The 238,506-nt window shown below is 46.7% G+C and overlaps 9 protein-coding genes across 18 annotated transcripts; 5 read left to right on the forward strand and 4 right to left on the reverse strand.

Annotated features, from left to right (window-relative positions):
* Positions 1 to 84,153: 84,153 nt before the first annotated feature.
* On the reverse strand, positions 84,154 to 84,763 carry RPS29 (ribosomal protein S29). Its single transcript, XM_063332408.1, has 3 exons — positions 84,604 to 84,763; positions 84,352 to 84,451; positions 84,154 to 84,264 (listed from the first exon to the last, which is right to left on the reverse strand). The coding sequence occupies exons 1-3, from the start codon at positions 84,663 to 84,665 to the stop codon at positions 84,256 to 84,258; spliced, it is 171 nt and encodes a 56-aa protein (XP_063188478.1). The 5' UTR covers positions 84,666 to 84,763; the 3' UTR covers positions 84,154 to 84,255.
* Positions 84,764 to 87,258: 2,495 nt separating this feature from the next.
* On the forward strand, positions 87,259 to 96,025 carry LRR1 (leucine rich repeat protein 1). Its single transcript, XM_063333940.1, has 4 exons — positions 87,259 to 87,582; positions 87,681 to 87,779; positions 91,636 to 92,363; positions 95,063 to 96,025. The coding sequence occupies exons 1-4, from the start codon at positions 87,403 to 87,405 to the stop codon at positions 95,313 to 95,315; spliced, it is 1,260 nt and encodes a 419-aa protein (XP_063190010.1). The 5' UTR covers positions 87,259 to 87,402; the 3' UTR covers positions 95,316 to 96,025.
* Positions 96,026 to 100,001: 3,976 nt separating this feature from the next.
* MGAT2 (alpha-1,6-mannosyl-glycoprotein 2-beta-N-acetylglucosaminyltransferase) lies at positions 100,002 to 101,548 on the forward strand. The gene has a single exon (XM_063334168.1). The coding sequence runs from the start codon at positions 100,085 to 100,087 to the stop codon at positions 101,417 to 101,419; it is 1,335 nt and encodes a 444-aa protein (XP_063190238.1). The 5' UTR covers positions 100,002 to 100,084; the 3' UTR covers positions 101,420 to 101,548.
* Positions 101,549 to 103,241: 1,693 nt separating this feature from the next.
* Positions 103,242 to 118,990, reverse strand: DNAAF2 (dynein axonemal assembly factor 2). The gene is made up of 3 exons (XM_063333768.1): positions 116,926 to 118,990; positions 106,632 to 106,778; positions 103,242 to 104,451 (listed from the first exon to the last, which is right to left on the reverse strand). The coding sequence occupies exons 1-3, from the start codon at positions 118,495 to 118,497 to the stop codon at positions 103,885 to 103,887; spliced, it is 2,286 nt and encodes a 761-aa protein (XP_063189838.1). The 5' UTR covers positions 118,498 to 118,990; the 3' UTR covers positions 103,242 to 103,884.
* Positions 118,991 to 119,183: 193 nt separating this feature from the next.
* POLE2 (DNA polymerase epsilon 2, accessory subunit) lies at positions 119,184 to 140,707 on the reverse strand. Of its 7 annotated transcripts, XM_063333772.1 has the most exons (20): positions 140,090 to 140,699; positions 138,671 to 138,771; positions 136,278 to 136,353; positions 135,377 to 135,560; positions 134,848 to 134,925; positions 133,532 to 133,625; positions 131,052 to 131,126; positions 129,771 to 129,854; positions 129,106 to 129,162; positions 128,661 to 128,709; positions 127,586 to 127,658; positions 126,845 to 127,017; positions 124,643 to 124,732; positions 124,374 to 124,428; positions 122,798 to 122,857; positions 122,631 to 122,708; positions 122,158 to 122,266; positions 120,201 to 120,377; positions 120,014 to 120,081; positions 119,184 to 119,348 (listed from the first exon to the last, which is right to left on the reverse strand). In XM_063333772.1, exons 4-20 carry the CDS (start codon positions 135,394 to 135,396, stop codon positions 119,330 to 119,332), a joined length of 1,359 nt encoding a protein of 452 aa, XP_063189842.1. In that variant the 5' UTR covers positions 135,397 to 135,560; positions 136,278 to 136,353; positions 138,671 to 138,771; positions 140,090 to 140,699; the 3' UTR covers positions 119,184 to 119,329. The 7 variants fall into 7 exon arrangements, with proteins under 7 accessions (XP_063189842.1, XP_063189839.1, XP_063189840.1 ...); XM_063333769.1 differs by lacking the exon at positions 135,377 to 135,560 and having other exon boundaries at positions 140,596 to 140,707; XM_063333770.1 differs by lacking the exon at positions 135,377 to 135,560.
* Positions 140,708 to 143,834: 3,127 nt separating this feature from the next.
* Positions 143,835 to 169,887, forward strand: KLHDC1 (kelch domain containing 1). Its single transcript, XM_063333777.1, has 13 exons — positions 143,835 to 144,144; positions 147,371 to 147,441; positions 149,348 to 149,465; positions 150,447 to 150,565; positions 152,290 to 152,368; positions 153,286 to 153,369; positions 154,838 to 154,921; positions 160,991 to 161,049; positions 163,693 to 163,805; positions 164,551 to 164,623; positions 168,324 to 168,408; positions 168,730 to 168,782; positions 168,924 to 169,887. The coding sequence occupies exons 1-13, from the start codon at positions 144,043 to 144,045 to the stop codon at positions 169,096 to 169,098; spliced, it is 1,215 nt and encodes a 404-aa protein (XP_063189847.1). The 5' UTR covers positions 143,835 to 144,042; the 3' UTR covers positions 169,099 to 169,887.
* A 379-nt stretch (positions 169,888 to 170,266) lies between these two features.
* KLHDC2 (kelch domain containing 2) lies at positions 170,267 to 185,189 on the forward strand. Of its 4 annotated transcripts, none has more exons than XM_063333780.1 (14): positions 170,267 to 170,397; positions 171,990 to 172,188; positions 173,027 to 173,106; positions 174,094 to 174,211; positions 175,594 to 175,709; positions 178,186 to 178,267; positions 178,356 to 178,439; positions 180,447 to 180,527; positions 180,606 to 180,664; positions 181,008 to 181,117; positions 181,586 to 181,658; positions 182,727 to 182,814; positions 183,796 to 183,848; positions 184,140 to 185,189. In XM_063333780.1, the coding sequence occupies exons 2-14, from the start codon at positions 172,033 to 172,035 to the stop codon at positions 184,261 to 184,263; spliced, it is 1,224 nt and encodes a 407-aa protein (XP_063189850.1). In that variant the 5' UTR covers positions 170,267 to 170,397; positions 171,990 to 172,032; the 3' UTR covers positions 184,264 to 185,189. The 4 variants fall into 4 exon arrangements, with proteins under 4 accessions (XP_063189850.1, XP_063189849.1, XP_063189851.1 ...); XM_063333779.1 differs by having other exon boundaries at positions 170,289 to 170,397; positions 172,021 to 172,188; XM_063333781.1 differs by lacking the exon at positions 170,267 to 170,397 and adding an exon at positions 170,407 to 170,543.
* Positions 185,190 to 185,724: 535 nt separating this feature from the next.
* NEMF (nuclear export mediator factor) lies at positions 185,725 to 210,183 on the reverse strand. The gene is made up of 33 exons (XM_063333778.1): positions 210,072 to 210,183; positions 209,048 to 209,116; positions 208,264 to 208,366; positions 207,226 to 207,351; positions 206,992 to 207,140; positions 206,705 to 206,772; positions 202,511 to 202,597; positions 201,474 to 201,550; positions 200,872 to 200,942; positions 200,706 to 200,781; positions 199,582 to 199,644; positions 199,176 to 199,253; positions 198,588 to 198,796; positions 196,937 to 197,122; positions 196,372 to 196,435; positions 195,776 to 195,864; positions 195,013 to 195,116; positions 194,518 to 194,580; positions 193,409 to 193,521; positions 192,718 to 192,775; positions 192,292 to 192,350; positions 191,676 to 191,796; positions 191,272 to 191,545; positions 190,351 to 190,393; positions 190,216 to 190,265; positions 189,696 to 189,843; positions 189,295 to 189,372; positions 189,025 to 189,213; positions 188,361 to 188,393; positions 187,426 to 187,532; positions 187,285 to 187,328; positions 187,094 to 187,173; positions 185,725 to 186,110 (listed from the first exon to the last, which is right to left on the reverse strand). Exons 1-33 carry the CDS (start codon positions 210,128 to 210,130, stop codon positions 186,033 to 186,035), a joined length of 3,216 nt encoding a protein of 1,071 aa, XP_063189848.1. The 5' UTR covers positions 210,131 to 210,183; the 3' UTR covers positions 185,725 to 186,032.
* Positions 210,184 to 220,115: 9,932 nt separating this feature from the next.
* On the forward strand, positions 220,116 to 223,561 carry ARF6 (ADP ribosylation factor 6). The gene is made up of 2 exons (XM_063333783.1): positions 220,116 to 220,274; positions 220,365 to 223,561. The coding sequence occupies exon 2, from the start codon at positions 220,739 to 220,741 to the stop codon at positions 221,264 to 221,266; it is 528 nt and encodes a 175-aa protein (XP_063189853.1). The 5' UTR covers positions 220,116 to 220,274; positions 220,365 to 220,738; the 3' UTR covers positions 221,267 to 223,561.
* Positions 223,562 to 238,506: the final 14,945 nt, after the last annotated feature.

The following is a 238,506-nucleotide window of genomic DNA, read 5'->3' on the forward strand; positions in this document are numbered from 1 at the left end:
TATCTTTTCACCACCTCTTGTTGGAGATCCCAGAGGAGCAACACAGGCAACACATCTAAGCAGCCTTCATCTAGTTGATGAGATATAAGCCGCTCTCGTGTCAATTTTTTGTTTGACATGAATTACATCATCGCCATGTCCTTACCAGACAGGTACTGGTTAAGAGTCCCAGTGACCTCATCCACCTCTGCCTGAACTTCCAACAGAGCTATAAAAAGCATCTTGCAAAATTATAGTTGAGAAGAATTTCTCTTCCCATGCTCACGGAGCCCGTGAAGGACTGACTCGTGTGTGCTGTTTGTGCACATCCTTCTTTCAGACTTGAACAGATATTTAGTCCCAAAAAATTACCCACAAAGATGATGAACAAACTGCAAACTATATGCCATGCTAAGTGTAAGGGATGCTTTCACATCCAATAAATCTACCCGCGCACTGATGAATCAGATCCTAGGAAAACTCTCTATCAGCAGGGGTAAATTATTTGTAGAGACTGCAAATCTACATTAAATTAAATACAGCCATTTAAAAATCCCCTCGGAGAGCTACTGCTTTTCCAGACGCAGGCTGAAGTGGAAAACACCTTAGGGCTAACCTTCAGAAACCACCACCCCACCTGTACCCGGGCACCACTCATCCCATTTTCCCTGTTTTTTTTCAGGATGCAGTAAATGACTATTGGCTACCCCTTCTCACACTGACCACTACTGCCAGCTAATGCTCTGCAAAAATCACACCCATTCTCAGTGATGTTTCATGTACCAGAGCCTTTGTACCCAGGCCCATCTTCAAGTTGTCCAGGCACATCTTCAGGAAGAGGTGGACACGTTTTATTTGCTTGCACGGGGTGCATCATTTGAACCACAATCCACCCCAAGACAAATTTTGTATTCAAAGATTTGCTCACAGCTGGATTTTTTTAAAGATCTATTATTTGGATCAAGCCAGTCTGCGCTTCTCTAATGTTCCTCCATCACAGTCTGCTGCTGTATCCATTAGTTACACCAAGACAAAAATATAAATGGATGCGGTAGCAGAAATCATTTTATACAGTCAAATCTTTTTACATAAATAAGTTTCCCACACCCAGGTGGGTTTGCTCTGAAGATATTAGCTGGCTCCTTTTACAGATGTTTCTGGAAGCCAGGAATTGGAGGTCTCTGCAATACCCTTTGAGGACCAGGTACGTTATTTTTTTTTAAAAAGCCCTTATGTGTGTATCTGTATGTGTGTGCCTGTGTGAAGGAACAATTTATCTGGATGACTAAAATTCCAATATGAGTTGACAAAGGATTGACTGCTTGTGTATTTTAAACCATGACAACCCTGACATTTTATAAGTTTTTTGCTCCAGGCATAAGATAATTTACATTACAGTTTTAATATTTTGAGAAATGAAGGCCTGAGAGGTTTTCCTGCCCAATTATTTTGTTCAAAGTATCTCCGAAAAAACTCGATAGGCTGTGATCGTATTTCTTCTACAAAGATCAAGCTCCTGTTTTGTAAAGACAACGCAACGAACTTTGTTCTTGGCTCATGGTGCAATTCCCCACTCTCTTAATAACTGGTGGGGCTGGAATGAATATTCATACCTCGTTCGGCCTTACAGACCCTACCTTGCTGCAAAATTCAGCTGTTCTGATTAAGTACATCTTTAACGGGCCTGGAGATGAGTTTCCAGCAGAGCCCACAGGAGCCGTGTGCTCTTCGAGGCTGAGCTTTCTCACAGGTCTGTGCAGCACCAGATGCAACGAGCCCTCCGTCCCGAGGGGTGTCTCTGGCACAACCTCACTCAAAGCACTAATAAACACACAGCTCAAAAAGGACTATCCCATATAAATCTTGCCATGGGCACTTTTTCTCCTTCCCGCTGTAAAACTACAGAGCTGCGGACCTGTACACGTGCACAGCTCTAACGCATGTGGACGAAATGAGCGTTGCACAGAAGAGAAAAGTTCACGAGGACCAGTTTTATATGGATTTGCTCCCTCTGGGACCAGCCTCTCCCATGCAACAAAACTGCCCCTGTTAGAAATAGGATGCTGGGGTTTTTTTATCTCATTATAGATATTTTAATGCATTTTGCACATTTCTGGGTGCTGATTAAAGTCAGCTCAGGTACCCCACCAGGCACTGTAGCGCAGGGTGTAGACGTTCACCCATGGGGTTCGGTGCCACAGAGCAGGGTGGGGGAACCACATTACACCCCACAGCTTCGGCGCACGTCCAGCCGCAGATACTACGTGCTGCATTTTAATTCCTTCATTCGGTTTGTTTTCAATAATAAGCAGATTCCAGAAGGATGCATCCTGCAAGTTTGCTCCATCTGTTAGCAAACCTGCGACGGGCTGCTCTCGCTCTGGGTTTGCATGGTATATTCCTGCTGATAGGGCCAGAAGACAATGAAAGATGCAGTACTGGGATTAAACACATATTTAGAAAACAACACCGGCTTTGTGAAAGGATAGAGGTAATTCAGACCCAACCTAACCTTTTGGAACACGTTCGTTTTATCTGCTGTGATACCAGACACAGAAGCCTGCTGAGTGCTAGGGCTTTGGGTTACTCATTATGCTATGAAAGGTCTGAAAATGGCATTGAACCAAACCTCAGAAAAAAGTGCTGAAATAATGGATGAAGGACTTGCTGAGCAGTTTCATTTATGATAAAAGCCGAATGAGCAGTGGGAAGTTTTGTGACATGCATGGATCTCAAGAGCATCCCACCAAAAAGGGACATTTTTCACCTGGCATCGATGAAAAGCAACAGGAGCAAAGACTGGAACAAAACAATTCTCTAAATAAAAGGCTCCAGATGGATCCTGGCTAATAGCATGAGAGAATTTTCATGTTCTATATCATAAATACAAGAAATTTGGACATTCCCACTCCTGACACCCTCCTGTCCAGTCCTTCTCTCCCAGGTCATCTCCAAGGGCTCTTCCTGCCCTTGGCACTGGTGTCACCATGGGGGAATTAGGCTGGAGGCTGCATACGGTACCATCCAACTCAGCCAACTAAAAGGAGCACCACTGAAAAGAACCAATGTCTTAAAAAGTAATTTGAAATCCCCACCAATATCTGCCTCACGCAAATAAAAACAGACAAAAGAAAATGAAATGTTTGAGAAACGCCATGACTAGACAACCGAGTCCGTGTGCTCCAAAGACAAGCGCTCAGTGAGAAAACTCATCACCATCCCATGGCTCGCTGCTGGAGCAAGAGCAGAAGAACAAGCTCAACAGCAGCAGCATGAAATCGCTCACTGAGAGCCACGCACCCGCTTCCCACAGCACCCTGGTCCCAGACCCAGGGAGCTGCACCAGAGCATCACTGCATCCCCACGTTAGCTATTGAGGTAGGACCATGAGCCCTCAAAACCCTGGGCACCATCTGTCTGTGAAGACACAGCGAAACTCCTCTGTGGATATTATGATTCTTAAAAAGCTTCCAGAAATAGGATCCAAAACTGGAAGCCAGCCCAGACAATCGCTGTGGCAGACACCTTGGCGTGGTGACTCCTGCCTGACTGAGCCCAAGCACAAAATAAGCAAGAATAAAAAGAAGTGGGAGTGTGTGTTAAACAGTTAGAACCACAGTGAAAACCCTGGCATAGGGTGTTGAATATTAGCAGAAAATTACTCCAAAAAAGGGTATAAAAAAAAAAAAGCTATAAATGGAAAGCAGCAATGGGAAAGTGGTGCCTGTCCACAACACGGCTGAACACTGGAAGTGACATCTGTAGGTTTGAGGTTGCTAAACCCAACCAAGCCTCTCCCACTGGCAATCCAATTTTCCTAGCACCAAAAGAGAAGGTTTATGCAGAATACTGCAATAGCTGAATTACTGCCAGTGGCCTGAAGAGACAATCCGAAGATTTTGCCAAGGGTGACTTCCAGCACCAGTTGCAATTTCTGGTACTGAGTCTGTTGTGAACGTGACCTGGGATGAATGTGACCGAGCTCCTGCACTTGGGTCCTTTGGCATCCCGTGCATATACATACCAATTTCAGCAAGGCAACAGGCACCTCCACGTACAGTAAAATATTTTCTTTTACTGTCTTTCTCCTGTCTGTAGTGGTGGGAACACCCTGCTGTTCAGAGGGAGCAGGAGCAGAGCCTAATAGTGCCTCTATTTCAATGAGGCAAAGATGTAAATGGAAATGTGCACATTCAACAAATGAACAAACTAAGGCAATAGCTTCTCTGCGGGAAAGCTCCCAAAATTTGGTGTTCGCCATTCCCTGGGAACGTTCCTTTGGAGCAGATGGGGATGGTGGCATGGTCACATTATGGAAAAGGGAGAAACCCATAGGAAAAGGCTGTTTGTGGCCACGCGCTATGTATAAGGAGTAAAAACCACACTGAAAAAAAAAAAGGAAGCAAAATAGCAGGAGTGAATAAACTGAATGAAACGGCACGGAATGAAACGGCATCTCTGTGGTTTTTCATACAGTGGTTATTTCCATAGCATGCTGTATTTGATCAGTGTTGTATTTTGTATCTACAAGGCACCTCCACAGGACCAAAGTCCTCCAGGCTCCTCACACACCCCCCAGAGCCGCCACATCCCACAGCTACGGGAAAACCCCGGAGCATCGCAATGTTTTGAAATTTAGCTCAACTCCTCCTCCGCGGGAAACCCAGGTTTCTGCAGGGAAGACTACCTGGCATAAGCAAATCACCCCAGATAAATGGAAAAAGTCTCATTTTAGCAGAAATCGGAAAAGCCATGTCTCACTGCAGTTCTCTGTTTTGCCAGCACTGCTTGGAAGGAAAGCCCTGCAACGCTGGGCAAAATATGCGAGCTGGGCATTTTGATGTTGGCCCTTCAGAGCCGTCGGTTTCCCAGGTGAGATCCTCAGGAAACGGTCAGGCTGTTGCACCACACTTTGATTTGTTTTTTCTCTCGCCTGCATGTAAGAATGGATATTTGTCTTCCAGAAATTATAATCATATTCAAGACCAAGTAACCACTGAGTGTTCTAGCCAGTATAGCTACTTTTGGCTGACCGAGACAGCAAAAACCCCTTTATTTTCCATGGCGTTGCACCATTTATCAAGGTCTCAGAAAAGCAGAGAGCTGCCAGGAAACGAGGGTCTCCGCACCTGGGCTCTGGTGGGAATTCAGGGTTAAAAATAAAACTGAAAATTTGGGAAAGAGCTGAGAAATTATCTTTGCGGTAACGTATCGGGCTGCTGATATCACTGAACATCTTGTTGTTAGCAGAGTTCCTCTGGGCTCTGTTTGAAGCCCTTTTTTATTTTCTATACAAACGAGCTAGACCTACACTTCCAGAGAGTTAATTTGCATTTTTATGGGGATGAAGCCATTTTGTATGCCAGTGGGCCTTCTCCGAATAGCGCTCTGGTTACTTTTTAAAAGGCATTTAACATAATGAAGGGTAGATTGCTGAATATTAAGCCACTGAGTTTAGTGAAGGAAATGTCAGGGAGTGCGTTTCATCTAAATGCATTAAAAATGGCAAATAGCATACCATCCAGTTCTTTATCAAACAAAATACATGCAGTTTTCCTTTCAAATACGTGGAGTACGCAGCAAGGTTTCCAAATTTCAGCCTTTGCAGGGCTGGGGTGCATCAACGTCATCTCTGAGCAAGAGCTCACTGGCTCCAGAGGCCCTCTTCATTAATTAAACGTGGTGGTATTTAGAGAGGGACAAGAAGAAAGGAGCAGAATGGTGGGGACACGGCAGCCCGCAGGGCTGTGCGCATGGACTTACACCGGGCAGTTTTCCAGCTGACTCTCCCACAGCCCTCACATCCTCAGGGAATGTTGCTGGGACATCTTCAGTGTGTCCCAGACCACTGGAAAACACCAGTCCAGGGCCTCCAAGGATGTCTCATTCAAGCACCTCCAATGATCAACCTTGTGTGTGTGTGTGTGTGTGTGCGTGTGTGTGTATATATATATATATATATCTCTATCTTGCACACGATAATGTGCTGCACTATTTCAATAAGCTAATTGACTATAAAACTGAAGACCAGATCACAGCTTTTACATTTAAATTACTATTGCTCTTCAAATTTTCGATCTTTTTAAATAAAAAGCAGTTATATTAAAGCCTTTGAGAAAAAATAATCAACTCTTCGGGCAACCTGTGCCAGTGCCTCACCACCCTCACAGTCAAGAGTTTCTTCCTAATACCTAGTCTAAATCTCACCTCTTTGAGTGTAAAATTGTTCCCCCTCGTCCTATGGCTCCCCTCCCTGATCCAGAGTCCCTCCCCAGCTTTCCTGGAGACCCTTTAGGGACTGGAAGGGGCTTTAAGGTCTCCCCGGAGCCTTTTCTTCTGCAGGCTGAACCCGCCCAACTCTCCCAGCTTGTCCTCATAGGAGGCTCCGCCCCCTGATCATCTTCGTGGCCCCCTCTGGACCCGCTCCGACAGTCCTGGTGTCCCAGCTCATCACCTCTTTGGCTTTTACCTCATCTTTGGCTTACCTTTAATTGGATGTTCACACCTTCCTCAGGGCTCTCAAAAATATTGTCATCGACTTCAGCAGAACCGGTCCAGTTTTACTCCAGGGGAGAGGAGACGAATACCACACCAACAGGCTTATATTTCTGCTGTGTAGCTCATCAGGATTTCGAACCTGGTGAACAAAAGGGGGACATTTTCCTCCTGTTCATTATCTTTTATCTGATCATTGTATCTTACTCCCTAGACGCACAATGCCCCAACTCTGCAACCAGCCCTGAGCAGGCACATGAGGGTCCCAACACGGACCCAGGGCCAAAACATTGCTGCGTATAAGCCAAGTTATATTAGCCCCTCTGTTTCCCAGGCTCAGCAGTACAAATAATTCCTGCTGCACTTCACGTTTAGAAACATTAACTCGGACAATGAGATTGTTGGAGATGTGAGTTCCCTGCGGATGACAGGTGAGATAGATGGGCAAAGAGCGGAGAGCGGCAGGAGCCTGAGCTGGGTGGCGTTTGCAGCTCCGGCTGGGCACATAGCGCAGTGGAGTGGCACAACCCACTGGCAGAAGCAGGGAACAGGTACATCGGTTCCTTATCTATGGGATTGCAAAGGTACAGTGCAAACCAGGGGCTGGAGGAGGTTTGGAGCCCCAGGAGCACATCAGCCCCGGGGGGCAGGGTGCTGCCCGCCAGAGATGCACCAGGCAGCAGGGTCTGAGCATTTGACAGCTAAATATTGGCTGCAGAAACACCTTCTGACGGTGCAGACCAGAGTGATACAGGCAATGGGGAATTATCAGCATGGACCAGTTCACCCATGCCTGAGCACGCCAAAATGCCCCCAGCAAACAAGGCTGTAATAACTACATAATAGCTCCTTCCTTTTAAATTAGCATTACAGGTTATTCTGTGCAGAGTTAAGCTGGGAAATACCTGCTTCAGGTAAGTGCTGGATGAGCACAAGTGTCTCCTTGGGAGAAGCTGGCCCCTTGCCGTGGGACGGGATGAAGGCTGCATAACCTGTGGGGTTACCAGCTACTGAGTGCCTTCTGCTGGTGCACAGGGATGGACGTATTCCTCTAGGCACAGAATAAAAAATAAAAACTGAGCTCTTATAAAATTGCCAGGAAATGTTTGCAGAGGCTTTCTTGCTGTTCTTGCTTTGGTTTGTTTTTTAAAATCACCATGCTCCACCTTGCGTGGAGCACCCATGTCAGGAGCAAACCGGGTGGGCTTGCTGCAGTTTGCACCAGGTTTGGGATTCAGTGGAGTATCTCCAGCTCGTGTGCTCAGGCCAGGGGAGGGAAATGCACTTCTTTTTCCAGCTGAGCAGCAAATACATGAATGTGCAGTGCCGAGGCGAAAGCTGGTACTCAGTGTACATCATAGGCATGAAAAGCTTAGCAACCATGATTTGCTATGCTTTGCACTTCCACCCTCACTTCTGGAAAACATGGGAACTTTATAATGAATGAAGTCCTCTCCAGGCTGCTGCAAGCACGGCCGCCGTGCCAAGACACATGTGATGGTGTTGTGGCTCTTCCTGGCAGCCCCTACCACAGTCTGCCTCGCACCCAACTTCAGCTGACGGCGTAGACTGGGGAGATGTGAAGAGATCTCCTCCGAGCAGAAAGGCAGCACACACCAAAGCTCATTAAAGGAAAGCCTAATTGGCATCATCAGCTTTGCAGCAGGCTTGGACGTATTGCAGGGGCTCGGGGAGGCTAAAGGGTGGCATCTCATGGAAAGGAGGTGGGCGCTCCCCAGTCGAAGGTGTCTTCTCAACACTGATCCTCTCCCTGCCTCTGGCAGCAGCTTTCAGGGTGGCATATCTGTGGTCCCATCCTCAGGGTAGCACCTGGAAAAGAGAAAGAGAAGGATTGATGCACAGTGTTAATATTTTACACCACCAAGCAGCAGGCAGGAGCAAAGGAGACCAAGCAGACATGGGAAGCATGGAAAAGAGGGGCTGAGTGCTGGCTTCCACTGCAAAACCTGGCAGGATCCCATTCCCAGGGCCTTCCTTTACATAGACATCTAAGCTGAGCAAGACGGATAAAAAATATCATCCTCTTTTCAGCCAGCTTTTAATCCTAAAGGATGGCTTCAGCCATATCCCAAAAATGTGCATATTGCACACCCCAAAAATATAATTGCTATTAAAAACTGAGCAGGTTTCGGGAGCCAAAAGGTGGCTGCGGCCCCATTTCATGCCCAGAGACAAGGAAACCACCGAAGGGCTTCGGAGAGGCAGAAAAACCCAAGGCAGAGGAGAGGGTTCAGGGCAGGGTTTCGGGGAGGCGGCACCACACGCCGCTCCCCCAGCCACGAGGAGCCCCGAGAGCTGCAGGAGGAGAGGGACCATCCCGGTGACAGATGCAGGGCTGGCCCAGGGGCTGCAGCTCGCCGAGAAGACACCACCGCCGCCAAGTTGCGATAGCATTGCAGAACGTTGCCTTCCCGTGCATTCCGGCACAGCGTTCGTTAATTCTCCTTTCTAATGCAGATCAATGAGAACTGCTTTTTCCGCTCTGATGTGTTAATTTCTAGAAAATAGACAAAAGTCTATTTAATTTCAACTCCAGACTTGGTGGATAACTTCTCCGCGAGAACAGAGGAAGGAACAAGAACACAACAGGAAGCTTCTGGGGGCCCAAAGGTTGTTTGTTTATCTTTGAACTTTGTGCCAAAACAACAAAACACAATTATCCTAATTTTTGCATGCAATTTCCAGCATTGTAAATCCTTTATGTAAGAATACATCAAACCCCTTCTGCCTGCCAATCCCCTCTGTTGCTAAGGAACAGGCAAGCAGAAACCCTGAGCTGGGAAGACTTGAAAGTCCTCATTAAAAGGCTTTGTGCATCCCTATCAGTGAAATGCTAATTCAGTAAGGCTGATTGATACCCCTGTGTTATCAAGTTCCAGCGATGAGGAAGCCGCTCTGGCTCACCTTCACTCACTGTTGTTAACAGCAAAAAAAAAAAAAAAAAAGGTTTCTCACTTAAGCAACTGGAAACATTTTAATCCTAAAAAGCAAGCAAAGTTTTCATGTTCTGCATCCCTCATTTCTGCCCAGCGCGCGCAAGGCTTGGGAAGTTATTTGCATACATTTTAAATTCACTTAGCAACCCAGGCTGCACCACTTAATTAAAATGTTTCCAGTCGTATAATCATAGGACATCCTTTTGAGCATCCTACCGGGCTGATCGGCGCTGACTCGGAAGGAAAGCTGCTGATCCGGACAGAAACATTCCGCCGAGCCCATGTCTCCTTCCTCCAGGGCTCCCAGTCTCAACACCAGTGTAAAATTAATGTTGTTCAGCCATTATTAGTTTTTACTTCAATCTCACACCTCTCTGGAACAGGGCTCTGGGTGCACACACCTTATTGCCACCTTCCAGGAAAAAAATGTTTTAGCCTCTTTGTTAAACCTCAGCCGCCGTTTTAAACCTAGACCACAGACTTGAATTGCTCTACTTCTAAACTAATAATATATGTGGACCAAGGAAACGCTATTTAAAATCAATCCCTTTGCAGAGCAGACAAGGGAGGCGCAGGGCCAGCCTCTCCACGCACACCTAAGGAAAAAACAATTTACCCCAAACGCTGATATAGGGGACTCCTTTTTTCCAGTATGAAAAAGAAGGAGCTGCAGCAAGTGGTTTCCAAGCCCAAATATTCCAGCAAGTCAGGATTTATCAGATTTCACATCCTTTTCCACCTCCTTTTAAGACAGGGAGGGACCGTCACCCTCCCCCCACCGCCAAAGCCGGCAGCAGAAAATCATCACCAAACTGCGTGCAATTGGTCATCCCCCGTATTAATTTGTAAATTTAAATTAGGAAGAGAACACTTTGCAGTTTAATCAAAGCTACAACACCACGATTAATGCTCCGAAAGGTTGGAAAGGATTGACCCAGAAATGAATTCCCAACAGAGCAGTCACGGCTTTGCACCAAAATTAAACGGAAGGACGTGGCGGCGGGGGGGAAACAAGCATGTTCGAAAGAGCTCAGAGACATTTTTACACCGATGAGGCAAAGAATTTCCCAGCAATGTAGCCAAACAACCCATATTTCACTATCATACCCCGAGCAGAGGAATCATTGTTTGATCTAGGTTTTGAATGAAGCCATTGTTTGACTCAGCTCGCAATGAAAGCGGAGCGTCATTGATCAATTTGTCCGGGGTTTTCTCAGGCAGTTCCGTTCATCCAGCCGACCTCGTAGCCATCCCTGTGTCCCCTCTTCAGGTGGCATAAGCCTGGTCCTGCCAGATAGAGACTGACATCAGACACGCCAGCTTTGTCAGGGACAATATCCCATATTTACGGAGCAGCAAAGCCATGACCAAGGCACCTCTCTTCCCTGACAAGATGTACAATGAGATTTCACTCTGGTTTCCATCGCAGCAATGTTGTCCATGGTCTCACCAAACTTGTCACAGGAGCTCATGGCCATCTGCAGCACATGCAAGTGCTCTACGAGGTTGAGTAGGGTTTTGATTTGTAATGAGGCTTCTACTTGGGGTTTTGGTAATGGGAAATTGAACTAGGGTCATAGAATTGTTTGGGTTGGAAGGGACCTTTAAAGTCCATCTAGTCCAACCTCCCCTGCAATGAGTCAGGACATCTTCAACTAGATCAGGTTGCTCAGAGCCCTGTCGAACCTTATCTTGAATGTTTCCAGGGATGGCGCATCTACAACTTTTCTGGGCAGCCAGAGGGACTAGGAGTTGGCGATATGGTCCTTAGATCAGCCCAGATCACCTTATCTCATCATCTTCCAGGGGACATTTAAGGTGGGATTGATTGGGAAAGGGGACTGACTACTGCAAACATCAGTCAGAGAATTGATGTGGTGCCACAATACCCCTGGGGATGCTGAGGAATCACTTGGCAAGGGCAGGAGGAGAAGCGCCCCTGTGGCAAAGCTGCTGGAAAACACTTCTCCTGGCCCTCAGCATCACACAGGGAGTCTTCTCCATCCCACTGTGAGCGCTTTTCACCGCTTTGCCTCCAGCTAATGCAGGAAATTCGCAGTTCCCACTGGAGTCTGGGCGATCAGAGTCGTGTCAGCCTGCAGGGATGTCCAGATGATGCCCAAACCTCCTGCCCACCCAGAGCTGACCCCCATCCAAAATCCCATGTCGGCGCCCAGGAGAGCCGCGTCACCCCCAGCATAAAGGGGAGAGGAAGGAACCCTGGCGCTGTGCTGCCTGCTGCCACGCCGCTTCAAACTGTTACGGTTTATTAATATTGCTATTTATCCTGGGTTTTTCCATCATGAGTTCATGCAAAAAGATTAATATTTACCTTGGTGTAAAACCCAGAAAGCTGTTTACACAGCTCTTAATGCACAGCAACAGTTCAGCTGGGAACTCTGATCTCGGGCGCTGTGCATATGTATCTGGGCTGTTCTCCATACACCCGGTGACAGTAGTTTGAGAGGAACAATAAAAAAAATAAAATAAATTTTAAAAAAATCAGAGGCAAATATCACCAGCCAACAGCTCGCCAGAGTCGTCTGCTGGAGCTGCAAGTGCCACAGAGCAAATCGCTCATTAGCAGCGCACACAAAAGGAGGGTTTATTGGAGGCAATTAAATAACAACAGCAGTTGTGCAGCTCAGGGCCTCGAAATACATTTAATTAAACGTTTTTATGTATAAGGAAAAACCAGGTCAGGCAAATACAGGCACAATTTAGAACCGTTAACAGATTTTTGAAGTTTCTCAGCGACCCACTTTTTTGCGGTTCTGACTTGTTGAACAGTTCTTGGGGCTTTTGGCTGTTGGGAGAGAACAAGAGAGAAACGGGGAACTGGATTCATTTTTTTCCCTTAAACTAATACATCATTTTGAAATCACTCTGTCTGCAACAGAAGAGTTAGAAAACGGCAGGAATTTGTCAGCTTTGTGAATTGTGGGCTCCCTGGACACAGAAACAGCAAGAAACCAATCCAGAGACCCTGCACAGGGCAGATGCCTCCCAGACATTGCCCCGAGATCTCCCAGTTGTGGAAATTTCTTCCCTGAGGACGCAAATACCGCCAAATCCCCCAGCCTGTAGCTGGGCAAAGCCGCATCTTCCAGAGAGCCAGCATATGTCCCATTTTAAGGCTCCAGGTAACGATGCATTTACTGTTTCTCTTATAAAGTGATCCACATGATTAATTACTCCCACTTTTTAACCGTCGCCTCCTAACGCCAGGTTCAATTTATCTAACTTCAGCTTCCGCCTACCCGAGTGTGCCACATCCCTCCTGTCTAAATGAAGGAGTAACATCATTAGACATGAAGTTGCATTAAAATGCCATCAAGTGAATAACCTCACTGATGAAACCGTCGCATTTCGCCGCGCTGTTTCCCTTCACAGCGGCGCCGGGAAGCCCTTGCAGAGCACAGGAACTCGAGAACTTCGGGGGGCTGCAAGGAGGTTCCTGCAGGGAGTCCCCAAAACCCTGTGACCTCGGGAACGGCACCGTGCTGCTCTGGCTTGAGATGGATGAAAGGGGCGCAACGCTGCGTTGACCTTGCGGTGCGGTTTGAGGACACGCACGGTCCTCAAACTCCTCCACGGCACATCTCTATGTGTTCCCATTTTTTTTCCTCTTGACCTGTTTCTCAGGATAAAGCACCCAGGATTCACTAATGCCTGAGCACGGCCTTCGGTCTGGCCCTGCTGCTCTGATTGCTGAGGACTCACTCAGGCACATGGAAATATACATATATATATATATATATACACACATACATATACATATATATATATATGAAATATGGTGCACTTTTCCAAACTGGGACAATTTAGCCTAACAAAAATACAGTGATTAGTCCAAACTTCCACAGAAAAAGAAAAAAGTCATGTTGACTAACCTATCACCATCAGGGCGCTGCCTGATAGAGGCTGAAGCCCAGCTTTCTGTGAGTCCCCACCACAGCCTGCCCTCACCGCCTCCGCTGAAAAAAACTTCATATAACAATGTATAAAATGTGAATATTGTAACGAGAGTAACAAATCTACCAACCGGTTCAAAATCCCAGGAAATACATGTCTGCCTGTCCCCTAAATACACCGACCCCGAATCAAATCCAAAGACCAAACTGGCTGACCCATCAGGGTCCCCAAGGGGCCATACCCTCCCATACCCCAGACTGAGCAAGTTCAGCTCTCAGCATTATCAGGTGCATTTCTTTCTGGTATATCCAAGAAAAAAGGCAAAAACCCACCCCATAATTATAACCAGACACAAACATCAGATCTGAATTCCCTTTCTATCTCCTTCCCTATGTCAGCTTACCATGAACCTAGGGATTAAGAAACCCACTTTGGAAAGAAACACAACAGTACAAGAAAAGCCAAATAGTTTCACCAAAAGCAGATGGGGGGGGATTAAATATTCTGACCCTGATCCTTGCCTCGTACCTCTTTTCATACGTAGCTCGCACCAGGAACCTGGAGCTCTCGCAGCAACCCTCAAGGTCCCCCCAACCTCCCCCATAAACGCAGCTCGTCGGAGCCCTCACGGTGTTTTCCGAGCAGCCAGAGAAGTTTGCACAGATTAACGTCACAGGAAGATAATTCTTCGCCTCGCTTGAATATCTCGCTTCAAAACCAAACCATAAATAACATAGGCCCCGAAAATGGAAATGGTGATTTTAAATCCAGGTGCTGTAAAGCAATGAGACGGATGGGGATGAAGTTATTTTACAATGTTGGCTGAATAAAAGTTCGAGAAGGGACTCGGCTATTTCTTAAGCCTGCCTGACAATCTTTTTGGAAGAGAAATTACAGCAATGACCAGCAGAAGCTGTTCGTGATGCATCTGATACTGAGTTAAACAGCAAATTAATATTTTCCCACTTTTCAAAAATTTAGCCTGCCATAATCAGTCTTGCTTCAACTATAAAGAAGGCTCAGGCATTCATTTTCTCCCAATGCAATACATATCTCAGTTTTCATACTTGAATAGCTAAGTATCTCAATAGTAAAACTCAAGGAATTTATGGTTTATTTTAAAAGCCTATGTAGAATAAGGCAAGAGTCCAGAGCCACAAAGCTTTATTTAGCTAGCTATAGCTTTATTTCCTAGCCATTAAGAAGTCATTCATTACACTCAGCATTATTCTAACATATAGATTTTTCACTAACCTATTTGCAAAGTCACTCTGGAGCTCGAATTTCAAGACGAATTCAAGCCACGAGAAAAGGACGCTCCTGCAGCACTCAGGCGACGTACCTGAGAAAGGCCTTAAGACCACGTCCCGTTTCCCAAAACCTCCATTTTTCACCCAGCCATGAGCAGTTACGATTTAACAAGCTGTTTAGCAAATTCTTCGTGCTGGAGAATTTGCCTAAAAAACCATTTCCCACCTGGGGGATGCTGCAGGAGGAGCACCGTCCAGGTGCAGCAAGACCTGGGTGCTCACTAGGTTGGTTTTATTGTTGGAAAACCAACATAAAATGAAGTGTAACCAGAGGTAGATGGTCCTCAAAGATGCATCTGCGACTTCCTAAAGCTTAAAACTCCACCTTGGCGCTGCAGGTTCTGCAGAGGTTACTGCCAACAGGCAGAAAAACGCGGTAACTCAGCAATAGCAAGTGGTTTTCATCTTCAGTGTTATTTATCAGTGCCACCTTCTTAATCCTCATGGCATAAGTATTCCCAGCGCATTAATGGGAAGCTGGCATGGTGCAGTTGTGAATGTGCTCTGCTTGAAGCAGAGAGTCTGTAAGAACACGAGCCCCAACCCCCCGCTGCATCGGCTCTCTGGGTGACCAACATTTCCTTTGCTCAAAAATTAGAAAGCAGAGTCATCCGAGAACGCAGAAATGGAAGAAATTGGGGGCAGGGGATCAGCCTTGTGTCTCAGGTCTTCCATTTTCAGCCAAAAGAGACATCATCCCAGAGAGGCCAGGGTCTCCCCCCTTGCCAGGACACATGGGGGGACAAGCAATGGGGCTCCCCACTAACAACTAATAATAGAAAAACAACATCACAATACAGCTGTAGGGATATTAACAGGGCTATAAATGGACACAATAAGGAGCCTTAACTACTGCACCATGACTCAGACCGCTGCCTTTAATCTGAGTTTAAGTGTCTATAACTTGATATATCTCTTAATGAACACACCAAGCGAGGGACCACCCAAAGGCAGCCCCGAGTCTGTGGTTGTCTTGTGGTCAGGTTCAGCAGGAGCAGAGAAGAAAAGTAAATCATGTTATGCAAGGGGAGTACTCATCACATTAAATTTAGTAATAAAGAAAGAACTCAATAACATTCTCACAGGCTGGCTTTCAAGTTGACTAGTTAATGGATTATTAGATTTTTTTTTACAGGCAGTGGAAGATCTGCCAAAAGCACGGGGATTGTCAGAGCCATACGGGATGAACGCTTAGTGTCACTTAAACCTTCAAATAAATTATGCAAGCCTTTGGGTAATATGCAATTAGGCACGTTAGCATAAAAAAACATTGCTTCATCTGATAATAGCCGTAAATTCCCAATATTTAAAAGCATCTATCACACATTGGGGCAATGACTTTCCCATTTGCTGATTCCCAACTGCACGTTTCCACCTTAAAGCTGCTGTGCCGGGCCCCAAAGGCTGCAGATGCGTACCAAGAGCAAAGCCCTACCAGCCCAGCTGAACTAATGCATTTGTCTCCTGAAATTTGGCATGAAAATGGATCATTGAAGTAAGAGGGAGAGACAGGAAAATTACAGGTTTTCAATGACACTTTTCACAATGGCTTTCTAATCCACCGTGCAGTCTTTTCAGCCTGAACACCGTAAAGTCCATTTAGCTGGAATGGGAGCATTAAATCCTTAATTTTACAGGGAAGCTGCGATCGGATCAAAATATCATGTTTGAACAGAACTTTTAAATTATGTACTTGAACTGGTCGATTTGTTTAATAAAGGTCGCTCAGCACCGAGAATGCAGGTTTGGAGACTTGACGAAGGCGAATTACTGTCAGCGGTGGGGAGTGGGCTGCTGCCGCCGAGCATCCCACAAGCCACCGGCCGCAGGAAACTCATGCTTATTAAAATGGCTGAAGCGACACATTAATTACTTGGGCAAATTTGAACTGCAGACGTGCGTGCTGTGGCTGGCGCTGGTCCCCTCGTGCCTTGCCTGCAGTCAAGCAGCACTCAGCCCCAGCGGCAGGACGCGCCCCACAACCACCAGCCCCACAGCTACACGCCATGCAAGAACACCTTCCCCAGCTCCGGCAGACTCCAAAGCAAACATGCAACAATTATTGTCTCGTTTCATTCCGGTTTTATCCCATTTCATCTGGTTTTATCCCATATTTTTGCATCCTAGCGTCAGGGTGCCCAGACCTACACAATTCACGAGTGAGGCACCTGCACTTAGCTTTCATGTGTCCCAAAGGGGAGTGGACTGAATAGCCTCAACAGTGCAGAATTTCAGGGAAAATGTGGGTTTGCTTTTCCTCTTTGGTCTTTAATATACTTCGCACCTCTTCACAGGACCACCAGTCCGACGCCTTCAAGTACCGTACCTGAAAGACCAAATTACCAGCTCTGCAAAAAGAGCAGTAGGCTACCAACCATCAGGCAGAAAATTATTCATCAAAAGTAGCTGGCAGGTGCTTTCAAATACCAAATGAGCACACAGAAATTATCAAACCTATGAGGCAGCTGTTTCCAAATAACCGAAGAGCGTGCAGACGTTTGCTAATCAGAGAGGACGCTGGGAAACCATTGCAATAAGTGATCCAAATACATACAAATACACAAAAGGGTTGCTCACCAGGCTATTAAATGTGTATATTACGGTAGCATAGGCAGCCAATAACCAGAGGCGGAGTCCACATGTACTACAATTTTCCAACGTCACCACCACACTACAGGTAATTTTAAGACTCTGCATGATTTCAAGCTTGTCGCCGGGGTTCAGAGCCCCTGCTTTTGTGCTTTTGAGCTGGAGTCCTTCAGTGCCGTGTGATTTACTGTGCTTAGCCACCAACACTCAAATTCAAGATCTCCGCCCTCAGAGCCAACGCATGTCGCATCATGTTTTGCGTTCAGGAATGCAGGTGTGGAGTAAAGGACAGTCACAAAGCTCAGGTGTTTGCACCTGGTTTTGGATAGGATGCACATTCAGCCACCTCCATCCAAAGTACTCGGTCCTCAGGTGACAAAGACATTGCTTAAAAATTGCTTAGTACAAATGTGGCAAGGCAGAAAGAAAGAAAATCCTTCGGGGGGGGAGGAGCTTCTTTGAAGAATATACCGAAGATTAACCCAACCGTTTTAGGTTTCCCTGGACCGGAAGCTTCAGCTTTGCTCCCACGCACCCAGGCAGAGCTTTATTTAAGCAACAAAACATTGCAAGCATCGGTGCCTTTAGCACTTCGTCCATCGCTCATGGGAAAGTATGGGAGCCTCTTCCCTGGAAAGCCCAGCCCCGAACTTCCCCCAGAAAGCAGCAATGAATGAGCAACATCCCCCCTCAGAAGGTTTCATCTCCAGGTGGTGGGAATGCATCAGGCACTGAGAGTTAATGGAGAAGCTATTTTGGAAGTACGGATTACTAACATGTGAAAAAAAAATGGTCTTATTGTAGGGCATCTCTTTTGCTCTGACATAAAACCTGAGCTGTTCTTCCTGCTGCAGCCACAGTCACGCGATGATGAGCTGCAGGACATGCCAGCAAGGCCAGGCAATGGCAACAGGGTAACCATAAGCCACAGGTGGGTTGGCACTACCACAATGTACTCTGTGGTCCTACCCTGCTCCTGGGAAGACCGAAATCCAGACTAGATATAAGGATGATATTTTTTATGCTGAGGGTGGTGAGATGCTGGCCCAGGTTTCCCAGAGTGGTGGGAGATGCCCCATCCCTGGAAACATTCCAGGCCAGGTTGGACGGGGCTCTGAGCAACCTGATCTAGCTGAAGATGTCCCTGCTCATGGCAGGGGGTTGGACAAGATGGACTTTAAAGGTCCCTTTCCACCCAAATCATTCTATGATTCTATGAAATAAAGCTTTCAGACAAATGCAATTCTCGAACCCAAAACCAGCTGAGAGCATGAAAAGACAAAAATAACATGGATTTTTAAAAAAAAAAAAAATGCAAATTACTCCAGCTTGTCTAGACTTTAACAGAGAGCTGCTCTCATTGTGTTTATTTGTTTGCATGCTTTTAAGGGAGAACAAGGTAGATTAGAGACATAAAGAGGAAGTGACTGAAGAGACTAAACATCAGGAAAACACTTCCCTATCCTCCTGAGCCTTCCAAAATGCAGCCCTTGAGATCTCTCTTCCGCTGATGTTCAGATGAATCTGATGCACGTGAAGGTTTAATACACAGCAGCCACTGCACACAAATCCCAAGGACACATTCCTGCCCAACTGCACTCGCGCAAAAGCACCCTGAAGGCAGAACGCCGGGAGCAAAAACCCCAGCTGGACTTAATGGAGGCCAGTATGGATGCCATATGTGCAGAAAAGCTGCTTTGCCACCATTCCATGCCAACAAAATTAATCCGTGCACTCCTGGAAGCTGTCACGTCTGGGAGCAGCACCAAGGTGCCTGGCTTCAAAAGCAAATGTTGAGTTAGGGACTGGCAGCTCTTCTCCTCCAGGTCAATGGTTCCTCAATGGTTCCTTGTCTACAGGCACAGCTCCCCTTGGGGCAACCCGGACATGGCAGCTGGTTGCACGCCTTTCCAGTTCACTTCTGTAGTCCGTAGCTGGGGCTGCTGTGAGAGAGCACAGTAGTTGCCCCCAGAGTTGGGGTTTAAGGGCAACAAGGACCCCCAATCTTTGGTGAGGACTGATGTCCAGGACTGTGGATCATGGGGCCTTGGGTACTGGAGCTCTCCTAATCAAGGGTAGTGACGGAGAACCAGATCTCCTTCCTTATTTTCTGACCTTCCCACATTCAGACGCGCTAGCATGAAGCTTCCCAGTGTTTCCCCTCTGTGCCCAAAGCAATGTGTTTCCAGCAGCAGGGAAAAGGCAGCTGCCCTCCCTTCTACCAAGTGGAAAAAAATTGCCCTATTTCTGCTGCATTGGAGACCAGGACCTCTGAATTATCCTGTAGCAGAGGAACGATTAGCTAAACCAACATAGGCAGCAGGAGGCTTGTCACATCCCACACAGGACTCCAAAATGCATTTGAAAAAAAGATTGTAAATGCAAAATTATTCCATTATTTTAAAACTACAGCTGCGTGAGCCTATATATAAAGAACCCATATATAAAGAGCCTGAAGCAAATCAATAATGCAAGAATTTGCCCACTAAAAGAGCAAAGAAAACTAATATAAAACATTGAAATATACACCCTGTGACCACTCTCAGAGGGCTGCTAAGAGGTAAAGAGCTCCTCCAGCCCTGTCTCAGACCTTCCTTCCCTGCCCAGCAGCCAGAGGAAGGGGCGCAGCCATCCAGGAAAATTATATATCCATGTTAAAAACAAGGTGTTTGACTATACAAAGAAGTCATCCCAAAACAGCAAGGATATGAATCTAAAGCACAAAATTATCGCAGCTGATTTTGCCAAACAACAGGCTAATGTCTCACCGCCAGCCCCGTCGGCCAGCTCGGCACACAGATGCGTTCCGCGTTACCTGGGATTAGTCATTGCAAGTGGCGGATGAGCTCTTAGTCTTAGAAGTGTGCTCAGATATAGTACATTACCCAAGACCGATTGAAGACAATTCCCTGTCCTGAATGTGTTGATGGCCTAATATGTCATGCAAGCTCTCCTTTCGAGCAGCCTCATGGACTTTCCCTTATCCAAGCTGACACATCCATAATGGCACTGTTCTGCTAGAAAAGCCATCCGAGGAAGGAGATTTAGGCCAGGATGTTTTACAACGTGAAGTCATCGCTCAGTCACGCCAGGTGTGATGAGCTACCGCCTCTCCCCACCTCCTCTGCCCCTCCTCACGTTGGCCAGATCTGCAAAACTGGAGGGGATAAATGAGAAACTGCAAATGTTTGTGGAATCCTCTTGCAGCCATAAGCACAGCAGGGAAATGGTGGCGTTCACCTGCTGCCTCCTGCAATGCGGTTAGGATTTGTGCATCGTTAATGACTTCCTGTAATCATGGCACGGGGAATCAGAGACATCTTTAGTTTACTAAAAATTGTGATGGTTGTATTGTCCCACTGTACTGGCTCGTCCACCGTCCCAGCAACCTGCTATTGCCAGCAATTACTGGAGTGCTTTCAGACGGAGCAAAGGTCCACGTTGCCGATTCACAACCAAGGAAACCACAAAAGGAAGTTTTTCCTTAGGCACAAGTGGCATTGAGGGACTGCAAGGCTGCTCTTCCGGAAGGGGAATCTCCATCACTGAAGGTTTTTCTGATCCAGTCAGACACCAGCCAGGATCAGTCCACCATCTTTTCTGGGACAGGGCGATGGGTCAGAGACCTCTCTTCTTTCTGCCAGGGGCACAAAGGATTTCACTGTGCTCTGCGCCACATTTTGTATTTTATGTACTTCTACAACACTGTCCTATCAATCCAGCTCAGGAGGTTCCTTCCCTTACAATTATGGCAATTTACCTATTGTGGCTGGGCTTTTACTCCAAATCCTTGAGTTCAGCAGTTTAAAAGGAGGAGTACTTTTCAAGGGTTTATTATTATTATTATTATTATTATTATTATTATTATTGAATAACTGCAAAGCTCTGGTTAGTGCAAGGTTGAGTAGTGCCAGGGGAGGAGGTAGGAACTTCTAGCTGGGAGGCTAAAGTGGTCCAACTCCCACAGTGCCTGCGCTCCCTGATAACACGTACCAACGGACAGACTGGTTTCCAGTATGTATCCCGGCAAGTCTGCGAGGAAAAAGCCTAAGGGAGAAGCTGAGACTAAGGGCAAACGGCAAGCTTGAAGAGATGAGGAGATTATTTGATTCTTCCATAAATCCTCACCCATCTCCAGAGAGAAAATGCTGCATTGCCAAATAGTACCAGTGCCTTTGTACAAAGAGGTTTGTTTTCACTGTTTTGGAATACAGTTGTTAAGCTGGCAAAAATATCCTTTTAAATATGGCATTGGGATACATTTCCAGAAATATTGCTCAGCAAAGAGAGCAGCAGTGGGAGAGCAGGGCTGACAGGCAGCCGCCACTGGTGCCCAGCCCCAGTTTTCCCCTTTTTCTGTCCCTGCACCCTCAAGTTCAGGCAGTGGAGAGAGGAATGAGGACCAGAAATTTGCTCCTCGATGCTATTTTTCTCGCTCAGTCTGTGCTCCCTCTCAGAGGCATCTGTCTAACCTTTCCTCAAAAAACCCTCCCGCTACGGAGATTCCTCTCCTGCCTTGGGCAATCTGTCCTGGGGCAGAACCTCACTAAGGCGACTCCAAGTAACTCCGGAGTAACTCAAAACAGCAACAAAGCTGGGCAGAAATTTCCTGATGAAATCCTGGTTTAGTTGGTGCCTGGGCTTCTGAACGGCTATGAGACAAACCTAATTACCTCCTCGGCTAATGGAAACCACGCACCTTGAAAATGAAAAGCTCCTTTTTAGACGAGACCATTTTACTGACAGGAGGTAGCAAGCTGTGATGAAAGACCCAGACAAGACACTTCAGACCATGTCTTGATGCTTTTATAGGAAGCGAAGCACGGCTTAAGCATTTAGCATTTTTAAGCCAAAGAATTGCCCAGCGCTGCTAGAAAATACCAGATGGGGAAGGTTCACACTTGAGAGCTGTTTGATGATATTGATAATACACACAGGAGTCTTATGTTACTTTTATAAGCATGGGACGCCTGGAAGAATCGTGTGTGTGTGTCACACACTAAGCTGGCGCCTTCGGGGTGACTGCAGTAAGAGGGCAGTGAAGCTGAAGTCCCTACAGCAGTCACGAGTTTGCTTTTTCTCCTTTTCCCACTTTGTTCCCAGGCTGGTGCTGGCTCTTGCTGTTTGTCCTCCCGACACGCAGCCTGGTGCCTGGTTCACATCCAGGACCTCGGCTGCTGCTCCAGCCCAGGGCTCAGTCTGGTGCATCCACCTGCCTGGCTCCTACTTCCAAAGCACCCCTGAGATGTCCCAGGGATGCTACAGCTTCACCTTACCAAGTCCACTTGGGTTTATGCCCAGAAAGTCATAGCCAAAGCCATCAGCGTAGGTAACGTTTTCACCCCGGTCCATACTGTATGAGAAGACAAGAGAGCAAGAAAGCTTTTCTGCATCCATTCTGCAGAGCAAAGGCAGACACCTCTGCCCACCCATGCAAGCTCACCCAAGAAGTGTGCGACAACCAGGAGCCACGCTCGGCCCTGACAGCTACCTCTTGCATTTACCATGAGATGGCCCACCCTCTCCAGGGGAAATCTTGCAATAAACACGGGTTTCTTTCAGAACGAAAGACCTTTTGCCTCAGTCACTTAACAAACTGGCAGCTAAATGCAGTCACACACATTGGGGGTAAGTGGTTTGCTGTTGTTCCAGCTTATTTTCAGCAAACAAATAAAGTGTACTTCATTATAGCCAAAAATTAAAATGAAGCTGGGCTAGAAAAGCAACCAAATGTTTGCTTGATCTTCTTTAAAGAACAGTCATCATGGCCAAGCAGTAATTTCTTAGCAGCTAACGATTCCTATTTTTGGCTGCACGTTTGCCTGTCTCCTTTCTGCTGGAAATAGGATTTAACTGCAGCAGAGTCAAGTCCGATTGCCACTTTTAAAATTGCTATTTAAAAGGGATACATATTCCAGCAGGGCGTCAGCCAGTTAGTTAAATTGCGCTGCATTTTGTATGAGCAGAAGACGGTTTCTTATTCAAAAGTACCACAGGCAGAGTTTGGGTATTTGTGCTGTACTGAGAGACTCAAGTCCCAGCTACAGAAGGGGTAAATCATTTGGAAATAGGGCAGAAAAGCTGTAAGTTTTAGGGGAAAAGAGTTAGGAATCAGCAAAAGAAGCCAACAGGTTCATGGATTTGAGGAATTTTTTGAGGATTTGATTATTTAAGGGGGAGGGTGGGACAAAGGGAGGAAAGGAAAGAGTTGGGGGGAAGAAACCAGGTCTGTGGAGGGAAGAAAGTGCCAGTGCAGGACCCCAGAACATCTGCCCCGGGGCAGAGATGAAACTTCCAGACACCTTGGCCCCAGCGGGACACTTACAGAGCTGCTAGTTTGTGATGGTGAAGGCACGAGCACAGATTTGGAGGACAGAGAGCAACAGAGCTGCAAAGCAGAGACGAGCCGGTGAATTCACCCGTGTAAGATAAACAAGTCCGAGTTCAAGGCAGACGCAGCAGTTCCCAGCAAGGGCAGCAGGATCTGGAGTTTTATGCAGTTTGCTCTTTTGACACGATCATACAATGATTCATTTAGCGTGCATTACCTAATACAGATTACTGCAAAGCCTTCATTCATTGATCTAGACAAAAGAAACAAAAGAGCTGAGCCATAGGGAGAGATACGCAGTTATTTGTCCTCTGCAGAGCAATGACATGTGAGAACCCATTAGATACGGATGTAGAAAATAGCAGTGATGGGAAGAAGAGGGTGAAGAGAGAGCTCCAAGAAATGCATTCATTGGAAGCCCGAGCAAAATATAGGTCATTGTTAGCACACATAAACTATCAGTCTGGAGAAGGAGGTATAAATCAATATTGTGCCATTGATTTCCACAGAGCTGCAATAGCTCCGGACAGCTGATCGCTGACTGAGGAGAGTATGGAGAGCCTGCGCCTTCCACCTTCCAGAGGTCTTCTTTGGTTGACAACGGCAAATCTTCACCTTCGAGACCGGAGTGAGAGAAGACAGGGTGACACGGAGGGGTAGGGGAGAGCGCCCAAGGGTGGACCTCTGAAATGCCACCATCCAGACCTCACGAAAGAAAAGCAGCAGAGGTAGCAAAGACATCAGAAACTGCCTGATATTCCCCATTCTGCAGGCCAGGGGCTCTCCCTATCTCTGCTCTGCAGAAGGTGTGGTTTGGGCTGGGATGCAGGGTCCATCTCCACGCCCTCTTGTATTTCTAAAAAAGTATTCTCCTGATGCAACCTTTACAATTACAGGCACAGTGGAAATTTCACATAGACCATCCCAAGGGCAGCATAACCCTTAAGCCTTTAACGAAGGTAGGAAAAAAGGACATCTGGTGCTGAGAGCACCTAGACTCCCCCATCAAAGGGCCTGGCAGTTTTCTTGTGCTTTCCCTCAAGACACATACAGCTGTCAGGACCATGACCTTCTCAACAGACTGGTGATTCCTAACGACTGCGGCGTGAGTGGCAAAGCTGAAGGTGTGATGGATAAGCCATGTCACAGATTTTAAAGTATCCCTCGTTTTTATTGGAGGACAGGGGTCAGATCAATACACCTCCGTAGTACACACTCCGACTGATTTCAAAGGGTTTCAAATGAAACTCACAACAGACAACTGTAAAAGAACAAGTTAAATGCACTTGGAGTACTGGGTTACTTACCCATACACCCATGGAAGCCAAGTACCAAAATAAGGTGTCACAGTGATGGAGTGTGTGCAAGACAGAGTTTCCATTCGCCACGAAGAATGCCCTTCAGAAAACCACTAATACTCCTATGATCACTAAAGTTAAGCACTTCTGTTCATCTTGGCCTTCTTTTTGTGTTAGGAAATAACTATGAAAAACAACCTGAGCAAGCCGGCTAATAATTATACCATCACAGTGTATCGATTCTTCACATCCATAGGAGAAACCAAAGTAGGCTGCAGTAGCTCCCTGAAGGAGGTATCACTTAGGTCTCAAGACAGGAGCTAGCTGAGGTTTCCACATCCTTCTCCATGCTCTCAGGAAATTGTGCAGCAGAAGCCAGTGAAACACTGCTGTAAGGTAATAACAGGGTCTTCTCCCCACCCCAGAACTGTCTCGTTCCACTCAATAAAGAGAAAAGCACAGAAGAGATAAGGACAAAACAGCAGCTGTCAGATGTTCCTGAGGCACCGCAATTATGAAAATATTATTTCGTGTTTTGCAATAGTATTTTCCACGAGAGAGACACTTGCTCAGAGCTTTAAAATCTCATCATATTACAAGAATTTGTGATCGTGATGCACTCCAGGAGATAGATGAATAAATAAGACTCTCCATAACTTTACATCTTAAATATCTCTCTCACTCCTCTCTTACGTAGCTATGGAACATTAGAAGGGGAGCATCATTACACACGGAAAAGCACCTACACAATGTAGCTATTTGTGCTCTGCCTCTTCCTTATCATTTCTCTTTTATGACATCTAGAGATGTCTATTAGGCACAGAAAACAGTATTCTCTATTACCCAACATACGAAAATACCCATGACTTTTAAATTACAACCAGATCACAGTGAAAAGTCAGAAAGAGCTTATTTAGGGTAGCTGACAGCCCATTTGTCCTTTTCCAAGCCTGCCACGTTGCCTGCGTGGAGCACAAGAAAGCTGATAGCAGACTAATGACACCTAACACGTACGCTTAACTGGTGCGCACGACAGATTTGATGCTCCAAGGAAGAGACTTAAAATGCTCTGTGCATCGGCATCTGCAGCCTCCACCCAACCCAATGGCCAGGCAACATGGTCTGCCCTATAGTCTGCAAATACCTCCCAGAAATAAATACCCTGGTCATCACACATCAGGCCCTACCCGTTTCTTGATGGAGTAACAACCATGGAGTCACCTTAGGTAGCCGAGAGCATAAGCAGCCCCAGCAAGTCCCCTCCATATGGTGAGGGACTTTCTCTCCATGGTGGAGAGAAAAGGGACGCCCTGGGGCCAGCTGCCGGTCTTGATTGTGGCTGCACCCATGGATGGAGCCCAGGTGGAACCTCTTCTCATCAGCCGTATCAGGCCTATTTGTGGCAAGAGGCAAAATGGCAAGATAATGAGAGTGACACAATTAGAAATAATTAGCCGAGTGGGAAATCCATTCCCAGCCAATTAATGGGAAGAGGCAAGGACTGCACGATAACAACTCGAGACCATATTTAGCTGTTCTCAGCTCATCCTGCTTCCAGTAACGAGAAGGCAAAGGAACAAATTGTTTTTTCATTAAAAATAATTGGACAACAAGTATCGTACCAGCCATGGGAACCTGAGAGGGGAATTGGACTCACATTCCTCTGGACAGCACAAAAAATGCCCTAAAGTGGCTCTTTCCACAGCACAGGGAAGGTGTGTTTGGAGCAGTGGGCTGCCTTCAGCTGCCTACAGAGGAAGGGCAAGATCCCACCGCAGCCTGAGTCGGGAGTAGGATTTTGACCCAACTGACTTGTATTATAAAGTTATAAAAAGATGGCCAGGCTGGTGGCAAAATACTCACATCAATCACATCCCTAGCAACTGTGCACGCATATGTTTGGTGAAAGGTTCCTGAAACACAGACATTTCTTCAGGCCTTTTTACGGGAGTTACATCCAACTGTTCAGAGCCCAGCACGGCCTCATCAGCCTCCAGCCGCCTGATCACCGCTAACAGACCTCTGGGATCATCAGCAAAAGCAAGAAGTGCTGCCTCAGAATTGCTTGACATTGGTGCCTTCATGGCATTATCATCACGACTAAAGAAGTAAATGTCTTGGTCAAAATATCCAAGTATCTCGCCAGATAATTCATACATGGAAAGAGGGAGTAAATTCATCAAATAAATTGTCCACAGGGGGGACAGTTTCCCCTGAGCACGGGTAGAAAAAGCTGCTGGAAACACAGAATGAAGTGTCAGCATCTCGCTTTGAGATGTGAAACCGGAGCTGACGACACTATGATTTATGGAGAACCGAGGCCTATTTGGGGAGGGAGCAGTTTACAGGGGTTGTGCCAGCAGAGGTGAAAACACAAGACTCGGCTCTGCTCATCATCCAATTGCAAAGGCTAATATTTTGTAAGTGTAAGAGATAGGCAATGACCTTCCCCTTCAGAGTCTAAAATTGTTTCTGGGTTGAGCCTTTTAAAAACAAAAAGGTATATATTTGTCTGAGTACAATATGTCTAAGATCTTATCTACAACCTAGTAATTCACTGGGAGAAGACTTGGGTGAAAAGATTTAAGAGCACTGCTCACCTCATATGAGCCTGCGCTTACAAATACTCATTTAGGAGCTCAGGGTTCACCTTGACCTAGAATATACAACCACGATAACAAGAGATTAAATACTAGGCTGCTCCAGCGCTGCACAGCACGCCTTCCCCTTGGATGAGCGTGTTGAATAAAGATATGTCCAACCATCCCACTTGCATGACATATTCCTGAAAATTATAGCCATTTCCCAAATTCACTAACATCTCCTCCAAGCTACCACCGTGCCATCAACATGGCTCTGGTGAAGTCCAACTTCTCTGGGGTAGTCCCGGGGACAAGGCTCCCGTGAAGATGTTAGCCTTGTAATTGCGTCATATATTTTGTGCCAATCTGTTGTATTAACCATCTGTTTCCTTCGTCGGTGTGGTTTATTCCCAGCTGGGGCACAGCGCCTCGACCTCGCTGAAGCAAAGCAAACTACATCGAGCTGTGATTTTAGTCCGTCAGCGCTGGGGGAGGACATCAGGATGAGGAAGTCTCAAATCCCACCTGAGGCTTCTTCCAGTTATGGAGGTCCAGAGTGCATCTTGGCTGAGGGACATGAGGAATGTTTAGATTCATGGTTGGACTTCACCTGCACAAGAACATGGATGCTGAACAAGCATAAAAATGCTGTTCTGGCTGGCTAAAGTGTGCTACTGCAGCAGATACAGGAGTCTCTGGGCCAGCTGGTGTCCTTGTAGGAAGGAAGGAAGGAAGGAAGGAAAGGAGTGTTTCAACAGCCTCTGGCTCCTCAAGGGTGGGAGTAAAAAATCCCATTGCTGGTTCTTTATGCTTGGCTGCTGCTGGAAAACTCACAGAATGATTTTAAAACCTCAGGTTATCCCCACAATCTACTCGCAGTGGTGGCAGTTTCAGTCCCAGTCTCCCTCCTGTCCTGCCTGTCCTGTTCTCTGCAGCTTCAGTTCTTGGGTGAAGAAAGCTGCCTGCAAAACACCATGGTAGAAAAGGCGTAAATCTTGTTCTGGCTCTGCAGAAGGGATTTCTGTTTGGCTGAGAGGGGATGCATCCAGCGCAAGGTCAGGGTGGATGGCAAGATATCAGTGCGGGGGGACTTTGTGGTGGAAGAGAGACGCAGGAGTTCACACACCATCACACATTGTGACGACTAAGGGCAGGGTAGTTCAAAATTAAGGGGGGAAACCCAGATATTCACAGACCATGGGAAGTATATAGAAACCAAGGGATATCATGGGGCTACTGGTAAGATGGTGAAGATGGGAAACATCCCAAAACACGGGGGGCTGAAAATTTATTTGGCCACAGCACGTAGTGCCACCAGGTAAGTAGGGTGCTGTGTGGCCCCACTGGCTGGTGGCAGGCTCCCACGGTAGCTTGTCCATGGGGCATTTGTGGGACATGCTCCAGCAAGGTGGCAGAGGGCTGTCCTGCCCGGACCCCAACACTTCTTCTTTTGACCTCACTCTGAGGGGAAGATGGAAGATCTGGCACTTAGATATTTACAAACCAGCTGGGAAACAGTATCACTGTTTCTGGTTCCTTAATCACTTAAGTGGTGACAAGAGTTAATGGTCCCTGAAGCTTTCCTAGCAAATGTTCCTTGACATGCCATTTTCTGCACATCTCAATGATAGATAGGGAGTGAGAAGTCACTTTATGACAAGCCTTCTCAATTATTTAATAAGGCAGATTCTAATAACTTGGGGAAGTCCCCTGGAGAAATGAAAGAATAAATACAGTTTCCCTTTTATTCTGTGAATAGCTGGAGAGGAAAATGGATTGCCGCCTCTCCTGGTGCCTGTCAGGTTTGTTTCTGGGACAGTGGTTTTTCTGTATTTCTGTCTCCATATTTCTGGCTTTGTGAACTGCAAGTGAAAACAGTAAGGGAAAAGGAAGGTTTATTTTTTTTCTGTAAACACGGTCAAGAAATGTTGCTATTGTATGGCGAGCAGGAAGAGGGCTGTGAATAAGGCAAAATGCTGGACCACGAGGGAGGTGTGTTTAGCAAGCCCAATGGACAATTCCTTCCTTTCGGTGTCTCTCTCTGATTATAACTTGGTTTTGGATGAGGATCAGCGCAGAGGGTCTGTAAGGCTCTGAGCACAACAGGACTTGCCGGGTGGAAGCCCGTCTTTCCAGTGAATTATGCAGAACTGGATTAGCACTGTAACATTCAATAGTCTTCTCATGTAAAACCACCAAGTCTAAGGATTATAAGAGGGACCCGGGGATTTGACTTCACGGCACAGACTTGCACCAGCAATAGGGCCTGCTTTCTCTCGTCCACTACACTGCACCAAAAACAGATGCTGGATAGGGTAGAGGTAGTACTCGGGCACCTCTGTACGTCAGGCAGGTCTTTATGCAGCTACATAACACAAGAGCTGCTCATTTGTGCTGGGAGCGGGGGTCAGACATGGGCCAGGGCAATTATACTGCTAGAAATGCGCGTTTTGCTATCCTCTTCTCATTCGCTTTGGAGCGGGATACAATTTACAGCAGAGTCCCCACTTTTTGCATTGCAGACATGCATATGCAGGGTAGAGAAAGTAGACTGCGATATATGCTGGTCTCGCTCCAACATATCTGTAATATCCCTCTATATCTCTTGAAAGAAACACCAAGCTGGGCATGCCAAAAGCAGAAAACATAAATCTGAGTGTAACGGAAAGTCACTTGCATTAAGCCAAGGACACCTTCAGCCTGTTCCTGATGCCAGTCCAAAAGCCAGTTACTGCCCAGCCTTCCTCTGCCTATTTAGAAAATAGGAACAGGAGCCGGGAGCGTTAAATGGTTAATCCAGACTGTTTGTTGAAGATATGTCTCCACAAATGTTATACCATCTGGTGCTCCGTGAAAGCTGGAGGAGTGGGTGCTGTATTTTCATAACAATACGCCCTTCTACTCTCGTTGATTAATAACATGAAGCTATTTTGTCTTTGTTCTTTTGTACTTTAAAATATTTGTCTGAAGGCTTTTCAATGCGAAATCCAGTAATTATCTTAAGAGCTGAGTCAATAGGTTCTTCGGGCAGAGAAATTACACATTAAACCAAACAGTAAAAAGCTCAATGAAGAGCATCTCTGCACCAGACCCAAGATCACCAAAGTCCTTTTTGTTTGCCCCGCTACAATTACCCCCATGAGCCTTTTACGAGATGGTGTTTGGAAGCAAGAGGGCCGGATGCCATCGTTGAGGAGCTGCTACAGAAAACTGGGTGCACAGTCGGCTCCTGTCCACCCTAAATCATGGGAGGTTGGGTTACACCATCCCAGTGCCCGCACTGAGGCCATGGCCACATCACACCAAGGTGGGTACACTGCCCTCAGCCAATACCTTCAACGTGCTCCAGGAAGGGCAGAAGAGACTTGCTGCTCCGCGCCCCTCCATCTCCTGCCCAAACACCCCCCCTTTCCTACTCCACTGTCTTCCCACAGCAGCTGGTGGACCTGTTGCAAAGCCTGGAGCTATAGGGCACGAAGGGAGCTGAAAACATCAACCTTCATCCTCCTCCTTGGGCTGGTGGCTGCAGAGTTGCCCTCCCATGAGAGTGACATTTTGGAAACACCAGGGAAAAAAGCTGCAGAGGGAACAAGGCACACACATCGCCGAACCAGGAGATAGTGATGCTCCACCTACTTCCAGGGGTCCCCAGACAACAAAGGAATGAAAACTCCTGAATTCAGTTATAATGCAAAAAAAAAAAAAAAAGCAGAGAGAAAAAAAAAAAAAGGTCATTCCTGATATTAACTGAGAGTCAATCTACATAATGCTGTGTGCTTGCAAGTGCGGTAACACCGGCTCCCCTTTAGCTATCAATAAATGCAATGTGAGTGAGAGACTTAAACCTAACCGCAGACACTTTGGTGTCGAACGCAAAAATCCCTCTTTAATTTAATATCTAGAAGACCCAGCTCATCAAGGCAGAGCCTTTTTAGTTCCAGCGGATGAACAGCTCACGGACAGGGAGCACAGCTGAAAATATGCAACTGGAAGATGATTTAAATAGTGCAGTTTATAGTGGATACAATTAATAGGCAATTTCTCATAAAGTTCCCTAGAAAATGTAATTTTTTTTCCTGCAGGAAGCTTTATTTCACCAAGTGGTTCCAGTTTTATGCTGGAAAACCAAACGAAATGCTTTCACCCTTCCAAAGTTTTATCAGCAGCTGTAAAATGTAGAAGTTTAACTTCAATGAAAGCAGAGCTTACCCCACAATTGCCCCACGCCCCAGCAGAGCCTGGGAGGAGAAACATCAAATACTGGGAAACCTGTGACAAAATTAAGAGCCACCCCCATCAGCATAACTCAAAATACATTTTCACCCCTTCACACATGGCACCTATTGGATTTAAAACAGCGGGAGGAATTTGTGATAGGGCAGCACATCCAGCACCAAATTCGATCGATCCCTTGGTTTCCCATGAAATATACATCCACCTGCCCCTTGGGCAGCTGCCCACTATTTCCAGCCTCGGCAGAATTTCCCCATTTTCTTCAGAGTTTCATCTCCCTCTTCTACCTGTTGTGTCACGATAAAGTTTCCAAGCACAAACGAAGTGACCCTCATCAAGCAATAAAGAAACAAATCCTCCAAAAGCTATTTCCTATCTGACAGTTGGTACGCGAATGCTTCACTGGCTTTACTATTTAGCCATGAAACCTTCATCATAAGTGTCATTTGGCTTTAACTTTGCAATAAGGTAATTATAGCACCGTGCTTATTAAAAACAGACTCCATCACAGCCGACGTTGACTGATGTTGGTTAGAGTTGGAACTTGACAGCCAAGTAGGATGAGCAAGTGCATCAGGGTGCTAACGATGTTATATTGCAAATGCTGTTTATTTTCTGTCAGCTCTAAACTATGCAGTAAATAACACATTATAAAAAAAAAAAAAAAGAGAGATCCAGAAATAACATTAGGTTAAAATGGAACCATCAATTATCCCCCTTTCTTCAGCTTTTGGAAGATTTCTCTCTCTTTTTTTTTTTAAGTTTTCTTTTTTTTTATCTTCAAGCATTTGTGCGGGGTTTTTTTCCCTTTATTCATTAATTGCTTTCTTCTGACTCCTCTGTTCTGCTTCAGTGCCTATAAATCAATGTGAAAAAGATAAAATGCTACTATTATGAAATGAGTGTAAAACTGTATTTAAATAAATTTCCTTTTGCACACATTTCCTCCCATCTCGGCTCCGAAAACATTGGCTCCCGCTGAGAGCGAGACCACTTCTCCTACCGCAAAGTGGACCTGGCCTGTCTCCTGTTCCCCTGCCAGAGCAGCCTGCTGGAGGGCAACCCCACAGTCCTGCAGATCTTGGTCTCTGAGCACCCGTGAAGGAGGCTCCACCACCAGCTTCCACCAACATGGAATATTTGATGCATGGTGATAACCACAGCACGACCATTTGCACCTGCAGCCGGAGACAGCCCTAAATGTTCCCTACCAAAAAGTCGTTATTTTCCAAAAAAAATTTTTTTTTGGGGGGGGGGGGTGGGGGGGGGGGTTCCCCCCAGAAGGATATTTGTTGCTGGAAGTTTTTGAGTGATTTTAAATTACAGGGATTTTTCCACTCTTTAACATTTCCCCTGTGGGAGATGCTGTGGCAGGCGCAGGGGGAAGCGGGAAGGAAGCAATGATGAGGGTGAAACACCTTCCCTTCTCCCCAGACATACAGAAAATGTAAATTAATTTTAGCTTAAAACCAAAGAGGAAGAGGGTGGGGGTAGAATTTAGTATTTTGTTTGCTCTCAGAGTTTCATAAGAAAAAAAAATTAAGTTTAATTTGCAAGTTGAACTGGGGACAGTGTCCCTCCTTTTGGGCAGCAGGACAGAAGCTGCTTTTGGTTTGCATTTTGCAGGACCGGGTGTTGGATGCACGGGACTGCTTGGAGAAGGAGATGTAAGCACAAATACAACAGATTTCCCAGCTTTGAGAGACGCCCGTGTTTTGTGGAGGAAGAAAAAGGGCATTTTCACAGAACTGTGGCTCTCCAGGAGAGGAGCCGTGGGCTACGTGGCACCTGATCGTGCAGACAGAGTCTCCTGCTGAGCCTACAGACACACAAAACTTACTTTTGGCTAGGAAAAGCTCCACCTTGCAGCTTGCAACCCCAATATCTGACCTGGGAAGAGAGCGCTATGGATGTCAGGACATCAGGAGGTAAAATGAATTAATTCTTTTGCATAATTTATGAAAAAGCAAGAAGGATGGAAGTTGCTTTTGCATAGACACCTGCAGTTTGGGAGAACCTTTGAAGATCAACATCCACATCGCAGATGGGGAAATCAAATGTTGTGGACTATCTCAATGCAAAGTGGAGCACTTTATGTGCTCCCCTCAACTGCAATTAAAGGATCGAGACACTCACGAAAACGAATCAGGAAAAATGCACTTGTCACTTGAATTAGCTCTGCCTGGAAATTTGTCAAACTGCTGGTGTTGAACAGTGAGCATTTTCATCCAAGTCTGAATGTTTTCAAAACCCCACTAATGTCAGTAATATTTTATTTAGGCAAAAGCACTTCAATAACATTGATGTGCCGTATTCCGCCACTTTCAAAATGATTTAATTTTTCCTATGAACAATTTTTTTAAAAAGTAAATGCATTTCCTAAGAAAAATAAAATTCCTACTTGAAATAAAGCTGTTTGGTCCTTCTAAAGCAAATGGATTCCTGGAATTTGTATCACAAAAATGTCACTTTTACTCCCCTCCCTTTCAGAATGGAAATATTTGAAGCAGTAAGATTTCTTGGAAATTAGTTTTCTGATTGCCATCCAAGTGTAAATTAAAGGCCAGCTGATCACATTGCCATTAATAGGCCCGATCTCTGCCTTGTGAAGATCTCCTGTTCATAGTTCAAATAGGATTCCCTTCCTGGGTGCAGGAGAGGTCAGGAAGGGAAGCGTTCCCACTTTCATACCTCAGATAAAATTGCAGTTTTGACAGTTGAAAGGTGAACACGTTCTTCCCCTGCTAAGTGGCCTCACAGGAATTTTCCATTTTGCTGCCCCAAGGAGGTTTGCAGAGACTTTGGGAGGGTTGACCCAGCCCGAGAAGCTTCTCCATCCAGTTGTACCTCTCCAGGGCAAGTCTGTCCTCCTGAAGGGAGGAAAGAATGGTGCTTAAGAATACACCTCACTTGCTGTACAGGTGCCAGGAACCATCATCCTTTGTGTGTCCACTCGTGGTGAGAAGATGCCAACCCTGAGGTGCTCCTCTCTGCGGAGACCCGCAGGGCACAGCTCCCCACTGCTCGCTTCTCTCCTCTAATGATCAAGATCAAGGCCAAGGGCCCTAAATATTCATCACAAATCAGGTTTGTTTGCACAGAAAATATAGTCCAATGTGTTTTCAACATTACCTGGCAGCTTTCTTCAGAATAAAATGATCGGGAGGGGACCTCTTTGCTGTTAATACCGGGCAGAAAGGTCAAAAAGAAATCCAGCTGCAAATTACCCAAGCGACCACAAAATAGACCTTCTTTGAGTCCCCGTTCCTATGAACGGCTCATCATCTTCCCCCTCCTTCTATGTTATTTAAGATGAATCCAGGAGGAGTTAAGGTCAAGCTCTCTGACCTTGTGGGGCAGAAGATGGGGAATAGTCAGGCTGGTGTTTGACAAGCAGTCAGCGCTAATCAGAATAAATTACTTCTTCTCATCTGAAGCGCCTTTTCCACAGCTTCTGAGGGTCAGCTGCTATTTTAACTTGGCTTATTCTGCAATGAACAGGATCCGGGATGAGATACGTGCCAGTTCACCTCAAAACTCAGGGGTGTCATGCCCCCAGCAGCACTGCAACAAGCACAAGGACTGGTCCTGAGAAGCGCAAAATAATTTTTCTGGAAAATCTCTTTTAGGAAACCTGTTCTTGTGTCATGAAATTGTCAACTTTCACACATCTTACAATAGCTACATTCGAAGCTACATTTTTTTCTTAATTTTAGAAACATTTCCAAGTGTTAACTGACAGAGGAAATAATTTTGAAATTAATTTTTATCCCATAAAAGTAGATCAAGTTAAGACTTGGCAACCAAACACTGCTGCTCCTAAACCGTCTCTGTATTGATTCCAACATGAAATACTTCGGCACAAAATATGGAAGATATTCAATACTCCAGAAGATATGTTGTTTCAGTGCATCTCAGAGAGCAGCCAGGGTGCCTGGGGTGAGTCCTCTTCATTCTTGATCACACACACACCCCCTCTTTTTTTTTTTTTTTTCTTTTTTTTTTTTTCCTTTTCTTTTTTTCTTTCCCCCCCCCCAGTCTCTGACAGCCAAAACCTTAGTTAGATCTGGAAGTCACCAGCCCAGCACCCAAGAATGGGATCCATCACACCGTCTCTTCAACCTCTTTACGCAAAGTTGCTTAGACATTTTCCTCATTTTTTCACATAGAGAAAAGATAAAATACCAAGCGATGAAAGCAGCATGTGCGATTGTGCAATCCATTTCTCATCTTCAGAGACATTTAACTTCCCTGAATTCTTAACCAAAAGCTAACTCTTCATTCATCAAATTCAGCAGTCATTTCAGTTGATGCAAAATATCTTACACAAGTATATTTCCTTATTTTCTGTAGCTGAATTATTTAAAAAAATGCTTTGAGGTGCCACTGATGCCTTTCTTTTAAGTAAGAAAATCCCAACGCTTGTAAGAAAAAGAATCTCTTTCATGAATTGCGTGACATTGTAGACTATTTCTGGAGTTGCACCAATAAAGGGGACACACTGTCCAGTCAGGAGTCAGAGATTCACACAGATGGTAACAGAGAGCCCTACTCAGAGGCACACATGTGTCAACATCCTACCCATCTGGATTTCACCTGTTAAGTGTCTCCAGCCCCCTGGGACACTCCTTTCCATGATCCTGTGACCCACGCTTTGAAAGCTGTTATGATAATCCCCCAGCTTGGGACACAAATCCGTGTGAGTTCTTATGCAAACATTTTGTATCTCCTACAGACCATTAGTTTCTGTATATTTAACTCAAAAATCACCCCTATCATTTGGATCGCATTCAGTTCATTAAAATCTCATTTCACCTTCAAAACTGCCAAAACCTCTTGCAGTGGAGACCTGGGAGCGTCCTCCTGCATCCTTCCCATCATCAACCAGAACTGCAGAAGCACTGCAAAAGCTTATTCTATTAGGGCCGTAAAGTAGTAATTCAGTATTTTTGCCCAACTTGCATTTAAAAATATGGAGGCAATTGAGAATATTTTCAAATATTTAAAGCAGGCATTTGAAAACAATATTCATAGATCATCACTCTGTTCTGCCATGCAACTCCATTAGCAATGTCTGGGGAATATTCTTGGTCTATCGTATTTTTGATCATGAGCTTTTCTATATAACTATGGCTGTTTGCATTTATTCATCAAAAGAATAGATAAAGAGTTCAGAAAATGTTTATATTTTCTCCCTTGTTGACTCTGGCCTTAAAGACCGCATCAGAAATTCCTTTTTCTGCAGGCAACAATGCCACATATCTCCACTGTCCCTATCACCTGTCTGCTCTGTAAGGTGATTAACTCTATGATCACTATAAAAATGTTTTATTTAGTGGATAATTGTAAGTACTGGTATCTACCATTTCCAAATCTCTTGCTTTATTATCCTTGTTCAAGAAGGTCTTAATATTTAAGTGATTTACTGATCACTTAAAATGCCAGCCTAGCCATTAGGAGGTACATTTCACTATGCATTGCCTAATTTTATAGTACATTATTTCTTTATAAACAGACACATTACTCTGAAGCATTAATTAAACCTCTTTGCCCATTATGAACTCCATTTGGAAGACAACAACATAACCAACTGCTTGCCCTGATGGATGCGTCTGCGACTCCAGGTTTTGGCTCACACCAAAGAGCTTCCCAAAGAGCGGTGCTACCGGGAGCGGGGAACATTATGCCATGGAGAGCAGTGATTTGTGGAAAGAAAGCATCTAATGAATAATACATGGCATTTGCACTTCAGCAACCCAGTTTGCTAAACTATTTTGCATCAATAACCTGGTACTAAAAAGCTCTGTTTATTATTGCAAGCCTCTAAGGCTTTTTGAAATAGAATTACATCAGCCACATTTATAACACTTAACGTTTGGAGCAAACTGCAGCTTGTTACATCAATGAAAAGAGTCCTCTCCCAGAAACTTCTCTTGAAGACATTTCTGGAGGTACTTTGGGGCTTTTCACATTTCCACCACAAAAACACGACATTTAGAGCAAACATAAAACAGTCCGTCCACCAACCCCTTGCTTTTTGCCAGCGCTCCTGGACTGGAAGCCCTCGGGCCACAAGCGCTCAAGATCCAGGCAGACTACCCCAAAAAACTCTCAGTAAGCGGAGGTCGTCCTCTCAGCAGGCATTCTACACAAGACGGGTTCGTTCAGCCACCCCATCCCCTCCTAGCACCAACATCCCCATCACCACTCACACTCTTGAAGGCTCCTTGTTTCTTGCAATACGAGTACCCATCTCACGGTCCCTACTCCAGGGTCACCCCCAGTTTCCAACACTTGTGGACTCCCAAGGCTGGAGGCAGCCCCAGCCCCTGTGCCTGACCGCTCCTGAGCGACACGACACCGTGTTGCTCTGGAGCACACCCTCCCTTCTGATTTTGACGCCAAGACAGTCAGATTTACAAAACGGCCTGCAAAGAAATAAAACTCCAGTTCTCGTTACTGACTCTACTGAGTATTTTGGTCTTTACGTATTTTGTTCTCGGGTGTGCTCAGCCTGCATTACTGTCTCGAGCCAGCTCCCTCCTGCACCGCTCCGGAGGCCGCAACAGCCACTCCACAATTCAAGCGTTTAGGCCAGCATCATGCCCTGCTGTGTCTGAACATCCAAATTAAGAAGGCAACATTTACCAACAGTAACCCTGCAGACGTGTGCACAGATGTTCCCTATATTTAGGATAGGAAATAACCATAGTTTCTCAGGTGCCACTGTGTGGAGCTGACTGAGAAATGGTTTAGTGGTGCCCGTTATAACTGAAAAAGCCAAAAAAGCTATTAAAGGTTGTAGGAGAAGTGCCGTCACAGTTGGAGGACTCTTGGCTGAGCTGAACCAAAGGCCACCTCGTGGGGATTCGATTTATGATGAGCACAGACAACGCCAGGAACAGCGGCACATGTGCCAGCCCACAGAGATTGGCGCTACGCAGCGGCGGCAAAGCAAATCTCAACATCCACTCATTGGGAACTCCACAACCACACAGGGCACCCTCATCCTGTGCCTACAGAAAGCAGCCCTGATGGTTCCCAGTTACCGGAGCTGAGTCACATCTCAGTGACACCCAGAACTCCACATGGAAGCTGGAAGAAACGGAAAATGTATTAAAACACAAAGGCAGCGCAAGAGGGCTGGCAGCTGGTGTTGCTTTCCAGCTATCTGCAGGCAGCAGAAGAAAGGAGCTGACAGAGAAGGATGCGCTGGCAGGGCTTGATGCAGACCTTAAAGGAGGAGGTTGAACTTTTTCCTCTCACAGCACACAGACAGCAGGCGCTGAAACACGCGCACAGCCACACACAAAAGCCATCCCACCACCTTCCTCGCCACCCTCATTTCCTTGAGTCCGGATGCAAGATCACTGGCTGAAGCGCATTCACAGAGGAAACCCGCCCCCGCCCCAAGATGCAAAGGGAACTCATTTGGATTCAGCAGGAGAGCTACAAAACCGGCTGCGGAAAGTGATAGTTCAGGAGGGAGTTGGAGGTTTGGAACAGAGATAACGCTGTGGGGACATTCATCTTCTGGCGATGGGAGGAAGACAGCAGGGAGGAGAGCCAGGCTGCCGCAGAGGCGGACGGAGCTGCTCCACTGCTCCCAGTCCCTCCCACGCTCACCCCAACTGGTCAGACCCACGCCAACAACTGATAACCCCACCAGCATCCCCAGTCTTCCTCCAGCCCCCCTAGTACCTACCACATCAAAACAACCTAAGCGGAATAAAACTACACTCCCCTTTTTGGGTGTTTTTGGGTGGTTTTTTTCAGCTCTATGCTTATGATGCAAAAAGTCTTCACATCACAAATTGCAGTCCTGTCCCATTAGTTACATAATTGCTCTGCTACCACTAATTAGCAACTGACTGTAAACGTAACTTTTATCCCAGAAGACATCCCCTGTTCGGAGCACGGCTGAAAAGGCAAGTCAGGCACCGCTCCGGTGCTCAGTCCAGGTTGCTTAATAATCCCCGGGACTGGTCTGATGACATTCAGAAGCTGTTCGAGTGGCAAGTCAAGAAAAACCCACAGCAAGGTTCAATTTGAAATGAGGAGGAAAGGCAAATGCTTAGGGAAAACATGCTCAGCTGGACGAAAAAAGCTTACCTGGGCCAAACTGACAAATTGCTCCCAGCGCTGTCAGACTTGGAGAGACCTTTTCAGCAGAGGTAGAGGAAGGCACTAAAGAAATGCCACGTTACACTCAGCAAAAAGATCTGACACCAATGCAATTAAATCCCTAAAGGTCTAAGGGTAAATGCAGCTGCAGTAATGAAAGCAAAGAGGGTGATCTGACTCCAGATAATTAAACATCCATTTTGATGCCAACGGGATCAGAGTCCAAAAGTGGAAACCTGGATCCAACATGCAGCCAGCAAAAGGAAGGACAGTGGGGAATGCAGCAGGGCAACAGCAGGGATGGGGACAGCCTTCCCCAAAAACAGCCGCACCCTGAAAGCATCCCTTTCCATGAGGGCCCACACCAAATACAGGATGGGTGCCAGGTGGAAGGAGGTCTGCAGGGATCTCACACCATGGAGAAGGAGCGATGTTTAAGTGGCAATGACAGAGATCTCACAACAGCCATGCAGCTTCATAGAATCACAGAATGGTTTGGGTTGGAAGGGACCTTAAAGGTCATCTCACTCCACCCCCCTGCCCTGGGCAGGGACACCTCCCACCAGACCAGGTTGCTCCAAGCCCCGTTCAACCTGGCCTTGAACCCCTCCAGGGATGGGGCAGCCACAGCTTCTCTGGGCAATCTGGGCCAGGGGCTCACCACCCTCACAGCCAAGAATTTCTTCCTCAGATCTCATCTAAATCTCCCCTCTTCCAGTTTAAAACCATTCCCCCTCGTCCCATGGCTCCCCTCCCTGATCCAGAGTCCCTCCCCAGCTTTCCTGGAGCCCCTTTAGGGACTGGAAGGGGCTCTGAGGTCTCCCCAGAGCCTTCTCTTCTCCAGGCTGAACCCCCCCAACTCTCTCAGGCTGTCCTCACAGCAGAGGGGCTCCAGCCCTCAGATTACTTTCATGGCCTCCTCTGGACTCACTCCAACAGGTCTACCAACATACCTCCAGCCAACACTCTGAGAAGAGCGTGACTCTCCACAGCACACTATGAATGACTGCGGAGCAAATGGTTGACACAGAGAAGCTGTTTCATCCTGAGAGACAGACGTTAGAGAGCTCTCATCAAGCCAAGGTAGCGACCCCATGAGCAGGGCTCACAGTAATGCCTGCAAGATGGACAGCTTAAAAAGGCATTTAGCAGAGGTGAGGGACTGGACTATCTTTCTAATCAGATATTTTAATCACAGATGCGTAACCCCAAAATTTTTTGCTGGAATATTCCCTGTAAAGTTCAGCCTAACTGCAAAGGGTAGGTATCCTTTGCTACACAAAAATGAACATGATACATTAGCTTAGCACAACTCTCAAGAAAAAACCAGCATAGTCCTGGTAGCTGGATGGTGGCATTGCCTGAACATCCTCGATGAACCATTTCCTTAAGCCCAATCAAGCAAATTACTTAAGCATGCACCTATTAAAAAAAAAAAAAAAAAAACAAAACAAAAAAAAACCAAAAAAACCCCAGGATTACTAAAGTTAAACTTCCCAAGCAACTTGCTGAACAGCAGCCGCTATAACTTGAGTTTCAAAACGAGTTCCAAAGCAGGGAGACTCATCTTCACCTCCATCGAAAGCCAGGAGGCTTCCCCATTGTGGCAAAAAAAAAAAAAAAAAAAAGACAGTCTATGAATAGACTACTGTAATTTCATTTCAAGGAAAGAACAGGTTAATCAGCACTGATGGATTTGGCACAAGTTTCCAGGAAAGGAGTTTTTTGTTACTGCGTGAAGGGGCTTGGCCAGCCCTTGCCCACAGCACCTGAGCCCAGAGCACCTCCTGGTACCCTTGATAGCATCTTGTCCCCAGATGCAAAGGTCAACCAGTTTTCAAGAACTACAGCAACTTGAACGCATACTTCTTCTGCAAAGTCCTTGTCCAACTCCAAAGTTGATTTCCAGGCTAAGTTTCAGGAAGATTTAAAGTCACGACAGCAAAAATTTAGATACTAATGAGAGGATTGTTTCCACTGCAAAAGCGCATTTTCGTCAAACTAATGAAAACCAGAGGGAAAATCCCTTCTCTACCCAAGTCAAAGTTTTCAGCCAAACGGCAAGTGGAATATAATGAAAGTCACCGAGGATTAGTCATTAGTGACATCAAGGAAAGCAAGTCACACAAATCACATGCTGCTTCCCCAGATAATCCGGTCCTGGGCTAATGGGGTCTTCCCTCCCCTCCTGCTGGAAACACAAGGTCAAGGAGCCGAATGCGGCAGCATTTTGGACAGGGAGGTCTGAATCCCCCGGGGAGACCCCCACCAGCCCCAGCCCAGACCTGCCCCTCACCAGGCTCCTCTGCGGGGGCTGCAAACCCCTGTGGGAAGTTGAGCCTGGATCTGCGATTTATAACACAGTTTCCTCCCCAAACACCCTTCAACATCCCTGGGCGCAGGGAGCGGAGCCTGCATTACAATTCTCCGCCATTCCCCAAGCACAGCTCCTGAAGCCACAGCTCCGGGAAGGGCAGTCACCACCGCTGGATGCTGGTTTGGATATCAAAGGTGCTCAAGAGACCAGCCAAGCACAGACCGAAGAGTGTGGATGCCTCCAGCCAGAGCACTGGTCTTTTTTCTTTTTTTACACAAAGCGTGCTGGCGATGATTAATGAAACAGCTCTGCCACCTGCTACGGCCTCTTCTTCGAAGTACACGATCACAAGACGGAGTTTTCCAAATCGGCTCTGAGGTCAAGAATGAAACATCCTGAAATACCAGTAAAAAGCGCTTTTTCTCTCCCCTTCAAGCACTCAACATCTAGAAATACGCACAGCAAAGGATTGCCTGCAGCAAGGCTCCCAGTCTATACATAGACTAATTATTTGCATCTTAACTACTTTGCAAACCTACAGAGAGAACCAACTTAAACTATTTTCCCCATCTGAGGTTTTATTTTATTAATGAAAGAGCTACCAGAAGAGCGACATGTTTATTTTAATGATTCTGTTCACCTAATTTATACAGCGCAGTCACTTTGGCACCACGTAGATCTGCAGATCAGCAAATGAACCTTGTTAGTGTGGATACGCAACTCATACACACAGGCAAAAGCCCTAACTAGTTTGATTTGCTGATCAGCAGATTTGTAAGTTATTTAAATGACTGTACAGCTCTAATTCATTAAAACAAATTTAATGATTTTTCCCACCAGCATTTTCATACAATCCCTCGCTCCCCTACAGAAACAATGGCTATAGGGAGCGGTAACTCAATAGCATTAAATCTCTGCCAGCAGGGAGCCGTGGGATAAAGATTTCAAATCGCAGGAAAGAAGAAATCCCTGAACCACCTGTACCCAGCCAGAAGCACTGCCAGGCAAACACAGACCCCGCACGCAGCTCAGCTCCACCACCATCTGCCAGCTCCTGCAGGAAAGCTGAGGGTCTGCTCTCGAAGATGCACCTCCCAGCTCTTACGCCGCCTCATGTTCTTCTCTATTCCTTGCCCGCCCTGCTCAAACCTCCTGGCAAGCTTATTTTCCTCCATCAAACCTCTGAACTTGTATACTTTGAGTGTGCAGCTCCCTTCAAGTATACAACTTCAGGTGGTAATCTCAGCCCTCAACCGTTTACCGCAGGTATATAGAGCGTCTATCACTTACATTGTGTGAGCGGTGGGGGGGGGGCACCCAGAGCCTTGCGGAGCTCTGAGGACCTCGCATCAAAAGGCAGAATATGATGAAAAGGGTAAAAACTCCATAAAGGAAAGCTACAGCTTCCCAAACAGGCAGGCGGCAAGTCTGCAATGAGAGAAGTGGTGCCACTTACAGCAGCCGTGAGGAGGGGCCGGCAACATGCGCTGGCAGCCCAGAAACCCCCCATAGCCTGGGCCGCATCCCCAGCAGCGTGGGCAGCAGGGTGAGGGGGGGGTCTGCCCCTCTGCGAGACCCCCCTGCAGTGCTGCCTCCAGCGCTGGGGCACCAACAGCAGAAGGACACGGAGCTGTTGGAGCGGGTCACATAAGCGAAGCAGCACTCAGAGGCAGAAAACCACCGATCCCCAGGGGACCACAGCCCCAGCCGGGACTCACCATCAGGAGGGCAGGGTACCACGGGCTGGAGGAGCACGGGGATGCAGCGAGCTCCCTGGCAGGACAGGGCAGAGGACCTGGCCAGCACAGGGGGAAATCAGCAAGGACAAAGAAAGAATTTCCATTGTTTTACAATTAGTCCAATTTTTAAAGTAAGGGCAGAAAAAGCAACGCTCTAACCCATCACATCAGTGCAGCCAGGGTGGGAGACAGTTTTGCAACTCCCAAGAAGGAAAAGAAAGTTTCCCAGTCCCCAGCCAGATCAGGGAGAATATTAATGCACTAAACACGCAAATTGGTTTGATAACTCCTGAGGGATTCATCAGCATGGGATGTGATGTATCGGTGCAGACGGTGGTACGGGCACTGCTCAGAGACTCATTTCGCAGTTCCCTGTGCCCTGTTTGATTTGCTAACACAGAGAACAGGCACCTTACAGAAATTATTTGTACAGAATATTAAGAAAAGGGAAAAATACTCTGTAGAAGTTAACAGAACTGCCTGTCCAGACACAGACACTGCAGCAAGAAGGTGCAAGGGAAGGAAGCCCCACACGTGCAGGCACAGCTCAGGAAGGTTTCCATATCCAGAACATCACCAGGTTTCAGAGCCGACCCGAACCACCAGCATTTCTCCTGCACTTGTTTTAAAAACAAGCCTTCAAGTGAGCAGAAGCAGTAGAGCTGGTCACACGTCGCTGCTGCAAAATGCATTAAGCCATTTGATTTAATAAATGATGCAATTACAATTATACATATTAAACATGACTGCCCGGTGTACAGCAAACTACCAAACAGCGTGTTTCAGAAAAGCTGCTCTGTCAGCTTACGTCGGGCTGGATGAATTAAGCAGACACACCGCGCATTTCTGAGGAGAATCACAGATGTGATACGTTCAAATGTCCATCTCTATTAAATCAGCCTGTGCTTTGATTTCCGCCTTCGTGCCAGAAAATGGGATTCCTGGAAGGGAAGGCACAGAGCACATTGGCAGAAACAAACCTCCCGGCGCAAATACCTCCCCTCAAACAAGACACGCTGCTAATGATGAGCGTGAACAGTCTCATGGCATCCCTTCACTCCATCCTTTTTAGGTACTGACACACAAGAGATATCACTTGGATACGGAGAAATGAAAAAAAAAAAAGTAACTGAAGACACCTTCTCCTTCTTTTGCCCCAAATATCATAACAGATATGAGCAAAAGCAAGTTTTTTCAAATGTCTTCAGCTTTGCAGAGATGCATCTAAATAGATACACAGTGCAAACTCCCATAAAATAATGCACCAGCTTCCTGCAGAATAAAGAGAGACAGAAAAAGAGCCTTGTACTATACATTTATACTAGACTTTTGCTACGTGTTCGCTGTTGTTGGGCGAGGGAATGTTGTCCCAGCAGTCAGAACAGCTTAAACCACTTACAAACTTTTGGGATGCTCTTCTCGGCCCCAAAGCTGATATTCTCACGCTGATAAGATGGACGTGCAACTACTGCACGATGCTTTGCAGAGCCCTCAGGAGCCACGCTCAGAGCACATCCATTCCTCCCTGCGAGGATGGGAACGGGCACGGCCATGAGCACAGATCCTCCTAAATTTGCTTTGAAAAAGGGTTTGTCAGGTTTCATAGTCAGCTAAATCAACCCATCTGATTCTATCAGAGAAACAGAGTGATGAGGACCAGCTGATTCAGGCTTTTTCCTCCTCAGGAGTCCTTGATGAGAACAGTTTTTCTCAGCAATTTTGTTTGCTTCAGCCTCACCCACAGCCCCTTCGCTCCATCAGATGGTGACGGTGCCAGCCAGCGGTGTCCTAGGACCTGGGACCATGGGATTCCCTCAAATTCCCTCTTCAACATAAAAACGCATTTCCCGAATAGCACAGATGACTCCAAACAAGCCCCTGGCACCGCCAGCACGGAGAAAGCGATAGCCACCGCAGCGTCCATTAATCAGGGGCTCCAGCACTGCAAGGGCTGTAACCACAGAAAAACAGCACCAGATAACGGTTTCTCATTGCTTTTGGTAGTCAGTGGAAATTGGTCAAAAAACCCAAATGGACCCCCTCAGCTTTAAATGTTTTAATGAGTTTTTTGTTCTTTTTTCCCCACCAGTAATTTCTTCCTCTGGTGGGACTGTTCCTCTTGCTCAATTCAATAATTTCAACATTTCTGAGACAGAAGTCTAATAAATAAGGAAACCCCAGAGTTCGCCTCTTCCCAGAGTCCAGGATAACTGTACCGCAGTCTTCCCTGCACCGGGGCATATGGAGACCTCTCCCAAAACCAAGGCCATCAAACCCTTCATGAGATCATTTGCAAAGCACAAATGAAACGGGGCAGCTGCTTTTCACCCTTTCTGCCGTGAAGAGGACATGCGGCATTTGCTTCAACTGCGTGGTAGTCAGGGACATGGTTTAGTCTGGGCTTCCCGTAAAACATCTGCTCTCCTGTTTCCGCAACACACTGATCTAAAACCAGAAACTCTTCAGAAATCCCTCCTCACACACCATGATCCTACTTGTGCTTCCACGAGTTCCAGGCAAAACCGACCGTGTCATTTTGTGAGTCACCGTGAGCCTCCAATGGCGCGTTTCTGAGAAGCCTTCGAAATAAATAGCAATAAAATGCCAGCAGCTTTTGTTGTCCTGTTTGTTTAGGGTTTTATTTTGCCTCGTGCTCCATCTGTGTCACTTTCCTATTGCGCCGCTCCCAAGCGGCAGCATGTCAGCATGTTATATTTAGGGGGAGGAGGAAAAAAATGAGCAGCCTCTCTGGAATTCTTTCATTTGCCATTTTATTATCATCGAGAGCACCTACTTCCAGATGGAAATGCAGATTGGCACGAACCACAAGCCTTCGCCGCTACCTTCTGTTCACTCCCGCTTTGCCAGGAAAGATTATGTCCCCGGACAAGCTGGAACTTCACGCCAATGGCAGATCGTCCCATTGAATTAGTCCTTCCCAGGTTCATTTTAGCAATTTGCATTAAGTTTTGCGGTTTGTTTACACGGCCCATGGCCTGGGTCTGTCAGATCTATATATACACCATCCCACGTTAGGATGTCGTAACATTTTTTATTTTTTTAATGGAGAAATTTGATATTAAGATTCATTTTAAACAAGCGCCTTGACAAAAATATCATCGCACTTCTTTTCTGCAAGGGACTTCGTGGCAGCACTGGAATCAGAGCGCTCTGCAAAGCAAAGTTTAGTTGAACTCAACTAAACCCGCCCTGATTTCAGCCTGGTATTCCAAATCCCAGTAATTACCGCCTCGTATTTCACCGTCCTCCGGCGCATTGCCCAAATTGAAAAATATGTTTCCATCTCCCAGCTCGAAGTAGCCTCACTAATAGCCAACAGTGAAAATCATCATCACAGCGTGGCGGCAAAACCAAGGCGCAGGCAGCGCTTCAACATTGCGCGCAAACGAGTGGAGAATCCAACTCAATCTTAAAGCAACTGGACTGAGAAGCTCAAATCTAAAAAAAGGTAAAATAGACAGAGAAGTATAGCCAGTTGCCATGGCGACGGCAAGATATGAAAGCAAGAACTGATGGAACCTTTACAGTTATTTAAATGCTTATTATAACATTATGCAAAACGGCTGAGTAAAGAAAGCAGGGAGGTTAACGTACTTACAAGAAAAACAGTCATTGCGAGATGAGCAAGGTAACAATTTATAAGTCAGAAATAAGGCCTTGCTTAAATTGAGCCATTTGAAATAATGATATAATTATGCCCTCTTAAATTAACAAGGGAAATTTGTTTTGAGGAATGGAGAAAGGAGGGAACTCTGGTTGGGCCACAGCGTTGGGTGCGAAATCACATCTTACCGGGAGCTGCACAAATCCTCCTCCAGCATCTCCTCTTCAGACCCCTCAGCCCCAGCCATCTCCAGCTCAGGGAAATGGCTAAGGGGCAAGACCTGAGCCATACCAGAGTCTCACCGTGGTCCTTTGGCTTTGCAGCATCTCAGGATGGATCTCAGGAGGATCATTTGGATCCTCCCCCTTTTCCTTCCAGTAGCTGCTCTACTCCGAGCAGTGGGATGACACGAAATGAGCACGGTCATACATAAGGACAAAGTAGAGATCTGGAGCCAGGATTTCCCCTGAAACTCAGGTTTGGTACAAAAACAAGATACTAACACCCATGGACAAAAGCAAATCAAGGCACGTTATATAGCATGTTCAACATCCACAAAGACCTACCATGTCCCGCTATCCCAAAATGTCCACTCGCCTCCTGCAGAAGCAACATGGTGCTCTGCCTCCACCTCTCTCAGGGGGCCAGAAGGAGTTATTAACCTTCTTCCTGTGAAAAAAATGGAAAAAAAAAAAAGTGAGACTTACCTTTTCTTGCCCCATAACTCACCCCAAGCCCGGAGCAGGGCTGCCTGGTGTGGACCTTTCTCAAGGGAGGCTGATGGGAGTCAAGCTGAGTAAATCCCATCACAGTTGTGCTCAGGCCCTTGGGCTCAGCTCCTTCCTGTAGTCATTTGTCAAGTGCTTTTCATCTGAAACACGATTCTGGGATTCAATTACTTTACAAAGTCAATATTTTAGGTCACAGCTTATGCATCAACAAAGACATCTCCAGGGATTAGAGTTTAGCGTGGTGGAGCTCTAAGTAATGTTCCCTGCACCGCTCCAGCTAAAAAAGTCAATAAGGTAGGTTTGTTCCCCCCACATTTCACTCTCAGAGGCTGCAAAATTATTGTTCACTTTTGTAAATTTAAACCATCGAGAAGAAGCAAACGTCCCTGGCTTCATTATTTCCGGAGAGATAAAACAGGATTGATCCACTGCCTCCTCTCCACCTTGTTGGCAACACTTTCCTCCTGCTGAGCTAATAAACAGGCACGGGTCAAGCAATTCACTCAGTATGGGTTTTGCCCATGCAAAGGGCCAACACAAGGTCTGAAGCATCACTTAAACCCCTGTGCAGAGGTGGATTTCTGCTACCAGAGATGGATTTTTGCTATTGGAGAGTCTTCCAGTCTGTCTCAATTTTCTAAGCCTCCCAACAAGGCGATGCTCAAGCTGTATTGTTATTACCAGCAATGTATTTCTAAACCCAGTGAGAGTGAACCCTAAACCCTGGGTCTAAACCCTCTGCAAGAGGCTGTATGTGCCCCTAATAAAACACAAAGTGGTGCATTTTGGGGAAGATTCTGCAGTTAGCTGAGGTCTCCCAGGTACCTGCTAGAGGGGTCAAAGATAACCCAAGGTCAGAGACCATGAAAACCTGAAGCATTTGGGGACAGGGGTCAGAAAGGAGTCATGCTGAAGACCAAACCTTACACAAAAAATCAAGGCAGAGATTTCCAACAGCCCTGGGGGAACGGGGCATGGTACAAAGCACTGGTAAGAGCTGACCTGGGATGCTGTGCAATCCAGACCACGCAGCCAAAATGAGCTACACTTGACCTGGAGCACCAGGGAGGATCAGGAGGAAGGCTGGGACCCAGAGGGGACCCTCAGAGTTTGGTTCCTTTACCCTTGCAGAAGGCAACCAGCAAAGGATGAGGGAAAAAAACAACTGTTTAGGCAGAAAGACAATGATACCAAGGGGAAAATATCAGTACGAGCTGATCACAAACACAATCAAGATGGATACTGAGAAAGTTTCTAACTATCAAAAGGAGTAAGTCTAAAAGAGCTTTGCAGAGAAGGGTAGAAGAGAAGAAGAATGTCTGCCTGGTTTTTGGGTGGCTCTCGGTGGGTTAAGGAAAGGCAGTGGCTGCAGCTGTGCTGCAATAGCAGAGAACAGGAGCTGGAGCCTCCCCCCCTCTGCTCCAATATTTCAGGGTTTTTTTACTAAGCAGTACAAATATAATTCTTCAGGGTTTTAATTAAAGGCTTCAGGCAATCTAGGGGAAATAAAAAAAAAGTCTCCCGTTTCATTTAGGATGGGGGCTTTCTCCCTCCTTATTATGAAACTTAGCTCAATACTAAATTAAATATTTCAAATTCTTTTTTCCCCTGAAATCACTCAAACAGTAAATTTTGAGTCTTTGTTTAACAGGCTATCTATTGATCTTTGCCAAGGCCACAGCACTTCATAAATCTCCACTGCAGCCAGAAAGGAATCCAAAAGAGAAAAAAAAAAAAGGATTAAAAGTTAATACAACTCAGAGATCACTTTCCAAGAAAAACTGTGTTTTCAGCAAACAGACCCTGCTTGGTGCTCATTAGGACACAACAGGGCCACTGTGCTCGAGAAGGTCCAGGAGCAGTTATCTTGGCGCGTGAATGCATCCATTGCAAACCCAGCTCCAATGCCCAGACCCTGCCACAGCATCATCGCAGCATTGCCAGCACCACACCACCTTCCACACCAAAGCTCAAACCTCTACAAAACCCACCTTGAAAGACCTCTACAAGCAAACAGAGCCTCAGGACTTCTTTCTGCTCCATCAGGACATATCTAAGACCTGATCTCAGGGAGCTGAGCCACAACTCACCCCAGATGCTTTCAGCCCATGCCTACTGGGCCAGCATTGCTGGATTTTGGCTAATACCAACGGCCTATCCTTTCTTGTCTAGCAGCCCAGGGAGGAAGAAAAAGAAGGAGAAGAAGAGGGATGAAGGTGCCTTTATGCCTTCAGCAAAAGCTACACCTGGAGAACACATCAAGTATGTTTAATTGAGGCTCATTAGAAAGGGAAAATAAGTCTGGCCAGTTATCTGAGCAGCTGATCAGGGTAACGCATCTTAACAGGCATCTTAGTGGGATTGCTTCAGCTGTCGTTAGGGCTAAATCACCTCCTGGAGCTGGGCATAGGGTTGCAAGCAGGACTGAGGGCAGGCAGTTGGCCATCCAGGACATCCATCCAAAACTTCCCCAAGCCTAAAACCAGCCCTGGCAAGAAAACCAGAAATCCTCAGCCCCTTTGTGTCAGTTTTCAGGAGTGCTTTAGCAGCTCGTTATCACCAAACACTCAGGGAAGACTGTTCAGTTAACAGAAGTTAGTAAAATTAGAAGATTTAACAGCAGCAGCAACGTTTAACACCAGATAGCAGAAACACCCTCCTTTGACACTCTTTACCCATTGATAAGGTTTGATAAAGCTGTGAGTTTCACAGGCATTTTCTGGCAAATGAGCCATAAAATAGGATAGTTTAAGTATTATCCCTAAATGGTAAACCTTCCAATTATGCTTGAAGAAAAATTACTATATCCTGCTAATTATAGCATCCATGGCTTGGATTTGTTTGAAGAGAAGCTCACTTCATTTAAAATAAATACCAATTTTGAAGGCAAGAGGAGGGGTGAAAAAAAGAGAAATGAAAGACCTGGAGAACACAGAGCGACAGAGCACCCGTGTGCCATGGGTACGCTCTGCATCTGGTGTACCCCACCACATCCATCCAGCTGTGGCTGCCCCCCATCTCCAGTGGCCCCCTCCAACCAGGACCAGCCTGGACTAGAGCTAGATGCCAGCGGCGAGGTCCTGCCTGCCTCACGAATTACCTCCGGCATGCACCCACATCACACCCCAGCTCCACCTACATCCCAAAACAGGAGCCCCTTCCCAGGGTCCCTGCCAGTTGCGTCTCCAAGCTGGACCCACAGCCACCACGGAGGCTGCTGCAGCCACAGGACACCCTGCAGGTGTCAGGATCTGTCTCAATTTGGGTCACTCTTCTTCTCCTGCCCTTTGGCCCCTGCCATCGTGGTTACAATGAGAAGACCAGGCAGAAAGCAGAAGGAGGAGCTGTGCGTCTGCAGGGAGCAGATGGCTCTTGGCAGCATTGCAGACCTGGTTTAGGGGTTCTCCAGGACAAGGATGGACTCACCTCCTACATGAGATGATAAAGGCAGCAGGATTAAATAATGGGGTTAATTCCTGTTAAAAGAATAAACCATTTAATAATAAAACTGGTTTTTAGAAAATACCCAAATCTGGCTTCAGTAGCAGCTCAGGAGGGAGACTCCAGCAGCACACTCAGTGTGTTACGGGTGACCAGGACCCAGTAGAGAGCCAGGTTCAAAATACCTGCATGAATACATTCATTCATCACAGACTCTATTTTTAAGCCCATTTTCTCCCAGACAGACCAGGGGGAGGTTTGGGAGCCGCTATCGGCTCTATTTACAGCAAGCTGGAATTAACCTCGGGACCTTCCCCGCTCTCCAGAAGGCATCTCCGTGTCCAGGCAACGGATCAAAACAAGCCCCATGCTGAATTCAGTGGTAGCTGAATTACGGGGACAGCCAGGGCCACCACCAGCCACCCAGACACAGGCATAAATAGGTCAAAACCAAAAACACTATTGCCTTGATTCGTTAAATCTGAGTCAGCGTTAGACTGGGGACAAAGGGCTTTTGGGGCACTTTGGGTGTTCTGCTCTGGGGTTTGCTGGTTGTCACCTGCAAAATTGTTGTACCGTGTCACATTTAATTTTCCAGCAGGATTTGGTGTCCTTGAGCAAAAGCAGCCAGAGGGGTAAAGAGCAACAGGCGCAGGTGAGAGACCTATCGCCACCGATAGAAGAATTAAAGTTGTGACCATGTCTGGGTGACCCAAGACAGTCTTTTTGATTTCTCTCATTCAAAGATCACCTCTGTGTCCTGCCCCCACTTTAGTCGCGGTTGCAGGGAAGCAGAGAACAGAATTTCATTTACTAGATGGGCAAATCTAGATTCAGCGCTTTCTTTTCCAGACTGAGCTACACCAAGGTCTTTGACTCTTCGTTGCTGCTTTCACACAGATTTTATGGACCCAGCTGGTGAGGCCCAAGGTGTCAGGTACCAGCTACAAGGTTTACATAGGAAAAGTGAGCAAAGTGTGGTCAAAAAGTGCCAGTTTTCACGAAACATAATATACCATCGTTTTGGGCTCCACATGCTGGTCCTTGTGGGTTAAAAATTATTATGCTTTTTCAGGGAGGTCACAGGAGAAATGGTAAAGGGTTTTACCCCGTGTTTCCTTTTACTCCTTCACGAGACACAGGGACCAGGCACACTGGGGGGATAAAGGGGAACTAATGCAACAAAAGGCAAAAAACGGAGAAAAGCAAAAATAAAAGACAAGCAAGCCAGACTTTTCCCCCTTTCAGGTTATTTTTAAATAAAAAGCTTACAAAGAAACTTTTAACCTCTTTCATTGCTCCACTTCAACCTGAAAGGTAACTACAAAACCAACTCCTCTGCTTATAAGTGCTAATATTGTAGTAGTTATGGAGAGCGAAGCCACTGGGCTAACAGGTCCAGCTCACGGGATTAGGGGGCCAAAGGCTGAGTGCCCATAGCCACAGACAGGAGCCCCCTGCTCCTGCAGGGCCATTTCCATCCATGCAGGTTTTCAGGAGCACAGATATCCCCACCCACCCACCCGCCTGTCCCGTATCCATCTCCACTGGTGGCTCCCAGAGCAAATTTCTGGGCATTTTTATCTTGGCCGTGAAAACAACAACAAAAAATTGCTTTCTGCAAGAATTCTGCAAGAGGCTCTGTTTTGACTGACAATCCTGTCCACAAACTCAGTTGCCCAAAACCAAAACAAGCGAGGTGTGCAAATGGAGCCACTGAGGAAGTGTTCCAAAACGGAAAGGGATGAATATTCATGGCAATTTTTTTGGTTGCATCTAATCTATCTTTATAACAGATATTTCACTCCAGCACGCCAAGGCTGGAGCTCCTAACAGCGACAGCAAGAAGAAGAAACGTAATTAGCATAAGGGATAGTAATTAAGGATGCAAATACCATAGATGCTGCACGGTAGTTTCATCAGGAGGGTGGGCGAGCACCGAAGCTCCCCGGGGAGCAGGCGACATGCTCCCCTCGCCCGTTAAAGGCTGCATTGCACCATCACACGTGCTACATGGACAAAGGCAGTAAGTGTTTCGCTCTGTTTGCACAAACAGAAACGCAGCCCGGCAAAGAGAACGTGCCGGGAGATTTCATCGCGCAGGGAAGGAGGGAGGCTGGATTTTGTATTCCCAAAGCATCTTTCCTCCAAATCGCTGCAGTCCAAGAGGTGACAGGTCAAAGGAAGGCCTGCAATGGGAGACGAGACTCCCCCAGCTCACCTTTTCTGCAAAGCAAGGTGCCCAGCTCAAGCCAAAGGCAACGGTATCCTTGTGGTACCTGAATCCTGACACAGATGCTTTTCGCTGGCAGCCAGCCCATGTCGTTAAGTCATCGGGTTATGTGGCATCGCACACTGAAAGCGTCCAATCCCTTCAGTGATGTTCAAAAGTATTACTGAAACAGCATGTACAAATCTTAATTAACTGGTGGGCACATAAATGGCAGCTTTTGGTGCTTGCACGATGAGCGGAGCGTATAAATGTGGGCTTCAGCTGGGCTGCGAGGGCAGCCAGGTCTGGAAACGGGTCTCATTACAGGAGGAAAGAAGCAGGGAATGAGTGGCACCTGTCAACGGAGACTTTTTAAAACAAGAACACCAAAAAAACCAACCTGCCCTAAAATTCAAGGTGTCTCAGCATACTGCAAAACCAGGCGGTACGGTTGAACGGGCTGGTTTCATGGACTTGCAGCAAAATGGTGCAACCAGGGGAGGCATCTCTTGCCAAGGTTTATTCTGCAGAGATCCCCTCCACACCCAGGCTCAAACACCGCCAGTGCCCCTAAACCCTTTGGGATCTTCCCAATGGGCAAAATATCGGCTGAACTGGACAGGGAGCTAAATTCTGATAAAAAGGGCTCTACATATTTTAATATCCACCCAAACCTCTGAGCCCACTGACAGCCTTCCCATATGAATGCACTGCCCTCATCATAAAAGTGCTCATACTTTCTGCTAGGATTTTCAGAAGCCTTTTGCACCAAATCCATCACACGAAGACTGGCTATTTTGAAAGCACTGGAAGTGCAGACTACTGATTTTTAATATGCATTGCATTTTATGGCTCAGCTACCAGGTTAATATGCAGTGTCAAAGATTTCAATGGGACTATATTTATAAGCATCATTAATTCATATGAGTTCATAATAATCCCATAATATGGAATTAGCAGCATTCTGCTTTATCCAAGGTGCTATTAAGATATATATCATGCAAAGCGTAAGGCTATTCCACAAAGCAAAAACACAAAGGCAAAACAACTTCAATAGCGTGTTGTTATGAGATACTGAACAGTTAGAGAAGAAGAAAAGCTTGCTGCACGGAGGCGGAATCTGTATTTTATGTGTTTTCTAGTATCACCACCGCTGTATGAGGAGGAATAGAAAAACAGCCTGTAAAAGCCAAGGGCACAGGGGGAGGATTGAGTCTCCATGGGGCGCTGGAGGGGAGCCCTTCCATGGGGATGCCCCAATGAGCCCGGCATGGCACCTCCAGCCCCTTCGCTATGGACTCCCAGCCCCGGCGGCCCCCACCCATCCCTACCACCCCGCTGCATCCCCAAACAGCACGTCTCAAGCAACGGGAGAGGTCAGCACCTTCCCAAAAAGCTCATCCAACTCTGAAAAACAGGCTCCAGCCCTGCTTGGGATCACATGAGTTACGCAACATTATCCAGCTGGGAGCAAAAAACCCTCCAGTATGAGTTATTTCTTAACTGCCGTTACGTGCTCTAAGAGGGAAGCGTTCAGGAGGAATTAGGAAAAAAGCAGATAAATGAGCAGGGAATTTAGGACTGGGCTCCTGGGACTGGAAGTGAAAAAACCCCGCAGCATTCGCCATCAAACCTGCCTGTCAGGCTAAAGATGCCAGCAACCAGCTTTGCTTTTCCAGCTCTGGGAAAGGGATTTCCTTGGATCGCTTCACGGTTGTTCAGTTTGGGAAAAACTGAAGAAAGGACGCCCAGAACTGCTCCAGTTCCTACCGATGGTGCTGAGCACCATCAAGGGAGAGAACTCCCGCAAACATCACCGTTGACAAATCACTGTTAGGTTCTGTTCACAACATTGATAAATTAAAAGAAAAACAGAAAGCAGAAGTGAAATATTTCATCAACAAAAGCTCTGTGTGGATGAACCTACGTCCGTATGTCTGAGATCTCCCAAACAGGGTGGCCATGGGAATGGTTTTAGCAAGGTACCAAAATAGGCATCAGAGTTGCAGCCCCCGGGGCTGTTCCGCGGGTCTGGATAATTCGCTAAATCAGACATAAGCGCTGAGTCAGAGAGCAAATTTACCTCCTGCTTTGCAACAAATTAGCAGCATGCAGATCAAAACCGTGCTCTTGTTATTCAGCTTTCAGGAAATGGGATGGAAAAGTCATTTTCTTTGATGGACATGGGGACCGGTATGCTCAGGTATACTCCAAAGCCCCGTGCCACACCACTCCTTGCTGTCCCGGGCAATTCGCTGCGACCCCCATGCTGAGCCCCCCCCAGGCCATCTTGGGCACCTGGGCAACTCTCCCCTCCTAAAAATGTCCTCTCCACCTTGTTTTTTGGTTTCTTTTTTTTTTTTTTTTTACCTCCAAACATGTTGCTACAGCAACCCCAGCATTTTATCAGTGCTCAGGGGAATATTCATCTCCAGTTCAGCTGCTCCATGGAAACACATATCTCAGCAGCCCCTCTCTCCATCCCTGCTCACAGGGCGAGAAGATGACCCCAACCACTCCGTACCTGATGGAGCAGGGGGTCCACACCTGCTGGGCAAAGACAGGGGGGTGGGAGATGCTGTGGAGGGACCCTCTCAGCTCGGAGGAACGTCCAAAAAAAACCCTTGCAATGACCAGCCCTCTGCTCCCAACTTCTCCAACACAGCTGGGCAAAAACACTGAGGGTACAGGGGTGGGGACCCCGTGTTGGCACCCGCTGCCCATCATAGGAGGGATCCCATACAAAATAATTACCTGGTTTGCTGAAATTTTAATACTTGGTCCATAACCTGCTGAACACAGCAGGACACATATCATCTAGCATTTCCCAAGACTTTGTCCTGCACTGTGCGCTGCACATCAGCCACGTATTTACCATAGAATCATAGAATCACAGAGTGGTTTGGGTTGGAAGGAACCTTAAAGATCACCCAGTTCCACCCCCCTGCCCTGGGCAGGGACACCTCCCACCAGACCAGGTTGCTCCAAGCCCCGTCCAACCTGGCCTTGAACCCCTCCAGGGATGGGGCAGCCACAGCTTCTCTGGGCAGCCTGGGCCAGGGGCTCACCACCCTCACAGCCAAGAATTTCTTCCCGAGCAATCTCTTTGGGGACCAGCCTGTCCACACGGCCATTGGAATGAGACTTGCACTGATGTTATGCAGCAAAACCACATCAGCATTTTCCATGGGGTTTTTGAATATTCAAGTGATGGAAATAAGACATCGTTTCTGTGTCCAGCCATGCCTGGCGGCGCACAAAAAGAGACTCGTGCATGCACACACACACACACCAGCACAGCCTTTGCAGATGGAGCCTCGTTACCACAACCATCTGCACGACAGCCATCATGACACAGGCAAAATGGCAAAAATTGCCATTTCTAAGAAAATTAATTCGGTGCCTTCACGTGTATTCTGCAGCACCCACGTCTCTCCCCTGTGCCACAGTTACAGCACTTTCCAGCAAAAGCAAACCCTATGGCTCTAAAAGGCTCTCCAATGCTTTGGCTGGAAAAGACAATCCCAAAACAATACAAACACGCCTCTAAAGTGGGAAAGCTCCTTTGCCTTAAGGTGCCATTGTCCTTTCTGGCTGCAGAGCAAGCACAAGATCAGGTCCCACCACCAATAGCACATTAGGCCAGAGAGCCCTCTGCCTCCAACCCACCGCGGAGCAACCCAGCCACAGACATAGCTAACCCATATAACATTATATTAGATTGTAACATCAAGCAGGTATGTAAATAATTACTTAATATAAAATTATTAACACTAATTATACTTCTTCAGACTCTAAAGGCAACTTTATAGCATCACACAAAGGTCTCTCTGTGGTGGTATCACCCCTCGCTACCAGCACAGCACTGGCAGTCTCAAGGTCACCTTTAGGTTCTGCGGTTTCTGTAACATTTTTTATATATTTAAATTCAAGACACTGTTAAGGTTTTCTCGGCCAGGGCCAAAGTTCATTAACATTCCAAGCAAAATACTCACGCACTTGAAAACAAGCAGAAATGAAGTGATGTGCTAGCCTGCAGATAATAAAATGATATATCTGATCAGGCAAAAGTAAAAGAAGAGCTTTTCCTCCTGATTTTGCCTATTTTTTTTTTTTATATTATCTAAGATTTCCCTCTCCCGGTTTCCCAACTTTCTGCTTTTTTCAAAGAAGAAATGAGTTCTCTGCACAAGACCTCAATGAAGGCAGGAGCACAGGAGAGGTACCTCCTCCTATCCCTACTAGAATGGGTTTTCCTCTGTTGTTTCCTAGCTGCCTTACTCATATTTCAACATATTTCTTCTCTATGTTACTAATAAGTGGATTGTCAGCCTATTGGAATTTAAGATAAAATTAATATATTGGCAGATATCCACAGCAACCTCTCAGGTGTTCATATTGAAAATTATTATTTTCAACAGTTCATGGCTCATTTCTTTAAAATTAAAATTAGTGTTGTGGCAGCCGGGGATAATTTCCCAGATGCCTGCACAGAGGAGAGCACAGACCTGGAGAATGTGAGGAATGAGGTTCTGCTGCCGTTGGACGTGTCCAACCTTGGGGCGTCCCTTGTCTGTACGATCGAGGATGACCTTGAACACAGGCCCCCAACCCAGAGACCAGTTACAGATGAAGCAGAGGTGGGGACGCTCTTCTTCACTTCCACTGTTTGTGCCTGTCCAGCTGCCACCGGAGCAAGATGCTGGGTGAGATGGCTTTAATTCACTCCATCTTCATCCCATCATGCTGCACAGCCACCGCCTCATGCCGCCTCCTGCCGCTGCAGGTTTTCAGCTCTGGGTACTGCACAGAGCTGCTGGGTTTTAACTGTGGTCCTGGGGGAGGGTTGATGCCACGGCTGTCCCTATGGCACATCTCATGGACCACCAAGTGTCACGTCCATCTCAGGTGTCCCCAGGGGGAAGGTCCCCCTCCATGCCGGGAGGGGAATCAGAAAAAACAAGGAAACATGGGGGGTGAAATAGGAACAGATTTAGTAGAATAAGATGAAATAATTAATATTAATAACACTAAAGAACCACTATTGATCCCGATACCAATATAAAATACTCACGGACTATACTCAGCCCATTCTATCACAGGACGCTGTGCACACCCAGCAGGGGACAGCCAATGTGGGACACTGCGAGCGCTGCGGCTTCGGGAGGAAGGGAAGGGCTCAGGGCTCTGGCACCGGGGCACAAGTGCTCAGGATCACAGACTTCAAGGCGGGGAGAGAGAGAGAGAGAGAGAGAGGACTCCTCAGCAAACTTTGTAATTTCTATTGAATGTGCTGGTTTTGGTATGAAATAATCCTGTTGGCAGCTTGGGTCAAGTGCCTGGGTCTCGCTCCTCCTCATCCCTGCACCTGGCTAAACTCAAAAACACTGAGACCTTGAAACCCACATCCCACAGATGGCTATAAAATAAATATCTTCACAAATTCAGGCACTAGAGTATTCTAAAAGCACAATTGCCCCAAGCATTAGAAGAGACCTTACTGGAAAGTAAAATGACTGAAAGATAAATTAATCCTGTGTCGCTCAAACCAGGACAACTGCTTTCCTGGGAAGTCGGGCAGCGAGGCGCAGCCTTTGCCTCCTGCTCCCAACGGTCCCATGCGGCACGGTGAAACTGGGACAGGACCCTTCCCCAAGGCCGTAAACGCCTGCAGCCTCCACACAACACCGAAGCATCCTTCTGCACTGTAAATCACTGGGAAACATTAATAAACAGCTCCATCTACTGACATCCTCACCTCCAAAATCCAGACCCCCCCAATCAGCAACTCGGATGCACCATCCAGAGGAACCCATGGAGCTGACCACATCCTGCCCAGGCCAAGCAGGGACCAACTTTCACCCCAGGAACAGCCCAGGTAGAACCCACCACAGCCCTACCAGTCCCTTGCAGGAGAGCAAATCCCCCAGAGCAGCCCAGTGCCTCCCCCTGACCCAGCCCTATCAGAATTCCCTTTGAATCTCAATTAATTTACATTAATTAAACCTATTTTCGTCTTGCTGAGCAAAACGTAGTATCTCTTTAATATTGTATTTCAGACAAGGAGATAAATATACATGTGATTAAAAAAAACTAACAAGCCAAGGAGTTGGAAAGCAGCATCTGAGAGTGAGCAGCCTTGTTACATCTGAGTAGGGCTGAGACATAAAGACACAGCCAAGCCTTCGCCACCCAGAAGCCACCCTTTTCTTCAACACCGAGCACCGTGGTCCCTATGCAGCCCCCGTTGGAGGACCAAAAATGGCACAACAAACCTCCCTCTCACATAGCATCTTCCTCCGGGGGCTTTCACGCCTCTGAGAAATGAGGCCAAAATGGCAAAATCGCAGCTGGGGGCACCCAGAGCCGTCGCTTGCTCCCCAAAGCTCACTTGGCAACACAGCGCACAGGCAGCTCTCCCTCACCTCCTGAGCAAGTGGCCCTTCACCCTCATCTTCCCCTATGCTTTAAGGTTAAGAAAAAAAAATAGAAAACAAAATCATGTAAAGTAATGCTGACAAAGAGGACAGACAGATTTGGGTTCAGAGCATTTGATGGAGTTGCAACAGTGCATTCAGACTGTGCATTTATTTTATGGTCCACTTATTTTCACATTGGTTGTGGGTCCTTGGGTTACCCTAAAAGCACCACTAAAACACCAAGCACCGTCCCTGCACCAGGGAAATCCAGGGACACATGGATTTCTGCAGTTTTCCCTGTCCTTGAGAGACAAATCCTGTTCTCCCCTCTAGAACAGGAGTGAGCTGGGTCAGATGCCCAGGAGCATCACAGTGATCAATTCACCCAGTGATTCCATGTCCGCTTTGCCACCACCTCCATCCTTCATGGCTTTTTATTTATCATTGATGAAGCCCAACCCATCTCTCCGATCCCCCATTTGCAGCCAGGCTCAATGCCAAGGGGAAGGTTTGGTCACTGAATCCCACGGGCAGCATCCCCAGGACACATCTCCTCTCCCAAAACCCTGGGCACGCCCAGGCTCTCTGCTCTGCATCAGCCAAAATTAAAACCATGGCTCCTTTCTTCTACCAAGCAGCAATTGCAAAGCACCCGTGGGAGTAACGAGCTGCGCTCTGCACAGGGGGAAAGCGTTATTTACAGCCAACAACAGGATTAAAGCATCAAACCGCTTTTATATTTGGAAGAAGGGGCTTGCGCTCGGGGAGCTCAAGTGGGGAGAAGCCTCTCACACGGAGGTGACTCGGAGCCACTCGGATCGACCACCTGCAGCTGCACCTTCCCTGGGGCTGACCCAGGGATGCAGGGATGGGAAACACAGGGTGGGAAATTAAGACTGAAGGGGAGGACATCAACAGGACCACAGGTCATTCACAAAAAAAAAAAAAAAACTGTAAAAATTTATCTTCAGAGTAAATAGCGAAGTGGTTGGAATAAAGGTGTCCACGTGTCCGTCCTTCCCCACGCACCCACAAGGATGTTTGGGTGGTGGTGGCCGTGTAGGAACTCGCGTTTTTCTCTTACAAAGGGGTGTGTTTAAAAATCCCAGCCCAATAGATAGCTTGACCCAGGTGGATGCATCCTTATAGCTAGTCCTGATTTATTTACCAAAGCATTTGTGGCTTTTCTGAGCAGCTCAAGGGGCCAAACTCCATCCACCGATGGGTGCAGGTCAGGCTGCGGATTGGGAACGGCACCCGCTCAGCTGCACTCGCTCTTTCCAGAAAGGCTTTTGCCCAAAATCTTCAGCCAAACCAAGAAATGGCTGCAAAACAGATGGTGAGTACCTTCTAGGGGATTTCCAGACTGCCTTCTCCCACCATGCTGAGCAGCATAAGCTCTTCAGTAGGTCTGTTGACGTCCACCACATCTCCTGCCTCCTCCAAGAACCCCCTTTCCATGTCTGCAGGATCAAACTAATTCAAAAACCCTTCAAAAAAAGGCCCAAAACCCTTAGAAAAAGACCCAATTGTGACCTGAAATCTAAGGAGATGCCCATTTCGCCCTGGCTGCAGGAGACACCTTGTGTAGGCACAGTGGGCTCATTGCCCTTGTCACCAACATCACCGACAGAGCTGCGCTGCCAGCCCAAACGTGTTTCCCATTTCGGCTATTTATGGCAGGATAGAGAGAAATGTGTCAGAGCTGTTAAAACCCTGGCAGAAGCATTTTGAGCTAATTATCACCTTATAATCCCTGCCAAAAGACCTGCAGGGACAGGGTTGTGTTAATGGGGGTGAGATATTAAAAGCAGAGGTAAGCGGTTCGGTGTCCCCAATGGGCATTGCTGCCCCCCCCAGGAACCAGGGTCCCCCCTGCTCCTGCCACACTGGCAGCTCCCACCTCTGCCTCCGCTTCATAAAGCTCCACCAAAATATTTGGACCTCAGGAGATAATGATATTAGGGAAGCTCCAGTGTCTCGAAGCTTGAGAGAGAGAAAAACTACTGGAAGAAAGGGAAAGAGAAAAGGTGGAGCCCACATAACAGCAGAAATCATAGAATCATAGAATCGTGGAATGGTTTGGGTTGGAAGGGACCTTAAAGACCACCCAGTCCCACCGCCTGCCCTGGGCAAGGACACCTCCCACCAGACCAGGTTGCTCCCTCGTCCAGCTCCAGCCTGGCCTTGAACACTTCCGGAGATGGGGCAGCCACAGCTTCTCGGGGCAACCTGGGCCAGGGGCTCACCACCCTCACAAAAATTCCTCCCAGCAGAGCTGTGGTGAGAACATGCTTTGAGTGTATTTTTCTCAGGTGAGGTGTCTGTGTCTGCACTCAAGAAAAAAAAAAAAACAAACTGTGCAGTTTTCCAAAACAAGCTTCAACTCACACCACCTTTTCTTGGGGCAGCACAGGGGGCAGGCGACTGATGGAGGATGCTCTTTCTCAAACCAAAAATCTCTCTGAACTGAGATTCCAGGGCTGTAGCAAAGCTGTCCAGGTTCCCATCCAGGACTTAAGTGTTTAATCCAGGTTTCATCCCGGGGACCGGGCACCAGCGCAGGGCTGGCATGTGCCCGAGGACCGCCGAGACACCCGCACCCCCCATGGGTTTTCAGATGAGCAGAGATCACAGCAAACACAGAGCAAGAAAATGTTCCTTATGCAATTTTAACTCCATTTCACAAACTTAGTTTCATTTACTTGTTAAAGTTTAATATGTTCCTGGGAGATGAGGGGAGCGAGCTGTCGGCTCTGCTTTAACTCTCCCCATGGCTCAGTCGGCATTTTTTATTTGTGTTTCCACTCTCAACAGATAGATCTGCTTTTATCTCCTTCCTAGTTATCCAACAGCCTAAAAAAATGCAGAGGCAGGAGGAGGGGACAGACGTAGCATAGGAAACTCAGTGATGGCAAATTTACTGCACGGAAACAGAAAATATCAGGAGGTGATTCTGCATCTTTGCTGAGTATGACTTGGGCATCACAGGTCGTTAGAAACATTAATTCAACTGAACTGAAAGTCAGCATTAAGAAACCCTGGAGGATTTGACCCCTGTAACACCCAAACATAGTTTAGGCTACAAAAAGCAATGGAGGCCCCCCAGCTCCCAGAGTCACCGCGCAAGAGCCAGGCTCCACCGGCACAGCCGATGAGCTAAAATGCAGAATAATAGGGAAAAGATGTGCAGAGAAGTGGTAATGGATCTTTTCAATAAGGGCTGTCATGGACCACCTGAAATTCCCTTTGCCATTTCTCTCTATAAATGTCATCCTCAGGCAGATGCTCTGCTATAAAGGGATGATTTCTTTTTTTATTTTTTTTTTACCTCTGCATAGAGTAGCTGTTTGTTTGCATGTAGAAATAGTCACAGCCTCTGTCAGGGCTCCCGAGATGGCTCGGCTGCCAACTTCTACTCCCTTGCGAGCGGCGTGCCCTGATTTTCTCCGCAACTATCCCCTCCCCATCCTCCATCCCCCTTTCCTGCCAAAGTGCAAGGAGTTTCACTGAAAAACTTTAGCTTTGACTTATGCCTATATCAAGAGCTATGGCTTTTTGGATCCAAAGGGCCTTTTTAGGGCACGAATCCTCCCCATCGGCAAGGGGATGCTCGATGTGCCAGTCCAGGCTGCCAAAGGCCCATCAGGATTCACCGCACGGGGCTGGGGCTTTTCAGGAGGGAGGGTTTAGGAAGTGAGGGAAAGAACAAGGCAATAAACTTCTCTCTAATGGGCATGTCTGCGACGGCAGCGGAGAAACCCACCAGAGGCATTTTCTTTTCCCCGAGACGGCAGCCGGAGTTTACCCTGTACGACGGGCCCCTGCAGCCGCTAATGACTGAAAGAGCCACTTCCTATAATTAGATTTTCATAGGTGAAATGAATTTAGGCAGGCGGCAGGGAGTGATTACGAGACTTAATGACGGTCTCTTTCCATGCCCGCAAGGATGCTTGGGGAAAGCTGCATCCCGGTTATCTTCACTGGAGGCAGGCGCGGCATAATTCGATATATTTTGCACAGCGAGGAGAATGGACTCCTGGTAGGCTTAACGTACCTACAGCCCCTTACGGGCACGAGCAGTGAGAGATGGCTGCGACGGGGGAGTAAGATACAACACAGGGAAATCTCTGAAATCCTGGCGCACACACACACATCCCCCTCCGCGACTGCCTGGGCAGGCAATAACAATTATCTACCCTCCTTAACATCAGCTTGCTTAGCCCACCATTATCCTTCATCCACCTGGGATGCAGGATGCTGTTTCCTTAGCCCCCATCAACCCTCCTGCTCTTAGAAATACTCTTTATTAGAGCAGACTTGATGTCTTTTCTGCACACCACATTTCTGACGGGGCTGTAGGAACTCCCTGGGAAGCCAAACCAGGATCCATCCGGGTTTTTTCCCCAAAAAAGTGCAGGCTGGGTCGGGGCAGCTTTCCTCTGTCCATGGGAAGATGGAGTTGATGGAGCATCATTTTTTTAGTCTCCCTCTATGAGCAGCTCTTGGGAAGAAATAAAGCAGAATGGCTCCTGCTCTGACTCCTTCCACAGCTGCAAACCCAGTGTTTTATGGATGTCGCAGCTTTAATATTCCTTTCAAAACAGGCTGCGGACATAAAAGGCCGGTTTGTCAATCCGTCGATCGCCCGGGGCTAAGCCAGTAATTCTGCCGTGTTGCTGTGGTTTGTCTCGAACAAGCTGGATTTCCAAGATCAAAAAATATTCTACATCGACGCAGCCCTCCCCAATGCCGGTGTTCCTCCTCCTCTCTGGGAGAGGGACAGGAGGGTGACAAACTCAAGGATTTAGCATCCTTAAATACCCCCATTTTCCTTATTTCTTCTGGAGGTTGTAGTCCCCTTTGCTAGCATCATGTCACCCAGTGTATTGCTATGACAGTGCTACCAGATGTGCCAAAACCCCTTCTGCCAAAATTCATCCTCGGGGTCTGGTATGGGACAGGAGAACAGCTCTGTGATGTGGATTTTGAACTGGGGGAGTTGCATCGCTTGCTGCGCCCCGGTGCCCCCGGGCTCCAGCCCGGGGAGCTGTGCCCAGGCTGGCACCACACTACTCGCATGTGCTGGAGGGACCCTCTCCTGGGGACGCTGTAACCTGACGGTTGATGCCAGGTTTCCCATGGCTTTAGGAGCCTGGAGCTCTTAAACCACCCACCCCACTCCCAGCACAGCTCTGCTTTGGGCTGGTTTTGTGCTCCCAGGTACCGGCATCAAGCACAGCCCAGGAGATTTCCAAACTGCCAAGCAGAGAAAGAAAAATAATCAACTCTCAGAAAAATAATCAACTCAGACCTCATAACATACAAAAATTACCATTTTTCTTTCCAATCCTATTCTTGCTACTCAACAGGAGGACATGGACCTGTTGGAGCGGGGCCGGAGGAGGCCCCGGAGATGCTGGGAGGGCTGGAGCCCCTCTGCTGGGAGGACAGGCTGAGAGAGCTGGGGGGGTTCAGCCTGGAGAAGAGAAGGCTCCAGGGAGACCTTGGAGCCCCTTCCAGTCCCTAAAGGGGCTCCAGGAAAGCTGGTCCAGAAGGACTCTGGATCAGGGAGGGGAGCCATGGGACAAGGGGGAATGGTTTTAAACTGGAAGAGGGGAGATTTAGATGAGATCTGAGGAAGAAATTCTTGGCTGTGAGGGTGGTGAGGCCCTGTCCCAGGTTGCCCAGAGGAGCTGTGGCTGCCCCATCCCTGGAGGTGTTCAAGGCCAGGTTGGACGGGGCTTGGAGCAACCTGGTCTGGTGGGAGGTGTCCCTGCCCAGGGCAGGGGGGTGGGACTGGATGGTCTTTAAGGTCCCTTCCATCCTGAACCATTCTATGATTCTATGATTCCTTCTGTCCCAAGGCTGCCTCCAGCAGGATGCTCCTGAGGTGCTCCCTCGCCTTTCCCCGCTCTCCCACCACCTCGTACTCCCCATGAGTTTCTATTCCAAAGTAACACTTGCAGGAGGCTGTGAAAAGCAGTTTTACACTAACTAGCTTAAATAGCTGCCCAAACTCCTTCTTCCAGCAAATACGGCATTGTGGGGCTCCTGCTGGAAACATAACAAGGGCTTGTGGGGAAGTTCATGTCTGGGCAAGAAAGGGGCTTTAAAAGAAAGGGAGAAATAAAGAAAGAAACTCTCTTTCTGCAGCGGTAGTTGACTTTGACCCCTTCGAATGCCAGCGTCAAAGCATGGAAACCAGCACTGAATAACTGCCACAATCATCCGCACCTCTGCTGACCACTAACTTTTAAGAGAGCGCTATTTAAAAGCAAATTGTTGGATATTCCTTCGCCGGCAGCAGCTAGCCGGCATTTAGATGAAATGGCTGCCCTCCAAGAAAATAGCAAAATAATGACAGAAAAGCAGCCGGCTCTAAATACAACAAAGCACAGGAAGACAAAGTCAAGATTAAAACTGCTCTCATGCTGGGGACACGGGCGAGGTTCATTGAAGTGATGTATTGCTGTTCCCACTCTTGCCCAGAATGGCTGCTGAAGCTATAACGGGCCACGAACAAATCTTGCGAGCCATGTTCTAGCAGGACATCTGTAACAACCGGGCTTTTAGATCTAGGAGATGCATGAAACAGAGCATCCCAGGCTCTGCGGAGAGCAAAGGGCTCCGTTAATCAACAGGGACGCACAAACCTCAGAGGAGCCCCTGCCAAGCTGCTTATCCCCCAAAACACATGAAGGCAAACAACCAGGTTTCCACTAATCCCAGGGCTGATCCCTGCAGGGATGAGCGTGGGAGAGCACTGGGGCCCAGCTTGAGGTGTCTGTCCCCAAAAAGCCTTGAGGATGAGCTGTTTCCCCGTTTGACTGCTGCCATTTTTTTGTCAGCATTGGCTGAGCTCATCCCTTGCACAGCTTCAAATTGCAAAACATTAAAAAACTACTATTTTCTCTGTTTGTGGTGGCCCTTGCTCTTCTGTGCAGTTTCTCTGTCTAATAAGGGCTTTGCACACACTTCATCCTTTGCCGTGGAGGAGTGTTATTAAAAGGTCTCTCTCCTCCGCTCAGCCAGCTGTCCTCATAAAATGTCGAAATTTAATGCCTCTGATGAGCTCCGCTCTTCTGTCAAATAGGGGAGGAATCGGCCAGGAAGTTAGAGAATTAAGTAAAAACTCAGCAATTGCATTTGTTTCATTTCCTTAGGAATCCAAGCTAGAAAACACTGTCCAACTTACTAAAGAGAGAGTGAATGTCTGTCCTCGCAGTCAGCTCCTGGAGCTGGGAGGACAAGAAGACAGACCGAAGTGCCGTCCCATGCATACATATTTTGTGGGTGACCATGTCAAATGAGGCTGAGACGCCCAAAAGCACCACGGACCCCTGTGCATGTGTTTGCAAAGAGCTTGTGCCTTTGAGCTTACGAATTTTCATGTCCTTTTTGGTTTTGCATGGAAATCGCTGGTCTTGCAAAACGAGCGTAGATCCCATGTGGCTTTAATCCACCGGCCAAAGCTCTGCTCTGACATTCAGAGTTTTACACAATTTGCACTAGAAAATAAAATTATTCCCATCCTAAACCAGTTGAAAAGAAAGGCATGATCACTGGCAAAGCCCCTCCTGGTCTCTGGTGGTTGATAGCACAAGTGCTAAGCCAGCCAAAAGCATATCCACATGAAATCCATCACCCAATTCCTAATTTTGAGGGTTCAGCTCCAAAGCCAACCCCAAACTGTGGCAAGTTTAATGCCAGCTCACAGCCACACTTGGAAGCAGCCCCAATACATCAGCTGTGAAGGAAAGGCATGATTTTCCCTCTGCCAAAGAACTTTGAACAGAAATAGAGGTAAACGAGTCCTTAGTGAGCACTGAAAACGGCTTTGGTTCCAGAAGCATCCAGCTCACAGATGGACCACCTTAAAAAAAGAGCATTACCACCGAGGTATAATGAAAAACGGTGCCGTTTTATTTGGTATATCATGAGCCGCATCTCCCCGCTGTACCCGCTGTAAGTGGAGTGCTGGCTGTAGCAGGTACAGCCGTATCTGTAAAATCTTCAAACGTTGCCTCCAGGCAAGCAGTTAATCTTCTTTCCCTTTGTTGATAATATTTTTTCTGTAGGTTATATCTGTTAAAATGCAATTTGCACTCCCCAAATCGGAGGACAGGCTTCGTGACAAGGAAAAGCCTCGCGCCGAGATGCTGATGGGCTTTTTCCATCTCCCAGCCCAGCGACAGCGGCCGCCAGTACCACGTATTACATCTCTAAACACAATAAAGTTTCATTGTTCATTAGGACGGCTGCAACGAGGCGTTGGCAGAGCAATCAAATAATTGTTTCTAAAACATAACGTCGTTATGATGCCTTAACGTGATGCTTTAAAGCATTGTTGGGAAATGAATTGAGTGCAGGGAGCAGGGGATTTCAGCCTTGCGAACAGCATTATGCTATAAATGTTGGAAAAACACTAGAGAGATCCATAGGGCTGAAGGTGATCAACAAGTTTCTGAGCTCATCCACTTCCCCGGCCACAAACAACTTCATCGAGTCATTCCCACGAGATCCTTGTCTGACCTGTCTTAAAAACCTTCTGTGACAAAGAGGTCACCATCTCCCTGGCCATCTACCCCGGGCGCTTCTTTCTTTCTCTCTTTCTTTCATTAGTACAAATGCATAAATAAAACCAGTACTGCTGAGCAAACTTAGAGACTTAATTTCTGTTTCTACAACCAGCACCACGTGTGGGTCTTCCACAGGAGCCTGGCAGAGGTGACCCACACCCATTAGGGGACTCCCCCCAAGCCCTCTGCTTGTTCAGAAAGAAGAAAAAAATGGCATGTGATTTGTCACAGGTGATCAGCAATGCATGTTCGTGGCCACTGCTGTAGAACAAGTGCTAGTTACCTTGGCCAAAAGATCACAGCACCGGGGCCATCTTGGTTTGGTTTAGAAGGCACCACTGTCTGCTCAAGGAGTCTGAGCAGTAAACCCTCTCAGACACAGCTGTCCTGGGAGCAGCTCAAAGCAGAGGTATGTCAGGGAAGGGGTGGATCTCGTAGCCTGTCATCCACAACCAAGAAGAGTTTTCAATACCACCCCCATGGAAGAGCTCCATTTTAAAACCAACCACCAGGCTTTAAATCCAAGGCATGTTCTTTTGGATTATTATCAGTCTCCAAATACTGCCAGGGAATCTGTGTGTTGCACATACCCAACTTCAACATTTAGCTTGGAAGATGGCTTCTGCTCAGCTTGGGTTATTTTGGATGCCGCATTTTGGGCAACAAGCTTCGCTGCGTTCTCTTTGCTCACGACGGGGATGAGATCACCCAACCATGCAGCCAACACAGACATACACCAGCATCACACATGAGCAAGCCTTGACATCTCCCTGCAAGGGACAGTGTCCTATTGTCATGAGTTCTCGTTTTGGTATTCACAGAAGCGTCCATCTCAGGTCTGTGTGTGCTTCCCACAGCAGGAGATAGGAAGACTTAACATCTTTTCTCCGAGAGCCTGCCACCTGAGAGCATGGGAAAAGGAAAAAGCAGCCAGCTCAAGGTCCAACAAAATAACCAGCTAGAGAGACAATTCAGCGGACAACTTTAAGATGTATAAATTAACATCGCTTGCCTCAGTATATTTAAAAAAAAAAATCAATCTTTATAGCTGGAAAATGACAGTAGCTTATTTAATTTATGACAAAAGCAAAGACAAGAGGAGAACAGCATCGAAGATTACACTTGCCGAGTGCGATGCTCTCCTGTAATGTAATGAAATGAGTTAAGAGCAAAGTGAATTAGTGCTACAGGCTGACCTCATCCCACTAATCCCGGAGAGCAATAAGAAATGGAAGGTTGCATTCGCCAGCTTGGTTTTCAAGGTCAGTGAGGACCAAAGTGGCCAGTCTCCTCTCCCTGTGATTTTAGCATTAACTGAGTAGCTGGCTGTGATCCTCATAATTTATTCCAGCAAGGAGAATGGAATTTGTGCCTTTGGCAGGTGGGTAACTCCTTTGTGAGCAAGGAGAGCATGAGAATGGGGGCTGCAGGTATCAAACCAGCTCCCATGCTCAGGTACCTGGTCCTCTCTTGGTATTTGGTATTTTGCAGCAAGAAGATTGATAGAACTGCAGCAAGTGGTGGCTCACACCAGCACATCCTGGCTGCGTCGCTCCGGGACTGATCCTGAGGTGGTCACCATCCACCCCTGCTCTTGGCTCCTAAACGATTCCTATCTCCCTCTTGTGCCTTTGCTCAAAAAAGTTATGGATGCTTTAAAATGAGTTTTGTTTCAAAACTGCATTTCTCATTCCCTGACAAGAACTTACCCTGAGCAAACTGCATATAAAACTTTGATGGTGGTTATTAGCCACCTGCCGAGCTGGATGTTTCCACAGGTAAGATCATCCTCCGCAGGGAGAAATGGCTCGAGACCCTGGTACGAGACACCGGCCGCTGAAGTATTTTGCAGATTTATGTACTCCAGCTGCAGCTCCTGCTCTGGCTGGGGGCTGAATTTCACGGTGTGCAGATGGCTGTACGCCACCAATCCACCACCCTGCCTGGGGACGAGCAGGGAGAGATTACACCGGGAGAGCTGCTCCTCCCGCACATGGCACCATGACATTGCCCCGTAATCGGGAGCTAAAGGCAGACAGAGATGGGGGTCGGGCAGGAGGGTTTGTTCAGGGAAGGTCCTGCTGGACCATGCCTAGTCTTCTGCCTTACCCAACAGACAGAGAAGAAAGGTGCATGAGGATGGGCACTGCAGCTCGTTTGGGAACCGATAAATTTACTGGAGCAGACTGCCATCGGGTTTGATGGAGCCGGTGTCAGAGCAGCTTTCTTGCCGAGAAAGGCTGCAGTACGCGGCGTTATCTCTTTGGGAAGATGGACACCTGGGCTGGAAGCTGAGCTGCAGGAAATAGAGCAAATACAGCATTTCTCTCTGTGATGCACACAGAGGATCCATCCTTCTCTCATTTTCATGACCGTAACTATTGATCTCATTGAGTTATGCCTGAGTTGTGATTGAAGAGGAAGGGAAAAAGGGGGAGGTCATTTCAAAGTCAGTGAGAACACCGCTTTTGAGAGGCAAAATCACCAGACCCACCAAGCAGAGCTGTGTCTCTGTATGCAATAGGCTGAGGTCCAAAATAGGAAAAGGCAGGATAAATCACGGATAGATGTTTTCCCATTTACAGCTGGGACGGATCAGGCACAGATGACTCTATGCAGCGCTGTATGAGGAGCAAAACCATTGCAAACAACCAGGGAAGCTGCAAATATACCTGCAGGAGCTCAGAGCCTGCAAAGCAAGTCTCATCATGCTGGTGTTTAAGCACACAAGTTTTCACTTGTACTCATGCTTCCTTTGCTGGCATGTCCAAAAGCGGTGGTGACCCACCTCAAGGGGCACCCATATCACCTTGTACATGTGACATTGTCAGAAACAGCAGAAAGCAAGCATTTCTGGCTGTCCTCAAACCCCTGCTTCTGAGCACTCTCCATTCAACCCATAGATTCAAAGAAAGGTCCACCATTCGGCTGGTATCACTGCAAAAACCCGATGGGAGCAGAGTCCAGGACAAGCATTCTTGCAAGACAAGAGCATCTCACTCTCAGAGCCTGCATCCGAGAGACTTTTACACAGGACACAGGGTCAGATTTGGGCAGGAGCCTTGTCACAGCTGCCAGCATGCTGGCCCAAAGGAAGGCCACCAAAGTCCTCAGACACAGGTGCAGGCACTGGGTTTGGGGGCCCTTGAGGAAGGCCATGGGTGGCGGGCCAAATTCCGAGTAGGAAACATGGCTTCAGTGCAGCTAAGATTTAATTTAATTGCAAAACTGATTATGTGCAGGAGCCTAGAGTCTTGGGTAGCCATCATATTAAATATGAAGTGCAAATAAATTTTACCACCAGGGGTTTGGCTTGGTTTGGGTGAACACTCAAGCCCATATACCTTTTGGAAACTCCTTAAATGCCCAGATCGCCACAGCTAATCCTGTGAGATCACCAGCATGACTCTTCCAAGCCTGAGGCAACGGGAACAATTAATGCCTGAGCATCCCTGGAGAAATCTGGAGGCTTCACTGGGAGGCCTCACACAGAGCTCAACCAGTCTGTACCCATCTCCCTTCAGTGGGTCCAAAAGATGTGGAGATTTGCACTCGGACTTCCTGGCATATTTGCACCATTGCAAGAGTTCAGGCCATGGAAGGAGGTTAATTCGGCATCGCTGCTTTGTGTGTGCACCTCCCAGGCCACAGGGAAACATCCAGAGATGCCTTGTATCGTGAAGAGCAAGGGCAATGCAATGTCAAACCACACTGGGCAAAGCATGGTTTTCATTCCAGCTGGAGACAAGGCAGAGAAGTGCAGATGCAATTTTCCCCTAAAATAAAAGGTTTTGAGCTTGATCTTCACCATACAACAGACAAGCAGGAAGCGGGTTTTGGAAAACACCTGGGGGGGCATCAACAGGGTGGGAAGCAGCCCCATCAACATCACCCCGCAGAGCCATTTTAAGGCATTTTCCACCAGAATGACAATTAATGCAGCAGTAAGGCAGGGAAGCAGCCTGGTGGGACGACACGGCTGCCAACACGGCTTTTAACACATTCGGCCCTGACTGGGCTAGTCCTGGAGGAACACGGATGGGCTTTTGCGCCCAAAACACTGCTTTTCTGGTGCCGCTGTTCACTACCTGCCCAGGCGTCTCCGACCTGTGATTTCACGCTGCAGCACTAGAAATGTCACTGCTGCTTCTCATTTATGTGTTTCTATTAATCATTTTCTCCTTTCACACGCAGCCTAATCAATGGGGACAAGCACACAGTCCCTCTAACTGATTCCTATTATTCCTCATTACACCCTTTGTTCCAACCCTCTGCTTCCCCATCTGGCATTAAACCCTGAGACCCCCCATCGAAGCTGTCCTTTGACTGTCTCTATAGGGACAACTATGCTTTAGTTGTGTAATCAATTAGCTGGGAACCGGACCACTGGCTCGGATACCTTCTTAGAGCAGCCTTAATTTTGATTAATATCTCTTCATGACTTTAAAACCATATAGGCATGATTCCCTACCCAGCCATGCTTGTTAAATTCATAAATCAATCTATTCCATTCCCAGTAGACGCACTGAGACCTTTCCAGTTGCAGACATCCAGCTACCGCCGCTGCGGAGCATTATTTACTGGGTTTGCTTCATCCCTCTGCAGAGAAGAAATCCGCTCACTGAAGCCAAAAAAGCCAGAAATACATGTTTATTTTAAAGTAATTAAAAGTTACCTCCTGCAAACAGTACGCTTTTGAACAGCTCTATCCATGCCAAAGAGGCTGGGAGCAACCACAAAGCCCCGCTGAATTTCTCCACTTTGCTGCTCACCCAAAGGGTCACCCCGGCCACTGTCACCTGAAGATTTTGCCCATCATCACGTCCTTAGCACCTGCCTAGACGGGAGATGGAGGAAAAATACACACATATGCATGTGCTCACATACCTATATACAAAAAACATGTCTCAGCTTTAGACACCAGCCAGTTTAGGTCCTCAAAAGCCACCTGTCACAGTTCAAGGTCCCATTTCAGAGCCCCATACCAGCACATTTTATGCCTTCTTGATGCTCAAGGCCCTTCCCATCCCAATTACAGCCCATCCACTCAGCCCTCTGGGAGGAAAACATCAGAGAAATAATGTTTCCTTTCACATTTTCTGCGTCTTATTCCCTTTTCTGTCCCAGGCATAGGGTTTGGGATCTGGTCCTCACAGGGCGACCCCAGGCAGGGGAAAGCAAATGGGGGACCCCGCATGCGGCCATGCTACAGAAGTGTTCTGCCAGGCTTTCAGATCCACAGTCCCCCAGAAGGAGAGGGGACACCCATTGAGGCGGAAAACTGCAAGTGGGAGAGACACGTCATCTTTTTGATATATATTTTGAAATATGGCACTGGCAGGGATAAGATAAAACGATGCTGCTCCGCAATAAAAGATTCAAGGGTTATTTTTCAGTTCTCCATTCTTTATGCCAGAAACTGAGGTTTCAGCCAACCCTTTGATCAGTTCTCAAGCCTGAAAAGGTAATTTTTTTGTGTTGCAGCAGGACGGAATTACACAGCCTGAGCCAGCCCTCCAGGGAGGGAGGCATTGCTCCGTCCCTTCCACCCACCCCCCTGGTACTTTTGGGACAGCCTCTCTGCCAACCTACTGCTCACTTAAAGTATCTTTTCCCCTTGGTGGCAAAGATATAACTGGCAAAGATATAAATATCAAATTGCAAAGACACTTCAGGGCTGGTGTGGGTGCAGCAGAGACCATGGCTGAGTTCTGGGGCTAGCATGGGTGGATGGAGGACCTCAGCTGGGGTTGGCCCCAAAATATCCCAAGGAGGACAGAGGACAGAGCAAGGTGCTAATTTCAGTTTTTAAGCCCATATCCATCCAGTAATATGATTTATAGCCTGGCTGCAGCAACTGTGCCAGGGGCCAGTGAAATGCAATGTGCCCCTGAGGAACCCTGAGGCAAACTGAGACAGGAGCTTTCTCTGAAGCACCTGGACCACGATGCTGGAGCTGGTGTCTGCAGGTGGAAAAACACCCAAAGCAGCAGCAAAACTATTGCATCTTCCAGTTGTCCTCCAGGGAGGGGAAGTCTCTGCAGCATAGGGATGGCAAAAGGCAGCACCAGCGGGAAAGTCTGCTGAGGCTCCTCCACAGAGGACTACATCTGGGTAGCTGAAAGAAAAAACACTGCAAACCCACCTGGCTTTGCAGAAATACAAGGGGTTAACCATCAACTGAGAACAAGGTCTGAGCCTCTTGCCAGGGACAAGTGACCCAGCAGAAAGTGCCTTAAGGTTCCTATGAGAAATGGTCCATTTTTGCACCACCCTCTTGAGGATCCCACATCCCAAGTCTGCTTAAAACAAATCCCTGTGGTTTTTGCCACGGCAGAAGGGACACATGGGACCAGCCGCCTGGTAGTGCAAGATGGGACTTTGTGAGCCACATAAAACTGTGTGCTAAGACTCCTCTGCAGTCATTTGTTTTAAATGCCAGAATATGCTTCAGGAGCTCTGACATTTGGGGAATAAAAGCAAGCGGTGACCAACTCCCCTCTCTTCATTAGCTCCTGTAATTGGCGTTACCAGCAGAAGGAAGCATGGCTGTTGTGCAGGGATCAGACCCTGCAAGCGCTGTGTGAGACGAGGTCCACTGGGGATCGGTTCAGTCGCCGATGGGTGCAGCACCTCACCCCGCTCTCCATCCCCTCCAGCAACAGCAACCCCTTGCTTCTCCCATGGGAGGCCCTGCCTGCGGTGTGCCAACGTATTTATTACAAACCTCCCCTTTCAGCCCTCAGATAGTAATACATGAATGTGCTTTACCGCTTTCGAATACGGCTTTACGCCTAGTAATCAAAGGAGAGGAACCATTTGACATGACCTGCACCATTTTAGCTGGTGTCTCAACAAGCGCCACGTCGCTACGGAGGGATAACTGATCTTCAACCAAATTTTCAACCACCTGTTTGCACTAATTGGCCAAGGTGGGCTTCAAACCCCACCTGGAGGTGTTCAAGGCCAGGTTGGACGGGGCTTGGAGCAACCTGGTCTGCTGGGAGGTGTCCCTGCCCGGGGCAGGGGGGTTGGAACGAGATGATCTTTAAAGGTCCCTTCCAGCCCAAACCATTCTATGATTCTATGCTGGGATGAATGCCTGGGAGAACCAAGCTGGGCATCGATTTTGTGCCACCAGCTGCTGTGACACCTTACATCAAACACTGGGAAAAAGCAGGGGAAACGTAACGGAGTTTTACAGCTCGTGTGAGCACACTGGTGTCACAGACGAGATGCCATAAACTCGGGGCATAACTCTGGAGGATTTTCTGCTCTTCTAAGCCACAGACCATTTATTTGCCAGAGTTTGTATAGTGCTTACCCAGGATATATGCAATCAAAATGGTGATAAACTATGCCTGCACACACACCAAAAAGTATATCTTCAAGAAAATCAGCTAAACACAAAGTGGTCCTGAGCAAAGCTAAGCCCCCGGGCAGGGGCTGGCTGCTGGGTTTCATCGGCTGTTCTGAGGAAGGTAATGTTTTTCCCATCGTTGCAGGGGAGTTAACGGAGAAGCAAAAAGTAATTAAGCCATCAGAAGGCACTGCAGACATGTTAGGATCCCAGGTGTTTGGTTAGGAGGGGATTTCTACAGCATATGTGAAATCCTAGTTAGAATTCTCACATTTTCTGTACAAAATCCCAATTCCGCCGTTACTGCAGGCACAGGAGGATGGAGAAGAGCACAGCAAGGAGACCATGATGAACAAGCAAAGCCCCCACTGCAAAGCGTGAAGCTTTAACCGGAGGCAGGACTTCAGCTACGCTCTTTGTCAGATCACATCCAAGAAATCCCTGGCTTTGGCACCGATTTCCCCTTGCAGAGCTTGCCCGGGAGCCCCTCCTGGTAGAGCGCCTGGGGGAAGCATCACACCACTGGGTTTGGAGCTGTTTTACTCACCAATGCAAGTACGAGCTCTCGGTGCAGCAAAAAGGGCCCCTCGCTCCCATGTGCCTTTACTCTGATGAAATATTAACTTTAAGCCACCATCGCCACCCGACAAGCCTCTTCCAATCTGGCGCCAGAAGAAAATGATAAAAATCCACAGGCTGCGAAGGCAGCGACTTGACACGGCAGTGGGATAAAGCCAGGCAGGGGAAACTGCACAGAGGGAGAGGACGGGCAGCTTCAGCCTCTCAAGTGATGCACAATAAGGAATAGCTCATTTTGTATCCCGGTGGCCGCTGCCTCCATCCCAGGAGGACACAGCTCTGAGTGAGCAACCACCTCTTTCTCCCCTGTCCCTGCAGGACCCCTCATCACAGCAGGGAAGTGGCCCAAGTTATTTTTCCCCATGAGAGAGCCCAGGTGGTCACCCCTGCACCCCTCAGTATTTCAGCTCCCCTTTCTGCCCCCCACAGAGCCTTTTTTCTGGTTTAATTTGCTTTTTTTCCCAAAAAAATCACAGACTTGAGATGGGTGCAATTCGTCTGCAAATGCAGCAGACCCAATTTCATACAATTATAGAATGGTCTGGGTTGGAAGGGACCTTTAAAGTCCATCTAGTCCAACTCCCTGCCATGAGCAGGGACGTCTTCAGTTAGATCAGGTTGCTCCAAGCCCCTTCCAGCCTGACCTGGAATGCTTCCAGGGATGGGGGATCAACCACCTCTCTGGGCAACCTGGGCCAGGGGCTCACCACCCTCACAGCAAAGAATTTCTTCCTCATATCTCACCCAAATCTCCCCTCTTTTAGTTTATAACCATTCCGCCTTATCCTATGGTTCCACTCCCTGATCCAGAGTCCCTCCCCAGCTTTCCTGGAGCCCCTTTAGGGACTGGAAGGGTCTCGAAGGTCTCCGCAGAGCCTTCTCTTCTCCAGGCTGAACCCCCCCAACTCTCTCAGCCTGTCCTCACAGCAGAGGTACACTTCTTGAGCCTGTCCAGGTCCCTCTGGATGGCATCCCATCCCTTAGGAGTGTCAACTGCACCACTCAGCTTGGTATCGTCTGCAAACTTGCTGAGGGTGCCCTTGATACCGCTGTCCACGTCACTGATGAAGATACTGAGCAGTACTGGTCCCAGTACGGACCCCCTGAGGGTCACCAATCTCCATCTGGACATTTCTATCCCTGCCACCACCTACCTCCCCTGCTGCTCAAAAAAGCGAGGAGAAACACGATGCGCATCCCAAAACAGCCCCGGCAGGTCCCAACAAGGGCTTCGCAGCCTGCCAAGAGCTTGCCTGGAAAGTCACAGGTGGGGATACACAGATAGATGCAAGTGCAGGGCGACACTCTGCCTCTGGCCAATTTTCAGCCACCATGTGATGAACTGCATGATGTGCCACAGTGGCTGTAGTTCATCAACTGACCCCAGTGACACCTGTCCCATGGGAAGTACACACAGAAAACATACAAGTTTCCCTTCAACGCATATAAAATCGTCTGCTTCACAAGCTGCAAATACAACATGCTTGCTCAAAGTATAAATACATTTTCCAAACTCCCACCTTTCCAGCCTCCTCCTAATTACAAGAGTCTCCTGGCCTCCACTATCAACAACAAGGCAGCAACCTGGAGTTTACTCAACACAATATTATTTAAAACTTAATGATGAACATTTGGTGCAATAAAATGCTATTCTAACTGATCTGACCTGATAAGACCAAGATATTTGAGAAGGACAGCAGCTCTGTTGCAAGTCTAGTCAGCATTCTGAGCATCAGTGCCATTACAGGGTATAAATACACAGAGGCTATTGGAGCTGAAATTAGAATAAAATATTATACATTGCCCAGCAAGCTGATGTCTAGAATACAGTGGAAATCCTGCAAATGGGGAAGACATCAATTTGATTTTTAAGTTTGTTTAAAGCAGTTTTAACATTAAACAAGTAAACATTTATAACTGAATAAATAGTTTTCAGTTTAGTCAAGGAGCATTCAGTGGATGTTGGCATAAATATTCAGTTATGGAAATTATTTGATTGAAATAGATTTTTACATGCCATAAATAAACATTGTCTGCGATGAACACACACTCCCAACAAGCGGCGCGAATTAGAGAGCCACTGATGCCTAATGCCAGCCTTTGAAAATGTTTTATTTAGAAGCACTTCTGCTCACCGTGCAGCCAGCCAAATCCCATCTGCCTGGGGTTTTCTAAACCTTCATCTCACCACGGTATTAAATGCCCGGAGCAGAAGCCCGGCTGCAGGGGCAGCGTGGTGGGTGCTGCATCCCTGTGCCCAGGGATGGGGCAGGTTTAACAGAGGACTGTGCCAAGGGAGCAAATAAAATGATAAACCAGGAGCCCGCGGTATGTCAGCATCGCTGCGGAGCCAGTCTGTTTGGCCTTGGCGGAAATCAGGGGCAAGAAATCTGTGTGTTTTACCAAAATCCGTTGTGGCTTCGGGGCTAGCAGAACTATGGCTGGATGCGGGCACAGGAGCGATGCTCTCCCCAGGCAGAGAGCATCGTCCTAGCACTCAGGGTAGCTTTTAGCCACATGAAGTGACACATAGGTGACAAGTTAGGCTTTTTCTAAATATATTTATGAATAAATGCCCTCAAGTTCGGGAGTATTTGTGGTGCCGGCCTGGATGGGGGTGGCTCTGCACAACCTTGTAAAGAAGCAGATGAGCTCAGCATCAAGCTGGAGAAAGTCAGGGATGACCTGAGCAGGGATAAAATTAAAAATAAAAAAAAAAATTAAAAAAACACCAAAAAAAAAGGAAAGGCAAGAATTGGAATTTCGATTCTGCTGTCACACCTGTGACATCACCACGGTCACACAGGACCTGAGCGGTAGCAAGGAGAGGGGCAGAGCTGTGGGCTGGGCCCCGACCCCGCCATCCAGCGCTGGTCCAGTAGCAAGGATCCAAAACACAGAGATTTCTCGAAAGAAAGCAAGCACAGGGCACCTGCAGGATAAAATCCCTGAGAGCTACAGCTTACCAAGAAAAAGCCACATATTTCTGGACACTGCAGCCTGAGCCCTCACGACGGCAGCGAAATCGCAGGCGGACTGTGCCATCTAGCTTCTACACTCAGACACAGATTGCTACACTGTGTTTTCAGCCCTACACACTGAAGCCACATGTGTCCAAGGACAGCAAAAACCCTCGCAGCCTTGGAGCTGGAAGTGTGTGCCATGCTGCCAACTGGCACAGGGATTGGGGGAGGATGGGTGGATGGAGAGTCTGTGTCAGAACCTGCCCAGAGTCACTCTTGGAGAAAGGCTGCCCAGCACTACACCTGGGCATCGCTGTTATGGTTTGAGGAACCCCTAACAGTTTATTTTGGTTTAGACAATTATTCTCTCACCTGATGACCCCTCCCCTCCCCAGCTTGGGTCAAGCGCCCAGGTCTCGCTCCTCCTCATCCCTGCACCTGGTGAGCTCGAAAACACTGAGACCTTGAAACCCACATCCAATAGCTGGGTATAAAAGTAAATATTTTCACCATTCAGTCTTCTAAAAGTACAGTTTTCCCAAGCATTAGAATAGGCTTTACCAAAAAGTAAAATTACTGAAAGATAAATCAGTCCTGTCTCACTCAAAGCAGGACAACCACCAAGTGCCATTGTCGGTGATCTCCAGAGCCAGCGTGGGTGACCCACCAGCATAGCACAGAGGAACACATCCACAGCACCCTCACATAGGCAGTAAGTGGACTTCGTCTCACACCTGGACCAGCCACCCTGCACCTCTTCTGGCTGACCCTCGTGCCACCCCAGCAATGTCTGGCAGACACGAGAGCCCAGGGCACTCAAATCTGCACTTGGAGCAGCAGCTCCCACCCTGCACCTGCTCAAAGCAACCAGGGACAAACTCCCTGTTTCTTCCCAAAACTCCTGGGTCCCTTTCTCTCGGCTCAGAGCTGGAGTAATGAACAGCTTTAAGCTCAGCAAACTCCGTTCCGAGCATCGCCTGCAGCTGACACGCGTTGGAGCAGCCTCCAAGCCAGCCCAGGTGGAGCTTGCTCCTTGCAGGAATTCAGTAATGTCAATATTGGGAATATCTGCGTCCCTGGACAAGCTGCTATCCCTGTCCCAGCACACTTCACAGTACAGACTGTTATCCCAGTTTCCCAGCTGCAGAACTGAACCCCGTGGCAGAGGAGCAGCTTGCAGAAGGACAAGGAACTCTATTCTGACCCAGGTGATGGGATTCCACCTTGCTGGGCCTGGCACTCACCCTGAGAGTGGGGAAAGCAGCCTGAAGATCCGCCCCAGCCTGCTCCCACAAAGACGCCCCCCTCCAATAAAGCAGACCTCAGAGCGTCAGAGACCAGCTCTGCATGCAGGGGGTCACACACGGCACAGGATTTCACCACAGCCTTCCTGCCACAGCTCACCAGGAGGTATTACACTATTTTTCCTACCTAAGCATGTCAGACAGCTTCAGTTTTATAGCATAAGGATGAGTTTAAAAGCCAGTGTTTTACCCAAAGCCTTGCAAATTCCTCCTGGAGCCTCTGACAGTCGTAGATGTTATCTGGTGCATAATCCAATGCAATTTAGCATTTTTTTCAACAGTCCAAATCCCCTATAAACTCTATTCCAGCAATTAGAGGTTCATCTCTGAAAGCTAAGGCATCACTACCTTTTACTTGGTTCCAAGGAGGCAATGTTATTTCCCTACAGGAAAACATGTATTAGTTGTTTGCCATCAGTGCAAAGTCCTTGAAGAATATTTTGATTTTACCTGTTCTTTGGGGGAATCAGCAGCTCTTTATAAATCACTTCGCTTCCAAATAAGTTTGAGCTTCACATCTGTGCCTCTTCAGAGTCTGTAACCGTCAGCTTCAGGAAGAAACAAAAATGCAATTTTCACTGTGAGCTCAGGAAATTCAAGGTCTTGGCACCTAGTCTTTGGTGTATATTGGGCAATAAATACCTAGTTAGGGCAGCAATTAGGTAAAAAGGCACTACAGTTTGTACTACACCTCCTTCCCGCTAGACTTAAAAGATGGGAGCAATAGAATAGGGAAAAGGCAAGGACATTTAAAGCGTTTACAAAATTGCAAGGTGGCAATTCAGGTACTGTAATGTGTACGAAGTAATTCAAAAACATATTTTAGTTTTGTTGTCGAGTAGGAAGCTGCTTTTCAATGGCTATCCCTAGCTATTTAGTACAGAGGGTGTTTTTTTAATTGTCAGTTCTTAAGAGGTATATGAAAAGAGCGTGGAATAAAAACCACATCCACTCCATACATTTCACTCCTCTACCCAGTTATCCTTGTCCATGGGGTCCAATCCCAGGCTGGCAGGGGTTGGAAGGGACCTCTGGAGATCATCTCATCCAACCCCCTGCCAAAGCAGGGTCACCCAGAGCAGACTGGACAGGAACGCGTCCAGGCGGTTTTGGAACGTCTCCAGAGCAGGAGACTCCACAGCCTCTCTGGGCAGCCTCTTCCAGGGCTCTGCCACCCTCAAAGGAAAGAAGTTCTTCCTCATGTTGAGATGGAATTTCCCGTGTTCCAGTCTGTGCCCATTGCCCCTTGTCCTGTCACTGGGCACCATTGAGAAGAGTCTGGCCTCATCCTCTTGCCACCCGCCCTGTAGATATTGCTCAGCATTGATGGGATCCCCTCTCATCTTCTCTTCTCCAGGCTGAACAGCCCCAGGGCTCTCAGCCTGTCCTCAGCACAGAGATGCTCCAGTCCCTGACCATCTTTGTAGCCTCCGCTGGACTCTCTCCAGTAGTTCCCTGTCCTTGACCTGGGGAGCCCACCACTGGCACCAGCACTGCAGATGTGGCCTCCCCAGGGCAGAGCAGACAGGGAAGATAACCTCCCTCCACCTGCTGGCCACGCTCTTTTTAGTGTGCCCCAGGAGACCATTGGCCTTAGCCACAAGGGCACATGGCCAGCTCAAGGAATAAGCAACAGCTTAACCGAGTGCCACCAGCTCCTCTGTGGCTCCCCAGCAGCGCTCACAGGGACTCACACCAGCTGCTGAGACCAGCTTGGCGCTGAAGCCCCCCGCTCTCTGCTGGGGGTCAGGAACAGATTGTAACATGGGTTAAAATAATGCTTAAGAACAAATGACTTACTCTTCCCCAGTGAGAACCATAGAAACGTAAGAAATTCAGTAATTGGTTAGAAAAGCAATTTGTGTTTCTGGTTTTTCAGAATCGCACTGAAACGAAAAGCACACACCCCATAGGATTCAACTCTGTAGATCAGCAGATATTGGAAAACAAATAATCAATCACCAAACAATTTTTTTTTCATTTATTTAGCATAGTTCACCTTTACACTGCAGTTTCCGCCTGGGAACCAGGGGTTTGGCCGTTTCTCATTCAGAGACTGACAGGCCCAACAGTGTCTCCAACTGCAGCAAGGCTGACCCTTCCCCAGCCCAGCACCGAACCTGGACCAGCACCAGCCAGAGCTTCCCAGGTGCCCCCAAACCCACACCCCTGCGTGCCACACGGGGCTGCCTCTGGGGGCAGCCAGGGGAGCCGCTCGCTCCCCGCCATCCTCCTGGGCTGCGGCAGGCACACCACAGCAGCTCAGCATCATCACACACAGCAGTCCACGTGGGACTTTGAGAACTGGTGCATGGTTAGAACATAGAAACCCTTCCAGAAACCTGCTCAGTCTGATGTCACCACCTCCAGGCAAAGGGAAGATCCTAGGATGACAGCATTTTCCCACAGATGATGAAATGGTTTGGGCAGGAATGGACCTTTAAAGGCCATCTAGTCTAACCCCCTGCCATGAGCAGGGACATCTTCAACTAGATCAGGTTACTCAGAGGCCTGTCCAGCCTGGCCTGGAACACTTCCAGGGATGGGGCATCACCCACCTCTGGGCAACCTGGGCCAGCATCTCACCACCCTCAGTGTAGAACATTTCTTCCTTGTATCTAGTCTGAATACACCCCCTCTTTGTTTAAAAAATTCCTCCTTTTCTGGCCCACATACCTGTAAAGTTTGAGGTACAGCTCCGCACCACAGATATGCTCTAACACCCCCATTTTCTACCTCAGCAAGAGCAGAGTTTGCCAGTACCTAACCCAAGCCAGCCTGGCATTACTGGCAGCAGCACTCCAGCAAACTGCCCAGCCATTCACCTACCCGCCATCTTAAGCAAACCATTCCACTGCTCCACTTGCAAACCTGAGGGCTCTGAGGCATCACACCAGCATCAGCGCTCCCAGGCCCACATGGTTTTTGGGCAGAAAGCTAACGACTTCAAGGCAGACTCTCTGCCTGCCCCCAGTGCAGCACCCACCCCTCTGAGAGAACTACTGTTGAGAGGATGAAAGTCCCGCAGCCACTGGAACCTTTACAAAAGGCAAAGGCACACACATCAGTAGGGCAGGGAGACTATTTATTGAGTATAGCTGTGCCGAGATGTTGTCGATGTGTCAGGGAACCCCCGGGAGCTTCTGGCGACAGCCTCATCCTCCCGGCGCTCAGTCCAGCTGCAAGAGAGCGAGAAAAGCGAGAGGCGTCAGGGGGAAGCGGCACACCCGGCACACCCACCCCTCCCGCACGGCCCCGGCCCTCACCTTAATGAAGCCGATGTCCTTGGCGTACTGCCGGAAGCACTGCCGGCACATGTTCAGGCCGTACTTGCGGATGAGGCCGTGGCGGTTAGAGCACACGCGGCTACAAGGGGAGAAGTGAGAGAGCAAGGCCGGTGAGGGGGGGTAATGGCGGCGCGGGGCAGAGGGATGGGCAGAGAAGGGACAGAGCGAGGCGGCTGCTACAGCTGGGAGAACCCAGCAGCCAGCAGGGGAGCCCCTGGGGCGCGTACTGACCAGGAGCGGGAGCCCTGGCCGAACTTCCTGGGGTGGCTCCAGTAGAGCTGCTGGTGGCCCATGCTGCCTGCTTGCCCGCCGAGCTGCAAGAGAAAGATGGCGGCCGGTGCGTGCGCTGATCACCCCCTGCGTGCTCCCGCCCTGCGGCGCGGCCCCGCCCCCCGCCGTGACGTCAGCGGCGGCAGGGCAGTAGAGGCGGCGGCGCGAGAAATGTAAACGCCGGGCGTGGTGGCGCGCGCCTGTAGTCCCAGCTACTCGGGAGGCTGAGCCCGCCGGATCGCTTGAGCCCAGGAGTTCTGGGCTGCAGTGCGCTATGCCGAGCGGGCGTCCGCGCTAAGGCCGGCATCAATATGGTGAGCCCCGGGGAGCCGGGGGACACCAGGTTGACTAAGGAGGGGTGAACCGGCCCAGGTCGGAGACGGAGCAGGTCAAAGCTCCCGTGCCGGTCAGTAGCGGGATCGCGCCTGTGAATAGCCACTGCAGCGTAGCCTGGGCAACACAGAGAGACGCGGGCTCCTTTTGCGGCCGCGCGCCGCTCCCGCCTTTTTCTCCTGCCCTCCCCGCGTGCATACCGCCTCCTGCCGGCCGCCCGCCGCCGCGGGGGCAGCGCGCGCCGCGGCGCCCCCTGCTGGCCTGAAACTGACACTGCGGGCGGGGCCGCCACACGGCAGCCATGTCTGTCGGCCCGGCCTGAGCCACGCAGGACCCATTTCTCTTCCAGTAATCTCACTTTTTGGTAAAGTCTCCTCTAATGCTTAGGAAAACTGCACTTTTAGAAAACTCTAGCGTCCAAATTGGTGAAAATATTTACCTTATGGTCAGCTGTGGGATGTGGGTCTCAAGGTTTCAGTGTTTTCAAGTTTAGCCAGGTGCAAGGATAAGGAGGAGCGAGACCCGGGCGCTTGACCCAAGCTGACAATAAGGTTATTTCATACCAAAAACGGCACATTCAATAGGAATTACAAAGTTTGCTGTGGAGTTTTTTTCCCCTCCCTTGATGTCTGTGATCCTGAGCACTCCTCTCCCCGGTGCCGAAGCTCTGAGCCCTTCCCTTCCTCCCAAAGCCGCAGCACTCGCAGTGTCCCACACTGGCTGTCCCTGCTGGGTGTGCACAGCGTCCTGTGATAGAATGGGCTGGGTATAGTCCTTGTCTATTTTATAATGGTATTGGGATCAATATGGGTTCTTTAAGTGTTATTAATGTTAATTATTTGGTCTTATCCTATTAAATCTGTTTGTATTTCAACCCTCGAGTTTCCTTGTTTTTCCCAATTCCCCTTCCCAGGAGGGGAGGGTTCATCGGGTGAGAGAATAATTGTCTAAATGAGAATAAATTATTGTGGGTTGCTCCAACCATAACGCCTGCATCCCCGCAGCGAGCAGCCCGGGCTCACACAGTGCTGGCTTCACCCATCTTCCACCCCCAAGCCAGGAATTCTGTTAAATTCAGTGGTATTATTTCAATTTCTAAGTGGTATTATTCCAATATCTACTGCACCCAGGTTTTTGTGATTCTGCAATTAAAGCGACTCTTCCCAGGTGCTGAAATTTCACTGTAGAATGGAGATTCCCTACCTGCCCTATCTCTACCATCATGAATTCTTTAATTTTTCAAATTTTTCACTTTATGTAATTTCTCCCGGTTATTTTGGGAATGAGTCTTTCATGAGGCCTCACATTCTCCTGTCGTTTAGACAGTCTGAGCCACCTCTGCCTCCAGAGCAGATAACGTGTGATGCTGGCAGCTAAATCAACCAAATGGTGACTGCACAGACAAACACGACTTTTCCCCAAGCTCGGTTTCTGAACATTTCTCTTATTTCTGGTGGTGTTACACCCAAACCCACCCTTCAGTGAGCCAGCCCCACCAGGGACAGGCAGCCACCCCTGAGGTGATGTTCTATCACTTACTGGTAGTGGTTTCTGTTGTTGCTGCGCTGGGCAGAACATCAGTGCTGGTATTTGCTGGTACCTTTGCAAATGAACACACAGAAGGATTTACTGTAAACCCTGTACTCCTCCATTACACGCTGCAATCGTAGAAATTGCCCTAAAAATTTGCCTGTGGTGTTGGACCTGTGGCAGAGCCACTCGCCCCCATAAGTGGCCGCATCCCAGGGGCCATCAGGGATCAGCAAGCCCAGAGGGGTCCTCACACCCACCGACCCCTCAGCTCCTCCATAGACCCTCACACCCACCCCCCCCTCAGCTCCTCCATGGCTGCTCAGCTCCCCCATGGACCCTCACACCCGCCACCCCCTCAGCTCTTCCATGGACCCTCACACCCGCCACCCCCTCAGCTCTTCCATGGACCCTCACACCCGCCGCCCCCTCAGCTCCTCCATGGACCCTCACATCCCCCATCCCTTTAGCTCCCCTGTGTCCCCTCACACCTTCAGTCCCCTCAGCTCCTCCACGGCCCCTCACGCCCGCCGTTCCCTCAGCTTCTCCAAGGCGCCTCGCACGTGCTACCGTCTCTTCCCGCCCAGCCCAGCCCAACCCAGCCAACCGCCTCCTGCAGGGGGCGCCGGCGCGCAGACCTGCGCTGAGGGGCCCTCGCTCGGGCTGCCCGGAGCTGCCGGTAGTGTCGGTACCGCCCGCACCGCCGCCGTCCCCGCCCGCCCTGAGAGCCCTTCCACTGGGCGGCCCCGCGGCCCCTGCCCGGCGGCGGCGGCGGTCGGCCGGGCCCACGGCAGCCCGGCATCGCGGCGGGCGCCTGCGCGCGGGGAGCGCGGGAGGCCCCCGGGCGGTGCCGCCCGCCCCGGATCGGACGGTTGTCCGGCGGCGGGGCGGGCGGCGATGCGGCTGCAGTGCGAGGTGGAGGTGGTCAGCCGGCTCCTGCCCACCTGCGGGCTGCGGGGCCGCGGCCGCGGCACCAGGGCCCTCCTCTCGCTGGGCCGCCCGCCCGGACGGGCCCGGGGCGGCGGGGTTTACCTCATGGTGTGCACGGCGAGGGACCGGGTCGGTACTCGCTACAAGGTGGGGACCGGAGCGGGGCGAGGGTGGGGGAGCCGGGCCCGGCTGGGGGGGGTCCCCTCGTCCCGCCGCGGCTGATGATGTCCCGCTGTGCCCCGCAGGTGCAGGAGAACATCGAGCGGTTCTTCACCCGGTTCGTGGAGGAGGGCAAGGCCACCGTGCGCCTCCGGGAGCCCGCCGTGGACGTCTGCCTCAGCAAGGTGGGTGCCGGGCCGGGACACCTCTGAGGAATCGGTGCCCCCACTCGAAAGCCAGCGGCCTGCGGGGGCGGCGGGGCGGCTCGCCGGGGTGCTGGACGGGCCCCAGTGGTCCCCGGGCTTGGGGTCCATCCAGCAAATGCCACACAGCGACTAAGTCCTGTCTTAACAGTCTCTTTTGGCCTCCTACAACTTTGGCATAGGAGGTGTAAGGGAGGCGGCGTGGAGGAGCTTGGCTTCGTATGTCCTCAACAGGCTACAGCAAAAAGGGAGATATAAAGAAATCCGCTCATTTTGTGCCAGGAAGGCTGAGCCCAGCTTCTTTGTTGGGCTGCGTTCTGGTTCTCCCTCCTTCTGCTCCCTCCGGAGAAACAGCAGGAGCAGAAAAGTCCATTTCACCTTTGTCTTCTATTTTGAAAGCAACAACTCTTTTCATCTCTGTGATGCAACGTCTTGCCCTTTGGCCATGGGTTCTATCAAACAGGTCATTGCTTATAGTTTTTCTAACTAAAAACTGAGAAATATTCATGTCCGAGTGGGTAAGCAGTGTGCCCGCTGTGGTTTTCAGAGCTGGAAACACACGGTATGGATCAGCAGTAGAGGCACCATCTCACCTTAATGCTTAGCTGACAGTAGGACTCACCAATGTATTTGTTTACAGCGCATAGGATATTTGGAAGCTGTTAAAATGCTTTTAATAATGCTAAATTCACAAAAAAAATTTACACATTAACGGTCAGTTTTTACACCGTTCATTTTTTTTTCTGTGCCTGTTCTAGTAATCTTTTGTAGCCTTGTAGAAAAGGACAGCAAGATGGCTTTTCTAACTTAGAGTTAGGATGTGTTAATAAAAGCAACTAACAGTGATTTTTTGTTTGGAAAATCACTTTGACTTCCCATTGCAACTGTGATTCTTTGGCCCAAAGGAGATCCTTTAATAATTTCAGTGATGTCAGACCGAGCAGCTGTAATCATGAGTGCTGAAGTTTACTCCTTCAGAAGCAAAATGTTTTCTCAAAGGGCCTGGTTAAGGAGAAATGCACAAGGTGTGTTTAAACTCTAGCTGCAACAGGCACCAACAACAATTTTGCCAGAGCACAGTGGGGCTCAGGGCAGGCTGCAAGGTCTGCTTAAGAAACAATGTGAATTAATCTGTACTCAGGATGGTCACATACTGAAAAGAAAACAAATACGACCCAGCAAGAAAGAAAAAGTGATTATTTTATTGGGAGTAAGGCCAATAACTGAATATAAGCCTGAATATAGTTGTGGTAGCCTAAGATTTTGCAGAATATGGTGCAGGACTACGGTGATTAGGAAGTACCTTGTCTGTGCAAGAGTGAAGACTATGGTGGTAAGGAAGGCAGCCTTAATTTGATGAAGAGAGCAGTTCGCCTTAGCAGGGTTAAACAGAAAAGAAGCAGTGTGTGTCCAAATCCAATTGAATTGTTTTTCTTGTCGTAAGCAAATGTGCTCTTATGCAAAAAAGAAAACTCATGCATGTTGCATTAGATCCAGAATAACTTCTTGTTCTACATCCTTTACTCTGAGTATTTCTGCTGAAGTGTGAGAAGTCAAAAAGCTTTATCGTGGAACAAAGGTGCAAAAGCAGGCCTGTTGTGATAATACATATTCCTCTTAAATGCTCCAAATCCAGAAAACCAATTTAAGATTATTGATATTTTTTCCATAGTGTTTCTGCTATTTCATAATTTCATTACAGAAAGGCTTTTTAACTCTCAAAGATGGACAAAAGCTTTGTAGAAAAGAGATTTCCAGGTATGTCTATGCTCATTGCGTGCAGCGACCATGCAAAACTCCACTCTTTGTACTCTGCCAGGCAGTGCCATTTGCTGCATTCAGCCACATCAGAAATTAAGCTGAGAAACATCCGTCCAGAGCATTCAACCCTGGAGCAAAAATCATAAAATCACTCTGGTTTGGTTTGGTTTTTTCCTTCAGCAAGCCTGTGCCTGCTACATCGCATGCAAAGTCTGAAATCCATGTAATCTCTGATTGCCCTGTCATCATTCATTTAGTTCTGAAACAAGGGACTCATAAGGCATTAACGCATATTAACCTCTTTTCCCAACATCTTTTCTGTGGTGCAGACTTCAGACTTGTGGCAGAAAATTGTATCCTGAGCGCTTCCAACTAATTCTTTGCCTTTTTCCTTAGTTGTATCCTATTATTTTTCTCAAGATATTCAAGGTTTCTCAACAACAAGGTTTACAGGTACTACATTACCTTTACGAAGGTATTGTGGAGGAAATTATGTGTCTCAAAGATTCAGAATACAAAGTACTCTTAATTTCAATTCACATGAACAGTGCAAACTTACTCTTAATGTCCTAGAGCTTTTGGCTACAAGAAACTGGTATCTATTGTGTCTCATGCTTTGAGATCAAAGAAATATTGCCTGTAATTCAAGTCTAATGTATAGTTAGTTATTTTACTTGGTGTTTACAGATATGAAGGACTTTTTTCTTCTTACTTCCAAGTTTAGTTAGCTAATTATTGCCCTTGGAAACATGACCGGTCTGCCTGTAGTTAGGGAGAGTCCCATAGCTAGATGTTTTTGTTAAATTCGTTGAGATAATGAACACTGGTGGTCTTGGATAACAAAGGTATTTGATGTGCAACTTGCTTATCTCTGGAGGATACCGCATCAGGACATAAGAGAACAGATGTGCACAGGGTGATTGAGGAGATCGGTCATTAGGTTAGCAATGCAGTCAAATATGTTTGACCATTATTGTCTTTATATCACAGTAGCATCCAGAAGTTTCCAAGATCATTGCTCTGTTGTGCTCAGTACTTGTAGCGTATTATGTAAGCTAGTTCTGGACACTCTAGAATTTGGTATAAACAAATACATTTAGGAGCAAAATTGTCTTTTGGGTGCAGAAATGGGTGTCACTAGGCTTGGGGAAGTTACAGCTGGGAACAGTGCAAACCTCTCAACTCCACGCCATCCCAAAACTCCAAGTTTGTTCTTTCCTGCAATGAGAGGTGACTTTTCCTTGTATGGATGCATCGTGCTTTTTGTTTTAGAATTCACTTTATAGGTTAGTGTCTGTCAGCTGCACTTCAGGTTGAGTAGAGACGTGCTAGAAAATGTAGAAGAGAAATAGTTGGTCACCTTCTTATTCATAAAAGTTGATTATATCAGTACAACAAATGTATCACGGCTTTCTTGACCTTTATTTAAAATACAGGTCATTAATTTCATGCTCTGTCCTTACTGACATTGTATTATATCCCATCTAAAGCAAAATTGGTCAGTTGTTTGCAGGACTGCAAATAATTATCCTCTTGTTTGAGGCTGGCACAACCAAAAAGAGCTGTGTGTGACCAGAAGCACCTATTTAACCTGCCTTGAAGCTTTCCACCTTCCTTTGTGTTTAAATTTAACCTGAGTTTCCACGCTTATTGTTCCCAGCAACTTTCAGAAATGATTGTGTCAAGTTTTAGATTTCTGATTTCCGCGTGTGTGTTTTTATAAACTATCCCTTTATCATGCTGGAGGTTAGGAAGATCACAGTGCATCAGGTGGTTTTTTTCCTGTACTTTATTTTCAGCTGTGAATTCAGTGCTTTGTTCTTTTTCTGAGTAATGCCATGCCGTTTGTTTGATCTAGATTATTCAGAGAGGTTGTAACTTCTCATTGAAATTGCATGCTATTTGTTCTTAAATACTGTAAACAGCACATCAACCTGGTAGACCCGAGTTGTTTCCCATTTCATTGCCCTGCTGAGTTGGTAGCTCCTGATACATGTACAAAATAGTTCAGAAAGTGTTAGCACAAATGAGCACAAGGATAATGAACTTTTAATTCCACATTTGTGTTTTTCTGTAGGCAAATGCCAGCAATTTAAAGAATTTCCTTTCAGCTGTGAGACTGGCTCACCAAGGGACTGACATAGGAGCTCTCCCGCTCTCTGCTTTGGTACCAGCAAAGACGTCAGAAGTTGAAAAACCTAAGACCAAAATGATCATAACTTCCAGAAGGGACTACCCTCTCACCAAAAACTTTCCTTACTCCCTTGAACATCTCCAAGCCTCATACTGCAAACTTGCTCGGATCGACATGCGTGTCCTTTGTTTGAAGAAACTCCAAAAACTAGACCTAAGTCATAATCATATCAAGCAGCTGCCAGCTACTATTGGTGACCTGATCTGTCTTCAGGAGCTTAATTTGCACGACAATCACCTGGAGTCCTTCAGTGGGGCTCTGTGCAACTCCACCCTGCAGAAGTCTCTTCAGTTCTTGGACCTCAGCCAAAATAAAATTAAAGCACTTCCAATTCAGTTTTGCCAGCTGCGTGAACTCGTTAACCTAAAGCTCGATGACAATGAGTTGATTAGGTTGCCATTCAAGATTGGCCAGTTAGATCATCTGCGCTTTCTGTCGGCAGCTCGAAACAAACTTCCGTTCTTGCCCAGTGATTTTAGGAAACTCTGTCTTGAGAACTTGGATCTCTTTGGAAATCCTTTTGAACAGCCTAATCCGCTTGTTCCCAACATACAACTGAAAATACCATTGACTTTATTAGAGTGCGCAGCAAGAGCAACTATAAATTACAGGTAAGAGTAGCAGGATGGGTAGACATTACACCTAATCCCTTTCAAATCTGTCAAGTCTAAACTTTCCTGACTTGATTTTTTTTTTCTCCTGTCAGTGGCAATTGCTCTTCACCTACTAAAATCATGAGGTTAAAGTTGCTTCTAATTCCACTTGTAAAATTATCCCTTTGTTATACAGGATAACACCGTAATCGGTGACTTGGAAGCATTTAGAGAAAGCCATAGGTTGAAATGTTTTTATCCACAAAATGGGGGCACCATAACAGAATATTCTTTCCCAAGCAAGAATCAGTTCTACAACCCTGAACCAATTCTGGTATTTTGTGTTGAGGAGCTTACATTGCAGTGGATTTTGTGGCACAGATCATATTTTATGTTGGGCTCTAGCTTGGAAAATGCTTTCAGACCTGGTTGCCCTTCATCCTGTGCTCACATTAAAGTACGCTAAAACCGTGTGTAATACCCGTGAGCCCATCACTGTCCTTTCCTGTGTGAGAACAGCGTGTTGGCAAAAGGTTAGCTTCACGGTTACAGACATGGATCTGTCTGCTTCTGCTCAAAGTGGGACCTTGCACAAGCCGAGTAGTGTTAGAAAGGTAGCGCAAGGTCGCCTCTCAGAGGGTGAATGTGACACCGGAGTTGGCATTGCCCACTGTGGGCTTCTCCCTACCTTAGGTATTCCTTCAGCTGTTAATTTCCTTTGGTGGTGCAGTGAGGGTTTTCAGTCTTAGGCGGAGAAGCCCAGTTCTAAGGTAATTTAAAAATTATTATTTCACCAAGTACACACGAGCCTGGCCAGGCTACTGTTTGTTACCAGTTTTCTCTCCTTCCTTCACACTGCTGACACAGCTCTGCCTGCGTGCCGCTGCCTGTGATCCTTCCGGCACCAGGTGCTGCTACTCCCACCCCGTTCTGGGTGGAAAGGGAGCAAGAAGATGGAAAAGAGTCACGGGTACAGAAAGGGGGTGAGAGACAGACTGGAAATGTTCCTAATCTCCATTCTGTGCCCGTTCCTGCCTTGGGGGTGGGGAGCGCCCCATAAACATGGGTTAATTGCTCAGAAGTCTGTGCTAAAGGTGTCCACAGGCACGCAGGGCACACCCTGGAAATGAGCAGAGCAGCCAAATGTTCTGCTTCAAAACCCACTTCTGACCTTGCTGATTTTATTACAGCAATTAAACTCCACGTGTCTCCTTTCCCAACTTTATAGAAATTGCAGTGGTTTTGATACAACTATTATTAGGGCTTGGGTTTTTATCCCAGAAAATGTAATCCCTCAACACTGGTGATATTTTGGTGCTCAGTTACCGGAGTACCTAAGGATACCTGGTTGTTAGCGCAGCCCCTGGCCCCCATGCAGCAGGCTTTAAGAAAATGGCACCACGCAGAACAAAAAAGGCTCTTCTGTTCCAGGAGCCTCAGTGAGACAAGGGTGCCCACGGGTCTGTAATTATTAGGAGACAGCATTGGTCAGAGTGCTGATTATCCAATTATTATTATTGGGCCTTTGAGCAACCTGGTCTAAGTGGGAGGTGTCCCTGCTCAGGGCAGGGGGTTGGAACGAGATGGTCTTTAAGGTCTCTTCCAACCTAAACCCTTCTATGAAATGGAAATGAAAAAAAAGTCTAACAAGTGGGCAACAGACGTCCTGTCTGCCATTCATTGGATGTGAGAATTAACAAAGAATGAGAAACGGAGTGATGATGGGCTGTAAAAACCTCGAGAAAGGAAGAAAACAGAAGGAGGGAAGATGCGAAAGAAAATGTTTGGAAATCAATCTTCATAGTGACATTCTGAGCAAGTGCCAGAGCTGTGAAGATGCTCTTCCTGACCGGAAAAAAAAAAAGATGTCCTGAAATTGAGGTGGTGAAAAAAAACCCACAGGAGTCTTAGCTATGTGAATGATGGTATGTAGAAAGAATTGGGAATATGTAGGTGTAGTCGGGCTGTGAGTCAGTGAGACCCAGTCTGCGAGTGTCGAGTGACAGCTGGCACTGGCGATACCCACGCTTTGAAGTTAACTCGAGAGAGTACTTCAGGGAAACTATTTATTTTGTACCCCAAACACAATGCCCCCCTGCTGCGAATTTAAAAGAAGCAATTCTTTTTCCTGTCTCTGGATGTCATCATTGACACGATGGACAAAAAGAGCAGTATATTAAGAGAACCTTAATTTATTGCCCACAATGTAGTACTACTGGGAAAAGTCTCATTTTATCTCTTGTTTCCTCTGGATGCAGCGTTTTTACGCTCCTACCACTTCTTCATATTAGAGAGTGAGGAGTAAATTATGGATGCTTTGTCAGGCCAGGATGAAATACAGTGATTTTCCTGGCTAATGTGAGGGAAGAGCAGGTATGCGCCCAGTTCTCTCATTCTTAATCTTCTTTTTAATTCTCTAATTCTCTATGGCTGTGGTACAGGTTATGATTTATGTGAACCCCCTGGTTCCCATTGCAGTGTCTTCGAGAGTTCAGGTCCTTGGTACTTAGGGGTCAGTAACATGGTTGTATGTTTTCAGGGACTGTCTTGGAGAGTGGCATTTAATTCCAATATTGCAAGTGGCAAAATTTAAAATTTGCCTTGTCTATGGTCCTGGAAAGGTGTTTTTTCCAACTGGTGCATATGGCATGTCACTGTGTTTGAGTGACGTTGGTTAATTTTGTAGTGAATTCACACTTGCTCCTCTTGTTCAACAGAATCCCTTATGGTTGTCATCTCCTTCCTTCTCACCTCTGCGAAGATCTGGAAGTGGCTAAAACATGCCAGTGCGGCAGGGCCTGTCTGAGCAGCTTCATTCAGATCACGGTGACCATGAATCTCCATCACGTAGCTCACACCGTGGTCCTCGTGGATAACATGGGAGGTACGGAAGCACCCATCATCTGCTACTTCTGTTCTCTAGACTGCTATTCCCAGTTCCTGGACAGGTACCTGCAGAGTAACGGGTGACCATTATCGGGCGCAAGAGCTCTGCCTGAAGTTCTGTCCAGTGATGGAGGAGCCTGAAATTGTTTTCTGCTTGTTAATGTCAGTCTTGCAGTGAGGGGGCACTGTCAGCCTGATCCTGTGGCCTGATTGTTCCTCCACCACTAGAGTCTCTCTTCGGTTGGAATAAAGAGCGATGCTTAGCTTGAATGAATCTTTCTTAGAACATATTTTGCTTTCTTTTTCCTATTACTGTGACTTTGTTCGGAGTATCATGGCAGTTGTCTTTGCTTTGTGGCGTAAGTGGTTTCTTCTTGCTAGGAGAAGGGAGGTGAACGTGTATCAAACTGCTTTGCTTACACTTAAGGCTCTGAACTCTGCCGACAGAAGATGACTGCGTCGGCTTTATCCCTGGACTGGGCTCTTCCCGACTTGTTTACTTGTAGAGCAACTTGTTAGGCTGCTACGAGAAGAAATTACGGTGTGAGCAGTGTAAAACTGGTCATGCAATTCCAGGTGCTTTTTAAAAAGTTCTATTCAAGCGTTCTCGCTTCAAGCAGGGACCAGCGTTGCTGGTTTTTTTACCCGAGCAGATGTTTATGGGTTTATCTCTTTGTGATACAAGAAGTGTCTTTTTCTAAATATGTGACCTAAACTTTGTTTCTTAACTCTCATGTTTTTAAGGTTCTTGAATTGTTCACTGTGTCACAGCTTATTAAATTTTGAAACCCTTCTATGTATATGTGAATTGTGTTTTCTCTAATGAGTTTTTCATCCAGTGTATTCTAGGGATTAGCTCCTGCCCTTTTTCCTGGTGAAGATACCAAAATACTGGAGAGTATCCATGCACCCTTATTTCATTTCTTGTCAGCTGGTCCGTGGCTGGGGTATTGAAACGGCACAGAACAAGAGTCCCTTGAAATGTCTGGAGGCATCCCATGCCCCGGGACACGTGATGGCTTGGAGGGAGGATGTTATGCTGTTATTTTTGAAGCGGTATTGACTGCCCAGGAGTGACTTGCGCATTCTGCATCTCTTTGGGTCGTAGGTAAATGCGCCGCTGTGTAGTTTCAATAGGAAAACAAGACATTTGTAGTTAGCGAGTGCAGAACCAATCTAGACGGGGCTTCAGAAGACAGCCTGATGCAATGTGTAGCGGGAGGAGCGGCCTGAAAGGTGGCAGCGGGCTTTGGAAGAAGGTACTGGCTTCATCCACATTTTCAAAATCATCAGTTTCAAACCATTGAAATCCAATGGCTAATCCAAGCCATTGACAGCAGAAACAAGTATTGAAGCACGCCTACTGAAGGGCTTTGCTCTGACAAGGCCAGGGGATGCGTTTCCCTGAGGAAGAGGAACCTTTATTCTAGAAATATTGAGCGTCATTAAAACTTTCTGCGAATGTCAAAGTACCGTGGACTGTGATGTCTTTATACAGTATTTGTAAAACAGTAACTTTTAAGCAAATACAGGAAGATTTGGATGAATCGTCTCTTATGTTGCTCTTCAGCTACAGAGAACTTGTGAAGGAGGAGGCCAAGTGTGCCTGTTTACCTCAACAACCATCTCCGAAAAGCACCGCAGAGGTAACCCTGGGAGCTTTTAAATAGTCATATGCTAATGCTGCTGTAAAGGGAGCCAGAGCTCGTCCTGATTGCAGCAGCCTGGAGATTACTCATTTGCAAAAATACCTTTTAGGTGGAGTGCGTGATTAAGAGGAGGGAAGTGGAGGAGACAGAGAAATTGGGCCTCCTGTGGGACTCCAGGAATTTTTGATGCAGCTGCAGATGTGTGGGTGGCCGCAGCCTCCCAGAAAGCCAGATGTGCAGGGTGGAGGAGGAGCCCCACCTGCCTGGCCTGGAGGCGAGCAGCTGGCTGGTGTGGGCTCAGCTGGGAAGTCCTTTCCAAGCCCTGCTCCACTGGGAGAAGGGACCAGCTGGGGGTTAAAGGCTGATGTGAAAAGGAGCGTGGCCTCTCTTGGCATGAGAGGCAGGCAGTGAACTGTGGGAAAAGGCTTTTTCTCTGGGAATATCTTGCTGTACTGATGGTTTTTAAATCCTCTGTGTGTACGCTGGCGTGCCATTAACTCTGAAGCGAAGGAATGTCATCCCCAAAACTGACTTGGCTTCCCTTAATCCTCTGAAACTACAGTAGCTGACACTGTTCGAGGAGGGCGGCAGGGTGCTGGAGCCCCTTTCTGGAGAGGTTCCTCCCCATCCATCCCTGCATTAGTACTAGAGCACCTTCTAGCAACGCAGCGACATCCCCAGCATGCTGTGATCTCGCTGTCTCCATGGAAGTCAAACACGCGGAGGAGACTTCTAAACTCCCTGCTTTCCCACCTTCCAACAAAAGATGAAGAAAAGGGAAATATAGGAAGGAAGCCTTTCAGGAGCATCTTCTCCAGTGGTTTGCCTTGCCCGCCAGTAGGACAGCTGTGGTGGCTGGTAGATCCACTCCAGCTCGCTTCTCATCATTGCGCTGGGCTCGTTTGCGGGGGAAAGGCCGACGAGCAGGTGCGGACTCTGGTGTAGATGACAAAAGACGGGCATGGTTCTGTTGTCTGATATTGCAAAGGCAGGAGAGTGCGTGACCCAACTGTTTTATCTGGGGCTTTTCGTAGAGAAAATGGGACCGACCGGGCAAAAATTATTCTCAAAAGAAACTATTCTGCCTCATTTATTGTGCTTGTGGGGAGCTCTGTAGGGCCATTTATGTGGCGTTTCCTATTTGTAGCAACGCAATCTGATTGAATCAAACCAACTGTCGCAGAGCCCAGCCCCTCTCTTTTTTAATGCCTCACTTGAAAACCACCTGTTGTGCCCAGGCGATGAGGAGAAACTTGCAGAGTTACGCAAAGCTCAGTTTTGGTCAGCAAGGGTCAAGCCGTGAAACTCATTAAAAACGTGTCCTAAACAGAGGAGCATCGCTCTGGTCTCTTCTGTTAAATGTTGTGCCCAAGAAGTTTGGTGTTTGCCTTGGAAGGTGTAGAGCTGGGGACTATGGGGCTCGGTCTCATCGGATTAAAGCAGCCGGAGGCTCTCGCCCACAGTTTAAGGATGCTGCCTAATGTGAGACGCTTTGAAATGCAACTGAAACCTGCACTTAGGCATCTTGTCTGGGGGAAAGAGCCCTGATGGCAGATTCGCTTTGATACTCCTGAGCGCTGCTGCAAGCTGGGCTAGCGGCAGATTGGATCGTTTGTTAATTGGCCTGATTTTGCTGTGCTGAAGCCACTTTGCATTATCCAAGCACTTTGCGATCTGTAAGGTGTTTATCCGTATGCTGCCCATGTGATGGGGAAACTCCGTTACCCCAACTGGATGGCGTTCCAGTTGCCAGTTTTACCCGCAGCTGTGCAAGATGTTAAATCTGGCTCTGTGGAGGCTGCCTTCTTGGGGCAGGAAATACTTAAAATTATGGAAATGAGTAGTAAAGTTAACCCAGACTGAAAAATAAACCCTCAAACCTGCGTGTATCAGTGCCGCCCTGCGCAGGAGGCAGTGGCAGCAGCCTTCTGGAAACAGCATTTTAGCGCTGAAAGGGATGAGGTGCAGTGGAGACCCTCGTAAATGTAGCAAAACCCAGGGCAAGGCACGCGTCAAACATGGGACCACAGATGGCAACAGAAATTCCTGTTGGATGCAGCTGGAATGTGCCCCTCGCACTAGGGAACAAATCCTCTGAGGAGCAGCTGAGGGAGCTGGGGGTGTTCATCCTGGAGAAGAGGAGGCTGAGGGGAGACCTTCTCGCTCCCTACAGCTCCCTGAAAGGAGGGGGTAGCCGGGGGGTTGGGCTCTTCTCCCAAGGAACAGGCGATGGGACAAGAGGAAACGGCCTCAAGCTGCGCCAGGGGAGGTTTAGATTGGATATTAGGGAAAGTTCCTTCACCAAAATATTTTTGTTATTTTGCAGTTATTTTTTTGTGTATTATTCCTGCAATTCCAGAATTATTTTGTTACCTCATTCTTGCAATTCTGGAGTGATTCTCTTGTCATGTATTATTCTTGCAATTCTAGAATGGATTTGTTCTTGTGGTTCTAGAATGACTTTATTTTATAAATCTAGAATGATTTTATCACGTATCATTCTAGCAATCCTGTATCTTATTCTTGCAAATCTAGGACGGTTTTATCTTCTTGCCATTCCATAATGAATTCCTTATTCTTGCCATTCTAGAATGATTTTATCTCATTCTTGCCATCCTGTGAGTATTTTCTTATATTATTCTTGCACATCTAGAATTATTTTATTGTATATCATCCCTGCAAACCTAGAATTATTTTATTGTGTATCACTCTTGCAGAGCTAGGCTGATTTATCTTATTTTTGCAATTCCGCTATTATTTTATGCAATTCTTGCAAAGCTAGAAGGATTTCATTTCCGTATCTTACTCTCCCATCTCCAGAAGGATTTTCCTCTGCCGTCCTTGCGGTTCCGCAGCGATTTGCCCCATTACAGCCGCCTCCCCCCGCTCTGCCTAATCACCGACCCCCAATTACCGCTGACCAATCAGGCTGCCGCTTTCCCGGCCGTCCGGCGGGGAGCGGGCCCGGGGCCGCGCGCCCTCCCCTCAGCGCCTCCCGCCTCGGGCCCCGGCGGAAGCGGGAAGCGGCCCTGAGTGACGGCGCCGGCGGCCAATAGGATGGCGGGGGCGGGGCGGGCGGCGCCCTATGAGGTACAGCGACGTATGCGCGTGGGGTGGAGGCGGCGCGCGCGCGCTGCCTGCGGGAGCGGCGGCGGCGGCGGCGGGAGGGCGGCGGGCGAGCGGCGGCCGCCGCCGCCGGGAAGGATGCGGCTGCGGATCTACAAGCGGAAGGTGTTGCTGCTGGCGCTGGCGCTGGCCCTCTGCGCGCTGGCGCTGTGGGGAAGCGGCGGCGGAGGAGGCGGCGGCGGGCGGAGGCGGCAGCAGCAGCAGCGGGGCGGTACCGGTACCACCGGGGAGACGCCGAGGGTCAGCGAGCCGCCGCCGCCGCGCCGCCCCGCTGCCAACGCCTCGGCCGCATCGGCGGCACCGCCGCTTCTCAGCGAGAACGGGACGCTGAGTTACCGCTCGCTCGTTTACCGGCTGAACTTCGACCAGCCGGTGCGGAACGCCGGGCGCTTCCCGGCGCGGGCCGCCGCCGCCGACGTGGTGCTGGTGGTGCAGGTGCACGACCGAGCCGAGCACCTGCGGCTGCTGCTGGAGTCGCTGCGGCGGGCGGCGGGAGTGGAGAACGTGCTGCTGGTGCTGAGCCACGACCTGTGGGCCGAGGAGCTCAACCGGCTGGCGGCGGGCGTGGACTTCTGCCCCGTCCTGCAGGTCTTCTTCCCCTTCAGCATCCAGCTCTACCCCCGCGAGTTCCCCGGCCACGACCCCCGCGACTGCCCCCGCGACGTGGGCAAGGCGGCGGCCCTGCGCATGGGCTGCATCAACGCCGAGTACCCCGACTCCTTCGGGCACTACCGGGAAGCTCGTTTCTCCCAGACCAAGCACCACTGGTGGTGGAAGCTGCATTTCGTCTGGGAGCGGGTGCGGGCGTTGCGGGAACACACTGGGCCCGTCCTCTTCCTGGAGGAGGACCACTACCTGGCACCCGACTTCTACCACGTCCTCAAAAAGCTCTGGGCCCTGCGCGAGCAGGAGTGCCCCGAGTGCCAGATCGTCTCCTTGGGCACCTACAGCCCCGTCCGCGGTGGCTTCGCCGGCCGCGCCGATAAGGTGGAGATGAAGACGTGGAAGTCCACGGAGCACAACATGGGCATGGCCTTCAGCAGAGACACCTACCAGAAGCTCATCGAGTGCACGGATGCCTTCTGCACCTACGACGACTACAACTGGGACTGGACTCTGCAGCACTTGACTGTCTCTTGTCTTCCAAAGTTCTGGAAAGTGCTGGTTCCGGAAATCCCCAGGATTTTTCACACGGGGGACTGTGGCATGCACCACAAGAAATCCTGCAGACCGTCCACCCAGAGTGCCAAAATTGACTCTCTCTTGAACAGCAACCATCAGTACCTGTTTCCCGAAATGATGAGTGTCAGTAAAAGGTACTCCATGGCACCCCTGTCCCCTCATGTGAAAAATGGAGGGTGGGGAGATATTAGGGACCACGAACTCTGTAAAAGTTACCGCAGACTTCAGTGAGGATCGGTCTCGCAGCCTTTTTTTTTTTTTTTGAGTTGTTCCGTACTGTCTTTTACAGGCACACGTGTATAAAAAGCATTTATGAGTTGGTTTCTGCTTTAATATGAATAAACATTCTTGTAAAAGGTGTCCCAAAATAGTAATCTTTCATGTTCGGCAACCACGTTTTGGAAACGGGTCACTTGCTGCTGCCAGGCCGCTCAGAGCATCACCGCGGCCCGTGCGCAAAAAGTGCTGTGTTTCCTCAGAGGAGGAGAAAATGTGTTGAAGTGCATCTTTTCTGGTGCTCGTGGCGCTCTGGTGCGGGGTTTTCCCCGTTGGGGGCAGAGCGGTGCTGCCCGCGGCGGGGGGTGGCGAAAAGCGAGCGATGGGACCGAGCCCCGTGGGAGCCAGGCTTTGCATGTCAACTCCGCCAGCGCCGTCCCACCATCCGTCCCGCCCGCGGTCACCTCATGCCCCGTACCCGCGTCCCGGTTTGGTTGCAATGTGTTGATGAATATATGAAGGAAAAAAAAAAAATCTTAAAAAAGCATTGTTTTTACTACAATGTAGATAAATATACGATTTTTTTAGTTCTGCCGAAATAAAATTCAGTTGTTTTGTAATACCAGAGAAGTTCTTGATTCTCACAAAACAGATGATGTCATCTTGTGTTGCTAGAAAGTCAGGGCCGGGGCAGGCGGGGGGGGTCTTTTCTTTAATCCAGAGGGCTGAACACATGCCATCACTCGTTCTAGTAGTGTGCATTTAACTTCATTAAATTTTTAATGACACTCGCTAATTGAGGCAGAATAGAGTAACAAACGCGTGGCATGACACCTCTTTTGTTTGGATCCAAAAAAAAAAAAGTTCGCTTTCAAATTAGTTGGCGGTATAAAGCGACCAGTAAAAAAATACTGCTGTGTAATGGGAACACACTGAGCTGGAGCGGGGAGAGCAGAGCCGTTCGTTAACATCCAACACTTCCTTGCCTGTTTTAAGTCTAGTGGTTCGGCTGCTTTAATGGCACGGCACTTTGAAGCGCCACTGATAGGACATAAGAAGCTTTTTGTAGAACAGAGAAGGAAAATGCTGCACTAAGGTGACAAATCTGAAATATTTAGAGGTAGATTTTATGCTGTGAGATTTGGAGGGAAAAAACACTTCAGTTATTTAATTAGAAAAAGTGGGGTTGGTGCTCTTAGGACTCGGGCTACAGCAGTGACTTTGCCTGGAAGGGCGTGTAGCAGGGTTTTCCTTCTATCACCATTTGTCACCTGCTTTATGGGTTGCGAATCCAGCCGTTAAACCTTCGCTTGAGAGCATGCCAAGTTTTGTGAAGTCCCCCAAGTACCGTGCAGATGTTCATTTTGACCGCAATGCTCTTTTGTTTTCCAGGGGTAATTGAATGGCTGTGATTTTGTACCAGCTTTGGTCCGAGCTCCGTGTTCACAGTTGCAGAGAGTCAGGGCTGAGGCTGAAGCGCTGCCTCCCCCCAGGGTGGGAAACGTAACCCAGCAAACACCCACCTCCTCCAGCTGGGGCTTCCACTACCTACCCCCACTGCCAGCCCTCCCCTTTAACAGACGACTGCAATGTTTCAGCTGTGAAACAAGTCAAATTCCTCTAAAGCACATTTGTGTCCTGTACAACCCGAAAGAAAACAGAAGTTATTTCAGAAACAGCAAGAAAAGGAACTGAAAGTTTATTATTGTTAGATACGTTCTTTTGGTTATCGCACTTTAGGGAGATGAGCCGGCAACCAGGGTGCTGAAGCTCCTGGGGAACTGTTTGTGAAAAGTAAATCTGATCTGGATAAAGTGAATCCATTTTACAAATGGTAAATACTTAGTAGCAGACGCGCAACAAGAGAGGATGTTTTTTATTGTGCAATTGAATTTGTTCAGTTGACAGACTGGGGTATGGTTGGGCACTGTGTTCTGAAGTGATGTACTAGGATGGAATACATGGTATACATGTTGATTACTTCTAGGAAACTAATTAGAACTTCTCCCTGTAATTAGAAATTTTGTTTGATTGCTAAAAATCAGCGCAAGCCTAATCCTGCAGTTATCACAAAATGAAAGGTTTGAAGAATGATGAATGCTGCTCATTTCTAGGTGGACTAAACACAGCAATTCCTGAAGGAGCCGTTGGAAAAAGGATATATACAAATACTCCCTTTAATGGAGCAAGAGACTAACAAAGTTATGGAAACAGTGAAGATGCATTTTCTTCCACCAGCTCAGATTCACCTTCAACTGCATCTTCCTTGTAAGTAAAACTGCTTGAGCCCACATATGGGATCAGAAAACTCAGACCTGCTAACTTCAAAAATTAATTAACAACGTAAGTATTCTAAGTTGGCGTGTAAACAAAATAGTTTCAGTAGGAACCCGTGTCCTACTCTTAGCCCTGAACCACAAACCAGCATGTGGAAGTCACAGTAACCATCAAAAACAGAAGGAAATCCTAAAATAATTAAACTAGTCCAATTCATACAGCAAAGAATTCTGAAACGTGACCGGGCAGTGTGTTACGTGATCCCTGACGATCCGCACGCTCCCATCCTGGCTGTTGACTTCTTGGAGAAGCGGGGAGGCTGGTCTGCTGTCCCGGCCACCCTGGCTCCCCAGTGCCGGCCCTGCGAGCGCAGCCGCTTCCCCCACTCCCGCCTGCCCCTCCGGCAGAAGGGCTGCTCCCTTTTCAGAGTCTGCGGCCGCGGCCCTCTTGCCTACTGTGACAGCGCTTTCTAAATCCGGTTCCTTTCTCCTACATTCACCAGGAATCGCTGAAGTGGTGTCAGAAGGTTCATGCTGCAAACAATGGTGTGAACTACAACCTACTTTTCCTATTGTTTCAGCCGTTGCAAAATATGTGGAAGTTTTGTTGGTTTCTGTAGCACGTTCTCCTTCAGCTGTGTCAGCCACAGTACCGTTAGTTTCGGCCTTCGTTTGGGGGTAGTCGCCATTTGTCTTTTCAGTGAGATCTCCTCCTGAGCTGCTAAGCGTTTCTTCTTTTCCATCACGTTCTAAATGGGCCGCTTCCTGCGGCTGTTGAGAAAATAAATGTATTGTTTTACAGTTGGAATGGACTGGGCATACAAAACTGCTGTAAAGACACTTGTTTCTCCAACCTATGCTTCAGAAAGCCGAGTCAGTCCAGCACTGAGGTTTTCCTGCCCCCGGAGTGCGCGTGGGAATGAGTGGCAGGAGGTTGTTGGCCTTCCCGGGGTTTCCTCTGCAATAGGAAACGCTCCTGGGCAGCTGCCAAACGGCCACAGCCTCTGTCACAATTAACAGCGGGAAAGACTGGGCAATTCACCACACCCAGGCTCTTGTTTACCAAAAACTCAGGGGCCACAAAAATCAGCCAAGGCGTCTAAACTCTCACTGCAAGGAGTTTGTTTTAACCTTGCAATTAGGGAAATTACCCTCCTGTCGGATGTGGAAGGTGTAACTGGTGAGTGAGCCATCTTTCTCAATCGGCCTACATGAGTTAATCCAGGAATTGCTGAGGTTGGCCCCAGGAGAGTATGAACTGTGAGACCCAGTGAATCTAAACAGCCGTTACCCAGTGTCACCGTTAGCTATTGACTGCTTTAGTGAAAAACGGCTGGAAACTCCCATGTCCCTGACAGTGGGCAGTCGGGATCAGGCGGCATCTGCACCCATGGACTCGGAGACTGAGTCGCTCTCACGCACCCAGCCCTCTCTGACCCCAAAGCCACTGCTCACTCCAGAAAGATGTGGAAGAAACGCCTGTAAGTCCTTCTCAGCACTGGATGATTCTCCCCCATGAACACAGGAGTGATTTAAGGATCTTAGCTTTCCTGTCTCAGGTACCAAAACATCCACGTTTGCTCTCCAACAACCTGAATTTTAAACATTTATGTGCAATCCCCACTAGTGCCAGCAGTTAAAGCCAAGTAATGCTGGAGCCACTATCTTTAGGGTAACTCCTCAGTCCTCCAGCACGGTTCCAGAGGTCACATGCTTCATCTGAACTTGCTTTCCAAGAGGCTGTCTATATATTAACTACATCTGCCATCTCCAGTTTACAGAAGTAGCCTGATTGTCCCTGCGTATTACCTTCCCGTGCTTCCTTTAAGAAAAATTTTAAATAAATTTCTGATGCAGTGTCTACCAAGAAATCCCAGTTGATTTGGGGGTTTTTACCTCACATTTTCCCCTTTACAAAACAAAAGTTTTGTTTTCTTTGTCTGTCCCTCTCCTATTTTGCAAAGGGAGGATATTTTAACCCTGTGGCAGACCTCAGACACAGACCACCTTGCATCCCGAGACAGACAGGGGGACGGAGGAAGAAGGGGAGCCTGAATGAGGCCTTAAACATGACAAGCAGTGAACCTGGGACCAATGGTTAAGATGAATAGTCCCATGTTTAATTATCTAAACAACAGGAAACCACCAAGTATTCAAATGCTTGAACCAAATAAATATGACGAGACCCGAATCTTCACAAAGTCCTCAAGGTTTTCTCTGGCTGCGCGACAAGGCAGAGAGTGGAGCAGTGGCCGTGACTGAGCACCCTCTGGCCACCTTCGGGAGCCCTTTTGGCTCCCCGCTGCCAGGTTCTTTGCCTCTCCACTCCTTCCTGACCCCACGGCCCTCCGGGTAAGGTCACTTCTGGTGACCAGACACCCAGAAAGGTGTCCACACAAAAGACAGCGTGCTTTAACCGTGAGCTCCATACATAAGCCCAAACTCTTGGGTATTTGAAGGACGCGGATAATTCACTTCTTTAGTCCCATTTTAAGAACATTCTGTTTTTTATTCTAATGACATTTGCCGTGATTTGTTTGCAGCACGTTGTCATCAGCTCTGACCTGGAAGCATTTGGGGTCTATCTGGATGAGGGATACTGGGTAGTTACTTAGTATTTTTTTCATTTTAATACCAGTGAGAGATTTAGCATGTGTGTGCCATGCCGTATTCCCGTAAGGAGAAAGCACTGTCTGTAATGATTGTATTACAGTTGTTCTTCCCAATGAAATACAGGAGGTTTCAATCCCTTGGTCACAATAAATGGCACAAAAGGGAATCTCTGCTTCTATAAACTGACATTTATACTTGGCAAATACACCCTACTCCACGGTCTTCCCTGCTATATCAAGACAAAACAGGAACAAAGCTGCTTCAGTCAGGTTTGATACGATCTTGCTGAAGTACATAAATCAGTCAGCAATACATACTACTGCCAGAGAGATCCTTACCTTCAACCTGATTTGAATTCTGTCCTCAGTAACATCGAGCACTTCAATTAATGGCTGACTTTCCAGTGCTGATTGGGAGCAAAAGGAAGGGCATAAAACAGTGCCTAGAAATCCATCAACGTTTTCTTCACTGACAAACAATCTTTCCTAAAGAAAATAAAAGAGCGAGCAGGTTAGGTTCTTTTCGTACTATACTCCAGCGATACTGGAGCAAGAAACCCACTCCAAACAAAGCCAGGACATGGATTCACAACGTGTCTTTTGCCGCATGCTCACATCTCAACAGATTCTACATCAGACATTCAGAAGTAACGAGGTGAAATGAATTGAAGACCAGTGCTTAGCTCATTTCGATTTAAAGTACGGATCTGCATCATACGCAAAGGTAAAAGAAACATATTTTCTTCTTTTGATACATGACTAATAGATAGAACTGGATTGAGCAATTTAAAAGTATGACCTAAAGTAGAAGGTTTGCAACTTTTCCCTGCTATTTCCAGTTAAACAGTTCATTGTTAAACAGAGTTAGATTCCCGCTGAGGAATGATTCACATCATCCACCATCCTCACCTGTCTTTACATCAGGAAGGCGTTACGCTTTTATGGATTTGTTTCAGCATCTTACTTTAGGAAACGCAAACACCTCCTTGGACTGTCACTGCAGGATCTTTGAGCCCTCAGGCTTCAAGATCAGACCTTCTAAAGCAAAAGCTATGAAACATGCATGACTAGATCCATTTCACATCCATCCACGGAGCCTTCTCAGATCTCCATTTAGGCAAGCGTAAACACTGGTTGGAAGAAACGGAGAGGCATCCACCGTTAAAGATGACAGTCTGGGACGTGTTTTGAGGCTGTTAATATGCTGCTCACAAACAATGTCAAACCTGTAGCAACATGTTTCAAGATTTAAATCAGTTACAGGTAATTAAAGGTCCTAAAGTATATCCTGGAGGGACTGTTTCATAAGAACTACAGAGCTTTCCCTGTCCTCATAGTCTTCCTAAATCATCTGCTGTAGGCTGCAGGTAAGGACACACATTGGCACCATAAAAATGGTCTAACCTAGAGGACTATTCTTATGTTCTGTGAATTACCTTTCCTGTTTAACAATGAACTGTTTGCTTGGAAATGGCAGGGGAAAGTTGCTAACCTTCTACTTTAAGTCATACTTTTAAATTTCTCGACCCAGTCCTACCCTCTTGTCAACCCAAGGAAAGTTAGATTCAATTATCACTGACATCTTGCGGACTGAGAAGCAAAAAGGCAATTCTGCACATTTTTGGCCCCCTGTGGATGTAGCCTTATGCACAGCCAGATGCCGTGCTGTGCCTAAGGTATGAAATTTAATTGCCATCCTAAAAAAATAATTCTGTATGGGAAAAATAAACCAGCGTCCTATTTTTTCACTATTTAAATTAGAAATCACAATATGGAAAGTCATAACATACATATTGCTGGTTTTCAAAAAGAGAGGATTGAATTAATTTTCTATCCAGAAAGATTACAATCCAGGCAAACATCCAACATCGGATGCTGAGACAGTCTGTGGAAAGATTAAACTACAGCAGGGCTGCTCTGACAGAAACCCCTGCAGGAACACACCTACTTCTTGCAGTTTTGTATACAAACCCTGAAGTACTTATTGCCTCGTATTGCATCCTTTCTTGCCTGCCAGAGAGGGACCCTGATAGTGCTTTGGGCTTGTAGAAACATTCTGCGGAGTTCAAGAGAAAGTGTCGGAGTAAAGAAAAAAGGCAGAGAGTACACGCGCAAAATCTGTGCAGCACCGAAACTCCCACAAGCTCATGAACTAGATCCCTGGCCTTGGGCAGCACAGGAGATACATTTCCACCTCCGCCGGTATCGCTTTGCCCACGCATCACAGACAGAACAGCTCAGCTTCCCTTCCGCGGGGTTTTCAGCACGCTGCCGAGCACGATGCCGGTTCAGCCAGCATTTGCTTCCAAGGGCAAGTGCAGCAAAGCACCCTCTGCTCCAGCACCACGACTCTCCTCACCCAGCTAAGAAATCTAGAGTCACCTGCCAGTAATTCACCTTTAGCTGACACCTCCACTCCTTTGCACCCCACATTTTCGTCTTAAAGCAAGAAAATTTTCCTAAAAGCTGGAGAAAGACCAGTGTTCGTTACTATTTTTCCTCCAAAACAACCGCTACAAGATTTCCACATCTAAACACCCCTTTGGGAAAAGAACCACCATGGGGTTTGGGTCTCAGCAATCTTCCTTTGATTCTCTGCTTTCTCCCAGAGTGCTGTGACTCTCTGCCTCCATTTTTTCCTATATAAAATGGGGAAAACAATGGTTTTTTCCCTCTGAACCTGCATTTATTTTGTCTAGTTAGAGCCTAAACCCTTTGTGAAAGGCTCGCTTACTGCGTGTTTGTGCTCTTAACAAAGTTGGTACCTGACCTTGCTCATGTCCATAAACAGCGTAACAATACGAACCAAGCACGGGTACGGGAACCGGAAGAGGAGATGCTTGAAAAATCAACAGGTAACGCAAAGTTCTCTGTTAGATCTAAATATTGCAAATCGCATCCTTAGATCACTTTGTCTGAAACAACTTTAACCCCAGGTCACTTGCAGACACTGCAGAGCCATCGCCTCCGAAATTGGCACCGTGGAGAAGGAGCAGCAGTGGCCACGGGAGCACTCTGCGGCCCAGGAAATGCAGGAACAGCTTCGTGGCAGCACTTCCAAAATAGCAGGAGACGGTTTACACGCACCAAAGCGGAGTGAAGAAAACTGGGAGGATCCTTAGGAGCTCCATATAGAAACTGCCTCCCCTGGTCAGGGGTGCAGGTGCCAGCACTGCCCATGAACCACAATTCCCAGAAGTCATCCTCAATGCAAATACCACTTTGCGTTTTGGCAACAAACCAAATAGATCTTTTTGAAGTTGTTTTTTTTCCCCTAATTAAAAGCAAAATAATTTCTTTTCTTCACAGAAAATACTGTTAAAAAAGAAAAACTGAATGGAAGGTCTATTGATCCGTACTTTACATGAGGATAAAAAATAACTGCTCGTGATGATGTTCCTATCATTCTGATTAATTACTATAAACCAATTTTGCCAGGTTTCATACCAGTTCGACGCCATATTCCCAGAGCACTACACTTACATTTCAAGTAAGTATTTAAAATTTTACCACAGCACTACCCAGTGGCCTGCCATAAATCACGGTACCTTGTGCTGTACGCACAAGCAAAGCTGTTATCAATATAATGATTATCATTAGCCTGTTCAGACAGCCAGCGACTGTAATTCAGACTTTGCATTCACGGTGAGTATAAGCCGAGGCGTTTATATTACTGCAGATGTTATCAAAGCACAGACCTTGAAAAAATGATTCAGGAATTTATTTTAAAGCCTGTTTGCTCTGGCTTGGAAGAGCAGTGGAGGACAACCATCTGCAGATGATTTCAATGACCCTGTAAAATAATTCTTCACTTTGAACAGTTTATTTTCTGATATTTATGATACTCTTAGCAACTTAAATTTGTTTTTCTCTGCACATACTGTCATCTGCTGTTTGGTACACATTCGTTTTTCCCTGTGACTAAACTGAGACCAAATTAACATAAATGTTAGCAGGAATGACTTTGATTTCTAGAACACTTCATCATTCGAAACCGTCCCCGCATCGCACGGTACTGACAGCACACAGCAGTAGCGATACTGGCAGAGCCAGCGCAGAGCAAGTCCCCCACGGCTGCCCTTAGCACTCAAATAGTTCGTTCTGCATTATTTTATCCAAAACTTGGAGCCAGTTACCAGCAAGTTACCTCCCACACAGGCTGCAACTGCTTTAAAAGCAGGACAGATTTCAGGCTTAAATTATTTGCATGTCTTCTGTAATGGGAAGCTGATGCCAATACGCAAAGGGGTTTGGATCTAGGGATCTCCTGGCCTCTCGGTGTGTAGGGTCCCGTTGCAAACCAACTCGACATGAGAATTTTAAGCTTAAAGTTTTGATGAATTAAAGTATCCGGACAGGGGGTGAAAAACTTTTATAAGGCATTCATGACTGCAAAGATTAAACAGCTCAAAAGAAGCTTTCATGAGTTTACTCAGTAGGTTAATAATGTTTCCAGACATAAATGTTTTGTGTATGTACGTTATTCCCACAATGCACCTAGCAATTAAAGGCTATTCAGAAATTAGTTTGTTTTATAGCAGAAGCAAACTAATTACGTTTCTTAATGTAGTTTGGGAAAGAGATTACTTTGAAAAAAATCAAACAATAAGTTTTTTCTGTCCTCCTCTGACCTCCCAAAAAACTTGCCAAGAGTCCTGAAACACTGAGCACAGAATTAACTGCACCAAAAATAAACCATTGTAGGATTAAGTACAACAGTCCTAGTTTCTAGCATTGTCTTCTAAGAAGTGACTCCTAAATATTATATTAACTCTTTATAGTAGCTTGGAAGTTGAAAAATATAACCCTGACTTTCAAAGAAAGCATGTAACACACCTCAAAATAGCTTGGAAATAAGGGCAAAACCCAGATGCAGCAGTAGAGCAGGCCGGGCTGCCCCAAGCCAGCTGAGACCCAGCTCCTCTGGTTGGATTTCTGAGCTTATCACAGCCTCCGTCCAGCGCTCTGGTACAGATTTCTGGTACAGATTTCTGTCTGAAAAGTGGCACAGGCTTAAAACACCAATGTATCTTACAGCTCGGTCCAGGTTTCACGCTTGGTTGACTCTTATACCGAAATACATTTATCCACAAGAGCCCTAATTCTGAGATCCCTGAGCAGAAGGACAGCCCCAGCACGGCCCCAGGCAGCGCGCCCAGAGGAGCACATCTAGCCCACGGGCTTTTCCTCCCACTCTCAGTGGCGGGAGTATGGTAGCTCTGCCGCCCACAGATTACTTCTTTTCCGGGGAATCTGTGGCCTCTCGGCAGCCCCACGCCAGGCACATGTCCAGCATGGCTGGAGAGCACAGGATCTGCCTGGGCGCAACAGACCCGAAGCACATAACAAAACAAATACTGTGTTCAATGAAAGAACGAGAGGGCTAATTAAAAAGACTGACAGTCCCTCTGTTGTAAAGAGAACTAAAAATAACACTGTTCCCATGGGGGGTTTTGTGCAAACAGGTCCTAGCGGGTGTTTGTCCTGGAGCTGCCCCCCAGCATACCTGTTGCCAAAGCAGAAGACAGAAGTCCAGGGGTTAGAAAACAACGCATGACAGTCCGTGCGTGCAGCGAGCAGAGGTCACAGGGCTTCAGCGGTATTTACCGGCAGCTTTCTGAAGGAAAAAGCAACCAGAGCTTCGAAAGGATCTCCTTCACAAGGCGCTGGTGGCTGTGCCAAGCAGCAAAATCACACCTCTTTTTTTTATGCTCAGCAATGCACCTGTCTAAACCATTCACCATGAAGGCATCAACATTCACATAGAAGTAAAAGCTTTCCTATCGCTATGGAATTCCCTTTTAGATACCTATGTCAACTAATCCTCACAAACAGCGTAACTCAAGCTTAGTTCAAACCATGAACTAACCAGGAATGTTTAGGATATTATTTTTCATACTGTAAATGTTAAAAAAAAAACCATAATCTCAATGCATAGTAAAGCAGAGGAAACTGCTCCCTGCTGTTCTCTGGAGCCCCGTGGGGGTTTACGCGAGTTAAATCTTGATATTCTCCATAAGAGAACATGGGGTTTTATTACAAAAGGGATCAGCTGACTGCAGCGATTCCCTCCCTGGCAAGGGAGACCCCAGGAGGGAAGCACTGACCAGGAGAGCGAGCACACCTCCTCTGCACAAACGCATTTCAGTCCATGGAGAAGGGCGGAAAGGGTGTGCAGCAGCATGAAAGGGAATTATTACTTTCACCAATCTTTTTCAGATCACATGAAAATGAGCACACACGACCCAAAAACTGCAGGCAGAATTAATTATCTCCCAAACAGGTTTCACATGCTAGTATAGCTGAGCCTCCAAGTCTCAGTAGTTCAGATACACCCACCAGAAAACTGGGGTTTATTTCTGTTAAGAATTGAGCATTCAACCCCAGGAGACCAAACATTTAAAGACCGTGCTTTACGAAGGCATCATTTCAGTAATTGCCCAACTCCAGCTCTGCTGTAAACCAGGACATTCTGGGACATGCTGTTCTCGGAAACCTTGCCTGGCAGGCTTACAAATTTTATTAATGGGTATTTAACTCTCAACCATTCGTTTTTCATCATTTACTCCCCAGGCTCTGTTGTCTTAAAATCAAAGGGCACTCTCCAATGCAGGAGTTTCCTAGGCCTGAGCTCCCAGGATTTAAACAAATGGAAGGAAACAATGTCAAAGGCATCAGTGGATGAACTGCGATAAAGAGTAACGGAGGGAGCACGGCCCACAGCTGGTCCTTCAAGGCAAAGAACAAATGGTGAAGGCAACTTCCTCAGGTCACGCGTCTCTATTCCCCTGGAAAAACAGGGCCTGGAGTGAGCCCTGCAAGAAGATCAAAGCTGTGTGGTCTCCGGTACAGTGACTGAGCACAAGGGCAGTGACAAAAGATAACTCTAAAACCCCTGAGGTATGTGACCCTGTTCCACGAAGTCCAAAGTTACAGGATCTTTATTTTTGTAGGATTTCTGCTCACCTGAAATTTCTGCTCACTCAGCCAAGGAGCAAAACTATTCAGGGAGAAAGAGAAGCAATGGCTGCAACTGCTGATTAGAAGTTAGAGCTCAGAGTCAGATGAGAGCTGACTATCTATTGTACAGGAAAGCGGCAAAATCAAAGCAACACCAAGAGCTACCAAACAAAGCAATACTCGCAATGACACAGTCAAAGTCCGGGGAGGGCTGTTGCACTGTAAAGATGTGCTGAAAATAAGCACTTGCTGGGGTGGGAATTCAGACTGCTAAGCATCTATGGAAACTGAGCTCTAAATATATCGTCTTTCAGCACAGGGATTCAAAGTATCTGACTTTACAAAAGAAAAACCAGTCCTTGAAATTCTGTTTCAAGAACAGTGTCCCACAGACAAGCTCAACTCATTCTTCTACCAATATCCGTATCAGACCAATTTCCAACAAGAAAAGAGGGCAGTGCGATAACAGGAACATCACAGGCACGCAAGGCAGGGCCGTGCAATTACCGGCAGCGTTATCGTACATGTTGATCTGGGCAGAAGCGCACAGGCAATCAAAATGAAATGATACGCACTGCACTACATCATAGCGCAGGGAGGAGGCTGCCGACGAGATGCATTCTGCTCATGCGGTGAACAATTATCGTAACACATTTTCCTGGCTGTTTGGCAAGTTAATGGGAGACAATTACACAGGCAGCCTAACAGGGAACTGTGCACAAGCCATCAACGAGTTGGGCAGATTTCTCAAGTAACTAAACCAGCGAGGTATCTGGAATAGCGGTCTTACAGTCCCTAAAAGGGGCTCCAGAAAAGCTGGGGAGGGACTCTGGATCAGGGAGGGGAGCAATAGGACGAGGGGGAATGGTTTTACACTGTCAGAGGGCAGATTTGGATGAGATCTGAGGAAGAAATTCTTGGCTGTGAGGGTGGTGAGCCCCTGGCCCAGGTTGCTCAGAGAAGCTGTGGCTGCCCCATCCCTGGAGGTGTTCAAGGCCAGGTTGGACGTGGCTTGGAGCAACCTGGTCTGGTGGGAGGTGTCCCTGCCCAGGGCAGGGGGTGGCACTGGATGGTCTTTAAGGTCCCTTTCCACACAAACCATTCTGTCTTTCTATGTCTGCTCCCTGAAACAACACAGAAACCCTCAGTCTCCAGTAAGAAACAACTTCCCAGGAGACAGTGGAATAGGAATTTCATATCTGTAAAAAAACGCCAGCCTCATCTTTCGCCGGGCAGTATCCTCTGGCAATGCTACTGCGGGGGGAACAGACTACAAACAAGCAGACATCAACGTGCCTGGGAGGTGCAGGATAAAATTCCTGCTCGTCTTGGCCACCGAAAGCTCCCTGAAGTGATTAAACAAGGCACTGCTATCGCGTGTGTTCCTAAAACACTCTTCTGTGACTGATGTAACTCCTTGCAGATCTCAACGCAAGAACCAAAGCTCTGATTTATAGAAAGAGATTCAAAGCAGAAAACCACCAGAGATGACAGCAGACAAGTTGAGGAAATCAACGAAAGTAGAAGAGAAGCTACCACGAGCAAATAGTTAATGGACAGAAGACAGCATATAATAGTAACTCTAATTAAATATTAATTTTTCTCACTTCACTCTGAGCGAATGCAGTTATCAGCGCTGGCACAGGCACTTTGGGGAAATAGCACAGTTAAAAAAAAGTAAACAGAACAAATTACTTCAGAGTGTTTCAGCTGCTTCAATTTGCAGGTCCGGTACCCAAAAGTACCCCAGCAGAAATCAATCTTTTTTAGCCTGCTACATGAATGAATGGCTGGGAGGCCTATGACTAATGCCAAATCTCCTACTACTACTACTCCACACAAAACATTTTGCAATATATAATAAATTCAGCACATTCAAAGATTTTTTAACTCACAAAAATGTGATATTGACCAAAACCCCATTGCTGCACGCCCTTTTAACAACTTACAATCAAAAAATGTTCCCCCAATCATAATAAGGAATGCACATACCAAACACTTTCAATCATTAGACTGAGATCAAGGAATGCAGAAATGACCAGTCACAGTAGTAAAGAGATACTGCAGCAAAATTTCCTGTTCCCAAACTGAATTTCCAGCTATATCCCCACGTAGAGTCACAGAAAGCTGTTGTTTTCCCTTAAAACCTGCATTTAGGCCTGCACACCATAAAACAAGCAAGCACACAAACACACACCACAGTGCATAATGAAAGAGGTGGATATTTAGACTATCTGAAAAAGTGGATAAAATGCCCGTAGTCCCTACCCCGTGCCTATACAGAACATAAGCAGTAGGCTGCATGATGGCTTATTTGATGTCTCATCAGCACCCAGTACTTGATCACCCCAATTAACAGTAGTGCTAAATGTTTCCTGTCCCCACTTGCACAGACTTGCAGGCTTCTGATCCAGTAAAAGTGAAGGAAATGCACCACAAACAGTCCATTGTAGGTGGTTCTCAATAAATCCATCATCTTCGATACTTACCCAAAATGATCAGCTCCTCCTTCAGAGGAGTTGCTGTCACAGAGAAGTCATGCAGCCTGCTAAATGGAAAATAAAACATGTGCAGCTGCACAAATACTACTTGGATAAATACCTTTCAGAATCCTGCAGTATTTTCTAATTGTAGGGATGGAGCAATTAAGATATCCCAAGCCACCATCCCAGTGGATATACTTTAAACCTGCCAGTTTTATGGACTTGCAGTCCCATGGTACATGATCCAACCTGCAAACGATTTTATTGTTCTAAAATAAAAACAAACTCCATATCACATGGCTGAAAGATTACACAAGAATTGTGCAGCCTTAATCCCTGCTCATGATAAATTTGAAACTCTGAGCTTACAGAATAACGTAGTTCTCGACAAATCTGGTGTGAGTGCTTCTTGACAGCAAGGGTGCCACAAGGTGAGCACTCCTTTGCAGGGACACTGCCAGTTCTCAGCAGGCATGCCAACCTCCTCCAGCCACAGGGAGCATCGCTGCCTAACCCATAAAATAATAAAATATCTCAATTGGAATCATATTCAGGCCAGTAAGAAGAGAAGATGAAGAACAAGCCCAGCAAAATGGCAACAGTTCACAGCTGCTGTTTCCTGTACTACTCTGGTTGAACTAAAAGGGCATTCCTGAGGCTGTAAATGGGAGTTTGGTCCTGAAATACAGACACAGGTACACGCTACTCACATATCTGCGTTTCATGACACTGTATGCATGTGTGTGTATGTCTGCTGTATTATAAACATATCCTTTCTTCACATGAATAGGCTGCATGAGCAATTTACATGGCCATAAATGCTAATGCTAAGGGCATAGAGCAGGCTCTGTTCTCACTTATCATCAGAACTGCCCTTAGATAAAAGTCAGCACAGGAGGCAAAAGTCATTTCAATTCCAAGGACGAAGGTGTCAGCTCAGTGACGTGACCTTCGTACTGCTCATACAAGCCTAGCGCTAATTAGGTCATTCCACTTACATCCGGTAACAGCCCTCTGAGGGAAGGAGTTTCCGTCACTACTGACTTCCTCTGAACTCAGGCCGATAACCTAACACCCTCCCTGAGACATCACTCATAAACGAATCCAAACAGCAGAATTCACACACCACGGCGAAGCGGTGGCACTCTGGGGAGCGTGACACTGCAACCCTGCCATGTTGAAGCTGTTACCTGCAGAGCGGAGGCATCAAGGCCGAAGCAGAACTTCTCCCAGGGCCCGGTGCAGCCAGGGGCCTTGGCAAGCCCAACGGCAGCGTTGTGGGCAGACACGCTAACGCTGGTCTCAGGGGACGCCAGCCTGTTGGCGGGAGGAAACTGTAAGAAGAGGGCATAGGCGCCAGTGTCACTGGAGAAGCGGAGGCTGTAGTGGTTCGTGCCCACGGCCCCGCTCAGGCTCTGGGGCAGGATGCCGGGCACATGGAGGAGCAGGGTGAGGGAGGCCTCATCCTGCCGGCACTGGAAGGGAGGGCACACGGCGGCTTCGGGGCTGCCGGAGCCCCGGGGAACCGCCATCTCGCCGGGGCTGCTCTCTGCCACCCGCGGGGGAGGGCACGGAGGGGCGGCCCCGCCGAGGCCGCCGGGCACGGAGGGCTCGGGGCCGGCGCTCGGAGCCGGGGAAGCGGCCCCACCGCCCGCCTCAGCCGCCGGCGGCTGGTCCAGCCCCTCCGTGCCGGGCTCGGCCTCCTCCAGCCGCTCCCCGGCCGGGCCCGGCGGTTCCCGCGGGGCGGGCGGCGGTACCACGGGCAGCGTGACCAGGAGCTGCCGCTGGGCCTTGTTGAAGGCGGCCCGCCCGCCGTTCTCGTCCACGTCGTAGGGGAGGCGGAGGCGCAGGTGGTAGGCGGGGCGCTGCGAGTCCAGGCGCAGCTCCCGGCCGCGGACCTCCAGCGCGGCCTGGGCGGCGGAGCTCAGCAGCGGCAGTTCCACCGTCACCACCAGCTCCCGCGGCACCGGGCTGGGCGCCGAGTCGCGGCAGCACCGGTAGTCCTGCAGGTCCACGTAGGAGCGGTGGCGGATGCTCCAGCGCGGAATGGTGGGGCCGGCGGGTCGGGCCGCCGGGGGGGCGGCGGGAGGCGGCGGCGGGGCGGCGGGCGGGAAGGGGAAGGGCGGCAGCGGGGAGTCGCCGTCGTCGTCGGGCGGCGGCGGGGGACCGCCGGGCAGCGGGGTGCGGATAACGGGGGCCTGCGGGACGCCCTTGTACTTGGTGCCGCGGAGGACGGTGGCGTTGGCGCGGTCGAGCTGGACGGCGCAATGGCGCTCCACCGCCTCCAGCGCCGTGTCGCTGAGCAGGCGGCGGAAGCGGGCGCTGCGGGCGGCCAGGCGGAGGGCCGCCGGGTGGAAAACCACATCGTAGACCAGGCGGCGGCGGCCGCCACGGCCCAGCTCTTCCCGGCCCGGCGCCAGGCTGTAAGGCAGGGCCCAGCGGTGGCCGCCGGGCTCCGGGCGGGCCTGCGGGGCCCCGACCTGCGGGTTGCTGCAGACGTTGAGGTAGCAGCGGCGGGAGCCGGCCTGGCTGGTGCGCAGGACGTAGCCCGCCTCGGGGTGGACGAAGCGCACCTCCACGCCGCGTTCCCGCTCCAGGGCCGCCACCTCCTCCTCGTACAACTTTCGCTGCTCCGGGTCGGCCAGCTCCGCCGCGTATTCGGCGAACAGCGCCCGGAATTGCTCGTCGCGGAAGGCGCGTTGGAGCCGCTCCGCCTCCTCGGCGCTGAGCTCCAGCTCCTCCAGCCGCCCCGCGCCCGCCATGGCTCCGGCCCGGCAGCTCTCGTTGCTGTGGAGACGCCAAACAAGATGGCGGCTGCGGCTCGGCCGTGCTAGTTGCTATGGTGCTCGTAAACAAGATGGCGGCGGCGGACCCCTCCGGCCAGTTGCTATGGAGACGCCAAACAAGATGGCGGGTCCTCCCCTGGTTCTTCCTCAGAGTGGATTCCTCTCCACTTCTGAGCGCCCCCCGTCCCCTCATTCCGCCTCAGTGGCTTCGTGCTCCCACCTTGTCCCACATCTCTGAGCTGGCACTACCTTCCTCTCCTGGCCGAGGGTCTTCTGGCGCAGTCTCTCCTGCGGTTTGGGTTTAGACCCTCGGCACCTCAGCTCCCACCTCATACCCGGCTTCCATCCACACCCCGAGGGCCCCGCTGTCCTCCTGCCCCTGAGCCATGCTGGTGTCCATGCCAGCGCAGCAGGCAGGGGGCTGTGAAACAAAATAAGTGGTGCATTTCCAGTATCTCCTGTAGATAATGAGCTATCAGTTCAACTCAGCGTGGTGAAAGCCGAGGTTCTCCCTATCTTTAACTTCTTTTTTTAAAAGATACATATTTCCTGTTTGATGTAAGCGCATCTGGTTTCTCCAGCTCCCTTCTTTCATTATGCTTTGCTGGTTAATCTTCACTGTGGCTCTACACGTTATCTAAACCAGTATCTTTTCCTGTAAAAGTTTCTTTGTGAACAAAACGCACCATTTTTGGCTTTGACGTTTATTATAAACAGTCTGTAATACATCATAAAATCAATCCGTCTAAAATGAGTGGTACAGTGGGCTTTCCAACAGCTCGCTCCCTTTTTGCGGTCTCGCAGGAATTCAGAGACCCTGAAGCTTGCTGAAAATACCAAGCAAAAACGGTATTTAGGTGGGTTTTTTTTTAAAGATACTTCACAATACTATTCTATTTCTTGATTTATGATCAGACAAGGTAACTTTGCCCTTTCCCCACTGGGTTATACCCTCATTATTTCAAACAGGGACATTTTCATCACAGCTGTAAGGCCTTCAATATTTTTTAATACTTTTTGGTGTCGCAGCTGGCCTTTTTTCCAGTTATTGGAAGACCACAGTTGGAAAGAGTAAGTACAGATTCAAAATACAGGAAATCAAAGGATGAAAGTTGTTTCTGAGCTTAACAATCACAAAATTAATTGTTCTTAAGTGTAATTAACCTATGTAACAAGCATCATCTCCAGAAATGAATCTGTTTCCCAACTGTGTGTCAATTATTGAAAATCATATAGTACAGTCTGTCTTTCCTTTTACTTTTGTATCATACTTCTTGTCCTTGTTATTTGACTAATTTCTGAATTTATTATTTTAGTTCTAGGCATTTGGGTTTCTTACGCTGCCTAAGTACGAGGCGTAAGTTAACGTTAACTGCTGTGACATTGACATTCACTCTGTTGATATAATCGACTTTCTGTGTTCCTCCTGAGAACTAGAAAATCAGCAAGTAGGAAGATGCTTCCTTTTAAATGAGAAACTGAATATATTTACCTGTCTTCAACTGTCTTGTTGGAGGGGTAGAATACCTTGAATGAAAATCCACTTCTTGGAAATGAACCCTGTAAAGAAAAATGTATATAGCTCACTGTGTAAGTCAAATATTGTACAAACTGTAAGAGACACACGTGAATGTGACTGCACCCCCTTCTGATTTTGTTAAAGCATAAGGACACCTTACGGGATTTATGCAAAGGCAGTCGGTGTTGGTGATGGTGAATGGGTCGTATTTATCAGCAAGGACGAGCACATCTGGCAGGGGATATACCCTCAGGGCATAGTCGTAGGCCCAGTACACAGGGCTGACGTACAGCGGAAGTGGCGTCAGATGCCCTTGGGATAATATAGTCTTTACAAACTGCAAGATAAACACAAATAGTCAGTTTGAACCATTTTTGACAGGTCAAACTCATTCCTGCAGATGCTAAAGCCATTAATAAAGAAGCTTTGAACCCGGAAATGTTGTTTTGTGTATCTCGCTCCCCCTGATTATTAACCATTTCTAGAGAAAAGCAGCAACTCCCCTAAAACAGTCAGCTGCTGTTTAGTTTGTTGCGTTGTGGGTTTTTTTTAATATGCAAAGTCCTTTCTAAAGCATATCAGCTAATACTTGAGGATGTCAAAGCTATTTCGTTGACCATTCTCCAACAGAGAGAATCCGCTTACCTGTTCCTCCAACCCAGGAAGTGCCAACACTGCCATAACTTTCCTTTTGTGTTTTTTTTTTTTCCTCCTGGCTTTCCTTGTGGTACCAGTTAACCACAAGACCCACGCTTAAACACAGTCTTTTCCCTGAACTGAGGAAATAATTTGATTCCCAAATTATTTTGATTCCTTTGGCTGTTCTGGGAATTTCCCTGCTCCAGACACAAGTTGCCCCCTGAAATTCCCTTTTTCACCTGGCAGATTCCAGCCAGGATATTTCAGTTCCTGAAACTCTCTCCTCAAGCCCCTTGAAAGCTTTTATTAGCACTTATCAATCACGTAGCTGCCACTAGGCTCCATTTTCCCCACAGGGACAAAATCATTACAGTGTCTTGGTGGAAGGGTCTGCTGTTGGAAGAAAATAATATACCAAGCATCGGCCCAGTTATTCCACTAATACTGTACAAAGCTAAAAGTCACTATTCATTCAATCTCATGTTAGTAACAAAATTTCCCTCTCTCGTTTATCTTTTTACACTGATGGCTGAACTAAAAAACTAATGACAGGGAGAAAAGGCAGAGAAAAACCGAAGTACGCAAAAGCAACCCAATACTCTTATCTGCAGGAAGTGTTGCAATACATAATTCTACGTTTTCTTCATGATTCCTTCCTTTCCAGGCATCAGAAAATCCTGCAGGAGTACAGGAAAGCGATGGTTTGCGGCGTACACATACACGCGTGCAAATGTGCGCACCAAAAACAAGGTGCATCAGTGCCGGCAGTGGGTTCCCTGTGTTCACAAAGAAACCGAGCACTGTCGTGACCAAGTGAAAGAAGATTCTAAGTCAATCGAACAAACCAACCCCCCACAAAATAAATAGAAATAGACTCCATCCATCACTGCCCTGAGCCAGTGCTGCCTGGATCGTTCTCATTCAATTCTATCAGTAAGTCCCATCAACTCCTGCTGCGCATTCATTAACTGGAATCATAACTCAGTGCTGTGGCGATGTATCAGAAACAGGATTAAGGCTTCAACCGAGAAGGCAGAAAACGCAGATGACCTTTTGGAAAAGCGACATGCTGCTTTATTGCAAATGTCACAGTTAATTGATCAAATCTTAAAAAAAAAAAAAAGGTAATTTGTATTAAACTTTGCCTTTAGGAATCAATGTTTCTTGGTACGACACCCATCGCTGGTGCACATACACCAAGGGTCAGCTGCTACCGAGTTCTGCATTCAGGGGCACCTGCAGTGGGACAATGAGAATGACTCAATGCCGTCAATCACTATCATGGTTTCCATTATTTTACTGTCAAAATGGAAATTAAAGTTAGTAATACTAAATGTACAGATCCTTCCTACAATCCCTCTTGGTTACTCTTGCAACGTGTTGTGAGAATGCAGATCAGATCGCCCTAAACACAGACCTGCCGATAAAAAAGAAATCGAGGAGAGCTCAGCAAGATGTGCTGACCTCAACTTACTCACATGGTTGGGAATGTCCATGTTGCTGCTCGGGAAGCGGACACAGTTTCTGCACATTTTGTTTACCAAATCTTCACGAAAGATAATTATTTCTTGGGTGCAATATTGAACCCTAAATGGAAAACATTAATGAAATGAAATCAATTGAGATAAAACTAAAAAATAGGGAGAAAAACCATATTTGAATTAAAACAATACTTTCCCATTTTCCCTTAATTCCCTCCAGATTCAGAAAAAAAATGATGCTTTCGAGCAGGATTTTTATACTCGCTATCAAACTTTTAGCACTACTTTCTTTCATCACTAATTTGTTCATGTCTTAATGTATTTAAAGCTAGTTACAATTAATGTGATTAATTCAAAAAATTACGACTAATTTTTCCAAAATTTCCGAAATTTTTGAAAATTAGATCTGCACATAAATTAGTCATTCAGTAAAAAACCCCATGAAAAATAGCTATAAATTACACAGTTACCTGCAAGGATTTGTGGTGAAAACGGAAAATGGTACCAGCTGTCTGAATTCCTCAGTAATATTTTCAGCCAGAGGAGGTCTAAAATAAATAGCAACAGATGTATCAACAAAGACTTCTTTAACTATTTAACTCTACATTCCAAAATTTGAAAAAGGCAGCAAACTGACCTTGGTAAAATAGAACCAGGACCAGGGTCTTCAGGGCCAGGGACAAACACAAATCGGCTACTGTAAAAAGTTCAACGTATCACTTTTATACAAAATGATCCTAGAAGCATCTGAACATTGGTTATATACTGCCCTTACTCCACAGATGCACAGAAATAACCTATTCTGGGGTGGAGATGACAGCTCTTCCTGGCCTTATGGACCACAGAAGTCACAGCTAAGGCACAAGATATGCATCCACTGCTCACCTAAGCGGAAGAAACCTGAAGAACTGTTCACCGTAACAGGGGGACAGACCAGGTGTGTAGCCTGGCTCGGAACATGGTGGTAATCATAGAATCATGGAATGGTTTGGGTGGAGAGGGACCTTTAAAGGCCATCTAGTCCAACACCCTGCCATGAGCAGGGACATCTTCCACTAGATCAGGTTGCTCAGAGCCCCGTCCAGCCTGACCTGGAATGTTTCCAGGGATGGGGCATCTCCCACCTCTCTGGGCAACCTGGGCCAGTGTCTCACCACCCTCGGCATAAAACATTCTTCCTTAAATCTAGTATAAATCTTCCCTCTTTTAGTTTAAAGTCATTATCCCTTGTCCTATCGCAACAGGCCCTGGTGAAGTCTGCCCACATCTTTCCTGCAGCCCCTTTAGGTACTAGAAGGGGCTATAAGGTTTCCCCAGGGTAATGGGCTCCAGGATCTCACACAGGGACCCCAGCTAACCCAGCAGCAGCACACCAGAACCCCACCATGACACAGCAGGGAGGACCATCCCAGGAGATAACGCTTACAGCTCACACCAACCTCAAGAACCACAGGCTGTGGCAGTTCCTGCCTTTGGGGCCCATCCTAGGAACTAGCTTTACTTTGTGGCTACTGCTACAAATTCAAAGATCAGAAGCCAGAAAGAATAAGCTTGTCTGTCTCCCTGTTTTATTTTCTGTTGTATATTCCAATCTCTGTAGAAGGGATTTAGTTCTCCAGTCCTGGAATGGGGCTCCCACAGAACACGGACACAAGGGATAAATAAAATATTCCTTTGTGGGATTGCATTGCTTTGGTCAGTTCTCAAACTAACAGCTGTGGAGAACTGGGAATGCAAGAAGGAAAAGACAGAAATGAGCTGCCTCCATGTAGGCAGCAGTCAGTGTTTCAGAGGACATTTTCTGGGGCCTGTAGGTGCTCGTAGAGCACCAAGGCTTCAACACCAGTTTATAAAGCAGCACTGCTCGGGCAGAACCATGCTGATTTCAAGGGAATTGCAGAGAAAAAAAGGGCTCACCAAAACAGCACTTGTGGGGAAAATCATGTGCCATGTTTAGTCCATGTGGACGATGTTCCAGGGTGAGGCAGTTTCACCTCCGCTCACTCAACAGCACCTTCCACAACCAAGCTATTTTAGATAAACTCAAAACCTTACACCACTCCCAAAACAAAACTTCCAGGCCTGTTACAAGACCAACTTGCTATCTGGTCATAGCTGGCGCACAATAACGAGAAAACAGTTTCTTAAAGCAATTAAAGCAAAGGTTTCACAAAATAAACAGATTTCCATTTTCATAGCACTTAGCTGTGTACCTTTTATGAATGCTGGGATATTCACATATAATACCTGCAAGAGCCTTCAAAGAACCTAGAGTAAGGAAAAAAAAATCTATGATACAACACCTGGTTAGACTAAATAAACACTCATTATATGAATCACCACTATACTTCAGTACATTAAAAAATGTGTCACTTACTTAGAAAATAAGGGGGTTTTTTCTGCTCTCTTAATTTGTTTTGTCATCATTAATTTAATTTTTAATTTAATGTACATGTCTGACTGTATACAAAGACTTCCCCACCTTTCAGTGACTGAATTTGATTTTTTCCATATGGTGCAGATGAAAAATTTCCACAAAAGAAAAAGCAGGTTGGAGGTGCTGGGGAATAACCTGGGAAAACAGAGTGTCTGTGAGTATAAGATCCATTCACTTCAGCATCTGTCAGCATTCAGCCTCCAGCCCATCCTATCAGAGGCAGAAACTGAAACAGCACTTCAAGCTCTGCTGCTGTTAATACACCTGAACTATTTTCTTGATACAGGCTTTTGTTAGTTTAAAAAGAACGATGGCAGTGTACAAACGTCACTTCAAGGGAGCCCTCTGTTATTTAGAGGCCCAGTTCCAACAACATTGTTTGTGTGCATCCAACAAACTACTGGCCCAGTCATATAATTACGCAAAGTACAATTATAATAAATAATATAATTTAAAAACGCACTCTTCTTAAAGAGAAAAATAGCAAGTAGGTAGCAATAGATTACTATTAACCTTCATGCTTCATTCCAATTCAAGGGCTCCACCAACATTTAATTCACTCTTTGGCATTATAAAGCAACAATAACTGGAACTGCCTGAGCATTTTAAGAATCTGATGAATTCTTACAATATCTATCACTAATCACCCAGAAACACATGCTTTATAGCAAAGAGTGAAAAAAGAAACATGATTCCCCTCCCTAAAAGAAAAATACAAACATCTACTCAGGCATTCATCTCACGTTCCAGGTTACTCTCCATTTCCTAACATGCGGCACCAGACTTGGATTTACTTCACTATTTTTCAATCCAGTTGGTAAATGGGACAGAATTGTTTATACCAGAGAAATGGCTCATCTGTGTTTTTTCCTTGCTGTTCCACTCAGCTATTATTTTTAGTCTATAATTATGAAGCTTATTACTTGCCTATTAATAAAAAAGTCTCAAAATAGTAAACGCAATGTATACATCTTTGCCAGCTGACTTCAGTACATTAACCTCACTGACCAAAGTCCCTTTATTACTTCATCACGCGCAGTCTTAGGTTACGTTCAGTTCGCTTCAAGGATCTTGCCAACTTTGATCAAGATAGCAAACTGGTTTTGTAACTTCTGGATGAGTGTGGTAATTTGTGCCCAATTTTCTTTAGGTGAGTAGCAGTTTCCCACCCTTAATTTTATGTTGCTTATTTTTAAAGCAGCCACCCTCTCACACTTCCATTCTACCTAAGACAGATGGGACAAGCTGTTCCAAAGCTGCTCTGGAATACAAAGAAGCAATTCACAGATCTCGCAGATGCTTGCTATCCAAATGTTGTCAACATTACTAATGTAATGATGAGTGGAAGAAACAGATCATATTTTAAAAGCAACTGGTATTTTTTCATGGGTAGAAGCAGAAAGCATTCGAGGGACTGCTGACCTCCGATGAAGTAAGACGTTTTCTTTAAAGTAAGCCTAGGAAGAACTTTCACGAGCAAGGGAAACATTCTTGTCACAGCACATGAAATGGCTACTGTCCAAAACAATATTAGTACTAAGTGATTTATGAAATGGAAGTATCAGCTTGCAAACACATAATACAATCCAATTTTTAAAACTGTTAGAGAAAGATCCAAAAGAAATGCAATAGCAACCATGAAATGCAAATAGCTGCCACTAAAATTAGAGGGAGACTTTGCTAGCTTTGGGCTTGGGTTCAGTGTGATCATACCAAAAAAATGCAACAGTTGTGTTTATTCTAGCTTTCTCAAAATGGAAGTTCACCAAAAAATCACAATGCAGCAATAACAGGACTCTTGAAAATCGTTGCCTGACTTTCTCAATTAAAAGTATATATTTAAAAAAAAGGCACACAAACCACTATTTCACAAAAGAGCACACTTAGCTCACAGTTTGACAATAAAGTTGGCCCAACACTTGGCAGATCAGTTGGACGCCGTCTAGCTTCCCCTGCCTGGACAGGGATGCTCACGTGAGCGACCACACAGTGAGGAGCTCACAAAACTAAACCAGCATAAAACTAATTCCCCAACAAAGGCAATTAGTTTTCTGCTGGGGTATTCCCTGAATGAGCTCACCATGGGGTCAGACTTCCCAGCCCACGCCGAGGAGGGGACACGGCAGGGGACCAAGGACTAGTTAGCCATCAGACCACCTTGCTGCACTCGTCAGCGCTGCTAAGGACGAAGGAAAATGGTAAAAATTCTCTAAAACAAGGCTCAGAGTCAAAGCACCTCTCACCTACCCGAAAACATTGTGTGAAGCTTTTCCAGTACTTCTGCTTGGTCCAGCCATACATCAGAAAGAAACACAAACATAGCATCTTCATTTTCATCCTCCAGCTGCTTTAGTTTTGCAGAAGCCTTTACTGAAGCTGAAGAGGGCCCTCCAAAGAAGTTTATGTTCCCATAGAAGGCTCTACATCATTAAAATATTCAAGTTAGTTCTGTTTTCTTCCCAAATCGTTAGTAGTTTTGATTATGACTCAATTAAACCATTTTAATTATTATGATGGGTAGCTCAGATGGTATCAATAATAATCTAGTACTTCATGGAGAAACCATAGAAGAGAAATGGCAGTCACCTGGATATAAAGCAGGCGTGCTGCCCTGCCATAATTTAACAGGTCATTTCAGGGTAATATTTATCCTCGCTTCTCTCCCCCACCCATTCCTTGAGCAACAAGAAATTTCTTATTCCCATGTAATAGTTATCTAGTCTTGCAATAGAAAAGGGCTTAGATCACAATTGTTACTAATATGCAGAACCCAACAGCTTTTGGAAGGGAATTTTTGCTAACTCTACAGGCTTTAGTAGACTTAGCAAGTCGCAGAATTGCTTCCTTAAAATTGTATTTATTTTGAAGCATTTGGGGAGGGGGAAGAATAGCACACTTTAATGTCACAGAAATTATAAAATAATAATGCTCTTACTTAGAAACCCATAACAAAATATGGAGTGAGGCTGCCGAAAGTCAGTTTTATACCTAGTAGTAGCAGAAGGCTCAGTAGGCGGAAATCCAAAAGCGTTCACATGAAAAACTTCATCTTCATACCAACCTAAGAGATTTTTGAACAACAAAATAACCTTTAGTTTTTCTAACAACATCATGTCCTAGACATTAGTCAGAGAGCTGGCAGCTGTGCTGCATAGCTAGTCCCAGCCTCCATCAATCCCTCTCTTGTGATAGTACCAGTCCCTGTGCTGTTTAGCGGTGAACCAGACCAGGCAACTATCTGGCTGAGAAACAGGCTGAGCAAGAAACCAACTACTTTTTTACCCCAGACACTTCTTGGAATGGGTTTTGCTGTACAGCCACGTAAACAACCTTCTCAACCCAACCGAGTAAGAATGTCGGGGAACAGGAATCATTTTTGCTGGCCCTGCCCCAGAAGGGTCTCCATCAAACCGCACCTTTTCTCGAGAACTGTCCCACCTGTTAGAGGAACAGAAGTAACAGGGTGATACTTGTCCCCACTATCATTCTCGCTCTTGACTGCTATTTAGTTTATTTTACAAATTTTAAACATAAAATGCATTATTAGAAAATAGACTGGTATCATGTATATTGCACAGAGTAATACCCTACAAACAGAAATGTCTATCATTTTGCTAAAACACTTCCAAGGCTTCAAAACTGTAAGTGCTTCCATCATCTTGATGAGAAGGTTCACCAAAGCCTCTGAAGGACCAAAGCTTTGCCAATAGAAAGAAGCATTTTCAGATTTTTAGATCATACCGTTTCACTATTCTAGTCCGTCTTCCTAATCTAGTCATATCTCCTCCAAGCACATTGGAGCCAGGCTAACTAAGGCCAATCCTCAAAGCTGCTACAGATGCTCATACACCGACATGGCTGAAAACCACAAATTTCACAGAGCTCTGTTCTCTGCCTCCAGAGCCCACAGGGTGACAGGAAAGGCTTATGGCCAAAAATCTCAGTCACAGACTCAGCTTATGGTCAAGCCTCCTCACCATGAGACTTGTCTGTTCAGCTGCATCTGGCAGACAGCCGTTAACAGAACAACTTATTACAAGCTAAGAAAAACAGTCTGCTTTACCTTCTGCCAAAACAAAGGATGATTCAGTGTATAAACCACTGTGGAACTGGTGCAAAAAGGTTAAGAAATATATTTTTCTTAGATCAGGACTCTTAAACTAGTTCTTTAAGCCAAAGTTCGCTTTCCAGCTGGTGTAATCCATTTGGACACTATTGAAAGTTCATAGGCTGCCTTAAGAGCCCGTCAATCACGCGGAAGGCTCATAAACAGCCTGCAAACAGGAACGCGCTCTGCTTCCACTAGGAGGAATGCTAACCTTGTCCTAACAGCCTCTGAGAAAGGGCGCTGAGCTGCAGCAGCCAGGGAATTTAAAAAGAAGGAAAAAGACAGAGCTGCAGTTCTCAACAGGTAATTTTTAATGGTCAGCATTGATTTATTGTTCAGTTTAAAATTCTCCAGGTCTACAGGAAATTTCTTCAACTCTTACATCACAGAAAAAGGATATGGCTTTACTAAGGTCTAGCTGGACAACACCTGTAGGGTCTTCTAGGAAAAATTTCCCCTAAAAAACAGGATTAGTATATAATATTTTATATATATATAATATATATACACCAATATACCCAAAATATACCCAAACACGTAAATGTTTCAATCGGATGAGTCTATCAGTCAGCATTCAGAAATAATTTATCAGTTTTTAATATTGTAAGCTTAGAATACGCTGTCAGAACTGAAAAAAATGTAGTTTACAGTAAGTGTATCTTAGCACCTTCCCTCTGAGCAGCTGCAGTTTGGATTGCGGGCACATCCCTCCCCTACCATCCCAGTCCAATGCAATGGCAAGTCCAAACACAGTCATCGGAAGCCCCAGCATTTCAAGAAGAGGCATGTCTAGAAAACGTAACTGGTTCTGGTTGCTGACATAAAGCATTACAAAATTCTGTAGTGAGAAGAGAAAGACATTTTCCCTCACACACTAGCATCGACTGCTTGTGAAAAAGTCTCTTTTTAGGGAGTGGAACTTGCACCACCAATATTGATGGGAGTTCTGCCACTAACTTAGAGGATGGGATAAAGTGATGAAATATTTAAGCATTCCCATTTTCTAATATATTGTAACGCTGAATGAATGGTGACCTAGATATTCCACAATAAAAAGCAACCTACCTCCTTGAGCTGAGTTATCATCCCAAGCACAATCACTTCTCCCACTTTAGTTGTATTTCCCAATAGAGTTTCTATTGTTTTAAGCTGGAACCAAAGACAAAGAATCAAATAAGAATTAAATAAAACTCTCCACATATCTATTCTTAAGCACGCAAGACAAAGCACCACACAGCACATGTTTTTACATAAATACACAAATGGGCTATGAGAGAATACAGGCTCATTAGAAAAATCAGGAACACATTTCTGAATGTCAAATGTAGCACAGTTTAGGGAAAGATTTCCAATAATGGCTGCTAGTGTAAAGAACTGCTTAGTGAGTAAATATTTATTGTGATTATTTTGCTTACAATCGGATTAAAACTGAAAAGAACAAGTTGCCATTTCTGCTCTTGTCTGAGAATGTCAATTGTAGTATCTGGATCCTCAGCAGGACCCAATCTGAACCACAGAGCCAGCCTGCACCCCTACAGTAACACTAATTGCTTTTATCGAGGAACCTTAGATGGATGACAGAGAACACTCCAGAGTGATGCAGGTGACATCGCATAGCACGCTGTTGGCAGCGTCTGGACAAACTTATTTTGGTCGGTCAAGCTGCAGTTAGGAGAGACAATCCCCCTCCAACGCCAGCACAAGCAATGCATTTGCTACAGCTGACAGGGAGGACAGGAAGCAGTCAGGGAAGAAAGATGCCGATACAGCCTGGATGGAGGCGCTGACTCAACTCAGCTAAGCTCACCTGCGTTTTTCTATGTGATGCATGCTCAAAACAAGGAAAAACAGGGAAGCTGAGCAAAGCAAAAGCTGTTCTTTGGTGCCCAGTGATACACACACATGTTCATCTTTTTAAAAAAATACGTAATAACTATGTAAGTTAGGGAGAGCATTTAATATGAGAAAGCTGAGATGGGAACAGAATAGGCTAAAGTTATGACTTTATTCAATTTTAGGTTTGTGAATTTAGTGCTCATGAAAGAAAGAAGCAGGGAAAATATCCCCAAGCAGAGGGAAGCAAAGTGTAGTAAGCTGAACAGCTAATGCCCTTCCACCTCAGGAAGCCACGTTCTCTTGCGCTTCATAGTTGCTTTCGAGTGGCTTGGTCATCATGCTGATCTGAGCCAAATAACTGTGTGTTTGATACACAGGCTAAAAAACCTCATTTCCATTGAGTACCCATGTGGGATGTAAAACTAAGATATCACTGGACAACTATTACAGCTTTAAAGTGTAACACAAGCACAGTTCCCTTCGCAACAAAAAAATAAATTTTTTTTTTACCTGGAATTTGCTCCCGCTGTCATCAGGATGAGCAACGACTGGTGAAGGAGAAAACAACTCATGTCTGTGAGTCCTCTGCAGAAGCCAAAATTGAAGTAATCCAGTTTAAAAACAAATGAGGACTGTCAAAAAGCCAGTTCATTACAACCTTTATACAAAATACTTCTTAAAGTTTATCCAGCAATGTTTAATTTGTTCAGCGTAATCCATTCTTTTGAAATGAATTTGTTTCTAAGAAACGGACAATCTATAGAAATAGATGATCTGTAATACTGGGCAGTAAATCTCAGCCCAAAAACTAAGAGCAAATCTGTAATGCCTTTTAAAAGAAGTTATTTTTGACTACCTGGAAGGAAGCGGTGAGAGAGCAAGGGAAGGTAAACTGTATTAAATGCTAAATATGTGGAAAAGAGCAGGTTTCTCTTCAGGGCAGGGCCTATTGAAAGTAAGCACTTTTTTTTTTTTTTTTTTAATAACAGGAGAAAGCCACAGATCAACTGCAAAGAGCATGAAGAAAACACATTGTAGAAATTTTCACTTCTTTCACTATTTTTCATGCAGTTTGAAAGCTTCCCCTTGGAACAAACACACTGCTACCAGCCCACATAACACATACAGTAATTCCTATCAGCAGCCCTCACCCATATAGTGCCCCAACCTGCACTTTTCTGGGCGTGGGAAAGGAGTCGTACACCAACCAAACACAAACCCTGTACAACAGAGGGTCTATGGGAAGCCCTCAGGCAGAGAGGTGCAATAGCACAATGGAGTCTAGGATGAGGAGGCTTCAGGATGTACCCTACGGACACCCCTGCTGCTGTTTTGTGTGTGTGCATGCCAATTCCAGCAGATTTCACTAATCCTGATCGCTTCTTCAGCTAATGCTTAACTGGTTTTCCAGGGCAGAGGTTCCCAAATTGCAGTATGCATTCTCCTAGTGGCAGCAAATCCCTGGTAGACGGATAGTCGTTGCTGCTTCAGGATATCCAAACCTGTGCGTGCAACCACCACGGAGTCCGGAGGACAAGCAGCTCAGGCAGGCAGTGGGGCACTTCCCAGCTCGCTGTTGGCTTGTGTCCAGGCAGCTGGACACGAGGGGCTGAGGCCAAGCACTGGGTCCTGCACTTGGGTGACAACAAGCCCATGCAGCGCTAGAGGCTTGGGGAAGAGTGGCTGGAGAGCTGCCCAGAAGAAAAGAACCTGGGAGTGTTGAGCTGAATATGAGCCAGCAGTGTGCACAGGTGGCCAAGGAGGACAACAGCATCCTTGCCTGCATCAGCAATAGCGTGGCCAGCAGGACTAGGGAAGTAATTGTCCCCCTGTGCTTGGCACTGGTGAGGCCCCACCTCGAGCGCTGTGTCCAGTTTTGGGCCCTTCACTACAGGAAAGACATTGAGGTGCTGGAGTGTGTCCAGAGAAGGGCAACAGAGCTGGTGAGGGGTCTGGAGCACAAGTCTTGTGAGGAGCGGCTGAGGGAGCTGGGGGTGTTCAGCCTGGAGAAAAGGAGGCTGAGGGGAGACCTTCTCGCTCTCTACAACTCCCTGAAAGGAGGAGGTAGCCAGGGGGCGTCAGTCTCTTCTCCCAAGTAACAGGCGACAGGACAAGAGGAAGAAGCCTGAAGTTGTGCCAGGGGAGGTTTAGGATGGATATTAGGAAAAATTTCTCCACAGAAAGGGTTATCAAACAATGGAACGGGCTGCCCAGGGAAGCGGTGGAGTCACCATCCCTGGAGGTATTTAAAAGCCAGGCAGACATGGTGCTGACGGACATGGGTCAGTGGTGGTTTTGGCAGTGTTAGGTTGATGGCTGGACTCAATGATTTAAAGGTCCCTCCCAACCTAGACTATTCTACGATTCTATGATTCTTTCTGGCTGCGTGCACAGCCTGGTCCAGAGTCATGACCTCCAGCTGCTGTCAGCACCTGCAGCTACTGTCACGGTGGTGCAGAGCAAGTCACGTCGGCAGATCCTGTTCTGAAGTTGCTCCCAATACAAGATGCCTGTGCCGCCACCAAGAGATGACAAGGGGTGGCTGGCTCTCACCGGGCATTTTGTAAACTGGAAAAGGAATGAGTGAACTAAACCAGGAGAGAATTTCAATGCTTCAAGGACGGCCTGAATGAGAGCATCCTGGGGCTTAGGGTTTGCATTATCTCAACAAGCACTACCTACAATGACATGTTAATCAAACCTAGCACAGAGCCAGACCACAGGAGGGAAAAGAGCAAGACACATGTAAAAATGCATAATCCCCTCTTACGACATGATGCTAAAACGCAGAAACACATGAATCCATCATGCTGTATGGTGACAGTTGAGAAGACTGCTAAACCTCAGTATAGATCCTGTCCTTATTCATCTTTATTTAAACGGTGCCTCACAAAAGCACCTCAACACAAAACACTGTTGTATATGTAAGAATATAAAACCCAGCACTTTGTTTGTGTATTTTGTTAAACAAAGCAAAACTCTTTTCTGACCTGTTGTAAGATGGAGTAGCGTTCACGGAACAGCTCCGCTTTATCTCTGGCAGTTCCAAATAAATTCGGTACAGGAAAGTTGGTCATTGACAGACTGCAAGAAGTTTAACACAATCAAGATTAAAACACGTACATTCCACACTCAAAAATGACTTATTGATCTAAAAGTTGCAGAAGGCTGCAAAAACTTTAACACTACTCCAAAATTTATTTACTCATTGAGGAAGATTTCTGCTGGAGATCCTGTGTTTCTGCATTTTGAAGGTTACATCCTTTTAATTTCCCTCTAACTCACAGGCCTTGAGATTTATCTTTTAACCTGAGTGGGATTCTGCAGAACTCAATTTTTTAAAAAGCAGTTATGTCTTTTACATGGCCATGAACAAGAGTATTTTCTTCCTCTTGGTTAGCAGATTGTCTTCAATGAGTTCTCTGCTTCCAATAGCCCGGAAAGCTAGAAAGTGGCACTGGAAAAAAACTCCTACTGCAAACACACAGATTGCTTTTGCTGGACCAGCAGAATCATGGACCAACGCTAGAAAATTAATTGCACATCACATGAAGGTTGCTGCAAGCCCTCGCAATGAACACCACTATCCATTCCTCAGCTAACACCGCTTCAAGCTTTTTAAAAGCTCATCTTCTTTTTGACTCAGCAGTCTGGCTGCTTGCTGTTAAAGGTAAATTCTTTAGCTAGCAAAACATTTACAACCAATTCCTGCAATTACTATGTCCTTTCTCCAACCTCCTAATTTTTTTTTAGGCTTTGTAGCTCTCCTTAGAAATCCTACAGGGCTTCAGGGAGTTGCAAGCTACAGTCTAAGAAACAAATACATGCAACAGACAGACCAAATTTATTAAAAAAAATATTAAACAGCCAAATGTGAAAAAAAACACCAAACCAACAAACTACATTTAGTGATGTATGCCCTTAGCCTTACTGTCTCTTCTATTCATTAGATGGCATAAACATGGTTGGAAATTTTACTATCTGATAAACACCAAAGTTTCAGAGCCAGTAACATCATTGGCAGCACAGAATCCACTGTCACAGGAGATACGGGTCCTCACTTTAGCTTCATTTTACTGGACCAGGAAGAAGCCAATGGCCCATGTATTTATGAGCCAGCATTTATCATAGAGTCTGACTGGCTCTTTAGAGACTACGAAACAAAATTGTCTCACTTTCCCACTCAAGCTTGAAATGAGCAGACTCAAGAGGGAAAGATTAGAAAACAGAATTTTAACTATATAGAAATAGAGGATTTTTTTCTTAAAACAAGAAGTGTTTGAAACTTAAAATATGAAAGACTTACGGTAGAAACTTCTTTCTTTCTGAATTATAAATATAACGTGGAATATCGAAGGCTCCAATAATGTTGAAAACATTTTCTCTGAAATAAGAATACATTTACAACATTATCTGAAGAAGATGAAACAAACAGTAACAAAACATGTTGAGTAAAATTATATTCATTTTGTTCACTCTTATCCTGCATTATCAGTATTTCTCCCACATCACTTTACCTATTGGATACTACTGCACCTTCTAATTCAAAAAAAGGAAACTCTTCAGAAGTTCATTTAGAAATGAGAGAGGGATACATCTCATCTCCTTCCCTTGCCATCCTCTGCTACCTTTTTTGACAACAGAACTTGGCATGGTTAACGTGAATAGGTTTAAACAATGGGCATGCACAACTCTTCAGACTATTAATCGAGCTGATACGTCCTATTATATTTACTGGTTCAGCTCTCTGATGTCTCACATTTCCCTCTTGCTGTAAATGGATCGAATTTATCAGAGTAGATAAAATTATCCCATGAACCTTCACTAACACTTACAAGCACAGGACAACCATCATTGCCTTATCAGACACTGACGTCTTAGGCTTCAGAGTGCATTCCTTACAGAACTTTGCCTTCACGCTCTCTGTGACACAATGCAAGAGAGTTGTACAGGCTGGCCCTGGAATCTGCAGAGCTTTCTCCCTTCAGAGAATCTGTGCATACAGATTTCTCTTCACTTCTGGAGTGAAAAACACATGAAGTATATAAAGCAAGACAAAGAAAAGTCAGATTCAAACCATCTGCATCATAAAGGTTCCAATGACAAGGAGAAAAGTAAAAAGTAAATTTGCTTTATATTGAGAAACTGTGGGATCACAGTATCTAACTGATATGCTCAGCAAAGCATTTATTTTCATGCTTTGCATTACGATGTCAATACACAACGTAAAGACTAAAGGAAACACATTCATCACAATCACAAACAAACTTCTCAGAAAGTCAAGTAATTGCTCTCCGCTTTGTTATCAGAGAGTGAAAAATCAATCACAGTTTTCGAAAAATAGCCCTGCTATACAAAAAAGCAGAAACAAGCACTGCGAAGAAAAACTTTTTCAAGAAATGAACAGAAGTAACAAGTTCTCTCTGCCTTGTAACTACTGGTTTATTTTATTGGTTAATATTCAACCTGTATCACATGTAACACATAACCATAGCATTTTAATTCCAGAATGTCAGCATTATATTTAGAATCCCCTGGAGGCCTACCCATGAGAACAAATTTTCTAAGAAGGAACATTACTAACCTTCAAAGACAGTACCAGGAAGACAAAAGCACAACGCAATTACTGCATGTGTAGCACTGCAGAAAATGCCTGACATTTATTTCCCAAGAAGAAATAAGGGAACGCATACCAACTCCCAAAAACCTCAAATAAAAAAAATAATGTCACCGTACATAGTTTCATCTGATGCCTGGCTACACTCTTGAACGGCTGTTTCCACTGTGGATTGTTCAACCATATTAGATGACACTGAAAAGAAAATTTCGAAGGATTAAAACTGCAGCCTATGGAAAGTACTAAGTAAGAAAGTAGGTCTCAAATACTTTACAAAAAATGGTTCAGTCTTCTCAGAGGAATATATTATACAAATAAGCATATTTTCAGTAAGCTAATGACACATGCTGTTTTCTCTTTACAAATGGATCACTTAATATTCTTACCAGAAGGATACATCTCTAACGAAAAAATAACCCACACACTTACTGTGCCCACCATTAATTCACTAAACATGGAGAACAAGGCAATTATAGTTTATGCAAAGCTGCCAAATATACTACGAATGTGTTAGATCTGAGCTTTCACATTCTGGAAGTTAATTTTGTTCCAGAACATTATCACACAGATTGCTGTCATAAATAAGTATTCAAACAGTTTAACACAGTTTTAGAGATAGGCACATTGTTGTCTTCATGGATTTAAGCTGATAATTGAAATGAAAAAATATTTCTAAACACTAATGTTTTGCTGAATTTGAAGGGATGACCAATCAATGCAGATTCACAAAAGCATTTGGTCAGCATTGCCAAGCTCCAGGAACAGAAGAAGTTGAGCTCCTGGAACAGAAATCAGTACATGAAAAGCTGCCCTTGAGCTCCCTGTTCGGGTCATGGGACTTAAAATCACAATTCCTGTAAGACAGTGATGAATAGCAGAGCAAAAGGGGCACTAAGGGAGCTAGCAGGAATCACAGCAGAGACCAGTGTGTCTGAATTGCATCTCTACCCCAACCTCAAACAACCCAGGGATGTTAACTGGACAATATGGGAATTCATAGCACAAAATTCTGCCCTGGACAAAGCCCAGTGTTGCCGAGTACACTGACTGCACATACATTGGTCCTAGCATGTCTTGCACGGACTCAAATTTGTTCAAAAATGCGTATGCATTAATTTGTACCAGTAGGCTTTATGCTAGATCAGGACTGGTCCTCCAAACTGCTTTTACTCCCTGTTTGATCAGCTATGACCTGTTAGGCCATGGCTAGGGTAAGAATATAAAACCATAACTTCTGTAGTCTGTGCTCTAGTAAAACTACAACGCAACCATGTGCCCACTCTTGATTTAATTCAGTTTAAATAGGATAGGCCGGGAAGGTTTCCTGAACTCATCCAAGGCCTAATATTTATTTTAGATTACATTTATATGGATTTGAATCTCCTCAGCCAAAAACTGGAATTGAGCCCAAGTTTCCTAGTTCTCATGAGCTCTGATAATTAAACACACATATATGTCAGGCATCAGTGCCACCTCAGTCACATTCTTTAACTAAAGGTGTCACAACTCCTATGTTTTGTGCTGTCAAGCCACTACCCCATGCCTTTCATGGCACTTAGGAGCAGGCACACTGCATCAGTGTACCTCAGGACATAGTGTCCCAATGAAGCAGGAGGTAGTCCCCAGACAAAATGCTCCTGCCAAGATGATGGGAGTTTCAGGCATGCTCAGAACCAAAAGTCACAAGAACTTTACCATCAAAAGCTCAGCTCTTTGAGTGTCTCATATTTTCATGGGATTTTCCAGGAGTTTTCTGGATTGCACTTCTGGACTTCATAATTTATGGAATTTGATGTACTTTCACAGGCCAAGCAGGTACAGCTTCTCCAGCGCTACAGTGCTCCCAGCTCTTATCAGCACCTTCTGCCCATTGTTACTATCACGAGATCAGGTTGGCATAACAGAACATCAGCATCTGCCTTGCTGCTTCAGAGAGCATCCAGGTGATGGTTAAACTCCATCCACAGCTCGTTTAAGTCAATATGCTGGACCATTACACTGGTACACTTGCATCTCCCACCCCGCTTGGATGCGAGGGCAGTGATCTCTGAGGGCAACTGCTCCCTTCCTGTGGTCACAGCTGGGCTCCTATGATTATAGCCCTCAACAACCCTAACACTTTGCTGGACCTGGACTAACGAATAACAAGTGAATTCATTTCTCATTATTTCTTTGGTTTATTTTAATATTTAAAATGATAGTTTCAGATGCAAAGATGTCCATACAAACTCAGCCAGGTGCTTTTGGCAACTGACGTTGAAAAATTTCACTACTCTTGGAAAAGTCAGGAGGTACCAGGCTGCCAACTTTTTAAATGGCAAAATTTTGCTGACTTTATAAACTTCAGTATTTAGCAAAACAAAATGTCAACAAATACATTTATCTTGATTAGCCCGCTAGACTAGAATGACACCTTAGTGCATATGCTGACACTAACTCTGTCTTTGTCTAAATAACATTATAAGCGCAAGATAAACATAGCAAGCTTAAGAAAAATAAATTGTTTACTTACAAGGCTGCTTTTCAACGGCATCAATGACATTTTCAATTACATTGTCAAGTTCTACTTCATTGATGGACTGAAGAGTTTCAGTAAGATACTTTAGAGCATCCCTAATTCCAATGAAGAAAGTCAGCTCAAAAAGCAATTAATATTCAATACAGTTTATATTAAGTATGCACATAATCACTTATGATTAAAAAAGTAAAAGTAATTAGTACTGCATAATACTGCACTAATTTAAGTCAAAGAAAAAAAAAACATCAGGACTGAAAACACTGAGGATAAGAAGGACATACAGAGAACATCATCTTCATACAGCCATAGAAAGACTCATGTCAGAAGGGACCTCTGAGGTCTCCCGGTCCAGTTTTCTGCTCTAACAGGCCAGTCATGTTGCTCACAGCGCTGTTCAGTCAAATTCTGAGCATCTCCAAGGATGGAGATCTCACAACCTCTGTCGGCCCTGTCCTGATGTTTAAGTACTCTCCCTGTGAAAAACTTTTCATACAATTATGGAAAAGTCCACATTAGAGGGGACCTCTGGAGACCATCTGGTCCAACCGTCTACTCCCTAAAGCAGGGTACCTCTGTCTTCTCCATAACCATCTTTTATGAAGGCTGGGATTAGATCCTCCTGAGCGTTCCCTTCCTGAGGCTGAATAAACCCAAAACCTTCGTATTTTTTCCACGTCAAGTTCTCCAACGCTCTAACCATCTTGGTGGCCCTCTGCTAGACCCTCTCCATTTCTTTAATGTCTCTCTTGAACTGAGGGGACTAGAACTAGACAAGTGGGATTTCTTCTGTTGCAATACATTCGTGCTGCCTCTCACCTCTCTCTCTGCACTGGCTCCTTCTAGCTAAGTCCCCGTTTGGATCATCTTCACCCTCTTTTCCACAGACTGAGCAAACCCAGCTCTCCCTGCTTCCCTTACACTCCATAAGCTCCAGCCCATGACCAACTTAACAGCCCCCTGCAGGAACAGCTCCAGTTATCAGTGTCTCTGAGATTGGAATTATTTTCATTCCAAATAACATAGAATTAGACATGCACTTCTCCCCTCACCCTTAGACTACAGTCTTGCAGTTAAAGATAGCAATTTCCTTATTAATGTCATCTGTCGGCAAATCAAAACTGGCATTGTGGTTAACAGCCTGGCCTTCAAAACATCTCAGTCCATTTAACTATGGGAGTCAGGAGCTCTGAACTTGGCCTCCACGCTAATAAAACTGCCGGGACATTGACCAAAGTGATCACATCCCATCCACGCCAGAAACAAAATGGAACTAATATTAACACACAATCTTGAAAGGGAAAATATGAGCACCAGAGCCCCAGGCACTCGTATAAATCATGACACCTTCCACTGCAAGCAGAAATCACTTTTTCTTGACCTTGCAATCTATAACTACTACACGTTATTATTCACCTTTGGAAAGACCATTTCTTCCTCTAGGAAGAGATGCTGAAGACAGAACTGTCAAGCACAACTCGGGAACGAGATCACGGAGTTGTCAGGGTCACCAGCAGACACAAAAAAAAACAAGAAACCACCCCACACCACCATCGGGAGGACACCAAGGGGAGACCCAGGGCAGCCTTTGCTGCCACCCAAACCCAGGGCGGGCGCGGCAGCGGGCCGGGTCGTGGGTGGAGGCGAATGGCAAAGGCCCAGAGCTGCAGGAGAGGGCTTCGGAGGAGGGCAGTGGGTGAGGAAGAGGCGGGAAAGGCGTTACCACATCCCCGAGGAGGCGATGCGGGGGGTGTCCCTGACGGAGTCCCACAAAGCGAGACCCGAGAGCAGGACCTGGGATTGAGGGAAGGATGAGAAGCGCCCCGCCCCCCCGGCGCAGCGGGTACCGAACCGGCTACCGGATCGGGTAGCTCGTCCCGGCGGCCTGATCCGCCGCTCGCCCCCGCCCCGGCGCTACTCACGCCCGCAGCAGGAGCCCGCGCAGCCGGAACGCGGAGCCCAGGCGGCGCCGCAGCCGCTCCGGCTCCATGGCGGGAGTTTGGCGCCAAACGCCGCCGCGCCGCCCCCGATGGTCCGGGCCTGGCCCTGCCCCGGGGCGGGCAGAGGCTCCGGGACGGCCCCGCCGGGCTCCGCCTGCGGAGTGGGGAACCGTGGCGATGAGGGAGCCCCACTCGGGAGGGCGCCCGCGGAAGGCAGGGGGATCTGGCGGTGTCGGTGCCTCCCGTTTTCCGACGTGCTGGAGGAAGGGATGGCAGCCGCAACATAGAGTCGTGGGATGGTTTGGGCTGGAAGGGACCTTAACGACCATTCAGTTCCACCCCCCCTGCCCTGGGCAGGGACACCTCCCACTAGACCAGGTCACTCAAAGCCCCGTCCAACCTGGCCTTGAACACCTCCAGGGATGGGGCAGCCACAGCTGGATCCCTTCCAGCTGGTTCCATCTTGGCCAACAAGTACATGACGGTCTCCATGGCTGTTTTTACACATAACCAGCGAACCACTGTTGTACGCAATTTTTCCTTTGGCCCTGAGTAGCTGAAGTCTGTTGCAACATACAGAGTCCCAGTGTACAGCATGATAAATAAATACCCTGCGCCTCATACTGCTCCAGTCTTGTGGGGCAGCTGCCTTCTCTCCAGGTGTAAAGTGATGGATATTTCATGCAAACGCTGAACCCTGTCACTCAAGTACAGCTTTACTCCACAGAAGGCTCACAAAGCAACTCTGAAAGAAAGTTCCTTGATCAAAAGACTTGCAGGGATATAGAGACAGATAAAAAATGTCAGCCTATTTTCTATATTCCATTCTCAACTGCGTAATTTATAATCACTCCTCCTCATCTGGGAGCAGGCTCATGGGTGAAGCTGCATCTACTCTCTTTACACGAAAAGCTACCATCTGACAGGTCTCAGCTATTTTGGCAGGAAATGTGATCCATTTTTCATGTCAGGCAAGCAGCTAGGTGCAAATTATGAACCCAATCCTTACATAAATTCTTCTATTTGCTAAGATTACCACTTATTCTCCTTTAAAGAAAATCTGATTTTGATGTTCAGCTTATGTCTCACCTGAAAAAGGAAGGTACACCTGGAAAAGGAATGTAGCCCTCACCTAAAAAGAAACTAATTTTCTTTTAAGATATGACCAAACTGGGAGTATAAAACACATCCCTGCAGCATCCTGCTGTATTTGGGGTTCTGTTAGGTTGCCCGGAGCCTCCCACCAGAGATATAAAAGTATTCCAGCATGAGCTGTAGACTTCTGTTTTACTGAGCCATCTGTCTGGAGCTCTGGAAGCCATGCCCAGCTCTTCATCTCTGCCGCCCGCCATGGCTTTGCTGGACACCACAGCGCTGCAGTCTCCACATGTGTGGCTTGAGAGAGGGAGCCAGCTGAGAGACAGCCGAATGGCTCGTGATCAGACAGCACATCTACCTCATGCCAAAGGGGAATCGATGGAATTGTTTTGTTACACCAAACACGACCAATATCTCATTGTCATGTCTGTCACAGCTCCACTGGCAAAACCACGAGCTGCTGACACTGCACTGTTCCTAAACTTCTTTCTGAGACATCACATTGTAGCTCTACCTGACCTATAGATCTATAGATAGTTTGCCTGTTACCCATTTTTTTCTTAACTCTTACAAGTGCTTATTCCTGCGTTTTAACCATCATCCCAATGCATCACCGTTACAGTTCTTCATTTTAATATTAGCAGTTATCGACAGGAATAGTTAACGTCCTCCCTCCTAGATCCAACAGAGGAAGCGCATGTCCCACTTTCACAAGAAAATCTTTACAATTACTTTTTGGTGTCCTTTTACAAGATGCTGAAGTGCTTGTTTCTCAAAAGCTCTATTCTACTACTCTTTTGGAAGAGCTGTACCTGTTTTATTTTGAATTCCACTCATACTGGCTGGATCCAGAGTTCAGCTGGAACTCACCGTTATTGATCTAACAGTATGAGAGCTGGAAGGGCAGCATAAGAGGCTACTGCTTTTCCCAGCCTGCTGTTTAAGGGCAGGACAGCATATAGGAAAGACTATATAGTGGTGGGGATAATAGGGATAATATTATTCTCAAATGAGAAGTGTGTAGTTTAGGATATGATGGGGGATGACCCACTGAAATCCCAACATCAGCTTTATTCTGTTAGTTACCCCTAGCTCAGCACTGTCCCCAACACACAGGTCCTGTGCAGCACCTCTGGTGATCTCCTCACATACTCCACCATACCACAGCATGTAGCTTCTTGCTTCATCTGCTTCTAGGCTGCAGGTTAGAGGACAACATTCACTGGATGTTCCTCTCTGCGGTCAACAGTTTGAACTCCTATACAATTGTGTAGGAGCGTGTCCAGAGAAGGGCAACAGAGCTGGTGAGGGGTCTGGAGCACAAGTCTTGTGAGGAGCGGCTGAGGGACCTGGGGGTGTTCATCCTGGAGAAGAGGAGGCTGAGGGGAGACCTTCTTGCTCTCTACAACTCCCTGAAAGGAGGGGGTAGCCAGGGGGGGTCGGTCTCTTCTCCCAAGGAACAGGCAACAGGACAAGAGGAAAAAGCCTGAAGTTGTGTCAGGGGAGGTTTAGATTGGATATTAGGAAAAATTTCTCCACAGAAAGGGTTATCGAGCATTGGAAGAGGCTGCCCAGGGCAGTGGTGGAGTCACCATCCCTGGAGGGATTTAAAAGCCGGGCAGACGTGGTGCTGAGGGACATGGGGTAGTGGTGGGTTTGGCAGTGTTGGGTTGATGGTTGGACTCGATGCTCTTAAAGGTCCCTTCCAACCCAGACGAGTCTATGATTGTTTTAATTAATATCAGCTAGTATTTCATAGCTGCTATTACTGGCAGGAGTCTAACTTGTCTCACATTCAGAGAGACAGCAAGTTCTGCTGTGGTTGTCTTAAACCACCTCCCACTTTGAGACCCAGCTCTTCCTTTCATTCTTGTGCTGGGTTTGTGTTTAGGTGTCCTGTTCTCGGGGCTTTTTTCCTCCTCTCATACTCTTTATTCACAGGCTTCTGCAGAGTTTATTAGGCCTTAAATCTCACACTGTAACATTCAGCATGCCCCGTTGGGCAGGAGCCTATACCCGCACTGACAAGGAACCTTCCCGGAGCAGGGCAAAGACAAATCCAGCCAACTGCCTCCACACGGCCACCTCCGTGCCCACCCCCGGCCGCAGCGGGACGCCGGCGGGCACCGCGCCCGCCTCAACCCCCGGCCCCGTACGGGGTGGCGGGGCTGAGGGGAGGGTGACGCCCCACACTTTGGACCCTCCTCGCTTCCCGTCCGCCTGAGGGGAGCGACCGGCGGAGAGCCAGCCGCAGCCTCTCCCGGAGGAGGCGGTGGCGGGACGCAGAATACCGAGGCAGGCAAACTGCTTCCTCCTCCTCCTCCTCCTAAGATGGCGGCAGACTCCGCGGAGCAGTTCTGCGTGGCCGAGGAGCGGAGCGGCCACTGCGCCGTGGTGGACGGGAACTTTCTCTACGTGTGGGGGGGATACGTGGTAAGGCGGGAGGAGGCAGCCGGAGGGCGCTGGGGGCGAGGACGAGCGGGGGAAGCAGGCCGGGGGGGGGCGCGGGAAGGCGGGCGGCGGGCCGCACGGTGGGGAGCCGGGCTGAGGAGCCCTGGGGTGGGGTGGGGTGGGGCGGAACGAGGGGGGCGCGCGCCCCCTGCGCCCCGCGTCCCCCCACAACCGCCCCCCTCGGCGGGCCGGACCCCGGCGCTGTTTACTTCAGCGCCGGCGCTGATTGGTTGGCGGGACCGCGCGCCGCGCGGGGGCGGGCGTTTTAAATGGCGGCGGCTCCTCTGAGGAGAAAGGTGAGGAGGATCCACTTTCCTCCTTGTTTTTCTCATCTGTTTGCCCCCCTTCTTGAAGCACGGGCGTACATGGCTGCCTTATGCTCCCTTTTCGGCTGCCTGCGTCGCGGAGCGCGTGTCGGGGAAGGGATGGTGGAGCCGTTTTGCTTCCCCTGCGCTCTGGGAGCGCTTCTCTCGTCTCCCTTTCTCTGTGGGGTGATGGCTGTAATTTGTAGCCGTGTTTTTTTCCAGTGCGTAATTCGCGTTCTTGTTCCTGAGTCCCTGCATTTTTTACTTATTAGTAGCTGTGTGTTATGTACAGAGTGTTTTCCTCCCTCAGAAAGCAGTTCCGTCACTTCAAAAACAAGCTGGTGGCAGACTAAAGCCACATCTGCTTTTTTTCCATTGAAAGATTAGTACCAGTTCTGGCGTAAATAAATCCTCGTAACTCTTAGCTCTGGATGAATTAAGTCCAAAGGAGAGCTATGAATGATACTGTGTTATACATAGCCAGTTCATTTTATCCAGAGCATCTGTGCACATTGGCCCTAAAATGTGAAAGTAGCTGTACTTGGTATTATTCCTGGCCTTCATCAGGTTGAAAATGTGTTTCTGTTAGCATATTCCATATTCTTCTACCTTTATTTTTCACGGGCTAAGGTAAACTTTCAAATATGAAAAGCTTGTCCTGTACTCAAGCAAAGAATTCTAGTTGGGGGCTTTTGTAGTGTCAAGAAGTTGGCCACCTTTAGAATAAGCATATATTTAAATAAAGTGAGTCATCTGTGATGTACAGGAAGATTTAATGGCATTTTCTGGCCTTAAACTCCATAATACTCTGTATAACTATGCAACACCTAAATCACTAGTAATACCTGGTAATACTCTGCAACACCTAAATTGCTGCTAATACTCTATGCTTTGGTCTCTAGAAACTGAGGTAGGACTGGCTAGTGCAGTGTTTTCAAAGGTTTTCGAATAAGGATTCCGAGTTCATGGCACAGTCAAAACAGACAAAGTGTGTTAAGTTTACCAGATAAACTTTGTTAACGTAGTTTTACATATTTATTTGTGGAGAGTACTATGAAAATCATTGTTACTCTTTAAGCAGCACTTAAAGAGGTAAATCATTTTACATTTTCACATTTTACATGTTGATGGTGAACAACTGCCCAGCTAACTTATTTTTGGCATGAGTGTTTTTGCTCAGAGCTGGTTCTGTAGCAGATGCTCAGCCTCTGACCACTGACATGTCTAGATTAAATTTGGTAGATTTCGGCACTCTGTGAAAGCTGCAAGCTGCGTGTAACAGCAGAGCCTACCTTATGAAAGGTACCTGGCAGGATAAACTGTACCAAACGTAGTGCATAATGCCTGATTGGCACCTTTCAAATTGAGAGGGTAATAATAAAGTATTATTTAAAGGCAAGTAATCAATATCAGTAACTGAATAATTAAATTTCAGTTTTGTATTTAACAACTTCTCACATTCATTTAATTTTTATCTACTTTTAAAATATTTTTATTTACTGACTCTTACTGTTTATTCCCTCCCAGTCTTTCATTTTTTCCTAAAGCTGAGACAATAATTAATGGTGTAATTGTGACCCAGCCTAAGTGCTGCAATTGCATTCTTTTGGGCTTCCTTCTCCGGTTTGTTATTCTTCCTCATCATTATTTCCCAAATTATTTTTCTTTCTTACATGGCCTCTGTTTGTGAGTCTTCATAGATCTGTTTTCCACAGAGGAATTAATTCTCTCCTTCATCTTATGGCATAGGTTAAGCTCTTTTATATTTAACATTTTGCTCTTTCAAGTTCCTTCCTTCAGTCACTGCAAGTAACTGCTCTTTTTGTGCTTTTCAGTTACACTTTTCACTGTATTTTTCCATTATGCCAAGAATTGCCTCCTAATTAAAAGTATCTCCCAAAACAAAAGATAATGAGTTCTGCTACAGGAGTTTCAAATCTGGTCTGGTTTATGTTGTTACACATCTTTCTTGGCAAAACGCTAAGTTGGTGCATCTGTGCCTTTAATAAGTGGGCCCGAGGAATTAAGTTCCTTATTTTTAAAATGAGTACTTTTTTCTAACTTCCTGCTTGGTTGTTGAGTTCTTTGCCCGTCTACACAACCTGTCAAAGTCTCAGCTTCTGGCAAAGATAAAAGGGATTGTGGGAAAAAAAAACCCTTCAGGTGAAGGAGAACTCTTTTTTCCTTAAAGAGGCAAAAAGCCCTAAAGAACAGCATTAATATACTTCGATGTATTTAGAGGTATGAAGGCTAACAGTACAGCAAAATTTGCTCAGTGAACACACACAAATCATACTTCCTTTTGTAACAGCATTTTAATAGAGGAGGGAAGCATCTTTGACAGTCTCTTAAGATTTTTGGTTTTTTTTAAATCCACGGTTATGTTATGGGATTGTTGTGCTACTTTTTAGCAGCAGTTGTGTATGTTTCCTAATGACTAACTGTTCGCCTGTGCTATTTTCTTATTTTCACAAATTGGCTATTGTATTATATTCATATTGCTTTTTGAGTATTAAAGCACTTCTCTCCCTAGCTCTGATGTACCAAACTTATTTTTTTATAATCTTCACACCTTAAAATGAGTGATTAAAGATGCTATTAACAATCAACAAAGCTCAATGACATCAGGAAACACCTAGCACAGTATTTTTAATAGCTTCAAAAAATGAAAGACATCTTTTTTTGAACTCTAGTATAAAATGTAAAATATTAGCATTATTGAGCTGCCTGTTTAAAATTGTAGTGATCAGCGCAATAATGCTGGGGTATGACTTAAGCTCCAGTTGATTATCTCCTTAAGATTATTCTGTGTTGCTAAGTAACATGATTTGGTATTTCATTTTAAAACGTATGGTGTGTAATGCATAATTGATTTAACATTTGCAAATTCTTTTTTGTTTTAGTCAATTGAAGAAAATGAAGTTTATCTGCCTAATGATGAGCTCTGGATCTATGAAATAGATAGCGGATTATGGTAAGTTGCATAATTTATATTTAATTAAAATATAATCTTTGCATAGATTACCGTTAGCTGCGGTGAAAAGACTTCAGTTACATGAGTTATTGGTCACGTTCCCTGGAGTTTAAATAGATGTTTCATATAAAGACTGAAGAACAGACCTGTCTACTTGCAAATTGACTTTAGGAAACACATTAATTCCTTAAATATAATTGTTTTTTTCAAGAGAATGTTTGAAATGGTTGGCTTAACGCTCCGTTGTTAAAACAGGGGCATTTTATTTTGCTATTTATTTTGGCTTAGTTCTCCGTACATTAACTTTTTGTTAAAAGGAATATTTAAACACTGAATCTTCGGGGTTTTGATCTCATTATATATTTTTTGTTATTGCTTAATTGTGTTCTGAGTGTATTTGCATAAATAACTCATAACTAACCAGATCTTGCACATCACTAGCAATTTAATCATTACATTTTATATTTATTGTGTTTATATATCATATGAAGGGAGAGATAACAATGCCTCTTTTTAAAGTTTTCCAGCGGTTTCTATTACAATGATTGCATTTGGTCTGGTAAAGTAGTATCTGTTTGGGCTCATATGTGTTTTCTGCCAGCTGTCTTTCTAGTCTCCCACCTGTTTATATATTTCACTGTATTTCACTATTCAAGAGATTCATTGCATACCCATATTCAAAGCAACGATTTGGAGGGAAAAGGGGCGGAGGGCGAGATCAGGAAGGTATCTTAGAGTGTGTATGAAATTCCACAGCTGTGCGGTCAAGTCACTGACTTTGAAAACAACAGTTCGCATGCAGTTACCTGTGAAGTTCTAGCAAGCCTTTCTGCCTTTTTTTTTTTGTTGTTTTTGTTTTTTAAGCTTGTACCCTCACTGAGAGCGTGGTTTGCTGTCTGTTTCATTTGCTGAAAGGGTTGGCTAAAGCACCCTCCTACTCCCCCTTGGTTTTCACCCCTGATGTCACTTTATCGGTTGTACCAGTACAGCTGTTTATATGGTCACATGGGAAATTGAATCAGGAAAGTGATCTGCGTTAAATATAACTTTTCTTTTTTCAGGGTTATTTTTAACCTGGATCTGTTGTTGTTCTCGTTGAGTTTACAGCACAAACAGTTATAAGCAGTTGTGAGTGGGTGCCATTTTCCGTAGGGACGGGTTACACACGTGTCATTCACATCTGGTGATTTAGTGCCTAAAAAGCTTTTCCTTTTAATGGCTGCCCCCAATTCTTCTGGGGTTGAGGTGAGGTCAAGCATCAGAACTCAAAGCTGTAAGAATCCTTTTCTTCTGTATAGCCACCAGTGACAGAAGATGAAGGCGTCTGGTCTAGACACGGATGTTACTGGTTTCTAAGTGAGAATAGCACGGAAAAGGCTAGGAACTTGTGCTGAAGAACAGAGAACTCATTGCTAAAATTGGCATTACTGAAGATTTTTTATGATGCTATATACAGTGCAAAATGCACTTTTAGGAGTGGCATACTGGATAATAAAATTAGTGAGTACTTCTGACCTTTATTTCTGATTCTGCCTCAGTTTTTCCTTGGTAAAATAACAGCAATATCATGTTCTCATATCAGGAGTTTTTGGAGTTAATAGTATTTACAGGTTTTGAATAATTAATATCTTGGCTCTACTAATGCTCTTTTAATATGGGCTTCACCTTCAGAAAAAAGGAGATGCTTCGTAAACATATACACAATATTCACAGGAAAATCCTCCTACCCCACAGGAGCCTGACTTCCTACGTCAGCTACAGTTCCTAGTGCTAGTTATGGCCAAAACATTGCAGCTGTATTTTTAGGTTTAAGTACAAAAATTATTAATACATCTGTCTTGGGTTTGTTAACTTTAGCAGATTTGAAAGCAGCATTATAAGACATAACGTATGTGCTGAATTGCAGGACAATGCACCTAATGGAAGGAGAGTTACCCACCTCCATGTCAGGAAGCTGTGGAGCAAGCATTAATGGGAAGCTGTACATTTTTGGTGGATTTGATGATAAAGGATACAGTAATCGGGTATTGTATTTTTTTTTTCATAACATACTGTATTTGAATGAATAATAATGCTGACCTTACTGTTTTGTCTGCTGTACTTTGCATTTGGATTAAGGAGAAATTTGAGGAAAAGCTTAATTTTGGTAGGAAAAGTATACTTTTAAACTGACAAAAAATTGTTTTTGTTGTAATATTCAACTCCATACGTTTTTCTGGGATTTTTCACTGAGTCGTAGCTTCAGAATGAGAAACTTTACGTGAAACTTTCTGTATTTATTTCTGAAAACTGACAGTGCTTTCCCAATTGCTTTTTTTTTTGTTTGTTTTTAAATATGTTGGCAGCCATAATTGAAACTGATCTCAGAATATCACTTTTAATTTTGCTTTTTGATAGTGATTGCCCTTCTTATATAATCAGGTAGTAATTAAAGTTAAAATATAGCTGCCAGTTTTCCTTGTAACTGAAGGCTGGAGTAGCAAAGTAGAGGAAATAAGCTGGTTTATCATTTAGTGTAAATGAGTTCAGTCCTCACTAGAAAATAGCTGAAATGGAGACTGTAATCAGATGTCAGTTTAGCACTCACTTCACAAACCATATTTATTTTTGTGCAGTTACCTAGTTAGGTTAGGCAGAACTAGTGATAGTTCTGCCAGGAGAATTGAACCAAGAGCTGTTTGTCTTGCAGAAGCTTTTTGCAAGGCTTCAGTTGACTGGAAGGAGCCAGGTATTGTTGTTCTGGTCTGGGTGAGTGAAGGCAAGGAAATGCGCTGCCGATTGTCACGCTTTTTGTATTCTCCTTGTGTATCACATTCTTCCTATATTCCTATATGTTGCTACATATTGTAAATTTCACTGTCAGTTCCTTTTTTTTTTTTTTTTTTTTTTTAAAAAAAAAGGAAGTAGTGTATTCCTGGGTGGTGGGATGTTCTTTTTGCTGGTGATTTGTGCTGGATTCTTCGACATCATTTATACTGAAAATGTTGTAATTTTTTTCTTTTAAGCTGTATTATGTTAATTTGCGAACAAAAAACGGAACCTATAGGTGGAAAAAAATTACAAATTTTAAAGGTCAACCTCCTACACCACGTGACAAGCTTTCCTGCTGGGTGTATAAGGACAGGTAACACATTAAGAATATTTAATACGTGTTAATTGCAGAGAGGAAGTACTATAAAGTGAAGAGAACACAGGTTTGGGATTCATGAAACACTAATTCTTAGCTTGACTTGCTATGGGATTTTGTGTAACTCTTCTAACAACTACCAGAGTTTTCTCACATGTGAGCTGAATTAATGGTAAGTATGAACCTGCTTTAGGAGAGGGTTGGGAAATTTAGTGAAAGTTTCTAGAATGCTTTGAGACTTCAGATAAAGATCATTATGCATCTATTACTTATGGGTTTAATTTTAACACAAGTTTAAAAATCAGTATAAAAATTATATTGGTTTTTTATTACATTATGTAAGCATTGAATTATTGCCTGCAAAAAAGATATTTAGTATACTTTCATGGGTTTTAATAACATACAATGCTGACAGTTGCAAAGGCATTTCAGTGAGTATCTTTATTTTCTAAGAACTAAGTCGGCCTAGATATCTGTGTTGTAAAAGTTACTGACTGTATATAGAAAAAATATTTAGCTAAAGATAAATACTTCAGATTTTGTGTTTATTATGGAAAGCCTCTGGATATTGTGACATATGTGGTCAGAAGAAAGTGACCTGTCAGTGATTTGTTATAAAAGTTACTGTAAACACGTAAGAATACCATATACAGTGAACACTAACAAATGTAGATGATTTATCTGTTTCTGGATTCCACATCTAAAGATAAACTGTATAATGCCTCTCAGTACTATATCTTGGTTTTGTAATTCTAATTTAACTGCGAGACACGTGAAACTACATAGATTTGAACAAAAACTAAATTAATCTATTCAGAGTATCATGTAATCCGAAAGAAAAATTACCTGTTTTAGGTGGCAGAGTGTAACCGTTTCATTTACCAAAAGTATTTGGGGACAAGCTATGCACCTTGTCAGAAGTTTACCTTAAAATTTCACAGGATGTGAATTTGCAGGTCAGGATGTATGGTGTATTGCACAATGCTTTCAGTAACTCTGTTTCCCTAGGAATGTCAGTCTGGAATGACCTTCACCATCCCATCATTTCCTAAATTGCCTTCTCCCAAGATCACTAACAACTATACCAAATATCCTCAAATGTTGAAGTTAAACAAAACTTTAGGAACCATTACTTATGGATGGCCATTTCATGGGTGGAATATTAGGCTGGGAGGTGTGTAATACTTGCGGTATGTTCAGTAGTGCTTAGTTGAAATAATCTCTTTTTAAGCTAGAGAAAGACTTCGTGGGTCACAGGCAGTGTGTGGGCTGAACCTTGGGAACATTTGTTGTGACAAGATGTATAAGGAAGGCTCACAAATATAGCATAGGGATTTCAGTAGAAAAGGGTAGGAATTCTAGCAGAAGCACAGGCATTTTCCTGTCTCCTGTGTCATGTGTCATTTTGAGACTCGTGTCTGAAAATGTGACTGTGATAAATAAGCTTGTGGATGGAGGAGTAGTGAATAGAGACTTTGAGGTATCTTGAACCTCCTTCCTTGCTTATGTGGATTTCTGTCAGGCTTGTTGATGAGTGTAACTATTAACCTTCATCTCGGTTAAGGTTCGCTGTGTAATTAGATGCAATATGAAATATTTTAAATGGTTTATATTATTAATAGTACAGTAGGTAAACCAAAATTTGAAATTAATTATTGCAGCTTGTTTGTTTGAATGTTATTTACAAAACAGCTAACCAAGCATATTTTTTGTTGTTCTAGGCTAATATATTTTGGTGGCTATGGCTGTAGGAAGCATAATGAACTGAGTGATTGTTTTGATGTCCATGATGCATTTTGGGTAAGAGATTTGTCACAATTCTGAGTGATTTGTCCTTCCTGACTGTCAAAACGTTTCTTTTATACTATCTCAGCAAGAATGAAAATCTGTCTGATTTTTCTTTTATTTGTAGCATCAGCAGAAATGCAAATTAGAATCTTCTACTTAGATTTGAAATTTCAGATATTGCACATTGGGAGCGGTGGGTGTTCAGCGTATTGCAAGTACCCAGTGCTAGGCTTTGAGTGCAATGAAACAAAATGCTGTCAAAGCAGGAACAAAGGCAGTAGTTTAAATCTGAAGACATATTTTAAATGTGAAACTCCCAGAAAATTTTATAATTTATTTCCTTCAAGTAACGGTAAGGAATTTATAGCTTCACAAGTCTAACCGACAAATACTTTCAGTTAATTTCTTTAATTTGTTATCTGGAGTAAATGCCATTACTTTAAAATGCCTGGATTAGCTAGTTTCCTGTAATGATTTCTTACAGTTAATAGAAAGGAGACTGATTAAAGTATTTAGTGACAGGAATTAGTAAGAAATAGATATGCGTTCAAGGGAGTATAGATCCTTACATCAAATAGTATATATTGACTTACAGAAACTTATTACTTTGTACAATCTATTTATTTCTCAGTATATTACACTAAAAATTAGAAGGTAGAATTTGTCTACTGCAGTGACTGATGTGGAGCCCAAAGCCCATTTTCAAAAGTGTCATCAGCCCTAACATTTCTGGATGCTGTTGACCTTCAACTAGACCTTAGCTACTGCATCATTATTGAAAATGTTAACATATGTTTCTTTTAATAAAATGCTGTATTTTAGTTTATTTTCTGTTTTGATAGATCACTTCTGGGTTTGTATCCTTTAATAAGCACAAATATTTTGAAATGGAATAAACTTGTTTTTAATTTTTTAACTTCTTTTTTTAGGAAGGACAAATATTCTGGGGATGGCATAATGATGTTCATGTTTTTGATACAACCACACAAACTTGGTCTCAACCAGCAATTAGAGTGAGTGTTTTTTCAGTCTTGTCTTTTGCCACAATTGTGATTTTACTGCATTTTGAATAGTTACTGTGCTCTAGAAACTGATGTTGGGAAAAGTAATTTTAATGTGCTTGGTATTGCTCAGGCTTATAACATGAAACAGGAGGCCACTCCATGCCTCTGAAATGTGGAAAATTCAGAACTGATAGGAATTTTTTTTCCCACAGGATGCTATTAGACTAGTGTTTTTTTATAATGTGTCTCTGATGCAAAAAATATCATAAGCTACAGAGAAGTACTGGAAATCTGAATACATTAGAAGATGATACGGTATTCTGTATCTAGGGGATAGTTTTGAGATAAAGCTTTGTATTCAAGCTTTAAACAACTGTTGGGAATATAAAATTACTGTCAGCGCCCCATTGCTGTAAAGACAAGGCACTGGAATACTCCAGAAAAGCATTTAGTAGGGATACCAGAGTGGGACTGAGGAACAGGGTATGGAGGTGTTTCAGCCCACAAGATTGGGTCTCTCTTGGTTCACCATTCAGCTTTCACAGACTTAGAGAAGGCAAGGGGAAAGATAATAAACCCACTGTACTGCTAGTTTAAGCCTTCAGTTCTTCTTTGTGAAGTAAAGATACATGTTTAGTATGCGAGGGTTATACGCTCATTATTTTGAGTGCTGTAATTCCCTTCAAGAGTTAATGTTAGAATAAACAGATCAGTTATTCTTCAGCAAATACGCTATTTTAATAGTCTTCCAAAGGAACATATATACTCACTTTCCCGGTAAAATAGTAATGCACACATTGCTATTTATTAATATGATAGTGTACTATAAAGGTTCATAAAATCCTGGTGAGTTTACGTAAGGACTCAGTAGAAGAAATATAATGTAATGAGTGTCTGACACTATTTTATGGTTTTTATAGGATGTTCTAAAATTCCTATAAAACTAAATGCAAAAAATGAAATTACCATTGGAAAGTAAAAGCCAATTTTGCTATCTTTATTTCTGATTTACACAGGGAATACTTTTTGGCATGTAGCTATTGGATGTAGCATCAGATTTTAAAATCTGATTTCCAGAGATTTTTTTTGTACCAGTTCCTGATGGTTCGCACTTTGAAAAAATAAAGCTGCACAGGACATATCAGCAATAACTGATGTGTTGCTGTAATTTTATACTTAGGAATTAAAGTAAATTAATTGAATTTCATTTAAGCAATGATAAATCAGACCAAGAGGGAATATATTAAACATTAGCTACTGAGTGAGCTCAATTAACACTGTCCTTGGCAAATACGTATATCTTCTAATGTCTGTGGAGTCTTGGACTTGACTACAAGTAATTTCCTTTTAAAGTTGCAGTTCTGTCAGCATATTGATGCATGTTGGCCTTACTTTTGCAGTCTGTGATGCTGACTTGCCACTGTCCTTGGCTGGCACTTTGGTCATGTTCTGAAGGATCTTGTTTTGGTTCTTTCAGGGTGGAGACCCACCTCAGCCTCGAGCAGCTCATACATGCGCTGTGCTGGGAAATAAAGGTTACATCTTTGGAGGACGAGTGCTGGTTAGTGTTTAATTAAAACATTTTAGTTGCAGTAATATTATTTGCTTGGCAGCTGGTTTTTTTTATAACAAATTATTTTTGTAGTAGAAAAAAATACAAAATGTCTTCAGCCTAACCTGTATGTTAGGGGTATTGAATCCAGGATGCTTCTTTTCATCTACCATGCACTCTACCATGCAAAAAGAAGAGTCTGTCTTTCTGTTTGTAGAAATGCAAATGTTTATAAATGAACAAAAAATGGTTGATGTGTGTGTAACCTCTATAGGAGATGGTTCTCTGAGAGTGGAGCAAAGGCAAGCCTGATGATAGACCGGCTTTAAATAAATTATGAGATGCAGCATTCTGTGCTTGCTACAGCTTAACAAATTTATACATCAAACCTGCTGGCTTTTTTCCCCCATTTCACTTAATGAAACGCCAGCAAGTAGTAAATATAACTGGGATTTTAGCTTGTGCTTCCCCCTCCTCCCCCCCCGCTAAAGAAAGAGGAAATGTGTAAAAACAGTCAGTTATTCACGCACACATCTTGCATACCCTGATGTTTACCCTCTGGGAAAGTGAAGTTCAGAATAGCTGTTGGGATGCAGGATTTTATATTTAGAATTGCAACATGTGGTTCTGAAAGGTAGGAAATAACACATTTCAGTTGGCTTTATAATTTAAACTTGTCATTTTTAGCACATAAGTAACTGAAATACAGGTGTCTGCAAAGGGCAGCTTGTGATTACAATGGCTGGGTACAAAGCTATTAGTCTTCGTATGTTCAAGCCAGTACAGGATGCTGCAGTGTGTTCTCTTGTAGCACATGCTGCTGCAGGCACAGGTCATTCCAGTCCTGTGAAGCCTGTCCTCTGCCCTCTGAATGTCAATCTTAGTCTCAGTCTTTACCTTTAGCATGCTCAGTGCCCCTGGCACAGATTATGTGCAGCATACCATAGAGATTGCTGTTAACAGCTTTATTCTGTGCATCCAATATAAGCTCTTCACCACAAGAGTAAGGCTTGTATTTGTTTTATTGATAGTTGATCCAAGACAGTACCGCTTAATACACTGTGGGAGGATCTTAAATCTGTTGTCCCTGAGGTAATAGTCAAAGGCAGTGTAGGAGCTGTCTGTATAAGATGCAATCGGTGCATTTTTAAATTAAGGCGAGATTCTTGCTATATAATCTTAACTCTTCCTAGCTCTTTTTAACTTAAAAGGCATCATGTCCCTGGTTGTCTGTACCTGTACAAGCAAACTGGAAGCCACTGGGAAGCAAGGAGATACTAAAACCTCTCAGCAACGCACTTAATTTTTCTAGTACTAGTCAAAGGAGGTTTTCTTTTAAGTTGTTCTTTGCTGAAGCATTAATATAAGTATTTAAGCCTGAGGCAGCAATCCAGTACAAAAAACATATTCCTGTCTTATGTCTGAAAATAAGGATGGCAGTAGGTAATCTTAACTAATGCAGGCTGCCCTATCGTTTTTAAACTTTTTGCAAAGATAGTTTCTTTACAGGATGGGAAGTGTACCACCTCTTTTTAGAACTGTTGCAAAAGCATAGGGAAGATAGTATTTTTAAAGATCTGTGTATGAGCTGGAGTTTATCAGGAATGTGAGAAACAGATTCTAAGGCAAGTAAAAAAACCTCCTAATTTAAGTTACTGTGTATTCTTCCATATTTTTTTTTAATTTAAATTTTTAGCTCTTTTTAACAACAGCTAATTTAGAGTCTTTAATCATATTCAACTAGAGGGTAAGACTTGGTGCTTTCTATTTCTACTACTATGAAAAGTAACACTGAAGAAGCTTTTGAAAGCCCTCAGTGCTGTGTTTCTATGGTTTCATTATATGAAAGAGACGGAATTAACTGTTGGTTGGAAATGCCCTACAATGAATGTATGCCAACTTCATCTTGGAAAGCTGCCATAACCGAAACCCTGTATTCTCAAGTACTTAAACATGAAACTGTAAAATTGCACTTTGTTCCCTATCCCCTGTTTTTCATGCTGTAAAAGCTGTACTGTAAAGCAGTGTTCTTCTCAGGGAAAGTCTACAGCTCTGTTACAAAATGGCTTACTCCTGCTCGCTCAGACAGAAACCAGACGTACAGATCAAGGCAGGTTCAGAATGGCCACACAGTGTCCAGACAGCTTTTCAGTTTAAATCACCTCCCACACCTGCAGGAAAAGTTTTTACTTAAGTCCCTCTTCCAGGCAATCAGAAAAGAAAGTAACCACAATTGATCCTGTTTATTCTTATCGTTCTGCATTACGTGTCATGTGGCCTTTCATACAGGCTCACGATCTCTGGAATTGTAGGTAAAGGCCCACCTCTGCCTGAGAGAGGTGCACGCAGTAGCTTCCAGAGCTATAGCTTTGGACAAACTTGATTTGCAAATAACTAAGGGAATAAAGGGATATTAGAAGAGACTGAAAAAATATCTAGTCTTACTTGAATGTTGTGTGTCAGGGTCAGCCATGCTGGGCTAAGTGAGCCCTGGGCCTCTGCTATGGACTTGCTTTGTTATGTCTGCTGTATAAATGAACTCTTGCTAACCACAGCTGAACTGAATCCTGCTCCTCATATAGCAAGCCTGCAGATATAAGAGGGAAAGAAACCTAGATGTGAAGAAGTAAACATGCAGCTCAGGACCTTCTGGCCTCCCGTTTATTTCGGAACACTTCCTCAGCCTTCGAAGCCTTGCTTCCTCTGGCTTTTTGTGAGCAAGAGCTCTCCCTGTGTGGCGCAGAGATCTTCACACCAGGAACAGAATAGCACAGAGTGTCATGTCCAGGCTAGTTAGGGTTGCTGCACTGTGCCTGTTGCAACTGAACTGCTTTGTAACTCAAGCTAGGATTCTCATGCAGCCTCTGCAAGTGAAGTTATTGGTAAACTGGAGCTCACCTGTCATTTGTCCACTGTGCTGGTGCGTGATTAGATATGCCCATAGAGGCTTCTGTTTAACTCTGACTATTTGACTGCAGGATTCAGAAATACAAGAAGGCTCTGATCTGAAAAGGTTTTTCTCTTCCTTAATAACCATTTGCTAAATTTCAGTGAAACCGCTTGGGAGCAATGTCAGAGAAGAGTGAAATTTTTGAAAGCTATATTTAATTTTGTAGGAGAGGAGCAACAACTGTAATTTTCGCCTGAGTGATACTCTGTTATTGATTGACTTTCTATCCTAGAAATAAATGGAAGGAACTTTACAAAGGTCAGGGAACATTTCAGTGGGACTTGAGGAATTAATGTAAGTCATGAAACAGGAAAGGAAAGCTAAAGACATCAGAAAAACACTATGTTTCCTGACAACAGGAGTAACTCCTCCCCAAAGGATGAAATCTTGCTTATCTCCATAAATTAAGGAGCAAATACGGGGTTGCTCTGCTCCTCCTTCTCCTTCTAGTTCACCATAATACAAATCTTCCCAGGGAAAAGGCTCTACAAGGAACCAGAAAGGGCCAGGAAGTGTCATGAGGCTTCTCCTATTCATCTTTCTGGGAGGAAAGGGCACCTTTTTCCAAACTTGGAGCTAGAACTGGTAAAAGAAGATGGTGATGATCAAAATCAATTGTACCAGGAATCATTTGAAAACAGGCTCAGCAGTATTATGTGGACTCTGTTCGTCCAGGTAAGCCCCTGCAAAAACAGAAATGGGAGAAAGTGGGAAGGAAGGAGAGTTAGTCCAAAAGTTGATGCAAGTCTCGTGTTTGATTTAAGCGGAAAGTTTTTGTGTAAAGAATGATGAAGTAATAAATCCAAGTCTTGCCAGCAGCTCTTCGCACATCTGGTGCCTTAATGCATGCATGTTGATATTTCCTGTTATCCTTTCTGTCCCTGAAGATCAGAAGAGACATTGAATTGCAGTCCTTTTCTCGCAAAGATTTCAGCTGTAATAGCTGTTTGATTGTAAATCTCAGAATGGAGAGCTGCACAGAATTTACTGTGACAGCAGTGAGCTGTGAATATGCCACCCTTAATGCCTTTCATTGTGCCAGAAAGCTAATCCTGAGACAAAGCAGATCCTGGTTAATGTTTACTGAGCTGCAAATAAATGAGCATGCCATAGATAAGTAGGATGTCTAAGGAGTCCTTGTAGCTCAAAGGGAAACGCAAACCCTCTTATGAGGCTTGATGCTTTTAAGCTAATTAAGAATCATTTTAGGATTATCAGCTAAATGATTAAATATAGTAGGCGGCATTTAGAAATACATGAAAAACTGCAAGAAAACTTTGCATATAGCAAGTGATGGTACTAGAACCTGACTGTGCTTTACAGTTTCCCAAATAAGGGTGGGGTAGAAAGGCATTTTCATTTGTTAAAGCTATGTTAAAGGACTGAATCTTAGACATAAATGTCCAACTGATGCGGTGTTTTGCATTCAAAATTAGGTTGATGTAATTATGCATCTGTCAATCTGTTGAATCATGAGAATGTAAAGATTATAATACATTGATTTCCCAGGGACCAAGAAACTGAAAACTACTTCATCTTCTGCCTAATGCCTAGGAAAGGAAAGTCAGTGAGGAGGTCTTGAACAGTATCTTCTTGAAACCTTCATTTCCAACATAACAGCAACTTTCTTTCTTCCCTTTCTTTAATAGATGTCCTCCATATCGAGCTGTGTTATTCCAAGATGATTAAATATTTTTAGTTCTAGAGGCCAGCATGTTGCTTTTTCCCCACCCTACCCCCAAGTGGCTAGCTGTGTACAGGTACAGCAGAAGATGCTCAGTAATTGTGTTTTGCTTTCTGCTTGTATAATTTGTTCCTCATTGCCTTCAAAGCCATCTGCAGGAGCAGGAAACCGAATAGACTTGTCAAGGAAGACAGATCTGTTCCACTAGCTGTCAGTTGGACCACACTTTATTGTTATATTCGCCCTCTTGCAGGGATAAAGTTTCTCAGACAATGCACAAAAGCCCTCACATTCTGCTTTTCTTTAGCCTTTTGGCCTCTCTGAAGGCACTTCCAAAATGCTAGTTAAGAGTCTCTTCCCTTGCACAGAAAAGGGCTAGCACATAGTTGATCAGAGGAGCCCATAGCTATCCTGAAAACCTTGCTGTTTCCTGAAATACCCTGAGAGACTTCCCGTAACTCTGATGGACAGCTTTGGAAGTCTCAAACTCCCTAACTGGCTGAATTCTCAGGGGTAAAACTACTCCTGTTCTGACTTAAATGACAAGTCTAGTTTCTGCCTCAAAGGATCTGCAAGCTGGAGAAAGGCTTATTCTAATAGATCTATGGACTACCCTAGGAGAAAAGAAATTGTAAGGTAAGGCAAGATACATTTCCCTACTTCTCAGATACTGTTTTGTAGTACCTAGGAGAATCACAAATAGCAGTCAGGTGTATTGGGAGCCATTGAAAATAGCAAAGAAATTCTTTCTTATGTTCCCCCCACCTTTATGTTTCTAAGACAATTAGTTTCTTATCTCAAACCAGAGGCAGATATGCAAGTGTATTGTTTTCCCATTGTTTTATTGACACATTTTCGTATTTTTATAGCAAATGCTAAAGGGTCATAAAACCTTATTGTTGCTAGTAGTAACTTTGTGAAAGGGCTCACCTTCCGGAAAAGAGACAAAAACATAGATGTGATGAACTTTTTCTGGGATGTCATGTACCGAGTACAGTAGCAACCAGAATATTTCAAGGAATAAGTGACCAGGCAGGAGGATGCATAGTTCTGATCAGAACACAAAGAAAAATAATGAGAGGAAACTGTATGTAGATCATTACCCCTTTTGCAGTTACCTACCATGAATTCTACGGATGACAATTGAATACGTTTGCAGGAACTGAGTATCACATAGTTCTTCACTATTAAACTGCTATTAAAAACTAAAATTGGCCCCATGCTGCCATTGTATTACTGTAAATATTCCTGACAAGTAGTTTCCTGAGAGTTGCATGGGCTTTTTGAGAAGAACTGCTTTTCATCTGGCACATTATACAGAGTTGTTTTAAGCCACATGGGTACGGTTCTCTTGGAATATTCTGTCCTGAGATGGCCTCGCTGAAATATTTTGCTCATTGTTTGCTGAATATAACACAACTGGGATTTTATTTATTTGTTTTAGCAAACTAGAATGAATGATTTGCACTGCCTGAATTTAGACACTTGGACTTGGTCTGGAAGGTAGGTTTTTCTCTATAACACTTAAAAGTAGAATGCAGCAGATTGAAACATATTGTTAAATAGTTCCAGTGCTAATTTTGTGGCTTTTCTAAGAGGAGAATGGGAGTTTGGGGACTATTTTAACAGCTGTTATATTGTGATTTCAATTTAATTTAATTTGATAGTGGTTACGAAGCTTTTTCTGTTCTGCACCAAAGCATTGATGATGCTATTTTAAGCACAGCATGTAGTGATTTAACATCATCATTTTCAAGATGAGTACATTTATCCATATAGAATTTTATTTTTCTTGTCTTTTTGAATACTGTTTTTACTAGCTATATTTGTCTCATTATGGTACAGAATGAGGAAAGATCTTCCCTCCCCCCCCCCAAGATAAGCATCTTAACCATTTTTTAAAAAATCAAGTAAAAAGCATCACATAAATATTTAAATTTTAAACTAAATCCAGTATTATTATACTTCCTAAGACTTGTTTGTTTGCAGGCAGCATTTATGATAGTGCCTACTGCACGTGTAGAATCAGTGAATCAGTGGGTATACTGTTAGCTGACAGACAAACCAGGAGATAAGCAGTAACTGGTGGGTGATAACCACTGTTCTGTTCCTATTCTGGAGGTAACCTAATAGTAATTTCATAAAAGACCCTGAAACACCCCTTTCCTGAGTATGTGTCAGTACTGATCCCGCTCCAGGGCTTTATGTGCTTCATGCACCTGTGATGGGCATCGCCAATCACCTGTGACTGCTGACCTGATCCTGCACCCAGTGTGTTCCTCTAAGCTGAGAGCAAAACGAGGGAGTAGACACCATCCTCCATAAAGATTAAAAACTTTGGCTGGCTGAATACTGCTAACCAAGCCAAGTTGAATGCAGGTGTTTGAAGTTCTTCTGTAAAGTACAGATCCTCCCAGTGAGGAGGACTTGGTTTGTACAGTCCTACCTTCAAACTCACTTATTGGACGTCCTCTCCTAAAAGAAAAATTCCAAATGTAATGGTGATTTTGTATTATTTTTTATCAGTAGCGTGAAATATTGAAACGTTATCACCCATCAGTATCTGGTATATATTTTTCTGAACATCAAAGCCTGTTGTATCTCAGCACAGTTTGCCTTTTTTGCCAATTTTAGAAGCATCTTATACAAGAGTTGTGCAAAGCAGGCACTCAGACATTGTGACTTGGCTCCAACTTCAGTGCCAAATTTAGTAGGACAGTTTTGCAATCACTGTTTAATTAGCTATGATTCTTCAGCCTTTGCTTCCAGATGGAGAACTGCTTAGCAGTCACCAGTATTGAAATTCCTCTAACTGAGCTGCAGATGCCTCTATTACTCACCCCTAGGCTTCCTCTGGGCTCAGTTAAGAGAAACAGGGTATGCTTGGGCACGAAACAACTGCTACTAAGGTAGACATCTAAAATAAATCACCAGTTGTGCTTTTCAAGGTCCTGTTTCTCTTCATTGGTTATAAAGGAAATGTAGATGACTTGTCACTATCTGCACTGTTCATATTGTAGATTGAGGACACACCTGTGTATATTACACTCACCTCACTTTAGCAAAGTGGAGGGAAAAAATAAAAGTAAACTGCTTATTTAAGATACAGTCTAACTGGATTGAACGTTGCCTTCCTACCCACTCTGGACAGTGTCCGACTAAGATTCTGATCCCTCAAGAGAGCTTATAGGTGTTGGCATCTGCTTTTTCCATCACCTTTCCAAAATGAGGACACACTGAGTGTGCAGTGGCCTAGATTCTTTGTGTCTAACTTTAGGTACTTTACAACAGAAGTTGCCTCTCTGCTTAGTATGGAGATAGTAGGTGGGCTGATGCCCTCTGGAGGTCCTTACTCTTCTCTGCTGTCTCTGTTGGGATCCTCCTGAGACAACTGTACACCTAAGCGCCTAAACTAAGGTGATGTGAATCCAGGCCACCCACTGTAGGGAATCCCTTATGTTCAGGTTCTTCACTGTTCGGATTCTCACCTCGAGCGTAGATAACCCTGCAGCTAAAAAAAGATCAGCATCAAATCTGTATTTTTATAACATCAGCAGATTTTTGAAATACTAAGCATACATCTGTTTCGTACTTTGGAATTCCACTTTTTCAGTTTGGGTGACCCACTATTGTGTTAAAAGGCACAATGGTTGAAGAGTAGTAGCTTTTGGATAAAAAGTAAAGCCATAATCCTTATATCATTTATAAGATCATTTTCCTAGGAGTAGAAAGACTGTAGCCACTCAGGATTCATTAAAGTTTATCTCAAATAATTGAGTCTGTTTACCTACAGTTTATTTGAATATATAGTCCTTTCTTGGCTGTCCAAAGTGCCTTCAGTTGTACATTAAGTAGTGGCTCTAGTGATCTTAAGAAAACAAACAAAATAACAATCAATGCTTTTGTCCTTACATTTGATATTTATATAACTGATTGTTCAGAGAACAGTCGCTACAAAAAATTACTTGGTTTAGTTTTTAACACCACCCTTCTGAAGAGTATATTCAGATTGCATAAGTGCAGCTTTTTCACAGGGAAAATATCCAAGCTTGTTCTAGGACAAACTAAATTAACTTTTAAATCTTCTAGCAGGTTTATTTTCAGCATTTTTTTGAAAATTTCATTTTGTTCATTTGTTTCACCAAGAATTAATATCAGTGGAGAGAAACCAAAAGATCGATCCTGGCACACACTGACGCCAATAGGAGATGACAGACTTTTTCTTTTTGGTGGACTAAGTTCTGATAACGTTCCTTTAAGTAAGTAATTTAGAGATTATAATTCTATTGTACACTTTTAGTACTAACCTCATGTGGTGAGCACATTTGTTGTGTTTCTCAAACTACTAAGACCTAAGTCTTGTTACAGAATTTTTGTGGCGCTTAAGTATTTCTCTAGCTGTCCTATTATTTTTATAGCAATATAGAAGCACATTGTGTAGGACAAAGAGAACGTATGATAATAAATCTTTCATCAAACTGTCATCTAAAAGAATAAAGGCAAGAGTCTCACATGGTTTGATATGAACAAGGGCTAACTTTTTGGTATCAATAGCAATTGCAGGAAGACAATACAAATAATAATGTTAACATAATGTCGATTTTTTTGATGAATAACAAATCACAGCTACACAATGTTAAATAGGAGTAGGATAGTCTTATACTGAGTTCCTTTTCTAGAAAGTGCAACTTATTTTCAGAAAAATGTGAAATTAGTTAAAACAGTTTTGAGTGTCATGGATATATTGCATTGGGAGGGGGTGATTTTCTCAATATATACAGAAGAAAAAAGTAATTGTATTTTAATTCCAGCTTTCAGTGCAGTGAGCTTTTTGTGACTGAACAGTTAAGTTAAATTACAAAGACTGAAAAGATGCAAGTTAATGTGATGATGTTACTGTTATCTTAATATAATGTGCTCTTAGAACAGAGAGCTTTTTGTATAAATAAAAAAGGTAATACTTTGTCCCAAGAAAAAGTACTAATATATGTTCTTATATTGTAGGTGATGGCTGGATTCACAGCATTACCACAAATGGATGGAAACAACTCACCCATTTGCCTAAGAGTAGGCCTAGGTATATAAAAATAAATAATGCTTGCTGAAATGTAGGTGTTTTAAAAAATTAAGTAATTTTAAATTAGTGAACAGTATTTTTAAACTACATTATAAGAATATTTTAGAAAATTAATACAGTATGATTGAATATTTGCTTTACTAACTTATGTTCCTTCATACCTGATACAGCATTATTATTTTCTGTATTTGTTGATGCTTATTTGCATTATGATGTTTACTTGCATTAAAAGATTTTTTTGTGATGAAGGATCTGGGTGTCCAACTAACCTGGTGTCCTATAGCCAAATTACTTTTATTTAAAAAAACATGTATCACATAACTTTTGAGGAATTAATAACCTATGAGAATAATAGAAGTTGATTAATGTTGATACATTATTAGAAACACAGGGGAGACGGCCATGGAAATGTTGATGCACCTTTCAGGGTTCAAAAGTATTATAAAATAACCTGGTTTGTTTGGGGTATTTTCCCTGAGCAGAAGCAGCTAATTATGATTACAGTTTTGCAAAACTGAATTTAGTACTAAACAGCACGCTAAATGACTGGAGTTTTGTTCTTTCAAGGACTTAACTGCCAACCAAAAAGGGTCTAGTTCCAGAAAGTGTATTGTTCATACTGGCAACAGCACTGTCTCTTCCACACCACGTTCCCCTTCTCTCTCTAGTTTAAGACTACAGAAAAAAACAGATTCTTTCTGACTAAAAGCAAGTTTCATGTTCTGACCCAGAAGCTGTCATTGAAAACAGGTGCTTGCTGTATCAGAGCACAACCTTTTTTGTTTTTTTAACGCAGTGTTTGAAGCATTTTCTGTATTTATAATGTAAATACTATTGAATTGGCTTGCTGTAAACAGTAAATACTCAGTTTTTCATGGAATTCATTCTGTACATTCACCCAGGTACTCTCAGCACAATTTTAGATCATTCTTTTAGCATAGTGTATGATTCGGGTCTGGCATTTGCATGCTTCCTGCCTTACGTTCTGTTTCTATTACTGAAATACCTTTACCTCAATTAATTTTGTTCCTGTTTTATCTTATTCTAGGGTGTCTTTTAAATACAAGAGCACTGTTAGACCAAGTTTTCTGCTCTCTTGTACTTCAAACTCTTTCAAGCCCAAATAAATGGATACCTTAGCTTCATAGAGTATTTTTTTCTGTCTTTTTACAATTAGTGACCTAACACATGAAGGGACTGATGACTGCCTTAAATAACGAAGCACATTGTTAGCAGTCAGGGATCTTGTCTGTCTTTGTGTTCAGTTCTTTACGTGGATGGTCTCATAAAAGTTAATTGCTGATGTGCAATTCATAATTAAACTTCATTAAAAAAAAAAACCCAACCAAACCAATAAACTTCAATAACCTTTTTCAGGAATTCCTGAAAATATGGATAAAAGGAGCCATAGCAAAACCTCTCTATATGTTGAACTAGTTTGTGTGTGAAGTACTTACTTGTACCATAATTGTATCCCTGTTCTTACACAGGATTACTGCAGCAGGATCTCCGCAGCTGAAAAAGGTTTAAGTCTATTGGTCGTATGATTTTATAGCAGGACTTAAAATGCACCGGCAATAATACATATATGTGTACTTCTTTTATCGATTTTTGTTATTTTATATTAATACACCATATATCACACATGCATTAGTGTATTTTAGTGATGCTTCTGCAAAATTAATTGCCTCCTTAAATTCTGTAAAAATCATTTCCTTCAACCTTCCTTTTTAGTAATTTCTAAAAAATGGTCTTTCAGATTCTAGATCTGTCATTTTGTATTGGTAGAAAATACTTTTCTTCTTTCTGTCCATCACTTGTACTTCAGTTAACATTCTGCCTGCCAGGTTAAAACAGAGAACAAATTGTATGTTTAATGTAGATTCCGAGTGTTTTCCTTACAATGTAATTCTGTTATTCTGGATAGAAGAGCTGCGTAAAAACGTTACATCGATGCAGCATCTGTGTAATTTAAGTAACGTGCTTTATTAGAATGTTTAGGTGATAAGTTAGAGCAGCTGTGAGAGAACATAAACTCTGTCAGTCTGTAGAAAAAGCCTCAGGTTGCGAGCTAGGATGTCAACAGAGTCCAGGCAGGAAAGGCTTCCCAGTCTTCTTCGGTGACGAAGTCCAGGCCCGAGTTTTCGTAATGCAGATTAAGGCAGAGACAGATCTATCTACAGGTATGAGGAAGAGAAAAGGTGGGATACAGTTTAGCCGAAGGAGAACGGTGAATAATTACTGATATGAATGGAGTAAGAAAGTGAGAACGTTTACTTGCGTGTGAAAGTTCCAGCGGTTAAATAGACTTAAAGGGCCAGAGCTCTGTGGTGATAATCATCTTGTGGTATTTACTTCAGTGGTGGTACACCAATAGAAAAATCATAGATTTTGATCTGCTAATAATAAAAAATAAATCTAGCAAGGTGTAGCTACTGAAGTAGCAGAATCGTTGTTAAAGCAAGATTGTACAAGTCAGGGTTTGGTTTAGTTTTTTATTTTATACCTTGTGCTTTTACATGCACAACATGAAACTTGCTTGTGGGCGTGATGTAACTGACACACAGAAGATGATCCCCAGGAATCTTTGGGGGAAGCATAAAACTGAAAGAGGATAACTTGCGTTCTGAAGCTCTCATCCTGGCGTGCAGGGATAAGAGTCAGGACTGAAAACCCCACAATCTCAAAGCCGTTAAGAGTTGTAGTTACGAATTAAAGAAATAGTGGAAAATTTAAGAAGAAAGGAAAATAAAAGAAGGAAAAGAAAAGCTGTTCTTGGCAAAAGCTTGTTTTGTATAGTTACTTTGCTTTCTGGAAATTTTCCACTGTAATGTTTTGTTGAAGTAGTGATAAATAAGAGAATGTATATGTAACTAGAGTGCAGAAAAGTCAAATAATGACAAAAATAGATTGGTCTTTATGAAATTCAGCAAAATTCTTATGAGATGGATAGTCACATTGCTCTCTCCTTTCATATTGTTAAAGATATGAGTAATACCGTATTTTAAGGGATTATTTTTTACCTCTGAAGACTTTTGAAAGAATGTCTTTCTCTTGGTTTTCTAAGGAGCACGAGTTCCATTACCACGCTCTGTGCGTGCGTCTCCTGGCTGCCTCTCCCTCCCGTGTGTGTTACAGATCAATTGACACAGTTCAGTAATATTTGAGAAAAAATAGGAAGCTCAGAGACACTAAGTCCCAGCATACTCTGTGCAGAGAAATGGCCAAACAGAAAAGAGAGATGCTGGTCATCGCTTCGCTCCGGTGCTTATTCTCCATTCTTCCAGACGAAAGGGCTGCCGTGAGACACGGGCTGATAAAGAACAGGGTTTATATTGTTTGTGTTTCCGGCTCACAGAGCAAACGTGTAAAATACTTTATTTAAAATGGTAAAATTCTTCTGTGTAAGTAATGAGGCCAGTAAGGCTCTGTGCATGAGTAGAATCACAGGATTAGAAAAGTGACCTTTCCACTTTTAATTGAAAGGAATTTATATCCTTATAGCAAAAAAGTCTTCTGAAAAGAAACTTGGATATGAAGAATGGAGGAGAGTCGAGTGAGGTGAAGAGGTTTATGTGCCAGTAAGCTTACTGCTTCTCTGAAACCCTTAAAAACATTTAGTTTTTAGATTTGTTTTTGCTGATAACACAACTGCTTGTTGTTACTCGGTCACTAATTCTATTTATAATTTTATGTCTAGATTGTGGCATACGGCCTGCCTCGGAAAAGAAGGAGAAGTGATGGTATTTGGTGGAAGCAAAGATGACTTGCATTTCATGGACACAGTCAGTAAATTGCATAATGAAATCCTAACACTATAGGAATTAAAATTGATATAAAATAAATATACTTGGGTTCATTTATCATGTGACGTTGTGAGATGTGACCTTAGCTGTTCTTGGAAAGTAATTTATGAGGGATTTTTCCTGCCCTTGTTAGGCTGATAAAAAGGAATTTGTTATTCAGATTCTTTAAAAATAATTATTTAAGTATCCTCAGTTTTAAATTATGCATGTGGTAATAAATGTTACGTTAATCTAGAAAGCAGCAGTATTTCTGAGAAAAGATGTTTGTCATTTTAATGGTTCTTTGTTTCTCTTGATCAGGGTCACTGCAGCGACTTGTTGATATTTCAGACTCAACCTTATTCACTCCTCAGGTGAGTTGAGGTTATGTGGCACAGAGCCTGGTGTAAACCCTTATGGCACAGTGCTTTTATACACAGCTCTTCAGATTATAGACCATTTACTTAAATCTTTCTCTTTTTTCTTTATTTTTTTTTCCTCTTCTCCTTTTTCAGGTTGTGTCTTGACTGCATTGGTAAAAACGCAGCTCTCTTGAAGACCCAGATTCCGTGTTTGCCATCCAAACTTCTGCAGCAGGTGCTGAAAAAAATCACCTTCTGGGCTGCAGTTAGCCACCGGCAGGAGAAAAAAGCTGAAACCGAAAGACAAAGTCAACTAAATACCACATGAGCAACGGCAACCAAACCAGCGAACGCTTTGGTTTATTTCCAGCCTACAAGCAAAGTCTTTTGTTAGTGAACTTGACTAATGCTACGGAACAACTGTTATGTTAAGCTGAGTTTCTAAGTGAAGTTTGAGAACAAAGAAAGCCTTTTTATGGAAGTCTCTTTTGTTTTCTGCATTCTAGAAAACTGATAAAAACTTAATTTGTATATATTGTTAACTTCTGCTGTTGTGGTCTTAATGAGACAGTCCATACAACTTGTTCTTTTTGAAGGTGAGAGATGATATGAAATGTTCTCAGTTGGATAAAATACAGCTTAAGTCTAAAATCTTCCTCCAGCCTTATCCCATTGGCCTTTCTGGAAAGAGAAAAGTAGTTCAACATGGTATTTTTGGAAGATTGACACTTCAAGAAAGGTAACTGATTTGCTACCACCACCGAATCCAATTGATTCCACCATCTCACCATCCCGTTGAACGACTCCGAGTGGGAAAGTCGATGTGATTCCGGTGGGAACTGGGGAAATCCTGCCAGGAGCAGTGTTACCATTTGTATAGGAAGAGCTTACACGCTGTTCATAAGATGGTTTTACTATGGTTCTGTTATCAATGAGTCCTTTTTGAAATAGGTTGTATATTGTATTTTGGACGTGTAAAGTTTATATTTAATTCTTGTTTAAAAAAAATGCTTATTTATTGTTTAAAAAGAGCATATGTAGTACTTGCTATTTTTCTGTTTCAAAAATTTAGTTAACAGGAGCACAGTCATTAAAATTTTATAGAGTTGAATTGAGACCAATTTTGACTGGTTCTTGATGTTTTTACAGTCTGCAAAACTAACTTCATTGGGGGAAGGAGTGAAATTATATTGTAAAGGGAAGTTTTTCTGATGGGGTATTGCAGCAGAGCCCTAATTTATATTCAAGGAAACATTTAGTATGTTTTGTGGCTCTTTTTAACCAAGAAGTTGTCTCTCGGTTAACACGGGCTTCTCGAGAAGGAAACACCCCCACTCCGCCGGCCCCTACCGTTTTTGTCGGGGGCGGGAGGTTGCGGTACGGGCCCGCAGACGGGCCTCTCTCCCGGGGGGAAGCTGCCGGCGAGGCGCTGCGGCTCCGTCGGCAACCGGAGCGGGCGGCCCCGCTCCCCCCACGAGGCCGCGGCACTGGCATGGGGCCCGGCCCGGGGCGGGACGCGCCTGCGCCGCGCTGCCGGAAGCGGCCGCCCGCGGCGGATGTTGACGCCGCGCGTCCCGCTGAGGAGAGGAGGGAGGGAAGGAGCGGGCGGCCCGCAGCCCCCGCCGCGGTAGGGCCCCGGGGAGGCGACGCGGGGGGGGACGAAGCCGGGAGCGGGCGGTGAGGGGGGATTAGGCCTTGGCGGGGGGCCGGTCGGCGCGGGGACGGCGCGTCGCTCGGCGGAGTGCGGCTGGTGCGTTGCTGGCCCGTGTTACGGTATGTCGCGACAGGTAACACCTATCGCGGGGGTCCTGGCGCGGCAGAGCCCATGGCTGGGCAGTCAGGGCGGCCTGAGGGGCACAGCCACCGGGAGCCGGGGATTGCAGTGACTTGTCAGAAGTGTTTTAGTACGGGGCCAAAACACTGCTGAAGGGGGAGAGAATTTGTGCAGCGTGCCTTAATTTGTTAAAAAAAATAATAATGCAGATCCCTGAGGAGAGCTCTGTAAAAATCTGGTTAACTTGGATTCGTTGAGATGTCGGTAAGGCTTATCTAATTTAAAGCATAATTAAAGCTCAAAAATAAACTACGGAGGGTGGTGTAGTGTCTCCATCATTGGAGCCATTCAGATTGAACACGCATCTGACAGGAGTGCGGTGTATGGTGTAGGTGTCGGGGATTCTGCGCAAGTGCAGGGCTTGGTGGTCTCAGCGAGGTCCTTCTCACCTCTCTGGCTTTGCCTGGTTGCCCAAAGCCATTGCTGGGACTGTCCGCCTTCTCCCGCCGTTGGATCTGTGTCTGTTTTGTGGAGGTTTTTTTTAGTGTGAGTAACATACCCGGCATTTAACAGCTGTGGGACAGTTTCCTGGAATTATAGAATGGTTTGGGCTGGAAGGGACCTTAAAGACCATCCAGTGCCACCCGCTGCCCTGGGCAGGGACACTTCCCACCAGCCCAGGTTGCTCCAAGCCCCGTCGAGCCTGGCCTTGAACACCTCTAGAGATGGGGCAGCCACAGCTTCTCTGGGCAACCTGGGCCAGGGGCTCACCACCCTCACAGCCAAGAATTTCTTCCTCAGATCTCATCTAAATCTCCCCTCTTTCAGTTTAAAACCATTCCCCCTCTTCCCATGGCTCCCCTCCCTGATCCAGAGTCCCTCCCCAGCTTTCCTGGAGCCCCTTTAGGGACTGGAAGGGGCTGGAAGGTCTCCGCGGAGCCTTCTCTTCTCCAGGCTGAACCCCCCCAGCTCTCTCAGCCTGTCCTCCCAGCAGAGGGGCTCCAGCCCTCCCAGCATCTCTGGGGCCTCCTCTGGCCCTGCTCCAACAGCTCCGTGTCCTGCTGTTGGTGCACCAGATCCAGAAGCAGCGGTTTGTGTGGGGAGACTTGTCTTAGGCAGCCCAAAGGGACTTTGCCTGAAAAGCTGCAGGAGTTTTTACTTCTGTGACAACCATATTGTAGGCAGAGCTTTCAAATTTATTCCATAGTGGGTTGGTTTTTCGGTCATCCATTAATGTATTTATAGATAAGTGTGATTTTATTACAAAAGATAGAGACCTTGGCTTAAATTGGCAACTGAAACCATTACAAATTGCACACAGCTGAGGAATCCCCATCTGAAACTTTCTTGACTGATGAGATAACTCTTCCACTGAAACATTGTCGTCAAAGAAACACCAGTGTGTGGTTTCTCTGGTTTTTTTTCCCCTCTGCTGGTTTTCAAAGCTTCGTGCTCTGCGTTGCTCTGTGCACATAGCACTGTACCGAAATGGCCGATGATAACGAAGACCTGCAGGCAGATGAAGAGCTCCCGGCTCCGGCTGAGGACAGCTTTGAGCAGCTGGAGAACGACAGCCCTGCCGAGCGCAGCGGGCACGTGGCAGTCACTGACGGACGCTGCATGTATGTCTGGGGAGGATATAAGGTACGCCGCGCTCCTTGTTAAGTAAGCCCTTCTGCCACCCATGGTGCTGGTAATTAGGTCCCATTAGTTTGTGAGCGACTCTGTAAAATTATCCCTCCCCTGGAAAAGAAAAGCTCCAGTTAACAAATTCGAATGTGACATTTCAGAGTTTGGAAATATTGAAATAAATCGTGAGCGTGGAACGCAGATCTTGGCAAACAGATAACTTTTGTGGGACACAGGGTGTATTTGCCTTTGTCAGCTCCTGTGTCTGTTGGAAGAGAAGGAAGCAGCATCTGATTGGAAACGCACAGCGTGTGAAATGGTGCTTTTATTTATGGTGCTATCAGCACAGCTATCTGTTGCGTGTTAATGATCACAGGTTGGTTATTTATCACACTGGGGTGTGTGTGCAGCGCAGGCAGAACCAGCTCATTTTACAGTTTTGACAGGAATGAAGACGAATTCTCAGTGAACTTGGTAAATAAGTTGGGAGTTCAAGACAAAGCTTTGACGTATTGTTCTGGTGGTGTCATGCAGGTGGTGGGGGAATTAGAAAGGACATTTTGGCTCATTTATGCACCCTAATTACCCTGCTTGGGCTATGAAAAGGAGGTTTAACTTCTGTTTTCCCCAGTTTCTGGCTCTGCTGGGAGCTTGTCTGGTCTCCAGCAAAAGCTAAAATAGGTTAATACCTGCTCTCCAAGGGCTGCTGAGCAGGGGAGAGGCTCTCCAAGGGCTGCTGCCTTCTGCTCCGCGATTCGATCTCTGACGGGGTGCAAACATTCACCAGAGTCTGTAGTTCAATATGTCAAGCATCCTTCTGATGTTGCTTTTTCTTTTCTGACCTGTTGTGCAGAATGCCCAAGTTCGGGGATTTTACGACTTCTATCTGCCCAGGGATGAAATATGGATCTACAACATGGAAACTGGAAGATGGTACAGTAAATAATTAACTTAATTGTTGGTTTAGGTGAAAAAAAGGATAAATTCTTAAACTGGTATAGAAAGCATGTTCGGGGGCTGTAAACAGAGAGAGAGTTCCCTGATCTCTGTATTCCCACTTATCAAACTGTTGTGTAAATGTATAAAACTATTTCCAGAATTTAGGGTTTTTTTTTCTGTGAAAACAGCAAATACATTTTCACCGGGTGAAGTAGAAAGGGCAGCCCGTACAGGGAGTATGTGATCAACGGTGTGAAGTGTTTTGGGATGCCTGGCATAGAATACAGCATCTAAAAATTCTCATTACAGCGGTACTGAGTTTTTTATTTGTTGTCTTTTTAAGAAGTTGTTTTTAAATGTTGATACAGCCAAAGAAGCTACTGTGTCATCTTAGACCATTGGGAGCCTGGAAGTTGTGTTAAAACCTGGATGCCTGAATTCCCAGTAGGGAATCTGGTGCTCTGGCTCTGTAGCTGGCTCAGGCCTTGTGCTGCAAAGCCAAATCCCCTCAACGCTCTGCAGAAATTGCAATTTCAGCAGTGCTTCCAGTTGTCATGGTGGTTAGGGAGAGCCTGGGCCACGGGCTGGAAGCTCATCTTTGTGATTATAATGTTTACAAACACTAAAAATCCAGTGGCAGAATAGAAACCTCCAGTTTAGACAGGTGCGTCCTCTTTGCCCGAGGATCATTCTGGGGATTTTGAACGTGAAAGGTGAACCAAACTCCTGAACTGGGCAGACGGGATTCCTCCCCGACAAAACATGTATTAATTAAATTGGCTTTTCCCCATCCCCCTCCGTTGTCCCAGGTTAGCGTTGTAAATTGTTAACCCTGCAAGGGTGTGAGGAACGCATTACTGAATGGTCCACGGTGACCTGTCGGAATTAAAGACATACTGGTAACGTTAATAAAATTCCTCTCCGGGTAAAATCATTATTGTTAATTTTTAGCAGCTAAAATATTTTACACTGTGCTTCTAGGAAGAAGAGTAAAACAGAGGGAGACGTTCCACCTTCCATGTCTGGAAGTTGTGCTGTGTGTGTAGACAGAGTGGTGTACCTCTTCGGAGGACACCATGCGCGCGGCAATACAAACAAGGTTAGTAATTTAAAGGTAAAACCCTTCTCACAAATAAGTTTCTTCTCGTTAGCTTTTGTTCCCGTTTTTTATAAACTTGAGGCGGCCTTTTCAGTTAATTAAAATCCATCCAAAGCAAGAAATGTATAATCTTAACAAATCACGGACACATTTTCTTCTGAATGACGGGACAGGTTGGATCTTGTTTCAGAGATTAAGCATTAGTGCCAGGGAACGCTGAACGTGCATCCAGTCACCGTGTCCTCCGTGGCTGCTGCAGCACCTATCTTCATCCGCTGGCTCTATCTCCGGTTCTTGGAAGCAGATAACCAGCGTTCTCATCCCGTCAGCAGCTTCCCCAGATGCAAACTAATTGGGGCCGCGTTCTTTTTGCGCTTGCCTGAGAGGTTTTTAACTAACAAAACACAGATCTTTTTTTCCGTGCAGGTGTTTAGCTGGCCGACTTTTCCCAGTTCGCTGTATTAATTTCTCTGCAGCGGGTCAGATAACGTGACGTTTTTAAAGCGGGTCAGCCTTCAGCTTGGCATCGTTTCACGTGGCGATTGTACTCTGGTATCTTTACACTGCTGAAGAAACACCGTGACCTGTTAACTTGTTTTGGTCGCAGTTGTTCTTGAGCAATTCACCCTATAAATTATTATTGCATTGGTGCTTTTGTGTTTGCTTCTTTTGAAAGACGGGAATTTCCCGAGGTTGCTGAAATAATACCAGGAGGTGATTTGTAACTGCTTTGTGGTTGTTTGAAATGTTATTCTTCTCTGAAGTCTCTGATAATATTTTCTGATGTTCTCGAAGCGTGGTTTTAAATTAAGTAATTTTTTTTGGCCTCAATCTTAATATAAAGGGAAAGTAGCTTGATGCAATGCTTCGAACGGTCTGAAGCAAACTACATTTGTAAAGTGTGACTTGCTTCCTTCCTGCTGTGGTATTTGTACCTTTCAGCTAGTTTATATATGTATATCTCTGTAATCCGTATATATTTCTATCTGTGTAAATATGTAACACACAGAGAAAGGATCATACTGTAAAAAACACTTTTTTTTTTTTTTTCTTAAACCAGATTTTTTTTTTTATTGTAAGGCAATTGCTACTTTGTACGCACCTTCATTGTATCCTGTTTCAGGTTTTGGATGGTAAAACTCAATGTCCATAGTCCTGTTAATTTTGTAAAAAAGCGTTTGGGGCTTGTGTCTGCAATAAGATAAGGATCTTTGGATCCATATTTTGTTCCAAACATTGTCAGCTCTGTGCAGCTGGGAAAAGAACTTTTAAAGTATTTATGTACCAATACACACTAATTAAAAGTTAATATTTTAACATTAGTCAGACTTAAGCTTTAAGCTAACTGTGTGGGTAAAAAAAAATCTTTTTATTTTCTACAGTTCTACATGTTAAATTCCAGATCCACGGACAAAGTGCTGCAGTGGGTCAGAGTAGAGTGTCAGGGGGTGCCCCCTTCATCAAAGGACAAACTTGGCGTTTGGGTTTACAAGAACAAGTAAGACTCCAGCAACCAAGTCAGCACAGTTGTCCTTGCGTGTGTGTTTGCTTTTAATCGCTCGTAGTCTTGCCATTGTTGTGTCTTTTTGTTTGAACAAGAGCCACAGGAGGACTTCTTGCCTGCAGCACCTACGTGCTTCGGGGAGATGCTGGATGTGTTCCCCAGCCAGCCTTTTAAAACCGCTCCCTCCTTCAACCATTGATAAGCCAAAAACCGCACTCCCAGTTTGGGCCTATGCAAGCTGCAAAGTAATTTCTGTGAGTCACAATCCAAAATGTAGGCTCGTGACAGGCCAGTCTTCCACCGTGTGTTCTCAGTACATTGCTTTAAGGGCACCGCATCGTGGTTGTTTGTATCAGCACCGTTCCTCTTGGCAGTTGCCTTGGGAATGATTCTTCACAGAACAATCCTGTGAAAGGTTCCTGGTGTCACGCAAAATGCAATCTTTTGGTCACGTCATGTGGGACAGTTTGCATTTCTTTGGTAGTTGAAGAGCAGGAAGACAATCTTAAAATTGCGTGTGGCTTTTTCAGTCATGCACGTGCTTAATTTGGTATGTTTCGTGCTGGTTGCAGAAAACAAGGAATGTGTTAGTTGAACTGCCATTGATGTTATCTGATTTCATGTGTTGGGATAGTGTCCCAGAGGTGCCATTAGGCTTTTTGGCACTGCAAACCTTGGAAAAGATGAGGAAGACAAGGAGAAGGTGTTGAAGCCAGATGAGCTGGTGTGCCAAACATTGCTGTTGCCTTGCTTCCTGCTCCCCCGTTCAGTTCGTGTAGTGCAAGTCCCTTAAGCTGTGTGACGAGATCGTTTCAGCCTTGTGGCACTGGAGGATAGACAAGGAAAGCCCCTGTTGTCAGTAGATAGTCTCCTGCTTCCACAAGCTTGCTGTATCCCAGCTGCTTGGGAGGTTGGGGGTGGAAGTGTCTTATCTCAGGGGAGGGCAGGGACTTTTGGCTCTGTTGTTGGAGCTCTGCCCAGGGCTGGTTTCTCAGAAGGTTCCTGGCTTCCAGAGAACAGGACTCCAAAATGCTCTGGTACAGGTGACAGCTCAGATGGCCAGGATTGTCCCCTTGCAGGAGAAGCTGGAAGGGCTGATCCCCGCAGAGCAGGGCTCTCTCCGCAGGCTGTGGGCCAGGCGTTGGCGTGGGCAGTGCTGCTGGGGTACGTGATGCTGAGGGGAGTATCAGTGCCACCTCCTCAGGGGCTGAGGAGGTCCCATGCGAATGTGAGCTAATGGTCAGGGGCCTCTGGTTCTTCTTTGGTCGCAACTGGCAAGGTTTACAGGTCCTTACTGTCTTGTCATGGCAGGGTTGGGGTTTACGCTGTGCCCTACGAAACCTTCCCTGGGCAGCACAGGCATCTCCTGCCCGTCAGCACAGCTGGTCTTGGCTGTATCTGCGGCCCTACTGAGGCCCAGGAAATCAGGGATGCCCTATGTCCCTGTGTTTGAGCTGCGTATGGTGGTTTTGGTGTATAATAATACTAGAGATGGCTGCTGCTTTGTCCGTTACATGGAGAGAAAGCTCACTGTTACGATATTTGCTGCAGAGACTCATGAAAGATAGGAAATCGCCCGTGGTGCTAGTTTTCAGGCTCTTGATGTGGAGAGAAAGCTTATTGCTATGACACTTTATGTGGTCAGTTTAGATCTAAATCTGTGTGAGGCTGGAGTTGTGGCTGGTTAGTTAGGTGGTGTACGTTGTTTTCTGTTACTTCATAATTAAATAAGGATTTCTGGCAAAACCGTGCCATTAGTTTCTAATATGTGCTTAAAAACCCAGACATAAAGGTAAATGACATTTTAGAAACCAAAAGGAACAGTAAAACCAGATGAGATAGTAACTGTTCTTCAGGCTTTGAAACAAAATGCAGCGAGTACAAAGGAAAATGTCCTTCTCCCCCTAAAAAAACCTAAAAACTGGGGAAAAACTTCCCAGGCGGCTTCATTGGTAGCAGGTCTGCTGCATGTAGGGTCCCTTGGGCCCCTCTTGCCCTGCCCTGCCCTGCCAAGCACACAGCCCCACGGCGGCTGTGCCCAGCTTGTAATGCTTTGCTTTTGCTTCTTACAAACATTTTGGGCTCAGGGAAAACAGGCAGAGGGATTGGAAAGGGTGGAGTTGGGAAACCTCAGGAATAAGCGCCTGTAGCTGCTGTGTGGGAGCCCTGGGTAGCAAAGGAGGCAGGAGGCCTGGCAGCCTCACGTGTTTGGAACCAGAGCAAAGCTGGGAAGCCTGAGGCCTGGGAAACAGCGACAGAGGGATTTCACGTGGGTGGTGGGGTCAATTAGGCAAGAAATGGGGCCCCACACCTGGAAAATTTGCGTTGTAGACATATTGGAAGTAATGAAGCCAAAGGAGCTTCCCTGGTTTTCCTGTCTTCTGTTTGAGCACAGCCTTTGCAGAACTTTAATTTGTAGCAACAGATGCGATAGCATTTCTAACAGATCTTGATGCGTGTTTTCTTTCAGGCTAATATTTTTTGGAGGCTATGGTTATTTTCCCGAAGGGAAGCAACGGGGAACTTTTGAATTTGATGAAACCTCTTTTTGGGTAAGTAAACCTGGAAGTAATTTCTATTTAAACTTTAGTATTTAATTAGTGCTTGTTAAAACTTGTTGCTTGTTTAATATTTTTAAAGAATTCAGGTCTTCCTAGAGGGTGGAATGACCATGTGCACGTTCTGGACACTGAAACTTTTACTTGGAGCCAGCCTATAACTACGGTAATTATGTGTTTTATGTCAGTTAATTAAGTTAGAGCTCTTAAGGAATATGTGCACTGTGTGCCATATCTCCTGTAGCATCCTATGAAAATCAGCGTGACTCTGCTAGGCCCAGGTTCACTGCTTTAATTGGTGTCGAGTTCGAGGCGGGTGCTGATGAAACGGCCTCCCTGCATAGCTGTGTGGGGACAGCGGTGGCCTGTCCCAGCAGCGGTGGCTTTGGGCCCCAGATATTTGGAGGGCTGGGACAACTTGCAGTGTGAAGCTGTCTGAGCCTGTTTGTGTCTCATATGGGGCCCTGTCTCTAGTCTGTATCTCCCTGGCATTATTTTAGAAGATGCAGTTAACCGTTTGCGAGCAAGGAGCATGGAAATTCACCCAAAATACATTTTCCTGCTTTCCTGCTCCATCCTTGCTTACACGTCACCAGTCTTTAACTGCTGTTTAGTTGTCAGGTGCTCTGTAGTCCTGCCTTTTTCAGGGTATAAATCAGTCCCTAAATGCCAGGAGTTAGAAAAGAGCTCTCTGAAACACCTCGTGCTCGCTAGCAGGAGGACATCAGAAATGCCCATCAGGGTCGTGGGACTGAGACTCCCCAAATGGACCTGTGGAGTGGTGGGGGTCATGTCTTCTTGTCTCAGTGGTGCTCGCCCAGTGTGTTGTCTCCACGGGGTGAATCCCAGGCCGCTGGCTCTCGCTGTGGCTGGAGGGAAGCACCGTGTCTGCAACTCTGCTGGTTCCTGCTCTTCTGGCTTCCTCCTGGGACATGCTGGGTCTGTCTGGTCCCGCCAGGGACCAGAAGCTCAGGACGCTGTGACCAGGGCTCTCCTCCCTCTTGGAGCTGTCCTCATTCCCTCTACCCTGCTCTCTTGCCACCAAAGTGTGACTGTTAATTTCTCTCCTGTATCCGGACTGTGTGAGGTCTCGTTAGTGCGTGTGTTTGCAGTCTTACCTACAACATGCTTGTAGGGGAAGGACTGTTGGTAGAACAAGCCTTGGAAACATCCCCTCAAAATAATTACCTGATGCCTCTTCAGTAGCATTCTTGAGGCCACTTAAACTGAATTTAAACCATTCATTTGCCTAAGTCCTCTCTGCTCTCCAAAAATGGGAAACTTGCCTTTTATTTTGCTGTCTTTTTCTCTTAATCTCTTTTTTTTTTTTCCCCGTTGACTTGCTTGCTTTCATGCTTCAGTGGCGTTGTGCTCACGGGGAGCTCAGGGAAATGCAATGTAGGGTTTCCTGTCATTCTCGCTGTAGCGTGGCAGTTTGGTACGTTTCGCTTGGGTGCTGAATTGCGCTCAAAACAAAACGCTCAGTAATAGCAAATGTACACCATTTGAAGTGTCACAGAAGTATTCAGGAACAGGGAAATGGAGGGATACTGCCACAGAATTGGAGGAAATAAATTTGAGATAAGTAATTCCTTAGTCAGATTACCAAAGAATTGCTTTGTCTTGCTACATACAGATCCCAAATATTTCAGAAGCAACTCAAGAAAAATACTGTTTAATGATTTCTTATGTCACCATCTCATTTATAGTCTGAGGTCTTCTGTGACTGTCTGAACCCTCTTCTAAAAGCAAAATTTATACCTTGGTATTTAAAGAGGGGAAAAAAATATATCCCATTTTTAATGAGTTTTCTGATCTCCCATCCATCAAAAAAAGGAAGTTTCTGCACACAGAATGACTTACTGGATGTTTTTTCACTCTCTGTTCCTTGTTGGCCTTAAATCTGACTGTAGTTCAACCTTTCGTCTCCTCGGGTGCCTGGTTTGTGGCAGTTGCTTTGCCTTGAGTGCCGTGTCGGGGTGAGCTCTCCCGGGAGGAGCCCGGTCCCTGCTGTTGCCTCCCGGGGTCCCTGGCGTGGCCGCAGCCGCGTGTGCGTGATGGGCATCTTCAGCCCAGCTCCACTTCACCTGCTGCAGGTTTCTGGCAAAGCAGCATTGTCTTGTTAATGTAACAAATAAACTTACCACCTTATTTCACGTTTTCTTTTTCCCAGGGTAAAACTCCGTCACCGCGAGCAGCTCACGCCTGTGCTACGGTTGGGAACAGAGGCTACGTGTTTGGTGGCAGATACAGAGTAAGCCCCAGCCCACTTTAACGAGGTGTTACCAAAACCTAAACGAAACCATTTCAACCATGGTCTGCTTTATTGTAGGAGTCCAGAATGAATGATCTTTACTATCTGAATCTGGATACGTGGGAGTGGAATGAAATGTAAGTACCAAAACTCGAGTTCTTTTGTTTGTAAAGCAATATGAAGATTTATTCACTTCTAATAATTCTAGCGAAAATTGGTAAACTCCAGCAAGTACGTACGCTCAAGTAGAACTGATCCTTCTGAGCAGTTGCTGACTCTTGCCATCTGGCTTTTTAAAATATTGGTAGGAGTAAAATTCTTTTGCTGTGTCTAAAGAAATTAAACTTGCTGTTGGCTCATAAGCTATGCGCAGTGTGAATCTGCGTGCTTCAAATATCTGAAAAATAATCCGAGCGGAAAAGAGCAGCAGTGTTTTATTGTTGCGCACGTGTAATTTGCGGTGCTTTTATTGAAATACAGAATCACGCAAGGCATGTGCCCAGTTGGCCGATCGTGGCATTCTTTAACACCAATTTCCTCTGATCACCTCTTTCTCTTCGGAGGATTCACCACCGACAAGCAGCCATTAAGTAAGTCATTCCAAAAGGATTTCGTGTAGTCTTTGTGTTCTTAAAACAGCTGTGCACAGAAGCTTGAATTACTGCCTCGTCACCTCAAATTCTTTCTAAATTCCTTCCATGCACTTGTGATCCAGCTCCTCATGGTCAACGGCTCATTTCACAGAGCAGGAGTCACTGAGTGTGTTGAGACACTATTATTTATATAAATTAATCTGCTCTAAAAACGTTTCTAATGCAAATTGCAATTAGTAAGAGCTTTGCAATTCTCCATCTTTCCCTTCTGACTTCACTCCCATAAACTATTATGAAATGCCTGTTTTCAAATAGGCAGCCCAAAGTTTTGTAGAGTATTCCCTAAAAAAATTGATTTTTTGAAGAACAAAAACGGACTTGGTGAACCGGAGTAGCTGGGTATTGCAGCAAACGTGAAAAAACTAAGAGAATACTGTTTGTATTTGGGGTTTTGCTTGTTTTCAGGTGATGCTTGGATTTATTGTATCAGCAAGAACGAGTGGATACAGTTTGAGCACAACTATTCGGAAAAACCAAGGTAGGGCAGACGCTTTCCTGGGAACTTACCAAAAAGAGTGAGGAAGCTTTTCATGTTGGCACTCACAGAGGAGACACGCGCTCCTCTTCACAGCACTCGTTTTTCTTAACAATACAGAACTAATGCTTGCTCCTGCCCCAGAAACACAGGTGTACGGAATGTACGCACAAAATGGGAGATGAATACAAACCGCGGTGGGACCGGGCTGGAGGCAGCGTGTAGCTCAGGGGTGGTGAAACAGGAGGAAAGGCAGGGGTTTGGGGTTTGCTCTGAGCTGCGAGTGCCAGCGCCAGCGCTAACTGGAACCTGTGCGTTCTTGCTCTGCCGGCAAACTGGACGCAGGCAGGTGTCACCGTTTGGCACGTCCTCGCGGGTGGCTAATCCTGTGCACACCCAGCATAGTTTTGTCTTCCTGCCGAGTAAATTGGAGATGATGACCTGCAATTTAAAAGCATCAAAACTGCTTTGATGCATGTATATGGCATTGAAAACACTCACGTCATGTGAGTTACCGTGATCCATCTTGTCTGGGGAAGTGTTCTGGGCCGAGGGTAAATGAGTTAAAGCAGCGATGCTTCATGGCCTGCCCTTTGGTGGGGGTGAGCAGGAGTCTGTATCCTGGGGCAGTAACAGGCTGCGTTGCTGCCCCCCACCCACTTTTCCCCCCCTTTGGAGCAGCAGGACAGTGCCATGTTGTTGCTGAACGCACGCGTGACATCCGTTGTTTCCCCAAGTCTTAGGAGAGCAATACCAAATCCAACTGACAGTGTTCCTTCAAGTCTTTTGACTCAAGTGGGACATGAAAATAAAGTTTGCGGGTTTCACAGATGCCTGCACTCACAGGCAGCGTGCGCTCAGCCCCGCTCGAACTGGGACACCATACACAGCCCATGGGTTTGGTGACCCGTTTTCCTTCTCTGGACACAAACTCCTGTTGAATTAGTCACGTCTACAGCATACTGGTGGAAGGGCAAACTTCCACGTGTTAACTTTAAATACAAATCCTAAACGTATATTATTGGGCGGGGTGGTTTTTTGCTTTAACGCAGTGCTGACTTCTGTTTCTAGGCTGTGGCATACTGCTTGTGCAAGCGAAGAGGGAGAGGTGATCGTCTTTGGGGGCTGTGCCAACAACTTACTTGCCCATTCTAAAGCTGTAAGTTTATTTCAAGCTTTCCCTTCCTGCACAGCCCGGCCCTTCCTGCAGGGGCCGTGGTGTCTCATCACTCTGACGGGTGTGAAACGCTTGTGTGATCTCGTGAGGGCCGGCAAAGGTGCATAAACAAAGCTTGGAGGGGAAATACCTTGCTGCTTTTCTGGAAACCAGGCCATTATTCATTATTTAAACAAACAAACTTTCCCTCACACACGTGTTTCACTTGAAGCCTGTTTGTATCTCCCAACTATTTCTTTAGCTTTGCCCTGTGCCTTCTCATCAGTGTTTTTTGGGGAGCCTCTCCCAGAGTAATTTCTTCACTGCACTGCCTGCAGGGCGTCCCGGTGAGAACAGGCTGAGCTGAGAGGGGCTCTTCAGCTGGGATGGGGGTAAAAACACCAGTTGGCTGGAAAGGGAGACCGGGAACAAGCACCTTCTAGTGTAAGAACCAGTGGGCGTCAGCTGGAGCGAGTATTGGCAAACAAGAGTGGTGTAACGCTGCTTCATGCACGGGCAGCTCGGCTCGAGCAGATAATACGTTCACGTGCATTCAAGGAGCAGGCATAACCATTTAAAAATACATAAGAAACATTGATTGCTGTTAAATACCTCCAGGGATGGTGACTCCACCCCTTCCCTAGGCAGCCTGTTCCAATGTTTGACAACCCTTTTAGTGATCTTTTTTCCTAATATCCATCCTAAACCTCCCCTGGCGCAACTCGAGGCCATTCCCCAGTGGCTGTCTGAACAGTAGTTCCCTGAGTGCCCGTAACTTCCCCTGTTGTAGGATTGCGTGAGCGATTCTGCATTCGGCTTGTCTGCTGCCTTTGTGATGAAGTTCATTTTACTCCCCTCCAGAGCTGTGCCGATGGCCTTCCTTTCCAGGGGCTGTTTGGGTGACCGTGGCTAGTTTGGCTTCTGCTGTAATAATGTGAATCCATGTAACCAAACTGCTTTTCTCTCTCTCTCCCTCCCCACCAGGCTCACAGCAACGAAATACTTGTGTTTTCTCTACAACCAAGGTCTCTCGTAAGGTAAGAAAGCAAGACTTTGCCATTAAATTCTCATGGCTCCATCTAAGGTAGTACAGGGTTACCGCCAGATCTGTTTCTTATGTTCCTAAAACACTTGAAACCATCTCTTCCCCTAAAGACTGTTGAAAGAACAGCAGCCAATTTTGAGAGGACAGAGTGAGATTCCTTTCAGAAATGCATTTGGCACTGACAATGAGAACAAGCCCTCACTGAAGAGCTGTAAAGAATGAGCTTACCTTGCAAGCCCTTGTTCATCCTCGTGCTAATTCTGGCCGTTTCCCTCTCCCCAAGGCTGTGCCTGGAAGCCGTCATTTGCTTTAAGGAGATGTTGGCCAGTTCCTGGAATTGTCTCCCCAAGCACTTGCTGCACAGCGTCAATCAGCGCTTCGGAAGCAACAACACCTCGGGCTCCTGAGCCCTGCCCTCTGCAGCCATCTCCCACCGAGCCGTGCGTGGATGAGCAGTTCCAAGATGTAATAATCTTACCAAGTGTGGCAAACATCCGACTTGTATAGGTTAAATATCTGTATCGTCGTAGGTAGTTGCTTCTTGCCTTTAAGTTGCATGTGAATGGCCTAGAGAGAACCTATTTTTGTGTAAAGATGTTTGCAATAAATGTATTTAATGCAAGTGGAGATGTATCCTCTGCTTAAGCTAAAACTAGGTCTGGGGTTTGTCCACCTTGAGGTAGGCGTGCGGGCCGGCTCCAAGCGGGCAGATGGCGGGGGGACGCGTGGAAATCCTTGTGGAGGCCCCAGGCAAGAACCTGAGGACTCCAGTGGCTGTACAGGAAAACAGAGGCACACCGTGACTGTTGAAGAGGAGAGTGCTTTAGCCTAGGCTGAAGACTGCTGCGAGGGGTGAGCAGTCCTGGGTTAGTCTACAGCGTTAGGAAACCGCTTAATGTTTTGCCACAAATGCTTAAGGGCAGAGAAACGGGATTTGGAAAAAAACTGTACTTTGTCAGAGTTGATAAAACTGTCGTAAAATTCGTCAGCCGTTAAAGCACCACTGCTCTCTGCTTGGTTGTAGTTTTGTTTTTTTGGAACTCTTCTATGTTGTGTAACTTCAATTGTGAACCTTAGGTAGCAGATATTCTGCCCTGAGAAGTGTAAGTGAAAGTGCTTGAGCCTGTTACCAGCCCTGTCGGTAACCTGCGGAGCTACAGCTGGAGCAGCCCGAAGGACTTCGGCGTGGTGGAGGTACAGCAGAGGGGCGGTGGGATGGGGCAGTGCCTGCCTTCGCTGACTCGGCTCCATCCGTCAGCAGCCCCAGCAGGTGACATCGGGGACAAGGAACAAGCTGTGCTGCTTGGGGTGGGGGGGAAAGGGGTGAAATCATGTTTAAGCTGTCCTCAAAAAAAAATAAAATTAAAAACTTTGACTTCTAGAAGAAAATAATTCCTGTATTGTAATTCCTGCGTGAGCTTTAGCTACAGGTTTAGTAAGTGCTCGGGGCGGCGCAGACGGTCAGAGCGGAACTGTGGTTTCACACGGAACGGTTCGGGTTGGAAGGGACCTTAGAGATCATCTAGTTCCAAGCCCCTGCCCTGGGCAGGGACACCTCCCACTAGACAAGGTGCTGATACAGCACACGGGGGCTTATTCTGACCCTCCAGCACCTTCCTTGCCTGTTCCTCGCCTCCGCAGGGCTAATAATTCCACGGCACAGTGTGGCCGCGCTGGTGGGAGCAGGCGCTCTGGAGTGCTGGGACTGCACCTTCCAGCTCCTGGCAGCCCATGGCACAGTTTGGGAAAGATCAAATTCTACTTTTTCTCAAATGAAGCGTTTTCCACTGAAACTCCCCTACCAGAAACTCCAGTCCCCTTCAGAGGAAAGCGGCAGAAACCAACACCACAGAGTTTTGCTGCAGCAGGCCCTGGCCCAGCAGCGCGGGGACAGAGCGCTCGGCTCCGGCATTCAAAGCATTAGAGACAGAACAGCCAGAGATCACAGCACTGACAAACGCCAGCGATTTACTTGCATGTTTTTATGTTATTTGTATCGAGTTGTTAAGAGTCCATCTAAGCCACGATGCAGGAACTGGTCCTGGTCTGCCAGCTACCACGGAAGCTAAATTCAGTCACGTTAAGGGCTGTCGGGGTAGGTCCATCCCGCCCCGGCTGCAGGTGCTGGACTCCGCGCAGCAGCGGCAGTTCGGTGGTGAGAAACCCAAGTACGGAATCACTTCTTTTTCCTGTTCAGGAGATGAGGTGCAGACACTTTCACTTTACCAGGAATATTTCTTGACAAATCGGTGTCCTACGAAACATTAAAGATGAGAAATTGAATGCAGCAGAAAAGTATTTAGGACTATTTTCCTTACCCCCTCCCCGCCCCACTACTGCTGCTGCGTCTGTTGGCAGGAGCTGACGTGCCTGTCTTTGCCAGCTTTCCCCCAAAGAAAGTAAGGCTGATGTCAGGCTCTTGTGCCATGTTTTATTAACGAAAGACTTAATGGTTTTCTGTGTAGCTTCCACACATCAGCTCCATTCAGCTGGGCCAGCAATTCCCTGGGCGCTACCTGTTCCTTTCAAGCTTATTAACCATTAATTGCACTTTCCTAGCAGTGCCACGAAAAGTCAACGTTAAGTCTGTTGCTGTTCAGTGTTTCTGATCAAGGAACTATTACAGGCCAAGTGAGCAGCTGTCCCAGCAGCCTGGGCTGCCTGATAAACTGACCTGAAATGGGAAATACCACCTGAGGACTGAAAGTCACAGCGGGCAGGGCGGGAGGAGTGAGGGGACTGCGGTGCAAACGGCCGAGCCAGCCACGAGCACAGCAAGGAACCAGCCCCTCTCCCTGGCGGCAGGTCTGGGACTGCACAGACTGACGGTGCCGATTTGAGGAGGAAAGGGCAAGAAAAGTAGAAGAAAACTGCACGGGGTGGGCTAAGTCCTGCCTGAGCAGAAAGATAACACATTTACCCAGTGCGAATTTCCCCTCCCAAAAGTAGAGGACTTTTTGGGAGATGTTATTTTTGCCTGATATGCTATTTTAGATCAAGAGCAACACCATACAGAAACCTAAGGCCCAATGCTACAGGTGAGGCTCCATTTCTAATGATTCTTCCCAGCCTAAGCAGTGCATCTTCCCCAGCTGTACGGAGAAACACAACACTGCTAAAAAAAAGAAAAAAAAAAAAGCGATAGCACACTTAGCTTGGGACGTATTTACCCCCAAAATGGCATTAGTGGGCATTGTTTTGTTTGTACAAGAGAAGTTATGTAGAAAAACTAGTCACCTTTACACTGCGGAACAGGTCTTTTTCTCTTGCGCTAGCTTCTTTGGATTGCATAAAATTATGCAAGGCAATCTTTGCAGCTGTAAAAAAAAAAAAAAAAACAAACAGGAAAAGCGTAAACAATATGTAAAAACATGCTGGCTTCAATTAAGTAGAGCACTGAAAAGGATTCAGGTGCTTTAACACAGTACCTTTTCCCTTCTTTTGGGTGCCTGGGGTAAGCTTGACTTTATACCTTGCAAAAGAAAAGGTTTCTGTAAGTAATACGCAGGCTCCCCTCAGCCGGCACGGGCGGCAGCCAAACCCTTCCCGCTGACAGTGCTGCGACTTACTTATAGTTGGTCATGGCCGTGTAGGGAGCGCAGATGGGAACGGCAAAGAGCAGAATGTCCTCGGGGTGGGGCTGGCCCGTCAGGGAGTCCAGCAACGCTTCGCCTTCCTGAGGGGGCAACGGAGCTCCGCTGTGAAACCAGGCAGCCTCTCCCCAAGCCCCTTCCGCCCGGGTTCCCTGGGGCAGCGGCCGGAGGGTCTCCCCTTCCAGCTGAACTGACACAGGAGCCGCAATCCCACACAGGCACCCTGCGTCACATCTCGCGGCGGGGTTACCGAAACATAGGGAATTCAGCTTTATCACTCACTTCACTGGCACTGAATTAACCAAACCATGGCTCATTACTGTCCATCTTTGATTACTAAAATCACGTTATTCAAAACAGGATGGATTTAGTTTTGAATGACCCAAAACAGGACACCCCCAAATGCAGTTCCGACTTCCCAGGCTCACCAAAAGCTTCCCCCACTCCAGCCAACCGTTACCCTCCTTCATTAAATTTAAAGAAATCTACTTATACCAGCCTTGGGCAACACCCACAGCCTGTAATTACAGAAAACTTTGAAGCAATTTTATATGTAAATAAACTTGTAGACTAAAGAGCAATTTGCACTGCGTTGCGCCATCCTCCAGCCCAGCGCCACCGTTACCGGGGGGTGCAAAGGCAAGGGACAAACTTCAGTGTAGCCACCCCTAGTTTCTACAGGGGATGTACGGAATAAGTGGGGCAAGAAGATAAAAGAGGTTATGTTTTTTTAAAAAAATACAAGAAAGCTGGGTTTTAATAGTCATGGGCAAGAAGGGGACTGTAAAAGCAGAGCCGAACACCTGGGCATCTGGTCCTGCTCCCAGGGAGCTGCTGCTGCAGCAGGGCCTGCCAGCAGGAATAAAGCCGCCTCCTCAGCACTTATCAGAGCTTCAAAGATGAGCATTTACCTCAACTCCCGGCGGATCTTGGTCTTGTTCCTCCTGTACACACAAACAAAGGAGACATCAGAGCTGAAATGAGCACACAACTGCTTTTTTTCTCCCCCAGCCCCTGGAGAAAATAAGTTCTTTTATCAGCGGCACTCAGAAAGCCACATTCTAACTGCAAAGCAAATTTAACTTATTTTAAAGCAAAGGTAAAAAGAGCACTTTCATGTGGGTGAGGGGAGGAATATTTCTCTCAAAACTCTCATTCGCTTGGCAGATGCCAAGCTGGGAGGAGAGAGACGGGCTGTGGTTCAGTGATACTGCCTCACAACAAGAGACCTGCAGAGCGCTCGCTTACGTTTTGGCTGCCCCGAGTGGGAGGTACTGACTTCACTGGATCCTCGGCAGCCCGGCGAGGCTCAGTGCTCCACCGAGCTCTCGTTCCAGCGGTGCTGGGAATGCAGCGTGCAGAGATTGCTGCAGGGTTTTTTTGGCTGCTTCTTGAAACCAACGGACTCCCAGAGTCACGACATTAGGCATGGCGTTCTCCACAGTGCCCCAAAACCAGGAAGAGCCGCTCAGCCTCCCTGGCGGAACAGAGCTACGCAGTGCCAGGAGAGCCAGGGTGGAGGGTGAGCAGGGACAGACACGTGGACAGGAGAGGAGAGGCAGGGGTGCTGCTCACCTTCTCATCCTGCTGCTCATCCAGGGCTGGGTCCTGCGACTCGTGCAGCAGGACTCCTGCTGGGAACGTCTCCTTGCCCCCTCCACGACGCACAGCCTTGGGTTTCTGCTGTTGCTTCTTTGCTGGCTCTTCTTTCGCCTTACCCTTCTTCCCTTTTTTCCCTTTCTCCTCCTTGTTCGACCCTGCAGACTGTGGTTACGCACAGAGGTGGTCAGAGCCAGTGACCGAAGCGACCGCACCACAGGGGAAGGCAGAACTCCTCTCACTCACCCCCAGCAGCTTCATGATGAGCTCTCGGTCCTCCTCATCCTGGTCCTTGTACTTCTCCTTCATCTTCTTCATTTTACTCTGCAGAAGAAAACACACAACAGCTTCATAAACGACAAATTTGGTAGAGTTTTGCATCCACAAGCGAACACCTAGATGCTGACCCCACGTGCATTTTCTCTCCAGGTCTCCTGAACCTCTTTCAGAGCAATTCACCAGTAACCAAGAGACTGGTTTCAGTGAGGAAAGCACAACGTGCTCAATGCTAACAGACCGGAACCATCACCCTGACACCATCAAGAGCGGCACCAAGAGTTTTAAAACTACCAGGCAGCCACAGACATCTGACAGAAATGTGGTATTTCTGTCCACACTTCCCATGGGTAAACCTGGTCCCTGCCTACCTTCTGGCCCCGCTTGATGGGCTGAGGGGCCGGCACACCCTTATTGGTGTTGGGAGCAGGGGGAGGCTGCGTCCCTGTCTCTCTCTGCTTCTCTTCAGGCAGCTCCAAGTTCTCAGAGTCATTTTGCTGCTTCTTTTTCTTCATTTCTCTAAGGAAAATGATCACATGATACACTGCCTCCTGCTGCAACAAGAGAGGCTGCTGCTCTCCTGCCAGCGTTACCACCCTGATTCCCTGCCACAAGGCTACAGGGAAACCTGAGGCACTCACAATGGAAATAACCCCTCCTCAGTAAAACCTCTCGAGCCCACCAGTACACCAGAAACTGTTCACAACCAGCACTCCTGAGGGACAGGAGCAGCTGCCAACCCACAGGCAGGACCCACACTGGAAATGCAGGATGGGCAACGGGCATGGACCAGCCCAGACCGGGAGGTGCAAGACATTCCCTGCACCCAGGTCCTGGAGGGGGACTGGGGAGGAGGCGTTCACCTCACAGCAAACACAAAGAGGCTCTCACCTCCGCTCCTTGGCAGACAGATGCCTTCGCCCCTGGGACTTGCTGTCACTCTAAGAAGTGAAACGCAGTTAGAGCACACCATGTCCAGCAGCAGTTCACACTGCTCTTTGCCAAACATCTGAGCTGGAACCTTACCAGGTTGGGTTCTTCCTCTCTGGGGATGATTTTCTGCAAGGATCTGTAGGGAGATCAAAATGGAGCTCATCAACAGATGTAGAGCAACTCCACCATGGACACATCACCACAGGCCAGACACTGGCTAACTTGGTTGCACCGTGTTCAGCTTTCTAGTTCTTGAAAACCCCAGCTTTGGTGAAAGGAAAAGGCCAGCAATACCAGGATTCAGTTTACAAAACAAGTCCGCGGATCTCTGCCAGCCTGTCTCATGCAGACACACAAAAGAGCAACAAAGGCTGGGTACAGCATGCACTAAAGGAACCCCTGATGTTCAGCTTCCCATGCACACAGCCCCGCTCAGCCGTGGTATTCCCTGCAGAGCCGTCTCTTTCCACCCACTCCATCCCGTCTCCTTGCACCCTGCAAGGAGTGCCATTTCCAGGGACAGCAGGGAGATGAGCTCATCTCACAGCCAAACGCGGAGTAGTAGCTCAGCACCAGCTTGGCAGAGCAGAAACAACTCATGACTCTAGTTCCTCAAGTCTGAACAGCTCTGAAAAGAAAATGAGGGCAGCCATCTCCTGAGGAGCAAAACCAGGGCGTGGTGCTCAAGGGAAGCTTAGGTCCAAATAGGGAACAGCAGCAATGAAAGAGCCAGCTGCCCCTCTGGACATGTGTGTGTGTACTTCAGGAGGGGAGGCCAAAGCAAGCGGCCCACAAGGAAGAGCCATGCAGGGAAGCAGCAGGGAACGGTATGCAGCATGGCAGTACTTCCCCAGTACACGCTTGCTGCCTGCACTCTGCCAGCCTGCAGAGACGAGCACTGAAAGAAGTGATGGCAACTCATCACAGCCCTTGTCGTGGCAGCGTTTTAACAGAATGGAGATCCTCAGAAGTGCCCACACCATTGCTGATAAGCGCAGCTGCTTCTTCACTTACCTTTGAGACTGAAGATGCGACAGGTCGATTGTTGTATCTGGGTAATTTACCTCTTCCTCCTTCACTTCACTCTTTGACTCCGCATGTTCCACTTCATCTTCAGATTCTCCATCATCCTCTTCGGAGTCACCCTCTGGTGCAGGAGATGTGTTTACTCTGCCCTGGTCAAGATCAGCAACGCCCTTGTCACGATTACTCTCAGACGTGGCTTCCACGTCCTCCGGTGCTTCCTGATGCTCTGCTTTTTCCTCTTCGCTGCTGCTGTCTCCTCCTTCTGGAGCACACAGGTGGGGAAAATACAGTTCACATGAGAAACACCAAACTGACCCATAACACAGCACAGGGAACTAAATGCCAAACCCTGAACAGTCCTGTCTGTCAGCACCCAGCCACATCTGCTGTACCTAATAGCTCCACTTCTTCAGCCACCAGTTCACTGGCACTGCTGGAAACCGTTTCCAGATCCTCATCCTGTATTTTGATCTTCCTTTCTTCTCGGTGTCTCCAAACACAGCTTTCATCCACCTAACAACAGAGGCACCTTTATGTCAGGCCAGTACCAGCTCCAGTGATGTTCGCTGGCCTATTCAGAGAACACCTGACTCAGCTTTATTCTTTCCCTTTGAACGCTTTTTGCCATTCAAAAGGCAAGGAAACTAAACCAGCGCATTTAATCACAAGTCTGACAAAGCAGAAAGTACAGCTAGTGAGGAGACACACGTAACTGCACAACCAGCAGACTCCCCAAACACGCGTATGCTTCAAACAGAGCTGGTGTAAAAATCTAGCAGGGGTAGTAATGTTCACACGGTCTGTTTGTTTGAAATGAAGACAGTGCAAGCTGGGGAAAAATGGAAATGAAAGCAGAGTAATTTTCAGCGAGTAGCATTTTATGGAATTCGTCCCAGTGGGAAAAGAAGTAATTGGGAATATACTGATAAGCGAGAACCAGAAAATAAGCCTCCTACGGCTCAAACCAAATTACAAAAGCCAGCAGGAGCTGCACAGAGAAAGCAGTACCTTAAACAAGAAGCTGAAGCCCATCATCAGATATGAAGGTGGAAGAAAATTCTTCTTCCCTGAAAAACAAAGGCAGATTCTCAGAGGAGGATTAACAGCTATGTTACATGATGTATTTTCAAAATTCATTTTTATTAGAGGCTTTAGGCTACCAACAAATTACAATGGAGCTTGTTCTGTCTCTTGGATGACAACAGGAGAAACTCAAAAGCGGTTTAGCTAACGATCTTCTGCCCAGCGCCTCAGCTAGAAATGCTGTTGCAGCTGCCTGAGTCTAAACAGCTCAGAACAGATTTTCGGGAGAAGAAGGGTATCTGTCGGCTGTCACGGTGAGGGGGCAGCTCAGGTGGCTGCCACTGCAGGACAGCACAGCGTCTTCGGGAAAAATGCCTAACATCAAATTCACACTATTCCTTTGTGTCTCACCTCGGATCATGAAGCTTCCAGTAGTGAGGTATTCTCCTGTAGGCGCAGTTTTAGAAACCTAAAGAAATGATGATACACTATAAAGAGTACCCATACAGAAGGCCAGTAGTGTGTAATAACAGCACAAACAAAAGCAACATTCAAACAAGCTGCATTTTTAACTTATGGGAACAGTTTGTGGAAGGACTCTGTTTGCGAGGGGTCCTTCCTGTCCTTCGTGAAGTATTTTCCTAAATGTTTCAATTCAGTCACACACTACTGGCACGACATTTTAGAAGTCCTGGGAAGTAACTGGGTTGTTCAGGAAATAAGAACACTAAAGGCACCGTGACCTTCAGTTTCATGTAATCTCTCCACCTGATGGGAAGCACAGCAAGACTGCCGTTAATACACAAGCTAGAAGCCCAACTGAAAAAAATGAAACTTCATTTTCAGTAAAACTTCTTCCGCTCTGTTAATAAGAAGCCAAGCCTGCAGCACTTCCTCTGTCATGTGAATGTCATGTGAGAGGTTGCCCCTCCACGCTTGGCCCTAAATGCAGCAGAGCCAGGGAGAACCCATGAGGAACGGTATCAGAGAGCAAAAGTTTCACCCGCATCCATCAGTTCCCACACAGAGACGCTTCGTCTGCAGTCGCACACCAGCTCCTTCAGATGTTCTGTCTGCAAAGCTCATGCACGAGTGTCCTTACCTGGTTGTGGGAGACCCACCAAGCACTGGTGACCACACGGGCATCCCAGGCAGCGCTGTAACACAAGGCCATCGTGCCTGCCTCAGTCAGGGTTCGTGGAGGGATCGGTTCACCTACAAAGTAACACCCAACACATTGTGCACAACAGACAAAATTCTCCAACTTTCACACGCACCCTAATCATGTCTCAGCTTTTCGGGGCCCCTGGGCAGAGACAACATGGCCTGGCTAAGCTGGAAGGCAAGGCAGACAGAGCAGAAGCAGCAGCTGTTCTTCACAGCCCCCGAACAGAGGCAGAAGCTGTGCTGCTGCTCCTTCCTCAGCTCAGCTCCTCAAGGGAGCAGTAACTGTGCTCCTCACGACACAAGGCCAACTTCCACCACCTCCCAGGAACGGGAGGTCTCCCATGAGATCCGTCCCGTTGCATTAACACTTCTCTGATGAGATCAGCACCCTCCCTCAGCACCCAAACTGCTCACAGAAGCTTAGAATCGTTGAGGTTGGAACAGACCTTTAAGATCACCGAGTCCAACCATCAACCTAACACTGCCAAGTCCCACTAATCCATGTCCCTTAGCACCACGTCTGCCCAGCTTTTAAATACCTCCAGGGATGGCGACTCCACCACTTCCCTGGGCAGCCTGTTCCAATGCTTGACAACCCTTTCAGTGAAGAAATTTTCCTAATATCCATCCTAAACCTCCCCTGGCACAACTTGAGGCCACTTCCTCTTGTCCTATTTTTTGTGTATGCCACCGCTCAAAGTCTCAGAACTCCAGTCCCTGTGGCCAGCAGCAAGCACTTGTCCCACCGCCTCTGCCAGTGACTAACACTTGCCTCTGTGAGCACATCTGCATTGCTCCTTCCCACCGGGAGCTGAACTGAGCAATTGCGAGCAGCCAGTCACGGCTGGGAAGTGGCAGCAGTAGGTGACAATGTGATCTTGGGAGGTCTCTTGCATCCTAAGGGAAATGTCTGCTGGAGCTGGGTATCACTGCAAAGGGGGAAAGCAGCTCGCCAGGGTGGGCTCAGACAAGCAACGCAGAGACTGCCAGTTCGCAGTGCCCCCAGGCTTCTACACGTCCCTGCATCAGCCCCACACAAGGTACCTGATGGGTTCTTGATCACACAGCTTGTGGCTCCGTGGAGATCAGCATGCACGTATACATCGCCTGGAAAAGAGGAGACTTGGATCAGTCACATGTGTGGTAACTACACAGATCACTCAAGCTAAGGTGAAGGTTTCTAACATTAGCTGGAAACAGCTGTTTTGGCAGCAAGGAGCAGGATGGGAAGAGGATACAGAAGCCTTTTAAGCCATCACAGTTGCCCCAGGGAGAACCATCTCTTTTGCTCGTGACAGGAGCCCATCCAACCTACTCTTACCCCACAGTGCTGGAAGGTCCAGTCTCCCACAGCAGACCCACCAGCAATCCATGGACAACATACATGCAGTCATGTGTGTGTGGTGGACTCACCGAAGTCCCCTTTTACCCAAGACCCAACTTAAGAACAAACCAGACAGACCTTCCCACGTCATTCTTCTACATTTACAAAACCGGGAAATAGAGAAACCAACATACTCCACTTAATCAGACTCTCACCTGGTTTAAGATACCGCTTTACAATCAGCTCATTCTGCTGCTGATCTCTTCCAGCAATAATAAGGTAATTCTCAGAACTGATGAACCACAGGAACTTCTCAAACCTGCCAAATTACATCAATCCATTGTGTGAAAAACACCTGGAACTAACAGAACATTACAAAGGTATTTTTTTATACCAAACTCTAAGAATATCAACCTTAGCATCTACTCCTTACGAAAGACACTGCGAATAGTTTCACATCCAACCATACTCCTGGGGCACAAAAAGAAGGCATGGTACAAATATAACATCACTGTCAATGATATTTTGAGATGAAATGACAAGTACCACCACCACAAAGTCCAGCCGCCTCCTAATTTTAATAACTCAGTTATTAGACTGTAAAAAACTTTGGGGTTTTGTTTGGTTTTTTTTGTTCTTGCTTCATTTTTTTTTAAACCTACTGTTACTATTTCACAGAGCTGCCAGAAAGTAACAGTAAAGTTCCCTATTTTTATTAAGCCCATATTCCTAGTCATGTTAAAAGCAAAAAACTTCAAGTCCATGTCCACCAAAAGGAACTTTCCCAGGCAAAGGCACTACCAGGATCGGGCCAGCACCTTCAAGGAGCAACTGTAAGAAGACTCAATACAAAGTGTACTGCTTAGAAAACATAATTAGCTCCATTTCGAAGCTAGTGAAAACTCAGCCTGACACAGTCATTCTAAATTTGTGCACATTCACAATGCATTAGGGTAACAACAGTGAAACTGTACTTGCCAATAGACCTTTCTCGCTTTCTGGATGGTGGTAACTGTCTGAACTTCCCTCAATGTCTGCTTCGTCTTCTTCTCAGCCGATTTAAATGCCTATTTAGACAGAAAGCACGATCGCAATCCACCAGCACAGGAATTGCAAAGCTGGTAACTGAACAGTAGGAAAGTTGGCTGGAAATGTCTCTGAAGTTTTTGACGGTGCAAGTTCCACATATTGCTATTCAGAGGCCTGCAATCCCCTCAGGCACATATAAAACACCCATCCTAAAATCTTCATAAATCTCCACCCTGGATTGCTGCTCTTTGATCATCAGGATTTCCACCAGTTTTCCCTTCCTGCCTCCATAAGCACTGCTCTGTCAATATCTCCACCAAGCACCTGCCTTACGTGTTCACAATGCTACTGGTAGAAACCAGATGACACAGCAGGGATCTCCAATCCGCTGTTCAGTCAGCTTAAAAGCTCAAAAATAAAACAATCCTGGTTGGTTTTTACCTTTCATGTCTCATTAGAACTACCTAGACCAAGTTAGGAATTTCCACTGATCAGTGACAAGGACTTTGCTTTTAAATATCATCCAAAAACAAAGAAAAAAATACCTTTTCTGCAGCTTCTACCGTCTTCTGAGTTTTCTTAGCTGCATGTCTTTTGTGATCGTAATACCTGTGGAACACAAGCTTGTTTGTATCTGAAATCCCAGCAGATTCACTCATTTTTAGAATGTACTTATCACAGTCCTCTACATTTGCCATTAGCATTCAGTTTTGAGTAGATTTTTTTTTTAGCCCAAATCTTCGGCTTGGTCATTACCTAAGAAGAGCCGCCAAATGAAGCAAGTCCCTGCACAGAGCGAACACCGTGTTTGGGTTCATGCGTGGCAAAAGTAGCCATTTTGTTCCATGTGTCACTGTGCAGAATTGTACTCCAAATTAAATTAATGTGATAGCTAGAGATTAGCTGCTACACAACAGTGAGATACCGCTTCTGGACCAAGAAAATGCATGTCCTAGAGCTCAGGGCAAGCTGTCCATTTCAATTTTTAACTTTTATTTTTACAAAGATATACACAGAACCCTTCTTACCGTTAGGATTAGCGTTATCATTAACAACTGCAAGCATACAGAAACTTGTACTACCAAAGCACACATTTACTGCAAACCTTACTTTTTGGCATTGGCATACGCAGACAAACTGAGATCAACGTCAACTAATGACGGTTTGTTTTTCTGAGGTTTCTTCAACTGTTTGTTTTTATTCTTTTTCTTTTTTCCCTTTGGTTCTTCTGTTTCTTCTTTCTCTAAATCAGCATCCTCCTCCTCCTCTTCCTCTTCAGATAACACATATGGGTTCCTAAAAACACATGACATCATATGATTGAGATAAGAGAACTGGTTATTTTTTACCGAGTGCAATGCACTCTTACTTCTACTCTCTCATGAAGACTGGAAATAGCCTAAGGAACCCTTAAACCCCTTTCACTGTGCAGCCGCAGCAAGGCCCCATGATGCCTTACACACAAGCCCATTTATGTCCTGAAGTCGGCCAAAGTTTGGGGGAAAAAGAAAACAAAAGCAGAAGATAAAGAGCTCAAATTTTCCAATACAAGGAAGTGACATTTTCCAAGGTAATTTCTTCTATCAAGAGACACATATCCATACTATCAACCTAGAGGAAAATCTAGACTTAAAATGAAGAACGGTTCCGAAGATGTACTTTCATCAAGGAAAAGAAACACAAGACGTTCTATGTGTGATCTCCGCATGAAAAGAGAACAGCTACATCATTATACTGACTCATTGAAGATGACAGCAATGTGCCAATTTAAAGCCTCAAAAAATATCTGCTCCACTGTCTTCAAAGAGGTATGCTGAGCACACACTAGCTAGACTTGTATTTGCTTCTCTCCAGGACATTAAATCCTGCTTGATACAGCTGGACTGTGCAGTGAAAGGTGGTGGAGCAGCATAAAATAAAGTTCTTCATAAAGCAAAATATTTCTCCACAGTCCTCTGTACTAAGGATGCATGCTTCAGCACGTGGTGGACTGATTGAGTGTCTTTGATGAGCGAAGTGATCACTACTCACTACTAAAACAGACAGAGAGCCTGGTGACACAGTTGCCAACACAGAACTCATTACTGAAAATAAGTTTATTCTATACACTAATATTTCTGAAAATTAGGTAACTAAAAATTCATAGATTAACTTTGCCACATTACAGCTTTCATAGCAAAAGTTCGAGCTATATAAAATAAATTCTCACTTTTTCACCTCTAGCATCCCAATACAGTGTCAGATAAGGTTTTTAAGGACACTCCAAAGACTGCCTCACTGCCAGTTCTCTCATCACTACTTCTACAGGAACCAGCATCAAACTTGCAGCTCAACAGCTGCAATCTGGAACCATCAGCCTCTCACTGCAACTGCCGTTAGCTGTCAACAGTATCGGAAGAGGCAGGATCTCATGTGAATTTTAGATCAAAGCAGCATAAACCAGAGAGTTAACTGCTGACTAACGGACTGGAGCTCTGGACCTATACTGCTTTAGGACACCTTCCAGTGGTTCAGAATATAGTCTGACAGGCTCTAAAAACACTAAACCAAAAGCTATTACAGTAACCAAATTCCTATTATTTTTGAAAGCAAAAAAGAAGGCATCCCTCTTTGCTCATAGAACTATGTTCTCTCCACGCTGCTGTAAGAAAAACTGAACAGTTTAAATACTAATGCACAAGCTAAAAAGATACCTGTCTCCGATGCAGCTTGCTCAGTCAGTCCTACTTGCATTTGGCACGGTGATCTGCAATGTACTTACCTCAGCAGCATTGTGATATGATTTGTCTGAAGCTTTAATTCTTTGATTGCACTTGCAACGGGGTCTCCCTGCGCTTGAGCTTCTTTAACAATCACTCCGATCTCTGTCCAGTCTATCTGGTTGGCTAACGCACTACGGACCACCTGGATGGCTCGGTCCACAATCTCCAAGTTCATTTCTATAAGTTCTCCTTTTATCTTATCAGCTTCCTTAAGGAAAGAAGAAAAGTTTATACCCATTGAAGCTAAACATACACACTCAGCAATAATTTAAAAAAAATAAAAGTAGTAATTAATACTGAGAAGAAATCCAAGAATAGCATTGAAGTGATCCAAGGATAACAGCCAACTTGACTCCTGCAAGCGGAGCAGCACAAGCAAATTTTGGCAAGAGAGGTCAAAGCGCTTGTAAGGGAGCAGAGCCCCACAGGGCAGGTCCAGGCTCCCCAAGGAGCTGCAGGGTGCTCAGTGACAACGGAAGGCTTCATTTTGGGATCTTACGCTGACCGTGGCAATGCACATCAGCAGGTACAACTCTTCAAGAAACATGATGCATATTCTTAGTTAAAAAAAATAATCGCAGTCTTACCTGAGCTTGCTGAAGAGCTTCTAGTCTGTGCTCATGATCCCTACGGACATTTTCCAGTTTCTTCAATGCTTGTTTTTCCTTTCAAAAATAAGAAAGATGGAAAAATATATATATATATATTATCACCTAATCACTGCAAGACATTCAATAAGAGTTGCAGCACAGAAAAATACAGCAGTGTAAGAGATGCAGAGTCTCCAAAATATTGTTGTTAATGCAGAACTTGTATTCCAAGCAGAACCAACTGCTACGTTATACACCTCGAAATCTTGATCACCACCGACTGAGTGTTTCCACAGCAAAAATAAGGAATGACGCCTCCCTCACCCCAGGCTACAAGAACTAAATGAAGCATTTGAAGGTCAGAGAGCCACCTCAGCTGCCCCACTCTTGCATAAGAGCATACCTGCTGCAATGCTTTCAGATCAATTTTCTGTCCCTCTAGCTTGGAGTAGAACTCGTCTGCCGCCTGCAAGAGAAAACCAGTTTTAAGAATCTCCAGGTCGCACTAACTTAGACCAGCAACAAGCAGGCAGAGGAGGTTCCGCTCAAGAGAGGTGGCTGCAAAGCACTAGAAGGGAGACAGATGCTAAAACAGGGTTCAGTAAATTCCTCCACTTTGCCTTTGCCTGAGATAAGTTCAGCAACACACTCAAGGGCATGTACCACTGCAAACCAGGGGCTGTGCACAAGTAAGGGGCCAAACTGTGGCCCACATTTCTTGCTAAGAAATGATGAAAAGGAAGCTGCTGTTTGACACAGTGTGCTCGTCAGATTAAATGACTGCAATGATAGGCCTGTCTGCCCTAAATTCCTGCTACTTCAGTACGTCAGTTAAAAAAACCCACCAAAATACAAAAAACCTAGAAAGCATGCCTAAGAACTGCTGCTGGTGTTCCAGTTGCCAGACATTCCACTTAAAACAAAAGAAGAGGAAGATTTTAGGCTGCTTAGATCATCAGAGCTGTGAAGGAGATGACACAAATTCAGTCAGGAAGCAGGGCAGGAAAGTGAAACAGGAATTCTGGAGATCAAGGTCAGGAACAACACGCAGTTAATGATTTCAGATGTTAATGACTCAAGGACCAGGAAGGACAACACTCAAGGAAATACTAAATCAGGTGCCCGAAGCTTTCAAAGTAGTAACCGGAAAAATATAAATGTGATGAGCGTGACGACTGTTTGCCTCCAGCGATAACTCAGCATCTGAACTCTCCACTAACAAATGTTTGACCAGGACTGATAACAGCCACCCTCCTCGCAGTCCAATACACACACACCTCTGCTCAGTGCCACATGCCGCATCTCCGTTACAGGATCTAACGGAGTTAATAAAGACAACACTGCTCTGCAGTAGCCTAAAGGCCCTGGTTTAGTTGGCCTTTTCTGCATAAAACATTTTTCTATAAAATTAATCCTGTCTTCCAAGGTTTATGGTTTCATTAACAACTTCTGCACTATATTTTAATTACTTTTTTTAGCATCAGTCAATTAAAGCACTTAAGTACAGTATCAGCAAAAGCACTGTACCTTATTGAATGAGTCAAATTCCAAGTACGGACATTTTGAATGTTGAGAAAACAAGAAAGGATGAAATTCCTCATATCTGTAAAATACACATTTGATATTATCACCTGAAAACTAATTTACGTTATGCAGACTAGTAGAAAAAGAAATAAATACTTCGAATATTTACGTGTAGATATCTTCTGCTGGTTTATCTGGTTCCAGACTTGGCTTTTTCTCCCTTTTTTGGATAATATAACCCTAAAAGAATATATAAATACATCATCAGCATTTGTCTTGGAAAAGGATCCCCCTTATCTTGGCAAGGCACCAACTTTTGGGTGCTAACCTACTGACCAGCATGAGACAGTAAATCATTCTAGCAGGGAGACTTTGTGGCAGAAGCAATGTGAGAAAAGCCCTGACCGCCTGCTTGTCTTAACTCCAACTTCTTTCAGAAAAAACGGTGAACTTCTCTCACAAACCTCAGGACTATCCTACAGCTTATCACACAAATGCACAGTTTACATGCAGAACAGCGTTACCTGCTATTAAAGCACAAGCACAATTCTCATAGGACCTACAGAATCTACTTGTAAATTATTTAACTGCTGCACATCCAGTGCAAGGAAGGGATTTTTATTCCCCATCACTACCTGGAGCCCAAGCTCATGGAATAAAATCTGCAGCTGCTTACACCAGGAACAAGCACGTGCTGAACAATACCTGCCTACCAGTTTAATTCTGCAATTCCTGCATAACCGATAACCACGTCGCCCAGCTGAGACCCACCTTCCCACTGAAGTTGTCAGTTAGTGTCATATATTCTTCTGCTTTCTCTAAAGCAGCAAGCACTTTTTCAATATTTTCTAAAGAGAGAGGGGAGAGGAGAGGAATACTTGAAAACACCTATAACAGAACGATATGTTTATATAAACATAGCACAACAGCAAATCAACAAAAGGCCCCGGGCGACGCTCTTCCAATTTAGTGCCTGAAGCAACCTGTCCAACCTAACCACATTAAGTAGGATTCTGGCATGTCTCAAAAATAAAAGAGCAGACATCCTTTACCCCTGGTGCTTCACTACAGCAAATACTGTTCGTTTTAAACAGGAGCCTCAGTACGCATTCGATATTTGGAGAATTTTTAATAAAACATCTTTATAGGTACTTCTAAGACATAATTATTCAAGCTTCATGAAAAAAAAGAGACCACACAAATTACAGCACTTTATAAAAATAAATCTGCAGAGGCAAAGCATAAACCTGTAGCTGTGAGAAGTTATTTGTTTGTTACAGAGTTGATTTATTAGAGTACCGTAACGCAGTAGGAAGCAAAAAATCCTTTTGATTTATGGAAAATATAAAGCACAAAAGAAAAAAAAAAAAGACTACAGAAACATCTATTCTTACTTTACTACACAAATCTGTAATTTTCTAATAAATGTAAAGCTGCTACATTATCAAATCCCCACTGTGTTTGCTATAGATAAAGGAAGACTTTGATGCCGATTTTTCTACACAGGATTCTTGTAAAACATCCCTTTACATAGCCAGAATTCACCTGATGTGTAAAATGGTATCTCATTATAAAAAACATTTAGACTATAGGAGGAGTCTCATGTTTTATCCAAAATATATGCCCAATTCAAGAGTTTTAATGTGAACAAGGTTGGTCCCCAACCTATAAACATTAAAACATATAACCATGTGGTGAGAACTACAGGTTTATGGATCAGTCAGATCTCTCTGGAAAAAAACACTACATAAACCTAAAAGTTAACATTTTAAAGACTGTACTGTATGTATATGGTATTTCCTACATACCTTTACTTTCCATATGCTGATCTATTTTGACATAGCCAGAAAATCCAGCTTCTATAAGGCAATGCTCAATGAGAGTGGCTCCATAAGCTGGGGAAAAAAAAAAAAAAAAAAAGAATCATCTGTAGAAAACATTCACAATGAAATTTGTCTTCACACTGAAATTATGAGAAGCGTTTAAACAAACCAGGGCTATGAAACCACAGCCAGTCCTCAGAGAGGCTGGGGAGAGGGAGGGAGCTGTAGTCCCAAATTCAGGAGGCAGAGCCCAGGGAGGGCAGATGACCAGGACTCCTGCAGTGGCCCTCTCCAAAATGCTCACTGGCTGGGCAGAGCAGCTGGGTCTCAGCTCACGGCTGATGTGTTCTTACAAACTTCAGGATGCTTAGGTTCATCTGGAACTGGGAAAGGTCGAGGACGGAGTGAGGATATACAGGAAGGATGGGCTTCATGTTGGCCAAAATGGAATGAAACCTTTATATTTAAAAGGCGGTAGGAAAGTTTCTGGAGAGCGTAGGAAACCCAACAACAGTGGCAAACTGCCTGGCTTGGGATAAGGTATGACCATGGGTGAAGCCATACAAATTCTGTAGCTTCATATAAAGAACTAGGAAAAAGCTGGCAAAGCCAAGTGTGAAACATGAGTGACAAAAGAAACAGATGCAGCCCCATTTAAAGAAGGTGCAGAGAAGGAGCAAATTAATACAGATATATAAGCTCCTACAAAGATTCTTAAAGACTAAGAAGCAAGATGGGGCCGTGGAACACCAGATTTAACTTAGAACACTGAAAACAAGCAAAGCAGGAACATGAAGGAAGGAAGACAACCACTGGGACAGCGCAGCATCAAGCTTAGAATTACGTAGGTGACCACAGAGTAGGCGAACGGAATGTTAGGGTCCAAACAAATTAATAAAATAACCACTTGAAAATAAACCAGCACAATCCCATGGGAATGAAAACCCAGGCCTACATCTGGGACATGAAGGATGAACCTACAGTCTGAACTGCCTGAGCAGAGCTGCTGATCACCCCAATGCGCAGAGGGACAGCCATGAGATTGTGAAAGCAGGACACAGAACAGCTAAATCAGGTTTTAATCATCCCAGCCTGGCTGGGTAGATGTCATGTCACGGTACAAGGCTGACACTAAAATTTACCTGGATCCATGCTAGCGCAACAGAAGCCCAAGAAGACTCCTACAGGCATTCACAGCTCCAAAGGGAAGATTACATAAAGCAAGGAAGCTTCTTAGAAGGAAAGAAATTGAGACAATCGATAAATGGCAACGTCTGCAAACAGCCTGCGGACTATTTCAAGATGCTATTTCGGTGGTTCAGAACAAATGCTTATCACTTATTGAACAGTGTTTCAGAAAAATCCAAGGAAGGCTGGCATGACTAAATATCGGGTTAACAGAAACTGTTGAAAGCAAAGAGTTATCTGAAGTTGTGTTCCTTGTGGAAAATGGGAGACCAAACTCTGTCAGGTGAATGTAACACAGCAACACTGGTCAAAATTAATGCTGAGAAAATCTGTGAAAAAAATCCCATCAAGACAAGATTAATCATAAAGCCTTTTCCAGACATATCGTAAGCAGGAAGCCTGCTAGAATCAGTAGGTTCAAGAAATGATAAAGGTGCAAAAGGAACACTCGGATATGACAAGAGCAGAAAAATTAAATTAATGTTTTGAGTTTCATTCATAGCATAGGGGCACCGGGAAGCTCTAGCTGGAACGTTTCTCTGCAGGCAGTACATCAGACAATCTGCCTCAAATCCAGTTGTCAGAAGAGGTGATGGATCCAACAGACCAAACAAGTAGCGGTAAATCCTCAGGATCATGTGGTTCTCAGCCAGGCATTTAAAAGAACTCAAGGGTGGGGATGCCAAACTGTTAACTGCAGCTTGCAATGTCTCTCTTGCCTTAACAGCAGAGGCACAAGGACGTTTATGCGCCGGCAATGTTAAAAAGGAACTAGAAAACTATCAACTCTTTTTAGGTGTTGTGATTTAACCCCAAGCGGTAACTAGGACCACGCAACCATTTGTTCACTCCCCCGGCCCCAGTGGCACAGGGGAGGAGAATGGAAAAGAAAGGAAACCTCGTGGGTTGAGATAAAGACAGTTTAGTTGTTATTATCTTCTCTTCCATTAGTGTTCAACAATAATGGTAAAAGAATATACAAAATGAGTGATGCTATACAATTGCTCACCACCTGATGATCGATTGCCCAGCCCAGCCCAAGCAGCGATCAGAGATTCCTGCTCCCCCTGGTCAATCCCCACTTATATGCTGAGCATCACGCCTATGGTATGGAATGTTCCTTGGGCCAGCTTGTCCTGTCTATGCTCCCCCTCAGCTTCTATGGGAAGCTGAAAAAAATCCGTGACTTAATGTAAGCATCACTGAGCAACAACTACAACAACGTGTGTTATCAACATTATTCTCACACTAAATCCAAAACACAAGAAGCAATAGCAAGTGATTAAAGAACTGAAACAAACTCACTGCAAAACAATATAAAATGATCTACACGAGGAAAGACTATCTTACTTATGCATATGCCCAACTGATGATTTCTATTTGGGAGCAAGACCTAATAACAGATGGTCCTGTGGAAAGATAAGTCAGTGAACACAAAAGAGTCAAGCTGTGTCTTGGGAATTATTAAGGAAGGAATAGTGAACAGAAGGGAAATCATGCCACAGTATAAATACATGGTGCACTTCCACTGTGAATGTTATGTACACTTTTACTTCCCCCATTTCAAAACACATAGAGCTAGAAAAGGCACAGAGAAGGGTAACAAGGATCATCACAGGCTTGGAATAGATTCTGTACAAGGAAAGACCACGCAGGCTATGCAGTAGGCTAGGGCAATCCAGTACTAGGGCACCAAGTAAAACTGGTGAGATGAGTTTCAGAACAAAAAAAAGGAGGTAACTTTTCTTGTGACATGGAAGCAAGTGGAGCTCACCACCATAAAAACACTACGGATGCCAGAGGTTCATGCAGGTTCAAAAAGAGATTTGGTAACTACATGGAAGAAAATCCAATCCAAGCTACTAAACACAAAGATCCCTACCAATCCTCCACGGGAAGGCTCTAAAACATAAAACTGCTGGGATTGAGACTCTTCTTGGAAAATATCAGTGTGCCTGTTCAGGCTGCAGGCTCGTGACAGGGCTGGTGAGCAGGTGCTGGCCTGAGGTTAAGCCATCTGAACAGGATGTGAGGAACTACAGGACGCAACGTGAGAAACTGCTGGACACGACGGTTACCAGCGCGAGAAGTGGCAAAAACCAGAGAAGCGGCAGGAGGGATGGCCAGGTTTCACAGGTGGTTAAGGAGGAGTGGGATGAGAAACAGCCAAACTCCCACGGTAACTGAAGGGAAGAACTGTGGACCTTTTAAGAGAGTGGAGCTTTGCCAGGCTAGCTGTGCCTGGGCAATCACATCAGTAACACTATATAAGGCCAAGGTTACCCAGATAACGGTATGAGAAATACCAAATTTGGGTATGGATATAGCAAAACCAGGACCAATGAAGGAAAGTAATTAGCAGTGGGCTGTTTATTTAGGAGGAGATTGGAGTGGAGAAAGAGAGGGACAAGAGTGGTGAAAAAGAGAATCAAGAAATGGGGAAAGTAATACTTAGGTTTGTGATCTGAGATGTTCAGGGGTCAAATTTGCTTCTGTGGTCAGGAAAAACGAGGCATAGAGTGCTTTGCCCAGCAACCAGAGAACACACAGATGGACACATCAAGCCTCCTGTTATTACCACATTGGTACTTGTTCCAGGACTGGCAGCACTGGCATACTCCAACCACTTCCTAACAACATCCTTGCCCCGACTGCACACTTACATCTCTTATTTGGTACCACCAAAGACAAGACATTGAATAAAATACATCAAGCCGGAGCTCCCGCAGAGCTACTCTCAGGCCCTCATCACCGCAGGATCACAGCAAGACTCATCTCTTTGTGCAGCTGGCTTGGAATCAAAAAAATCTACTCTGTTTTCAAGGGCTTAAGGTTTCTGTTGTTTTTCAAACATACATAATAGCAGACTGCCATGAACAACATCCAAAAAAAAAAAAAAATGACTGCTTGAGGTTGTTCGGATTTTCAGCATCATCTGAACACAACGTGTATTGACCCCATTTCATTTTCTAATGAAACACAATTACTTACGAAGATGCGGGTTAAGAACCCTCTTCAGTTGTTCCCCTTTGGGTGCATTTGATATTATTTCAGTTAACCTACAAAAGATAAGGGAGAGTTGTCATTCCAAAGAACACTGGGTTTCAAGATGACACTGTAGTGCTTAGAAGCTACAAAATATTCTCAGTTTTAAAAAAAGAAGTGCCAAATGGCCTGTAATATGTGAAAAGATTACCCAAAGACATTTCATAGCTGCCTTTCATAGTTCCAAGTAATTTGGGTTTATTCCAACACATATGCCATCCAAAAGCAATTACCTTTCCAAGGTTGGCAGAGGTGCAGGCGCTTTCGCACTGTCGACTGGGTATCGCTCCCGAACCGCGAATCTGACATCATCCGCTTCATCCGTGCGAAACCTCAGAATGTTTAAAATGACGTATTCATAGTCTGTCAGGACAATATTACCCTGCAAGCACATGACAGAGGACGATCAGCAAAGGCCGTGCTCATGTGCTTGCTGACAGAGGACACGCTCGGAGCTTTGCACTCACCCTGTCATACAGCTCAATGATCAGGTGATAAGCAGCTTCATCGCTTCCAAACTGGAAGTCCACAATTCTGTCTATACCCAGCTGTTTTACACTGACAAGTCTTCTGGTCTTTAAATGCTTACGGCACTGCAAACAATAGAGAAGATATCTGTGAGATGATGCAAACAGACCTGCTCGTGACATTTTATAATGAAATACATTCTTAGCTATAGATCCCTCCTGTGACACTGACCACCTCTTACTTAATACAAATATCATAAGGATAAAAATGCCGATCTTGGTAATACAGAGACAAGACAGCTCTTAGCAAAATAATACCTTGATGTTTATAGTTAATACAATTGTTCCAGCTTCTTCACATTGAGCCATTTTTGCCATTAAAAACTGCTATTTGTTTAGCTAAACAAGTGAGAAGCTGGTTAAAATTAAAAGGGTTTGTTTTACAAAGACAACCAGGATTATGCCTGCATCCATATATGACTTGGAAAGCCACCCTGGAGAATCTCTGCTGAGTTACTTTGATGAGGCCGTGTCCAGAGGTGGTGGGCTAAGCAGATCCATGTGATTCATCACTCAGGTTGCATCCCTGCAGACCTACCTGCAGGAACACAACCTAACAGCTTGCAGCAAGATCTGCACCCTTGAAGTCCAGCAGACCAAACAGCGGGACTCTATTAACATAGGGTGCTGTGTCCAGGGCCTAAAAATTTGGACTATCCAACTGGAATGACAAGGACTTTGCTGGAGTAAAATTCCAAAAAGTCTGTGTGTCCCGTCAAATGTCCAGCAGATCAATACTAGTCTTCATAAATTCGAATTTTCATTATTTCAGGCACCGAACATCAACAATGTCACCGCACATTTGCTCTTCCCTTGTCTTCAATCACCCTTTGATCAAGATCCACCAGGCAAATCCTTCCACTATTTTCCTCTGTCTCAAATCATTCCACTATTTTCTTGTGACTCCAAGGACAGAACAGTAACATTGCTTTTTAATATCCAGCCACCTTATTAAAAAGAAATTGTACGTTACTTTACCTTCATTGCAAAGCTAGATGGCATCATGTTTTTCGGCCACTCGAACTCCGTCGTGTGAATGCGTATACCAGATTCAAGCAGCAGCGTGGCCTTGCAGTCTGGTCTGTGAACAAAATAAAGACTCAGAACTTGGCATGTGCGCAGCCACCCCTCGTCACACGCCAGTTTGCACTGGAATGAGACCAAAGCATGGCAAAACAGCAGCACGCTTATCTACAAAAAAAAGACTGTTGCTAAAACTAAGTAAAGTCCCTAGTGCCACGGCCAGGCTGACAGCAAAAAGGACATCCACGTTTTAAGTCTATGGATAACTTGGCCAAGCAAAATGCTTGGCAAGTGATGGAGTTAAAAATTCTCCAACACAACTGGAGGCACGTAGATGAGTAAGAGTCCATCTTGGACACCACAGGAGTGGACAGGGTAGTGACATGACACAAGCCCTACCTCCCATTTGGTCTGGGCACCACGATCACTTACTGAGTGTTGCTCTTCATTCCCCCCAACTCCTCTCTTCCCCCGCCACAAAAAAAACCAACAATGATAATTGTGTGGTTTTACACTAAGACTTTTGGCCTTTTGTATATTTTCTGCAGTATTTCACGCTTCATGTGCTATATCCCAAGAACTTCCTGTGCAAAAATTACTGCATTTTATCAAAGAACAATAGAATTTCACTGAAAACTAGCCATAAAAGCCACAAACCTGACAACAGAAACTACATACATACAAAAAAATCTAGTTTGCATATGTACAGTAATGGCATAAAGAAATTTAAAGTTCTTACTTTTGAAGGCGAATAAGATACGTCTTATTATCCACATCATAAACATTGTTTACTCTCATTCCCAATAAGCTGTCAAAAAGAAAATACATGCTTTGGAAAATATGATACACAAACCACGCAAGCGAGGGAAGAAATCTCAGTGACAATGGAAATATACTGAAGTGAAAGTTACGACAAATTACCAAGCAGTAACCTAAGAGGCTGCAAAGGAAGATTAATGCAATGAGCTGGAAACTGAGCAACCAAAAGATAGAGAAATTGCTGTTAATGGACTAAGTGCAAAAAGCTAAGCAAGTCAAAGCAAGGACAGCCGCTGCAGACACCCCAGGTGCAACCAAACAGCTTGTGGATCTCCTCTTTATGGCAAGGGTGCAAAATTTACTGGTTATACTGGAGCACTTCACTCCTCTAGGCTAACTTCTGCATCATCTGGGGAGCCCTTTGCCAGCATGGGGCACCCGTATTCCCAGTACGAGCAGAGAAATGGCCTGGGTGGTCAGTCTCACCATCATTTCATTCAGTGTGGGGCTGAATACACCCATTGCCCTGGCCATCCAGGAGAGCATCAGAGCTCCAGGGGGCACGGATGTGAGGAGCATTAGAGCTTCTCGGGTGGGAGAGTAGATAACAGGCCACAGCACCCTCCCCGTGCAAAGAGGAAAGGAAGAGCACTCAACTGCTCCCCAGGAAAAGGCTGGGGGACGGGAGCAGGACAGTGAGGGGAAGGACAGAAGGACCAGGCCCTCCCTGACGGTGTGACAGGGCAGGCAGAGAGGACTCTGCGGGGGCAGGTGCGCTGGGGGCCGCTCAGGCAGCCCCAGACAAGCCCTACGCTGCCCCAGCACAGGCCCGAGAGGCTCCTCACAGCCGGGCCGCCGGCGGGAAGCACAGCCATCCCTCACGGCCTCGGTGCCACGGCAGGGCCGGGGCCCGCTGGGCCCCGTTGAGGAGCGAGAGGCGCTACCGAGCGGGCCTGGGCCCCGCTCCTCAGGGGCGGCAGCGGGCAGGGGAGGGAGAGCGGTACCTCAGCCGCAGCTCGGCGAGCACCGCGCGGATATCGACGGTGCTGAAGCGGGACTTCATGGCGCCGCCGCCGCCATGAACCAACCGAGCGCCTGCGCCGGGCTCGCTCCGCCTCCCGCTCCGCGCATGCGCCGGCGGGCCGGGAAGAGGTGGTAGCGTCGGCGGCAAAAAGAGTGCGGTCTCACCGCCCGAGAAAAGAGGAGCCGGCGTCTCGCTGGGTCACCCTGATTGAGCTGCAGCCGCCACTAGCAGGCGCTATCCCGCCAGCAGCCGGCACGGGAGCCGCGACCCTCTCCGACTGCCTCTGGAGTAATCGCGAATTCCATGGGGGACCAAATTCCACACACCTCTTAAACCTACTCCGCATCGGGGGTCTGCCCGGCCATCCCCTTAGCACATCCCGCGGCTTGCCCTTCATCTACCGAAGGCGCCCACTGCCGCCGTGATGCCGGCTGTAGCGCGGACGCCTGCTTAGTGTGACTGACTGCAGCTCAGAACCCGGGGCCCAGCGATCCGACAGGCTCAGCCTCCCAACGTACTGGGACTACAGGCGTGCGCCACCACGCCCGGCGGCTACAGCACTCGTCTGCGGCCTCCACATCCCTCACAGCACCCGGCGGCGGGGCCCCCTCCTTCTACACCATCACTTTCCCTTCTGCCCCTCGCTCCTCCCCTGGAGAAACCCCGCTGCGAGGTGGGGCCGCTGCTCCTCGGCCCTGGCTGGGACCCCTCGCTGTGCCACCGCTGACCAGGCGTTCACAGATCCCCACAAAAGGAAAACTGGGTTCAGCTCTCTCGCCCAGGCTGTGCTACAGGGACTGTTCACAGGCGCCATCCCGCTACTGACCAGCACGGGAGTTTTGACCTGCTCCGTCTCCGACCTGGGCCGGTTCACCCCTCCTTAGGCAACCTGGTGGCCCTCGGCTCCCCCAAGACCACCATATCGATGCCGGCCTTAGCACGGACGCCCGCTCAGCGCAGCTTGCTGCAGCCCAGAACCCCCAGGCTCAAGCCATCCACCAGTTTCAGCCTCCCTGGCGCTTGGATTACAGGCACAAGCCACCGTGCCCGGCTGTTTTTTTCAGGCTTTCTGCAGATTCCTCCACATCCACCTTGTGCGAGCTCTGCCTGCCCACGCAGTGGCAGTGGGGAACTGGGAGACCTTCCTTGGGCTGCCTGTAAAAATGTTTAAAAATGGGTGGATGGAGAAACAGGAAAGACAAATGTCTGAGCAGAAGGTGGTTTTAAGCAGCTGAGAAAGCCCAGACTTCTCATTTTGAGCCAAAACAGACATATCATGATGCTCTGTTTTCATTTTAAGCCCAGTGAGGCACATCAGGGAGCTCTATCTCCAGGACAGCTCAGTACGCTTCACTTACTGAACAGCAGACAAGAGATGTCCGGCTCCCCGCTTTGAAATACTCCTTGTAAGAAGGGCTTCTTGATTCACCAGTGTTTTCCTAAGGGTGTAAAGCTCAGAGCTGAGGACACAAATGAGCGGTGACAGTAAATACCCAATGGAGCAGACTAATGAGGCACTCCTGAGAGCCGGAGCCCCAGCTCACGCTGCCGAAGCCGGCAGTGTGTGAGGGATGCTCAAGTGACTCGTGGGTGCGCAGGGTCTCTGAGCCAGAAACACAATGGGAAATTCCACTGCCCGTGATTTCCCATTCCAGCCATTACATCTCTTGGGATCCCAAAGGTCTGGCTGGGTCCTGCCCTGTGGCCTTTCACCGCTGCAAGAAATCACAACACCAAAACATGAGCACAACCGGAGCGAGTGAGGCTGGGGCAGCATCTTCAGGTCGAACACCTGCGGGAGACACTTTTCCCTTTCCCCAGTATTACATGACCCTTTTGTGATTGCTCGCCGGCCCAGACCGTTGATGTGGGGGGAAAGATGCCAAAAGAGACTGGGTCCCGCTCTCTTGCCCAGGCTGTGCTACAGGGACTGTTCACAGGCGCCATCCCGCTACTGACCAGCACGGGAGCTTTGACCTGCTCCGTCTCCGACCTGGGCCGGTTCACCCCTCCTTAAGCGACCTGGTAGCCCCAGGCTCCCGAGGGACCACCATATCGATGCCGGCCTTAGCGCGGACACCCGCTCGGCACAGCTCGCTGCAGCCCAGAACCCCCAGGCTCAAGCCGTCCGCCAGCCTCAGCCTCCCCGGCGCTTGGATTACAGGCACAAGCCACTGTGCCCGGCTGGACGCAGCTCCCGCTGCCTCCGCTCTCCAGCGCTCAGGGACCAGCTCCTGCCTCCAGCCTTGCCGTGGCAGCCGGGAGCTCAGGCAGCAGGATGCATTAACGCTTCAAGCAACACAGTGGGAACACGGATGGGAAGGAGCATCAAATACAGGAAGGAAAATTTAGCTCCTCGAGTGAGGATTCAACACAATACCTTGCTTTAGAAAGGCCAGGTTAAGCTGTTGTAGGCCAAAAAATTAAATTCATAGTCCAGCTCTAGGATGTACCCAGGGAGAGCTCAGAAGAGAGTCTGAGAAAACCTACTTGCCTCAGTGAATACTCGCAGATGTAATGAACCATTTCAATTCTCAGAGAAGGATATAAAAGTAACAAAAATGCAATGCAAGGAATAAAATACAGGAGCTTTACCCACTAGCTGCTGCAATAGATGGCTGTCTAGAAATACTTTTCACAGAGTACTTGAGATCTTCACTGTGTGTTTTGCGTCTCTCGGAGGTCTGTCCAAGAGATCTCCCCCAGACTTCCCCTGAGAGTGACTCTGCAGCTGGCTGGGGCTGGAGATACTGCAGGACCCTCACCTCTCTCTGGCTCCTCGGAGACCTGAGGCTGTGAGGAAAGCTTGAAGCAAAGGTGCTCAGAGCCCAGAGGCGGCCTTTGGTCTAACCCAGAGGCATAGGCTGCACTGCCCCTTTCCTAGCAGAGCGAGCCAAAGCTGACCAAACCATGCACTGCCATTGCCAAAATGGCCTTTTTATTTCTTTTTTACCCTCTCCAGATACATGTTATTTCTTCAGACACACTGAGCACTATCCTGGGGGATCTCTGGTGGCTGCAAACATGCACAGCAGGAGCAGGGGTGCTCAGACAGTCATGTCTATCCACGAAAGCCATGCAGACTACCTCCAAGGGCAGCAACCATCCCTGACTCCATGCCAGCCAGGAGGAGAGCGGAACCAGCTGCCAAGATCGCAAACACTGCTGAAGAGCAGCAGCAGCCCAGCCAGAGCCTCTTGCTGCTGCCTCCACCTCCACGGACCCCCTCCAGACTCCCCCCATCAATGATGCTGTACATGGAGCCAGCCTGCAGCTGCCTTAGCCCCAACCAAAGGGCTAAAGACACCAAAGGACAGTCTCTTTTCATTGCATTTCTTAAGTGCAGAGGTCAAGGCACGGGTGTACCTCCTGTCCAAGCACAGACGTGCCTCAGCTCCAGGCATGGACATACCTCCTCCTCAAGGCACACTTGCACTGCCTGCCCAAGGCCAGACCCACCGGCAGCCACTCAGGAGGTATCTCAGCATTTCTTCCAGGCTGCCTGACCCAAGTTAGTGGAGCAAAGTCGAGGGCTAAAGTACACACACGGCAATCCCACCTCAGAAAAGACAAACAAGATCTTCCCCAGTGCCGCACAAGCCTTAAGGGTGTCAGGGCTGCATGGGAGAGAGAGACATCTTGCTCTGGGCTCCTATTATCTACTTAAGGAAGAGCTGTCAGTGACAGCTGGAGTTTTGGTTAAAGGCATTAGGATAATGACTTTGGGGTCATGGGCATGAGGAGATGTAGGCCTGACATCCACAAATGGGGGAGAAAGGCAAGCCATCTACTGAGAAATAACAGCGCAGAGCCAGGCATCCCAATCCCATCCCCTCCTCCTACCAGGAACATGGTGACAGTTTCTTCCTGCCACAAATACGCAAATTTTTCATCACATGAAAATAACGTAGCAGGAGTGAATCAAGAGTGTGAAACAACCTGTTTTGCCTGAGAAAATCTGATGGGAATGAGCTTAGCAGACAGAGGAGAGACATGGCGCAGCCAGGGCACAGATAAGAGTCCTGAGAGCAGTGCCAGCCCGCTAGCAGGGAAGTGTGCCCTGGTGTGGCTCCTGACCACCAAAGCAACGCCTGAAATAAGAAAATGAGGCCACACAGAGCTGGGGAAACCTTAGCTCTGAGCTCAGGGGGAGCATCCGACAGCTGGTTGCTGCATCTTGCCCAGCAGGACCAGCTGCTCCAGGCTCCTGCTGAGCTTGGCTTTGTGCAAAGCGTTACGGGTAAGCTGGGCTCCAGCCGCCCAAAGAACCAGCTTTGGGGTCTCACTGAGCTCCAAACCTCCACCCATTGCAATGCTTGGACGCTGTCTGGAACCAGAGGCCCTTTGAATGACAACTAAAACACATCTTACAGGAAAAAAGCCCTTGGGAACTGCCTGCAAAATCCCTTCTGCATTAAGAGCGTGGATGCAGAATACAGCAGATTTCTGCTGGCCCGCAGCACTGACTGCAAAGCATCCCCACCCTGAGCTTCTCAGGCATCCCCGTGTCACTGCCATGCTTTGCAAGACACCACGATGTCTCAGAACACCTGGGCATCAGCAATGGCCTGGCTTGGGGTCCAAAAACCTCGGGGTACAGGTCTCCATGGGGTAAGCCAGCACATCCAGCTGAGTCCTGGAGGCCACTGGTGTATCTCCTGCTTTGTTGCTGCTGGGAAATATCGGCTGTGAAAACGGGAAAAATCAGAGAGGGAAGGAAAAGCCTCACAAATTATTTTTACTCTTGTTAAGGCTTCATGGTTCTTCAGGCCGACACTGTCATGGTGGTGATTCAGGATTTTGGCATATGGAAATTTGGTCCAGCAGCATCCCCCACCTACGTTTCCTCTATCTGGTCCTGAAAATAACCTGTGAAAGGAGAAGCCAGCTTGTTTGCCAATAGCAACTGCAAAGGGATTTCGATGTAGTCTGAGATACAAAACAAACCCAAACAGCCTGGAGGGCAAGCTGTTTTTCCTGCTGGGAGGCCACTTTGGAAGAACCCTTCCCCACTCCCACAGGAGGCTGGAGGAGTTCCAGGGGGACCAGGACAGGGCTTTCTCCTGAGGAGAAATGTGGGATTTCCAGCGATTCTTCAGTGTCCTCATTACACCATTTCAGCACACACAGAGGCTACCAGAAATCTGCTGCAGTCAGAATACTCTACAACACCCCCTTCCCATGTCCACTCCTTCCCTACCGCTGTTAACCTCATGGGAAGAGCCCAAGGATCTGTTTAATGCCACGCTGCCGGTGTTTAAAGCACACACCGCTGGAGACTGCAGGTTTAGTTTCCTGGCCAAGCCCAGCTGCGGTTGCACAGACACAGGCATCGCAGAATCACAGGAAATAGGGCTGAGACGCCCATGGGGGACCATCTCCGCCACTCCCCGCCTCCAGGCAGGAGTGACCACAGCTCATGGAAAGTGCTTTGCTAACCTGGCTCACCCCACCAAAGGACGCTTGGCCCATTGTATCAGATATCTCACTGATAAGAAACCTACCAGTGGAGTGCAATTGTAATATCAAGGATATAATTTGTTTTCACAAGAGAAGAATTTATCTAACATAGATGCTAAACCCAAAGCATTATTATATTCCCCTTTCCTTCCTTGGAAAGCCACAAAAGATCACTGCAACAGAGTTTTTTCCCATCTCCCTCTGCTTTGGCAGGAGAAAAGTAAGCAAGATGAGCTACAGCATATTAAAACAGGTTTGGCCTGATAATCCAAACTGATTGGGAAGGTAGTTATAGTCAAAGAGATAAAAACAAAAGGGGGTATCAATCCATTTCCTTGAGGTTTGCTTATTACGATGTCATGGCTATCACGTAAAGTTGAAGGTGTATCATTTTTGATCACCACTTCATTGTGACAGCGCGTGAATTGCTGGTGGAGAACAAACCATGCAAACACAGCCTCACAAAACCGTGAAAATCAATAGATGCAAACTTTGGTACCTGCACCACCCCTGAGTTCCTTACGGAGAAAGAAAAGATAAGGAACGGGCTGCCCTGCAGCCAGGCCAGGGTGAGTTATCAAAAGGTCTTACAGATACTTGCTATCTTTCTCCCCAGGCTGTAACCCCTAATCACTTTATAACCATAATTGCTTTTTACTCCCCGGGCTGTAAATCCATACTGGCACCCATCAGGCTCTCCATCCAGTGACACATTCTCAGTCAGTGCTTACTTTTAAAATATTTAACTTCTGCAGGCTACCCAGTAACCCGCTGGGTGTTGCCAAGGACCTGAGAAGGTTTTTAATTCTTAAGCAGGTATGTGAAACTGAACCTGTTGTAGGAGGTCATGTTTTTCAGGTAATCTAGAACACGTTCAGGTATTGTAAATGTTTTTCTTGGGTATTTGACCTTGAAAATCAACCAGAAACATAAGAACCTAGGCTATATTGAGTATATATAGTGCCTAACCTGTACTTCTTTCCCTAGGGGTGGTTACAGGGTGAAGATTTGTTGCAACTCTCTGCAGGCTGAGTGCTGAGATTGAGTCTGTTTTGCTCAGACCATCACACCTCTTCATCTTCGATGACACATCTCCATCCCACAGTTACTTAAGTCGCTATCTTAAAAATAAGAACCCGCCTTTCAAAAACATCTCACATTGGGACAAATTCACATTTTAAAGGCTCGTAAGACAGGCTGTGCTATCTCCTGGCTCTCCAAGGTAAGGTGCAGTAACTCTGCAGGGACACGGCAGTGGGGTTCCTCAGACAATGAAGCCTTTATTTGCTTTACTGAGTTATGCCATTTATATTCTGCTTCCTGTTTACCGCCCTTTCTGTTCGTTTACGGAAACTAATATGACTGTACATAAAAATGTTTCAAAAGTAGGTGGTGCTCTCTCACCAGCTTCTCACCCGTTCTCTGCGGGATTGGTAAACGTGAGCTACAAGGACTGACGTGCACAGAGTTTATTAGTCACTAATTTGAGATCTTAACTATTGAAAGTGCTGAGTTCTCAAATGTCTTTTTGCTATATATCATCCTAAAGAGCAGTAATGATTACTTTAAAAACACATGCCAAACCATGTAAAATCTTGTTCTGGTGCACAGACCATATGGACAGAAAGCTTTCCTGAAGGGCAGGGAGGATCCTCACAAATAAAGCCCGAGCAGGTGAAAAAGCATTTGCCTGAGTGGATCCTGTTTCTCTTCTACAGCACGTGGCCACGTCCCCAGACCTCAATTAAGTTTTGGATTTCCTGTGTGAAGTAGTGCAGCATATTGCTTTTCTTTGTCAGGTTTTTTAAATTTGGATGATGGCAAGATCAACTTCGGATGCTTTCAGCAGGTCACACAGTGGCAGCTGAAGAATACGGCACCAGCTCAGGGCTGGTCCAGGCTGAAAAGCGCTGATCAGCAGCACAGGGAGAGCTCAGGGAGCTGTCGGGATGCCCAGCCTGTCCCTGTTCCAGTTGCTAAAGGACAGGACACACAGCTGCTAAAGGCTGAGGGTGTTGGTTGATGAGAAGCTCAACACGAGCTGGCAACGTGCACTGGCAGCCCAGAAAGCCCCCCGCACCCTGGGCTGCATCCCCAGCAGCGTGGGCAGCAGGGCCAGGGGGGGATTCTGCCCCTCTGGGGAGACCCCCCTGCAGTGCTGCATCCAGCGCTGGGGCACCAACAGCAGAAGGACACGGAGCTGCTGGAGCGGGGCCAGAGGAGGCCCCGGAGATGCTGGGAGGGCTGGAGCCCCTCTGCTGGGAGGACAGGCTGAGAGAGCTGGGGGGGGTCAGCCTGGAGAAGAGAAGGCTCCGCGGAGACCTTCCAGCCCCTTCCAGTCCCTAAAGGGGCTCCAGGAAAGCTGGGGAGGGGCTTTTTACACATGTATGTAGTGATAGGACAAGGGGTAATGGCTTCAAACTGGAAGAGGGCAGATTTAGATGAGATCTGAGGAACAAGTTTTTTGCTGCGAGGGTGGTGAGCCCCTGGCCCAGGTTGCCCGGAGAAGCTGTGGCTGCCCCATCCCTGGAGGGGTTCAAGGCCAGGCTGGACGGGGCTTGGAGCAACCTGGTCTGGTGGGAGGTGTCCCTGCCCAGGGCAGGGGGTGGCACTAGATGATCTTTAAGGTGCCTTCCAACCCAAACCATTCTATGATTCTATGATGTGTGGGGCAAAGCCAGGTGAGCAGAAGCTGCCGATCGCAGCCTGGAGCAGCATGGCTCATCTCAGCCACAGGCCCACCCAGGGCAGGCAGGACATGCACCAGGAAAGGAGTGGGCCGATGCTGGCAAAGGGATAATACAAAGTGGAGCACCTTCTTGTTTGCCGATATCAAGCAGGGGCAGGCAGGAACCCTGCGGGGAGAGGAGCAGCTCAGGAAGCGGCACTGCCGCTGAGTCAGCGGAAGGCCCCATTGCGTGGAGATCGGCTCCTCAACGGCTCCAGTGCAAGAGCAGCTGCCACCACCCCAAAAGCAACTCCCCGCCTTGGCATGCACGCAAGTATTTCCCAGGTCCTATCACTTCCAGCTTACCAGGAGGGAAAGGAGAGAAGGAGCTCAGGAAAAACAGAAGAGCCCAGCTATTTGCCAGGTGAAATGGGCAAAGCCGAAGCTGGCCAAGCCCCATCTGCAGGCAGTCTCCAAGGATGAGGGACAACACAGTCAGCAACAAACCTAAAAACCCCATGATTCAAGAGGAGAGACCCAAGGAACAGTATGTCTGGGTCCAAAACAGAGGGAGAATGTGACAGAAAAGGCACTTCCCCACTCTGCAGTGACTCATTTCAGTTTGTGCCTGGTGGTACCCACCAGTGGGTGACACAGTGCCACAGCACAGCCATCCCCTCTGGCAGCCCAGCATCCCAGATACCGTTTGGTGTTTCACTGTCTGTGCCGCTGCCAGGCGCCACGTGGAATCATAGAACCATGGTAACGTTTGGATTGGAAGGAACCTTAAAGATCACCCAGTGCCACCCCCTGCCCTGGGCAGGGACACCTCCCACCAGACCAGGTTCCTCCAAGCCCCGTCCAACCTGGCCTTGAACCCCTCCAGGTATGGGGCAGCCACAGCTTCTCTGGGCAACCTGGGCCAGGGGCTCACCACCCTCACAGCCAAGAATTTCTTCCTCAGATCTTGTCTAAATCTCCCCTCTTCCAGATTAAAACCATTCCCCCTCATCCCATGGCTCCCCTCCCTGATCCAGAGTCCCTCCCCAGCTTTCCTGGAGCCCCTTTAGGGACTGGAAGGGGCTGGAAGGTCTCCCCGGAGCCTTCTCTTCTCCAGGCTGACCCCCCCCAGCTCTCTCAGCCTGTCCTCACAGCAGAGGGGCTCCAGCCCTCCCAGCATCTCCGGGGCCTCCTCTGGCCCCGCTCCAACAGCTCCGTGTCCTTCTGCTGTTGGTGCCCCAGCGCTGGAGGCAGCACTGCAGGGGGGTCTCCCCAGAGGGGCAGAACCCCCCCCTCGCCCTGCTGGCGGTGATGCTTAATGCTTGAGATACTTCACGCTAGAGATCCACCTGTCCCCAGTGGCGGATCCCAGGAGAAAGCCCCTAACTCTCAACTATTTAAGAGAAACCTCGTGCACCGGCTCCTGCTCCTCAACACAGACACCGGTGCCAAGAGGAAACCCACCACCGCCCACCTCCTGCCGGTTAATTTTAGCCCTGCTCGTCAAAAAAAAACCCAAAAACAAACTCCCCCAAAAAAAACTGGACTTTTGATAAATTTCCCGCGCTCCTGAGAGGGAACTAGCCGCGACATCACCGGGGCGGCGCCTGCCCCTTTAAGGCGCGCCCCTCGCGCCCTCCCGCGTCTTTCCGCTGACGTCCGATGGCGCGGCGCCTCTCCCCACCCTTGCCCCGCCCACGCGCCCCCCCCCCGTCGGCGCACGCGCTCCTTGACAGGCGGGAGGGGCGGGGCGGGGCTCGGGGGCCGCGCAGGCGCACTACTGCGCCTGCGCGGCCCCCGAGCCCCGCCCCGCCCCTCCCGCGGGAAGCGGGCGGGCGCGCACACCACACCCCACACACTTCCCCCCCGGCGCCGCTCATGCGCAGGAGGCGGGCGGCGCCGCCGAGCGGGGCGGGGCGGTTGCGCGCATGCGCGCTGGCGGCGGAGGGGGAAGTGAGGCGGGCTCGCGCGGGCTCCTTTTCCGGCGGTGCTTGGCTGAGGGAGCGGCGCGGAGCGGAGCCGGCCCCCTCCGACCCTCCGCGGGCGGCCCTTGAGGTAAATCCCGGCCCTGAGGTAAATCCCGCCGTGCTCCTTTTCCCTTTCAGCCGCCCCCGTCTCACGCGCTCTCTCTCCGTCCCTTTACAGGCAGGACGCGGGAGCCGCCGCCCCTCCTGAGCCGGCATCCATGAGCTGAGGCGCCGGGGCGGGAGCCAAGGCAGGAGCCGGGCGGAGCCGCCGCCTCAAGGCCCGGCGGAGCGCGGCGCGGCCCCTCTTCCCGCCCCGCCAGGCCTCACCTCACCACCTCCCCCCCCTCCCCCGCCACCACACACTCCGCTTCTTCCGCAGCCGCCCCATGCGCGGCCGGCGCTGAGCCCCGCCTGCCCTTGCCCTGACACCCGGCCCCGCTCCGGCCTTCCCCCCCCCCCCCTTCCCCCTTTCCCCCGCCCCGCGTGGGCCGCTCGCCCTCCGCTCCCCCTCACCCCACCCCGGAGGCGCCGGGCCCCTTGGATGCCGCCGAGATGGGCAAGGTGCTGTCCAAGATCTTCGGCAACAAGGAGATGCGGATCCTGATGCTGGGTCTGGACGCGGCTGGTAAAACCACCATCCTGTACAAACTGAAGCTGGGCCAGTCCGTCACCACCATCCCCACCGTGGGCTTCAACGTGGAGACGGTTACTTACAAAAACGTCAAGTTCAACGTGTGGGATGTCGGGGGCCAGGACAAGATCCGTCCCCTCTGGAGGCACTACTACACGGGCACGCAAGGGTTGATCTTTGTGGTGGACTGCGCCGATCGCGACCGCATCGACGAGGCCCGCCAGGAGCTCCACCGCATCATCAACGACAGGGAGATGCGGGACGCCATCATCCTCATCTTCGCCAACAAGCAGGACCTGCCTGATGCCATGAAACCCCATGAAATCCAGGAGAAACTGGGCCTGACCCGAATTAGGGATAGGAATTGGTACGTGCAGCCCTCCTGTGCTACTACAGGGGATGGACTCTATGAAGGGCTGACATGGTTAACATCCAATTATAAATCCTAATGAGAGAATAACTATTTAGTCTACAAAGAATTAAAGAAAAAAAAAAATAACCCACATGGCTTTCCGGAAGAATGATTCTCTACTGAAAAGTAAAACAAAAGCATCCATAGGATTATGATCACCTTTCTCCAGTTACCACCCTTTCCTTCTGCACACTTGACTGGATTCCTGTTTTAACTCTTCTTGCTTGGCGTTAGGATGCTCTAATCTCCGAATGTGACACGAACACAAGCACTAGATGCTATGGCAGACTTCCAGCAAACAGGGGAAAGACACATTGTAGACTTGCTAAGTAACTTCTTTTTTTTTTTTTTCTTCTCTTGATAGCCCTTAAGATGGTTTGATTATTTTGGGGGATGGTTGGGGGAGGGTTACCATTTTCAGTGTATGCTTTCTGGTTCTACTTTTTTGATTATATATATATATTTTTTTCTTCTATCACTTGCTGTAGATTGCTACTTTTTTGCATTCATGCAGAATATGTTGATAGGTCTACTTCATCTAGTAAACTGAAAATTATTGCTTAAAATCAAACTGCAGTCTGTCTTTTTATATTAAGGACTTTTTTTAAAGTTCTGTTAATCTGTAACTAAATAGTGACTCTCAGTCTGTCTTCATATCTCAGACTAATAGTGAAACGAATTCTTGCCTACAGTGGCAGATAGTGAGAATACCATTGTAACATGTTCAAAGTGCATATCAGGCATAATGTTAACTAGGTAATGTAAGAACTGCTTTGAAATGTCAGCTGTGAAGTTCTGAACCATACATCATGCATGAGAAGGGATGCAAATGAGTTCCCCATACTACATAGCAACCATATAGCAAATAAAGACATGAATGATGTAATAGTTCCAGGGTAGATGCTGTTCAGTTTTTGTCTTGCATTGCAAACTTAAATGATGTTTAGCTGCAGTTTTTACTACTCATGTCAGTCTCCGATTCAATGCAAGATAGGTTCCTTCCAGAAAATGCAGCAATAACGTGTAAGCATTGCAACAAGTCTTATTTTCAATCACAGAGGTTTCTCAAAAATCTAGCACCGACTTGCCTGTCTTGCAATCGAGACAAATTGCTTTCATCTCAAGGCAGTTGCAGACATCTAAATCTTAAAAGGATTTCTGATTCTTTCCAACATGCGTGTAGTGGAGAAAGAAAAAAATTTATTTTTTTCCATTTTGTAGACTTCTGAAGTGGCAAGTTCCGTGCTAACCTGTAGTTGAGCTCGGTAATTCTGACATCTGAATAATAGCCATTTTGAGGAAATCACTCATTGCTTTAGTTTTCCAAGACTGACTGAACTCAAGCAAGTAGTTGCAGTCCTCGCCATCCGTCTCGGTAGCTGGTTGTTGCTGTAGTCCTGTAGGAAGGGAACTATGTTGGATGTCTGAAGCCCATTGAGTAACTACTAATGAGAGCGGGGAGGAGAGAGAGAGAGAGAATACGACTATGAATGTAAACTTCCATAATTAGTTCTTAAAGGGCAAGCAGCTCATTTGCCATATCACAGCTTGCAGATGTGACTGGCAAAATAAAAAACCCCACCCAGAACAAGTATTAGTATAAAAACTCAATCAAGTATTAATGCTGGGTGCAAAAAAACGTTAAAGCAGCTGGTTCTTATTCAGCCTTAAGGATTAACTTCAGATTTCCTCAAGGAGTTAAACTCAATTGGGGAATTCTAGGAATGTATGCTACAAAACCAGAAGAAAATGGGTTTTTTTTCTTTTTTCTTTTTTTTTTTTTTTTTTAAGGATATGACTTTTACATAAAATTGGGGGCATTACACTACATTTCTGCAGTGTTGACTCTGCATGCTAAGTACATTGTATATGGAGCTCTTACCAAAGATGTATGGGAAGATAAAAATACCGAATTCACTTCTGAAATTGAATGCTTTGGACAACTTAAAAGTTCCTTTAGAATATGGTTCCAAAAGACTTGATCTCGCTGTGGGTTGCAAATGGGACTGAATGGGATCTTGATGCCAGAAGATAGAGCATTGATTGACTGTACGCCTTCCTAAGTTAAAGAGAGTCTGCAAAATGTAGGATAACTCTTAAATCTCAGCTCTAAAGAAGAGGAGGTGAGTTTTCTTTTCCACTCAAGGCTTTTTGCCATTGGAATATCACTGCTCTATTTTCTAGCTTTTTTTTTTTTTCCTCTGTTGATGTAACTTAACAAATAGTGTGGTGGTATAAAGACTAAAAATACAAGAATATGGTTACTGTTTTCTTCTGGAGCATAAATAAAATAGCCAAGCACAAAGTAAATGCCTAAACTGGAAAACTTGAAGCTCTATTAATGGTTCTTGAACTTTCTTAAATCTATTCTCAGTCAACATGAAAACTTCAATAACTTCATTTTTCGTCTAAGTTGATTTACTATGTTTTCTCTTCAAGTGCTGGGGCAGACTTCTTTGCTAGACTTTGCATTAAGTTGAATTCACAATTTTGTATTTCCTTAGTAACTTTGTTATTCTGTTTTTGTAGGTGAAAGGAAACTGATTATGCTTCTGAATTTTTTTTAATGTCTTTTGGGGGCGGGGGAGGGGGGGGGAGAAAAAGTTACCGAAACATGTGGCAGAGACTTCAAAAATAAATGGCCATTGCTACTGAACAAAATACAAAGTTTCACTTTCAACATGTCCTTTATAGGTTGTAGCTGAACCTCACCACGAACTAGTGGCTATCAGGCAGTAAACATAGCCTGTAGGACAAAGTGGCAATCTGTAAGAAATCCTATGATTTAAAAACTAATCTGGAGTTTAAGTGCATCAATTTGTGTTCATGTGAATTTATGGAGTAAGTTTTGAATGGCGTTAATCGTGTCTGATAAGTGAATGAGTTTGTAGACTGTGATCTCCCTGACTAAAGTAAACAGGAATTTTGTGTTCTCAATATGGCTGTAGTGTTGGTAAAGAACTAATAAGCAGAAAATAAAGCAATTATACAGCGGAGCTCTCCTGGTATGTTACTTATATTTAATTATGAGAGAAACAGAAAGGGGCAATATGGTGCTGGAGTAGAGCGTTCTGCCGACTTAAAGAGGTCTCTGTTCTGCATTTCACAGTTTTGAAAGCCTGTCTGTAATTCCTTTGAGACTTAGATTAGCGACTATTTTTATAAGTGGAAAGGATGATACGTCTTTAATACTCCCGCTTGCAGTTAACAATCTTTAGCGAACTTTAGTGTCAAATTTATACTGCCTTGGTGCCGGTTCCCTGTAACTTGGGAAGGTGACCAGGTCTGTGAGAGGCCACAGAGGGACCGTCGCTGGGCCGGGTGGTGCCGTGTTTCATGGAAGAGATGACTTGGTCGGAAAGGGACGATATTTGGCCGGTGTAGAAGGTGCAGTTGTGGCCGAAAAGGTGGATGAGTGGCTAGGGGGTGCTTGTGGAGTGACAGACATGAAGCTGGGATGTCTTTGGTGCCTGAGTAGGATGCGAGCGAGCGGATGAAAGGACTTGGGCAGGTGCAGCGTGGGGGGGGCTGGGGCAGGCTGTGGTGCCCGCAGCCCCTGCTGTTCCTGTGGGCCCGCAGAGGGGCAGTCATGGCACAGGAGCCCCCCACGCACCCCAGCCTGAGCCGGGCTATTGGGCAGGGGCTGTGCTGAGAGACGGCGCAGGTTTTGAGGCAGCTTCTAGCAGCTGCAGGTGTGAGGCCCGGCGTCAACTGTTCGGAACCGTCTCCTTGTGGCAAAGCTTCCGGGAATCGCCAGGAAAGATGACTCAGGCAGGCGGGAATAAGTGGGTGCGGGGGGCGGTGGGCCCCGCCACAGCTGCAATCCTCCCAGAGTCTTTTTCTTCCAGGGTGTTGAGGCCGGGCTCTGTCTTACCTGAATGTCAGTTCAGGGTGTGGCTGTGTAAATGAACTTACCCTGACTTAATTAAGCTCCTCGGAGTTTGGAGACAAGGCTCCAGAAGAGTAAACTCATGTCTCTTTCATTGTAGTAGTTAGTCATTTTTCAGAATGTCAGCGCTTATCGTTACAAATCAGACTTTTGTTACAGCAGCAGTTAGCGTGACTCCCAAGAGCACCCTTCCCAAGCCGCGCCGTGACTCACGCTTCGGCAGGGCGCTTTTCCCAGTCACAGGGCTGCGGTCCTCATGGACAGGGCTCGGAAAAAATGGGCCTGCCATCCCTAATTGGAAATTAACCCTGCCCATACGATAGTCCTCCCAAAGGAACCTGCCTCAGTTTAAAAAAATTAGTTGCATCGTCAAAACAGCTGCCCGCGAGATTTGCGATGGCCGGTTGCTTCACTGGCGGACCTGGGTGTTATTTCCCTTGTCACTGGGAACCGGGAATGGGAGAAGTGACCTCCGGGAGTGCAGAACTCACTCTGGAGTGTGGAAGCAGCCATGGTGTGGGCACTGTGACTCAGGCTTCCCGCTACGGCATGGTTGTGCTTTTTATCTTGGATTTGTTTCTAATATTTGTTTCTAATATCTGTCCAGCCTGAAGGGCTCCGTATGCGTAATCTGAAATCGCTTTGGTGCTTTCTAGCGGGGGGGAAAAGCTTTCCCCTCATCTTGGGGTGGACCATCAGCTTTCCAGGATGAGTTAGTGGCATCTCCACTTACAAACTTGGTCCCTCTTCTGGCGTCCTTGGCACGACTCTGGCACCGACGCTGCTGGAGCCTGTAAGTTTCAGGATGATGCCCGAGCAGGCGCTTGGGGGACTTCAGGCCGAGGTGGATGACTTGAGCACCGCAAGTCCTCTCACTTTCAAAATGTGGAGCACAGGCAAGAGCAGGGTAATTTTAGTCCCGCCGTCAGTTCCGAAGGGGTGACGCGGGTGAGTCACAGCCCCGTGGTGCTGGCAGCGAGGGCCGCGTCCCCGCAAAGTGCCCGGAGCTTCTGCAAAAGGTGGCTTTTTATAGGCGGCAAACTGGGTATGCGACGTATCATCCAGGAAGTCGCTCGTCTCTTGCTTCAGAACAGGTATCTCTGGCCTCCTTAAAAAAAAAAAAGAGAGGAGGGGAAAAAAGAAAAAAAAAACCTAAAGATATGAGTCATCTGCAGAGTTCTCACAGCAGTTTAACAGGCTCAGGCCCTTGCTTCGCCTCAAGAGAAATGTTTTGCCTTCCAGAGGATGCACTTCACCCCGCTGGTGCTGGTTTCTCTAGCTGCATCTGTTAGCGTTACTGGTTTCTTTAGCTGTATCTTTTAGGACGGCATTAGTTAGAAAAAAAATACTTAAGCAGGATTTAACGGGTGTCTGTTTTGTGAGAGGTGGACATTGATAACGCTTGAAAATTGATAACGTTTGAAACGTGGGGTTTTTTTTTTTCCATAGGAGTATTGAGATGAGCGCAGCCCCGAGGGGAACCACCAGCGGCTCCTGGCTTCGCGTAGGTGCCCCTGGTGCCCTTCAGACCTGAGGAAAACTCAGGCGGTGGTCACAAAGAGGAGGAAGGCGAGGTGTAGATAACAAGCTGCACTCCTGAACTTGTTCCCATGCCTGCGCCTAGAATGGATTCCTTGTCTGAAATATAATGGGGGTAACGCTGCCATTTGGCTGTTTTATGGGAGTGCGCTCTTGTTTCACATTTTTTTGGGTGGGGGTGAAGTGAAAGACCTGGAGACAGGTCACGCTGCACAGCCACAGCCTCTGCAGTCGCGGGGGAGCAGGACGGAGGGGGCGGGCGGGCTCACAGACCTCAGTAGCGAGGGAAGCGTTTTCCCCAGGCTTAATGAGGAACATTTGAGAAGAATCTATTGCTCTTTGTGCACCTGAGCTACAGCGATGCTTGTCCCCAAGCCCGCGAGGGTCCTTCAGAGGAAGGTACATCATGGGGAAAGGGGCAGGAGGGCCCAACCTGCCTGGATCGTTGCTGCTGGGGACATGGACGAGTGGAGGAAAGCATCCAGGGCCGACACCAGCCCCGAAATACCTCTGGCCTTCATCTGAAGCTGGTATTCGAAGAACAAACTCATTCGATGAAGGGCAGGAGTTATCTGGGTTTGCTGCGCTGGGGCAAGGCTGCGGGGTGGAACTGACACCGGTCCCAGCGCCTGGTGCTGACAGCTTCTACCTTGGAAGTCACGTTTGCTTGGCATACTTTCTCAGAAGGAGACTTTGCACTTTGTGCGCCGGGAACCTGGGATTGTGTAGTCCTCATGCTGTTAATATTTGCTATTTTTGCCCTGAGGAGCTTTCTACATTTTCCTTTTGAAAACGGGGGGGCTGCTGCGGAGCAGGGGCTGACCCCCTGGCTCTTAACTTTCAGCTGCCGCCCGTCGGCGGACGGAGGTGCGCTCGTGCAGTTATCCCATTAGCTTAACATCTGCCAGAACGCCCTTTCCCCACGGGGGCTGGATTAGTCTGGAACTGACCCAGCTCTCTGGGAAGCTTTTTCCTATCACGTACTTGCGGCTTTCAATCTGCTGCCTTAACTGTAACCAAACCCGCTGCCCGTCTCGCGCCGCGGAGCAGGAAGATTTGCAAGCAAAGCAGTGATTTGGCTCTCACTTTCCCTCCAAAGAAAGCCTGTCTGCTTAAGTGTTCGAATTGCATCGTGTTTAAATGTTCGAGTTACATCCCGTATATCGCATAGATACTCGTCTTTCCGATCTAAAGGGTTGTTTCGGCTGCGATGAACTGCACTGGTCTGGTTTTCACATCAGCGCTGAAAACAAAAGCATTTCACGGGGGCTGGGGGGGGCGAGGGACAGCAGCAGGGCAGACGCTGCTGGATGTGCTTGGTTTCATCTTGCTGCCCCTTACAAAGGTTCAGGACCAACTTCCCCAGCACCTGCTCGCTGGAAGACGAGCCAAGCCCAGCAAGGGCCGAATTGAAAGTCGCTGGCGTCCGGCGCTGCATTGTGGAAGGCGTTGAATCGCTGCCAATGAGCCGTCCCTGGATCTCGCTCCGGCTCATCTTACAACCTTGGACTAGTTAATGAATTCCAAGTCCTCCAGCCCTTGCCTCCAAGCATCTTGAGCATGTGGCGTTGTGTGAGCCAGGGTCAGCGTCGGCCGGACTGGGATGCTGCTGCCTGGGCCCTGGAGATGCTCCTGGGCTGCTCCTGCCGGTCTCCTGCAGGCGCAAAGGCACCTTCCTGCCTCACATCCGCTTCTGGCCACGTTACCTGCAGCTTTCTGGCCCTCTTTTAGGGAGGGATGGGAATATTTCAGACCAGGGCAGTGATACGTTCTCCCTTAAGTAATGCTGCCTGCGGCCTTGCAGCTGCAATCTCAGGATCTCAGCTCCTGCCTCACCTGTTTGCCGGATACCTAATGAAGAAACGATCATCTGCATTTTCCCCTCAATATGAGGTTGGACTCTCAAACACAGCGCCAAAGCTTCCTGGCTTTCATTTCCGTCGTGAACCTTATTAATGATTTGTGAAAGGGGAAGCTTTTCACTTGTTTGAAGTTGCACATGGGTTTCCTTCAACCAACACCTCCAGGCCATGGCCCGAAACCCCTTGCTCCAACGCTACGCTTGCTCTGGCTCATGGTTACCTCTTCACTGTGCCAGTGTCCCCCCAGCCCCGCTATGCCGTGGCCATGCCGTGGAGGAGAAGGGGCCGCACAGCTTCTCCTTCCCCTCTTCCAGGCTCTCCTGTGGCTCCCAGTCCTCCCGGAAACGCTCTGAGTAGTGAAACTGGTTAATCACGTTGATGCTGGAGGAGTGCTGGCATCTGAGTGGGATCTGTGGATTAACTCGTTCTGCCCGGTGTTTGCCAACTTCTCGGCAGCTTGATGCATTATTCAGTGGCCGGGCTGCTTTCGGGCCTTTGGAAAAACTGGAGCTTCCCATCACTTGAGGGTTTTATGATTTGACGTCTCTCCTCCGAAGCTCGCAGCTTCCTCCTCTCTTGGATTGCTAATGAACCACAGGCTGCTTAATGCCGAGACCAGGAATATTTCGCTGCTGGTTCCCGTAGTCTGGAGAGGAGGCTTATGGCAAGCAGGCTTAGACCTGAGCTCTGACCCACCTCCCCGCGCCTGCCTTTAAAAGAGAAGGCGCTATTTAAGGCATCAGATCTGCGGACGTGTTTAACACCTGCCGACTCCCCAGCATCCCCAGGTTGCCAAAAATATGCGGCGCGGCAGCGGGGAAGGCTCCGGGACAGCCGTGCTGTGGATGCGTGGGTATGAGCCAGCCCGCTCGCAAACCTGCAGTTCAAGCCGGGGCGCTTGCACATGACAGATAGGGAGGGGTGAGGTGACTAACGAAGAATAAATATCCTGTTGCGCCCTCCTCGTAGGCAGCGATGTCTCAACGCACCGATGGCAGATACAGGGAGGAGGGAGGGAGGTGCAGCCGGCTCCATCAGCCCCGGTTTTTCTTTTGCCTCCAGGTGTAGGGGAAAACGGGGAAAGGCGGAAGCTGTCATGGCTGGGATGCTCCTGGGGGAGACAGGGGTTGGGGGAGAGGATGGGGGCTGCGGGAGGGTGAGAGGTACCAGGCAGAGTGGCAGAGCAGTGCCCGGGGGGAGGCTTGCTCTAAATAAACGCATTTATTTCCATTGGTTTCAACAGCAAAACCTGGATTGCTGCATCCTTTCCCATACCGCATGGAGACCTTTGAGTTAATGCCAGCGGAAAGCATTTTGCAGGGCCGTCAGGTCCGAGATGACGATTTTCCATCTTCTCTGATGTTTCAAGGTACTGCAGAGTTGTTGTTGTCAAAGCCTGTTCCCCGTTTTGGAAACATAATTGAAATTATGCAAATGCCGGTGCAGCACTGGTTGAGTGAGTGATGCGCTCCCAGCCCCGGCGCGGCACCGCTGCGAGGTGAAGCTGTTGTAGCAGGAAAGCCGGGTGCCGGATGGGGGGAGGCTGGGGGGCTCAGACCCGCTCCTGCTGCCACTCCTGGTCCCCCCGGCACCCTGCGGCTGGTCCTGCTTCGATGATGCTCAGAGCGAAGCGTGGAGCTTGCCTCATTCGTGCCGAAACACCCAGTGCTTGGAGCAGCGACGCTGTTGCTCGGCCACCCTGGTGCTGCCAAAAGCTGTGTCGGCTGCAGTCCGGGGCTGTGCTGGGGGCACAGGGTGGCCATGCTGACCTGGGGTGGGGGGAGGCTGCTTGGTGGGACCAGAGAGTGGAAGCTGGAGCAGGACGCTTGAGGGAGCAGAGCAAAACTCTCCCCATGGGGCTTCTCTTTGGGTTGCATCCGTGCCACCCTCTGAAACACCCCTCTGCCCCAGCACGTGGTGGGGTACGAGTGCGGGGCCAGTGCTTGGAGCCGGTTACGGTTCAGGTTCAGACCCGGGATGAGGTTTGGGCATTGCCCAGCTAACCTGACCCCAGGAGGGAGCAAACGCTGGTGGGGTGAGATGCTCTCGGCCACCCTGGGTGGCACCGAAGCTGCACTGGACAGGAGAAGTGAGTAATAAAATCTGGATTCATGGGAGAAACTGGCTCAGTGGCATCTTGATAGTGGTCTCAGAGCGGGATCCTGGGAGGGGCTGTGAGGCAAAGGCGAAAAGCGAGGAGCTCCGCGTGGAGCACAAAGTCCTTCTGCTGAGATTTGCGAGAGGGAGGCGGGTTTTGCCAAAATAAAAGAGCTTCCCCCACCCCACCCACCCATCGAGGTCTTTCCAACCCTGTGTCCCTCAGAGGTTCCTCTTTTAGCACTGCGTCTCCTAAAAAAAAAGAAAAAAAAAGAAGTGCTGCCTGCAGCTTTTCTGGAGGCTGCAGCGCTCTCGCGTCGGAGAATGCACAGCTTTTCCCTGTCCTCCTTCCCGCCGCGGTTCCTCGGCTGAACGCAATCTTTTCCGGTCTGATCGCATGGCCGAGGAATGTATGTGCACATACAGCGTGTGTCTGGAGCCGGTTAAGTGCCAACAGCGAGGCTTTGGCGAGCAGCAGGGAGGAAAAAGTGATGCCCGAGTTGCTGCTTCCCCAGTTCCCTTTGGGGTCGGGACGTGGCTCCGACGGGCTGCTCTGGCCCCACCTCGCCGTCCCCGCGGGTGTGCGGCAGCGATTTCTCCCTCTCCACGGTCAATAAATTCTTTGCCAACTGGAACAAAAATATTAAATCCGGTTGGCTTGGAAGGTAATGCCGGCTAATAAATAAACGGGGTTGGAAAAAAACCCCAAAAACCCGGGTGATCCAGCCTCGCAAACAAGCGTGTGATTCAGTGCTCCCTGTGAGACACGGCGGGAGGGTGACGATAGTAATTAAGAAAGCAATTAATGCTAGACGTGAAGCTGCCGCCCAAAGACACAAGGAAATCCAGACTACAGCTGTGCTGGCATCGCTTGTCCTGGCAAAGACCCTGCCCGTGCTGGAAGGGGGGTGGCACGTGGCGCCTTCGTTTGTGGGCTCCTGCTCCGTATTCCGGGAGCAGCACCAGGCTGGGGGCTTGGCATCCCCCAGCGGGTCCAAAACATCCATCGGCTTTGGTGGAAGCTCCCTCCCACCAAAATGTGGTTGGAAAATGCCAGCCGGGGCGGAGGAGGGGGAGGACCAACAGCTCTTCCCTGCTGGCAGGGCCGGGTGATCCAGCACAGCGGTGCGAGCTCCCGGAGCATCTTTCCAGGCCAGCTGCTTTGTCAGCTTGGAGCTCTTGGGGAAAAAAAAAAAAAAAAAAAAAAAAAAGAGCGGGATGATGTTTCTGTAGCAGAGCCAACAGCTAACACACTCAGCTTGGCTGCGGGCCGGGCGTGGGGCCGTGGTCAGGCATGGGGATGGATGCGAAATGCCTTTAAACATGGATGTAAATTAGATCTAAATGTAACTCTGGGGGTGAGCTCACGCTCCTCCTGCTCCGCACGGCCGGCGGCGAAGCATCACGCTGCTGGAGACAGCCGCTGGAGCCCGGCGCAGCAGCACCAGCACTGCTTTTGCCAAGCTTGGAGGATCTCTGTGCACCCCCAACCCATCCCAGTCCCAAACCGGGGGAGAGCAGCTGGGAAAGCCCGCGACAGGGTGGCCGAGAAGGGGGGACGTGGTGGCGGAGGGACCCTTTCTGCACTCACTTCTGCCTGTGGGCATCCGTCTGTTTTTTATAGTCACATCTCCCAACATAATGTCCCGCTGGCAGCGACACGCAAACAGGAAAGCTGCCCAAATGCTGCTTTCTGCCTTTGCACGCTGCAAGTGAAAGCGGAAAAAACCCCAATGACTGCTGCTAGCTTAAAGGGTTTATATATATATATAAAGTTTATTGAAAAGGTTTATCGATGGATCCCCAGCTAAAAGCATCCCCTTCTCGTGCCGCTTAACCACTGCCGGTGTCCGCAGGGAGGCTGGTGCTGGCTGAAACCCCGGAGGAGATGGGGACGGTCGTGAGCCGAGGCTGCGGAGCCCGACCTGGTCCCTCATGGACTTCCCAATCCTGAGGCCAGTGACGCCTGTTCGGAGCCGGTGTTTTACTCCGGGGCAAAACCTTCATGCTCAAGCCACAGCGTCCCCTTCTTTGCTTAAGCTAAAGGCCCTTTATGCTGCTTGATGGCTGCTGGGGGCGGGGGGGTCACGTCAAGGAAAAAATGTCTCTGCCGTAGCTCCTGGGGCTGTGGGGTGCTTTTTGGGCACCATCCTCTCTTGGTTTGTGGGAGACTCAAGGGCTGGATCTGGGCGCTTCTGCCCTCTCTTTACAGGAGTGTGAAGCCTTGGGAGCAGCCCCCTCCGTCTCAGCAGCCCTGTCTTCCTGGCACCAGCCCCCGTCTTCCCAAAATATCCCCTCCACAAAGCTCTCACAGCTCCGACTGCCCCGGCAGCGTTTGCAGGGCGTTGCCTGCAGGCCTTTCCACTGAATTATATATAACGCTTGGGTTGGGGTTGGGTTGGGTGGTGTTTTTTTATTTTTTTTCGGAAGGAAATCTGTTGCCAAGCAATATAGCTGTGGCCCTGCTGTCTCCTCCCAAACCAAGACCTAAAAGCACGTGTATGTCTGCAAATAGCTGAGGCGTCTGAAGTGGGGGTCGCAGGAGGCTGGATCACAGGTATCTGGTGGAAAAAGCCGCTGGTGGGGTTGGGAGAAGGTTTTCCTTTTGTTTTTCCAGAGGCTGCAGAGTTGGAAGTGGAGAGTTTGATCCCAGAGGCTGCAAGAGGTTTGGGGGATCCTGAGAAATCCAAAAGGGTCGCGCGGGGACGGCAGCAGCAAGCCCTCCCCGTGGTTTTACGCAGTCTCCTGGACAGCACATCGTGTAAAAACACTGTGGTTTTTTTCCCCAAAAGAAGGGTGCTGCAACATGTGGACCAGCCCCTGCACAGAGCCATTGCCGGGGGCGGGGGGTGTCAAATCTCAGCGCTGCAAAGCCGGAGAGCAAACACCGGCGCCGGCAATCACGTCACTCCTCAATCAATGGCGTCACTATTGACCCAAGTCCCACACCCGGGAGGCTGATCGTGCCCGGTCGCCTCCTTGGGAAACCTCCAGTGGGAGTGACGGCACCGACCCCGGGATTGATTTTGTCCCTGGTGCCGATGAGCATCGTCCCCACCGCAGTCCGGGGACAGGGGGGGACACGGTCTCGCCTCAGGCCCAGCCAGGCTGACACCCCACAACAGAACCGCAGGAGGGTTCCTCCTTCCAGCAAGCCGGAGGGACATCAAGTTTTCCTGAGTTTTTCCCCAGCTGTTTGGTGTCGGAGGGAAATCACACGGGCGTGCTTTCCTCATTAACCGCCTTCATATTTTCCAGAGAGCGCCTCAGTGTGCAAAGCTGTAAATTAGAGCGATTCTCCTTCCTTGGCTGAGGTTGCTTAAGGAGCTTTGGTTTAACGGGGTGCCAGCAAGCCCCCATTTCCCACCCTGACACTGGGATGCCTCGTCCCCCAGTGCCACCCGTGTGTGTGTCCCCCCATCTTCCCTTCTTTTATCTCTTGAATGTGTCTTACACGTAAAGTGCAGCTAAAACGAAAGCAGGAAGGTCGGCAGAGCCGGCAGTGCCTGCAGGACGCGGCTCTGCAAAGTCCCTGTAGCTGGGACAGGATGCCGTCGGAGGCAGAAAGACGTTGAATCCAGGAGCAAACCCCGATTTCGGCAGAAGGACGGGCCGAGGGTTTCGCCAGGCCGGGGGCGTGCACGATGGCAGGCTGCGATTTGCATCGCCGGATCACAAGTTGCTCTTAAAGGATGTGACCTAATTAAGTTTCAGCTCTTCTCAAGATGATTTTCATACTCACACGGCTTTTTTTGACCTGTGGAACCAGCCATCCCGGCGGGGATGTTTCGGGCTTGGAAGGAGGAGAAAACATCTAAATTCCTCCTGGGAGCGGCTGCGGAGGCGAAACCCAGGCTCTCTTCAAAGCCCCTCTCTGCTCCCAAATTTCACTGCCAGTCGTGAAGCCGATGGGCTCACGGGGGTCTCCCCATCCCTGCAAAACAGCTGGCGAGGGAGCTGGCAGCAAGTGCTTTGTTTCCCAAAACCAGCTAATTTGTGCAGAAGTTTGCTTTGCAATAGGGATTTCTAATTATTATTTATTATTCCACTATTCTTAGGGCCAAAAAAAGGGGGTTGTTGCCACACTGTGCTCCCTCCCCATCCCAAATACCACCTGACCTTTGGTGTCAGCCCAGTGAGGGGCTCGGTCCAAAGCTGGTTGACCAGAGGCTGCGAGAGCTGGAAAAATAAATCACTTTTTGTCTCTGGGGCCACCAACAGCAGAAGGACACGGAGCTGCTGGAGCAGGGCCAGAGGAGGCCCCGGAGATGCTGGGAGGGCTGGAGCCCCTCTGCTGGGAGGACAGGCTGAGAGAGCTGGGGGGGTTCAGCCTGGAGAAGAGAAGGCTCCGCGGAGACCTTCCAGCCCCTTCCAGTCCCTAAAGGGGCTCCAGGAAAGCTGGGGAGGGACTCTGGATCAGGGAGGGGAGCCATGGGACGAGGGGGAATGGTTTTAAACTGACAGAGGGGAGATTTAGATGAGATCTGAGGAAGAAATTCTTGGCTGTGAGGGTGGTGAGCCCCTGGCCCAGGTTGCCCAGAGAAGCCGTGGCTGCCCCATCCCTGGAGGTGTTCAGGGCCAGGTTGGACAAGGCTTGGAGCAACCTGGTCTGGTGGGAGGTGTCCCTGCCCAGGGCAGGGGGGTGGCACTGGATGGTCTTTAAGGTCCCTTCCCACCCAACCATTTGATGATTCTATGATTCTGCGCCTCCAGCCAAGACGGATCCCATCAGACCCCATGACCCCATCAGGGTTTCTAAGCACGAGGCAAAGCCAACCATCCTTGCAACCTCCCCAGAGCCTTTTAAACACCAGAAAATATTGCTTTGAGTCTTAATTTTCCCTGTAGGGATGTCCGGGGAGGGCCTGTCCGTTGGTGAAGATAATGCATGTCCCCGGGGAGGGCATCCTGGGTGTTTTTTTGGCTGGATGAGCAATATATCCTGCATTTCCCTGTTGCTATGGCAAGGGTGAGAGCTGGGATTTTTGTGCATGGGTTGGTAAATTGAGCCTGTTCTGCACGGCTGATCTGCCCTCCAATTAAGGGCATTCTTCACTTCCCCTTGCAATTAGCATAAAGAAAACCAATTAACTCCTGCACGGTTGATGCCGAGCACCGCTTTCCGTGGCGTAAAACTGTGCCGCTCGCTCTCCCGCATTTTGATACAGTCAAAAACCTGTTGACAAAAGGCGTTTGTTGGGCTGGGAGCAGCCCCCGTGCTGGTACCCGCTGCACGCCGGCGTGCGGCACCACAGCTGCCTGTTGCATCCCGGTCCCTACGGCAGCACCCGGCTTTGCCCCTCGGTGAATCACCCTCTTGGCTTTGCCCAACCCCGCTGCCCTTGGGGTTCGGCTGCGAACTGGGGATTTGGGTGGAAAAGGAGATATCTTGAAGCTTCCCGGTCAGCCTCAGGCATCAAATGCCATGGCGTTTGCTTTGCCGACAACCCGGAGCAAACCGACGGTGGGTACGAAGGGCTTCCCCCTGACCCCCTCTGCTGCTCAGCCTCCTGTTTTTTTATGGCTGAAACCGGCTGGGAGCTCGGCCGTGGGGTTTTACCGGTCCCGCGTTGGTGCACGCCCCGTCGGCAGCGCCCGTGATCCCCGCCATGAGGTGCAGCAGGTATTACCTGTTCCCGGACTGCTCCAACCCGCCCAGCACGGCTCAGGCTGTCCCCAGTGGCTCCATGGGCCACCCCCCCCCAGCCCAACATGGGGCTTGCATGGCCAGCGTGCCGGCTACTGCTTCCCCTCCTGGCTGTGCCACCCCAGGCAGTGGGACGGTGGCAGGAGGGATGAGCCATGCTCTATCTCCAGTCTCCCAAAATAAATACAGGAGGGCCTGCCTGGTGGGCTCCCGAAGGTGCCCCGCAGAGATAAGGGGTGACCAGCGACACAGTCTGACCTGGCTCCCCCGGGTTTTCTCCTGGGACTCCCCGTTGCTGCCACAACACGTGGAATTTTCCTGACGTTTCATCTCAGGGGGTGCCCCAGGTGGCCCCAGCTGGCCTCGGAGCAGGGAGGAGACTTGGTGACTTCCAGCTACCATATTACATCCCGCTCTCGGCTCCACCAGCTTCTCCTGAATTTCAGCTTTCCAGAGAAGCGGCCGTGCTCCAGCTGGTTTATCAGCTCCTGGCTCACCTGGAGCGGAGCCGGTGTCCTCCCCAAGCCCAGCATTGCCCAAAATCCCAAGTGCCGGCACCGCCATGATCCTGCTGAGGGATGTGCCCTGGGTGGGTCCAGGGTGCTGTGTGACCCCCTGGGTTGGGTTGTCCTGACGGGCTCCCAGCAAGCTCAGCAGCAGGATGGCCAATGCCTGGAGGATTTGAGGAGCTGCCCATTCGTTTCCCACTCATTTCCATGGAAATGAGGTGTTTCAGCTGCTCTGGCAGAGCAGGAGCCCCATGGCAGGGCAGGGGTGTCAGAGGAGCCCCCCTGTGATGCCCTAGTCCCCACATGGGGCTGGAGCTGGCACCCACAGTCCCTTTAAGGGACATTTTTGGTGTTTCCCACCCCACTGGGAACCTCCGAGCTGCTCTTTGTCAGCAAGAAATGGGAGCAAAAAGCACAGCCCCTTCCTCAGAGCTGCTCACGCCTCCGCCTCGCCACGGGGTCCCCGTCTGCTTTAGAGACTCTGGGTCCCAGGAGGGGCAGGATCTGACCCTGTGGTTACGGTCAAAACCAACAGCCAAACAGGCTCAAAAAGGGCTGCACGGAGGATATGTCCGGCTGCTACTACATACTACAGGACATCACCAAGAAAGGATGACTCCATCGGTTGCTAGTGGCCACGGGGTGGGTTTCGGGAGCTGCTAATCCATTTGGGAGTGCATGGCAGGGGACACATCCCCTTCTCATCGCTTTGTGGCGGATGGAGCAGCCTCCTTCGTGCAAAGGTGCCCAGAGCATCACACAGTCATAGAAATATAGAATCATGGAATGGTTTGGGTTGGAAGGGACCTTTAAAGACCATCCAGGGCCACCCCCTGCCCTGGGCAGGGACACCTCATACCAGACCAGGTTCCTCCAAGCCCCGTCCAGCCTGGCCTTGAACCCCTCCAGGGATGGGGCAGCCACAGCTTCTCTGGGCAACCTGGGCCAGGGGCTCACCACCCTCACAGCCAAGAATTTCTTCCTCAGATCTCATCTAAATCTCCCCTCTTTCAGCTTAAAACCATTCCCCCTCGTCCCATGGCTCCCCTCCCTGATCCAGAGTCCCTCCCCAGCTTTCCTGGAGCCCCTTTAGGGACTGGAAGGGGCTGGAAGGTCTCCGCGGAGCCTTCTCTTCTCCAGGCTGAACCCCCCCAGCTCTCTCAGCCTGTCCTCCCAGCAGAGGGGCTCCAGCCCTCCCAGCATCTCCGGGGCCTCCTCTGGCCCTGCTCCAGCAGCTCCGTGTCCTTCTGCTGTTGGTGCCCCCAAAGCTGGATGCAGTGCTCCAGGTGGGGAGTACATCCTTCATCCCCAGCACTGAGCTCTCAGCCTGAGCAGATCCCAGAGGTTTGTCCATGGAGGGGGGGGACCCCCTGTCCCCAGGGGCCACCCACAATGCTGTAACAAGCGATTACACCAACCGTCCTGAACCCGACATCAAACCCCGTCCGTCAGCCCCCACCAATAATCCCCCAGGACAAAAGACCCCGAGAGTGGCTCCCGCCCCCGCTGGTAATTCCTCCCCTGCACCCTAATCCCCAGCCCTTCTGTCGCAGCAGCCAAATCCAATTAACCGTGCAACGATCACGCTCCACCCTCCCACCCCGGCGGGTGTTCAAACAGTGCTGGCAACGCGGCCGCCACGCGTGGGGACCCTCCGCAGGGTCCCTCGGGGACGGGTGCGGGGGGTGGCACCGCTGGGACTGGAAAGGAGCCAGCCCTGCCCTTTTGTGGGGT

This window comes from Chroicocephalus ridibundus, chromosome 4, assembly GCF_963924245.1.
Source record: "Chroicocephalus ridibundus chromosome 4, bChrRid1.1, whole genome shotgun sequence".
NCBI classification, from domain to species: domain Eukaryota; kingdom Metazoa; phylum Chordata; class Aves; order Charadriiformes; family Laridae; genus Chroicocephalus; species Chroicocephalus ridibundus.

What these genes read in the sequence shown, in the direction of transcription:
- NEMF (XM_063333778.1), bottom strand. Translation starts at nt 210,130, where the DNA reads ATGAAGTCCCGCTTCAGCACCGTCGATATCCGCGCGGTGCTCGCCGAG. An exon ending in GGTGGGTCTCCCACAACCAG is followed by an intron (nt 192,776 to 193,408) that starts GTAAGGACACTC and finishes TCATTTCTTTAG; the next exon opens with GTTTCTAAAACTGCGCCTAC. An exon ending in TCGCATCTTCAGTCTCAAAG is followed by an intron (nt 190,394 to 191,271) that starts GTAAGTGAAGAA and finishes ATCTCCCTACAG; the next exon opens with ATCCTTGCAGAAAATCATCC.
- RPS29 (XM_063332408.1), bottom strand. Translation starts at nt 84,665, where the DNA reads ATGGGCCACCAGCAGCTCTACTGGAGCCACCCCAGGAAGTTCGGCCAG. An exon ending in GGCCAGGGCTCCCGCTCCTG is followed by an intron (nt 84,452 to 84,603) that starts GTCAGTACGCGC and finishes CTCCCCTTGTAG; the next exon opens with CCGCGTGTGCTCTAACCGCC.
- DNAAF2 (XM_063333768.1), bottom strand. Translation starts at nt 118,497, where the DNA reads ATGGCGGGCGCGGGGCGGCTGGAGGAGCTGGAGCTCAGCGCCGAGGAG. An exon ending in TTGATGCCTCCGCTCTGCAG is followed by an intron (nt 106,779 to 116,925) that starts GTAACAGCTTCA and finishes TATTTTCTTTAG; the next exon opens with GAAAGATTGTTTGTCAGTGA. An exon ending in GAATTCAAATCAGGTTGAAG is followed by an intron (nt 104,452 to 106,631) that starts GTAAGGATCTCT and finishes TTTTCTCAACAG; the next exon opens with CCGCAGGAAGCGGCCCATTT.
- ARF6 (XM_063333783.1), top strand. Translation starts at nt 220,739, where the DNA reads ATGGGCAAGGTGCTGTCCAAGATCTTCGGCAACAAGGAGATGCGGATC.
- KLHDC2 (XM_063333780.1), top strand. Translation starts at nt 172,033, where the DNA reads ATGGCCGATGATAACGAAGACCTGCAGGCAGATGAAGAGCTCCCGGCT. An exon ending in CGCGCGGCAATACAAACAAG is followed by an intron (nt 174,212 to 175,593) that starts GTTAGTAATTTA and finishes TATTTTCTACAG; the next exon opens with TTCTACATGTTAAATTCCAG. An exon ending in CAACCAAGGTCTCTCGTAAG is followed by an intron (nt 183,849 to 184,139) that starts GTAAGAAAGCAA and finishes CCTCTCCCCAAG; the next exon opens with GCTGTGCCTGGAAGCCGTCA.
- KLHDC1 (XM_063333777.1), top strand. Translation starts at nt 144,043, where the DNA reads ATGGCGGCAGACTCCGCGGAGCAGTTCTGCGTGGCCGAGGAGCGGAGC. An exon ending in GAAATAGATAGCGGATTATG is followed by an intron (nt 147,442 to 149,347) that starts GTAAGTTGCATA and finishes GCTGAATTGCAG; the next exon opens with GACAATGCACCTAATGGAAG. An exon ending in ACTTGCATTTCATGGACACA is followed by an intron (nt 168,409 to 168,729) that starts GTCAGTAAATTG and finishes TCTCTTGATCAG; the next exon opens with GGTCACTGCAGCGACTTGTT.
- LRR1 (XM_063333940.1), top strand. Translation starts at nt 87,403, where the DNA reads ATGCGGCTGCAGTGCGAGGTGGAGGTGGTCAGCCGGCTCCTGCCCACC. An exon ending in GGGTCGGTACTCGCTACAAG is followed by an intron (nt 87,583 to 87,680) that starts GTGGGGACCGGA and finishes TGTGCCCCGCAG; the next exon opens with GTGCAGGAGAACATCGAGCG. An exon ending in AGAGCAACTATAAATTACAG is followed by an intron (nt 92,364 to 95,062) that starts GTAAGAGTAGCA and finishes CTTGTTCAACAG; the next exon opens with AATCCCTTATGGTTGTCATC.
- POLE2 (XM_063333769.1), bottom strand. Translation starts at nt 140,663, where the DNA reads ATGGAGCCGGAGCGGCTGCGGCGCCGCCTGGGCTCCGCGTTCCGGCTG. An exon ending in TATCCCAGCATTCATAAAAG is followed by an intron (nt 122,858 to 124,373) that starts GTACACAGCTAA and finishes AACTTTTTACAG; the next exon opens with TAGCCGATTTGTGTTTGTCC. An exon ending in CCTGGTTCTATTTTACCAAG is followed by an intron (nt 122,709 to 122,797) that starts GTCAGTTTGCTG and finishes TATTTATTTTAG; the next exon opens with ACCTCCTCTGGCTGAAAATA.
- MGAT2 (XM_063334168.1), top strand. Translation starts at nt 100,085, where the DNA reads ATGCGGCTGCGGATCTACAAGCGGAAGGTGTTGCTGCTGGCGCTGGCG.